Raw genomic sequence first — 228,502 nt, 5'->3', positions numbered from 1 at the left:
GGCGAGGAGCCGCTGAGGAAGGTGTGCAGTTAGCTCTTTTCTGATTGGCTGTTGGTTGCGGTGCGTTTCCTGATTGGGCGAATAATTCCAGCCCGCTGCTTCTCGGGGCTGCAGTGAGCAGCCTGGGCCAGGGAGGGCTCAGCTGCGACCCCACTAGCATCCGTGTGCAGGTGGCGGTGTCTCCCTCGGTGTGTCAGAGGTTGGTCCTGGCAGAAACTGCCAGAGTCGGAGACCTCCTGGACTAGGACAGGTGGACTGGGTGGAGCCCTGCGCGCTCGGACAATGCCTGGGGCATTCCACCCTTCCGACCCCTAGGCGCATACTCCAGGAAGCGAAGGCCGCTTTGTCACCCAACTGCCCTGCGAGAGGGCGTTCCCCGCCCACCCCTGGCCCTCCAGACATTTTTTCTTGCCCCCCCCCACCGGCCTCCCTGCTCCCACACTCCTTGCCAGGTGCATACCCTGCAGTCGGTCCGGTTTCAAACCATGGCCAGAACCATCTGTACACACTCATGCTCCATATGTTACACTTCCTCACCCTCGTGTCCCACCCCGATACCAAATGGCGGGATTATCTTCCACCTAAAGAGGGTGAGGAGCCCCGGTGGGCCAGCCTTTATTCCACCTTGGTCCCACGGCCCGCCGGGGACATTAGTTGGCGGCTCCTTCATGGAGCCATGAACACGAGTGTGTACCTGGCGCGGTTTACCCCTGTACCTGAGGCCTGCCCCTTTTGCGCCGTGAGGGAGAACCTGGCGCACGCCTATCTCGAATGCGCCAGGTTGCAGCCCCTATTCTGGCTCCTCCAGAACCTCTTGTTGAGGTGCTGGCTGCACTTTTCCCCACACTTGTTCCTCTTTGTGCACCCTATCCGTGGCCCCACAAAGTCACGAGACCTCCTCATCAACCTCCTCCTGGCTCTGGCCAAAGTCTCTTATCTACAATACCAGGAGGAGGATGTTGGACGAGGGGGTGCTCTGCGACTGCGGGGCCTATTTCCATTCCTCCCTAGTTTCATGCATCTGGGCAGAGTTCCACTGGGCAGCGTCCGCTGTCTCCCTCGACAGCTTTGAGGAGCAGTGGGCGCTGTCCGGGGTTCTCTGCTCGGTGTCCTCTACCGGTATCCTCATTTTGAACCTCTGACCCTCACTCCGGTCCCTGTTTTTCATTAGTTGTCCCCCATAATCAGTTGGTCCCTGGGTCCAGTGGTCCCTCCTGCTAGGCTGGGGGAGGGGCCTTTAGCAGTGGGTGGGCTTTTCCAATAAGACTCCGCTAGGTTGGCCAGCGTGGATGAAAATTGATGATTTTTTTTAAATTGAACTTTTAATTAAACACCAATTTATTTCAGAAAAATAAACCTACTTAAAATTATAAGTGAAATTATTACAATTTATGGTAAGGCCTAAATTTTCATTGATTAAAATAGTTAATAAATATATGTTGGCTGCCACTTTTTAAAGCAAGTCTAGCCCCTGAAACCAGGGGTAGTCACAGCCTAAGCACTTGGAACCAGAGTTTGCTGAAGGGCTAAATGAGCAATAGTCTTTTCTGCAGGTGCAAAAACACTTTTTTTTATTTCAGTTTATTTCACTAGTTCAGTTCAATAACTAGTTTATTCAAAGTTTAAAAATAAACTGGAAGTTGAGAAAGACAGAAAAGGTTGGTTTCCTTGTCCAAAAATATGAATACAAACTAGGTTTGTAAGGATGAGATTGACTAGTTCTAAAATCTTGAACATGGTGACCAGAAACAATCAAATTAATTAATTAGCAACAGATACTTTGTCTAATTAGTTTTAGTTGTAAAACATGTTTTGATACATTTTTTGATAAATGAGTTAGATATAAAAATGTTTTAAGAGTTTTATTTAAGGAATTAAAACATTTTAAATTGCTGGTTTTGTGCATTTTTAATTTGATTTTCCAACCAAATAGACTTGAAACAAATCACAAGTAAAAAATTAATAACCATTGAGGAAATAAATCATTCACCATTTTCTAACATAAAAATGTAAACATTAAAAATTGAACAAATGTAAGTTAACTATAACATTCCTTAATTGTGTATAAATAGGGTGTGTATCCTCGTGGTTAGCAAAAAGCAACACCAAAATTAGTGTAAAGACTATATTTAGTGGCAAATCAACATGTGTTAATGTTTACCAACCAATGAGAATTAACCTTTCTTTCAACTAAAAAGTACAAATGTAAAACTATTAAAATCTATTTAAATCAAGGTTTCTTGCTTGCTAATTTAAATGATTACTAAAATGAGTGACTGAAACCAGTCCACCAAGATCTTGGTACTGGGGGGGAAATTACTAACAAATGTCTCACAAGGATGCAGCATGTCCTGTGTGTTCTTATGGATGAGATACTGGACTGGGAATGAGGACCCCTGTGTACCAGGCTCAGACACAAACTCACTGTGTGATCTTGAGCTAGTTACAGGTAAAATATTTCTGAAGTGAAAGCAGATTGTAGGTGCCCAAATTAAGATACCTTGGACCTAATTTTCAGAGAATATATTGCTCCCACTAACTTCAACTATCATTTAAAATTCAAAGCAACTTTCCAATCATAGGATCTTTTGAAAGGAACACAATGAACAGAACAGTGCATTTTATATCATTGTGACTAGTCAAGCATTCTAATAAAAATATTATTTCTCTACCTATAAAATATCTGAACCCCCTCAAATTCAGAAATTGTTTACAGTATAGTCATGATTGTCCTAATAGCATAGGGGACACAGATTTTATTTGGATAATTAGGAGTTTGGATAATCAAGAGGGCAAGAGCACCTCTGCAGCTCCACTGTCACAGACCCGCTCACTTACTCGTATGACAGCAGGGCTGCAGAGGGCTCCCTGCACTGCTGCTCTTGTCCTTTCAATTATTACAGGTTCCAGGGGTGGGGAGACTTTGGTAGCGTAGAGCCTGAGGAGGGAGTCTACATAGCTATCCAAACTCCTAATTATCCAAATAAAATCTGTGTCCCCTATGCTATTAGGACAATCATGACTATACTGTAAACAATTTCTGAATTTGAGGGGGTTCAGATATTTTATAGGTAGAGAAATAATATTTTTATTAGAATGCTTGACTAGTCACAACGATATAAAATACCTTAGCTATATAAAAATAGCTAGTTTGGATCAAAAGGTGGAAAGTGTAAAACTAATAAAAGGAAACAACATCTGATTAGACTGTGGAGCTCATTGCCATATGAAATCATTGAGGCCAAGAACTTGGCAAGATTAAAAAAAGGGATTGGACATTTATATGGATGACAAGAATATCCAGAGTTATAAGTAATGGTTACACGATTTTTGGAAGGAATATTAAGCCTTAGCATCAGCACACAAGCCAGTCTTTAACTACTAGCAATCAGAATGAGATCAAATATGGACTTCAGTGTCAGGAATCAGGGCCTACAGCAGAGCCAGTCTCTGGGCCACCTAATGAACACAGCTGGCCTGTAGTAAGCTGCCTGACTAGCTACAATGCTAGGTTGACTGGAAGAGTCACAAGACTAGACCAGCTCTAAAACCCAGCTACAGCAGTTACTCATGGGGGAATTCTGCACCAAAAAATTAAAAATTCTGTGCACAACATTTTAAAATTCTGCAAATTTTAATCGTCAAAATAACACAATGTAATCACACCAGTTTCAATTATTTTGGTAATTTCTTTCAAAATACCTGTCAGCAAGTATATCTGTAACAATATAGACAAAACTGATTCAGGAAATTTTTGATAAATAGATTCCTTACTAGGCATATTAATACAGAACTTTGAGTAATAATTCATTTAAACTACAATACAGAAACATATTTCCTGCTCCCTTCAGAAGCAGTGCAAAGGCTTGAGGGAGTCAGAGGTATTGGAGGAGGGAAGTCATTACTGGGAAGGAACCTGGAGGGTTGTTGGGTGTGGGAAGTATGGAACAGGTTTTTTGGAGGCGGGAGGGATTGTTACAGAGTTGGGGAGCCTCCCCCTTGCAGACCCTGGCTGACCCCTAGTCTCCCCCATTCAGTCAGCACATCTACCCTTTCCCTATGTGTCCTTTCACCCCCATTCCCATGTGGACCTGCACCCCCACTCAGCCACCCGTTATCCCCCATCCCCACATGGCCCTGTACCCCCACTCCCATTCAGCCCTTCCCCGACCTGTCCCCCCACTAGCCCTTCTGAACCCATCTGCATGACCCCACCCCTCATGTGCCCCACTGTCTGTCCCTTCCATATCCCAAGTCTCCCACCTGCGGGCATGCACCCTCTGACCCCTCCTGATCGGCTGCTGATTGCTACAGTTGGTGAGATGGCTGCCCTCTGTTCTGGCACCACAGAAGCCTCTGTGGGCAAAAGGTGTAACTGCAGCACTTCTCCAGCAGAATGTATTTTCTGCAGAGAAAAAAAATCTGCGGGCGAATATGAATTCTGTGTGCGTGCAGTGGTACAGAATTTCCCCAGGAATAAGTAATTCAGTAGATGTTAAAAACATTTGCTGACAGCTGTGATAGCTCCTATGCCCTGCTTTAGTCTTGGCCCTAGCCTTTCCTCACTCTAGATAAGTTGGGTGTGACTCTTGGCTCCAATTCCTGATCTCTCACTCTGGCTCTGGCCTCGAGCATCTGACCCTGGGTGCTGATATCTGATTATCCTGGTCACTAACTTGTAGATTCTCTACATCTGCCTAACACAGGGTTCTTCCACCTTTCTCTGAAGTATCTGATACTGGGTACTCTTGGAAGCAGGATACTGGATTAGATGGACTTCTGTCTTGATGTAGTATGGTAATTCCTGTTTTCTTCACTGACACGTGAAACTTCTGAAATTCATTGCTGTACTACTAGGAACTTTTCTGATTATTCAAGAGCAGTTTGATGGTAAAATACTTTTTATTCCAACAGTAACTAAGGAGACTAAAACATTTCCAGCTTTGATAGCTACTGTTTAAATCAGCAGGTCTGAATTCAGGCTCTTAGGTGAATTCAGCTTATAATAGGGGAGCCCCAGTGCTGGGGCACTGTCAGCCCAAAGTGAGCTCAGCAGCCTATAACTAGACTTCTAATGAAATCAAAATTAGCTCTGATATTCCACAGTGGAGAGAGGAGGAAGTGCAATTAGCATGTAATGCCCTCACCAAGGGGCCCATGCCACCAAGTATTAATACTTGTCCCCAGCCTCTCTCCATTCACACAGTTTTGGAACCCATGACCCTTGCCTAGCGAGTGCTACTTAGTTGATGGTGAATCCCTCCATCATAACAAAAGGCCACGTGCAGTTCCAAGCACAGTTCCCATAATCAGGGTAATAACAATTTATTCTTCCTGCCCCAATAACAGAGACACTGGGGATCCCACAGCAGCCAAAGTGACCATTTGGGCAGCTATGGTCTCATTCTAGGCGTGGTGGGTGTGCCTATGCAAATGAGATCGGCCCCTGAAGTTCTTTTCCACAACTTGCCACACCTCACCACCAGATGTCAGGGTGGAGCTCATCCTGACACTGCTTACATAAGAACTCCTTTTCCAAAGAGAGAGAGAGGAAACAAATGGATGTTGTTAAAGTAAAAAGTCTTACTTCATACTTTACTTTTAAAATGCTTTAACTGTTTTTCCTTTTCTGTATCTTTAATTGTGTGTGGTGACATGGTACTAAAGCAGGCCGAGGTCTCGGTATACCAAACCCCAAACCCTGTTTGTTGGACACTGCCAGGGTTATGTTAACACCTTTGTCTCTGTAGGCCCATTTACTCCATCTAAATTAATATAACAGCTCACTGAACCCTTGAGTTGAACCACTATTATTATTAATTATTATTATTATTTCCAATAAAAGTTTTGGAACACTGGGAAAATTCTAGATGATTGGAAAAAAGCTAATGAAGTACCAATCTTTTAAAAGGGTAAACAGACATATAGTTATCTGGGTCATCTTATCAGTCTAATAGTGATCCTGGGCAAAATAATGGAACAGCTAATATAGAACTCAAGAATTAATGGAATGTGATGTAATTAATGCCAACATACATGGGTTTATGGAACATACCGTACCGTAGAACCTCAGAGTTACGAATACCTTGGAAATGAAGGTTGTTTGTAACTATGAAATGTTTGGGAAAAAAAAAAGAGGAGTACTTGTGGCACCTTAGAGACTAACATTTATTTGGGCATAAGCTTTCGTGGGCTAAAACCCACTTAATCGGATGCATGCAGTGGAAAATACAGTAGGAAGACAGATATACACACAGAGAACATGAAAAAATGGGTGTTGCCATACCAACTGTAACAAGACCAATTAATTAAGGTGGACTATTATCAGCAGAAGAAAAAAAACCTTTTGTAGTGATAATCAGGATGGCCCATTTCAAACAGTGGACAAGAAGGTGCGAGTAACAGAAGGGGGAAAAAAAATTAGTAGAGGGAAATAGTTTTTACTTTGCATGATGACCCATCCACTCCCAGTCTTTATTCAAGCCTAAATTAATGGTGTCCAGTTTGCAAATTAATTCCAATTCTGCAGTTTCTCGTTGGAGTCTGAATAAAAGACTGGGAGTGGATGGGTCACTACGCAGAGTAAAAACTAGTTCCCTAATTTTTTTCCTCTACTGTTACTCACACCTTCTTGTCCACTGTTTGAAATGGGCCATCCTGATTATCACTACAAAAGGTTTTTTTTCCTCCTACTGACAATAGCCCACCTTAATTATTTGGTCTCATTACAGTTGGTATGGCAACACCCATTTTTTCATGTTCTCTGTGTATATATATCTTCCTACTGTATTTTCCACTGCATGCATCTGTAGAACTGAACAATGAAATTGGTTTTAATTGTTCACTTTATTAATATAACTTCATAAGCAAAGCAAAGTTTTATGAATGACACAACATTCATTCATAAAACCAGTTACCCCAATAACTGGCTAATTGAGTTTCACTTTCAATCCAATTGTTGCTTAAATCACTGAAACTTACACTGCTTCAACATTGTAACTTCTGCTCACTGTCTGCCTTTCCTTACACTTGTCCATATTGTAACTCAAACTCCATTTTAACTTGTCCCAAACTCCATTTTAAAATGCTCACTCATTTTGTAAACCCTACTGCAACCTTCATTTTCAAAACCCTGATGTAATCTTATTAGTGTAGTTTAGATGTGTGAATGAGGTATGTATGGATGATAGAATCAACCTCCAGCCCCCGCCTGTCCTGATGGAATAAAATGTAAACACCAACGGCTGAAGATGCAGACAACAGCCCTGACAAAGCAAGAAGAGTCCACCCTAAAAAGACAATTGAAGAAACATCAAAACCAGGTCCCAGGCTGAAAGTCATGTCTGCAATTGATGGGTGATCAATCACACCGAACCCAGAGGCAGCGTGACACAGCAAGACCCATAGACTCTGGATTCAAACTAAAGCCTACAAAAAGGATGGGTGAGATGGAAGACTTTGGAGGGTAACATTCTGCTGCCAACATGGAAGGGCATCGGTGCATGCCCAACAGAGACCCAGCCCTTCCTTGTGCCCAGCTTTCCTGGCCAGTTAGCCACCACAAGCTACAAACCCAAGCCACGAACTCAAGCTACATTCAGGACTGGTAACTATGATAACAACCTTGCAGACCCTGTGTGTGTTTGTATGAATGAATGTATGAATAAATATGAAATTGAATGGAATGTTATAGCTATATATACAAGATTCTTTTTGTATTCACAATAAAAGTGGCATTTTGCCTTATCCCCTTTAATAAGATCCTGCTGGGTTTTATTTTATTGGTATAACACATCCGATGAAGTGGGTTTTAGCCCACAAAAGCTTATGCCCAAATAAATTTGTTAGTCTCTAAGGTGCCACAAGTACGCCTCTGTTTTTTTTTTTTTTTTTGCTGATACAGACTAACACGGCTACCACTGAAATCTGAAATGTTCGTAACTCTGATCAAAACATTATGGTTGTTCTTCAAAAGTTTACAACTGAACATTGACTTAATACTGCTTTGAAACTTTACTAATGCAGAAGAAAAAATGTTGCTTTAAACTATCTTAATTTAAATAAAACAAAGCACAATTTCCTTACCTTGTCAAATCTTTTTTTAAACATTCCCTTCATATTTGTAGTAGTTTACATTTAACACAGTACTATACTCTATTTAACTTTTTTTGGTCTCTGCTGCTGCCTGATGGTATATTTCTGGTCCAAAATGAGGTGTGTGGTTGACTGGTCAATTCATAACTCTGAGGGTTTACTATAGATACTGTCAAACTAACTTGATTATTTTTAATGAGATCACAAGTTTGTTTGATAAAGCTGGAAGTGTTGATGTAATATATGTAGACTTCTATAAGGCATTTGACATGGTACTGGACACATTTTGATTAAAAAACAACCAAGAATATAAACATGGGAATTTGTTATTTTGAATTATGTATTTAAATTAAATAAATATATTATGGAATGAAATTTAAAGAAGCACAAAGTAAGAACACACCTAAAGTATCAAGTAGGCTAATTACACATGAATCACAATGAGGTGTTTAATCTAAAGACAAGGAAAAAACTGATATACAAGATGTAACTGAATATGACCAACAAAGTTAAAATATATAATACTTGCACGGCTGGTGCTGTGGGACATCAACACCCAGAGCAATGAGGAGACAGCAGGCATGGTGCGCCACATCTACTGGGAGATCTCCAAGGCGGCGGGCAGGGGCGAAGGCAGAGGGAAAACCCATGCCTCGTTCCCTGGCTGAGCGGTGGAGGTGGCCCCACATCCTGCGCTCATGATAGCAGCTCGTCAGCCAGTGCTAGTGGCAGTGAACGGGGGGAACTAGTCCCGACTGCCTCTTGGCAAACAGAGAAGCTCGATTGGGTGGCTGAACTTGCTGGCTTGTGTTGGGCAAGGAGCTGCAGCCTTGGGGGAGGAAATCTGGTCGCGCAGAGGGAGCTTGTTTCTCTTTAAAGTCTCCCTGTCCTCAGCCCCGCAGCCAGACAGCAGGCACAGCAGCTTCTGAGCAACCAGAGGAGGCAGCAAGCTCCGCGATTCCAAGGTTGCTGAGGCTCTGCCAGACTGCCAAACCAGCAGCGTGCAGCAGAGATCTGGCAAACTGTCACTGTCACAATGAGGGACGGTGCTCTGTACAGAACAGCAGCAACAGGAAAGTGGATTTCTCTTTTTTTAATCTTATTTTTTATTAAAAAATATGTACCTATCCCATCCGTCCAGGCCCTTTTAAATTGCTGGGCCGCTGGGCAATTGGCCGGAAGCAGTAGCTCTAAGCAACACTAGGGCTAAAAGTGTGTTCCAGGAACTAACAGACATTATTGTCAGGGTAGGTTGGCCCTCCGACATCCCTACAGATGCAGGATGTAACTTCCTGGCAGGAACTATGGAAAGCCTTTGGGAAGCTCATTGGGTGAACAACTTGGTTGCCACCTCTTACCACCATCAAACAAGTGGCCTGGTGGAGAAGTTTAATGGAACTTTGGGGGCCATGATACGTAATTCGTAAATAAGCACCCTAGTGTTGCAGCAGTTGCTCTTTGCCTACAGAACTGTACCACACCCCAGTTTAGGGTTTTCACCATTTGAACTTGCATATGGCCATGAGGTTAAGGGGCCATTACAGTTGGTGAAGCAGCAATGGGAGGGATTTACACCTTCATCAGGAACTAACATTCTGGACTGTGTAACCAACCTACAAAACACCCTCCGAACCTCTTTAGCCCTTGCTAAAGAAAACCTAAAAGATACTCAAAAAGAGTAAAAAGCCTGGTATGATAAACATGCCAGAGCACGTTCCTTCAAAGTAGGGGACCAGGTTATGGTCTTAAAGGTGCTCCAGGCCCATAAAATGGAAGCGTTGTGGGAAAGGCCATTCACGGTCTAAGAGTGCCTGGGAGCTGTTAATTATCTCATAGCATTCCCCACCTCCAACCGAAAGCCTAAGGTGTACCATATTAATTCTCTAAAGCCCTTTTATTCCAGAGAATTAAAGGTTTGTCAGTTTACACCCCAGAGAGGAGATGACACTGAGTGGCCTGAAGGTGTCTACTACGAAGGGAAAAGTGCTGGTGGCGTGGAAGAGGTGAACCTCTCCATGACCCTTGGGCATATGCAGCAACAGTGGATCAAGGAGCTGTGCCTTAGCTATGCGCCAATGTTCTCAGCCACCCCAGGACTGACTGAACGGGCATACCACTCCATTGACACAGGTAATGCTAACCCAATTAGAGCCCAAACTTACCGGGTGTCTCCTCAAGCTAAAACTGCTATAGAACGGGAGATCCTGGATATGCTACAGATGGGTGTAATCCGCCCCTCTGGCAGTGCATGGGCATCTCCAGTGATTCTAGTTCCCAAAATAGATGGGGAGATACAGCATTTAGCTTACGGTAGTCCACGCAAAAATGTAACGTGCCCAGACAACTATCTAATGCCACGCACAGATGAACTATTGGAGAAACTGGGACGGGCCCAGTTCATCTCTACCTTGGACTTAACCAAGGGGTACTGGCAGATACCGCTAGATGAATCTGCCAAGGAAAGGTCAGCCTTCACTACACGTCGGGCTGTATGAATTTAATGTGCCCCCTTTCAGGCTGCGGAATGCACCCGCCACCTTCCAAAAACTTGTAGATAGTCTCCTAGCGGGATTGGGAGAATATGCAGTTGCCTACCTTGACGATGTGACCATATTTTCGGATTCCTGGGCAGAACACCTGGAACAGCTACAAAAAAGTCTTCGAGTGCATAAAGGAGGCAGGACTAACTGTTAAGGCTAAGAAGTGTCAAATAGGCCTAAACAGAGTGAGTTACCTCGTACACCAGGTGGGTCAAGGAACTATCCACCCCCTACAGGCCAAAGTGGATGCTATCCAAAAGTGGCCTGTCCCAAAGTCAAAGAAACAGGTCCAATCTTCTTAGGCTTGGCTGGATATTACAGGCGATTTGTACCGAAATACAGCCAAATCGCTTCCCCACTGACAGACCTAACCAAAAAGAAACAGCCAAATGCAGTTCAGTGGACCCAAGTATGCCAGAAGGCCTTTAACCAGTTTAAAGCGACATTCATGTCTGACCCTGTGCTAAGGGCCCCAGACTTTGACAAACTGTTCCTAGTAACCACAGATGCATCCGAGCGTGGTGTGGGAGCAGTCTTAATGCAGGAAGGATTGAATCAAGTGTTCCATCCTTTTGTGTTTCTCAGCAAGAAGCTGTCTGAGAGGGAAAGCCACTGGTCAATCAGTGAAAAGGAATGTTACGCCATTGTCTACGCTCTGGAAAAGCTATGCCTATACATTTGGGGACGGCGTTTCCACCTGCAAACCGACCATGCTGCGATACAGTGGCTTCATACCACCAAGGGAAATAACAAAAAACTTATTCGGTGGAGATTAGCTCTCCAAGATTTTGATTTCAACATACAACACAACTCAGGAGCTTTTAACAAAGTGGCTGATGCACTGTCCCATGAAAGTTTCCCAGAATCAACTGGTTAAAATTGTTCTTGAGATGTGGAAAATATTGTTAGTCTTTAAACAGTTAGTAGTATATTTAGAGGTGCATGTGTCTTATTAACTCTGTTTTCTCCTAGAGCTCCAGGAAAAAATCACAGCCAGTGTTTCACCCTCTCTGTGATTTGGGGGGGAGTGTCATAAATATAAAGGGAAGGGTAACCAACTTTCTGTATACAGTGCTATAAAATCCAAACTGGCCAGAGGCAAAACCCTTTCACCTGTAAAGGGTTAAGAAGCTAAAGTAACCTCGCTGGCACCTGACCCAAAATAACCAACGAGGGGACAAGATACTTTCAAATCTCGAGGTGGGGGGACAAAAAGGGTTGTCTGTCGGTCTGTGTGATGCTTTTGCCGGGAACAGATCAGAAATGCAAGCCTTCCAGCTCCTGTTAAGTTAGTAAGTAGTCTATCAAGATAATGCATTCAATTTTCTTTTGTTTAATGGCTGGTAAAAGAAGCTGTGCTGGAGGGAATGTATATTCCTGTTTTTGTGTCTTTTTGTAACTTAAGGTTTTGCCTAGAGGGATTCTCTATGTTTTGAATCTGATTACCCTGTAAGATATTTACCATCCTGATTTTACAGAGGTGATTCTTTTACCTTTTCTTTAATTAAAATTCTTCTTTTAAGAACCTGATTGATTTTTCATTGTTCTTAAGACCCAAGGGTTTGGGTCTGTGTTCACCTGTACCAATTGGTAAGGATTATTATCAAGCCTACCCCAGGAAAGGGGGTGTTGGACTTGGGGGGGATATTTTGGGGGAAGACGTCTCCAAGTGGTCTCTCTCCCTGTTCTTTGTTTAAAACACTTGGTAGTGGCAGCATACTGTTCAAGGACAAGGCAAAGTTTGTACCTTGGGGAAGTTTTTAACCTAAGCTGGTAAGAATAAGCTTAGCGGGTCTTTCATGCAGGTCCCCACATCTGTGGCCTAGAGTTTAGAGTGGGGAAGGAACCTTGACAGATTACATTGCAACAAGGTTCCAATTGCCCTTCAGAGCTTGGGTCTCCTCAAGGTGTTCTGCTCTTGACCTACCTTACTTAATAAACATTTAAAACTTTGAAAGAAAACAAAACTAAGGATTAAAACTTCATTTTGTCCATTTTTGATGTATGCTGTTTTATATCTTTCTTTATGTGTACTCAGTCTTAACTCCATTTTAACAAACAAGCAACAAGAGGATTCTGAAATATTACAAGAATAAATTTGGAACCAGTTCTAAAAAAAAAAAAAAAATAAAAAAAAATGCATGGCCAGAATGGGGAACACATCTGGTAACTTTCAAAAAAAAGTTTAAAAAAATATTCAGATTATAAGGAAAATAAAAAATCAAACAAGTTGGGTTAAAATGATGATGAAAAACATTGTGAAATAATTAAAAATGGAACATTTTCACATTATTTAAGACATTTTCTATCACTTTAGAGTACATATCTTTCAAAATTGATGTTTTTGGACATTAAAAGGCAATTACTTACCACATTCATGAAGGAATAATAATAAGCATAAATGTTTTATTTTCTAAATCAAATTGAATTAATATTAAATTTTAAAGTGGTTGGTGTCTGCATCAAGTTATACCCATAATCATATACTGTAATACTTATCAAGCCAAGGAAATTTTACCACAAACACTACATATTGTAATTAACAGCTGCTTACCTGATATTAACTGTGGTTCTTCACAATGCTCTGCACGCATGGATCCCACTTATGGGATCCATGTGCCCCAGCACAGGAGATCAGAACATTTTTATTAGCAGTGTCCAGTATGGGTCACACATGTGCCCTGCATGCCCTCGCATCGTCCTCTTCTTCCCGTCACGATGGCATAAAGGGCGCAGTGATCCCAACTGCCATTCAGTTCCTTCACTGCCCAGAATCCTCATTTCTAAGACTCTAAGCTCCAGGGACAGAGGGTGGGTCGTGAGATCCACATGTGCAGAACTTCTCAAAGAACCACAGTTACTATCAGGTAAGTTAACATTCCTTCTTCAAGTTACTGCATATGTGGATCCTGTGGCATTATACCCCATATTCTTCATAGTAATATTGTTATGATAGGCTTATGACATAACTATGATGTATTTTATGCAAGAAGGTCATGTAAGATATAATTGAAAAGGTTCTGATTCACTGAATATGATCATCCTATCTGTATGCATGTATCATTTTGGTAACTGAAGTTAGGAATATTATCTATACAACTATTACAAATGTGTTTGCACCTGGGGAACTCCCACTAGGCAGAATGCAATCAGTCTAGATGGCTGGCTGGGAAGGGCCATTAGAGAGAACAATAGGTCTTTGAAGATGCTAATCTTCCATAGGGGAGCCTTCCTGAGGATGCTACAAACAGTCATGGCTGCTGTGGCCCTACAGGGGCATCTGACCAAGTCACCTGGTCCTGGACTCCATCACAGAATACCAGTGTTTTTCCACTGAAAGGCGGGGGAACTAAAGTTGGAGAAAAAGGGTTCCCGCCATACGCAAAAGCTATTTAAGGCAGGGAAGTGACATCATCGTGGTTCTTCACTGACTCACCAACCAAAGGAGATGCTTGGAAACACCTGATAAACAAGGACTGAATTCGGGAGAAGGGCTGGACGCAGGTTAGAGGGATTTCTAGCCTGTGAAAAGAATACCTGGGGTTTTAAGCTGCAAGCAAGTGCAGCTTGCCCTTAAGAGCCTGAAGCCAGCTTAAATTTCATGAGCTTACACTGTACAGTTCTCTGTATAATTTTGGGTTTATACTCCAGAGGGGGGTGCATGCCTTAGGAACTGGGAGGTGCCTTAGCTGAGCCTTCCCATCCTGAGCTGATCTCAACATCTGTACATAGCTGCAGCTGGGTGTGTCCCTACCTGTATGTGTGCTGGAGAAGGCTTGAGGGCCTGTCACCACAGTATAGTGTAAAGGGAGCCCAGGCTGGTGGATCAGGCAGGCTCAGTGGTGCCCCAGTTCAAGGTGGCACCCCCGGGGGAACCTGTCACAGATCCCACTTATAATGATTAACTAGCAGTCATTGTCCAGGAGGTGGGAAGTAGGAGTTATTTGAAAAGAGATTGCAAAACAGCTCTTCCAAATAAGGAGTCAGATCTTGAAGTGATGACTAATGAAGCGTTTCTGGGAGTGGGATGAGCCTCCCCACCTAGTGCTTAAAGTCCGCGGTGGCAGCCCTGCCTAATGGTTGTGAGGTAGGAGAACCCAGGCCCTCCCACTTCACTGGGTTCCAATCCAGTGGCTCCCTTTAGTCCAGCTAACACTCTCCCATGGACTGTTCCTAACATTCTGCCCCTCCCCTTAGGACACATCCTGGCCGGCTGATTTCCCTGGAGACCTAGTCCATGGGTCTCAGGAGAGAAGGGAATCTCAGTTACACACAGCGGACCTCTCCAAAGGACGTCTTCCTGACACAGTCCCTCTCTAGTGGTGAATGCAGATCTGCCTCTTTCTGTCCACCAACCCGCGGTGCTGAAGAGACTCCCTTTTAAGTCCCTCCTCCAAATGGAACATGCCCTGCAGGCCGGTCAGGGTGGGGTTTCCTGAGCCCAGAGTTGTTCCTTCACTCTTAACGCTCCAGCGTGGGGTTTATCCACCCCATCATACACACCCCTTTAGTCTGGTGCTGGGGTCCGAGTCCAAGTCTTGCAGTCCTCTGTCCAGGGAAAAAAAACTCTGCATTCTAGTGTTTGTTCCCTGGCCTGTGGCCTATATGGAACTGAGCTAGTGGAAGGGTACATGAACCATTATAAAGAGCAAGGGATTTCCCAGTAGGTAATACCGTAATGCTTCTATAGGCCATTTTACCACTAAGATCTCTTTTTCTATACTCAAGTAAGCCTGATGAAGAGTATTGGATATTCTTCCCCCTCAAAGTCCTGGGACAGTACCGCCCCAACCGTACATCTGAACCATCGTCATGGAATATGAACCATTATGTTACATTCAAGTGGCAGAAGACTGATTCATTGCTCAGGAGATTTCGAGGTCCTTAAGACTTGGTCACAGGCTTCAGACCAAGCACCTTCTTGAGGCTAGAGTTCTTCACCAGGTACGTGAGGGGTGTGGCTATCATGGCAAAGCTAGATATGAACTGTCCATAGTCCTTGGCCCATCCCCAAAATTGTCTAACTTGCCTCTTTGTTGATGGGACAAGGAAGTCTATCAAAGCCTGGACTCTCCTGATTGAAGGCCTAAGTTTTCCCTTTCCGACAGCGTATCAAAGATACATCACCTCATGAAACCCCAGTCAGCACTTGGCTGTGTTCACTCTGAGGCCAGCATCCTCAAAGGCCTGTCTAACTGCCAATATATGCGCAAGATGTTTCTCCCAATCATAACTATTATATCTATGTAAGTTGCTGCACACTGATGGTACAATCGTAGGATTGCGTCCGTCAACCTTTGGAAGGTGGCAGCAGCCCCATGAAGGCCAAAGGGTATCATCTTGAAGTGTAACAAGCTGAAAGTTGTTGCAAAGGCCGTTTTCTCTCGAGATCCATATGTTATAGGAATCTGCCAGTAGCCCTTGGTCACATCTAGGGTTGCAACGTATTTCACGGCCCCCAATCACACTAAACAGCTTGTTGAATTGGGGCACGGGATATACCTTCCTAAAGTCAATACAACACTGAGTCGTTCGATTCGTCTCAAGCGCCAGGACAATAGGGCTCTGCCACCTGTGGTGAGATTCCTCTACCACCCCCCAGTGGAGCTAGTGGAAGGGTACATTGCCTGAAGCTCCTGATGTACAGTGCCCCACATTTTTCTGGCCAGGGGCAGTGGCTGTCCAGGACCTCCCACCCAGGCTGTTATGATGTGTTGAGAAATCAGCGGGGTTCTCTGGGGCTGTGCTGAGAAAACAGGGGACAGATCAGACCACCTGCAACATTGGAGCCCATGGGGATAGCTAGAGCCCTCCCCCCTGAAGAACCATGTCTGAGTCCTTGGATAACAAAGCCTGGGGGCCCAGTTCTGGAGGGGGTGGGAAGGATGTTATGAACATGATCTCATGGTCCTGCCAGGCCTTTAGAAAGCTTATCTGATAAATCTCGGTCTCTTTCCTCTTCCCTGGTTGCTGAATCTCATACTCCACTGTTCCCACCTGGCATACCACCTGAAGGGCCCTTGCTATCTAGCCATTAACTTTGACTCCAAGCTGGGCAGTAGTAGCAGTATTCTGTCACCGAGTTGGAATTCAGGTGGGCGGGCGACCTTGTCGTAGATTTATTTTGACATGCTTGGGCCCTTAAGAGATTTTCATTTGTGAAGGCCCCTAATATCTTCAGCTTTTCTCATAGCCAGAGAATGTACTGTACTACCCTGGTCCCAGATTTCCCAAACTAGATCTCAGATACCCTGGGGTTGACTTCTGTACAACAGCTTGAAGATCAAAAAACTCATGAAGGCCTGGGGGACTTTGCACACTGCAAATAGGACGTGTGATAATGAATGCTCCCAGTGGTGGGGGTCTTCAGCCACACACTTTCTTAGAGTCCCCTTCAGCTGAAGCATTTGACTAGCCCATCTGTTTGGGGGTGATAGATGAAGGTTCTCAGAGATTTGATTTTCAGCAGCTCACATACATTCATCATCAGTCATGAGATGAAGTTTGTCCCCTGGTCTGTTACTATTTCCGTGGGGATCCCCACCCTTGTGAAGACCTTCATGAGTTCCGCCACTATGGTCAACACATCGGTTGTGCAAAGCAGAATAGTCTTAGGATACAGTGTTGCATAATCTATGATTATCACTGTGTGTTGGTGTCCAGTCATGCTCTTCTCTAGTTACCCTATCAAGTCCACATCAATTCTCTCAAAGAGTGCGTCTATTACTGGCATTGGGATCAAGGGAGCCCTTGGAGTGTTCTTGTGTCCTGTCAGCTGGCACTCCAGGCAGAACATGCAGTAATCTTTCACCTCTTTGTGGATGCCTAGCCAACAGAACTGGCTGGTAATCCCTTCCATTGTTTTCTCCCTCCCCAGGTGGTTGGCACATGGCACTGAATGCACAAGCTGAAAAAACTCCCTCCAAAAGGGACGGAGCACCAGGAGTTAGGCCCAGACTTTACTAGCCTGGGGGGTCACCCTATACCACGCAGTAAATGTGTTCCCATCTCAACTCAAAGTTTGGCCATCATACTGCCCTCTGTGGGTTAATTACCTCCCTGTTGACAGCAGCCAGCTGTTCATATGCCCGGCTCATGGTGCGATCCTTGTTCTGGGTCAGCCATTCCGTACCCATGGGGCTTTGAGTTAGTGGGTCCAGCTGGTCTTCCAGGGGCTCCCCTGTCTGCTGTGAGATCCCTTCCCTGGGATTTTTTCCACACTCCTGCATTAGCCAGTTCCACTTCTCCCATGGTCTCAAGCTCATGATCAACCCCTTGGGCTGAGTCCCTCTCCCACACCTGCAAGACTTCAAAGTACTTCCAGTCTCAGCCCAAAACTATGGGGGTAGGCAAAGGCAGCTCTGTGAGATTCTCCACGGTCAGCTGTAGCTTCTGTGTGTGGCATGGACATACGTCCCACATGTATACACTGAAGGAAGACTGCGTCAGACAGCTTCCCATGGGCCTAAATCAGCTTTTCCCTCACAAAGGTCTGACTGCAGTTAGCCTGTGTGGTTAGCCTTGCCCAAGTGCGAGAAGTCACGCTACAAAGCCTTACCTAAGTTAGTGTATCCTTGCTGATGCTGTGTTCCCCAGTGGGTTGCTAGGGCTTCTGGAGTCAGATCCCATGGTTCTGTGTGCTGCAGTAAACTGATCTTCTCTGTGGTTCTTTCCCAGTGAATTGTGGGAGAACTTGTCTGTCCTTCTGGGCACATGGAGAGGGGTGTGTGAGAATTACAGGAAAACATTGGAAATGATTTAACTTGTGTCCTCACTGCAAGGTGGGTGGCTTATCAGCCCACGTGAAAGCAGAACAGATACTCTAGCACCCCTACCCGCAGCTGTGCCAGCTAGCTGGGATTAAAAGCACCACTTTTCTCAGAAGAGAGGTTTTTATGTATGCATAGAAGGGTGACCTGGAGCAATATCTGAGCTTGAGCCCACACTAACTCTGCAGTGAAGATATACCCATAATAAGTCAATTTTATAAAAGAAAAACACGGCTTGAAAGAGAGATCAATAAACTAGGCCCCTGGTTTCTTGCTATGCTACTTGAGGGTTGATACGAACTGGCAAAGGAAACCACAAAACATCAACATTGATGCATGAAATCTTAGTTTTCTATTTTATAGCACTGTATATATCAGTTATCTGAGAAACAATTAGTATCATAAGAGCACCTGGGCCTAAAGTTTCAAGTTTCTGGAGAGTTAACATTTGTGCAGGTGCTGCTCAGAGCTACTAAAAAAATATCCAGTAATGATTCTGTACAGTAGAGTCCATCCCCCTGGTTGCCAGCAAGAAGTTACTATTATCCAGCAGTTGCTAATAAGTGAAAGATAGGTTTGTAGAGCTCCAACCAGGGACAGAAGTGCTTGGAAGCCTTCCCTGCCTGCAGCCCTGCAAACCTGCCTGCAGGGAAGGCAGCAGCCTAGCGGCTGGGACTTTCTACAGGAAACGGGAGTGCTGGGGCCAACAGAGCTGCACACCCATACCTCTTCCTGCACACTCCAGGGGGTTGGGGCTCAGCAAATCCTTCCTTGCGTGAAGTTCCCCAGCAGGGCACAATCTGGAGAGCACAGGTAGAGGAACCACAATGTTCCAGCATCAAGACTAAAGCCCCTCTCCCACCCTGTATCCCCTTACTTCCTGGGTGCAGGCAGGTTTTCAGGGCTGCAGCCCCCTCCCTCCTATTGCCCTTCCCACAGCCTCTCTTCCCAACCCATAGCCCCTTACCTCCTGTGTGGTCCCTGGGGGCAGACAGATTTGCCGGACAGCAGCCCCAAAAGGAAGGTCTGGGGCAGGCTGAGCACTGACTGCGGGCAAGTTTGCATGGCAGCAACCAGAGAAGTCATGTCCCAGCACATCCTTCCCTGGCTGCAGCCTCCAAACTTGCCTGCAGGTGGCACCTTTCTTCCAAAAAAGGTTGCTAATAAGCAGCATGCCCTTGCCAATATCCAAATCCTGTTAACATTGATGTTAATGATATGGGATTGGTTCCCAGCAACATGTTGCCATTAACTGGAAGTTGTAAATATCAGGCTTTCTATTAAGTAGAATCTACTGTAGTTAGGTATATCAGACTACCCCTAAAAAGTCATTTTCAGTCAATTGTCATGCAATACATAGATTTTTAGCAGATTGTATTTGCTTCTGCTGCTCTATTTAAAATTAGGAACTCCGAGTATGGCTGGATTAGCAATACCTTTGTCAGATTTTCTTGTCTTCCACCCACTCTTCTCTTGGTCAAGCACAAAACTGAGTGAAGCAAGTTTTAATTTGATTTCCATTAACCAGTTGTAAAGGAAGGTGTTCATCCTATATGAAAACATCCAGACAGCATGAAACAGACTGTTAGATGAAAACACAATACAGTTACGTAACTATCCTCACTGTTCACTGATTTTTGCCCTAGTTTTAATCATGACCAGGAAAACCTAGTTGTATGACAGTTACATTTAATCAGTAGCTGATAATTTATGAATTGGGTAATTAAGTGTAATACCCATGGTCTTCCAACGTAGTTTTATAAACAAAGGGAGGAGATCTGCATAACTTACACACCATGTAGTCTTTTCCTAGCGGCAGGATTTTGTGTGTCCTTTAAAGTTATTTCTCCCTTTCAACGGAAAAGGTTTAAGTACGGTGGTGTGCTTCACTTTGGCTTTTCTAGAGGAAAGAGCTAGCACTGAAACACTATGCTAAAGGAACTGCTCTCACTTGGCTTCAAAAAAGGAGAGGGCTGCAGATAATGAAGATATATCAGGCCAATCTTCTCAGCAGGAAGGTGTTCTTCACCTCTGGGTATCTCAGTACAGGAAGAAAGAAAGAACAAATCAATATCCCTTTCCTGAAACAGTTAATCCTCAAAGCTTAGTTACGGGAGTTCCATTTAAATCCTCATCCAGCAAAATCTTCCATTGTTCCAGACCGAACGGTTGTGCGCTATTGGTTTCAAACAGGTTTTTTAAAAATGCAGATAGTTCCTTGAAAATGAATTTGCCTATAACCTTGAGAAGGCAGAGCAATGAAGACTAGAATAAAGAAGAGACATACCATCTACTGAGCCCCACATACAGCTATTGTGTTTGATAGGAGTTCACATTTGCTAAGTGTACAGTAATGAGAACTGATCCAATAACGAAAAGGTGGACAAAAAGAGTGATGTTCTCCAATGGCAAGTGCATTTCTAAACGCCACATTTAGTATTTTACATTATACTGAAAATAAAATAGCACAAGGGAGTATATAATGCCCCAGGAGGTTGAGTTGACCTTTTGGGAAAGGCTGCTACGGGAGCTTTACAAGCCACAAGAAAGGAGGAAATCCACTGGCTGGGTTAACTGATTATCCCTTAAAAGGGTGTGGGGGCAGAGCCAACCGGGGGGCGGGTAGGAGAAGAAATGCTTAGCACACCACTTGGGTCTTCATTCAGCAAAGCATTTAAGCATATTATACAAAGGTAAATTAGAGTGAAAAGATTTTTGGAGAAAACTTCAGTCTCTTCCCTCACTCTTTGCACTTCTATCACTCACATGTACAAGAGGCATGAGTTTTTTGTTTTTTTTTTAATATTAGAAATATTAGGTTCTATTTCAATCTGTAGAGTCAAAGCTAAAAGGGAAGGAATGACAGCAGCACTGTGGTTGTTGCCCTAGCCATTAGGAAACAGTAAATGTCTATAAGCCTGGAGGAGAACAGGAAAGAAAATGGGTGGTGACTGAGATCATGGCTAGTCCGTAAATTCAGCTGTCATTACATAGGGAAGAAGAAAGAGCATGAGTTGTTAAATGTTTGGGGGCTGGGTTTTAGAATCTAGAAGTTTTTGGAAGGTGGCCTGTATACCTGACAGTAATGATCTATAAATATAAAACATTAACTCATTTTATTTTTCCCTAGGGCAGAATTCAGTAGGTGGTTTCTCATCCTAACTGTAGTAAGAGAGCTGCTGCTCAACACAGCGAAAAAAAGTTACTCATCTTCTCGTAACTGTTCACATCCATTCCACTCAGATGTGTGCGCGCGCGAACACACACTCAAAAGCTGGAAGATTTTTCCCTAGCAGCATCCTTCGAGTGGGCCTGGGCGCCCTCTGGAGTCACGGCTTCACGGTGCTCAGTATAGAGCCCTGCCGACCCACCACTCCCTCAGTGCCTTCTTCCTGGCTACTCCAACAGAGGAATAGGAGGGTGGGTATGGGAATGGACGTGAACACCACATCTCTAAGAACAGTTAGGAGAAGGTGAGTAACCATTTTTTCTTAGAGTGCTTGTTCATGTCAATTCCAATCAGGTGCTTCACAAGCCTAGGAGACGGATTGGCGCACTGCTCGTCCGAAGACCGCATTGTCTCTGGCCTGCTTGGTAATCACATAACACGTGATGAAAGTGTGGATGGAGGACCACGTTGTCACTCTCCAGATTTCCTGAGCAGTGACCTACACCCGGAATGCTGTTGATGAAGCCTGCGCCCTGGTATAGTGTGCAGTGATTGAGGGTGCAGGAACCCCGCCAGGTTGTAGCACTCACGAATGTAGGATGTGATCCATGACGAAATGTGTTGTGATGACACTGGCAGACCTTTCAGTCTGTCTGCCAGCCACGAATAACTGGACCAAATTTTCTGAATGGCTTCATTCTCTCGATGTAAAAGGCTAGCGCCCTGCGGACATCCAGAGAGTGAAGTCTCTGCTCCATACTGGTGGAATGTGGCTTAGGGTAGAACACCAGAAGTAAAATGTCCTGGTTGATGTGAAACTGCGATACAAGCTTTGGGAAGAAAGCAAGGTGAGGCCTGAGCTGAACCTTGTCCTTATAGAACATGGTATAAAGAGGCTCTGATGTTAGGGCCTTGAGCTCAGATACCCTTCTGGCCGAGGTTATTGCTACCAGGAATGTCACCTTGTAAGAGAGGTGGAGCAGGGAGTATGTTGCCAACAGTTCAAAGGGTGGTCCCATGAGCCTAGAAAGGACCAGGTTGAGGTCCAGGTGGGGACCGGCTGACGGGGTACAGCCTGTCGAGCCCTTTCAAAAATAGTCTGACCATCGGGTTAGCAAACACCGAGCGGCCCCCTGCACCCGGATGGAAGACTGATATGGCGGCTAAATGCACGCTTATTGAAGACAACGAAAGCCCCTGCTACTTAAGGAGGAAGAGGTAATTCAGAATGAGCAGCACTGAGGCTAGTATCAGAAGTGAATGGCGCTGCGCTGACCAGATCAAAAATGTCTTCCACTTGGCAAGGTAGGTGGCTCTAGTAGAGGGTTTCCTGATGCCAAGCAGACCTAGTCGAACCTGTTCTGAACAGGAAAGCTCCATCAGGTTCAACCACAGAGCTTCCATGCCGTGAGGCGAAGCAATATGAGGTTCAGCTATTGAAAATGACAGTCACCTTGCATTAAAACATCTGGGAAGAGTGGAAGGGTGACCGGGTCTTCCACAGACATGTCTAGGAGAGATGTGTACTAGTGCTGACGAGGCCAGGCTGGTGCTATCAATATGACCTGAACTTGTTCTCTCCGGATCTCGAGGAGCACCTTGTGAACGAGCGCTATGGACAGAAAGGAGATGGCCTCCCCATGGAAGGAGGAACGTGTCCGCTCTGGATCCTGCGCTGTGATTCTGGAAGGAGCAAAAATGCTGGCATTTCCTGTTGTGTCATGTGGCGAACGGGTCTATCTAGGGAAAGCCACACCTCTGGAAGTTTGAAAATGCGACATCTGGGCAAAGGGACCACTTGTGGACCTGAAACGACCTGCTTAGGTCGTCTGCCAGCTCATTTTGTACATACACATTTTGTACATACTTCAATCCTCCTGAGAGATCTTGATTAAATGTTCACAGAGGTACTCTAATCCTCAGCCAAAGGTGTAAGGGAGGAATGCATTATTTTGTCTTCCATGGAGGACACTTTCCCAGCCATTCAGCAACAACTTCAGCAGGCACCATTACAGTACACAAGCTAGTAGCATTTGACCCAGGTGGCTTTGGGACACCAGCAGCAGCTGTGCTGACTCTGCCTGTGTTACCTTCAGGAGTGCTATATCAGCTAAAATCACCATTGCCTGTGGGAAATGGTGCCAGTATTCAGTGCCATCTACTACTAGAATCATGCAACCCAGCAATTTCCTCATTTCCCAACTCCTGGTGGGCCATACTCAACCAGGCTCATGCTGTGACTGGCACAGTACATAGGCAATTCCAAGCAGACACAAGAATGTAGTCTTAAAACTTTAGGGGAGCAAAGAGAGCGAGTTCAGCATCTTAAGTTTGTTTCTATTGTCACTGTAGCCTCCAGGGTCTCTCCCTTTACTCCTCTAGGATGCTTGAGCCAATAAGGAGAAAGAAGAGGACTTGGGATGACCTGTTCAATGAGATCTGCATGCCCATGCTGATTGGACCATGAGCACAGGGCCTGGATGATGAATGCAGAGGACAGCCTGGAGAAGGGGAAAGAGTGGGCAGGAGAAAGGCCCAGGAGTCCCAGCAGGAAAATAAGGAAATGCACCAGGACATAATGGGGCTTCTCAGGCAGCGAACACAGATGCTGTAAACTCTGGTGGACTTGCAGGTCCAGCAATCCCAGGCTTGCGTCCCTCTACAGTCCAATGAGAACTCAAATCAGGACCACCCTATTCCCCCCCTGCCCCCAACTTTTCACATGACAGTGGAGGTCACTGCACCACCCCTATCACTGCTCCCTGGGGGCCATTAAAGACAACCACAGCTTCATATGAACTGTGGCTTCCATATGGCAACGTGTGTATATGTAAATGAAATAGAAATGAGTATCCTTTCCCTTTCATAAGTTCTGTTCTCTTAAGGTATTAAGTTTGGTTAATATTTTAATGTATTTGTTTTAAAATTGCCCATTTTGTGCACTGATTGTTACATAATACAATTTATTATTTGGAACATAATTCATCTTTATTAATTCAAGGCATGTGCTGCTGAGGGATCAGCAGTTCTGATCAATTAGCTGTTATTGCATAGCATCACACAACTCATAGGATCATTTACAAACAAAATTAATAGGTGCACTGACACACAGCAATCACCACATGACTCCTATGAGGCCACCAAAAAACATGGCCAGGTAGAGAACACTCCAAAACCTGGCTCATTGTTAAAATGGCCTTGCAAAGGCTCTGAGCCATATAGCTCTAAGTTGAGCTCTTCTAAGGACCCCTGTATCTAGCCCGTCTGCCCTCCACCCTGGCAGAAACTTTTCCTCATCCCTTCACACATAGCATGCAGGACACAGCAGATAACTATAATCAGTGGGATATTTTTCTCACCAAGGTCCCATCTTGCAAGTAAACAATGTTAGCAACCCTTCAAATAGCCAAAAGCACATTCAACTGTCATTCTGCACTTGCTGAGCCAATAGCTGAACTGTTCCTTGGTGCTGTTGAGGTGGCTGTTGTATGGCTCCATGAGCCAGGGGTAGGCTGGGTCACCAATGATCAATATTGGCATTTGAATGTTCCCAGTGCTAATCCACTGGTCAGAAGAGTGTCTTCGTGTAGCTTTCTGAACAGCCCTGAGCATCATGCGCCTTCCCTGACCAGCCCACACTGATGTCAACCAACCAGTGATCGACCAATGTTTCCATAACCATAGAAAAGTAGCCCCCTCTCCTGATGTACAGGGGCAAAGTGCTCTGGTGCCAAAATAGGAATATGCATGCTATTACTCCACTGCAGTTTGGGAACCCCACTGCAGTTTGGGAACCCCACTGCTGAAAATCCATCCATCAGGTCCTGCGCACTGCCTAGAGTCTCCATCCTGCAGAGCAGGAGGCAATTAAGGACCCCTATGATGGATTTCCTCACTCCAAATTGCTATCAGTCAGGAATCAATTTGGCATCACAAGTTTCACAGTGCAATTGCCACTCACTTTTCCTCCATCAGTGCAGTTCTCATTTTGGTGTCCTTGCACTGGAGAGCTGGGGGGAGCTCAGGGCAAAACAGATCCAGGAATGTGGTCTTGCACATCTGAAAGTTCTGCAGGCACTGCTCATGATCCCAAATCTTATGATCCCACAAGTTAGTGCTTGTATCTTGAGCCCAGAAGCAGCACTCCGCCATCTGCAGCTGCTCCATGAATGCTAATAACTTTGAACTGGTTCTCACTATGTCCCACAGCAATCTGTCCTCCAAGGAATCGTCATGTTCCCCACTCATTTGGGTCTTCTTGTGGCTCTGCAAATATTCCACGATTGTGTATCCTCTGCTTGCAATGCTCATGAGAACAGAGCTGAGCCATGTAGGCTCCATGCTACTGTCAGATGGCAGACAGCAAGTCAACTGCAAACTGTGAAGTTGACCCCATGCTCCTAGTCACCCCTGCATGACTTAATTTAGCCCCCTCATTCATTGCTAAAACTTCCCAAAACACATTGCACTGGACAGTGGTATAGCTACATTGCACTCTGTATTGATACAAGCCCCCTGGTGAGTATGTGCACCTCCAAAACAAGGAGCCAAATATGCATATGCACAAGCAATGTACTAAATGTGGTGGGAGTATGCCGACGTAACATGAGTTGACATAAGTTTGTAGTGGAGACGTGACCCTAGAGCCACCCAGAAATTGAAATCAGAACTATGGGATTGTGCGCATACATATTTTCTCAATTACTTTTAAAGTTTAAGACATTAAATAACAAGGAGAATTTTTGGCAATATATCTGAAGCAGAGGTAACTAAAGACACTAGGTGACCATTTGCTGTGTTACTATTTGCAGTTAATCTGTGTTTTTTTTTAAAATGTCACCAATGAAGTGTTTTTTAAACTTGCATGCCAGCTTTAACATCTAATATAAGCCTTTGGCTATTGGTGCACGTTTGACATACCTTTAAGTCAGAAAATCATCTGATTTGATATAACCAAACTAGTCTGTTCTCATACTTAAGAATTGTTGGAGTATTTACTTCCTTTGTACTTGTGATGGAATCTCTTAACTAAGTTACCTAAAGGAGACTATCAAGGAATTGGGACTACAGTGGTATATCAGACCAGAGTGTTAGTTCCACTTGAATTGACAATGCCTGTGCCCTTGTTGGCCAAGCTACTGCTCTGAATGATTCATATTAAAATAACTCATTATTTCAAATCCATTTTGCAACACTGATTTGCCTATTACACCACCATTCCCCACATCTGGCTCTGTGGTGACATATCTAGATTAGTTTGTTGTACAGAAAAAGTCATTGATCTTTGTGGAGCCTTCCTTCTCCTTCCATTCCACTTTAATAAAACATATTTTTGTTAACTTTAAAAAGGGACAATGAATATATTGCAAAAGGGTTACCTAAATCTCCATGTTTAAAAATAATACAAAAGCTCCTAAATAGGGCAAATTAATTTTAATATGAAAATTTAGTCAAACCCATCTCAAATTAAAACCTGCAATGTTCTTAGAGGACACAAACGCTACAGCTAAAATAAATACTACTGACTGTGCCGTGGAGATTACAACTGAAAGATTCACATGAAAAACTAAAATTAACAATTTTACCTTTAACAGATCTATGCAAGTTTATTTCTTTATGCAATATTTTGTAAGCAGTTGTAATTAGAGCTGCAGAGATAATTTGTGATGTATACAAATACCTTTCAATTACTACTTACATGTTGTCTAATATAGCAGTTTCTATAATGTAGCAGTAATAAGTAATTTTAAATAAGCATCATTTCTACACTTTTCTTTACATGGATTTAGTAAGAAAGTCTAGTTAATACACGCTGGTTTTAAAGTTTCCCTCCCCAAAGAACAAGTCAAGCCAATTATTATTTAATTTTCATTTTCTTTGAACATTTTGCTTAAGTGTTCAACTAGTGCTACAAGTTCAGGGTTTCCCCCAAGTGACTCAATCTGTTTATATGCTTCAGATTCAAGCTTTTTCAGCGTTTGTCGAGTGTACTCAAAGGAACCTACATTCTCAAGGTAATGTACACAGTATTTTTTGATGTCTACATTTTCTGTCCTTTGACGCAAAATATTCTGCACCTGAGTGCTTTCAGGTCTGGACCAAATAGCATGAATAGTTGGGAATGAGAACTTTCCCTCAGTTAAATCTTCACAAAAACTCTTGTTCTCACTATATTCTTTGGAGTGTAAATTAGCATAGTCGTCTCGTATTTGGAAGAAGAGCCCAAGTGTATTAAGGAGTGGTTTTAAGTCTCTTTTATAATGGGAAAAGAGCTGCATGAGGCCCACAGCTAATCCAAAGAGACCACCTGTCTTTTGTAGTACCATGGCTTTATACTCTGCTTCTGTAGGACAGGTGTATGTATCTCTCCAGTAAATATCCAAACCCTGGCCCTGATGGAGTTCCAGCAGCTGACGAGTGAACACTTTCACAGCATCTGGGTGATCAAGTGTTAAAACCTTCTGTAGGCCAAGGAAATACACATAATTAGCAGAATTTATTACAGACGGAATTCCATAGATGCTATGAGCCACTGGAAAGCCCCGTCGTAGCTTTGAGTTATCTTCAATGTCATCTATGAGTAAGCTGGCATTGTGCAACATCTCTGTCACTTCAATAATAACCTAATAATACAAGAAGAGAAAAGTCTTACATTGTAAAATAAGTTCTAAATTTGTGGAATATTTTGCATTTGCACAGCATTAACTAGTATTTTGCTTATTTTTAGTTGGTCCACCTCCTCCCTCTGTTGAGAGGGGCTCCCTAGAGCTCCGTTATTAAACAAATTTTCATGCAAAAGGCCTTCTTGAACATGAGTGACCAGAACTGTACACAGTATTCCAAATTAAATCTTACCAATGCCGCGTACAATGGCATCAATACTTTTCTCTACTAGAAATGCCTTCCTCAATACAACCTAGGATCGCATTTGCCTTGGTTTTTTGTTGGTTTTTTTTTTGCAGCCACATCACACTGGTAGCTCACTGTCATCATGGGATCGACCAACATATCCAGGTCTGTCCTCCTCTGTTTTCAACTGATGTGGGTCCAGACTGTAGCAGAAATTAGATCTTAAATTCATGACCTACATTTTTGTACTATTGAATTTCATCCCATTTCTGTCACTCCAGTCTTCAAGATCATCCAGATTTTCCTGTATAACATTCTGATTCTCTTTCATACTGATGAGGCCTCCCAACTTTGTATCAGCAAGTTTCGTTAGTACACTCCTACCTTTTGTGCCAAGGTACTCCGAAAAATATTGAACTGGATTGGTCTTGGAACAAATCCCTGAGGAACTCCCACTAGTAACCTCCCTCCAAAACGATAATTCACCCCTCAGTACAACTCATTGCCATCTCCTCTTTAGGCAGGCAAGGGAGAAGTGTGGTTCCAAGATGAGATGTTTGGAAGCAGATGAACAGTCAGTGGGAAAGCAAGTTTAAAATGGCAGAAACTATAGAGAAAAGACACCAGCTAGCATTGAGACTGTATGAAATCAGAGTACATTAGATGGGGGCGTGGCCTGCGAGGTAAGATGGAACAACTATTTTATGAGAGAAGACTAAGCAGTTGGCTTGTTTAGTCTAGCAAAATGAAGGCCAAGAAGAGAGAAGAATTGCTCTCTATAAATAGGATCAGGAGGTAAAAACCAGGGAAGATGAAGAGCTATTTAAGCTAAACAACAATAGTGCCACGAGGACAATTGGATATAAACTGACCATTAATAAATTTAGGCTGGAAATTATAAGGTTTTTAACCATCAGAATAGTTAAGTTTCTGGAATGGCTTCCCAATAGGACTGTGGGGGCAAACAACCTAGTTAGTTTTAAGAAAGAGCTTGTCAAGCTCTATGAGTGAGACTGTATAACATGGATGTTTGGGGGTTGGGGGGGACGGCCGGCGCAGGGCTCAGCCATCCTGGGCTCCCCTTCCAGTTTGTGTCTCTTATGTTCCTAAACCTCATGCTTCAGGGCTTCAGCTGGTCACTTGCAGGGGTCAGGAAGGGATATTCTCTCCCTTGCCGAAATGCATTTTTTGGATCTCCTTCCTCTGAAGCATCAGATGGCTCCAGCTGGAGATAGGACACAGAGCAGGGTGGGCCAGTGGTCTGAGATAGTATTGAGAATTCTCTCAGGTTCATGCTCACATGCTCAGAATCTGATCACCATATGTGGGGTTGGGAAGGAATTGTCCCCCATATCAGACTGGCAGTGTCCCTGGAGGGTTTTAGTCTCTACATCTTGGGCATAGGTAATCTGTGAGGATCAACTCGGTATCTTTCACTTAATTCCCTGCCATTGTATGGGGCTTAGGCATTAGTACATCTCAGTCTCTCCTATTCTCTTCCTATGAACATAGTAAGAGTCTCCTGAGAGTTGTAACACTTTGGTCTAATTTCAGTTGTTGAATTTAGATGTGTGGATGTCTGGATGGTGTTGGTGGCCTATAATATACAGGAACTCGGGCTATATAATCTGATGATTTCTTCTGGAGTTGAACTATGAACACCATGGAAGGTGTTTAAAAAAAATAAGCAGCAGCAGCTTTCAACTGGATCCTCGCATAAATAAGGAGACAGTGGAATTGACAGGATTGGGTAGCGTGGAAGTGTTTCTTTGTACTAGAGAGAAAAAGAGAAGAACATAATTTTGCATATTCTGAAATCAGACAACTAGGACTTGGGGAAGCCCTAGAGGAGAGAAATGGCAATAGTCTAGAAGAGACTAATAGAAATGTTCATCCATCCTAACCGGTGGAGCTAGTGTAGTAGCATTCACAAGCAATGGGGCAAAGGTGGTGGGTGAGATGTTGACTTGGAGATGCAAGATGCAGCATTCCTGAAAAAGGATGATATTTTCTGTCCAAACTTTAAGTAAGGGAACAGTTGTTTGACTGTGCCACTTTTGATCAGAAGTGATTCGGACATTTAGCTGACTGGTGAAGAAATTAAATGAATCCACAAGTGTATTTGGTCAAGACAGCCAGTGTGGTGCCAGTGAAGAACAAAAAGGTGTCAGAAGATGTAATTTGATTGTCAGTGGCTTAAAAGTGATAGCTAAGTTAGGGAAGAGGTAAACAGTCAGGAGATTGAAGACTGCAGTGCTCTGAGAAGTTAGCCTTGTAGGATCCCTTACTGGAGCCAAAAGAAAAACGCTTAATACAGGGGTTCTCAAACTGGGGGTCGGGACCTCTTAGGGGGTCATGAGGTTATTACGTAGGGGGGGTCGTGAGCTGTCAGCCTCCACCCCAAACCCCACTTTGCCTTCAGCATTTATAATGCTGTTAAATATATTAAAAGTGTTTTTCATGGGGGGGGGGGGTCATTGCACTCAGAGGCTTGGTATGTGAAAGGGTCACCAGTACAAAAGTCTGAGAACCACTGGATTAATAGAAAGAGCTGAATGCTGCGGACTGCCCCATATTACAAGGCTTCATGCAGTTAGAGTCACAATGAATTACAGAGAGGTGGCAGCTGCTCCAAGCTAAGGCTGAAGCCAGCTTTCCATTCTAAGCAGGATTTTCAAATCTACCCCTTAAATTAAAAACAAAAACAAAAAAACAAAAACCCAACTCCCTGATATTTCATGTACTGTATAATCCCACTATAGAATCTCTGGAAAGTTTGGTACACCCAAAAAAAATAAGAAAAATCACTCAGAAGTTTGTGTTGTAGTTTTATTTCACTCATACACTGCTGTTCATTACGTTTTTGGGCTAGATCTCTCTGAAGTTTCTGTGAACCACATTCTCCTAAGGAGTCTTAGCCTTCCCTAAATTTTAAGATATCATCTGCAGGTATTGTGATAACATTTCAGGATGTTCTCTCAATAATAAAAAAAAGTCTATGTCTATATGCCCAAAGAGTATACTACACATTTGAAAGTTATACATTTTAATGTACTTTTCAAAACATGGATCGCCCATGGGCAGATGCTCATGGAGGGTGGAGAAGAGTAGCTGACAGGGAACTAGATAGAGTGTATGTGGGTTTGGAGTGAACGAATGCGATGAAGCCACCTGGGCACAAGTAGTATTGGGAAACGGAAGCCACATGGAAGAAAGGTTGGCTCAGAAGGAATGTGGCCTATTCCTGCATTGCTTCAACACTTCACTGGAATCCCTGCACTGCTTGAGGGGCCTACAGGAACAATCACTGACTAAGTTAAACATTTAAAATCCAAGGATGTTGATAGGACTTTTAAATTGCTAACTTTGAATGGAAACAAATATTGTTTCAGCAAACAAGAATACTGCCATGCTTTATATTAACACAAGAAAATGGAAATCACAAAATAAAGATTACACTACAGAAACAGCACATCTGAAGGTAGGCAAATACATAAAGTTCAGGTCACCCAACCAAACTTCATTCTGTCCCTAAAATACCACCCTCAGAAAAACCAGAAACAGATTTCTTTATCCACACACTGCATAGGAACTAGGACTGTCTATTAATTGCAGTTAACTCACGTGATTAACTAAAAAAAAAAAAAAGGCAAAAAAATTGCGATAAATTGCAGTTTTAGTCGCACTGCTAAACAATAGAATACCAATAGAAATTTATTAAATATTTTGGATGTTTTTCCTAAATTTTCAAATATACTGACAGGACAGGTCACTGATTCGAGCGGTCTGGATTGCCTGGTAAACTGGGTACAAGCAAATAATATGCGTTTTAATACAGCTAAATGTAAATGTGTACATCTAGGAACAAAGGATGTAGGCTATACTTACATGATGGGGGCCTCTATCCTCGGAAGTAGTGACTTTGAAAAAGATTAGGGGTCACGGTAGATAATCAGCTGAATATATAAGCTCCTAGTGTGGTGCTGTGGCCAAAAAAGCTAATAGGATGCTTGGATGCACAAACGGAACTTTTGATTATGAGTAGAGAAGTTATTTTACTTCTGTTTGGCACTGGTGCAACTACTGCTGCTATACTGTGTCCAGTTCTGGTGCCTACAATTCAAGTAGGATGTTGAGGAATTGGAGGGGGTTCAGGAACACCATGAGAATGATTAAAGGATTAAAAACTATGCCTGTGATAGACTCAAAGAGCTGAATCTAAGTAGCTTAACAAAGGGAAGGTTAAGGGGTGACATGATTAGTCTAAGAATTGACATGGGGAACAAATATTTAATAATGGACTCTTCAGTCTAGCAGAGAAACATAACACAACCCAATGGCTGGAAGTTGAAGCTAGACTAATTCAGACTGAAAATAAGGTGTACATTTTTTTTTTTTACTGAGGGTAATTAGCCATTGGAACAATTTACTAAGGGTCATGGTGGATTCTCCATCACTGGCTATGTTTTTTTCTAAAAGATCTGCTCTAGGAATTATTTTGAGGAAGTTCTGTTATACAGATGGTCGGATGAGATGATTGCAATGGTCCCTTCTCTCCTTGGAATCCATGACTTGTCTAGTATAGTGTATGTCTTTCCCACAGTGTCTGACCTGTCATATGGATGAATTTACCATTTCTGCAGAATAGCTCTGTGATACTGTCCATTTGTTTGAAATACGAGTCTGAATCATGATTCTCCCAGTTAGTAGTGCCACATACTATTACTCAGTCATTGAACAATTTCAATTTGAAGCTGGGACAAGAAGTTAAAAGCAGGTAAGGACTGCGGTTCTAAAATCTTAGAGACTTGCACAGTTTAGTGTGGGAAGAATTGTGGCTTTAGCATTAATAACAGTAGTGTTTTGGTGATGTGGTTTTGTTTTTTTACTCTTTTCTTCATTCCAAGCAATGGTATCATGTGGCTAGCAATGTTTACTCTTTTATTCTTCCTCCAGTGATGATTTATTTCAAGCCAAGGACAAAGGCCTTCGTCAGATGTTGTCTAGCCTCTTGATACAGGCTGCTGTTTTTTGCCAGTTTTCTTGCTCTGGCAGTTAGAGGGGCACCAGAAAGTTAAGCCCAACTGGTTTCTAATTGCTTGTCCTATGAAATACTATTTTCTCCTCCCAAGTTACCGAAATGCAGTCAAATAAGAAACCTGTCATTACTCAGAGAGCAAAAGTCTCATGAGTTGCCATGACTGGGCAACAAAATGGCAGATGAAATTCAGTGTTGATAAATACAAAGTAGTGCACATTGGGGGGAAAAAATCCCATCTGTACATATAAAATGATGGGGTCTAAATTAGCTGTTACCCCTCAAGAAAGATTTTGGAGTAATTGTGGATAGTTGTCTGAAAACATCCATTCAGTGTGCAGCGGCAGTCAAAAAAGCAAACAGAACGTTGGGAATCATTAGGACAGGGATAGATAATAAGACAGAAAATATCATAATGCTTCTATATAAATGCATGGTATGCCCACGTCTTGAATACTGCATGCAAATCTGGTTGCCACATCTCAAAAAAGATACACTGGAATTGGAAAAGGTACAGAAAAGGAGAACAAAAATGATTAGGTGTATAAGAACAGCTTCCATATGATGAGAGATTAATAAGATTGGGACTTTTCAGCTTGGGAAAGAGATGAATAAGGGGGGATATGATAGAGATCTATAAAATCATAACTGGTGTGGAGAAAGTAAATAAGGAAATGTTATTTACTCCTTCTCACAACACAAGAACTAGGGGTCTTCGAATGAAATTAACAGGCAGCAGGTTTAAAACAAAAGGTAGTATTTCTTCACACAACGCACAGTCAACCTGTGGAACTCACTGTCAGAGGATGTTGCGAAGGCCAAGACTCTAACGGGGCTCAAAAAAGAATTAGATAAGTTCATGGAGGATAGGTCCATCAGTGGCTATTAACGAGGATGGGTAGGGATGCAAAACCATGCTCTGAAGCGTCCCTAGACTCTTTGGGCCAGATGCTGGGAATGGGCGACAGGGGATGGATCACTTGATGATTACCTGTTCTGTTCATTCCCTCTGGGGCACCTGCTGTTGGCCATTGTTGGAACACAGGATACTGTGCTAGATGGACCATTGGTCTGACCATTCTTAAGTTCTTATTCATGGTCTTTTCCATTGCCTTTCTAAGTGAAACATTACTCTTGTGCTACCAGCTTATCACGTTTCTTATTTGACGAAGGAAATTGCATCATCATTGCTTTTGTGAAAGGCAGGTGTACAAAAGACCTATGTATACCTCCCAAAAAAGAATATGAAGGGACTAGGGCTATCAAGTGATTAAAAAAATTAATCTCGTGATTAAACAGAATACCATTTATTTAAATATTCTTGGATGTTTTCCACATTTTCAAATATGTTTTCAGTTATAACAGAATACAAAGTGTACAGTGCTCACTGTATATTATTTTTTATTACAAATATTTGCACAGTAAAAATGATAAAAGAAATAGTATTTTTCAATTCACCTCATACAAGTACTGTAGTGCAATTTACAAATGTAGGTTTTTTTGGTTAGATAATTGCACTCAAAAACAAAACAATGTAAAACTTTAGAGCCTAGAAGTCCACTCAGTCCTACTACTCATTCAGCCAATTGCTAAGACAAACAAGTTTGTTTACATTTATGGGAGATAATGCTACCCATTTCTTATTTACAATGTCACCTGAAAGCGAGAACAGGCGTTTGCAGGGCACTTTTGTAGCCAGCATTGCAAGGTACAGTATTTACGTGCCAGATATGCTAAACATTTGTATGCTCCTTCATGCTTCAGCCACCATCCAGAGGATGCTTCCATACTGATGCACATTAAAAAAAATGTGTTAATTAAACTTGTGACTGAACTCCTTTGGGGAGAATTATATGTCGCCTGCTTTGTTTTACCTGCATTCTGCCATATATTTTGTATTATGGCAGTCTCGGATGATGACCCAGCACATGTTCATTTTAAGAACGCTTTCACTGCAAATTTGATAAAATGCAAAGAAGGTACCAATGTGAGATTTCTAAAGATAGCTACAGCACGCGACCCAAAGTTTAAGAATCTTAAGTGCCTTTCAAAATCTGAGAGGGACAAGGTGTGGAGCTTGCTTTCAGAAGTCTTAGAAGAACACCACTCTGATGAGGAAACTACAGAACGCGAACCACCAAAAAAAAAAAAAAAAAAATCAACCTTCTGTCAGTGGCATCTGACTCAGATGATGAAAATGAACATGCTTCGGTCCGCACTGCGTTGGATTGTTATAAAGCAGAAACAGTCATCAGCATGGATGCATGTCCTCAGAATGGTGGTCAAAGCATGAATCTTTACCACATATGACACAAATATCTTGCGACCCTGGCTACAACAGTGACATACGAATGCCTGTTCTCACTTTCAGGTGTCACTAAACAAGTAGTGGGCAGCGTTATCTCCTGTAAATGTAAACAAACTTGTTTGTTTGAACAACTGGCTGAACAAGAAGTAGGACTGAGTGTTTTATTTTTGAATACTAGTATTAGGTGAATTGAAAAATAAAATAAATAGTATTACAGTGCAAATATTTGTAATAAAAATATAAAGTGAGCACTGTACACTTTGTATTCTATGTTGTAATTGAAATCAGTATATTTGAAAATGTAGAAAACATCCAAAATATTTAAATAAATGGTATTCTATTATTCCTTAACGGTGCGATTAATTTTTTTAATCTCGACAGTCCTAACAAGAACCTCAACATTGAGGTACAGAAGTATGGTCACTAATGAAATCAATGTAGGGACTGGCTGGATAAGACTGTCAGAAATAAGAGTTGGAGAATTGATCTAGTCAGATATTTGGTGAGAAGCTTTTATACCTTAGATTTAGTTAATTTAGAAAAAATGCACTGCAGACTAGATTTCTGAAGAGAATGTTTGACTTGACAGACTCACATGGCGGGGGCACACAGCCAGACACCAAGGGGTTACTTTTTTGTGTCTAACATTTTGTGTAATGTTAATAAGCAGATGTTTTCCTTTTTATTAACATTAAATTCATAAGGCTGCAAGCCATAGCAAACTGCTTTCCAACAAGTCAAGCCACCTTCAGCAAAAAAATAAATGGAAGTGTTGGGGATTCATCAGTATTCAATACTATCTAAACTAACGGTATCCATCATCTCTATCTCTTCTAGTTTTAAAAATACCTCCTTTTTTAAGCAATACAGAGAAAGTAACTGGTACCTGTATTTTATCTTCTGGAACATTCAGCCAGTGATTAAAGGCCTGTGACAGTTTGGTTCTCACTTGCTTACCTGTAAAAAAGGTTTAAATATTGAGGAAGGCAATTCCATGACATCGAATAGACAAAAAGTCAAATACCAGTACAATTCCATGCCTCTTGTTCTTATAGTGGTGGCTGGTAATTGTTAGAAATATTGGTTCAATAACAACGTTGATCAGTAACAATGTCCCCAATGAGTTTTAACTTAAGAGGGCAGATTATAATAGCATAAGTACTGCAGGAAATAGGAAAAGGAGGACTGCTTCCATAACGTATAGAACAAACAGCATCTTGCTTAGTTATATCAGTGGCCTCACGTTAAACTCTCATGGTGCTATCTAGAAACAATGCTACACCACATATTGCTACCAGTTACAGTAAGTTATACTTAGACATTGCTGTAATTAAATTGGTAAAATGGTTTATAGTTGATCATGGTGGATGAAGGCCAGACTGCAAGTCTGTAGCTTATATAAATCTGACAGCAACTGACAAATATTATAAACCTAAATTTAATCAACATTAAGGACTTCTTTGGGTATGTAACAAGTTATAAAACAAGGTTTCAGAGTCAGACCAATCATTTAACTATCAAAACACCTTATCTGCTAGTGCAGTGGTTCTCAAAGCCAGTCCGCCGCTTGTTTAGGGAAAGCCCCTGGAGCGCCAGTTTGTTTACCTGCTGTGTCCGCAGGGTTAGCCGATCGCGGCTCCCACCGGCCGCGGTTCATCGCTGCAGGCCACGGGGGTTGTGGCGCCCTTCCCGCAGCCCCGTTGGCCAGTGGGAGCCGCGATCGGCCAAACCTGAGGACACGGCAGGTAAACAAACCGGTCCGGCGCGCCAGGGGCTTTCCCTGAACAAGCGGCGGACCGGCTTGGAGAACCACTGTGCTAGTGCACTGATCTCATGTTTTATTTATTGATCATCCCCTTCATTTGCAGCTGGTCCTCCCACAATATACCAGGTCTTATTTTTTCCCCCTGGCTAACTGCCATCATAGCAGCCTGTATTCCAGCCAGGACAACAAAAGTGAAGTTTGACTTATTTCCGTTTCTGCATCGCACTGGAAATCCGCTAACTAGTTTGTTGGCACCAGAAAGGTGAGCAACAAGGCAGCAGAAATAGTCTGACAGAGCCAATACCAAAGAGATCCTTAATACACATTTTGAACAGAAGGGAAAATATTTTCAAAAGTTTATAAAACTATTTGTAGGCACTGATCCTGTGTTCTGGAAATCTCTCCCAAAAAACACTAAGCCCTGGTCTACACTAGGAGTTGAGGTTGACTTTAGCAGCGTTAAATCATTTAACCCTGCACCCGTCCACATGACGAAGCCCTTTTTTCCCCGACTTAAAGGGCTCTTAAAATGTATTTCTTTACTCCACTCCCGACAAGGGGATTAGCGTGGAAATCGGCCTTGCTGGGTCGAATTTGGAGTACTGTGGACACAATTAGATGGTATTGGCCACCGGGAGCTATCCCAGAGTGCTCCATTGTGACCGCTCTGGACAGCACTCAACTCAGATGCACTGGCCAGGTAGAGAGGAAAAGGCCTGCGAACTTTTGAATTTCATTTCCTGTTTGGCCAGCATGGCAAGCTGCAGGCGAGTGCAGAGCTCATCAGCAGAGGAATCCCAGAATTGCAAAAGAGCTCCAGCATGGACCGAATGGGAGGTACGGGATCTGATCGCTGTATGGGGAGAGGAATCCGTGCTAGCAGAGCCACATTCCAGTTTTCGAAATGCCAAACATTTGTCAAAATCTCCCAGGGCATGAAGGACAGAGGCCATAACAGGTACCCAAACACTGCCGCGTGAAACTTAAGGAGCTGAGGCAAGCCTACTAGAAAACTAGAGAGGCAAACGGCCGCTCCGAGTCAGAGTCCCAAACATTCTGCTTCTATGATGAGCTGCATGCCATTTTAGGGGGTTCAGCCACCACTACCTCAACCGTGTTGTTTGACTCCTTCAATGGAGATGAAGGCAACACGGAAGCAGGTTTTGGGGACAAGGAAGATTATGATGATGAGGTTGTAGATCGCTCACAGCAAGGAAGCGGAGAAACCGGTTTTCCCATCAGTCAGGAACTGTTTCTCACCCTGGACCTGGAGCCAGTACCCCCCGAACCCACCCAAGGTTGCCTCCCGGACCCACCAGGTGGAGAAGGGACTTCTGGTGAGTACCTTTTTAAATAGTATACATGGTTTAAAAGCAAGCGGGTTTAATGATTAATTTGCCCTGGCATTCACGATCAGTACAGCTACTGGAAAAGTCTGTTAATGTGTCTGGGGATGGAGCAGAAATCCTCCAGGGACATCTCCGTAAAGCTCTCCTAGATGTACTCCCAAAGCCTTTGCAAAAGATTTCTTGGGAGGGTAGCCTTATTCCATCCACCCTGGTAGGACACTTTACCATGCCAGGCCAGTAACACATAGTCGGGAATCACTGCAGAACAAAGCATTGCAGTGTATGTTTGCTGCCGTTCAAACAACATCCGTTCTTTATCTCTGTGTTATCCTCAGGAGAGTAGTATCATTCATGGTCACCTGGTTGAAATAGGGTGCTTTTCTTAAGCCGACATTCAGAGATGCCAGTTCCTGCTGGGCTGTTTGCCTGTGGCTGAACAGAAATGTTCCCCATTGTTAGCCACAGGGAGGGGTGAGGAGTTAGCCACATGGTGGGGGGCGGCAAAATGTGACCTTGTAACAAAAGCACGTGCCATGTATGTAATGTTAACAGCAAGGTTTACTGTGGAAGAGTGTACCCATTGTTCTATAAAATGTGTTTTAAATATCACTGTCCCTTTTCTTTTCTTCCACCAGCTGCATGTATTTCAAGGATCACAAGATCTTCTCCTTCCCAGAGGCTAGCGAAGATTAGAAGGTGAAAAAACCGCATTTGTGATGAAATGTTCTCTGACCTCATGCTGTCCTCCCACACTGACAGAGCACAGACTAATGCGTGGAGGCAGACAATGTCAGAGTGCAGGAAAGCACAAAATTACCAGAAGAGGTGGCGGGCTGAAGAGAGGGCTGAAGCTGATAGGTGGTGGCAGTGTGATGAGAGGAGGCAGGATTCAATGCTGAGGCTGCTGGAGAATCAAACTAATACGCTCCAGCGTATGGTTGAGCTGCAGGAAAGGCAGCAGAAGCACAGGCCACCGCTACAGCTCCTGTGTAACCAACCTCCCTCCTCCCCAAGTTCCATAGCCTCCTCACCCAGACACCCAAGAACGGGGTGGCGGGGGTTGGGTGGCCTCCTCTGGCCACCCAGTTACTCTCCCCAGAGGATTGCCCAAGCAACAGAAGGCTGGCATTCAATAAGTTCTAAAGTGCTGTGTGGCCTTGTTCTTCCCTCCTCCACCACCCCTCCCGGGTTACCTTGGCAGTTATCCCCCTATTTGTGTGATGAATTAATAAAGAATGCATGAATGTGAAGCAACGACTATTGCCTCTGCAAGCGGTGATCGAAGGGATCAGGGGAGGGTGGTTAGTTTACAGGGAAGTAGAGTGAACCGGGGGGGGGGGGGGTGTTTCAATCAATGAGAAACAAACAGAACTTTCACACTGTAGCCTGGCCAGTCATGAAACTGGTTTTCAAAGCTTCTCTGAGGTGCACCGCGCCCTCCTGAGCTCTTCTAACCGCCCTGGTGTCTGGCTGCGCGTAACCAGCAGCCAGGCGATTTGCCTCAATCTCCCACCCCGCCATAAACGCCTCCCCCTTACTCTCACAGATATTGTGGAGCGCACAGCAAGCAGTAATAACAATAGGAATATTGGTTTCGCTGGGGTCTAAAAGTCAGTAAACTGCACCAGCTCGCTTTTAAAGGTCCAAATGCACATTCTACACTTGCTCAGCCTGTAGTTGAACAGCTCCTGACTACTGTCCAGGCTACCTGTGTACGGCTTCATGAGCCAAGGCATTAAGGGGTAGGCTGGGTCCCCAAAGATACATATAGGCATTTCAACATCCCCAACGGTTATCTTCTGATCTGGAATAAAGTCCCTTCCTGCAGCTTTTGAAACAGACTATAGTTCCTGAAGATGTGAGCTTCATGTACCTTTCCCGGCCATCCCATGTTGATGTTGGTGAAATGTCCCTTGTGATCCACCAGTGCTTGCAGCACCATTGAAAAGTACCCCTTGCGGTTTATGTACTCGCTGGCTTGGTGCTCCGGTGCCAAGATAGGGATATGGGTTCCGTGTATGGCCCCACCACAGTTAGGGAATCCCATTGCAGCAAAGCCATCCACTATGACCTGCACATTTCCCAGAGTCACTACCCTTGACAGCAGCAGCTCAGTGATAGCGCTGGCTACTTGCATCACAGCAGCCCCTACAGTAGATTTGCCCACTCCAAATTGATTCCCAACTGACTGGTAGCTGTCTGGCATTGCAAGCTTCCACAGGGCTATTGGCACTTGCTTCTCAACTGTGAGAGCTGCTCTCATCGTGATATTCATGCGCCTCAGGGCAGGGGAAAGCAAGTCACAAAGTTCCATGAAGGTGCCCTTACGCATGTGAAAGTTTTGCAGCCACTGGGAATCGTCCCAGACCTGCAACACTATGCAGTCCCACCAGTCTGTGCTTGTTTCCCGGGCCCAGAATTGGTGTTCCATCGCATGAACCTACCCCGTTAGCAACACGAGGCCTGCATTGCCAGGGCCCATGCTTTGAGAGAAGTCTGTCCATGTCTTCATCACTCTCGTCACTGCGCTGATGTCACCTACTCGCCAGGTTTCGCTTTGCCAGGTTCTGGTGCTGCATATACTGCTGGATAATGCATGTGGTGTTTAACGTGCTCCTAATTGCCAAAGTGAGCTGAGCAGACTCCATGCTGCCATGGTATGGCGTCTTCACAGAAAAAAGGCGTGGAACGATTGTCTGCTGTTGCTCTGACAGAGGGAGGGGCGACTGATGACATGGCTTACAGGATTGGCTTATAGGGAATTAAAATCAACAAAGGGTGTGGCTTTTCATCAGGGAGAAACAAAAACAACTGTCACAAAGAATGGCCCCCTCAAGGATTGAACTCAAAACCCTGGGTTTAGCAGGCCAATGCTCAACCCACTGAGTTATCCCTCCCCCAGTATTTCAGGCAGGACTGAATCTCCATTAAACTTTTCAAGGTGCCCCTGACAGACCTCACCAAAGCGATTGTCGACCGTTGATTTCAAGGAGGGAGGGAGGGGGGAGCAAATGAACACCAGATTTCTTTTGTATATTTCCTGTTTTGATTCACTCCATCTGTCTTTTACATCTTTGGCTGGCAGCAGACAGTGCAGTAGGACTGCTAGCCATCCTCATCTCCTGGCTGCTCACCAGAAGACGGTGCAGTAGGACTGCCAGCAGGACTAAAGAGAATAACCTGGTTGAGTCTCTTCTATTTCAGTCCCTGCGCCCATGTCTGCCCAGGCGCTCCTGACCGACCTTACTGAGGCGGCCAGGAGCACCTCGGACATGACGACAATGGTTATCAGGCCTATTGCACTGTCTGCTGCCACAAGGCAATGGGCTGCTACTGTGTAGCAATGCAGTACCGCATCTGCCAGCACGCAGGAGACGTACGGTGACAGTGAGCTGAGTGGGCTCATGCTTGCCGTGGTATGGCGACTGCACAGGTAACTCAGGAAAAAAGGTGCGAAATGATTGCCTGCCATTGCTTTCATGGAGGGAGGGAGCGAGGGCCTGACGACACATACCCAGAACCACCAGCAACAATGTTTTTGCCCCATTAGGCATTGGGATCTCAACCCGGAATTCCAATAGGCGGAGGAGACTGCGGGAAGTCGACGCTAGCCTTGATACCGTGGAAGCACTCCACCGAGTTAATGCACTTAGAGCATTAATTGACTATATAAAAACGCCTTCTAAAAAACCAACTTCTATAAATTCAACATAATTTCGTAGTGTAGACATACCCTAATAGTAATACTTGATTCTCAGAATGAATCAACATAGAGCAAGCAATCACCACTTTCTCAGAAAGATGAAAGAAGATTTAGATTCCAAATTTCACTTTTAGAGGAGCCAAGCTAATAAGTCTAACTGCTGTTTTATCAGAAAGTAGAAAAATAAAATTTTAATCAGTTTAATGCACATTAATATGCATATGCCTATACTTTTTAAAAAAAATTAATAGTAACTGCCAGATCAATTAGTGATAACACTAAAACAGAGATCTTTTAATATAAAGAGAGAGTTCAGGTTATCCTGAGCTCAGCTTCCTGAAGGAACAAGTTTGTTTAAGACCCTTGACAATTTCAAAATAATATTAAATCAGTGCTTACTAAGAGTTCCTATGAAAATAGCTCTATACAAACCTCAAAGCTGGGCATGCCAGAATCAGGTTTCAGGCTGTTTTTACCCTATTCTTTGCAGAGCAAAATTAAAGAAAGGACAACTTGAAACTGATCAATTTCACATGACAATTAGTTTTGGGGACAATGACCAACCTCTGAGCATCCTGCAAGTGTTTTAAAAAGTTTGACTGTTTAAGTTAAAGAGTGTGTCTCTCCTATTGCTGTGTGAAGGACCTACCCAGAACAGGGAGTATGAACAGTATGGGGCACCGGGAATTTTCACGAGAGGGTCAAAGCCCCTTGCTGTGCATGCACTCCCAGGAGGCAAAGGTCAGCCACCCCTTTCTTTAAAGGCCCAGCAGCTCTTGGCTCTTTTATTCCCATGGAAGATGAGTGGATGTTGGGTATGACAAAGTCCTTGTGCCCACCAGCCCTCCCAGACTAGCCTGTGCTGGCGGGGGGCACTCTCAGTGGTCTTCCCAGCAGGCAGAGGGCAATCTCTCCTGTCTTCTCAGCCTATCTGCTCCAGGCCACAGATTTTGTGGAGCGAGTTGGGCTGAGGATCCCTACTAGCATGCCTCTTCCAAACTCAACTCACATGGTCCAGGTTTCTTTATGGGAACAGGATAAACAACCCTGCTTCCTGGTCTCAGCCCAGATGCTCCCACTGTCCTGTCTCCTCAGGAGACTAGGACCCCCATTACCTCCTGTGCCCTGCTCCTTCTGGTTCCTCTTGTGAGTGTGGTCCCTTCCAGTTCCAACACTGCCTCTCCTCTGCTGGGGGAGACCAGTGCCGGGTTTGGCTTCTACTTTCTCCTACAAATCCACAGTCTCTTGGCTTCTGGACCGGTCCTGTGGTAGGGATCTTACTCAAGATAATCTACTTTTCAGGGGGGCTTGCTCTCCCCCAAACTACCCCTGGAACCTGTTGATGAGCACAGGGGCAAAGCACTAAATATAGTGCCCCATATCTATGTTGAGAGTCCTGGGGAGCAAAGAGAGGAGTTCTCTCTCCATCCTGTGCAGAGGTCCAGGAAAGTAAACGTCCTTCTGGTCCCAAACTTCAAAACAGCAGCAAAAAAGTTACCATGGTACTCACACTGCACAGCCTGGAGAACAGCATACAGATGAGTTCCCCTCAGAGAAGTTCACAAAAGTAATCATCTTTCATATTGAAATAGCAACATTTATAAGTTAATAGAAAGGTCTGAAATCCATTTGACGGCCTCAGAAGACGCGATAGCTCTTTTTCATTTACAGGTGGGGCACTTGGTTCACAGTTTGGAGGTCTCCACATTCATGCTGTGGCAAATCCTTGATTCTTCTTTAGTGCAGCAGGTGCACGCAATCCATGTAACGTCTCAATACGGCTGATACTCATCCATTGTCTTTAGCAGACCAAGACACCAGGAGAGGTTTAATGGTGGGATCATCTACATGGTGCATGTTATTTATGTCAGAGCCTGCCCATTGCATCTGCCAGGGTTGAAGTTGGATAACAGAAGAGCTTCTCTAGATGCTCAAAATGGTCAGCGGGGCTTAAGAGGAGTGTGAGGCAGGTGAAAAAGTTCAGGTTGTCATGGAGCGGGAGCTTTGGTTAGTAACAGCTTTCTTGTACTTATGCAACATATTCCTCTCTCACTGGCTGGTTGGAGGAAGGATGTTTGAGAGGCCTGGAAACCAAGGCATTACAATGGACTTCAGGGTGCCAGTTACAAGTCTCAGACACATTTAGTTGGATATCAACAAGGTCTGTGTGCAAGCTTTTTCCCTGAACAGGTACCCACTACTTGGCTGGGGAATAAACGGATCCCTTGGGAGGCCATTGTACAGATTCGCCTTTTTGCCAACCTGACTGCTGATAGAAATGGAACATTCTGTCCAAAAACCACTGACCTAATGAATCAAAACCATCTGATTGCACTGACCAGGTTGGATAGCTTCAGCAGAGCCCCTTATGCCAGACAGCATCACAGGCGGATGACAAGTTGCACTTGTTTAAAGTGCCTGCTGAAAGCTGGCCTCAATATCTGTAATCAGTGCAAACAACTGGTCACAGCAGCTTTGCCTTGCCCTGAAACCTGATCACTTTGCGGGAACCGTGGTCTGCCTTGCCAGGATTGCCTGCTCCAGTAATTTTCTCTCCTCTGTACAACATACACAGGGCAGTAGCTTTTGGGGGTCATCAAATGCTTTTCCAGGTGTGACATTGTGTAATTAAAATATAACCATGCAAATCATTATTTCTACCACTGTTATATACTTGCAACGATTCTTATAAAGAATGTAGCCCATGACCGGAAAGGGTTAAGTACCCTGTAGGCTAATTAACCCAGAGTCAGCCTGTAGAAACATGTTAGAAATGGTAATTAAGGCTGGATAGGCTAGAACTTTGAAATGCAAACCTGTATTAAAGAATTAGAGGTTATACTAATTGCATGTATCTTAGAGAACAGCCACATAAACAGACTGTTCCGGTCTGTCACTATCACTATTAATTCAGAGATCAAAAGGGAATATTAACATTTAGATTAATCTTGAGTGAAATAATGTCATTGTCTATATCTCTCTTTGAAGTCTGTAAAAGACTGTCTAATGAATAAATTGCCCTATGTTAATTTTTGTAACTAATTACTGGTGGTGTTCAGGAAACAGAATCGAAAACTTACTGTTTACCTAGGACTGTATGGGTAAACAGGCTGCTAGAAAATGATATAAAAAGACCTCTGGGTCCTGATCCTGTCATCTCAGATCTGCTTGAGGCTTCAATACAGGAGAAGCTTAAGCCACAAGATTGAGATCCCAGTGCTGACTGGTCCACCCTGAATATATTGGACATTGGACTATAACCTATGGACTAAAATAAAATAGAACTTTCCATCTATAAAGCTTACCATCTCTGCTATAAATCTGAACCTCAGGAATTGAACTCATGTCTGTATGTATACTGTTTTTTAAATAAATTTTAGTTTCATTAATAATTGACTGTAAGCGTGTATTTGGATAAGATCCGGAATATTCATTAACCTGGGAGGTAATGTGTCCAATCCTTTAGGATTGGTAGAACCTTTGCTTTTATATGATGAAATAAGAGTCTCAGAAATAATCATATTTGACTTGGGTACCTGGATGGAGGCCTGAGGCTGGGTTACTTCAAGGGAACTGTGTTGTTGGCTTCTGGGCAACCACTGAGGTAATAAAGAAGCTGTTTTGTGCTGGCTTGGTAAATGTAAGTACAGAAAATATCCACCAGCTTTGGGGATTATCTGCCCCATTCTTTGCAGTTCACCCTAATTGAGTGACCTCAGCAGCGCTCCCGGGAGTCCAGTCACACCAAGTTTTAAAATGGCGATGACCTTGGTGGCGATGGAGGACTTTAATCCCAGGTATCTGTTGGGAAAACAACACAGCAGGACACAGATTATCCAACAGGTTCTTGGAATGGATTGGAAACAATTTATTTTAGAAGGTGGAGAAAGCTCCTAGGGGAGAGGCTGTTCTAGATTTGTTTTTGACCAAACAGGGAGGAACTAGTTGAGAATTTGAAACCCGAAGTGGAAGGCAGCTAGGGTGTAAGTGATCATAAAATGGTAGAGTTCATGATTCTAAAGGATGGTAGGAGGGAAAGAGCCCAGTGGATTTCAATGGATTTCAAAAAGGCAGACTCAGGGATTTGGTAAGTAAGATCCCATTGAAAGCAAGTCTAAGGGGGAAAACCGTTCGAGAGTTGACAGTTTTTCCAAGAGACATTATTAAAAGCACAAAAGCAAACTATCCGAATGCATAGGAAGTATGGCAAGAGACAACCCTGGCTTAACCAGGAGATTTTCAATGATCTGAAACTCAAGAGAAGTCCCACAAGAAGTGGAAACTAGGTCAAATTACAAACGACGAATATAAACAAATATGCGTGTAGCGACAAAATTAGGAAGGCTGAGGTACAAAACAAGATTAAACTAGCTAGAGACATAAAGGGTAACAAGAAAACATTCTACAAATGCATAGAAGGAAGAGCAAGACCGAGGACAGGGCAGGCCCATTACTCAATGAGGGGGAGAACACAGTTACAGAAAGTGGGGAAATATCAAAGTACTAAATGACTTCATTTCAGTTTTCACCAAAAGGTTAGTAGTGCCTGGACATTTGACTGTGAATGCCAGTGAAAATGAAGCAGATTCAGAGTCTAAAATATGGAAATAAGTTAAAAATTACTTTAAGTTACAAGTTAGATGTCTTCAAGTCACCAGGGCCTGATTAAATACATCCTAAAGTACTTAAGGAGCTGATTGAGGAGATATGACCATTAGCGATTATCTTTGAAAAGTCAGGGAAGACAGGAGAGATTCCAGAGGACTGGAAAAGAGCAAATATACTACCAATCTATAAAAAGAGAAATAAGGACAACTGTAGAATTACAGACCCCAGTCAGTTTAACTTCAGGACCCAGAAAAGTAATGGAGCAAATAATTAAGCAATTTGCAAACACCTAGAAGATAAAGTGATAACAGTCAGCATGGATTTGTTAAGGAAAAAAGGTCAAAACAACCTAATAGCTTTCTTTGACAGGTTAACAAGCCTTGTGGATGGGGAAGCAGTAGATGTGGCACATCTTGACTTTAGTAAAGGCTTTTGATACTGTCTCACATGACCTCATAAACACACTAGGGAAATACAACTAAGATGAAGCTACTGGAAGGCAGGTGCATAGCTAGTTGGAAAACCATTCCCAGAGAGTAGCGATCAGTAGTTCAGAGTCAAGCTGGAAGGGCATACTGAGTAGGGTCGCACATGGCTCTTTTCAATATCTTCATCAATGATTTAGATAATGGCACAGAGAGAGTACACAAAAATTTATGGACGATACCACGCTGAAGCGAACATGATGAAATTCAATAAAGACAAATGCAACGTACACCACTTAGGAAGGAACAATCAGTTGCATACATACAAAATGGGAAAGGACTGCCTAGGAAGGAGTACTGCAGTAAGGGATCTGGGGTTCATTGTGGATCACAAGCTAAATATGAGTCAAAAGTGTAATAAGTGCAAAAAAAAAAAAAAGCAATCACGCTAGGATGTATTAGCGGGAATGTTGTAAGCAAGACACGAGAAATAATTCTTCTGCTCTACTCCACGCTGAGTAGGCCTCAACAGGAGTAGTGTGTTTAGTTCTGAAGGCTACCTTTCAGGAAAGATTTGGACAAACTGGAGAAAGTCCAGAGAAGAGCAACAAAAATGATTAGAAGTCTAGAAAACATGACGTATGAGGGAAGTCTGAAAAAAGTTGGTTTGTTTAGTCTGGAGAAGAAAAGATGGGACATAACAGTTTTCAAGCACATTAAAAGGCTGTTACAAAGAGGAGGAGATAAATTGTTCTTGTTAACCTTTAAGGATAGGACAAGAAGCAAGGGGGCTTAAACTGCAGCAAGGGTGGTTTAGGCTGGACACTAGGAAAAACGTCCTGTGAGGGTAGTTAACCACTGGAACAAATTGCCTAGGGAGGTTGTGCAATCTCCATTACTAGAGATTTTTAAGAGCAGGTTAGACAAACACCTGTCAGGGATGGTCTAGATAATGTTTAGTCCTGTCATGAGTGCAGGGGACTCTACTGGATAACCTCTCGAGGACCCTTTCAGTCCTAAGATTGTCACAAAGTAGTTGGGAGTTTGCTGGCAGCGAGGACTACAATAAGTAGCGCTGCCATTAATTGTGCCATCTGTCAATGCCAGCATCAATCTCAGTTCTTGTAAAGACTGACAGACTTGATGAAGGGGCACTTTGTGGGCAGAATTCTGTAAGAGGTGTTTTTGCCTCTTTGTTTTGTCAGCTTACAAAAATTTTGGAATTTTTTGGTAGGTGGCTGGCAATGCTGCTAACAGTGACATGTGGTATGCGCACTACTTCACCTAGGTACCACAGAAGGCTCCGTGCTTTCCAGCTTGAGTGCACTAAGTTTGTGGCCTCCACTGTTGCTGTCCATTGTCATCATCTTGTAGACCTGGGTGCCCAACCTACAGCCCGCCAGAGCATTTCAGAAGGCCTGCAGCCTGCTTCAACACAATATACTAAAGGGAGATTTATTAGCATTGTGTCACGTTTAGAACATTTTAGTTTACACAGGTGTGTAAACAGAAACAAGCGACGTACAGTATTGTCTATCTAAATACACACAAAATAAGATGAACTATAAATCAGTACAGGCAACTTTAAAGCTTATTCAAATATGTAGAATCTGTTTGGCCCACACAAGGTTGTGCTTAGGTTTATGTGGCCCTCTTGTGTAATAAAGTTGGGTACCACTGTTGTAGACTCCATTGTCAACTCCAGTAGAGCAGTGGCTAAGTCCAGGTCACCAGTAGCTTCATACTCCCTTAGGAGTTTTGCTCTCTCGACTCCATCATGACATAAAGAAGTTCCTGTAACCAAGGGTGATATTCTTCTTTGAGGCTTCAATAAGCAGCTTTGTGAAAGAGTCAAAGTTTTTAGAATTTTTTGGTATGATACTGATGTTTGAGACACTGGTAGTGACAAGAGTTTAAAAACAATGTATACCACCACTACTGGCCAGTGCTGACTGTGCAGGAAGTGGTCCAGGACAGTTTGAAAGGCAACAAGTGGTGATCTGCTGGAGTCAATGGACACAAAATGTAAGTCAAGTGTCTATTCTTTTTTCCTTCTTCAGGCTGAATGGAAGGTACCCTTTTGCTTTGCATTGAACAGCTCACTGAGCTGCTCACCTGCAGCACTATCTGTTAAATAGCCCCATGCTATATCGTGGCTATTAAAATCACCAGGGTACACAGATGTCTTATGATTGATATTATGATTAAGAATAAAGTCATCATGCTAATGCATAAGACGAAGTGCAATTGACTAGAGACAATGAAACAGTGCACAAATTTTAAAAAAAAGAGTCTCACCTTCTACCTCTTGTTATAAGACATTTCTGTATTCACTGTAACAGTAGTAGGTACACACTTAAGGATGATTTAGTTGGGGATTGGTCCTGCTTTGAACAGGGGGTTGGACTAGATGACCTCCCGAGGTCCCTTCCAACCCTGGTATTCTATGAAGTGCAAATACAATTTTCAAATTGGTCCTCAGTCACATTAAGAGGACTTGAGTTATAACAAACTTATCTGTACCAGACACTCAACAAATGGGACAAGCAAGCACATTTCAGCTATGTGCTGTAAGTTTTCACATTTCCTGATAAATGAGCTAAGAATTCTCCAACAAGGTGCTTTAAATTTTCTAGGAGATTTTCTTGGAGCAGATCAAACTGGGGAAAAAAAGCAGCACCAAGCCTGCAGTTTCAAGATACTGAATATATCCTACAACTGTGTACATTTAGTGAACAGTGTTGTCTGCTGGTGAAGTATTAATAAGTATTTCAATACTTCTATGGGGAGGACTATTCAAAGGTAATACTGCACTTGAGTAATTTTACTGCAATGTTGTAAGACACCTACTATACCAAACCCATAGCAACACTGTTTACTTGGCTTCCGCCTTAGTGAATTACATGCCTACGGAGAGAACAGTTGGTTTTAACACATTAGACAGCTATTTCTGCTGTTATAGCAGGTTTCCTAAAAATAAGCTTACAGAACATTTAATGTTCAATAACTGATTTAACCATGAGGTATACAGCTCTGCGTTAGTATGAAATCTAGATGGACCCCTACATTATATGAAGGATTTAGCATATTTTAGTCACTTGTCCTAGACAAGTATTTGAATTGTTAAGACTAGTCTACCCTAAACAGTAAGGCTGTCTAGACACTGTATTCAAGGAGAAAGAACACTATCTGTACAGAAAAGCATTCATCTTTCCCTTTATTTTCAGATTTCCTGTGACCCACTTTTTGAAGAAACACTATCGCATCTCTCCATCTTGTTGTTCTAAGGAGTCAGTAAAGTCAGGGATACTGGTGTAGTTTAGTTTGTGTACTTGCTCTATTTCCCTGTTTTTGAAAACTGCTGACAGCTATAGCATAAAGGCAAGGAACGAAAAGCCTCTGAAAGGCCATACTAATATAATGAGTATATGCACAACAGCATGCCACTACCTTCCTTGCCGCCTGCCTGGACAATCAAATAGAGGAGAAAAGACAGACATTTAAGGAAAACATACAGATAGAAAACTGACAGGTCTGAAACAGATGTTTTAAATGGCACTGGGAATTTATCTGCGGGAGAGTGAAAGGAAAAGGAGTGTAGTTTTAGATTTTAAAGTCTTTACCAGATGTGTTCAGTCTCTTTTTTTTTTAAAAAAACCCACCATTGTGTATTATTACTGCTCTGTCAGTCACTCTGGGAAAAGCCAGACACCAGAGCAATTATCTAGCTGAAGGCATACTGTGGTCTACTCTTCAGAGTAGAAAGAGCTTATTATAAAGCAAGGCAGACCACAATGCATTTACAGCTGTAATTCTTGATGGCAACAAGCTGATTTTAACCAGAACACTACCAGCCACCTAATTTTATTTGCAAAAGAAAAGGAGTACTTGTGGCATCTTAGAAACTAACAAATCTATTTGAGCATAAGCTTTTGTGAGCTACCGCTCACTTCATTGGATCCACTGCATGCATCCGATGAAGTGAGCAGTAGCTCACGAAAGCTTATGCTCAAATAAATTTGTTAGTTTCTAAGATGCCACAAGTACTCCTGTTCTTTTTGCAAATACAGACTAACACGGCTGCTACTCTGAAACCTAATTTTATTTGAAAAATCAGAAGGCATTATTAATACTCAAACAAGTAGCAGCTCTGGATAAGAAGACAACCTTTCCAATGTTATTATTTTAAATACAAATTTTTAAAGAGAAAGTTAGCTAGCTTAAATAAAAATCAAACATATGAAACATCCAATATCTGGGAAGTATTTCCTTCTCCCTCTACCATCACTACTATAACAAGATGGGGCCCGGTAGGAATAAAACCTTAGCATTAAGAAAGGAGGATTAAGTTTTCCAGGTACTAGTCTAACAATTGGATGCCCATTTCACTCACATTTTCTATGAGAGTTTCCCACATCATCTTTTAGGGTAGATGTAGCACAACTTGATTGGCATTTCTTGATTCTTGCTCCTCATGCCTCCAACCCCCATCTTCCTCTCCCTAGAAAATCATGGGATATATTGCTAATGTGTGGATAGTTGCAGCACTTCAGCAACTTTCATATAACTTTGAAGAGGACAACTGAATAACACCCCCACACAGAATTTTCCTCACTGTCCTTTAGAATTAAGCCTCCAAAATAACTCTTTAAAGCAGATTTCTCCACTAACTGAGGCAGCTACCCAGGGTCATGGTCTGGTTGCATAAGACGCATCTATAGGATTCTTTTCCGTGCATTTGGTTCAAATCAGCAACAGCAGTAAAAAAAAATTAACACCTCCATTCTTTTATAACAGCAATCTAGAGATAAACTTAGTATTATATACAAATACATAACTAAGTTGGCATATGGAAATCCTTAAAGCTGTATTAACAAGTCCTGCTACTAGTCGCTTTCTTCAAACCTAGTGACGTTGATCACATTATGGTTGATGCTTTTCTACTGTCTTTTCTTTTTACTTGATAGTATCAGTTGAAGTCTCATCTCATGTTTATCTATAAATTTTTGCTTTTCTTACATTTACATGTGTGACCTGTTTCCTATCAAAACTCTACAGATGAAGCTTTTCTCCTTCTGCCTCCTTCTTTATTTTAATATCTTAATTTTGAGTTTAACTTTGGCTATTGTCAAAGGGGTTTCTCCCTTCATAGTCAAAAGTTTGTGTCTATGCCTACATCAACTTTTCATCTTTTCATTAACATAGCTATTTCCTCTAAGCTAGAGATTATATAGAATGGAGAGTAATCCTTTGTGTTTCACAGATGTAGTGAATAGTTTTTCAAATTCCATCAGTTTTCTGCTTAGGTTTGCCTTTTTGTGTGGGTGGGTATGCAAATTTCTCAATTATTGGTATTGATATATTGGAATTCTGGTGTCTTCTGGCAAGTTGTGTACCCTCAAGCAATCAAAATGTGTGGTTTCAAAACAGCTGGCCAAGTTGATATACCTATAAATTCCTAAACATCAAAACTTCCCAGGCTTTTACGGGGTTAAATTCCGTATTATCTACTATGAGCAGTGGCTTAGCTTTCTAAATAAATTATCCCAAGTTTCTACTATTGCTTTCATAAAAGGGTGATTAAATAAATCTCTTATAGGTCAAAATCAATGTTTAACCAGGGAATCAGGTGAATCTGATTTCTCAAAATGAAATCATTCTGTGTCTACCTGCTGCTTATTAGGGTTTGGCATTAGCCAGTACATTAGGTTTCTAATTTGACTAGCTTTATAAATGGTGCTTAATGTTTGATAGAATAAATAGTTTTTGCCATGGTTTCTAAACTAGACTGCTTAACCCTGGATTTCTTATTTCCTCAATTTAGTTTAATCAGGAATTGCACAGAACTAAAACCAAAACTGTTTGGAAAAGGATGTTAATTTAGGGTAAGATACTCATCTTAACTGATGCAATTTTGCATAGCTATAGAATTCTGTATTTTGACCAATTTTCCAGATATGTTTTGATACTCAAATCAATGGAGCATAATTATGTCTTGCTAGCTTTTAGGAATGTGTATTCCCAGGTATTTTACTGAAGTAGTTACCAATTTGTATTTGGAATTATCTTTCATATCTTTCCATAGATCAGAGAGCACACTTACGTCTAGGAGCTCTGATTTGCCAGTTTTTTAATATCCTGATGTTTTGCCAAACCTTAAGATTTCTTCTTGAAATTCTAGTAGCGTTAATACCATAACACCATCTGCATAAAGTTTACTTGTGTTCGTTATGGTAACTTTATTTATATTAGGATTATTTCTGACCAATTAGATGAACGACTCCATTACCATGGTATGAAGAGATGAATAATGACATCCGGGGGGTGGGGTGGGATGTGTGCGCGCACCAGAAAAAAGGAAAATTTAATGATAAATATCCAGTTAGTCTTACAGTAGACTATCGGTTGGAAAATAAGAAATCCAATTTTGAAATTTAGGGCCTAAACCAAAGCATTCTTTACTTACAAAAATAAGAGTTAAACTAGCATGCTGACTATTGCTCTGCAATGTTAAAGGTTTAACAGATGGTGAAATAATTTTTAAGACTGTTAGATCAATGTGTCTTAATCCTAGTTCTGTGTTATGCCAGGTTTATTATAGTATTAAAACACCAGGGTGTCTTTTTGATTTAATAAATGCATTGTGATGGAGACAAAGCCACAGGCAGAGCACCAAACACCACCAGAAGCTTATATTAACAGTTCACTCCCTCTCATGTCTTAAGAGTTCTAAAAGTTATTTATGGTACCTTTTTTCCCCTCAACATACTTCAGAAGAGAGATTTTAGCAGACAGTATAAAGGTAACAGGCCTGTTTTCCACACTACTGTCTTAACATTATTTAATATTGTAGTACTTATCACATCACATTTTCAATGTATTATGATGACTCTACAGTTCTGAGAGTCAACTAACGGTCAACCCTCTCCCTCAAAAACAAACAGGTTTTCACAGGTACACCAAACTCCTTCCAATATTCATATTTAAAAAACACATTACACCAAAAAAACCCTCTGGGCTACAGAGGGAAGTGAAAGTGTAAGGATCTGTGGACTATAACCTGGGACTGCCGATGTTCCACTGTGAGATCACGTGGAGCCACAGCCAGGGAGCACTATGGATCATAGGTGCCACAGGAAGTACCATGCAAGGAACCCAGGAGTGACAGTACCCTGCAGATCTGAGTGGCCAAGTGCCCTATTTAATCTAGGAGGGTGCCCAAGGAAGTTGTCTGGGCAACCACACAGACTTTTGGCCTGTCGCAACTTCAGACCTCACCTCATCCCCCTCTCCGACCCCAGCTTGACTATGAACCTGACTCTTGCCTCCTGACTCCATCCTGGTGCTACCTCTAATTGGCATATGACTCTGACCCGGCTCTAGGAATTCCTCCGACCCCTGCTCACCGACTACCATCCCTGATGTGCGGATCCTTGCTGAGCTGTAACTGCTAGGCCAGACTTCCTATGCCCCAGTCCTCTACAGAACGCAATTTCAAAGTCAACACATCCTGCTGGCTGCGTCCACTCTAAGCTTTTTCTGAAAAATCACCTAACTCTACTGGTAATAAGGAGCAGAAGACTAGTGTGAACTAGCCATTAATACTGGTGAAAAAAACACTCCAAAAGAGGTGACCAACAGCACTAGGACCAATAGTTTAGTGCTTCTACTGTGGCTCATCCCAGTGGAGAGGACCTAATGCAAGATTTTTCAGGTGTGGCTCACTGCAAACAAGATCATAGTGCTTTCAGGAACATGGTGACAACCCTAGGTAACTTTCATACCAAGAAAGAACAGTTGGAGGCGGGGTAACATGTAGTTTTCTCCCAAATATCCAGCTTCCACGCTGTCATGCTTAACAAGAACTCCCTGTTGACGATGCAATTTTCACCATTTCTTTCTTAAACAATGGTAACTAATTTGGCACCATCTACACAACTTCCAACTTAGTTCCAAAAGAAAGTTAAAAGCTCCTAGGCTAAGCATACACTGCTAGAGAGCTGGAGAGTTCAGATTTGGGGATCGGGGGTAAAGAAGTAGACTTCAAAGAAAGGGATAAGAGTACCCGCAAAGGGAAATAAAATGGGTGTGTGCCTTTTTTGATTTATGATACAAAGCCTCAAGTTGGTTTTTAATGTTTTTAAATTAGAAGTGGCTCAGGTCTTGCCCATCATGTCTCCTCCTTTCCCACACCCACCAAAAAAAGATGAGAGAAACCATGCAAGTGAGGTATGATTGAGAAAAGATGTCTAAGAATTTACCATCACTCTCAAGGGAAGACAGATATAGACTGAAGGTCTCAGAAAAAGCATACAAGTCCATAGCGAAACATCCAAGCCTTCTTTACATAAAATTTAGTGTCATTCTGTGCATGTAAATAACATTAAAATTGCAAAGTCAAACACATGCCAGAATTAAGGTTGCCTGTGCAACCTTAACTTGGCCCCTTTATGCATAAGAATACAGTCTAACTGCATATACTCCAAACCCTTGCCTCATTCAGTGCTCAGAATGGATCTGCTTTGGAGACGTATCATGGTGGTGTAGCGCAGGAGGCTCTTGTCTGTAGGACCCCTACCTCATTCGAGGAAGTCAGGTGTGTATCTGTTGTGGCAACTGGAACAGGCAGGCCTAAGCCTATCCACAACTAAGGTCCAAGCCCCTCAACTGAGGCTGTTAAAATGCCCGTAGGAAAGATCAGACTGCTCAGGCAACAGAGAAACAATCATGGACACCAAAAGTTGGTCCAAGAAGGGGGCCAGATGCACACTGGAGGAGTGGGCCCACAAGATGTTAAAAAACGGGAAATGTAAATGTGGTCCAGCAGGGAGTGGGAAACAGATGATTAAAGTGTGTGTGTAGCATGAGCGGGTTCTCTGAGGCCTTCTCAATTAGAGACTCCAGAGGATGGGTAAGTATTGTCCTGCTTTGCTACCAGAGTCTTCTTGGCCAGCTCCAGCTGCTGGACCTTCTCCTGGAGTGTGGAAGTAGGAACAGCAGTCCCTCCTCCCCCTTTTAACAACAGAGGGAGTTGCTAGGCCTGTGACTCGCATTTGCCACACTTGCCTCCATTCCCCATCACCAGTCTCCAATCCTCATTGCTGTTTGGAAGTGGGCTCACAAGGCAAGGGCGATCAGATGGGGACCAGATAAATGAGGGATAGGAAGATGGGAAAAGGCAGTCTCCCCTCAAGATGAACTGGCTCCCTGACATTGCTTCAACCCAACCTTCTGAGTACCCCACCTGATTTAACAGCTGAGTGGTCTGTCAGCTCAGTTAGAGGCAACTACCCCAGTGCCAGGGTGGATTTGATTTAAATCAAATTTAAATTGTGATTTAAATCACTAGTCAGGAAGACTCAATATAATCGTGGATTGCTACATAGAAGTGCATTCTTGTTGGTTATAACCTTAATACATATTCTTCACGACTCAGAGATAGATGTAGGTTTCATTTTTAGAAGGTATACACTATACATTTTTAAAATGATTTTGAAAGCTTTTCAGATTAGTTTTACAGCTATATCAGAAAATGAACGATTGTTTGGTTATTTCATTTACCAAAGGTAATTGAAGCAGATTTATGAAGTCATTGGGAGGTGAACGATCTCCAACAGCTTAATCATTAATATTTAGAGGATTTTCTTGCCATGCTGTATTAAGAAGAGACCACCACCAGACAGACATTTAAATTGTTTTATTCAACTAAATATGTTATGTATTCTGGATTTTTTTCCTTCAACAGCAAACATAATAAATATTTTAACAAAACAAGCATATGAATTTTTGAATTTTGTTAAACATTAAAGTACTTTAAAATCAGGGTTGTTTGTTAAAATTGTTTTTAACTAAAATAATTTTTTTTTTTTAAACCCAAGAATTAAAATAGACAATGTCAGCCAGGTCAACATGAGAAACTTAAAATACTGGCTTCTGCAGCTAATTCAGTCGTCTTCACCTTCATTTTCCTGTTTGTTCATAATCTGGAAAAGTAAAACAAGCTTGCCTGCTTTTTCAGGACCTAAACAATTTCTCAATTTGTAATGAATTCGTCCAAAGGAAGAAAATATTCTTTCTACACCAGCAGAAGCAGCGTTAAAAAGGGAGACCACCACTTCAACAGTCTCTGAATCCAAAGTGCTCAAGTGACTTCCACCAGTTCACTGGTGTGACTTTCTTTAAAAGAAACGTATTTCTTGAATGGTTCACCCTTAGGGCTGAAGTTTATTATAGTTGGATGGATGGACTGCTGGATGTCCATGTCATAGCCAACTCCTCTTCTTCAGCAGTTAAGGTTTGACTCTGATACAGAGTATTGAGAATATTTGCAAGAAAATGAGCTGAAGATAGTGCTTGTCCCAGTCGTTTTTTAAAATGCTTGTAATTGAACTCTGTCATTGCATATTTCTCTTTTTAAGAACCCACTCAGTTCCTTCCAAAATTTCAACAGCGTCAGCAATAAAACAGCTATTTCCCTGCATTTTCTTCAAGGCTACAGGGTACCCAGCAGGTGTTCAACATTTCTCTTAAGCCCAATGTTGAGATCTTTGTGAACAAAATTGTGAAAAAATAAGTGGCATTGTCACAGCCAAACTGTCAGATTAGGCCAGTTCTTGATGTAGTGCTCAAAACAGTCCACTACGGAGTTCCATCGCATGTCTTGTGGGACAGTTAACAATCACTCTGCAGCAGTTAGCTACAGAAGTATTCTGCAATTTCAACAATATTAGCCTTTATTTCTGGAACACTGAAGTCTTTGGCTAGGAGGTGCATCAAATGAGCACTGCAATGAGAGTAGCTTGGGACTCTCTTCTAAATTTCGTCTCATCTTTGATATATTTGCAGCATTGTCTGTGACCAACCTGCGTACCAGACATTTGAATTTTTTTTCCCCAAGTTTGTTATAGCTTTTACTGCTACTTCTTGTAAGTATTCTGCTGTGTGCGCATCCCTGATGTATCAATTGTTTCTGTAAGGAAGACATTCCCTTCTGTTACACAAGCACATACAACAGGATTGTGGAAAATGCTCCACCCATCAAGACTCAGGTTAACAATTTCACCCTCTAGACCTTTTGCAAACTGCTCTATTTCTCTTTCACACACACTGTATCCAGCAATTTGCCTGTGACACCAGCTCTGCTGGGTGGACTGTATCCTGGTCTTAATGACTGAACCATGTTAATGAAGTGTGGGTTCTCAATCATACGGAAAGAACAGCTTATTGCATAAACAAACAGGGCAATTTTTCCAATCAATCAATCACCTCTTTTTGTAATCTGCTGGTTCTTATCACAAGATTATCTATGGGTGGTTTTTTTTGGATGATGGAGTTTTTTCTCCTTTTTGCTACAGGTGACATACTATGGCTATGTAACACACATCATGTGACTGAAACACTCTCACTGGCAGATAACTCTGAAACTATAGAAAATGGTGATCTTGAAGGTTGATAATCTTCAGAATCCTGTAGGTTGACGATGGATTCTCCTAAACAAAATAAGTCAATGCAGTTATTTAATTACCACCATACTGCTCATTTAGTATCACTCATTGCGTTCACTGACACTCAGTGCTACTTTAGAGGTGAAATTGTAAAAGGAAGATCTGCCTATTTCAGCTATTTTTTAATCACAACTGCATTTAAAATGATAGTACCACAGAGTAATAACTGTATTTTTTGCTCAAACATGAGAATTCAAGAATGGCCAAGAAGGAAGACAGGCAGTCCTTAAGAAGGAAGTATGAAACAAACAAAAAAAAAAGTTTACCAACCTGAAGATCCTGCATGTTCAGACATGTTCCTTTCATCATCTTCAAAGCAGTTTTCTCCTGAGAAGGAACACTTCTCATAATGTTGTTTCATTCGGACAACCAGGGCTTGCATTTCTTTGTTGCACTGTTTGCATTTTGCACGCATGCCGGTCTTACCCACAGGTAGAGGAATTTCATTAAAAAATTCCCAAATTGGGTCTCTCTTACAGCCTGCAACCATTATAGGTTTTCCCTTTGAGTGAGAGAATGGTATGGTAGATCCCAAATCAATGAAGGCTACACTGAAAGACCACAAGACATCTGGAATATGCTTCTCAAACAGTTTCACATTTGTTTCTACTGCCTGTCCACCCCTTCTCACATTTATCTCCAGACTTCTTCTCTTTGTCCAGATCTATTTGTCCAAATCTTCTATTCACTGAACTTTTTGAAAAGTTTGCACTTTTAGAGAAAGGTAAGAGATTGACTCCGTGTACACAAATTTGCAGAGGGACAATAGGGTTGAGGTCTGTTATTTCTCACCTCTCTATATATTTATTTTAAAACATTATTGCTGTTAACAAGCATGTTATCTCTGGAGACAAAACCAGAGTTTGAGAACTGCAAAACTAAGCATCTTTGATGGTATCTTCTAGACTGAGCACTGAGTTCCATTGGGTAGATAGAAAGATTAACCTAAATAATACAGAAGCCACTGGAACCCCATAAAATTGGGTCCCTAATCCATAAGCTATTGGAACTCATTTACAAATTTTTTTCTTAAGCATTACATGAATATATTCTCATATGACAGAATTAGAATTTATAATCCCTATTCCATGATGAAATATCTTTGAGCTATAACATATCTTAATTAAAGCTATCTTTTGATAAGTTTTCCTCAAAAAAAATCCAGTTTTGATTTTTTTTAAAAAAAAGCATTGATTTTTATCCACTCTGCCCAGTGCCTAAATTGGATTTGTCAGACACACAGGAGGAGGGAGAACCAAGCAGTTAGGGTCACTGGTGGTGGAAGGGCCAGCACCCTCCTGCGTGTTAGGGGTGCCCAGCATCCTTTGTCAGGCCAAGGCAAGGGTGGCCAACCTGAGCCTGAGAAGGAGCCAGAATTTACCAATGAACATTGCCAAAGAGCCACAGTACCATGTCAGCAGCCCCCTGCCCTCCAAATCAACTCCCCCCGACCCGCTCTCAGCACCTCCCACCCATCGGCAGCCCTGCCAATCAGCGCCGCTTCCTTCCTCTCTATCAGCTGTTTCACAGCGTGCAGGAGGCGGGGGGGGGGGGGGGAGATGGAGGAGAAGGAGCAGCGAGGGCACTGCATGCTCAGGGGAGGGGGCAGGAAGGAATAGAGTGGGGGTAGGACCCGTGGCAGAGCCAGGGGTTGAGCAGTGAGCACCCCCCAGAACATTGGAAAGTTGGCACCTACAGCTCCAGTCCCAGAGTCGGTGCCTATACAAGGAGCTGCATATTAACTTCTGAAGAGCCGCATGTGGCTCCGGAGCCACAGGTTGCCCACCCCTGGGCCAATGGACAGTTATCTCCAGACACGCCCCAAAGCCTGGCAGAAAAAAAAAAGCAGTGAATGAATCCAGTAGAAGAAGCCCTGATAGAGTATTACAAAAGACCCCTCCAGATTCCCCCTGCCACTCTCTACCAGTAGCACCTGGGAGGATTACTCGCCAGTAGAACAAAGGCACGCAACAGAGGATGGGATCCTTGCAACCCGGGGGGAGGGGAGTCCTGGGAGAGGTGTTTTCCCAGGGATGCAAGAGAAAGCTAAAAAGGTAGCACTGAGGAGGAAGGACAGGACAGAGCTGAGGGCCACCCTTACAGCCAAATCCTCTAAGGACTTGAGAGGAACAAAGAGGCCCCCACCCAAAATGCCTCTCTCCACAACTTTGTGGACTGCCCGAGATGGAGGTGGTGGTGGGGGCCATAGTGGTGGTAGCGGTGAATGGAGGAACAATGGATGGCAATGGGACAGTAGTCACCTAGGTACATGCCTGGGGTTGAACGGCAGATGCTCCCACAGCCGGTAAAAGGGACAATGGGGTTGAGGTGGGTGGGAGATGTGGTAGCAGCAGCCATTGCAGATTTCTGGGTAGAGCTTGTTCTTGCCTGGCCCTCCTTGCTGATTAGAGGGGACTCTGCCAGTGGTGATGGTTTGGCAGGGGGTCCCTGCCTGTGCCTTCTGCTACAGGAAGTGCTGATGGTGCTGGCAGAACTGTTATTGATAGCCATGGGTAGGGCCCTACCAAATTTACGGACCATTATGGTTAATTTCAGTCTTAGGATTTGAAAATTGGTAAAATTTCATGTTTTCAGATTTTAAATCTGAAATTTCACAGTGTTGTAAGGGGGGGGGAGGGGGTCCTGACCCAAATACAGAGTGCAGGGGGAGTGGGTGGCGGGGGTCACAAACCTGTTGCAGGGTGGGTGTGTGAGAGAGCGCACGCGCGCACACCATAGGATTGCCACCCTCACTTCTGGGCTCTGAAAGGCAGCAACTGCAGAGCTTCCTGCAGCCGCAGGAGGTTCCTGGAGGTGGAGGTGGGTGTAATCTCTTCTGTGTTGTAGGAAATGCCCCATCCAGGAGCTCCTTGCTGTTAGTCCTGGCCGGCTTGGAAGAAGCAAGACACTGCAGACACATGGGGAGGGGTCACTGTACACAGTGCATCCCCCTTCCAGATGCAATTAGCAGTTTATTTTGGTAAAATAAAGAAAAGTCATGTGAACTCGACAGAATTTATTGACACTTTACAGCAACAAACTACGCTCAGGGCTCAACTCCCTGATTGGTAGATACAGCAACTGGAGACTGCTTTGTAGGGTAGAGAGCTCAATTGGTAGCCTCAAACTTGAGAGTCACAGCCTTAAGTTAACAAAAACATGTGAAACACAGTTCTGGTTTCAAATGTCTTTGATTTAATGTCAGCATAGAGCATCCAGCAACTGTCTTTCTTCATTCCCTGTCTCTGTACTGAAAACACCTGCTCGCGTTTAGACACTGCTCTCTCTGCATCCACAGTTTGTTGGAATTGTCAGACAGCCCTTAGCTAGCCTTGCAAGATGGGGGATTCTGCGGAGTTCCAAAACTGCAGTACAGGTAAATTACAAAAATATTGCAAAAGAAGCAGACTAAGTAGGCATCTCCAGCCTACAATTCTTATCAAAGCCAGGAATTGCATTAAGTGAGGTTAAATACACCATCAACAGATGCATTTGTGCAGGGTCAAAAATACATACTGCTTTTAGGAACCTTACTGCAGGTTGTGAAACTTCTGAGCCATTTTTGCTACATTGCTTGACTCTTCCCCGTAGTAGTAGTATTGTTTGAGCTTCTTTGCCATGCAAGAATACACCTGCTGAGCACTGCCATTTAACTCAGCATTGTCAGAGCGGTTTTCATTTGACTGTGCTTCAGCCCAGAACAGCATGTACATCCATTACTTTGTTGTATGCTTGGTAAATTGTGACATGTCGAGATTCAAACCAAATGATTAAGTCCATGAGTCCTGTGGCATTCTTGGCAACAAACTGAACATCCTCTTTCAGCTGAGCATCATTTAGAATGGTTGACAGTTTTGTTAAAACCTGTGTTTTCAGTGTCAGCTCTTCTGAGAGGAGCTCAGACTAGTACTTCAGGTGAGCTGCATGGTATTGTACAGGCCAAAACTGAATCCCAACAAGTAATTACTGGCTCTGGGGGAAGTGCAATTTTTTGTTCCCCAACTTCAGTCATGTTTGCAATGTGCTGCCTGTATTGAAGTTTGAGGTTAGGGTAGTGTTTAAATATCTTTTTAATATAGCTGACCAGTTTATTACCTTTACCAAACTTGCATCTGCACAGCTCACTGACAAGATAAATTATACGTGCATTACATGTAATATGGACAGCATTTGGCATTAGATCTCAGAGAGCCAATTTGAAAGATTGGCAAAGTATCTGCTTTCATAAGTGACAATGCAGCTTGTGACAAAGTTTGCACTGTATTTTGAAACTGTTAATTATCGCTTGAGAAACTGTAGTGTAGTTAAAAGCCCGCAAATAAATGCGGTTGGTGAGCACTGTTAGCTTTCTTGTCTATACATCTTTGATTTTTATTTCTGACAAGGCCAAAAAGAACATGTAGTACGTAGTTGTCTTGCTCATCTGAAATAATTGCAAAAGACTCCCATGAGTTAATTTGACTTAATCTCCTCAAAATGTGTAGCAAAAGCCTTTGGAAGGTAGTTCTGTCATAGCTTATTCGCACTTGGTAAGTGACCAACATTTTGTACATTCTGTTGTATTAACTCATGCAGCTTTGGGTGATCAAGATTTCCAACCATATATTAGCACTTGCAAATGCATGCACAAGTTCCATTCTAGCTAAATGATGGGTCTCCGAGCTCTATTGTTTTCTTAAAAGAAGATTTTTTTAAAAAACCTTTTTGTGTACAATGTCCCCTCCCCAGGCAGCTGCAAAGGGAGCGGGACAGGAGGTGAATGGGGATGAGGGGGTGTGGAGCTATCTGCAGCCAGGAGAGATACCCAAGAGCAGTCCTGCAGAGAAAGAGGAAGTCCTGTCCTGCTCCAGCTCTGCCTGGATTAAGCAGCTAGGAGCCCTCTGCTTGGGCACTCCCAGCAGCACAGGGAAGATCAGACCCACTTCCTGGCGCCTCCAACAGCTGCAGGAACTTCTGGGTGCCTCCCCTTGCTGCAGCCCCAGAGGAGGGTCTGGTCTCCCCTCCCCCCCACAAATACCTGTGGCTGTACAGGGGGATGGACAATTCCTGTCCCTCCCCAGCCCAGATGGAGCTCGGAACCACCTTTGCTGGGGCTCTCCTAGCACCAGGGGGAGATCCAATTTCAAGGTCCATGACGCGTTTCACGGCCATGAAATTGATAGGGCCCTAGCGCTAGAGAAAAAAGCCAAGGTAGGTTGACAGAGGTGGCCAGGGATTTCCCCCCCTTCCCTCAGTCTCTCCCACCAGATAGACGAAGGTGCCAGAGCAGAAGCCTCACCCATTGCTGGGGTCCACCAAGCAACGGTGGTGAGAACAGCCACGGAAGGGGGAAGAGAGAGAGAGTGAGAGAGAAGGAAATATTAAAAAAAGGGGTGAGGAAAACGGATCTTACCCACTCCTCTCAATGGGACTGCACATGCAGGGAGGAGAGAACGAATGGAAACTAGAAGTAGTAATCAAACTCATGAAAGGGAGAATGGGGATTTACAGTCAGCACTGGGGAGCAAAAAAATCTAGCTCTTTGAGGTGCACTGTAAGGGGTGTATAAGTAAGTTGAGGGGGTGCAATAAATGGCGAGATAACACAAGGGCAGGGAACACACATGGGGAGAGCGAGGCCAGCTGAGGCAGTAGGCAACAAAGAGCAAGGGAATAGCTCAGACAATGAAATGTGGGAGAGGGAACAACAAGGGGGACTGTGATGTGGTGGGGGAGATCAGGAGCAGTGAACCACGGGGTGGGGATGGGGGGACTGGACTTGTGGACAGGCAGGGGGAGAAGAGGGCCCATTAGCCCAACAGAGCGAGGGAAATCTGAGGAGGAGCACATGTGCACCCACGTGAGCTTGCCTAGTAGGTAGGTAGGTAGGTAGGTAGGTAACTGCAGCCCCAGGGCAAGTGGAGACAGGCAGGTGGTGAGCAGACTCAATGTGGGAGTGGACAGAGGGGTCCAACATACCTCCTCCTGCCCTCCCAGCAGCAACAGCAAGCAGCCTCTTCCTCCAGCAGCAATGGGAAAAGGAAGTCCGTCCAGAGTGACAAGCACATCATGTCACTTTTCACAGGGGGTCACTAATTCTGTATCCAAATTGATACTTTATAGAGTCTTACTCGCAGGAGTTTTGGCATTCACAGCTGCAAATGAAGTCAATGGAGCTGTGCTTTGAACACAAAATGCCATATAATACTACGTACTCCAAAAACCTCAGGTCTGTGTCTCAAACAGGTCACCCAAGTTTAGTGGATACTGTTAAACTTAAGCTTTCTGTACTTCAACTCCCCATTTGTAAAATGGGGATACTACTACTCCCTTTCCCCATCCCGATCTCACAGGGAAAATAAATTGATCAATGTTTGTGAAGCACTCAGCTCTTACACTGATGAGCACCATGGAAGAGCCCACAATGACGTAATTCTGTACTGGAAGAAGGGTTTGAATAACGTGCTGAAAATAAGAGACCTAGAGTCACATATCAAACAATGAAAACAAGAAGATACATGTCCACTGTGGTGTTCAGGATAATCCTGTTCACTAAGTCAGGCAATCACATGTAGGAGAAGCAGCGTGTTCAGTGTGCACAGAATCTTTGGCGATTTTAGCAGCTAAAAATCTTAAGGCTTCTATGAGCATGTTTAAACAGGTTTTCCCAAAGGCTTCTAACTTGGTCAAGTTTGGGTGGATTGTCAGAGGATCAGTAAGAGGCATATCCCTGACACAAAAGCCATCCACCAGCCAAATTTTAAGTCCCTGCTCCAAAGCATGTGGACTTTAGAGCTTATCAAAAAAAGTAAATCAGAATTTTTTGAAATGGTAGAAAAGCATATTTTTCCTTAGCCTTTTTTCACAAACAGGTGAGTTGTTTTTGGCTGAAATTTTCAAAAAACTTAAGCCTGAAGTACACAGTTTCATCCCAAATGGCTTAAGTTTGGACAAAAAAAATAAGCAACTGAGAACAGTCTTATAATGGGAAGGGTTGGGCAACTTTAGGTAGTGCTACTAGCCCCACCATAAGTAGATCCCCATAGAAGCAAATCTGATATTCTCAAAATCCTTCACAAAAAAAAAAAAAAGTACAATATCAAAGGTTAGTAGGACTAAAAAGTTGTCAAGAGCACTTCTTCAGTATGTTACATTTACTTTGTAGTCTGGAAGCCAGTGATGATGCCAAGGGGTAGCTGGCACCTCCCTCTCACCCAAAAATATTTTTTACCCCTTCCGCCTGAAGAAACAGAATAGTAAGGGAACAAACCGCTTCTGCTGCTGTGGTATATGAGGTGTGACTGTGGAAGTGATTAGCGAAATACAAACAGGTACTTTCTTATTTCAGAACAGAAGACTGCTGCTGAAATGCACAGCCTACAGGACACACCATCTGAAGTGAGATTTAAACGGATGACCATTCCTTTGTCCCTGCTTGGCTGGGGAATATCTCTGAAGGCTATGACACTGCAATTCACAGACAGATACCTTGTCTTCCTCTCCCCACCCCAGCAAACAGAAGTCAGAGGAGTTAGCTGGGAGACAAGCTGCTCTCAGCCTGGCCAGATCCCTTAGGTACTGGGCCAGGCCCGGGGCAGTCCACACGCAGGGGGGCAGGTGCAGTTACACCCTCCCACCCCCCAAACTAGCCCAAAACAGTAGCTTCCAACAAGAGGGGCCTGGGACCCACCTGTGAGACCCTCGTTTCTGTACACGACTGAAGGAAAAAAAAAAGCACATGGTCACTGACAATTTCAGAACTTTTCTGAAAACAAAATTCAAAGAAAAGCAGCTACTCTAAAATTTGCCTAGACTCACCTTGAACTTCAGAAATAGGCCTAACTTTGGAAAAACCAACAGAGAGCACTCTATCAACATAATCTCTGAACTCTGTACCTTAGGCTATGTCTCTACTACAGCTGGGATCAACTCTCTGAAATCAATCCACTGGTGGATTTAGCGGGTCTAGTGAAGACCTGCCAAATCGACAGCAGATTGCTTTTCAGTTGACCCCTGTACTCTAACCCCAACGAGAAGAGTAAGGTAAATCGACGGGAGATTTTCTCCCATCAATCCTGCATAGTGTAGACCCCGCAGTAACTCGACCTAAGGTACGTCAACTCCAGCTATGTTATCCACATAGCAAAGGTTGACTTACCGCAATAGTGGAGACATAGGTTGTACCTTAAAAGAATCTGAAGTAGAACGTTCAGCATCAGATTCACCACCAGACGAAGATAATGTGGAAGGAAACGATTGGGTAACATGGTGAACAGAAGCTGAAATGGAACCCAGCTGATAACAAGGTAAATCCCAGGGAATAAGATTCCACCAGGACCAAGTTATATTGTGCAAGTTGTATCTGATGGCCCAAAGCAAACACACTTAAGATCTTATCCTCAAATAAAATACAAGAACGAGTGTAAGCAGTTTCAAAAGAGCAGCTTGGTTCATGTTCACGGATTGAATGTCGCAAAATACCAAATGCAGCTTCCTGCTTCCCATGCAGATTTTTTTCCAACCTCCACTGTGATAGAAAAATCTGTGTTTATTTGTAATGGCTTCAGCAACTGAAAAAAAAAAAAGCTCTGGAAAAAGGATACAGGACTCTAACATGAAAATGGAATCACAAGAGCTGTCAAGTGGTATAGGTAGACTTCATTCAGTCAAAAGATGGTCTTTCAGTTCAGTCACAAATTACTGACCCGCGTTTGCTTTACTGCAAGAGAACTGCATGTATATTAAAGTTGTGGCAGATGTCCTGCAACTAACTGCAGTCTGGGGAATTGCTGAAAAAGAGAAAGCAGCAACGACAAGGGCAACTTCCTCCAGCTCCCAACGCTAACAGCCAAATACAATGATGTGTTAAAGAAAACAAAAAGTGAACCATGCGATGCAAAATACACCCATTCATCAATACAATATGAAATAATTCAACATTTCTGACATTATATTTGAATGCATAAGCCAAGAAGTGAAAGAGGCTAATATTTTCTCTATATTGGTTGACAAAATTAAGAATGTTAGCAAAGCAGTTGCGTTGAGATACTATCTGCATAGCACTGTATGACAGATTTTTTGGTTTCCATCCTGCCAAGTCATCTGATGCAAAATCTTTAAATATGGGAAGAACACTTTGTCAGTGTGGTACTGATATACAGAACTGCATTTCTCAGACTTACGATGGTGCCAATGGTATGAGTGGAAATTTTAGCGTGCAAGTTCCTACGGGAAGTAGTATGGCAAACATTACACATTCACTGTTTCAACAACAGGCTCAATATAATTATTGCTGATGTATGCAAAGAAAACAAAACACTGGATTCCCCCATCCTGGATCAGATATACTCACTAAATTCACAGCCTTTCAAAAAGAAAGCACAACCCAAAGTTTCAGAATTGAAGTTGAGACACTCAATGAGCATGACAAGTTTCTGCTTGTAACGCTGTGAAAAAGACAGTTTAATCCATTCTTGTGTCACCAGCTGTATCAAGAGGTGACAGGGCAGTGGATGCACAAGGTGTTAGTTCAGACTGACTTTATTGTCCTCCTTTGGAAAACTGAACTTCTTAAAGTTACCTGACTACCTGCAAGCAGCTAAGTGTGACTTGTCTCAGGTATGCTTATCTGTGAACATTCATATCAGTGAATTTCTGAACATGAGTGATCTGGAAGAGGCATCTGATGAAATATGGAATCAAGTCATTACAAATCGCTTAAGAAAATGCTTTCAAGCTGCCTGAAGTTTGGGGAGTACAGAGCTGTGTATGAAAGTTGCCTAAACCCTCAGGAATACATTTTGTCTGAAGTATCAAGTGAAGAATAATCCCTTCTAGATAAAGAAGGTTTCAAGGTTACACACCTTTTTGACAATGCTTGATCAAATAATTGGAGAACTTAAAAAAAAAAAGATTTTCTGAAAATAAATCTGTTCTTGTTGGTGTTAGGTGCCTTAATCCAAAGTATGAAAACTATGACTTTCTAAAATTGAAGCCATTTCAAGAACACTTCAGATGCGATATAAACAGTGTGGAGACAGAGGCAAGATTCTTGCCAAAACTAACTGAATGCTATGTAGAGAAGGGAAGACTTACGAGACTGACCGTTTGTTGCAGCTATTAATTTTTGGAATAAATACAAACTTGCCTTCCACAAACTACACAAGTTAAGTGTGACTGGTAGGATTACTCCTCTGTCAAGTGCTGCCTGTGAAAGAATATTCTCATGCCTTCCACGCATGAAAGATTACCTGAGGAACTGCATGACAAGTGACCGGCTAAGAGACCTGGCTACTAAAAAACAAAGTTGAAGTCTCTTGAACTGAAAAGAGCTGTCGACAGATTTGCTGCTGCTCACCACAGGCTCATTAAACTTAAGAAGGTAAATACATTGTCAGACATTTATCCCCATTCTATAAAGTGTGTGTAATAAAGTCTTTGCTCCCCCAATAATGGTTTGTCACCCCCCTGCTCCTCAAACTAGTTATACTAGAGTTGCCCCTGCTGGAAGCATGTGTAATTCTGTGGATATGTTAATGATAGAAAGGTAAAAGATGTCATTTGATTTGTTTAACAAAAAAAAAACCCAACAATCACAATTTCAAATGATGTCATCCCCTGTGGGCTGGCAGGAAGGGGGAAGAATGAGACCCATCTCTACCGCAGCTCCCCACTCCAGGTCCTTCAGCTGGAAATTTTGATAATACAATGTCATTGGAAATGGACTAACTGCAGTTTCATTTGAAAGCCCTTTCTCCCACAAACACAATGGTACCAAACATGACAAACCTAGAACAATTCCATAGATATAGATGAGAAAATGTTTATGAATGTTTTTTAAATTATACTTTGATGCAGGCACAAACATACAGTTAACACAATACTGTCAGTTGAGGGCCACAGTTTATCAGTTAATCCTCAGAACACGATGCCAGGTTTTTTTGTTTTTTTTAAAAAAAGATTACTATAATGGAAAAAGTGCTTTAAGTTTATTTTCTATCAGTAAAAAAAGAAGCAATTCAGTATACTGATCATCATCTTAGTATACTATGCCAAGAACTGTAATGAGGCACTGGTTAAAATGTCAACATTCAGCCAGAAATTAGTAGAATCCATCCACAAAAAGTATGCAGAGTTACAGAAACATATATTTCATAAATACAATGCTAAAATAATTTAAAATTCCCTATTTTTAAGCATCACTGGGAAGATGGAACACTGACTAATAGCTGAATCTTTAAAGAATACCACTCCAAAGGATCTGGTTAAAAAACAATGCTCGGTGGCACATCATATGCTATAACAAGCACACCCACAAACTGAATTTGGAAGGTTGGAGAGGAAGTACACTGAGCATCCAGGAAAAAGTCAAAGAGGTCAGGAAAGTGCTAGCTGTGAGCGAGACTTGCCTTATACTAGGTCTCATGGCATGAGTTTCAAGAATACCTGCTTCTTGAAGGCAGCCATTAAGCACACTGTCAACATGTGTAACAGGTGAGAAACAGCATGAAGCAGTCACTCTTGTTAAACCAACAGCCACTTGTAATGGTAGATTACACATATACCCATACATGCATCCTGCCAACCACAACTCCTCACCTCACTGATTGCTCTGGTCACTCAGAAAAACTGCTACCAACAAGGGGGGCATTTATACTTATCAACTGGGCAAGTTATCAGAATGATAACACTAACAGTAACAGAATGACACTGGGTGATTGAGTGCATGCAAAATTATCCTCCTTCCTCAGGCATACGTGAGTCTTGGACAATGGACTGATCAGATCATTTATGTATGAAATACCATGAGCTCACAAATAAATCCTTCAGCTAATCAAATGCTCTTATGCAAACACCAGATGCTCACTAGCCTGCGTATGTTTGGCCAGCTACTTACTTTGTACAGAACTTTGCAGTGCAGACAAAGATCAGCATGATGTTTTAGCAGCGGTGCCCCTGATGAAAATGACACCGACGACTACTTTGATTAATAATGTTTTCAATCCTCCATGTCAAGGCTGCCTTCCCTAGGATTAGCCAAAACCAATGGGTTTATGTGACCAATGCACTGCTGTGTTAAAGCATAACTAAAAAAAGAAAAAAAGTTGATTTTTAAAGTTTCTCAAATATCTATATAATTGTTCTAGGATTGTCATATTTGGTACCATGGTGTTTATGGGAGAAAGTGCTTTTGAATGAGACTCCTCTGAACCCATTTCCGACAACACTTATCAAAATTTTCACCAGCCAGAGGATGCGAAGCTGGGAGGAGTAGGGGGAACTCTTCCCCCTCCATGTCACAAAGGAGGACACCATGGAAATGATGATTCTGTAGATTTTTACAGGTCAAATGACAAATCCCTTGCCTATGGAATGAGGTTTTACTATACTATGCTCCCAGACTATTGTTATATCAGTGTGTTCTACAGAGTAGAAATGGAATCATATATACATATAAATAAATAAAAAAGAAACATACTTGATCAGACCTGCAGTCCACTTAATCCTGTATTCTGCAGTGGCCAGGTCCAGATGCTTCAGAGAAAGATGCAAGAAACCAGATAAAAGTGGGACCAGCTGCACCTCATGAAGATCTCAACCTAGTCTCTAGGCTATTTAGAGACAAACCCTGAGCCATGAGGTTCTCTCTTCCAGAACTCTAAAAGGAGAGAAACTAAAGATCTCTGGATATTCTTGTTACCCATATAATTGTCCAAAACTAATATGAAACCTTCCTGTCCTCAGTGACATCCTGTGGCTATGAGTTTCACAGTAATTACATACCAAGTGAGAAAGCATTTCCTTATTATAGAATTTGTCACATTTCAATTTCATTGAATGCCCATTTGTTTTAGGAGACCAGGACCTTCTGTTCTCCTGATCTACCTTCTCTAGATTTGTTATATCAATTCTAGTCTAAGGTACATAATCCTTGATTTTTCAGTCTTTAAGTGAGAAGTTTTCCATACCCCTAATCATTCTCATTAAACTTTCTTTGATCTCCCTCCTTTAAGATGCAGTGACCAGCACTGCCAAAGTATTCTAGATAAGGGCATCAACAACTGATTTATAGTGCTATTATATTTTCAGAATTGTTTTTCATCCCATTCCTTACACATATTGAAATTGCCTTTTTGATTGCAGCTGCACATTGATCAGAAATCTTTATTGAGCTGTCCATAATGATGTCAAGTTTCTTTCCCGACTGGATACTGTTTAGAACTCTCTAAGGTATGTGAGTAATATTCCACACACTCCTAAGTTTGCATTACTTTGCATTTATCAACATCGAACTTCATCTGCTGCTAAGTTGCCCATTCAGTTAGCTTAGTTAGGGTCCCTCTGAAGTGTTCTCTGGACTTGACTAACCTAAATAACTGTCATCTGAAAAAGGTTTTCTACCTCACCATGCATCCTTCTTTCCAGGAAATTATTAAAGTGTATGGTAACACAAAAGAAAGGAGGCAGCAAAGCAGATGCACAAACAGAGCTGTGACACTCTGCCTGCTTCTTCCATGCTACAATAGAACCTCAGAGTTACGGACACCTCGGGAATGGAGGTTGTTCATAACCCTGAACAAGACACTATGGGATGCTCCTCAGGGCAGACTGCTTGGAGCAAGGGCTCACAGCTCTGCCTGGCAAGTGGGAGTGGGCAATGGCAGCTGGTTCTAGCCCCCTGCGCTACACGGGTGATGAGGCACCCTGGGGCACTGCAGCATCAGTGGGCGCACAGTGCAGGCTGTGGCCCTTTAAAACTGAGCCGCTCCTCTAGAGCGTAGCGTGCAAGCAGGAGTTCAGGCTTCAGTAGCTTACATTCCAGGCCAGGTTTCAGTAGCAACTTGGGAAGTTTCTTTCCTGAGCTCTGAGCTTGCAAGCTTGTCCCCCTTCCAGCCAGTGGGGGAAGAGGGGAAAACAGCGTTCACCACCTCTTACCTGTAAGTGGCTGCCCCACGCTGTGGCGAGTATGGGGTGGGGACACAGCCCAGATGTGCCTACCTTTAAGATACTGTACTGCATTGTGCCTGTATTGCATTTGCTGGTTTGTTTTTTATCTCTTACTTCTTACTTCTGTTTTTTGTCTCTTACTGCTTACTTCTGGTTCCCCATGGGTGTCTGGTTGACCAGTCAGTCTGTATCTTTCAGGTTCTACTATACTCTGCTCATGTCACTGACAAAACCAGTCATCTCTTCCATAGATAGAGGACTGCAGTCCGAGATGGGTCAATCCCTCATCTTTCTAAAGTACAGAATACGCTTAAACTTTAAAAAGGAATGACTAGTAATGTCCCCTACAGACCTCAGTCATAGCCAAGACCATATGCCTCTCCACACAGAGCAGGATAAAAAAAGATGTTATATCTGTTTACACTCTAGATGACCCCTTAGAGTTTTCTTTTGGAACAGCGTTCTGTCAATCTCGAAAGTATTATGATAATAAAGGAGATCAGCAAAATGGTCAGTTTCATAGCCAAAAATGTACAGGGTGAAAAGACATCACAGTAGAACCTCAGCGTTATGAACACCTTGGAAATGGAAGCCATTGATAACTCTGCAAATGTTCATAACTCTGAACAAAAAATTATGGTTCTTTCAAAGTTTACAACTGAACATTGACTTAATACAGCTTTGAAACTTTACTAAGGAAAATGCTGCTTTAACCATCTTAATTTAAATGAAACAAGCACAGAAAGTTCTCTTACCTTGTCAAGTTTAAAAAGTTTTGTTTTTAAAACAGTAAATTTAAGTTTAACACAGTACACCACTGTATTTGCTTTTTTGTCTCTACTGCTGCCTGACTGCATACTTCCAGTTCCAAATGAGGTGCATGGTTGACCAGTTACAGTTTGTAACTCTGGTGTTCATAACTGAGGTTCTACTGTATGTTTTAAAACTATTTAAAAAGAAAAAAACTGAGCTACATTTACAAGTTAGTTTTTAAAAGAACTTTTCTAGAGCCATTTTTGCTGTCCATTTCTGATTTCTCTTTAGGATGCTGAACTCCCATTACTGAGTTTCTGATAAACTAAGCTCCAACTACTACAAACAGTGTATGCATTAGCAAAAAGTTAGTTCATCTTCAGTATTTTAACATGTAATACATTAAATGACCTTCTGGTTATAAGGAAAATAACTATTAAGGGTGGGAAGGAAGCTACATTTCCTTTTACCTGGGAGAGGGGGCAAGTAGTGGGTGGTTCATTTGCAGGAACTACTGGCAGCCATGGGGGGGAGGGAGGGGAGGAGAGAAGCACGCTTTGAAATACCATAAATTCATTCTGATTTACTTCCTAATGGGAGATGCCGTATCATTAGAAGTCAGGGATTTCCCCTTAGGCTGGAGCAAGGAGCGTTACTGGAAATTTCTCTTCTCCTTCCCCACTTCAACCAGAAATAGTTGATAGTCACACTGGAATTATATGTGGCGCACAGATAATAACTGCTGCACTCGTAGGGTTTAACAATTAAAGTTCACCATAACCAAAGGAAAGTTTCACTACAAGACCCTGCCTACGTCAGATATTTGGCATTCTAAAGGACCATCTGTACCCAGAGTATGCCTATTAATGCCACCTGACCACATCTAAAATTTCTCTCAAGTGTGCACAGGCATTCGCATCATCTTCATTAGACTTACTTTTAGTCTTCAAGAGTTCAGAGTACAAATTGGATGGAAGTCACTGCTGTAATGCGCTAACAGTTTTACTATTTCCTTCCTGTATGGGACTAGTCACTGCTTCGGTGGCTTCTCAGATTTATTTTCTACACTTCACTGCTCAGGGATGAAAGCTACAGAAGCCACTTACCTGTACACATGGCACAACATATGCTATGCTGTTGATCTGTGAGTTACTGTCCTAATGATCAGCTTCCTTCTGCCTGAAGTGTTACCATGTCTCAGAGGAGGCCCTCCTCTGAGCATATTACCAGCTGGCCTGAGACCAATATAAAACCCCTGGCTGACCATCTGGGGAGATTAAGTGACCTAGAACAGCAGAAATTGGTCCAAAGGAAAATTCTGGTGTATTACCAACTGTTTAAGCAGCATGTTGAGAAGGGCATAACTGAGAAACCAACAGTACAGAGAGATCAAAAGGTCCAAATACACCAAGGCACAGGTCAATAGTCGGCTCAGGGCTGAGCATGTCCATTTCACAAGAGCTGGACCAAGTCTTTAGCACTTTCCCTTTCACCAGTGGCTCTTAACCTTTCCAGACTATTGCACTCCTTTCAGGAGTCTGATTTCTCTTGTATATCCCCAAGTTTCACCTCACTTAAGACTTATTTGCATACAAAATCAGACATGAAAATACAAAAACGTGTCACAGCACACTATTACTGAAAAAAATATTGCTCTCATTTTTACCATATACAAATAAAATTTACATTTCAGTATATATAAACAAATTCCAAGAAATTTTAGTTTGTACTGACTTTGCTAGTGTCTTATGTAGCCTGTTGTAAAACTCAGGCTGTCGATTAATTGCAGTTAACTCACGCGATTAACCAAAAAAAAAAAGTTACTATTAAAAATTGCGATTAATAGCAGTTTTAATTGCATTGTTAAATAGAATACCAATTGAAATTTATTAAACATTTTGGATGTTTCTACATTTTCAAATATATTGATTTCAATTACAACGCAGAATATGAAGTGTACACTGCTCACTTATTATTTGATTACAAATATTTGCACTGTAAAAATGATAACAGTATTTTTCAGTTCACCTCATACAACTACTGTAGTGCAATCTCTTTATGGTGAAAGTTCAATTTACAAATGTAGGAATTTTTTTGTTACATAACTGCACTCAAACAAAACGATATAAAACTTTGGCTGAATGAGAAGTAGGACTGAGTGGACTTGTAGGCGCTAATCACTCAGACAAACAAGTTTGTTTACATTTACAGGTGATCATGCTGTCCACTTCTTGTTCACAATGTCACCTGAAAGTGAGAACAGGCGTTCCCATGGGACTTTTGTAGCAGACATTGCTAGGTATTTACGTGCCAGATATGCTAAACATTCATATGCTCCTTCATGCTTCAGCCACCATCCAGAGCACATGCTTCCATGTTGATGATGCTTGTTTAATAAATAATGTGTTAAATTTGTGACTGAACTCCTTAGGGGAAAATTGTAGGTCTCTGGCTCTATTTTATCTGCATTCTGTCATATCATCCGAGACTACTATAACATGAAATATGACTTGGCACATGCTGTTCATTTTAAGAACACTCTCACTGCGGATTTGACAAAACGCAAAGAAGGTACCAATGTGAGATTTCTAAAGACAGCTACAGCACTCGACCCCAGGTTTAAGAATCTGAAGCACCTTCCAAAACCTGAGAGGGACAAGGTGTGGAGCATGCTTCACACGCCTTAGAAGAGCAACACTCCAATGCAGAAACTACAGAACCCAAGCCACCAAAAAAGAAAATCAACTTTCTGCTGGTGGCATCTAATGTTCAGATGATGAAAATGAACATGCGTCAGTCTGCACTGCTTTGGATTGTTATAGAGAAGAACCTATCATCAGCATGGACGCATGTCCTCTGGAATGGTTACTGAATCATGAAAGGACATATGAATCTTTAGTGCATCTGGAATGTAAATATCTTGTGATGCCGACTACACCAATGCCATGGGAACACCTTCTTTCACTTTCACGTGACACTGTGAACAAGAAGGGGGCAGCATTATACCCTGAAAATAAAAAAAACTTGTTTGTCTGAGTGATTGGCTGAATGAGAAGTAGGACTGAGTGGCTCTAAAGATTTAAATGGTTTTGTTTTTGAGTGCAGTTATTTTTTTGTACATAATTCTACATTTGTAAGTTCAACTTTCATGATAAAGAGATGGCACTGCATTACCTGTATTAGGTGAACTGAAAAATACGGATTTCCTTTGTTTTTACCATGCAAATATTTGTAATCAAAAATAGAAAGGGAGCACTGTATACTTTGTATTCTATGTTATAACTGAAATCAATATATTTGAAAATGTAGAAAACATCCAAAAATGTTTAAATAAATGGTATTCTATTATTGTTTAACGGTGTGATTAATCACGGTTAATTTTTTGAATCACTTGAGAGCCCTATGTAAAACCAGGCAAATATCTAGATGAGTTGATGTACCTCCGGAACACCTCTGCGTACTCCTGAGAGACATATACTCCTGGTTGAGAGCCACTGCATTAGACAGTATATTGGCTCCTTAGAATGCAGTGGTGAGGGGAGGGGAAGAACAGTTTCTCTGAATTGGACAGACCAGAGGAACAATCTCAGAAGTGCTAGATTTCTTCTAAATAGAAAATTCTGCTCCTTTCAGTAAAAGAATTAAACTACTCAGAATCAAAGTCCATACAAGTCAAGACTGGACAAATTCAAAAGAATAAGAGGACAATTCTGATCAAGCTCTGAAAACAAGTAGGAAAAACAGAACAGAATGGTAAAAGGACACTTGCCTGGCAGTTGAAGTAAATACTTGTATGGCTCTAAAAGAATTCTTTCAGATGTTTCTTCCATTCCCTCCATTTCAAGAAGCAGTGTTTCACTCTGTCAAAGAAAGGAGACTTCTTACTACTACAATCAAGGTTATACACATACATACATACACACACACATATATAAAAATAAAATAGAAGCCAGACCCTAATTCTAAGAAAGAAGGGAAGAAGAGATAAGCAAGCTTAAGAGATTTAGGACAAAGGCCACTTGAAAGTGTTGCTTGAAAGAAACCTATCATTTTCTATCTATCATTGGCTTTACATTACAAAATGAAGGCGTCTTGCTGTTGCTTTATATACTTTAACCAGCACATTTTAAAAAACAGGGGAACTTGTTTTGATTTTTGAGAAAGCAAAGACCATTTAAATTGAAATTCATTATGAACAATTTTAGAATCTGCTTTGATGTTTGGGTCTTTAGACATTTTAGCTATTTTGGAGAAAACGGGTATTTAAAAATTAGCTAATAGAATCCCACACTACTATCAAGCACCATTATGTAGATCTTTCTAAAAGTTAGAGTCAGAATAATTCAAATTCTAAATGTATGTATTTGTTCCTGGACATAAACAATACAAATTTAGTCTAAAGTTTCCTGATTAAAAATAAAACAGACAACCTGAATTTGAGAGGCACATTTTAAAACAAATACTCTAAATTTTGGTTTACCCATTCTTTCATATTTGTTTTAAAATCCATACCATTATGTCTGCTATGTCCTATTCTTTTAGATCAGTTTAAGTGTTTGGTTCTCTTTATCCTTATTTTTTCTACCATGTATTCCATTTGTGTCTCAAGTTCTCTTACCGCCAATCCTGGATTTGTCTGTATAGCTTATTCATCTTCTAAATGTTCATTTCTCAGTTCATGTCCGCTCTCTCCTCTCAGGCTCTCCATTTCTGTGACTTTTTTCAGATTTCTTTCTGTAATCCATTTTCTTTCCTCTCACCTCTAACCTTTCTTGCTGCACTGCAGATGCAGCAGCTCAAAACTCAATGCTTTTAATGTCATTTGAAGATTGGAGCTGCAGTGGTAGTATGAAGTTTCATTTTACTTCAGCAGCAGCCCTTGTCTGTTTAGAAGGCATCTTGTACGGAGTGTTTTGCCCTAACAATAGCTGAAGAATGTCCTAGGCTACCAGCCAAAAGCCTTGCTGCTAGATTTATAAATGTAATGTACTCATTTTGAAAATAGGCATATTAAGGAGAGTAATCAAAATTTTTGCTAAAACGTAAATGTATTCAATTTACTATTTCCAGACCATTTTCCTAGATGGCTCTTGGTAACAGTTTTCCCCAGATGTACAGAAAGACTTGCATTACAAAAATTATAAATTAACACTTAAGGTAGGACGGCCTTCTTAAGTGTTAATTTATGGGTAATCCAGACTGCAGTACTCTTCCTCACACTAAACAGAGTACCTTGCACCACCATTAGTTGCACTAAATTCAGTGGGACTACTTGCAAAGTAAGGATATCAATCTTACCCCAAAATAAGGATGTAATTGGATAAAGAACTAGAGACTAGGAAAAAAAGAGAAATGGGGATCCTGGAAAGGTAAGAAACAATTCTATGAACTGCATTATGAGATGCTATGAGTTTATCATATTGCCAAAAAACTGTATTCAATTGGTTATCCATCACATGCCCTTTTTGTAAAACCACAGAGCCAAAAACTAAGATTCTGAAAGTTGTTAATTTCAGATAATACGAATTTGAAATTTAAGATTTCCCCCCAGATGTTTCCCAGAGCTATACAATATGCAGAGTTGGTTGTGCACAGTTCCGCTACAGTAAGCGTATTTGGCAGTTATTGCAAAATTAGATTTCTAGAGAAAAAATTATTTTTCAATATAGAGTTCTTCAAAAAGGTGAGCATATAGGTTTACCAACTCTCCAACATGGATAAAGAAGTTGTTTTGTGATACCTTATGAAGTTTTCTATCAGTTACGAGATATTCAGAAAATTCCTACTCATACATTGCAATGACTTCAAACTGTTACATACATGCCCAAATGTAATTCCCCTGCCCTTTCACAACAAGAGGTCTCTAGTTAAGACAGTTTCCCATACTGATCTGTAAGCCACTGTGTGGTCCATGGAGAAGATGCCATTGCCTCTTTCTTGTTTCCAGATGCTTCTATGGGTGTCCAGACTACGCTTGACAATCTGGTCAACTGAGCAGTCAAATAATGTTAATTATCTATCTATTATTTGATCAAGGTCAAATATTGTTATATATTCCACCAAGAATGCCCCAATGTAGGCAGTGACCTAATCTATTGACAGCACCATTCTTCAGAACTTCACTTTATTGAGTTTCACATTTTTCGGAGTTAAAATAACTCCTTCAAGTAACTTGTTTTTTGTAATTAAGCATAAGAGTCTAAAGCTAACCCTATTGAAAATCATATAGTATTCTTTTGGTACTGCTCTAATAGTTAACACTTTAAAACATCTGACCGTTTGACATTTGACAATATTTGACCAATTACTTTTGGTCAAATGCCTAGCCTTAGATTGAACTAATTTTTGTCAAGAAGAGATGGGAATCCTACAGAAGCAGCTGGAAAAAAAACAAACAAACAAAAAAAAAAAACAGCCACCGCCTAACTACTTATAAAAAGAGAACAGGAACTGCTAGTCAATGCCACAAGAAGAGTCCCATGAAGAGGAGAACAAAGCAGTCGGCAGTAGATCCATTGCAAGAGGGTCAGGTGGCAAGGCAACACATCCAGTAGCATGAAGAACAGAGTGACAAGAAAGTCTGTGCAGGGGAAGGGATTTAACCCCCCCCCCCCCCCATACAGGCAACAGAAGCGTGTCCTCTTGCACAAGGTGGCAGAGAAACTTGTACACGGAACAAGAGAAAGAACACCACTAGAAACTGGAGAGGGAGATGAAGACTAAAAACAAATTCCCCACCCTGCCTATTGCATTAGACATGCCTTAGTACAAATACATGAAAAAATGAGAAAGCAAGCAACTGATCAAGTTATCATAAAGAAGTTATGCAGTTGGAAAAAGGATTGAAGGTGATCGATGAAACCTGCTCTATTAACATATATGGTCCACAATATGAAGGAGCTTGAGAGCCCGCAATTAGGAAAAAAGACTTAAACAACTAACATACCCCTTGACTGTTTCCCAATGAAAAAACAAAACACGGTCTCAGTCAGCTTCATGTTATCTCTGTCACCGAACACATCTCCAGGTCACTGTGAATTAAATTTGAGCAAACTAAGGCCACTTTACTTCTGAATGAGTGCATTCACAGGGATTTAACATGCCGTTTTCAATTAACGGAAGGTGTGAATTTAAGTTAAACTAATAGCAAAAAGAAGGATAAAAAGATGGAAGATATGAGCACTCTGCGCACAAACAAAAATATAAAAGACACTGTGAATAACATCAATCAAGGAACCAAAGGCTGCAGAAGAAATTCCTGAATTGCCTCTGCACTCATGCTAGGAGCTGGGGTAACAAATAAAAGGGTCTGGAATTGCTCATTTATGAGCACAAATTTCATCTGGTTGATATTACTGAAAACTTTTGGGATTATGTGCATGACTGGCATATTAAAACAAATGGCTATAACATATTTGAGAAGGATGGAGTGGGCAAAAGGAGAGGGGGAGTGGCACTATGTCCAAGATAGCATTCCCTATTTCTGAGTCACTGATAACTCAGAAGACAGTAATCTTGAATACGTACGGATCAATGCCCTAACAGATGGGGGTATTAGCTGGTATCTGGTGCACATCACCAAATCACACTACGGAATAGGATGACCACCCCGATATGAACCTATTTATAATATTTAGGAAAAAAAGGTGCATGCTTACAGGGGACATCAGTTTGACTGACATATGCTAGGAGTCTCATGTTTCCCATACTAAAACATTCTTGGAATTTCTAAACATTACAGAGAACAATTTCCTAACTCAAGATGTATTGAAGCCAACACAGGGGAATTCTTTATTAGACCCTGACTGAACAGAAGAGGAAGTGATTATAGCACTAAAATTAATGGTAGCTTAGGTACAAGTGATCATAAATGCGCAAGCAGAATAAAGTCCAGACCAGTAAAAAATATATATATATATGGTTCTTTAATAGGTCCAATTTCACAAAGCTGAAAACAATTCTGAGCCAAATCAGCTGAGAGGAAGAATTTAATTAGAAAAAATGAATGATAACTGGAAATTATTTAAGAACACCTTACTAGATGCCCAAAAAGCCACAACCAAAGAAAGCAGCAGTTCTAGTTAAAAAAACAAAACTAATCTGCTTTATAGGGGAAGTAGAAGCATGCATATAGATATAGATAAAAACAAGTGGGAAAAAAAGGGAAAGTTGATAATAATGAATATAAGGCAGAAGTTAGAAATTATAGCAAGCTGATAAAGGAAGCTAAGGGACACAACGAAAAAAGAAAAATCTACTTCCAGCAGAGTTAAGGACAATAAGAAAAAAAAAAAAAAGAGTTTTGTAAATATATTATGGACCATTACCAGCATTCTTTTTGTTCTTTACTAGATGAAAGAGGTAGAATCAATAAAAATGCAGAAAAAGGCAAGAAGTGTTCAATAAATATTTCTGTTCTGTATTTGGGGGAAAAACAGATGATACAGTCTCATAAGGTGATAACACTTTCCATTTCATTATCTCTCTGGAGAATGTCTACTAAAGTTAGATATTTTTACCTTGGCAGCACCAGATAGCTCTTTTAAAACCTCTGGGATACAAGTTAATTGGGGAGCTCAATGGATTTTTAATGCTGATTTTCCAAAGTCTTGGAGCAATGGGGAAGGTCCAGAAGACTGGAAAGAAGCAAATGTGTGCAAATTTTTTTAAAAGGGTAAATGAGATGACATGGGAATTATAGGCCTGTCAGTTCGACACTGATCCCAGGCAAAATACGGGAGTTGCTGATACAGAACTTGTTTAATAAATAAAGGGAGGGTAATGCAATTAATGCAAAACAACATGGGTTTATGGAAATAGACCCTGTTAAACTAACTTGATTTTTTTTTTTTTATGAGATTACAAGTTTGGTTGAAGAAGGTAATGGTGTTGACACAGTATACTTTGACTTTAAGGCATTTCACTTGATACCGCAAAACACTTCAAAGACTAGAATGATATAAAACCGGCACATGTGAAGTGGATTAAAATTGGCTAATGGATAACTCTCAAACTGTAACTATAAACAGGAAATAGTCATCGATCAGTTGTATTTCCAGTCGTGTCCAGCAGGGATTGGTTCTTGGCCCTAAGCTTAACATTTTTATAAATGACCTGGAAGAAAACAAAATCACTAACACGGCCGTTACTCTGAAACCTGATGACACAAAAATTGGGAGTGGTAAATAATGAAGAGGACAGGTCCTTGATTCAGAACAATCTAGAGATCATTTGATAAAACACATTGTTTACTTGTGCCCAGTTTAATACAACTAAATGTAAATATATACATCTAACAAAGAATGTAGGCCATGCTATACGATGGGGGTGTCTTTCCCAAGAAGCAGTGACTCTGAAAAAGATTTGGGGGTTATCACAGTGGATAACCAGTGGAACATGAGCGTCTAGTGTGATGCTGTGCCTAAATGAGCTAATGTAATTCTGGGATTTATTAACACAGGAATCTCGAGCAGGAGCAGAGATAATTTTACCTCTGTATTTGGCACGAGTGCAACTGCTGCTGGAATACAGTGTCCAGTTCTGATGTCTGTACTTCAAGAAGAATGTTGATAAATTGGAGAGGTTTCAGAGAAGAGCCATGAGAACAATTAAAAGACTAGAAAACTTGCTCTATATTGATAGACTCAAAGAGCTCAATCTATTTAGCTTAGAAAGTTAAGAGGTAACCTGCTTACAGTCTACAGTATCGTGGGGAACAAATGTTTAATAATGAGCTCTTCAATCTAGCTGAGAAAGGTATAACACAATCTAATGACTGGAAGTTGAAGCAAGACAAATTCAGACTGGATTTGCCACTGGGACAAATTTACCAAGGGTCATGGTGGATTCTCCATCATTAATCCTTTTTCTATAAAAGATATGCTCTAGGAATTATTTTGAGGAAGTTATGGCCTGTGTTATATATATGAGATCAGACTACACAGTCACAATGGTCCTTTTTGGACTTTTAATCAATAAATTTAGCTTTACTGTCCTGAACGCGCCAGTGTAGATACACCTTAAAATATACGTCATTATGCCACCTAAGCCAGTGATCGAACAAGAGACCTCCAAAGAAAGTGGCATCAGCAATTCAGCAGCTAAGATGATGAACCAGCAGGGTTAAAAAGCACATACAAGAGAGAGGCTCTATTTCAGACCTAATATAGAAAAGTTGTTTGCTCTTACAAAGAGGCTATGGAAGCTTTTATAACAGAGGTGTTCACAACGCTGTTTTGGTCAAATCCCAATTTTGTTATTATATTAGTTTACAATGTTTAGTTTCAGTCTGAAAATTTATTCTTCACTTTGCCTCCTAGACTGCTGCATGGTGGTGTTGGTACCAAAAGAGGTATGTTCCACTCCATAGGCAGCTACATATTTCACTTGTGAATAAATGATTTCTTAAGGATGGCAAGTGTTGCCAAAACAGCTCAGTAAATTATACACTTTAATAGAGTATTTAACTTTTATCTTAATTTTTGCACTCTCATTTTATTACCACCAATTCTATTACTTGTTTACATTAACATCCACAGTATTTAGCACTTTCCAAAGAGCTCTTAATTTAAAAGACAAAGAATAGAAGTAGACATGCAGCACAACAACTTAAGTGGTCAAGGAGGTACTAGACTATATAGTAATCTAATTGGCTAGCTCAATGCATTCTATTTTGTGAGTATCGCTTGCCAACTCCTTCAACATAAGGATCACTTCAACATTTAAGGGAACACAAAATGTAGATGAATGCAACTTAGATTTATTCAAAATGCCCTCTAAAATATTTTTATTTAAGCACATCACCTCCAGCATTTGCAGTGTTGTTGTAGCTGTGTCAGTCCCAGGCTATTAGAGACACAAAATGGGTGTGGTAACATATTTTAACGGACCAACTTCTGTTGGTGAGAGACAATGTTTCAAGCTTACACTGAAAAAGTGCTCTGCGTAAGCTTGAAAAAACTTGTCTCTCTGACCAACAGAAGTTGGTCCAATAAATAATATTACCTCACCGACCTTGTCTCTGAATGCTGTCTGCAATTTGTAGAGCAGCAGCATCTAAGAAAACTAGAAATTAAAACCGGACTAGTCTCATTGTCCAAAACACGTGCATTACAAGTTAATTTCCAGTTTTAGCAATCTAAGCAGTTCAAGAATGCCAAGCAGTTTTTACTATTACTGTTTCAGCAGGACCTTGAAATGGCTCCTATTGAGCCAATTTACAGGTTTATCTTAAAAGTTTTACTCAATGGCATTCTGCACAAAAAAATTAAAAATTCTGCACACAATATTTTTAAAATATGCAAAATTCTGCAAGTTTAATTTGTCAATAAATAAATGACAGGCTCCAGCATGGCAAGTGGGGAGTACAGGCCACTGGCTGCACAAAGGCGGGAGATCACCCTACAGTCACCCCCAGACACGGACTCTGCGGTAAGGCTGCACCTGACCCCGATGCAGCAGAAGACTTGGGCTTGCCCCAGAAACACCCTGAGGCCCTGCCCCTCTGCACCACGTGTGGGGCAGGCAGGCTCAACCAGGCAGGATCCAAGTGTGGAGGGTCTCAATGTGGGGGATCCAGGTGTAGAGCGAGAGGATTCTGTGTGGGACAATCTGGGTGCAGGCAGCTCAGTGGGGGCGGGGGTGTAGGTGTGGGGGGAGATCTGGCTGCATAGAGGCTCATTGGTGGTGGTGGGGTTTGCAGGTGCAATCGGACTCTGCAGGGACTTCCATGTGATGGTGGTTGGGCCTCAGTGGAGGGGTCTGAGAGTGGGGGGGGGGTATCAGCAGGGGTGGGGTTCTGGGTGCAGCTAGTTGGGGGTCACTGGCATGAGGATCTGGATGTGGGGACTCAGGGTGGCACGGGGCATCAGGGTGGGTGTTTGAGTGCAGGAAGTTCAGTGCGAGTGGCCTGGGTGCAAGGGTGGGGTTCTGGTATGGAGTGCTAAGGGGGGTTCTGGATGTACCAGGTGAGGTTTGGCAGGGATATCTGGGTATGGGAGGTCCAGATGCATGGGGGAGCAGCTCCCTGTACAGAGACCCCTCCTCCCACAGCTGAGGATGCTGAGCTTTTTGCAGCTGGGGAAGGTTTCTGGGGATGGGTCTGACACAGCCCCAGCAACTCCTCACAGGGGAAGAAGTAGTCCCATCCTCTCCTGCCTCCAGCCCAGCCAGGACTAGCAGCTGAGGCTGGCTCAGGGTAAAAGCCACTGGCTGGGGTGTCCCCAGCCCCGCGGTGATTTACCTCTCCACTGGCTGCTCTGGGTGCCTGAAACAATGTGCCTGCACTGCTAGGGAGTGGTGCGTGACTGCTCTTGCAGCTTCCTTTCGCCTCCCTGTCAAAGGAATTTTTTCTGCAAGGAAACAAATCTGCAGTGGTGCAGAATTCCCCCAAGAATTTAAGATTAGTCATGGTCAGAGGTTACATAAAAATACCATCTTATTGCAGATTTAGTATCTATTAGTAATGACTGAATACATAAGTGCAGATTTTTACTACTTTAAAGTCACTTTTAGCCCAGCAGCACCTACACAGCAATAAGCGGTGATGTCTTGGCAAACACTATCTTTGATCCAAGCCATCATTCATAGGGTTGTCAGGTGTAACTAAGGGCAGAATTTGGTCTACTAAAGTCTATTTTCAGTGGTAACAAAGAAAGCAGAGAAAGACAGTTCTGCTTTTAAAAACCTACATTAAATTTGCAGGACTGGAAATTCAGGCATACAATCTTTTAACTTGTGAACTGAATGAAACTGACGTTAGAGAAATATCACCATGGAACCCAACTATGCCACAACCACATTATTTTCAGAGCTGAACTGCATTTTAAATATCGTCACAAAGGAAGATAAATACTCCATGGAACACCAAATGGCTGAACCTGCACTGACTTAGTAGCAAAACTCAACTACACACAGTCCATCTTGCATATCCCGAGGACCATCTATTGCTAACCTCTGCCAAAAGCTGGGTACATCAACTCCAGCAGTGGCTTTGATTACATATAAACGCTGTTGTTGCTTAAATTACAGCGCCATTTCAGCAAAAACCCGAGAGAAACCAAGCAGCGGCCCCTGCAGCCCCCGAGAAATCTGGAGCCAGCTCAGCACTGCCTCCCGCGGAGGCGCCAGCCTCAGAGGCTGAGTCCGCTTTCAGCACGACCCCCCCGGAACGAAGCGAATGCGGAGTCTGGATGCTGCCGGCCCTTTGCTTCCCCTCAGGTCTCCCTGCCGGCCGAGCGGTCAGGCAGGGCACGACCCGCTGCAGGCACCGGGCTGCGCTGTCCCCGGGGGCTGCGGCGAGACCCGCTTCCGCTTCCCGCAGCCCGCCGGCCAGGACCCGGGGAAGTCGGCGCGCAGCGGGGCGCTCGTGTCATAGCGCAAAGTTGCCCCGGGGGGCGCGGCGCCGAGCCCAGCTCAGCGGGCCGGGTAGGCGCCAGGGGGCTGGGCAGGTGTCGCTCCCCGCAGGGAGCCTCCCCCCGCAGCACAGAGAAGCCGGTCTGGCGACACGGACCGACCAGCGGGGAGACCGCGCCCCCAGGGCACGGGGGCTGGCGGAGGGGACCGGCGACGCCCGAACCTACCGCCGGCCGGGGGCACCATCCGCCGCCTCCACGTTCCCGGGCTGGGCCAAGACGCACCCCGTTTCGGCCCGGGCGGGCTCCCCAACTCCGACACCGGCAGCAGGGTGTTAAAAGCTCCACCCACTTCCACCTCAACTGCTACCGCCGCCACCACCCTCCACTGTTGGGGGGAAAATGCGCCACCAGGGCTTCACTGCGCAGGCGCTAGGTCCTCCCACTTGTTTTAATTAGCCCTCTCTTCGCCCCACCCCCTGGAGGCCCCTCACGCGCGATGCATCATGGGATTTGTGGTTCGAGTGTGAAGCTCAGCTGCTTCACGGGCGCCGAAGAGCGGCAACGGAAAGAACCGCGTTACCCATGAGCCTTTGCGGCGTCATGTCTCTGTTTCCATAGAATTGGTGGAAAAATGACATTAGCGTTTCCGATATGGGGGCCAATGGTGCAGGGAGATGGGTGGGCCTTACCGGTTCCGGGCCAATAGAGAAAGAGCAGGGCGGGAAGGGGGCGGCTCTCTATCCGTCAGTCACTTTGTGAGGTGGGGGGAGGGGAGCGAGAGGCTCGGAGCGGAGCAGCCACCGCCAGCGCCGGGTCCGGGCACGGGGGGGGATCGGCCCCATCATACGCAGCGCGGAGCTGCAGCCGTAGCCGGAGCCCTTCCTAGGGGATTGATCCGGGGCCAGCACCAAGCCAACGGGTCCGGAGCCGGGAGGAGGCTTCGTCCCCCATCTCCTCCCGGGTCAAGGGGAGCCGCGGGCGGGCGCCGCGGAACAAAGGTAACAGCGACAGCGGGAGAAAGAGCCGCCCCGGCCCCGCCGCCAGCGGCTGAGGGAGCGGGGCGGCTCCGCTCGGGCTCGGGGCTCGTTGCTTGAGGCCGCTCCGAGGCGGGAGCGGGGTTGTTTTTGTCCTGGCGAGACTGCGGCGGCACTCGCTGATTCCCCCCCGCGTGAGGTGGGGGGTGGGCGAAGGGCTGGAGTCGCTGCGGGGCGGCGAGGAGCCCGAGGGGGGCTGCCTCGTTGCTGATCGGGTCCGGCCCGCTGCGCTGGGCAGTTGCGGGTGTTGCTGTTGCAACTCCTGTCGCGGAGTCAGCGCTTTCTTTTATGGGGGTGGGAGAAGCTGCCGCCTCTGTCGGGATCCACAGAGCCGCAGCCCCTCCAACGGGGAGAGCTGCCGCCACTCCCCCCCCCGTCTCCTCCTCATACAATGGAGGAGCAGCGGCCTTCCCCCCCCCCGCCGCCGCAGCAGCAAAGTGGGGAGGGGGTTCCAGGGCTCAGACATCGCCGCCCCCCTCCAGCCCGCAGGCCTCTGGGGAGAGGATTGAGAGCCCCGACCCCCGTGAGCTGGGCGCGGAGCTGGGACTATCCTGGAGCAGCTGGAGAGGCTGGGGGTGGGTTGTTGTTGTGGCAAGTTTCTCCTCCTCTGACAGAAATGGCGTCAATGGCAGCGAGTGAAGGGGAAGCCGAGCCGCGGTGTGTGTGGGCTGGAGGGAAAGCAGTGGCCGAGCGGGGTGGGGGTGGGGGGACTGAATGGGGAGGTATCGCAAATGGGGGGTGGAGGGATCTGGGGGAAGGGGGTTTGATCAGGATCCCGGCGGCTCCCCTGCCCGATTCCCCCCCCCCTCCCCCCAGGCTCCGGTGCAAACGGCTGGTGCGCTGGCTCAGTGCTTTGTTTTAATTCCAGGTCCAGCCTCGGCCGCTCAGCCCCGATCGGGGGCTTTTTTCCGCAGCCTGAGCTCATCATGAAGGTAAAACCATCGTCTCTCTGTCTGGGAAGGGATGGGGAGAGGGTTGCATGAGGGAATGGTGCACGATTTGTCCCGGCCCCACTCCCCGGTGCGAGGCTCGGCGCTGGTTGGGATCTAGGCTGCAGGCTGCTTCGCCCCACTGCCGTGGGGTGCCTTAGATGCCTTTGGTGTTTGCTGTGCAGGTTTGGCTCTGCCGGGTTTTGCTGAGGGACTGTGTAAGTTCACTGCGACCAGGTCGTTCCCTTTCCGAAACAACCGTTTGTAGGGGAATAAGGACATGGCTGCCGGGCCAAGCTTGACGAAGGGATAGGGGACAATCACTCCGCTTCGGAAAGTAACCTTGCAGAGGAAATGTCAGCCAGTCATGTTTGCATTAATTGAGGTTAAATGATGGATTTACTTTCTGTGCCTTAACGGGAGTTCTGTAGAATTAATAATCGTGAGGTGGTGTCTGTACAAGGGTTGCTCTGCAGTGAAGGTAGTGCTGTAGGATGCAGAATGATTTTCAAACAGCTTTTTAGTTTCCTTTTTAGTGTTGTGTGCAGTATCCACATACACCATTGTCAGTCAGAGGCATTTGTAGACCATTGATACTTGGTATAGTAGGCAAGCCCTATTGAAGTGATTGTTCCACTCAATTTAGATGTTTTTGTGAAGAATCTTGCTTTTCATTAGTAGATTTAACAAGTGTGATTATTAGTCTTTTCCCTGATTTACTCTTGGTGAATACAGTGTCTTGTTTTAAATGCTGTTATTTGTATTACAGCAGCACGCAGAGTTCTTAATCAGGATCATGCCCTCATCGTGCTGCATTAAATCTGGCTTCTAAGTTTTAGAAAACTTATTAACTACATTTGTTGTATAACTGCAGGAAAAAAATATTGGAATATATGTACAGCCTGTCAGCTTTAGTATTCATCGGGAAATACAATAATCTCCAGCTAGAGTCATACCTCTTTGGGGTTCTGTATATGTGTGCCCATATATATATTATATCAAATGTATATACACCATTGTATTCAGGAAACACTAGAAATAGCAGAGGATACAAATAGTTCTATTTAACTGGATTCAGTAGGCAATACTAAGCACAGTAAAGTACTTAACGTTCAGTACGTTCCTTTTGGTTACTAATGAAAGAGCCATAAAATGTACAGTTTTAACTATTATTCCCAATATCTTTTCTTTAATGGGGGGGATAACTAATGAGACCTAAAGTAGTGCGCCAATATTGGTATTTCATTAATAGTTGCATCTAGTAAGTAATAAAAACTATAGTTAAACTTTTATGGCAGTGTTATATGGAAGTTCCCAAATTGTGTTCATGACTTGCTGGTCTGTGGAGTGTTGGCTAAATACATGGTGCTCTTTCTACTTGTGTCCATGTGGGGAGATGGAACAGATAGGGGCAGGAGACAAAATCTAGAGCAGGGGTTCTCAACCTTTTTCTTTCTGAGGCCCCCACAACATGTTATAAAAAGCCCATGGCCCACCTATGCCATAACAACTGTTTTTCTGCATATAAAGCCAAGGCCGGCATTGGGGAGTAGCAAGTAGGGCCACTGCCCGGGGCCCCACACCGCCGGTAGGCCTGCAAAGTGAAGTTGCTCAGGCTTCGGTTTCACCCCAGCTGGCAGGTCTTGGGCCTCAAGCTTCAGCGCTGAATGACGGGGCTACGTCTTTCTGCCCTGGGCTCTACCAAGTCTAACACTGGTCCTGCCCGTCAGACTCTCTGAAACCTGTGTGTGGACCCCGGACCCGTGGTTGAGAACCACTGATTTAGAGTAAAAGGAGACAGAGTGGTGAACTTTTTTTTTTCCAAAAGGATCTAAAGGCAGCTAAATATATAGAAATACTTTTCTAATAGTACTTTTCTATGTAAACAAATGTGTAATTACCATGGAGATACTGTTGTTCAGATACTGTGGTTAAAGGATCCATCGAAGTGCCTACTACATATACAATTGTGGAGATGAGGAAGTCTGCAATCATAAATGTGAGGGGAAAGTGTGCTATAGCACAGTGTGAAAACCCCTCTTTTAGCTCCTTTGAATAAGTAGCAAAAGGCTTAAAGCTTAAATATCAAACATGAAATCCTGTTTATAGATCCATATTTTAGACAGTATTTTAACAAAAGCTAAAAGTTTCTTTAGTTATACGTAAGATTCAGACTGCCATAGCCACAAGAATTTTAATTTTTTAGCAGGATTTTAACACGTTTTATGATCTGTTCATGATGAGATCTGAACTTCTGTGTGGTCAAGATGAGCAAACCAACTGTCTGGAGTTTCCCTATAAATTTATTTGGGATTTAAATTGGAAGATGTTAGTTACAGTGAAGCTCCTTTTTAGAGTTACAGCACAAAAATAAAATAAAATTTTAGCTGGTTTTAAGCTTCCAAAGAGTAATACAGCATGTCTCATGCTAACTAAATGTATATCAGTTTACAATCTTGTAAATTAATTTGCATATCCCTAAGAATATTGCAAGGATACAAGTTTGTCTAATCAGAAGTAATAGAAGAGAGTGAACAGGGAATTCTTTTTTTCTATTCACCGGCATCACAGAGTAACTAGATGACTGATTAAACAGAGCAGGATGCATCTTAAAAAATGTGACTGATTTTGTTTATAAACTACTGAAAGAGTGTAATGATGGACATTTTTGCATTTAGAGGATGGAACTCTAAAGACCCAGTTTTACTGTGAGCCTGCCTGTATTGTGCTCATTGCAGGATTGGGGCCTAAGCCTTGATTATTGTTTTAGTGATCCTTCCTTCAGATGAGGGAGGCAGTGTATTCTGTGGTAGGGCATTAATTGGGAGTCTGGCGATCTGTGTTCTATTCCCATTTCTGCCACTGGCTCGTTTTGTGTGAACAGTTCATCTTTACTATGCCATATTCTTCCCATATGTGTAAAGAGAATAGGATATTTACTCTTCTTTGTAAAGCTCCATGGAGGAAGAATGCTATATAAGAACTAAGTAGTAGTAGTAAAGTGATACAAATGGAAGTTCACTTAACATGCTTAGTTATGGCTTGGAACTGTGTGGGGAACAACGGTGATACTGTCTCCCAACACAGGGTTTCTCATCCTTTTTTGAATCACTTCCCACCTTAGCATTTTTTTAACATGGACCTGTCCCCACATCCAGGAGGGCACAGGCACCATTTCAGATTTCAATAGGAGGGACAACTTTCAGCTGGGGTCCACAGGCCACTTAAGCCACTGGAAGCTCTTGGATATTTTTTTTAAGATAAATATGTAAAGATCAGTCTATTTCAGAAGCATTGTTGTGATTATTTCCTATACTGCCCAGCAGTGCTCCCACAAACTCATCCCCCCAAATCACCTGACAGGCCCCCCCAGCAGGGCCCTTCTATCCCATGCTTCTCCCAGATCACCTGGCAGCGCTTACCCCCCTACTCCTTGTAACCCCACCTGGCAGTGCCCCCACACGCTTTACTGCCCCAGCTTTAAATGACTAGACAGCACCCTCACTTGGTAACTTCCCCTCCCCTCAATCACAAATCCCTGGCTTCTTCCTACAGAGAGAGTAGAGGAGTTGCGGGGGGGGGGGGGGCACGTGGAGGGGATTCTGCCGGGAGGGAGGGGTTGCCACTCCACATACTACTCCTCTAGGTATTCCTGCTCACCAGGGTCAGTACTCTCTACCACAGGTTGGAGTTCAGCAGGTGGAGTCCCCTCCCATCTAGAGCTGCTGTGACTGACAGCACCACAGACCAGTCATGGCTCTCCTGTGAGAGTTGTGTTCTCTGAAGCAATCCTAGGGTCCACTCAGAGCACCAGCTGCAGCCCATGCTCAAATCAGCGGACCTGTCTTGCCATTTCCCTGCCCCCAGCGAAAGTTTGATATGCCTCCTTGCCCTCAGTCTTGAGAAATTATGTCCTAACATGTGTACCACACCCTATAGCCAGTGATAGCAGTGTATTCCCCACAACAGCATATCCAGATCCAAGGAAATTAATCCCCTTGTATACTAATACATACCACCTCAACCTACCAAGAGTGCTATGTGCATAAGCTGCAAAGATGAAAAAACCCTACAGTTTTGTTTATATAAATGTTGGAATAAAACCAAACTGGATGTTCCACTAGAGGTAAACAAAGCTTTTTCCCTCTTATAATCACATATTGGCCTATACTAGAGAAAAGCTAGAGTGATGTGTGAATTGCTTAGCTATTTCTGAGTTCTGGCTGGGATTTTCTTAATCACACTGCATGCCTTGCACATGACTCTTAGCAAAATAAGAGTGTTTCAGATGGTTAAAGAATCTTGGATTGCTAGCAGGTACCTATTTATGAAATAATTATGTTCCAACAACTAGTTTTATGTAACACAGTTTGTAAGCTTTCTATTTTAAATTTTTTTTAAAGTCAGGGGATTAACTCTACAAAAAAGACCTACAATATGAGGTGTACATTTTTTTGTTTTTTTAATCTAAAGGTTAGGGCTGCAGATATTTAATTGGAACTGAAACTCTATAGTTAGGTATTTAAAAATTAGAAGTGTTTATGAAGGTATTTTCCTTTACCTTTTATTAGTGAGATCACTTAGCATAAAATTTCTCGCTTTGGCTTGGAAATTTACTTGATGCTGACTAGCTGTATGATAACAGAAGTAGTGAATATTGTAGAAACTATAGAGATGCACTGTGAACCAAGTACAGTAGAACCCCATTTATCTGACACTCCTTTATCCAACTCTCCGTATTCACCAAACAACCAGCCACACAGGTCCAGAAGTGGACGATCTCTCCTATGGCCGCTAGACTGTGCTGCAGCCTTGCACTGTCCCATTCTCCGGATTATCTGAATTTTTGATTATCCGATCTGGCCCTGGTGCCAGTTAGATTGGATAAATGGGGTTTTGCTGTGTGTCTGGTTAGATCTAATGTGGTTGTAACCTTGACCTTTAAAATTGGAGCTTTGATATGCCAAGCCTAAATTACAGTTTTACATAGTTGTGGATATATTTGTATTCCATAGACTCAGGTGTTGTGGGGTGCTCATTCAAAACCTACAAAACTATGCAACGGGAAGAATGTGTTTTTTAAACGTCTTCATTCTGAATTTACATATTGGTTTCAACAATAGTTATTTCACAGTGACCTATCTAGTTCTCCTACAGAGGTCACTGGTGCATGCTTATGCTACAACTATACTGTCTAAAAGCCAGTCTGCTACTCCAGTTCATTGTGTTGTATACACATGATAGACTAAAGTGAAATATGTCTTCTAAACTTTTAGTAACTAATTTCCATCCTGCAGCACAAGTTAGCTGAAAGCCAACGGCTCTCATGCTCATGCTACAGTCTGGAAACTAGTTTAGGAATTTAGTGACCTTCATTTTCTAATCAGCTGTGTGGGTGGCAGCAGAAGTGCTGGGGTGGCACAGGAACACTACTAGTTGGGGTCTGCTCACGTGAAGGAATTAGGAGAACAGGTAAGACTTGTGGTGTATTTTTCTCCAGAATTGGTTTTTGGTTTGCAAGAAACCACTCCATTTAAAAGTAGTGCTCCCTATATACCCCTTACTAACCAACCTCTGGTCACTTTTCAATTTCCTCATGCTTACATAGTTACGCAGAAAGAAAAGAAAACACTGCTTTATAGAACATGTCTGAATAACTTAGACTGGATAGAATTTGACTTCTTTCATAGCTGAAATGTCAGCTGCCTTATATCATATAAAAGTGTATAATTTGAAAATCCATTACTTCAATATTGAATCATTTAGTAGAAACTGTGATACAGGAGCTGTGAGGTAACCTAGGCTAGCTTGTTGGGGGGAGAGGTCTGCTTTAACTGAGGAAAGTTTGTTACTATCACAGTTCAGGGTAAATGCTTCTGTATTTCCCCTCAGTGGTCCAGCAAGAGCACCTACTCTCAGACTTCAGCTCCTCAGCAGTTGCCTTCCTTGGACAGAGACCGGCATCCAGGCTGCACAAATCCCTGTCTTCACTGTGTTATTCCCAGCCAAGACAGGCTGTACACGTACAACTGCTTGCTTTGTCTTTAGAAACTGTTTACAGGTGTAAACACACTTCTCCTTATGCAAACCTATTTTATTCTGAAGGTTAAAAAGCACTACAAAGAAAACATATTACAGCCAATAAAGGAACCTACACATGTGCTAATAAGCTTACTTTCATCCTAACATGGATTCTGTCAGGAGCAGTCCTTCAACCCCCCACCCAAGGAGATCCCTTGTGGTTACCAGTTTGTGACAGCTTCAGCTGAGAGTAAGCTCCCAGTCTTACAAAATCTCAGTAGTCCCAGTCCTTCCAACCCTACTGTAAGGATTGGGGCCCTCCGTGGACCAGGGTTCTGTCCATTTGCTGGATCAGGAAGAAGGCCCTGAGTCCATTTAAAACTAGGATATTTACCCCCCAAACCCTATCTTTGTTTGTTGGTCCCTGAAGAATCTAGTTTATATTAGTATTTATGTAGCTTTTCCAGGGGGTGGCTTCAAAGGGCTGATAAGGGAGGAAGTACATTAGCATCCTCTCCCTACTAGAGAATGTACATACAATACTATAATAACATGTACACAGTTGCATTTTTAATACCCCAAATTTATTAACCCTCATTCAGTAAGGTTCAGTTTAATTCAGTAGACATCTTAATTCCTCAAGGTTTGTTCTGGATATTATAGGCTATTGTCAGTCTGTCGCAATTACCAGTAAATGAGCCTAGGAGGAAAGTAGATTATTTTTCGTTTGTTCTCAATCTTGGAATCAGATATATTTGGATCAGTATTTTTACAAGTAGGGTAACTAATGTACAGAAGATACTACCTAATGTAATAATAGAAGCTGCAACACTGAATATATGATGCTAATCCTCAGTAAAACATTTTTAACTGGACAATCAGTAGCTTTTATAATCTGAGAATATGATTGCTATATATATTGTTGAATTTGTATGTGGTGTAGGACTGCAAAATGTTGTGTGTTACATTTGTACATTTTAAAAAGATATGAAGTTTTTTGCACTATATTTTAAAGTCATAGAGAAGAAAATATGAATATCACCACAGAATACGTATAGCTAATGTTTTACAGTTGAATGAGACAACCTTTCAAAGGTTCAGACTTCAAAAAGCTGTGTGGCCTTTTTGTGGGAAGATGGAGGGGCAAGTCTATTGGTCTTCACCCAAATTGCTTAAGTGCCTTTACTGAAAACTTAGGCATTTTCTACAGTACACATTTTGGTCAGCAAAAGGCAAAAGGCAACTTTTGCTGACTGAACAGTGGAGGTGTACACACTACAAAGCTACTTCTGATGGCAAAACAAAACCACCTTAATGAGAGGCATAAAGTTTTTTGTGGCAAAGTTGAAGCAACAAAGTGTCGTGTAGATCAGAGGTAGGCAAACTATGGGCCACATCTGGCCTGCGTTACTGTCCTGTACGGCCCCAGAGCTCCTGACCAGGGAGGCTAATCCCCGGCTCCTCCCCTGCTGTTCCCCTTCCCACACCGCCTCACGGACAGCGCTCTGGGGGGCAGGGCTTTGCGCTCATGCAGGGCAGCGTGGCAGCATATCTGGCTCTGGCAGGGCAGCGTGGCTTCAGACGTGCTGCTCTGAGTGACATGGTAAGGGGGTCGGGGCCGGGGTTTGGATATGGGGCAGGGGATCCAGGGGCCAGTTGGATGGGGTGGAGGTTTGGGGGGGGGAAGGGGACGGGGGGGGTGCCAGGGGGTGGTTAGGGCTTGGGATCCTGGGAGGGGGCGGTCAGGGGACAAGGAGTTGGGGTGGGTGGTTCTGAGAGGGGCAGGAAGTGGGAGGGGGCGGTGGCCAGGCTGTTTGGGGTGGCACAGCCTTCCCTACCTGGCCCTCCATACAGTTTCACACTGCGACATGGCCCTCGGGCCAAAAAGTTTGCCCACTCTGGTGTAGGTGCTGCTGTTCATTATGTCGCCATAACTGCCTCCCCCAGGATCCCAAAATGCCTCCGTTCACCACTCTGCTCACTGTTTTGAACTCTGCTGCCCAACAGGCATGCACCTCTCCCCTTTCAAACTCCTGGAAGCTTTGACATTCCTCAGCCTGGAGAGCTCACAGAGCTGCTGAGGAAGCTGCTCCCGGCAGCTGAGGAGGTGGTGGGAGGAAATCACAGAACCATAGGCAGGCAGACATAGCGGGCTGCTGCAGGGTGGGGAGAGACGTTGTGTTGTGCAGAGCTGGGGACTGATGTGGAGTGGTGTCCCCCTCCCGCAGGATTGGTTGTTCAGGCTGCTGTCTGAATTTAGAGACAGCCTGCCAACACACTCTCCCCCAACACACTCACACAGTCTCTCTCACATACGTTTCCCCCCCTCCCCAGGATAGGTCACACACTGTTCCCTGTCACACACTGTTCCCCCCTCCCCACCTCAGGATAGGTCGGTCAGCCTGCTGTCTCCCCAACCCCAGACACACCACTCTCCTCTCCCTCCTTCCCACCCCAAACTTTAGTTGAAAAGCAATTGGCAATTTAGTAGTATGCCCCTGGAATGATGGGATTGAGAAACCTGCATCATTGTGATGCTGTACCTGCCCAATGAGGCATTGCAAACCCCTCCCAAAGCACCCTGCAGCCACTTGCACAGTGGGATAAATACCCACAGTGCACTGCTCTCTGTGTCAAACCAAGAGCTGCTAGTGTGGATGCGCTCTGCCAACACAAGGAGCGTAGTGTGGACATGCAACAGCAGTTTAATTAAAGCGGCATAACTTTTGTTGACAAAACTCTGTAGTTTAGACAAGGCCTTATGATCATGCACATTTTTCACAGATACATGAGTTTTCTTATTCAGCTGCAGCTTGAAAGTACACAGCATTTCAGACTTTTCTTATACAGTTGACTGAACAAGTATTTTAATGCTATGCATGTGAGAGACTAGTATTTTAATAATGAAAATTTAGAATTTAAACTTGTGTGTGGACTTAAAGAGCTGAGCCTTTCAGCCTCTACGGTCCCCAGTTCTGTATTGACCAAAACTTATTCACCTTTTGTGGAAATATGATGGTGGTTCCTCTCAAGTTTCATCCATCATAATTGGCAATTTAGCAATTTTTAGAGGAAAGCAAAAATCAGAATAAGCATATACTTTGAACTACTCATCTCCAGAACAGTGGTGAAGAATATAGAAAAGTCACAGTTCATGAGCTTACACTGCTGATGCTCTTGTTGCCTGTGTATTTGAGTAAAATATGCTTCGCTTGTGCCTTTCCATTTAGCCCTTTGAATGCTGAGCAGCTATTTCTGTGGGTACACTTGAGTTGTACTAAGCCACTGCAGTTGTGCTGTCCTCTGGGTACCTCTTTCTCAGTGCCTAGTACAGCTCAGAAGCAGTGGCTTCTGAGAAATTTCCAAAGGCCTTGGGGGAGCCCAGGGAAATTATTTAGTACCATCCTAATGAGAAATCTTACTTAGTGCACTGTAACTGATATAAAGTATTTAGAAACATGCCTAACCTGGCCTTCCCATATTGCTAAATGTGGAGGATAGGTAGCTAGATGGGATGATGATGACCGCAGGGCTTCCAGTACAAAAAAGGTTGAGAACCACTGTACTACCCTAACTTGCAAAGAGAGTAACATTTCTTGATAAGAGATTTTCTGCTCGCCAGACTGAATTCCTACGTGCCCTTGTTCTTCACGCTAGCCTCCATTCTGAATAAATGTTCAGCAGTCACTCCCTGCTCTGCAAGAAGTGTTTTGCTGGAGCTTTGGAAAAGCAGCTATGAGGTAGTCACAGTGAGGTGTAATGGAGTGTTTCTGCAGAAAGCTAGAGATAGTGGCAGATCAATTCATAGTTCACAATGCAACTGCTGGGTACCAACCTCTGCCCAAGTGAATGCACGTGGACTATACTTGCAGATGGAGTACTATCTTTGAGTTCTAACCACCTTTTATCAATTTCTGCTTACTTTGCCTATTAGACCTTTTAATCAGGAGCTGAATTGTGCATTCATGGGTTCAAATATTTTAGCCTGTGCACAAATCTCAACTTGTTTTATCAAGAGATTTAAACACTGATTGCATAGATATTTATGTATACATTTACTGATTTCAAGTAAGCCAGTTATTTATAGCAGGCAAGTACACTACAAATGCACTTAGTACAGTGAGTTAGATCCTCTTTTGGCCACAATATAAATTGTTGTTGGTGCTTGTGAAGCAAATATGGGGTGCTTAAGAATATAACCGTAAATAGCACAGAATTATTTTATAATTGTGCTCTACACATGCCTTACTCTGTAGCTGGATACTTTTACTATGACTTCAGCACATTCTTTCCTTTGCAGTTTTAATTAGAAGGATATTGAATCCCATCTGCAAGTGGGATTGATCTCTGGAAACTTTACAAGGAAATGTTTGAGTACCAAAGGAATTACAATCTGTTAGTGTCTCTTTATTATAAAGTATGTGGGTACATATGAATTGCCAGTAAGGTCAGTGGTCCATCTAGCCTGGTATTCTGCTTCTTGGTAGTGACTAATATGTGATGCTTTCAAGGACTGCAAAAACCCTTATTTACTTAACTGACCAGTCATACAGTGCTCTAGGGTGGGTGAGAAGTTAGTCACCTGAAAACATACCTTACATCCTGAAGTATAAATTTAATTACCTTCTTAAAACTTGTAGTTGTGCAAGCCTATTGATCATAAAATTTAGTCTCTAAAATCCCAGCACACTAATAATGACTTTTCTGTAGTACTGTAAGAAAGATAGGGTATAACACAAACCTTAGTTAAGCATACTGATTACTTGTACTATCTTTCTTAGGGTTCTTTGAATTTTGATGCTTAACTAAACAAAAGGACTATAAAATTACATTACAATTTTATTAACTACCCTTAACATCAACTACTAACATAAGGCATAAGAAAGCAAAAATAGTATTGGGCTTGGATTTTGCTAGCCTAAACTAGAAAATTGGTTGATACGATAACCATCCAGGTTTTCAGAATCAAACACCACAACCACAATAGAATCAACCGCTGTCCTGGGAAGGTGATTTTGTTTAGATATTAGACTGAGTCCCTCACTTGTGCCAGTTGGTTATCAACTCAGGTGTTGCGAACACAATGGAGGAAGAGCCAGCCATAGCTAAACCATAAGACAATTTGATCAATTACTTACATGCCAATTCACCAAGGTCTCCTTCCCAATGGATTTACAGTAGTCAACTCTTTTAACTTACTTCCCAATGAATTATATTAGCCCCAGGATCTGATTAAACACTCCTATCTAACATATGGTCCTACATTTAAGACAAACTGTATAGACAGAGTACAGTTCAAGAGACTTGCACACATGGTCTCATTTTATGTCTGTATACACCTAGAACTTGAAAGACAGCATGAAACCACAGAGTTTCATAGTCTCAGTTAACCTGTTACAAAAGAACAATACGCTAACTCTGTGGCAATCTTTAAAGCAGATACAGAAGCATGTATGCTTCCTTACTTATCAGGTACCCAGTTTGAGGAAGTAGTCAAGTGACTGGTTTGGGACATCACATAAGAGAAAGTCAGTCTGTTTACTTATTGCCAGTTTTTTGCTCAGCCATCAGCTTTCAACTGTTCCTGTTCACATCAGGAATTGAGACTACAAATCCAGGTGGAGCAAAGGACGGACATAATTAGTCTTTTCCCAGTGTGCTAGCAGGCAACATAAACTCCTGTAAATTTGTTAGTCTCTAAGGTGCCACAAGTACTCCTTTTTTTCCCCCTATAAAATAGAAAGATAGTTAAAGGTGCCTATCTGAGAAGATACTCCATATCACCAGGACTCCCAGGTGGCTGGCCCAGGACCTCAGTCTTCTGCTTTATCGGTGTCCTCAGTTTTCACTGAAGCAATGTGGTGAAGGATGCAGGCCATTTTATTCCATTTCTTTTGTTGGTTCTTCTCAGAGATGCTGGTGTGGACAAATCAGAAGGTGCCCATACTTCTGCCAAAGATTCAAAGTGATATTTGTCCTCTCACCATTCATTTGGGGAACAAGGCATCACCTTTGAGTTCTTGCAACTGGGACTGGAGTTTTCCACTCTCTTGGTGCAAAACATCTTGTCATACCAGCTTGCGTAAGATAAATTAGGCTATACTATCAGCTACAGCCTATCTTGGGCCATACACCGAATACCAGCTGGTTTGATTCGGTCAGCAACTTACCTCTGTGAGTCGCTTTTCATGGGTCCTTCTGCGATACATCCCTTGGCCAACTTTGCAGGCTATGTTTGCTCAAGTTGCAGTTTCTCCATCATCACTCTGCTAGTTGCTGAAATGTTCAGTTTAAAGGTCATAGTTTATACAAAGTCCATCCACATTCTTTGATGCTTTTTAGACTTATTTTACAATGTAAAGTAAATATGTAAAGTCTTTTCAGGAACTATTGTTTTCCAGCAGGCTGGAACAGATATATAAATCCTCCATTTTTATTCTCCTTATTTTAAGAACAATGATGGGACCTTTGTATGCTTGAGCTGTGTCTTATTGATCAAATAAACAATTACATATTCTTATTATTCTGTGATCAGGTGTCTGTATAAACACACTGTCTGGTTACACATGAATTGCCTTTTCAGCATGGGTGTATTTCACTAATTTGATAGCATAAGCATGTTTGATTGCAAATAGCCTTATTTCTTCACTTTACTGCTAAACTAAAATCACTATGAATGCAACTCTCATCTTTCTCTAACAGGATTGCTCATGAGGTAAACCCTATCATTAAAGTTTATGATATTTTCCCCAAAGCTGTATCACTTATAGTCTACTTCTTTTACACATGTAACATCATTTAATCACAATAATTGGTTGAGTTTGGTTTCTTAAATTTTTCAACTACTGTATCTGGCAACATAATATAGTATCTTAGTATTTGATATCTATATTTTAATTCATTCACAGACAAGGGGGAAAAAAAGGAAGACTCATCAGTGGCACCAACAGTACACTCTTGTGAAAGGCTGCAGAAACTCTGCATTTCCTCAGACTAGAGAGTTCGAAGAAACTGTCGTTAGACTGAGGGTTTTTTTCTCAACCCTCTTTGCTTTTTTAAAAGTCTAGATGCCTGCACAGTTCTTTAGTAATAATTCATAATTTTGAGGCCTTAGTTACTACAATAGCAACATCTACAAGTTGCCTATATTGTTGTGATAAGTATAAATATTTTATAAACTCACTTGTTATTAGAATGTTGTATTTTTCTTGTGGCTAGCTGAGGTCTTCTAGAAATGTCTCTTGTAGAACTTTTGATGACAAAACAGAATTTCATCTATGGGGGGGGGGGGGAGACAGTGGAATTGACTGTCAGTTGTGCCAAGTAAAACTAGGGAGACTCTTTGCTCTTTCAATTATAATAACCTTAGGTGTTGCTTGATTTCCCCTCCACACCTTTATTTTTTATGTTGACTGTATCCCCTAAATCTCTCTTCTCTTCCCATAAATCATTGCAACATTATACAACTATAACCCTCCCCCAGAGCATGGAGTGATTTTATTATTAAGAAGGCAGATTATCTGATCATTGGAAGCTGGTATTTTTGCTTGCTGGAATCATTTAACCCTTTAGCCAAGAGTTAAAACAGTCTTTGGGCAGAGCTGCTCACGAACACAGTTCTGGGATAATACAAAGCCAGAGGAGTTGTAAGAAATAATTGAGTGTTGCAGAATAGCTTCAGCACTTCTGAAAGTGATGATAGGAAAATGGGGCCTTCTCAGTAAGTTAAAATGCCTTACTTTTGTTGTGTGTGAGAGCGAGGGTTTGGAGCGTCATAGCCACTCCCTGGAAATGGCTGCCAGAAGACATAGGCCTCAGCAGCCAATCATGATGTACCGGAACCGGTGCAGCAGTCAGAGCCAAAGAAACTGAGGGATTCTGGGTGACTGAATTGTATAAAACATCTGAAACACATTGCTTTATATTACTGCGTTTGCTAGCTTCTGGAAGGCAGGATGGTCTGAATAGCTATACATGCAGAAGTTCCTATTTACTGTGGAATAAAAATCAGACCATTTCCTCTGTAGTATGCATAGACTTAAATTGTGTGGCCTGGCTTCTAGAATTAAGAAGCTCTGTCCCCTGATTCCTCTCTTTTCACACCTACACTCAATCAGTGAGATATTTGGAATTTAAATTCATTTCTTTATACTACCTCCAAAGTGTACATTTTCAGTTTGCTTCAGATTTGTATTGACAAGGAATAACTGCATTGTAGGAGCTATTGTGAAAACTAGAGGTTTTAATATCAGATCAATGGACAGTTGGTGCTTTTTGGACCCAAAAAGGCATCTGATTTGCTTTTGGTATCCAGGAGGCAGTAAGACTTTGGATGCTGTGGAATGTTTGCATCTCTTCCTCTTTAGGGCAGAGGTGATTTTAAATTTGAGATGAGTGGGTTTGAATTCCTCACTCCACCCACCATGGACAGGATCAAGCTACACAACTGCAACATATGCACCCCTTTCCACTATCTGCCACTACATCCACTAATGGCATAAGTCTAATTGGAGTGGTGATTCAGCTATAATAATCAGTAAAATGGTTAATACTGAATCCTGACAATAATTTTTAAATCGTAGAACTCAATTTAGTTGAATGGGAACAGTTTGTGTCTATTGTTTCAGGCTAGCTATAGACTGAGACATCACTTTATTGGTTGCGTTCAGTTCACTTTTTGAAGCCTGTGTTCATAAGCCGCAAGGAACAGTTTAAATGGACACTAAGGGCTAGATTTACGAGTGTGACTTAGGTGCCTAACTTTCACTTTAGGTGCCTAAAAGGCTAATATTTAGCTACCACTAGCATTCACAACCTTGTAGGTGTGTAAGTTTCCACTAGTAAAGTCATGTAGGTAGCAAAACTTCTGCCAGTATGCATGTACAAAGCCGCCTACATTCTGATGGAGTTGAGCAACTTGTGTACTAAACCCCAGAGGGATTCTTAAGCTAGCATTCCCCTTCATAGCTCCCCTGTGGGGCCTGATCCAGTAGACATGCTCTGAACACCCACAAGACAGGGGAAGAGGTAGTGGTTTGTCACACAGGTGACTACTGCTTTGCCTCTGTGGCGGTGGAGGGATAAGGAGGGGAATGGACTGCTAGCAACCTCCAGTTTGTTAACTTCAGCCTGTGGAACTAAATCACCAATAGATTATTGACAGGAAGTAGAGTAGCTCATATGTATATACTCTTGTTAGATTTCTGCAATTTAGGAATATTACTGTTCCTCATACGTGTTTTACAGAACAATGCTGTAGTTTAAAAAAAAAACAAACTAAGACTACTGCTATCTAAAGATGGCATTGTCAAAATTGAATTAGATCCCATTATCTCTGTTTAAGATTATGCAGCTTGATGATCCATGCATGTTTTCCTCATGAGACCTAGTACTGGCAGATATTTCCATTAATCTGGGCAAAGCAGGGGTGCATTGCAATTACACAGCCTCCCACTGCTGGAAGTCTTGCTTCAGATCCTGATAAACTCCAGTTTGAAAAAGTTTAGTGATCTCATCCTGGTTTCTCGTATAGGTTTGTGTAGACAGAACTGGCTCGCTGATTGATACTATGTTCTGAGAAGAGTAATTTCGGTAACACTGGGAGTTGTTGCCAGTCAGGAGTAAAGTGTAGTATTGGGTCTATCTGTGGTAGACAGAAATGCTACCGTTTATTTTGTGGCACCCACATCTAGCTGGGAGGACTTTTGTTTCTTTCCCCTGCCCAGATCCAGCAGGCTACTGTGAGGAATGTAGAAGACATCTCCATTACTCTATCCTTCTTTCTTCCTGTTTTGAGAATCTCATGGATCTGATATCTTTTACCCAGCAAGGTAAATTAAGATGATTCTCTGTTTCACTGCTGCCCACAGGGTTATGAATAGGAGCTGTGGAACAGATAAGAATCCTCTTAATTTCAGTCTACTTCTGATGCTTAGAAAGGGACAGAAGCTCTGCCTACAAGATCAGTGTATCAGTTTGTAATTGTGAAGATAACCCTTCCTAATGTAAAGGTTAAGCTTTCATTAAAGATTAAAATTCTGCAAAAGTTGATGGCTTATGGCCCCCACTTGTTAGGGAAAAAGTTGCAAGTAGAATCTTTAATCTCTGCACTAAAGGTCAATTTAGTTGTGGCCCCAAAATTAGTTTGTCTCCACAAGTTAATCTATAAGTGTCTAATGTCAACCATCCCTGTCATAGGATGAGTAATAATTTAAATAGGCAGCCATCAGACTAAACTTTCCCCCTCCCCCTGTGTCCTGTTTGGATATCCTTGGATTTCTTATCACCTCTCCTACTTTTTCCTGGGATCAGAAACTGAACAATTAATTGAGGGAAAACTATTAAAATTGGATTTTTAATGTGAAGTCAGTTTTTGTTCTAAATATCATTTGTATTATGTAGCAGTTTGGGGCCCTCAATTAGTGATGATGGCCCCATCATGCTATGTACTGTTGTGTGTATATATACACCATAACAAGATGGTCCCTGCCCTGAAGTGCTGCTGGGGAAGTGGTTAGTGGGTGGGCATGTGGGGGGAGGAGAAGCAAAGGCTTTGCTTATGGACCATTCTAAATATGAAGAGTGGTGTGTGGACATAAAACTGTTGTCCTTAGCATCAATATTGGTTAACTGCTGTTTTCTCAGAATTTTTCCTTTCAGCCATGCAGTGGTTAGACTAATGCCCTATAAAAAGTTAAGAATATTGATTTGGGCTCATTTTTCCATTCGTTATCTAAATAACCTTATAGGATGGAAGCTGGCCTCACTATTTGAGAAATGATATTACAAAAAAAAAAGTAAAACTACAAGTAAAGATCAGTCTAGACAAAAAATAATCTATATTGCAAGGTGGGTTTTTTTTTATATTGTAAGGTATATTATTGTAATGTTTTGATCCTTTACTAGTCAGGTAGTTCTTTTCTCACTGTATTTCATGGGATCTGTTACTACCTAAACCTAGTTATTAAAAACTAAATGTAGCAGTATGTAATACAAATGGTGTTTTCTTCAGCTGTTTTATTATATATTCCTCTGGGTTTGTTAAAAATAGAACTAAGTCTTACACCACATGGGATTTTAGGTTTTTGGTTTTATTTTAAATGTAGACTGCAGTAGAACCAGCTGAATAGCATATTTCAACACAATGCCATGGGAGATGAATTAGGTAGCACTTTGGATATATTGTCTTCCCCAGATCAGCGTTCCCAGAAAGAAGTGTAGAGAAGAAATCTATGGTTCTCAGTATTTCCTGTAGAGATCACTCTCGGGATGAGATCTCAAAGTCCTCTACATAGCAGTGGCAGGAAGAGACTATTCTCTCTCATTGTTCTCAACACTTAAGATGAGAGATTGTCACACAATTCCTTTTGACCATCAAAGGCTTTGCCCCACTCCCAGAAACAGGTGAAAATATGGAAGTAGTAGCCCTCCAGAGACCATCATGAATGAACCAAAGACCAGTTTAAGAACCTCTGATTTAGTAGATAAGCTGTTCAGAGAGGTTCAGTCTGTTGGCTAGTTTACCTTTGTCCTTCAGTTCAGTCTCTTGTTCTGGGACATTAAGGGATTCATAGTGTAACTGTGGCACAGTGGACTCCAGGAAGGTCAAATTTTAAGGGCTTTCTATTTTTGGGTCAAAATTAATTAATTTTATCTGAACTACAGGTCATTTGCCAGAGTTGTAGGACTTTAACATTTTTCCACTGGAGGCTGAAAGGAATGGATAATGCTTCATAATTTTGATGATCAGAAGAATAAAGCTAATTAGACCTGAAATGAGGATCTGAGCACATCTCTGCCCCAGCATTCTTAAATTTTTATTGTGCCATTATCTAAGGGGAAAATCTAAGGATATGGCTCAGCTCAAAATGCCTTCAGAAAGCTTGAGGTTGGTTGACCTACAGATTTTAAGCCTTAAACATCTTTGTTGACACTAAAGAAGAGGAGGACTCATTTTAGCTCTGCCCAATTCCACTCCTGCTTGAACAAGAGACATGAACCCAAAGATAAGTCAGTGAGGAAGGCATCTGCTTGACCAAGCTAGTGTGTTTGTGCTGTATATACCCTAGATCCAACAGGGACTAAAACTAGCTTGCCTGTGCCAGTTCTGAACCTTCCAGAAGTCTGACTGGAGAGGATGTAATATTGAAGCATGATATTAGGCTTTCCATTTTGTTTCCTCTTATGTTTCCTGGTTGGACTCTTATTACACTCAGAAGGCTCTGCACAAATTTAATACCTGGAAGAAATTCTTATTGAAAGAGCCTTCTCAGAGGTAAATCAGGAGTAGCCTTATTGCCATCAGGGATGGAATCCGAGGCTTACTTAGGCTTATGCAGAGATCTTAGACTTGTGCTCTGTTGTCTGCCATTGGTCCTGAAATTGGGTGGAGGAGTTTAAAGTCACTTCCCTTTATGTTTTGCAGTGACTTCCACCAAGGATCTTTCCTCCCTGGCCTTCTCTAATGATCTGGGGTGGATTCACAATTTTACCGTATGCCTTTGATTCTTAGGCCTCATAGATCTATTCTTGGTGTCAGCAACCTATGGGCAAATCTTTAAACTACAAACCCAACCATATTATGCCAGGCTACACCAATTAAGTATTGAAAGGATCCTGTGTTACTGTTTTGATAAGACTAAGCCCAATTGTCAGTATAGGTGGTCAACATTTGGAATTTCCATCCAATAGGAAATGCCAAGATTTTGAAATTTTTTCCCCAAATGGGAAAAAGTTGAAATTGTGGAATTGTTAGCAAAACAAAATATTGCAAAAATGGCTCCTCTAATACACTAACAAGTGAAAATGAAGAGTTTTGTCAGTGTGACAGGGTTGGGGTAGACCCCGTCCAGTGCAGGCCGAGTGTGCCTCATCTCTCTTAGGGCACAGAGGTGGGAAGCACTTAACCTACGTTTGTGCCGCCTTAGCCTAAGTCAGTATACTCGCCCTTCTTAGCGGGGCGATGAGGTCTAATGGCCAAAGTCCGTGTACTCTCCCCTAATAGCTGGGCAGTGTGGCCCAATGGCCAGGCTCCATATATTTGCTTCAGTTGGCAGGGCAGTATTCACCCGTCTTAGCAGGGCAGTAAGGCCTAGTGGCCAAAGTCAGTACATTTGTCCCTGGTAGCAGGGTAGTGAGGCTCAGTGGGGAAGGAGGCCGCCGTGTACAAAAAGGGGGATGGCAGCCCAAGTAGGGAGGTCCAAGCCTTCCCTGTCCAGTGGGCCCCAGTCCAGGCCCTCATAATGGCAGGAGTGTGTGCCACTGAGTCAGTGGGGGGGTTCCAACCAAAACATGCTGAATCCAAATTCCAGTTCACTAACCAGGCCACTATCTAAATCCCCTGGGCTGCTTCCTACCATAGTTCCCACTTCTGTAATCTGGGCATCTTTGCAGTCTCTGGGTTCCCTGGTCTGTGCAGTCCCTGGCAACTCCAGACTCTTCAGGGCCTCTATGGGTAGCTTGGTATCTGCCTGGGTTGCAGTGTCTCCTGCATACCTCCTTCTTCCCTGGCAGTCAGCCACAACTGAGCTGAGCTGCTCCCTTTTATACTAGTGCATTTGGAGCATGCCCAGTAGAGTTGAGGGGGCATGGTTTCCTCAGCCAACAATATAGGGTTAACCCTTCCCTGTTCAGTGCAGGGTGAGTGTGCCCCGTCACAGTCAGTTTTCTGAGAAAATTGACCATCAATATGTGTGTGAAATGTTTAGATTTTGTTGAATCAGCATTTTCCAACTAGAGGGTTTCCCATTGGAAAGTTTTCCAATAGATCTATTTTTAAGTATCACAAAGAAGTGATTAGTAAAGCTGATTACAGAAAGTAGTGTCACATCCACAAAAAAACTGGAAAAAAGGAATATTCATCTTTGTTGAAGTAATCTTGCTTGTTACCGTAAGACCTGCATAATTCAGAGAGAATGAAGATGTGTCCCTTTATAAGTTATAATAGTCTATCTCTAAAGATTGGGGTTTTCTACAGACTGTACTCAAAGGAGAATATCTTTTTGTCATCACCTTCATTTATTTAAAATCACTTTTAGTCCTTCAGTTCTTAAAATAAGGATAAAGAATGCTAGGATTTAAAATTCTGAGATTTTAAACTCTTAGCCTTTAAAGTTGAGGATACACTGACCTGGAGCTAAACTGGTTTAAGCCTATTTTGACTCAGAAGTGGAAACTATAAATAACTACATCATCATGCCTGACTGCTCAAAGCATCACAACAGTATTATTAACAAAACTTTTCTGTATTTCATTCTTAGAATAATTCCATGTTAACATGACTTCTGTACGAAGCCGTTGTGCCTTGTAACTTTGAGGCGTACAGTATTTTTACAGTAATAATGGGTCTTGAGACATCATCATATTATATCTTTAGTTTCTCCATCAGTTTTACCAACATTATAGATAGTTCTAAGCGGCTAGTTTACATTTCACTATATAGAATTGTTCAGCATGACAGCATAGACCAGACAGTTTCATATTCTTACATAATAAAGTAACCCAAAGTTTGGGTTGCAAATACCGCTAGCGTGTGTTGAATTGAGTCATTTCTCACAGTAAAGAAAATGGTATATTTTTTTTAAACAATGAAACATCAGGCCTAGACAACCTATCCCCTTTAACAAGTGAAGTGTTATTTATACTACCACGTCACAACACACAAAAGCTGATAGAGCAACTATAGAAAAATTTACCAAGTTATGCTACCAGATTTTTGAAAACAATAAGAAAAACACACTGATATTCTAGTCCTCCTATAACGGGATACCCTAGATTTAAACGAGATAGCTGTGGTAGCCACATTATTGCAGGGATTACATTTACCTATGAATATAAGGAAGAGATAGTCTGACTTGGCCTGTACAGCTGGGAGGCAAAGGGGTGAAGGGTGTTTGCTAGAGTTCTGCTTCTTAAAGCTAAAGCAGTGAACAGACTGTTGCTGAGCAAAGTGTTTGTAGTGTCTTTTCAAAATTAGTATTATGATAAGGTCTCAATTCTAAACTGAGATGCATCCACATGTGCACTGTCTATCTGTCTGCTACTGCACTGAACTCATTTCTAATGGATGGAGCAATAAGATTTGATGTATATTATCTCACATCAAAAATTATAAAGCTTGTCTCCTTTGCTAGAAAACTATAGGATGGTTGGTTCATAACCATTCTGAATATTTTAAAAATGTTAGTTGGTTAGAAAATAATCTTATTCGATCCTTTGGTACAAAACTCTTCAGAAGCTTTATTTATTTTATTTTTTTTACAATCCCAGCACTTTACTTGGTGATTCAATACTCATCCAAAATGGAGATCAAATTCCTTTGATTAAGGTTTGAAGGTACCATCATGATCTGTTCATCTGAGCTACAGATTACCTAATGCCTTTTGTGTCTAGCTCAATAATTTGTGGTTTAACATTTTAGAAAGACATCCATTCTTGATTTAAAGACTCCAAGTAATGGATAAATTTACCCCATCCCTTGGTAATCTGTTCCATTGGCTAATTACCCATGTGATTAAAGTTTATTTTCAGTTTGAATGTTTTAACTTTGAACCATTGGAGTCTTCTATGACTTTGCCTGCTAAATAGTCTTCCAGTATCATTTCCCACCCTAAGTAATTAGAGTATTACTCCTAGGGGAATTCTGTGCCAAAAAAAGATTCTGCAAAATTCCATATATTTTATTTGTCAGAATAACACAATTTTTAACACCAGTTTCAATTATTTTGGTAATTTATTTCAAAATATCTGTCAGCAAGTATGTCTGTAACAATACAGACTACAAAAAAGATTCCCCCAGGAGTAGCAAGTTTAAAAAAACCCTGCAACAATCCAGTTCCTGTTTCTCTGTTATGCTTTTGTTGGGTGCCTCAGTCTGAGTGTGTCAGAGGAGAAAACTGTCCCTCCAATCTCAGACACCCACACCCCCTACCCTCCAGAGCCCACAAATCCTCAGAGAAACAGCCTGATGCTGGGTCCTGGGCTTGTACATGCCACCTCCTTCAGGAAGTGCTGGGAACTGCAGCTGCCTGGCACCCTCCAGCTCCCCCTCCCTCTCCCCCCAGCAGTGTCCTGTTTTTGCAAGATGGAGAGCTGGTTTCTTCTTATCCAGCAGCCACTAGTGACAGCCAGCAGGTGTGCAGCACTAATTCTGTGGGGGAAAGTGAAATTCTGTGCAGATTATTAATTCTGTGTAAATTCTGCATTGCGCAGTGGCACAGAATTCCCCCAAGAGTAGAGCATGATCAAGCATCTTTTAACCTTGCCTTCAATGAACTAAATAAATTGAGCTTCTTCATGTTCTCCCTGTAGGATATTTTCCAAACTAATTCTTGTAGATTTTCTGTGACCCTTTTCCAGTTTAGACATTTATTTTAAAGTAACACCAGAACTGTGTACGATACTGCAATAGTGGTCTGACAGGTGCTACCAAAAGGTGTTTAAAAAAACAAACAAAGCCAAGTCATCACCTCCCTACTCCCACTTGATATTCCTGTTATACATTAGCCCTTTTAGCCACGGCATTGGATTGGGAGCTAGTGTTGAGCTGCTTATTCACCATGGCCCCATGGGGCTAGTCTACACTCTAAGTGCTGCAGCTGCAGCACTTAGTGCAGACACTATTTACGCCTCCCTGAGAGGTGGTCGCTATGTTGACAGAAACCCTCTGGAACAGGGGCTTGGGTGGCTGGCTCCCTAGTGGTGAGATTGCCTGGTTCTCAGCCCCCTCTGACCGAGTGACCTTAGCCTTTAGGGCTGGGGAGAGAGGGACCTTGGCCCTCTCTCTCCACCAGGTCCCAGCCCAGCGGTCTGGATTGTGCCTTGCTGTGGTCCCAGGCTCCTTTGGGCATGGGCAGCCACAAGCTGGTGAGGACAAGACCCACAATCTCCCTGTAGGTTGGTTCTTAACCCATGGCCCACTTGTAGCCCAGTCGGCACACAGCTGCGGCCCATGTGATATTTTCAGGGCCACATAGATAGTAAATACCTAGCGTGGATGAGGCCCACATAACACAGAGAGAGCTGCATATGTGGCCCACGATGGTAAATAGATTGAGAACCACTGCTCTGGGGTTTTCCTCAGTCAGTTATCTCCCATGCTGGAGATTTCTTCAGTCTCCTTGGCTGGGAAACCAATGCTTACGTCCAGGTGGCTGCCCTGGTTCTCTGTCCCTTCAGGCAGGGAGACAGCAAGTTCCTGCCTCTTCACCAGTCAGCCCTGAACCTTTGAGCCAGGCTCCCTTCTTTTATTCTCTCTCCTTCCCTCCCCTCCCCCCTGCTCCCTCCCAGGCCTGGTGTTGGCTGCAGATATAGTGGAGTGGGGCTAGCTGGGCCAAAAGGCATTCTTTAAAACACTGGGTTTTCTGGCTGGCAGTTTTTCGGCTTCATCACATCCTACTCTCAACAGAGTGTTGTCTACATCAGGAATTAGACTGGTGTAACTGCATCGCTCAGAGGTTTGGAAAATCCACACCCTTAAGCAATAGTGTAGACCAGAGCTAAATATATTCAGATGTGCGTTAAGTCCTCTTCAGAGTCACAGTATGGGCTGTATCTTGGAAAGCAATAAATATAGCCTTTGTTCCTAGATATACAACCTTCCTGATTTTTAAAAAGTCCTTTGGAAGTTTGAACAATTAGTCACTTCAGATTTTCAGTTTCTGTGCTAGAGGTTGTAGTCTGTTTCAGACCTTGTTAAAACTGAAAGAGGTCACTCAAATTTTTGTGCTAGAGAAGCCTGATAAACTCCTTCAAAAAGCAGCCTAGAAAAGTTTCAGGTTAGTTACTTACCTTATTCTTCTGTAACAGTTCATCCTTAACATATAACCAAGCTATAACTTAACTCAGTTTATATGCTTCTCTTGAAAACTGTATATAAAAACGCAAAGTCAGTCGAATTTGCTTTTTAAAACCTTACAAAAAATGTCAGTTGGTTGCTATGGAAATTATTGTGACTTCAAACAGGATTATGGAATAGAGGTGGGGATAGAAACAGCAAGAGCAGTAATTCAAAATATCCTGCTTTCATGCAGAGTCTTTAAGAATAAAGAACAAGAAAAGAGACATACAGACGGGATTATACAGAAGCAGAATTATTTCTAAATAGAGCCATCAGCAGCTCTTAAGTGTTTGATTCAATAAAATGTTTGCTTTCTGTGGTGATACGTAATAATAATTATGAAAATACAATTTTTCTTTCCAAGGATTTCAAAGCACTTTGTAAACATTAATGAAGTCTTGGTAGCCCTGGAGATAGGTATGTATTATCCCCATTCTACAGATCTGAAAGCTGATGCAGAGAGTAGAGACTTACGGTTTTACAGGAAGTGCGTGGTGAAACTAGGACTAGAATCCAAATGCTTTGTTTTCTGGTCTGGTGCTCTGTTACTATTAAACTGTCAGATTTGTTTTATGCTAACCTAGAGTACCACATCGAATACCAAAATCTTCAAAGCAATAAAATGAGAAAATTAAATACAGTTTGAATTTGTGGTAATCACAGCACTTAAGTTCCTGAATTTGAGAGAGCCTACTTGATCCTTGATCCTGACCTGGCTAGCTTGATTTAAATCAGCAAGCAGGAAACCATGATTTAAATAATAAATTTTCATCTTGTTTTTTTCATATGTACCTTAGCTGCTTTTCTAAAGAAAAGTTGATTCTCATTATTAGCATAAACTTCAAAACATGTTTTGCAACAAAATATAGCCTTTACACTAAGTTTGGTACATTTTTGCTAGCCAGGACGATATGCTACACACTGTAAGCTATTCTGTAGCTTAATATGTTTGTTTAGATTTTTAATTTTTGCATTTTTAATGTGGTAGAAAATGAGACATTTCTCATTTATGAGTATTAACTTGTTATTTTTGTGAAGCTGCACCTGGATTGGAAATGAAATTCAGTTAAATGCACAAACAGCATTTTCATAGACTCATACAGGGTTGGAAGGGACCTCATGAGGTCATCTAGTCCAGCCCCCTGCGCAAAGCAGGACCAATCCCCAATTTTTGCCCTAGATCCCTAAATGGCCCCCTCAAGGATTGAGCTCACAACCCTGGGTTTAGCAGGCCAATCCTCAAACCACTGAGCTATTCATACCGCCATTTTAAAATGGTTCTTAGTTAAATAAGACTACCTTAATGTGCTGCAATTTATTAATGTTTTTATTTAAAACTGATTAATTAAACAGAGAAAGTATAATCTGTAGTTAGTGAATTGAACTGATTGTTTCTGGTCACCCTGTCCTTCAAGATTTTAGAAGTAGTTGTTCTCATTCTCACACTTCATTTTTATTAAGAGGATTGAAAGAGAGGAAACAAGTTTTCCTGCTTTTCAGCTCCCAATTGGTTTCTCAGCTTTGTATGAGCTAGTCATTGAACTGAACTAATTGAGTAAATTGAAAAGAAAATTTCCTCTCTGCACCTGAAGAAGAGGCTACTGCTGTCAAAAGCTGGTTGACTCTCATCTCTGGTTGGCACAAGATGAGGGAACAATGAAAAGATTCAACAGCTTTGTTTAAGGGGATAGCATCAACTGGAAATGGTTTTTAAAAAAAGGCAAATCTTAATCTTAGTTTCAAGTGTCATACCTGCTATGAAGGAGTTATGCCAATTTGTGACTTAACACTTTCTTAAACAAGTGTTTGTCGCCACTGTTGCTCTGTGAAGGCTCCTCACTTAAAGGAAACAACAGTAGAACCTCAGAGTTACAAACTCACCGGTCAACCACACATCTCATTTGGAACTAGAAGTACGCAATCAGGTAGCAGCAGGTTCTATTGTAACAGTGAAATTGAATATGCATCATGTTAGATACAAAGTTCAACAAACTGCATAAATTTATGTAGTCTGTTCTAATAATATGTGTTTCCTGAAAAATTTATACTTACAATAACAGGAACAATTAAGTTCATGTCCCTTTTTTGCTACGTTGCATAGTTGTAAAATAGGTTCCCTCTAGAGTTACTTGAAGTATAAACAGCAGCTTTCCCTATAGTATTCAGTGTAGTTTTGTTGACTGTGGCCCTGATCCTGCAGTAAGCTCTGTGAGCAGTTCTCCTGTGTGGAGCTCTCTGCAGTTGTGCTTAGCTATGAAAAAAATGAAGAAAGTCTTCCCCTCACAAGCTGGTCTGTCTCAAAACTCTTGAAGGCAGTACTTTAAGCCTTGTCCGTTTCTAATGTATGGACGCTTTATGTGGTGACAGTGAGAAGATTGAAAGTTTATTAGGAGAGCAGCAAAATAGTTTGTATTATGAGGAGGAATTTGTCAGATTTGGCTTCTGTGTAAGATAGTTGTAGACAAGTGGAAGTATATTAGGGCAGGTCTGCACTACAGTTGATATAATTTATGTCACTGAGGGGCGTGAAAAAGCCCCTCCTCTGTCCTCTGCAGCGATGCAAGTTTCACACTGTCCACACTGGCATTATGTCAGCAGGAGAGCGAGACATAGCTTCCGCTTCTTGCAGAGGTGGAGTAATTATGCCAACAGGAGAGTGCTTTCCCATTGGCATAATGCGTCTTCACCACATGCGCAGTTGCGCTGATGTAGCGCTGTAGTGTAGACTTGCCCTTAGAGGTACAAATGTGAAACTGAATGTAACTTGCAGTAGTGCAAGTAGTAATATTTTTTTGTGTTGGGTGTTAGAAGAGAAAATGTACTCTAAAAGTATTGAGCTAGATGTAAGGGGTTAAGATAGAAATCACTAGATTAAATGGTTATTTGGGTTTACAAGTGTTATCCAAAAGAAACTTGAACACCTGTTTTTCAGGGGCAATAGCCTTTATTATCACCCTGTTCAATAATCCGTCATCTCAAGCTAATCAGATTTAGTTGCATGACTTCTGCAGCATAGAGTCAAAATAGCTTAATAATTTGCCATCTCTGAAGAGGCAGTGGTTGAGACTGAATAGATCATGCTTACATTCTAACAAGTCTCAATAAAACTAAATTAAATGCTATAGTCTATCTGAATACCTTAAGCAGTCTGCTGCATAAGAAAACAAATTTAATTTACCAATAGGGGGTAGAAATCTGAATCTGATGTAAGATGATGGATTCCCTATAACCTTTAAAATTATTATTCATTTGGAGAATTGAAAGATCTGATTTAGATGGGGATTGAGTGACTGCTAGAGCTGGAGGCAGGAATTGCACAGTTGACTTTTGCTCCTCTAAGCAAACCTTGCCTCATATCTTGCTGTATTATCTTGGTTTTGGACCTTTGGTTTCCACTATTCAATTTTTTTTAAATGCTCATGGATTGGGGCAGCTAAGGCATGCTAAAATTTGAAGAATAGGTAAATGCAGCAAGTGCCAACTCAGCTGCAGCATGGGTGCATCCGACTTAAATTGTGGATGACATGCAGGGCATAAGAAGGCTTAACCCAGGGGTGGGCAAACTATGGCCCAGGGGCCACATCCGGCCCTTCAGACATTTTAATACGGCCCTCGAGCTCCAACTGGGTAGCAGGGTCTGGGGCTCGCCCCACTCCGCATGTGCTGTGGCTCCGTGCGGCTCTCAGAGCAGTGGCATGTTCGCCTCTGGCTCCTATGCATAGGGGCAGCCAGGGGGTTCCGTATGTTGCCCCCCGCCCCCAGCGCCGGCTCTGCAGCTCCCATTGACAGGAACTGTAGCCAATGGGAGCTGCAGAGGTGGTGCCTGAGGACGGGGCAGCATGCAGAGCCGCCTGGCCACGCCTCCGTATAGGAGCTGGCGGGGGGAACATGCCGCTTCTTCTGGGAGCTGCTTGAGGTAAGCGCCACCCAGAGCCTGTAGCTCTGACCGCCTCCTGCGCCCCAACCCCGTGCCCTAGCCCTGTTCCTCCTCCTGCCTTCTGAGCCCCTTGGTCCCAGCCCCGAGCACCGTCCTGCGACCCAACCCCCTGCCCCAGTCCAGAGCCCCCTCCCACACCCTGAACTCATTTCTGGCCCCACCCCAGAGCCCTCACCCTCTCCCACACCCCAATCCCCAATTCTGTGAGCATTCATGGCCCGCCATACAATTTCCATACCCAGATGTGGCCTTCAGGCCAAAAAGTTTGCCCATTCCTGGCTTAACAGGTTCCTCTCTTAAAGGTGACCTGCAAAGTATTTTAGTTTAAAAAGTTATTGAGGAATGCAGTCTTTTCTGCTTGATTTTGACTTTAGAAGAAAATCAGGCATGTCAAGCTTGGTCTTTTTTTTTTTTTATTTCTTTTTCTTTTTTTTAAACTTTGAGGACCTGTTTGGGGATCTAGGCATATTTGTGAGCTGTAACACATTAGTTAAAGGAGAGATAATGTTTGAATTCTTCACAGCCTGAAAAAGTTATTGAACTTAAAAAGGTGTTAACCCTAAAGGGTTTTTTAAAATTCTGACCAAAAATCTTGCCCTTTTCAACAGCTCAATTATCATTCTTTTGGCTCTTCTGAAATCATTTCACTAAGTTATGCAGTTATCAAACCCTTCCATCCTAGAAAGGACCTGAATTTCTAATGTTAAAAGAACTAAGACTTTCAGACCTCCTTTACATAACAAGTAAAAGAATTTCCAAGCCCCATCTTCCCCTCTTTCTCCCCCCACCCCGCACGCGCACACACACATTACCTTCAAAACGGCTGAGCTGGCTTTCCTCCTGAGCATGTCTGCTACGTTTGTTGGTTTAAGGCTTAATCTTGTTTCTGTGTGGCTTGCTCAGAACATCCTATGTGGTGTGTGGGGTACAATGAGGAACACAGATTAGGATATAAATTATATAATTTAGGTGAATATATAAAGCTCTTGGGAATCCTGAATAAAAGGCAGCATATAGAAGTAATATTAGTTACTATATGACATGCCACAGACTTTAGAATCATTCAGATTCAATAATATTGCACAATTGTGCAAGAAGGTACAGTGACGATCTCATCCTACATAGCTAAAGAGAGCTGACCTCATTAACAGTCCCAAAAGAAGCTATGTAAGAACAAAGTGTCACTTTCTCTTGATCTTCAGATGCTAATTTTTAAGTGTTCCTATTTGTTCTGAAGTGTTTTCAAATCTTTAGCTCCTCCATCTCATTTGAAAGATCAGAACTACAGTGCTGGATTGATGTCTAACTGTAGGAGAGATGGCTTTTTCTGTGGCATGGGTGTCTAACTGTCAATCCTATGATGCAGTGTTTCCCAAACTTGGGACGCCACTTGTTCAAGGAAAGTCCCTGGTGGGCAGGGCCAGTTTGTTTACCTGCCCTGGCCGTGGTTCGCCGCTGCAGGTCAATGGGGGCTGCGGGAAGCGGCGTGGGCCGAGGTGGCCTGGAGCAGCGAACCGCAGCCAGTGGGAGCCGCGATCGGCTGGACTTGCAGATGCGGCAGCTAAACAAACCGGCCCGGCCTGCCAGGGGCTTTTCCTGAACAAGCAGTGTCCCAAGTTTGGGAAACACTGCTATGACGCATAATCAGTTTGAAGGCTGAAGCTGAATCACTCCAAAAGGATTGTTGGGTGCCAAAGAAAATTCAGCCACTGAATTGGTGGAAATTGATAACAGGTCACCTAGAGACAGCTTGTATTTAAGTGGTAAACCAGCTTTAACAGCAATAACCTCCCCTCTATATGTAGAGGGACTATTTTCTTCAACTAAACTACATAACAGTTCATTTGAAGTTGAGGAACTAGTGAGCTAAGAGAGCAAAGAAGCTAGTCTTCCTATTTCAATTAAAGAATTAAGCACCAGATAAAGCTGTATTCTAGAAAGCCTAGTGGGTAACACTAATTACAAAAGTATTTTCTTCTTGGTTATTAGTTTCTCATTTCATTTTAAAGCTGATCATTTGTTTTGATGCTGGTCAATTTTCTGCAAAAGAAGCAATGTGTTGAGGATCAAAGAACACCATAGCTTCAAAATTACTCCAGGTTTGTTTACAGTGCCTAAATGAGGTTGTGCTGTATCATACATGTGAATCCCACTATGATGATGCACAAGACTGACACAGGAAGTTTTTAAGTTGCTGACAAAGCTAGTCCTGCAGTAAATATTCACTCTGCCCTCTTTGGGCCCCTGCAGCAGATTCCTTTCTGAAACAATGTGGAGTGCCTCTTTTAGTTAGTCTTCATCCACCTCACTTCCTTGGTTAGTACCATTAGTTTGTTTGGCTGAGGTTGATTTTTAAATTAGCCCAGATATGGAAGTGTGGAACTAATGAGCAACAGGAAGAAATCCATATATACCACCCATTGTTATAATTTTCACACACACACATGTCAGTATAAGAACCTACAGCACAATGTACATTTTAGCACAAATAGATAATCTCTGAGCAGTTGTGCATTCTCCAGTCCTCTATTAGCAAAATAATAATAAATTTAGTGTTACTGGTCCTACTGTATCCACAAGCACAGATCCAATGGCATATTAAAAGCATAGCTCCAGCAGGCCCTTGGGCCTGTGCTCTCGATAAGTTACTCTCAACAGGCCATCAGTCATGAAAAGCTTTGCCTGCAGCTTTGCTCATCAATCTCCTTAAGAGGACAAATTTAGTTTAACTACAATCCGTATTTAATCTAATGCAGTCCCTGGATTTCTCGCTGATCCCAGACAGAAAATATAGGTGTTTCCTGCTACAGCAGCCATACTCTGGTTTCAGTCAGTGAGTTAGAGAAACTTCTGGCAGACGGCTTCCAGTTTCAGGCTCCTCCTATCAGAGAGCTCTTCTTAAAGTGACAAAACTTGTAATAGGTCATTTGTCATAACACTTCCCAAGGCTGGTGGCAATTGCATAGCTATTTAATACAGTGTTATCATAGAACTGATTTATTTAATTTGATAGTTTTTAATGATCTTTTTATAAGCCCCCTAAGCTCAAGTACCTTAGTTTTAACAAACAGACTTTAGAACCATTTCTCTTTTATTTAAAGAGACTTCCATTCTGTCACAGAGGTGCATCAGTGTGTACTGCTGTTACTTTGGGAAAGTTGGATTATCAGGTCCATGCTGAGAAAAATAACTCCACATAACTATCTGGTCATAGCAGATGTCAAAAACAGTTATAATTACTTATTGCAGCACACATAGCATATCTCATACAGAAATCTTTCTTACATGTGAGTGTGTAAACTGGGAAAGTTCAGCTGAGTTTCTCTTTAATTCTTCTGGCAGGCGTGGGATTCCAAGTGTTTCAGGCTTCACACTGTGGCCCCTGCATTTTACACTGCCCTCTGGAAGGCATGACTCTTGCAGCACCTGTCACTGTGCTGCCACAGCTACTTCTAAGAACACTCACTGGGGTAGAGGTGGAAAGGATTCTGAATGCCATGGGGAAACAGGGGAAGTTACTGTAGATAGTCTGCAGTAATTTGGGCAAGATTCCCCTCTGAACTTGAGGGTTGAGGAGAGGGAATCAGATCCCCACCAGATTCTGACCCCCACCTATAGCCAATGATTTTAGTTTATTGTTCATTTACTGTGTGGTTATAATTAACTAACATGTTATGTCATATATAATCATTGTATGCTAAATAGAGTTAAACTTTAGGATTATAGAAGTATAAGATTGATCAGTATGTAGAGTAGAGGTGGGCAAACTACAGCCTGTGGGCCACATCCGGCCCACGGGCCCGTCCTGCCTGGCCCTTGAGCTCCCTGCTGGGGAGGCCAACCCGCCGTGTTGTCCCCCCTCCTCACAGCTTCAGCTCGCCATGCCTGGCAGCGCAGCTGTGAAAGCCGCAAATGTGCTACTTCTGGAGCACCAGGACTGGAAGCTGTAAGTGGTACACCCTGTAAGTAGCACATTCCTACAGGGAGCAATTTAATGCATTACACCCAGGTAGGGAAGGCGGTGCCTCCCCAAACAGCCTGGCCCCTGCCCCCTATCCGCCCCCTCCCACTTTCCACCCCCCTCAAAACCCCTGACCCATCCAACCTCCCCTGCTCTTTGTCCCCCGACTGCCCCCCTGGGACCACACCCCCTATCCAGCCCCCCTGCTCCCTGTCTGCCCCGACCCCTATCCACACCCCTGACAGGCCACCTGGGACTCCCACGCCTTTCCATCCCTCCCCCACTGTTCTCCGTCCACTGACCACCCCTCTTCTCCCCCCCTTCCCCCAAACCTCCGCCCCATCCAACTGCCCCTGTTCCCTGTCCGCTCCCTGGGACCCCCTGCCCCTTATCCAGCCTCCCCGCTCCCTTACCATGCCACTCAGAGCACCAGGACTGGCAGCCGTAAGTAGTACACTGTAAGTAGCACATTCCTATGGGGAGCAATTTATAACACCACACCCATCGGTCCATACAGTTTCAGAATCCCGATGTGGCTCTCAGGCCAAAATGTTTGCCCACCCCTGATGTAGAGGGAATACATTTTTTCCTAAATTAACACCTGGATACACTACAAAATACAACAAGGCATCAGGCAACAAACCCTTGCTCTTGTTCAAATCTATGCACAGCACGGGGACTCTGAGGTTAGGGAGGAAGTGAGTGAGTATGTTGTGGAAGTGGCACTCCTCTCTTCCTCAGTACGTCAAGAACTACGTGGGGGCTTAGGGCCTTAGTTAATGTTAATATGGTGATATCAGTCTGCCTCAATAATATTCCTTCAATAGGGTTATTTTACCAAGTGAAGCGAAATGATGCTTACTACAGTCAGTCTTCACTAATTATACATCTGTTGGTCCCTGTAAACGAGTTCAATGTTTATTGGTCAGCAGTGGGTACACAATATTTAATACTTATAGCGCTTTCTATGCATAAAGTCCTGTACACATGCTAACTGACCTTCAGAACCAATATTTATCTCAATGGTGACTGTAGGCCTGAATCCTTAACTAACAGAAGCTTTATGCTCTACAGAAGGTGAGCTTTCAAGATTGTGAAGCAATTAGCCAGCCCACAAACATGCCAGAAAACTTTTTGTGACTGGTTAAAATGGTGTGTCCTACTCCTGTTAAGAGAAGATCTGGGAAAAAATTTTGATTGGTGTCAGGATTGTAGAAACAGGTGCTTTTCATAGGAAATCAAGTTCATATAAAGGAAAGGCTAGGACTACTATGGAGAATTAAGTGTATTGAAAGTATTCCGGACACATGCTTGAAATAATGTATCAATTTAAGACGAAGTTTTGAGACTAATCAGTGCCATAAAATGTCTATTTTAAATAGTGAGGAGTTTAAGGAATGAATGTTAATTTAGTGAGCACAGTAGGCATCAAACAAAAAGGTATGTTATATCAGAGAGCAGATGACACATTATAAAGTGCCCCTTGAGGTTTTGTAGGTAAGGTTGAACTGACTTTTCTCTTGAAGCAGGGATTCATCCGCTTCTGTATAAAGAATTCAGCATATCCTCAAATTATAAAATCTTACTGAATATATAGAATGTGGTATGTATTTGTGGCTTAAATGCTAAAGGTCCTCTTCCAGCCCCCAAAGACAAGGGCTTCAGTCTGGCTCATTCCCAGCACACTAGGAATTTATATTTTTAAGTTCAGGTTCTTTTCTGGGGCTCAGTAGAAAAAAGATCTTTGTGCGTCTTCCTCCAAGAAAATAGATTAGGTATGGTAGTCATACGTTCCCAAGACCTTCCACTGGAATATGTGGAATGGCCATCTAACTGATGTAGCAGTAGCTGATGTCAGTAGTATGTGTCTGCCTATGTGTGTTCACATGGGATAGGTTCGAGCATGGGTAGTCGTGTAGGCTTAGATAAGACCTACAGCATTTCCATAAAGTAATCTTATTAGTCTGATATTTACCTTTTTAAGTTAGGAAAGTTTGGGGGTATGAAGAAGCTGTAAACATTCCTATAATCTTTTAAAGGTATCAGTATTTGCAAGAAATTTAAGGGGGTATTTTCTAATTTAGATTTTTACTATCCGCAAAAGAGCATTCACCACAGACTTTGGACACACTTCACAAATTTAAAACAGACTAACAGTTGACCTACTGAGAGCACTACCCCAGCCACACCAAGCTTATTACTGTTGGAGGGTGTCCCCACCCTTCCCCAATTACAGCCATTATGTTTCTGTTATAGCTGTAATATCAATCATCTTGTGTTTGAGGACTGATAGTCATGGAAGTGTTTGGGAGATTAAAGGCACCTTGTGTTCCTCTCTCTTCCAGGCCATTGATGAGCCTCCATATTTGACAGTGGGCACTGATGTGAGTGCTAAATATAGAGGAGCCTTCTGTGAGGCCAAGATCAAGACAGCAAAAAGACTCGTCAAAGTCAAGGTATGTAGTTTTCCTGTTAATTTTTCAGAAAAATTAATGGATATTCTGAATGCCATAACATGCAGATACACTTTACTCATGATACACTCAAGGGGCTTAGTCACACCCACTACTCAACTCCCCTTCCATGCTGACTGGCACTGAAAAAAGGTGTGGCATTTAGGGCTCCTGCATGTGATACCTAACCATCCCTTCAGGAGCATCATGCCTATTTCTTTTCTACAGGCAGTGTTTTCAGTCGTTCTTCCTGTGATATTCCTTTATGCCTGCCTCCCACACTGTGGCCTCTAAAGCCACAGGCTGGTCGTACAGTTATAGTCTTGGGACTTGTCTAAGCAAATAGTTAGTGTATGGCAAGTTTGGGAAGTAAATGTGCCTCATACTAGCTTGCCAGACCCTAGGGGACTGTGTGGACCCTGCTGATGCTCATTAAAGGGTCCCCCATGTATTTTATCTACTTCCACTTTGAAAGACATGCTTTTGCATTCCAACTTGGCATGTACTATCTGTTTGTATAGACAAGCCTTAAGATAATGAGATGTAGTTCATTTTACATTTATTTTTCCATATTTAGACTTTTACAGGTAGGTTTAAGGCAGTGCTTTTTAGGAACACATGACTTTGCCATTTAGCAGACTACTACTGCTTCAGAGAAAGGAGAGGCCTCTTCCATCTTCAGATGAAGCATCTAGTTAACTGTTAAATGCTATTCATATGTGGACAGGAATTCCTTCCTGATCCCTAAGCTGTCCAGTTGATAGTCGAAGCAATCAGTAAAAAGCAGATACAGTCAATATGTATGTTGTAGAGGGAATACACAGTATAGCTTTTAAAGACTTTTATAAAATTGTTAAAATACAACTAGAAGTATAGAGGGCAATTTCTGGACTTGTCTTGAGCAGTTAAGTCTATTATCGATCATCTAAGTTTGTGTGTTTGGCTAATTGTACTAGGAAAGCGCCTGCTCAAGTTTTCTTATCCATGCCTATGAAAAGCGCAGTGGAGAAAGCTAGGAGGGATCAAGAATTAAGGAAAACTCAGTGCTGTAATACTATCTGTTGCTAAATTGCATCTGAGCTATTGTGACAAAACACTTAATTGAATAATGAATCTTCAAGAAAATGTTTTTGCCACTATAGCTCAGCTGAAATCTAGGAGCAGAATATTACAGTACTGAGCTTTTCCAAAAGTGCTCCTGATCCCTGCTAGATCCCTCCATTGGGTTGCATGGTTGGAATAAATGAAACACCAAAGTAAGTTTTCATCGTTGTTGTAGTGAGCACTTGATTGTTTTCTGCTATTACTGACTTGGATTATAAAGTGTTTGACTCCAGTTGCATGACTTACCTCTGTATAGACAGCCACTGCCTTAGGCTCTCAGCTGGTGTCTGCTGTAATGGTAGACAGCTAACACTCATCCAAAATATAGGGTGTATTTTAAAAAAAACTTTAACGAAATATGGTGCTAACAGAACAGTTCACAAAGTTGTTGCAACATGAACAGTTTAAGGATTTCTCCTCCAGTTTAGTGAAATCTGTTAGGAAAGCCCTCCAGTGTCCCTAAGCATTTAATATAATTTGACTTTATTTATTAAAAGTGTGCATTTACAGAGTGGATTAGACATTCTGTAAAAGGAAGCTGCCTTCAGTATGAACAAACAATGGGTGGAAAGTGTAAACTTACACCTTATTGATCTCTATGAAATGATAGACACAGGAAAGGCAGTGAGGGTGGGATATAAGTGAGACCCACTAGCCTGTGCTATGAAGACCTTCCATAAAAAGTTATCACAAAACAGATTTTATGGCCTGACGATTACCTGAAGCATCTCCTGAAAGTGGTAGAATAAATCTTTGTTGCCTCTGTCTTATTTTATTAACATCTGAAAACATCCATCACCTGCCCCAGTTAGTCTTAATAAAACCGTTTTATACAAGAACTACAAGGACATTTTAATATGGATAATGTCAGGTTCACATAGGCTGAGGCAGAATTTAACACAAGGGGCAATAAACTATAATTTAGTTAATCTGAGATGTTGGTGTGCATAGTTGTGACAGGTGCAGTCATAGCAGGACCAAAGGATGCAGTAGGCTGAAGTGACTCCATCTCCACCAACTGTCTCGTGAATGTGATAAGCAACTATGTAAAAGTAGCTCCACTTGAACCCTCAAAACAATGATCTACTACACTGTAACCTGTGAGGAGCTGCCAAAGCCTGCACACATGCTCTGGTCAGATCTGCCTATAGCATGTGTACAAGGAAGAGTACTGCCCTGACCCTCTGAACTACCATTGCCTTAAGATCCTGTGGGAAGGACTAAACTCCACTCATTAGTTTTTGTGTGATTAACACAATGGAATCATAGTTACAGATCACATTCTAGGCTGAATTTTGGTTTGTTTTTTTTTTAACTTAAAGGATTCTTATATTTTTCATTCTAGTAGTCATATTTTTAAATGACATTTGCTGAGTTATTTCTTTAACAGCACCACTGAGTTTAAAACTATTAAATATAATTAAGTACAGGAATTGTGTTAGAAGTAAAATAAAAATCTTGACTTGCAGTTTCTGTAAGGTTTCCAGCCTGCCTTGATAAATAGCCACTACCACTAAGTAATATTTTCTTTGAGTGGTAGCTTTATACAGGTTTCACTGCATGCAATTCAACCACACTGGGCTAGTGCATAAAAACCTGAAAGTGAAATAGACTAGAAACTTACTATAAATAGATGATACTAACTTATCTTTATGGTCTGAACTACCATGATTGTTAGCTTCCTGGGGCAGTGATTGTCTCTTCACTACACATTTATGCAGTCCTAGGACAGTCGAGTCCCAGTACCTATTTGGGACCTTTAAGTGCTACAGCAGTGCAAGAAGTTAAAATAGACTAAAGTAAAATAGTGATGTTCCTAAGTCTATTTTAAATTTGAGATGTTTAACAAATAAGGAGTTTAAAAAGTTCTTTAATCTAACAGTGATGCCTAATTTTCCCAAAAGTTATTCAACTCTTTCTGGCACACTCTTGATTTTTAAAGATTTTCAGCTGACCCTTGGCCATATGGGAATTTTTCATCACTAGCTGACTGCTTCTGAATTTTTTTTGGTTGCCACATTTTTCCCTACCCCCAGTTGTTTGTAGCCTCTTTTCCAGTCTCCTATCACACATAAGGGAGTCATCTTCCTTTTAAGCAATTCTACCTTCCTTACCAGGGAAATCAAAATTATCTTTATAACATGAATTTTAGCTTTGAGATTCTGTTTAAATGTCATCAGCATGGTCTATTTTACATAATTCGTGTAGGAAGGTAGCAACAGGCTTTTCAGGGCTAGAAATGACTTACTTGCTATATAACAAGTAGCTTTAGCTGTTCTCTTTTCCTCTCTTCCCCATTTAACTTAGACGTGTATTTCTAGAAGCGGTTGTAGGTCTTGTATAAAAAAATTCCTATATAAAAGGCCCAAGAACTTAACATAATTCAAGTTTTTTAGCAAAGAACCATTATTTCTGCATCAACTTCCATTCAACTCAGTAAACTGAATTAAATATTAAAGCAAATAATCAGTTCAGTATTTTTTGTTAATGGTATTGAAGTCATTTTTGGAATGTCTCACTTTTACACTTCCCCCAACTCTTACGGGTGCTACAGAATTTTGTAACAGTGCAACCGTATTATAGATATTGAAGTGGGAGACAGCTGAGATTTGGAGCAGTTTGGGCTTCTGAAAGGTGTAGGAGGCAGTGAAGTTTCATGGTTCAAAAAGCAGAGGCTTTTGGAATGGAGATGGTGGCTCATTTCCTCCCCCCTCCCACAAGATAGGGTTGGGCATGAACTTAGTTTTACCCAGTTCTCCCATCTTTACCCTATCACCAATATAAACTGCTGCACCCAAAGCTAAGCATGTTAGTTGAAGGTTTTAGTGATCATTTTTTAAGTAGTTATGACATGTAAATAATCTTGTTAGTTAGTGCCTAATTAAGTTAGTTAGTGCCTAATTAAGATGAATGAGGGCAGTTCATACTTCGAGCTATTTTTCCAGCTAGTTCAGTTAGACTTGACACACCATTGCTCAAGTAATTTTCTTCCCAGCAGTGAAGGCTAGAAACTTAATTTTTAAAAAAAAGTTAGATTTTTTTCTTCCAAAATCTCTGGCAAGGGGTCGTTTCTTTAACTAGTTTGTTAGCATTAAACACAAGGCCTCCTGCATGTCAAGTTCCTGGACCATTAATTGTTGGTACATCTACACTGAATTATAAAAAACCCAAATACAGTATTATGTATACAGATAACTTCATGACTATCTTCCTTCGTTTACCCTTTTGTAAGTAGGATACAACAGTTTAAGTTCCTCCGGGTGAATGTGGTGTTTCCAGTCTGTCCAGATACCTGCTTTGTCTGGAACTACAGTCTTAAACAGTCACAACTGAAATTAGACTGCTTGCATGTTGAAGTACAAGGATCCATCCTATCATTCATACTTGTACAGAAGCCATAGTACCTGAGTTTCTCCAAGTTTTACAAATATGGGGTTAAGAATTAGTCTTTAAGAAAGCTACCTGCTTCAGAATATTTCCATCTTACACAAAGTGCAGTGGGTATGTGTGACAGAGTTTGAGGGTGTAAATCCAGGCCATTAAGAGGTTGTATCACCACTTGCCGTTGCTACTCTTGGTGCCTGTCTGTGCTTTGCTGCTGTAGCTCCCAGCCTGGGATGCTCACAATCAGCCTACAGGCATGCAGATCACACCTTGAGTGTCTGTGTGCCAGACAGCCCTGGTTCAGCAGCTCTGACATCAGCAGCCTGTCTACAATCCCACTTTGACTTCAACTGCAAGGTGACCCCCACACACCCCTACACCCAGATTTCTCCAAAATCATGTGCTCTGCAATGTCCAACCCTCTCCCGAACATTTTAGAGGAACAAACAAACCATATTATTTCTCTGAAGACACGAAAGCATATCGCTGCTCAATAACTTTATTGGGGTAAATACTCCCCTTCATTTAAATAGTACACTGAGTTGGTTTATAGTAAAAATAAAATTTATTAACAACAGGACATAGGTTAAGTGATGCCAAGTAAAAAGAATAAAGTTAGAAAGGATTAAAACCCCCCAAAATGTGAAAATATACATCTAAAAGTCTGAAACTTAATCCAGCAAGATGTACAGGCTTTGTGCAAGATGGCTTCTCTCACCAGTCTCCCTTCTTCCTAGCCATGGCTGACTTTCTCTCAGTCAGGAAGTTCCAGAAAAGCACAAGGGGCTGACTTCCCTTGTCTTCCTAGGTGAAAAGATCTTTGCCTAAACAGGTTTCTTACCTATATTTAGTTTCAGAGACTTCAACCCCCCTTTGGTTGAAGGACCCATCTTTCTCAGTTCCTAAGAGTGCCTTTCCCTTGTGTCTGTCTAGTAATGGATGCCAAAGATGGTCTTTGGTCTTTGCTTAACTTCAGGGTGGATTTGATTTAAATCAGATAGATTTAAATCATTATTAAATCACTAGTCCGGAAGACTCAATTTAATCATGGATTTCGGCATAAAAGTGCGTTCTTGTGGGTTGTTATAACCTTAATACATATTCTTCACAACTCAGAGATAGATGTAGGCTTCATTTTTAGAAGGTACACTCTGTACATTTTTAAAGTGATTTATTTTGAAAACTTTTCAGATTAGTTTTACAGTTATATCAGAAAATGAATAATTGTTTGGTTATTTAATTTACAAAAGGTAATTGAAGCAGATATTTATGAAGTCATTGGGAGGTGAACGATCTCCAATTCAACAGGTTAATCATTAATATTTGGATGATTTTCTTCCCATGCTGTATGAAGAGGAGAACATCACCAGACAGACATTTAAATTGTTTTATTAAACTAAAACAACAACATTATGTATTCTGTATTTTTTTCTTCAACAGCACACACATAATATTTTAACAAAACAAGCATATACATTTTGAATTTAGTTAAACATTCAAGTATTTTAAAATCAGGTTTGTTTTTGTTAAAATTGTTTTTAACTAAAATAGTTAAATGAAATATTTAAAAAAAAAAAAAAACCCAAAAATCGACTATGTCAGCCAGGTCAACATGAGAAACTTAAAATATTGGCTTCTGCAGCTAACTCAGTCGTCTTCACCTTCATTTTCCTGTTTGTTCATAATCTGGAAAAGAAAAACAAGCTTTCCTGCTTTTTCAGGACCTAAACAATTTCTCAATTTGGAATGAATTAGTCCAAAGGAAGAAAATATTCTTTCTATACCGGCAGAAGAAGCTACTGCTGTTAAAAGTGAGATTATCACTTCAACAGTCTCTAAATACAAGTGCTTAAGTGACTTCCACCAGTTCACTGGTGTGACTTTCTTTAAATCATCATCAGCAAACATATATTTCTTGAATGGTTCACCCTTAGGGCTGAGGTTTATTATAGTTGGCGACATGGAGGGATGATTTATGGATGTCCATGTCATAGCCAACTCCTCGTCTTCAGCAGTTAAGGTTTGACCATGGTACTGAGTATTGAGAATATTTGCAAGAAAATGAGCTGGAGATAGTGCTTGTCCAATTCATTTTTTTAATGCTTGTAATTTAACTGTCATTGCTCATTGCTCTTTTTAAGATCTCACTCAGTTCCTTCCAGATTTCAACAGCATGAGCAATAAAACAGCTATTTCCCTGCATTTTGTTCAAGACTACAGAAATAGGCTTCAGGGTACTCAATATGTGTTCAACATTTCTCTTAAGCCCAATGTTGAGAGCTTCAGCTGTGACTGTGAACAAAATCGTGAAAAAATAAATGGCACTAACTGTCATCAGATTAGGCCAGTTCTTAATATAGTGCTCAAAACAGTCCACTACTGAGTTTCATCACACGTCTTGTGGGAGAGTTAGCTTGGTTCCTTCCACTTTTTTCAGAGCAGCTGCTGCAAAGTGGTAGTTACGGAAGTATTTTGCAATTTGAACAACATTAGCCTTTGTTTCTGGAACACTGAAATCTTTAGCTAGGAGAAGCAACAAATGAGCACTGCAACCGTATGTTATTAGCTTGGGACTCTCTTCACTCTCTTCTAAATAATTTCTTCTCATCTTGGATACATTTGCAGCATTGTCTGTGACCAAGCTGTATACTAGACATTTGAATTTTTTTCCACAGTTTGTTATAGCTTTTACTGCTGCTACTTGTAAGTATTCTGCTGTATGTGCATTTCCTGATGTATCGATGATTTCTGTAAGGAAGACATTCCCTTCTTCTGTTGTCACACAAGCACATACAACAGGATCATTGTGGACATTGCTCCACCCATCAAGACTCAGGTTAACAATTTCATCCTTTAGACCTTTTGCACACTGCACAATTTCTCTTTCATACACTTTATCCAGCAATTTGCTTGTGACATCTGTTCTGTTGGGTGGACTGTATCCTGGTCTTAATGACTGAACCATGTTAATGAAGTGTGGGTTCTCAATCATATGGAAAGGAGAGCTTACTGCAGAAACAAACGGGGCAATTTTTTCATCAGTTACCTCTTTTTGTAATCTGCTGGTTCTTATATCTATGGTTGTTTCTGGATGATCGAGATTTTTTTTTCTTTTTGCTACAGGTGATATACTGTGGCTATGTGACTATAAGATGTGACAGAAACACTATTCATTGGCAGATAAACTCTGAAACTGTAGAAAATGATGGTGATCTTGAAGGTGGATAGTCTTCAGAATCCTGTATGTTGACAATGGATTCTGCTAAACAAAATAAGTCAATGCAGTTATTTAATTATTACCACCATACTGCTCATTTAGTATTACTCATTGCATTCACTGACACTCAGTACTATTACTTTAAAGGTGAAATTGTAAAAGGAAGATCTGCCTATTTCAGCTATTTTTTTTTTTATCACAACTGTATCTAAAATGATAGTACCATAGAGTAACAACTATATTTTTTGCTCAAACTTGAGAATTCAAGAATAGTCCAGAAGGAAGACAGGCAGTCCTTAAGAAAAGTATGAAATAAAAAAGTTTACGAACTTGAAGATCCCGCATGTTCAGACATGTTCCTTTCATCATCTTCAATGCAGCTTCCTCCTGAGAAGGCACGCTTCTCATGATGTTGTTTCATTCGGGCAACCAGGCCTTACATTTCTTTGTTGCACTGTTTGCATTTTGCATGCATGCCTGTTTTACCCACAGGTAGAGGAACTTCATTAAAATATTCCCAAACTGGGTCTCTTTGACAGCCTGCTGCCATTATAGGTTTTCCCTTCTAGTGAGAGAGTGGTATGGTAGATCTCAAATCAATGAAGGCTACACTCAGAAAGACCTCAAGACTTCTGGAATGTGCTGCTTAAACAGTTTCACTTTTGTTTCTATTGCCTTCTCACATTTATCTCCAGACTTCTTCTCCTTGTCCAGATCTGTTCCACCCCCAATAATCTTCTATTCATTGCACTTTTTGAAACTTTGCACTTTTAAAGAGAGGTAAGGGATTGACTTTGTGTACACAAATTTGCAGAGGGACAATAGGGTTGAGGTCTGTTATTTCTCACTTTTATATATTATTCATTTTAAAATGTTTTTGCTGTTAACAAGCATATTATCTCTGGAGACACAAATCCACAGTTTGAGAACTGCAAAACTAAGCATCTTTGATGGTATCTTCTAGACCGAGCACTGAGTCTCATCGGGTAGATAGATTAACCTAAATAATCTATACAGAAGCCCCTGGAACCCAATAAGATTGGGTCCCTAAGCCATGAACTATTAGAACTCATTTACAAAAATTGTCTTAAACATTATATGAATATATTGTCTCATACTATAGAATTAGAATTTATAATCCCTATTCCATGATGAGATACCTTTGAGCTACAATGTATCTTAATTACAACTATCTTTAGAAAGATTTTTTCCTCAAAAAGCATTTTATGCAAAAAATCTGATTTAAATTAAAAAAAAATCCGACTTTTTTTTATTTTTTAATAAAAATCATTGATTTTTATCCACCCTACTTATCTTCCAAAGTTCAATGAGTTTTTTTCAAGAGGCAGGATGATCTCATGCTGTTTTTTCCCTCCTGTGGGTTTCCCATGCCCTGCAGATAAATGGAGCTTCCATTGTTTAATGCCACCATTCTTAATTTATGTAGGAGACAGGTAAATAGCTGCCTTCTCTCCTATCTGGAAGACTGTGCAACCTAATATCAGTGAATATCCATAATTCTTTGTGGTGTTAATACATATAATTCACGGTATTAATCATTAGCACGCCATAGGCTCTGAGAAAAGACCTCACTCTGTATACAATATTTCTGTATTATAAAAAGTGTATAGTCTGCTGATTTAGTTGTTCATCAGTTGAGGTTCATCCCCTGGCTGTATAGACTAGTAAATCTTTACAACATATTCTTTGAAAGGTAAAACCGAGACCAAACTTCTTTCTCTCCAGCTGGCTGTAGACACAATGCTATCTCCTCCCCCATTTGTTAGTATGAAGTTTGCCTCCATCCCTTGTTTGCTTGATGGGTCTGTTTAGGCAATATGTAAATACATTCTCATGGTCTTTCAAAGTACTTTGGAAGTAACTCCCAGGTGGGGAAAACACATTTCTTTGTCTAGTTCACACCTGTTTACCAACTCCTCCTGGCATGACTGGTTTAAAAACACACTTCAGTCATAACCCTAGTATATATTCATAACTAAGGCTACGTTTTAGTCACAGGTATTTTTAGTAAAAGTCACGGGCAGTAAACAAAAATTCACGGCCCGTGACCTGTCCATGACTATTACTATATACCCCTGACTAAAACTTGGGGGTGGGGTCTGCCTGGAGGCACTGCGTATGCTGGGGGAGGGCAGCCCAGGTGGTGAGGGGAGGCGGGGGTCGGCACGCTGACCGGAACCCCTCCTGGTGCTGAGGGGAGAGGTTGGCAGGGCCGACTGGCTCCTTACCTGGCTCAGCGCCTCCTGGTCTCCATCCCCTCGGTCGCCGACCAGGGTCATCGGCAGACTCAGGCCTCGACGGCTCCACCCTGGTCACTGTAAGGGCAGTGGTCGGCCTCGGCCTGGGAGTTCAGCTCCTCGCCAAGGAGGGGTGACTTCCATGACTTCCAGGACAAACTTGCAGCCTTATTCATAACTCTTAATACCCACAGCGTATATACATTACACAAGAATATTAATGATCAGTGAGTTATTAGTTTTTAAATGATACCTCAAGGCATATTCTGTATAAAGATTATTACAAGTGTATGTATGGTCTGAATACAGGGGTGCTTAGTGTCAAGGTGCCAGACCAGTGACACTCAGCATGAAGAAGCAGAATGCAAAGTAGTTTGATTCACCTGAACTATACATTTCTGTGCTTCATAAAGTCTATTTAAATGTTTTAGTGTTTGCAGTTAAGAAAACTGCACTACTCATGATTCCCTACCCACCAAAAAAGAAATTAACTCTAGCTTACCTAAGTATTTTTCCCCTGAGCAACATATGAATGCATGCATAGAATAAAACATTGTTGCCATACACCCAAACAGTCCTCCAAGATTGCATGGTATTTACCTTTAAAGGGACAATGACAACTTAACACCCCTCCGAAAGTTTACCTCGGCTTTGTCTTCACTACACAGCTTTTAGCTTAAAAGTTGGGCAGTGTAAACGCTGTTCATGGGCACGTGCTTCCACCCCCTACGAGCGGGGTTTGTGTTGTCAACAAGAAAGCACTCCTGGCGGCAAAACTTTTGTCTTTCGGGGGGGGGGGGGTGCTTTTTTAAGTGGCAGTGTAGACAAAGCCTGACTGTTCCAAGTAACACTTAAGATCACCAACTGAGAGGCTAGAGAATTCTGTTCAGCTTGTGCATAAAGCATGTTGTCTATAGCCACTTTTACCACGTCCCCACATAGTTTCCTCTGTTTTACATGTATCTTTCACTCAACAGTGGGGAGAGAAACAAAACAAAAGTGAGATTGTAAAATCATAAACTGAGGCCAGGAGTACAATCTGAAGCTATTTTTTTAAAGTTATAAATTTAAATAGAACCATTGCTTTAAGGACTATGTTTTGGGTCTAAATATGTTGACTTTATCCTTTTATTTCACTGATCAACCATTTTAGATTGCACCAGTTAAAATCTTTATGCAAAGTTTTATTTTTTTTACGGTGTTTCTTTGCACCAAGGTCACTTGCAAAATAACTTCTTGGAAGTGTTTAAAGTTATCTTGTAAAAAATATCTGAGTGACAGAGCTTCAGGAAATTGAACAGCTACAGGAGACTGGTTGAATACAAGGTGAAAATTGGAGAAAAAGGAGTGCTTACGCTTTTATGTACTTGCGCTGTTCAACTGTATCAAGTGATTGTTAGTTGAATTATATTTTCTAGGTAACATTTAGACATGATTCTTCAACAGTGGAAGTTCAGGATGACCACATAAAGGGCCCATTAAAGGTAATACATTTTTTGAATTTCAGTAGAATTCATTCAGTCATTTATTAAAATGTGTTGATAGTTATGCCTATCTAAGGTTACACTTTTTTCCTTTTTGGGAATACTGATTAGCCAGTATCTTTCTATAGGATAGAATCAGTGTCTTTCTATAGGAATGAGAATTTAAAGAGTTTTTAAATATGTAGGGTATGATATGGAAAAATGTGGGTGGTCTGAACATAGTCCTGCTATGACATAAGCCTGTTCCATTGCCCATTGCAAAGAGCGAAACCCAGCACTGCCAGTGTAGAGTGACAAGGTATAAAGGTCATTTGTTTAGCAGATTCCCTGCTAACCACAGGGGGAAGGTTAACAAGAAACTGGCCATCACCCTGAATATTAAGTAGTTATAGCTGATTCATTTAAGATTTCTTCCCTGCCTCCAGGGGAGAAAACAAAGCTGGTTCCTCAGTTTAAGTGCTTGGTCACAAATCTTTTTTGACCAGCTTGCAGATGTTTTGATGCCTTCCTACCAGAAGTGGAGTAATTGTTAAATCACACACCTAATTTCTTTTTTTATGTGGGCTCCTTTAAGAGCATGAGGGATGTCCCTGTTTCCCTGGAGAAATCCTAGAGCCACACTTATTAGTTCCCCAGTTTTACAAAAGCCTTATCCAAACAAAGTTGCATGAGTTTGTCTGTTTAGACTCCTTTTGTTAAACTGGTGCAAATGCCTGTGTGGACACTCTTAAAAAAATTAACCCTTGTTTATGTTGATTTAACTTTATTCTCTACCAAATCAAGAGATGTTAAATTGATAAGTCAATGTTAAATTGATTTTAGTATCCACAGGCATTTGCAGTAGTTTAAACCTGTCCTTACAGATTTTAGTATCTATATCTATATCAACTTTGTTTAGTTCAGCCCTAAATGCTCTCTAGATTATGAAAGTAAATCATGTTTATTCACAATTTTAATAGGGTTGGGTCCTGCTACTAGGCGAGAACTAAGACTGACATGCTTATGCCCTAACTTTTGTTGAAGCTTTGTGCATCTATACAGAGCCAGAATTGAGAATTGGCATGTCACAAGGCTTGAAGGTTTTTAAACATTGAAAAAGTTTCAAATATCATTCAGGGGGTGGATGTCAGCAAACTAGCCAGCTTTCTGGCTAAAGATGATGCAGAAACAAACAATCAAACAACTTACCAAGGATCACATACTGGTAACCAACCTTGCAAGAGGAACCAGGCCAGTAATCCTAGGTGAACATGACACATTGATAGGTTGAATTTTTAAAAACTGAACAGTGCAACAAGACACTCTAAGGGCTTCCACACTACAGGCAAGGAATTTAAAGAAATAGATCTTGTTGACTATTTTACTGAGTCAATTTACTCAATTTTTACTAGAAGTAAAGACTTGTATAGTAGTGGGAGAATGAACTTACGTTTTAGGGATGGGACTTTTGTAAGAAGTACAACTATGACCACTTGCCAAAGTTTAAGTACAGGAATTTGTCAAAATATAAAATACACATTAGTCACATTCTTTCAACTTTAATATTTCAGTGTAAGCCGGTTTATATGGATTTTAGGTTTCAAATACCAATTCAGATAATCTTCCTCTGGAAATATTTAGTGACAGCTTTTTTTTTTTTTTTTTAAGAAGATCCTACTGGCTCAGATCTTCCAATGAAGTGTTGTTTGATGAAAGGAAAACCACTTCTTACCTCTACCTCATAGGGCCTACACCTCCCTCTCTGTGTTCAACAAAACACAGAAGCAGATAGGATAGTAAAGAGAAGAATAAAAGTGGACAGAAGGCATGAGTAGTAGAGGAACAGTATTGAAGGAAGCTGCAAAGCAAAAATGGTTGACGTGATTTGTCTTTTGCAAAGACTAGTGGGGAGAATAGGCTTATAGTGCTCTCCATCTCTCGATCTTCATATTGCCGCCTTCCTCTGGAGGTGAAGGGGATGTGAGCATTCAGTGCATAACTGTTAGGCTTTTTGGCTTGAAGCTAAGACGTTTGATTGGTTCTGATTTTAGTCACTGTTGCTTTGGAAAAAACTCAGCTGGATGGTTTGAACTGGCAAGCTGTTATACAAGAGAATGACATCACTCAAAACAGTTCTTATTCCCCACTTGCTGGCAGCAAAGAAAGAACCATATTCAGTTATCTGGATTGGTTTGGAAAAATAAAGTAACAAATTTACAAATATAATTTTGAGCCAAGGTAAAAGGTAAAGTATATTTAACTGTGCAAAACTAGAAATTCAGTGCACCTGAGGAACACAAGATTGCACCTGTTCTAAGCAAAGTATTTTTAGCATCTTACCCTTATTAAGATTTGCTGATTTTAAAATATTTTTCAGTCCTAATTGAGATGAATTGTCTGTTTGAAAGTTCTCAAAAGTTAAGTAGCTTTTATATTATTTTAGGTAGGATCTGTTGTAGAAGTAAAGAATCCAGATGGAACTTACCAGGAAGCTGTCATCAACAAATTAACAGATGCAAGTTGGTATACTGTAGGTAAGAGAAATGGATAACTATGTCCTCAAACTGGAAAGTACACATCAGAAAAATATCACCACTTGTCCAAAGATTATCAACACTTGATCTGTTTTAAATTTGAGAAAATGCCTTTGGGCTATAAATGTATTTAGAGAATATTCTCGATGGGAAGTAGTTAATAAAAACAAGATTTTGTATCTGTAGAAGCAGTTGTTTAACAGCGTTCCCTGTGCTGCACACTTTTGTCAAGATGATTTGATACTAGCATATGGACAGGCTTAAGCTCACGCTTTATGTACTGCAGGTAGTCCTATTTGAAGTCAATGGAACTGTGTAAAATTAAGCACATGCATAAATCTTTACAGGATTAGCACCATATAGAAAATTACATACTTCAGTACTTTTAAATAGCAAATAAGTAAATACTAGACCAGTAGACAAAGTTATTCAAAGTTGAGTTGTCTTATATTTAAAAGAGATTCACTCTAAAAAATGAGTTTCCTAACAAGATATGTGTTTTATTAGTCTAGAAAAGCAGTCTTCAAACTGTGGTACATATAGGTTGGTTTAATCAGAATAGAATCCAATCTAACTATGCTGATAAATTGTGACGGTTGTACACCAAATACTTTAGTTTTAGATGTGGTTCATTAGGTCCTCGTTTGAGAACTATTGGTCTGGACTCTAGAATATCTAATATGCTATATTGTAGCATGTACCTGCTTTTGACAGTAGTTAGAAATAATTCATGGTGCTTTTAAGTGTTACAACAACTTCAGTAACAGTTTACAGTACTTATTTTCCCCTAGTTTAGAACAAAGATAAAAACTATCATAGCTCCTTTAAACAAGCACATAACAATGTTGATTTTTACTTTAATTTTTCCATTATCTAATCAAGTCCTAAAACATTTTTTCTGATGACTTAATCCAAATGCGCTAGCAAAGCTTGCTTTTCGTATGCCCAGTTCAGATGGCACTGGCTTTTCAGTGCTGTTTCCATGGCACGTCAACCAGTAAATGAGAGGTAGAAGGGTAGAGTACATGTAAAACTAGTTTTTCAGGTCTCAGGAACCAATACTCTCCTTAACACAGCCCTAATATAGGCAAATAGAAAGTACCAATTAAGGGTTTTTAAATTTTTTTTATTATTATTATTTATTTCTACTGAGAAACTTGTCCTCTCCCACCCTGAGCTCCATAATACAAAGAGATTAGGGGGAGACTGACTCCCCCTGATTGGCAGTTTTTTAAGGTGAAGGCTGCCTTTGACAGGTAGTCTCTCCCATCACATAGGCTAATGTTGGTGTGGGGATCTTGTGCATGGACCATGTTTTTGGCTAATCTAAATGAAGCTTATTTTGGACTCCATGACCTCTAAATTGGTAGACTGATTTGTTACACACGGGCGCATAATATAAAACAAGATTGAAAATACATTCATGCACATCATTAGCTGCAATTATGGGTAAAGAAAAATATTAGCAATTGTGACCATTTATTATTAAGGGTTGCTAATTGTAAACTGATGCTGGAGAACTGGCAGAGGAGAACTGACTTCAGGAAGCATGTGCTAAGTGAGTTCTGAGCAGAGTGATAGTTCTTCAAGTGCTTGTCATGTCCATTCCATTCTAGGTATGTGCGCGCTTATGTGCAAAGTCGTTGGAGAGTTTTGCCTTAGTGGTATCCGTAGGGTCGGCAGTGGCACCCCCTCGAGTGCTGCGCCCAAGCGCTGGTATATAGGGGCCGCTGTTCCTACCCCCGCTCAGCTCCTTCTTACCTCCTGTGACGGTTGGTTGGAGCACCTTGTCTTTCCCATCGCAAGAGCATTAGCGGGTCTTCAACAGCCCATTTTCTGGCTTCTTTGTATATAGCAGGGGTGGCCAAACTGTGACTTGCGAGCCACATGCAGCTCTTTTGCAATTAAAGTACTGCTCGTGGAGCCCCCCATGCTTACCCCTCATTCTCCACCTATCAGACTTGTCGGGGGAGCTTGGGACCTCTGCCTTATATTCGGGTAGGGCTTCTGCCCAGTGGGGAGGGAGGTCTCGGGGCCTCAGCCCCACAGAGAACATGTGCCGGGGCTTGGGACTTCAGCAGGAGCAAGGCTGAAGCCCTGAGCTCCGGCAGGTTCCTCCTGCGAGGCAGAAGACCCGGCAGGTATGCTCCAGCTCTCAAACTTCTGAAGATTGTCGTATGCAGCTCGGAGGGTCCATAAGTTTGGCCACCCCGGTATATAGTTTAGATACGTAGTTAGCCTTTAAGTGTGAAGTAGTTCGGTAGTTAGCGTCCCAGCTAGGACTTCACCCCGGAGTGGGGCATGCCCCGCTCTCCTGGTTTCAAATCATGCTCGTCATATAACAGGCAGATGCCTATTAGTGACCCCCACGACAGTTGTCTGAAGTGCTTGGGAGAGTCCCATAGAAAGGACAAGTGCAAAATCTGTAAGAACTTCACCCTAGACCCAGAAGGAATGGGATATCCGCTTGAGGGCACTCCTTATGGAGACTGCGCTTTGTCCTGCAGAGCCCTCCCACTCTGATCCCACAATGAGCAGCTTGGCATTGGTGCAGAGCACACCTCCAGCACTGGCTCCGTCAGACACCGTTCCCCCTCATTGGTGCCGAAGAAGTGGCAAAAGAGGAAGAGCACCCCGGCACCGGAAGGAAAAGGACGTGTGTCAGGTCATGTGCCTGCCCCTAGGCTTCATGAGGACACTGCTGAGGTCAGACCCCCGAGACTGGCCAGGGATCCGCCTTCGACTCCCGGGAGCAGAAGGAGACCTAAGGCCCTCATTGCCTGAAGCGGCCCCAGTGGTTAAAGAATAAGCAGGCTGACACCATACCAGGTGCTAGACTCGGCTAAGGCCCCAATGCCTAAGGGCAAACCGGTCATGGGACTGCCCCATAGGGCAGTGGAGCACCCTCTGTCCCCGGACCACAGGCTTAGATCCCCGTCTCCGCGGCCTAGGACCCCTGCACCACATTCCCAGTCTCTGGTCAGAAGACCCAGGTCCCCGACGCCACGCTCTTCCCTTACAACACATGGGACACTGGAGTTGAAGCACCAGTCCCCCACCACCAGTACCCGTGAGCTGCCCGCCAAAGATCACCACTGTGCAAGTGACCCTTGCCCAGATGGTCTCCAAGAAGTTGGTCCCCACTGGGACGAGATCGCTTCTGGTCGCAGCACCGGTCTCCATCCCCTCGGTTCCACTCGTCAGGCAGGCACCGATCCTCATCCTTACCTCGCCAGTCACCAACCAGGGTCAGTTGGCAGACTCAGGCCTCGATGGCTCTGCCCTGGTCGCCATAAGGGCGATGGTCAGCCTCAGACTGGGAGTTCAGCTCCTCGCCAAGGAGGGGTGATTTGTCACCAAACTGTGAAGCTGACGCAGCACCTGCAGTGACGGCATGGCAGCAGGGACAGTGGTCCGCTCAATGGCCACACTGGAACTCGTGGCCGTGCCCATAATGCCGGTCCTGTATTCCCACCAGTCCTCCCTGACTGCCTTGGTCAAACCGCCGCAGGCACCAGAGTCGGAACACGGTACTGAATCCAACACGGGGGGCAGCACATAGGGATTCCAGCACCTAAGGAGAAGGAAGGGGAACCCGTCCCTCCCCCAGTGGTGCACTCGTCATCTCTGGACAAAGCAGTGGCGGGTCCCTCCCAAATGGGCAGCCCCCCCCCTGATGACTTTAAGGAGCACCAGGTTCTCCTTAAGAGGGTGGCTACCAACTTTAACTTAAAAATTGAGGAGGTCCCAGAGGAGTCCGATGACCTCTTTAAATTTATATCCACCGCCACTCCGGCCTGGGTCGCACTGCCCATCCACCCAGGAGTCCTTAAGATTGCTAGATCGCTGTAGCAGACCCAGTCTTCAATTCCGCCTACTTCTAAGAAGGCAGGAAAAAAGTATTATGTCCCTCTAAAAGGGTTTAAATATCTGTATACACACTCTCCAGAGGCATTACTAGTTGATATTGACCGCTATTAGTGAAAGGGACAGGCAGGGCCAAGTCAGTGGTACGCTGAAAAACAAAGATGCCAAGAGACTGGCATTTGGCAGAAAGATTTATTTGACGGCAAGCCTACAATTTCAGGTGTCTAACAGGCCCTGTTAGGCAGGTACAATTTTAACCTGTAGGACTCCCGTAGCAAATTCAAGGCGGACCTTCTGTGGGATCGAGCCCAGGAGTTTGCTGCTTTGGTGGACGAAGGCACAGCTGTGCCCAGGGGGGCCCTTCAGATGGACTGGGATGCTACTGACTCAGTGGCCAGGGTGCTTGCCTATGCGGTGGCCATGAGACGTACCTCCTGGTTGCAGTCCTCCAGGTTATCCCAGGAGATGCAGGCCACTATACAGGACCTCCCATTTGAGAGAACAGGTCTTTTCTCCGAGCTCACAGACTTGAGACTCCATGGCCTTAAACACTCCCGTGCCACCCTCCACTCCTTGTGCCTCCATACTCCTCACCAGGCCAGGAAGCCATTCCTCCCTCCAACTCCTCTGCCTCCGCAGTCTAGGTCCAGGGGTACCCACTGGCTGGGCACCTACAGGAGGAAGGATAGAGACCAGGGGGTAAGCAGCGACACCTGTCATCTTCCCATTCATTTGCTCAGCTTGGGTCTTTCAGAAGCAGTCATTTTGAGGGTGCGCTCAAGGACGATGCCCCAGTCACCTCCCACTCTTTCCTCAGCTGCCTTCACCCCTTCCAGTTGTCCTGGTATTAGCTGACCACGGGCCGTTGGGTGCTCAAAGTAATGTCCTCAGGTTACATTCTGATATATCTAGAATGGAATCAACATGAACAAGCACTCGAAGAATTAAAAACGGTTACCTACCATTCGTAGTTTTTGTTCTTCGAGATGTGTTGCTCATGTCCGTTCCATTACTCGTCCTCCTACCCCTCTGTCGGAGTTGCTGGCAAGAAGGAACTGAGAGGGCTTAGGGTCGGCAGTGCCTATATATCAGCTTATGGGCGGGGCACTCAAGGAGTGCTGACACAGCCGACCCAACGGATACCGCTAAGGGAAAAATCTCTGACGACTGCAAGTGGGCACGTATACAGCTACAATGGAATGGACATGAGCAACACATCTCGAAGAACAACAACTACGAATGGTAGGTAACCATTATTTCTCTTTTAAAAGACATTGAAATTTTGTGAGATGAGTATGCTTTTCCAGGTAGGTATTACTACAAAGAAATTATCTGATAGAATAAGAAAGTAGGATGAGGGAGAGACATGGACAGAACAGAAGCCAAAATAGAATGAAGGGGTGGGAAGAGGCAGAATAATAGAGAAGGGTGTGGCCATGAAGAAGAGGTTTTCATAAGCAATGTAGAAGTAGACATGGGAATTAGTGAGCATGTGAGGTGGTGAAGCAATAGTGTATGGACATGTAAATAAAAAAAGTATACTTCTAAGTTCCAAATAGCCTGAAATTTGGATAGAATTGTAAAATGTGATGTGACAAATGCATGAAATCAGCAGTTTGCCAAAGTAAGTGATGTAGAAATAGATACAGGCTAAATAGTGGAGGCAGCTGGTGCAAGGAGTTGCAATTTGAGATTCAAAGTGACATATGCAGCTGTCAAAGATTGAGCCTGAGAAAGAAAGGGAAGGTGGAAGTAAAGAAGGGAGGAGAGAGCTGACCTGGAGATGTGATTGAAGATACTGTGCTTACCAGATTAGATGATGCCCATCTTGTGGGATCAGTGAAAATTGGTATCACAGCTGCAACTTCATCGTGTCTAATACAGTTCTGGAGTGAAATGACATTCTTAGCAGCAGAAAATTAGGAATATACTTTATCAGGTGGGTGAATAGAAGCAGGACTGAAAAGAACTTTGGATATATTGGTATCTGTGGATCTGAGGAAAGTCTGGTTTAGAGCTAGGCATTCCTGTCAGACTCCATAATGATCAGTTTCCTTGTTCAGCAAGTTTGTCTAAGTTTACATTAGCACCCAGCCATCTTGAAGTACTGGGTGACATCACTAATTCAGAGAGTGACCTTGCTCACAAATTCCTCTGCCGAAAGCTTCACTTGGCAAATGGTAAACACCGTAGCAGTTATACAGCAAATTGTTACACCTTGGAGATTCATTCAGTTTGTGGCTCAAAGTCTTTATAGCATCATGCATTTGGGAGCTGCTTGAAAACTGTATGGTCTACAATACCTAGGCACAAGTGGAGAGCAGTTTAAAGGCATGTCAACCTTCCTTGCTTTTGTGGGGCTAAGGCCTTGCCTACACTCAGGTTTTGATGTGGGTGTATGATTCTTTCCTACCAAAATAATCAGTACAATCCCTAGCTTGGGTCCAGTTTATATTACTATTATAACAAAGGTGCCTTTTACCAGTATGGGTTATTCCCTTTGCTATAGTATACAGCAGTGGTTCTCAACCAGGGGCCTGGGGCCCCCTAGGGGGCCACAAACAGGTTTCAGGGGGTCTGCCAAGCAGGACCAGTGTTAGACGCGCTGGGGCTCAGGGCAGAAAGCCTAAGCCCTGCCATGCAGCACTGAAGCCAGGGGCCCTGATCCCTGCCACCTGGGGCTAAAGTAGAAGCCTGAGCAACTTAGTTTTGCGGGGCACCCTGTGGCTTGGTCGCCCGGGCAACTGCTCTTCTTGCTACCCCTTAACATCAGCCCTGACTTTTATATGCAGAAAAACACTTGTTTTGGCACAGGTGGGCCGTGGAGTTTTTATAGCATGTTGGGGGGCGGGGGGGGGCTCAGAAAGAAACGGGTTGAGAACCACTGGTATAAGGCACCTTTTATATACTGATAAGAGTCCACTCTGAGGTGTGGGGTTGTTACCATTTTACATGTTAACGATACCCATATATGGTTAAAGCAGTATTACTGGTGTATGGACAAGGACTAAGTCATGCCCTTGACACTTCTGATCTTTGTAACATCATTTGTGTATGTACAGGCACCTGACTTATTTGGTGTCTAGAGCTTTTGCATAGAGTTCTACATGTTCAAGAAAAAGCCTGCTGCTGGGCAAGTTCTCCTTTCTCTAAGATCTTGGAATAGCTGATTTGCATTTCAGTGACTTTCTCTGAAACCTTGACCTCTTGGTTTCCTTTGAAGTTTTCAGTTTCAGGATAGTTCTTTTAAATGCACTACACTACTGTACTTCTGTCTGATAGAAGGCTGGAAAGGTTGCCTTGCTGGCGTATTTTGAAGGTTTCCCACTGAGGTAAAGGAGAAGAATATGCAAGTGTGGCAGAGCTAGCATCTGCTTTCTATAGATCACACACGCTTTTTGGCCAGATAAGACATACCTCTTGTGGGGACTTCATGATGTTAAATGGCTTAACAAAAGAAAAGGAAGTTGCTCTCTATTATTAGGATGCCCTGAGCCAGGGGTTGGGGAGGAGATAAATATATTAGGCAAAATAAACACAGTATACAGAGCCCAACTGCCCAGGATCCATAATGCAGGTACCTACCAAATTCAGAGCTTACCATGGAGAGTTTTCTCCTGTTGTAATCAGCTTGTGGAAACACATACGTTGTGGGGTTTGGGGTTACAGCCTAACTACACAAGTTCCCTGGAATAATAGGTGATCTCAATCCTCTAGTTCCCTGAAACACTTCTAGAACTATAGAAAAGTACAGTTACCATCTAGTTTGGTGCTCCCTCTTAGTGACGAAACTGGGGTTGGGTATGTCATGTTCAGAAATGGTGGTTCTCAAAGCCCTGTCCCAGAGAGTACTGGATTTTATACAGGAAAAATATTCAGGGAACTGAGCAAAGGATATTTCTGTAGCAGGAAAATACAGGGCAAGTATTTTTTTCAGTTTATTAACTAATAATTTGCCTTTCCTTTTTTCCCCTGGTGACAGTATTTGATGATGGGGATGAGAAGACTCTTAGACGCTCTTCTCTTTGCCTGAAAGGAGAGAGACATTTTGCTGAAAGTGAGGTAAGTGATTGCTGTCAAAATGAATACATCTTAATTCCACAGTGTTTATATTTAAAAATAATCAAAACAATGTCTTTCATCCCAATTTCATCAGTTTAATTAGTGCCTCAGACTTTCAAAGGCTAAATATATTAATGCTGCTAAAATGGTGACTATGCAAAATATAATCCACAAAATCTAGTTCATTCCTTTACACCCAGAAATAAGATTTGAGGAGTGACTTCTCCAAACTAAAAGTTGCCATCAAAATTGACATTTCATATTTATTTTTTGCATAATGGGGTTCAATAGTGATACTGCTTTATAAGTTGAATTATTTTTGCTATAAATACTTTTCTTAGCTTTCTCTGTAAGCATTGATTGAAGAAAGATACTGCAGTATAGTGCATGACACACATCATGATTTGTATCTTCTCACATAATTACACTTTAATGGGAGCTGATGCAAGTGACCATGTTAATTTGCAAGTGTTGTAATAGCTAATAAATTTGAAATCTGAGATACATCTGTGTACTGTTGTTTTAGGTAAATTATAGCCTCTTGTCACCTGTTACTTTGAAGAAATGTTTGTCTCTCCACAAATCAGAAATCTTTTCATATTTGTTTGATGGTCTAGCCTACAGACTAATTACTTCTAAAATATACACATACTTTCTAAACAATTACAGTGTTAAGTCAGACATTTTTCTGCTTATTACACAAGACTGTGTGAACAGACAGACAAGCAGATGGACCAATATATGTGAACATGTTAAATTATGAAAGAGCTGTTTGAGAAAGAATTTTCCTGCTGAGCAGAATGCTTTCTGTGCTATACTCAATTGAGCATGTTGCTCAAATGTTGTGAACTGGGCATTTTTACTGTGCCTTTGTTAAGGTGCTCAGATGCTCTCACTAAAAATTCCAAGTGTATGTGCCAAACATTAAGCTCCTAAATACCTAAATATGGATTTAACTATAAGTCGCCTAATTTTCAAAGATGAGCATCTGCTGTTCCTGTTGAATTTTAGTGATTTGTAGATGCTCAGTACTTCTGAACATCGGGCTGCTTATATATATTAAATATGGGGTTCGGAACCTAACTTTGGGAATCCAGATTTGAAAATTTTGGCCAAGATTATTATATAGGTTAATCTACCTCCCTGCTGTCTGAACAAGAATGTCCATCAGTCCAGATTATTGTATCTGATTTGCAGAAATCTAATTAAGGTAACCTCTCCTACTTTTCATTTTGCTAGTCCGTTTTCTTTTCAGGTATCTGAGCACTTGGTGTTTAGCCAAAAAATCACTGATTTTCAGTTCCCTCACTGTCATTGGGGGTTTACTCTGCAGTTCTACAAATTGGTTCATGATAGTATTCCTTTACACTTGAAGTTAAAATTGCACCTCCACTTTCTTCAGCACTTAGGCTATGTCTAAGCTACAGTAGAACCTCAGAGTTATCAACCCCTCAGGAATGGAGGTTCTTCATAACTCTGAACAAAACGTTATGATTGTTCTTTCAGAAGTTTGCAATTCAACACTGACTTAATACAACTTTACTATGCAGAAGAAAAATGCTGCTTTTAACCATCTTAATTTTAATGAAACAAGCACAGATAGTTTTCTTATCTTGTCAGATCTTTTTTTAAACTTTCCCTTCTTTTGTTTTAGTTGTTCACCTTTAACACAGTACTGTACGTTACTAGCTTTTTTGTTTTGTTTCTGCTGCTGCCTGATTGAATACTTCTGGTTTCAAAGGAAGGATGTGGTTGACCAGTCAGTCATAACTCTGAGGTTCTAGTGTACATCATTTACAGCGGTGCAGCTGCACTTCTGGTCAAGATGCTCTAGGCCGACAGGAGCGAGCTCTTCCGTTGACTTAATAACTCCTGCCTCCATGAGCAGTGGTAACTATGTCAGTGGGAGAAGCTCTCCCACTGACATAGCACTGTCTACATCAGTGCTTAGGTTAGTGTAATTTACGTTGCTCAGGGTTGTGGATTATTCACCCCCCTAAACAAGGTAAATTACGCCAAAGTAATTTGTAGCGTAGACATAGCCTTAGAATTATGCCACAGTGCTGTTCTCTTGTTCTGAGCTAGGGTTTTAATTCTGTCCATGCCCATCATTCTGTGTTGGGTAAATATGCAACGTCTATCACAGTAACAGACAGATGTGCGTTTGCTTTTTGGTTTGAAGGTGGGGGGGCTTCATCAGCTGCAGTGAGTTCAGTCTGACCTACTGTGATGGGGTTGGGACTCACCACTGCGGCGCCTCCTGCTGGTGACTCTGGGAATTTGCTCAGTCCATGTGGAGCGCCCTGTACTGGTGGTGTCCAATCCATCTCACGCCTTCCGCTGGCATCTGAACCTGCATTGCTCCCCGCTTGGCAGTGTCCTCTTCAGGACACTGCCCTCCAGCAGTGCCCCTTAGTCCATGCTCACCCCATTCTGGGGTTGTGGGGGTGTTAACAGCAGTCTCCTGGTTTGCCCCTGTCACAGTGGCCAACCACACCCCTAAAGTCTAACCCCTTCCCTCAGGGGTCTGGTGCAGTCCGTTATGGCCACTTCCCACAGCCAGGTGCGAGATAAGAGGGAAGGGGGGACCCAGGCCCGCCCACTACTCTGGGTCCTGACCCAGGGACCCTCTAGCAACAGCCTCCATACCCTCCTTCTCTCCCCTCGTCTGTCCGCTGTCCTTGGGTCACTTCCCCTCTAGGCCCTTCTGATCAGGGCCCACAGCCCCGGCAGGTAACAGGCTGGAGCTCTCTTATGCTTCCTTGCTGGAGGTCTGGGAGAGACTGACCACTCCTCTCATGGGCAGCCTTTATATAGGGCTGAGCCCAGCCCTGATTGGCCACCTCTTGCCCAACCCTGATTGGCTCTCTAACAGGCCCTCCTTGATTGGCTGCCGCTTTACGCAGCCTTTCTGGCCTGTCTTTGCCCACTCTCACAGGGGGGTGGGGCCACCACACCTACATAATATTTTTTAATGAGAATCTGATGTATTCTTCATAGTTTGAAACTAGCATAGCATTGAGAATGGTAAGACAAAGAAAGTTTTCACACTTCTTGAAGTGTAATGTGGTAACATTTGTTTATTGTGTAACTAACTGGGGGAAATATCTCATCTCATATTTTTTATGACTATGATTCATGCCTTTATGTGTGTAGATATGATGGGCTACTTGCTATGGAGTTAAATCAAAAGGTTAAAGGAACCAAGTAGGAAAGGTATAATAACGGCCTAGATAAGGGCATCCCAAGGAAAACACAATAGTCAGGTTTATTATCATGAATAGCGACTCCTCAGCCCCAAACCTGGTGACATAGCTGTTTTGCCAAGGCTAGGAAGAGGGAGAGAAAAGGGAACACTAAGACATTACAGGACCCGGGATATAGAAAAGGATGAGGGTTGTGTGAGTGGCCAGAAAACTGCCCAGGAAATGACAGGAAGAGCTGACAGGCTGGCAAGGGGACACACACAAACAGAAAGAGCCTGCTGCAAGCAAGACAGTTTGTTATTTTCAGCTGGAGATGGAGGTTGGCTGGAGTGAGGGAAACTTAAAAATCTGACAAGGAAAGATTAGGGTGTAAGTAAGACCCACGTGTATATGCCTTTTATTGTTTTTACCCTTTAATCTGTGTGCTTTGTACCATTGGGGAAGGAATAAAAAACCCTGTATTTTGAAGATGTGTTCTTGAGTCACTTTAATCAGCTCCTGGGTGCCAGGAGTGAAAGAGCTTACAGGCATCAACTGCAGTTGGGCCTATTTCATTTCTACAGTTGGGAGAGGTGCACTGATGCTCAGAGACCAAATCCCAGAGTAGTTGGTTGTATGGTTCCATCCAGTGATGAGCTGCCAAAATCTTAACAGGTTCCCTCCTCACCCTATGAGAGGGTCGTTGCCCACCCCCACACCCCGGGACTCCTGCCCCATCCAACCCCCCCGCGTTCCTTGACGCCCCCCCCCAGTACCCCTGCCCCATCCACCCCCTCCCCTGTCCCCTGACTGCGCCCAGAACCAGGCAGGAGGGTCTCGTGGGCCACCATAGTGGGTGCTCACCCTATCCTAAGAGCTAGAGGCACCTGCGGGGGGGACGAGGTGGGGAGTCCTGGCGGTGCTTACCTGGGGCAGCTCCCAGGAAGCATCCGGCAGGTCCCTCTGGCTCCTAGGGAAAGGGAAGCGTAGCTGGGGGGGAGCATGGGGAGCAGCTGTTCCCCCACTGGTCACATCAAAAGTGGCGCCTTAGGCGCCGACTCCCTGGGTGCTCCGGGGCTGGAGCACCCACGGGGAAAATTGGTGGGTACAGAGCACCCACTGGCAGCTCCCCACCCCTTGCCCGGCCCCAGCTCACCTCACCTCCGGCCGAGCTCACCTGGGCCTGAGCAGGAAGCCGCTGCTTGTTTCTCAGCCTACCTCGGCTTCCCGCGTGAACAGCTGATTCGCTGGAAGCCTGGGAGGCGGAGAAGCAGAACGGGGCGGCACGTTCAGGGGAGGAGGCGGAGTGGAGGTGAGCTGGGGCCAGGGGTGGGGCGGGGAGCTGCTGGTGGGTGCTCTGGAGTACCCATGGAGTCGGCGCCTAAGGCACCACTTTTGGCGGGTTAAATTTAGAAGCCCTTTTAGAACCAGTTGTCCCTCGCGGAACACCCTGTTCTAAAAGGGCTTCTAAATTTAACAACCGGTTCTAGCGAACCAGTGCGAACTAGCTCCAGCTCACCACTGGTTCCATCTAGAGTGAGGTACAAGACACAGGGCCTGTCACTTGAGGGTATACTTGAGAAGGACTAGAAGGGCTCTAAGAGGCAGTTTGCCCCTTAACTGTGTCAACTTCCATTGTTATTCAACTTGTTATTTAAATAACAATAAAATATGCCAATAGAAAAAGCTCTAGGTGCCCTAAAAACCAATTATTTACAATTGTGAATGATAATAGAGAACAACTTCTCCATAAGACTCCAATTTCAAAGGCTTGCTCTATAAGGTACTGTAGGTCTCTGAGATCCTTTTTTTTCACCCTCATGCAGAAAAGACCTAAATTAAGATCTGCTCTCTCAGCCTTTCCAGCCAGTACCCTCTTCCTAACTACATCTGGTTTATAATCTTTGAGAAACATGTTGTTCTTGCCAGACTCTGTTCTTCTTTCTTGCAAGAACATAGTTGTGGAATATTTTGTCATTAATTAATAAGAAAGTTAGCTTATTTTGGTTTGCCAGTCTCTGTTGGTCAGCCTTGCTAACTTCAGTTTTTCTACGAGGGACCTTTGTCCATTTCCCTTACATGTATAATTGGGATGTGGATCTGCGGGTGCTTCAGAAGCAGAATGTGCTTCATCTAGCAAGGGGAAAGGAGTATCTCATATCAGGATGTCAGTCCCGCTGCCTGAGTTTGTTCTCCTTTACTGATAAGTGGTCTCAGAATAGGGCCTTCAGGGTGTGTGTGTGTGAATGGGCACGTGGAAGAAGGTAGTTGCTGTGAAATGTTAATTTCTAAAAGACAAGGCCATTGTTTTTAAAGCAGTGTCTCTGCTCTGAGTACATTGTCTGTAGGGAGACTTTCCATTTACAAAAAATACATTTATTAAAGTATATACAAACTTAGACTTGGTATAAACTCTTGAAAAATTATTGGTTTGAGTTTTAATGAGTTTAATGATCTTCCAACAGACATTAGATCAGCTCCCACTCACGAACCCTGAACATTTTGGTACTCCTGTCATAGGAAAGAAAACAAACAGAGGAAGGAGATCTAATCATATGTAAGTTAAATATCTTTTCAATCATTTGTTTGAGCTCTGCATTAATTTACCTTCTTATATTGTGTCATTAATTCCAGAAGTTTTTGTATATTTCAGACTTCTATAAATTTTTAAGATACTTAGCAAGTTGAATGAAAAGTGACATTATTCTAAAGTTGAAGAGTAAGTCAGGAAATAATTTCTCCTGCTTTGCTGTACTGCAAGGATTGCAACAAGTACTCAATGTGTTTTCCAGCTAGCACAATTTCACTGTTCATTGTGGACAGGAATTTTATAAAGGGGGAAAAAAAGAAAAAAACATGCAATAGATTTCCCTCTGGCAGGATACTAGCATAGGTTCTGAAAACAGTAGCTGAAATTGTGTTCGGCTCTATCTGTTTGAAAACTTTTTCAAACAGTTACAAATCTATAGCTGTAGCTGACAAGAGGGCTTTTTAGCCTCTAGGCTCCCAAAGCAGTCTTTTGGGAATTCTTTACATAATTCTTGTCCCATGGGTAAAGATTGTTCACCCTTTTCAAAAGAGTACAACATTTGCAACCAAATGTGACATTGAAGAATAAACTGCTACAAATATGGTGGCCAAATTTCCGTGGAACCAAACATCTTGATATTCATGATCTACAGAAAATCTACATTAAAATCTCGGTTGAATAATTCCTCTTTCTTTTGCGTTAACAGCTCCAATGGTGAGCAGAAGTTATTAACACAGTTATCAGAAGTTGTTATTAACCCAAGTTACTGCTCTTTTAGCTTTGTAATTGGACCTTTTGGATAGTATCTGCAAAGCAATGTTCAGTATTTTGCTCTGTGGAATTCATTTGTCAGCTTTTACTCCTGGGGGAATTCTGCACAAATATTTTAAAATTCTGCATATTTTATTTATCAAAATAACACAATATAATTACGCCAGTTTTAATTATTTTGGTCATTTATTTTGAAATACCTGTCAGCAAGTATGTCTGTAACAATACAGACAACCAAATAGTTTCAGGAAATGTTTTCTGAGAAAGACATTCATTACTAGGCATATTAATACAAAACTTTGAGTAATAATTCATTTAAACTACAATCCAGAAACATATTTCCTGCTCCCCTCAGAAGCAGTGCAAAGGCTTGGGAGTCAGGGGTAACAGGGAGCTGAGGGAGAGGGAAGTAATTGCCAGGAAGGAGCCTGGAGTGAACCTGGAAGGTGGTTGGGTACGGGTGGGAGAAATATGAAACAGTTGGGTTTTTTTTGGAGGGGGTAGGGATTGTTAGGGAATTGGGGAGTCTCCCCCATGCAGACCCAGGCTGACCCCTAGCCTCTCCCATTCAGTCAGGTACATCTATCCCCATTCCCCATTTGTCCTTGCACTCCCACTCAGCTACCCCTCCTCCCTGTTCCTATGTGTCCCTTCACCCCCACTCAGCCATCCCTCCTCCCCCATCCCCATGTGTCCCTACACCACCACTCAGCCATCCGCTTCCCTTTGTCCCCATGTTACCCTGCATCCCCACTCCCATTCAGTCCCTGGTTCAATGCTGTCACCCCACTAGCTCCTGTGCTCCCACCTCAGTCTCCCCCCCCACACTAGCCCTTCTGAACCCCAGTCTATGTGACCCACCAGCAGCCCCATGTGCCCCGCTCTGTCCATCCCCTCCATACCTTGAGGTTTCTTACCTTAGTCCTGAGGGCAAGGCACTGTGAGGAATGCAGTCTCACATTCCCTGTCCGTGGCTGGCTGAGCTGACTACCTTCTCTTCTGGTGCCATAGCAGCCCCGATGGGGAAAAGGTGTAATTTCAGTGCCTCTCCAGCAGAATGTATTTTTTGCAGAGAAAAAAAAATCTGCAGGGGACATAAATTCTGCATGTGGTCAGTGGTGCAGAATTCCCCCAGGAGTAAGCTTTGGACTAGAGCAATTGACTGAAGACATTACCACAACCAAAAAGGCTATCCTAGTGCTTCAGTGTTCCTATTAAAAAATGCACTTCCTTCCAAAAAACAGAGAAAAGGGGATTTCTGAAGATTTCAAACTGCAGAATTGACCATCTGGTTCTACTGCAAACCGTACTTCTTGGAAGCAGACTAAAACATTTTGTGCTGTAGTGGGAAAAAAATAACTATATACAGTAGAAGTGGGTTTTATCAAGAATTTCAAAAGGCCTTATGATTCCTTTTTTAGACATTCTGTTATTTTTCAAACAGTAAAATTGCCGATCCCTGAAGTCTTCAGCAATAAATTTAGTACTTAAGAAAGATGTGCTTCACAAGAATACAGTAGGGTCACTTTCGTTCTGACAGGTGCTTAAGAAGACATTTAAATAGTCATTTTTTTAAAATACTGCTTATATTAAACTCTTCCCTTGTTCATAATACTCTTAAATGTGTTTGATTTTTATACATTTTATTCTTTTTGGTACATTGAGCCTGCCCCATTGGAATAACAGAGCTTGAAATTAACACGTCTTTTCACTTAACTTCCTTGTTTGCACCAGCATCATCAATGATGTTTGGAGGGCTCTGTGAATAAAATTTTACTTTAGAGGCAGCATATTTACACATGAGCCCAAACCATTGTTCTTCACCCTCAGTACATTAGTTTGTGATTGATTGCTTCACCTTTTGCTTCCAACTGACTTATGGCAGAGTCAGTTTGATGTACTTTCCTCAGTCTGTCTCTCTCTCACTAAAACTTATTTTCTCTGGGTGTTTGTCTGTATAGACATGGTCACAGCAGAGACAGCTCCCTCTGTTATTTTTATCTTATTGTCGACACTGACTGAACTGAAGTAAAGGAAAGGCAAATTGTGCCCACACTGACGGAAAGCTCAGCAGCAATTTCTCTATTGCCCCACTCCCCTGCTGTCCCTCCACCATACTGACTGATCTGACAAAGACATTGGGGTTACCGACGACTCCTCCTCTTTCTACAAGAGGTTCCAAAGTCTTATGAAGCAGCCTGAAAGACTTCTTTAAAAATATTATCAATGTATGCAATTGCTATTTCAAAAAAAATGGGGAAAAATGCTTAACAACATGATAAAGAAGGAAACGAAAAGATATATTTGGGAGGGAAATTGAGACATGTAACACTTTTTTTAAATCCTCCAGTTATTCACCTTATCTCACACTTCAGTCATTGGAGAACAGACCACTAAAGAATAGCAAAATTGTATTGAAAGGTGACACAGAAGAAGGCGTCTTTCCTATCTATCTAGCCATTAAATCCTCGGCCCTTTCTAGTTGTAAAACTTTGCTTATAAGTTCTCCTAGCAGCCAAGTCCAAATAATACAGATTTCCAAAGGACAAGATTTGTGAGGAGTCTGTCCCAAAGGCAGACCTTTTCTTGGTTTCAGTTCTACCAGGTTCTCCATTCTAGTTGAAAGAAACTCTATTCCTAAAGAGACACTTGAGGCCCCTGAAAATGTTCGACTATTCTGATTTCTGGCTAACTGATTCAGTTCTCTCCCTTCATGTAGCCTGAGCATTGCTGGACACTTCAGTGTCACAGCTAAACACAAGGGTTGCTGTTAAGCTTTGCTTCCTTTTCTTCATGCTGTGGAGTTTCCATATGTGTTAACTACTTAAGTTAAACAGTCTGTTCCACCTGTGTTTAGCTGTGGCACGCTGAGTACATTTCCCAGACCTGAATAAGAGCTCTGTGTAAGCTCGAAAGCTTGTCTCTTTCACCAACAGGAGATGTTCCAATAAAAGATATTACCTCACTCACCTTGTCTCTCTGGAAAAAAAAAAAGAAGGCATTTAAAGATTTAATAAGTTCTGTGATTTGGGTTTTTATGCTGTGGTGATCAAACTGCATCCTGAAAATTCTTTGGAGTTACAGTATGTGGAGCCTTTTCTATTTTTGTAAATTTCCTATAGTAAATTGAAAAAAAATCTCCTCTTATCCATGCTTTAATTTCGTTTCAGATAGTTAGCTTTGTACCCTCTCTGATTGGCAGGTTATAAACCTATACACTATCATGAAGTTTAGTTTAAGTCTCTCTTGTTTCCCATTGTAGCCCAGAAGAAGAATCTTCATCCTCATCCAGTGATGAAGATGAAGATGATAGGAAACAAACTGATGAACTACTAGGAAAAGTCGTGTGTGTAGACTATGTTAATGTGGATAAAAAGAAAGTTCTGTGGTTTCCAGCCTTGGTAAGTGTTTAATTTTTATTTTGTAGAGGCTTTTAATCTTTTATAAGCACCAAATGAATAGTAATTGTCCTTTTTTCTTTGTCCTGTGTGGCTCACATGCAACCAATGTACACAATAGTATGTTTCTTAACATTAAACAGTATCATAATTGTCCAGGGGAAATATATATCAAAAAAGTTTGCTAATAAAAGCAAATGCTAATGTGGTTGTAATCTTTCAAATAATCAGACTTACTGATTTTCTTAATTTCACTTGAATAACTTGTGTTAATTAGGGCTCACTGCTAAATAACCAATGTTAGCTTTTCTAGATTACTGTGATTTTTATTTCAATACCAAGATTCATTAAAAGGGATAATTTAAGAAATGCTCAGTAACTGAATAAGTACCTTATTTTGTTCTTCCATGATCTTTCTAGCTGAATACAAAGATAGATTACTATCATGTTTTAAAGGAAATTTCCACTTAACTATCTTTGACTAAATATCTGATTTTAACTAATGCTTTTTTTTTTTTAACTGAAAACACCTAAAACACCTAAAACTTCATTTGCATCTGGCCGGTATACTTAGAAAATGGTTTTCTCATACATAGTATAAGAATGGCTATGAATTTTTCATTGTGAGGTATTCTGCTCATTTCTCTTTGGCTCTTGGGGCAGACTTGCTGAAGACTCTTTATTTTTCTTTTTAGCAAAGAGGCCTGTGCACTCCCTCTGTTGAAAAGTTGCTGTACTGCACCAACAGCCCTGGTGAGTGCAGTAGCTGTCATCTTCTGCTCTCACTCTGAAACTTGCTACTCCCCTCCTCCTGTGGCTTGCTGTGCAGTCCAGTGGCTTTCCGAGGGAGTGCAGCAGTGCCTGTTGAGGTCGGGGTGAGGAGGCTCGGAGGGGAGAATCAACAAAGCCGGCAAAAGCTAGCCAAAAAAGGGCAGAATATCTAGCAGTGAGATGTTTCAGAGTAACAGCCGTGTTAGTCTGTATTCGCAAAAAGAAAAGGAGGACTTGTAGCTCACGAAAGTTTATGCTCAGATAAATTGGTTAGTCTCTAAGGTGCCACAAGTCCTCCTTTTCTTTTAGCAGTGAGATGTTCTTGTCAGTGGATGGTAGCATTATGAAAAACTAAAAATAAGTAAAGAAATAAAACATTTTACTTAATTGAAGGCTGTACTTAAAACTATGGTGGCGTATCCCCATACCTCCTGTTCAGTACCTCTTGAGACAATCAGTTCTATTAGTTTAAACCTTTTTATGTCCCTTTGGTTGGACAGGCTTCCTGGACACACTCATAACTGATCAACAGGTTCCCTTGATTGTACCTTCGGCACCCTCCAGTAGGATTGGGTTTATCTGAAAATCAATGGTAGTGTTACTCAAGGTAGCTGGGAGATAAGATCTTCAAGTATAGCTGGATTGGTTACAATGCATCTTTCCAGGGTCTTGGTGAAGGCAGGAGATGTTTCTTTTGGCTTTTTCTTGGAGATTAAAATAGCTTGGTATTTCTTGGAAATTATTAGGTAAACAAAATAAGTATTCTCTGGGGTATTTGTCCTGCGGATTACAAATCGAGAAGTTTAGCAATATTTTTTAATCACCACATATCCCTCTCTCACAGAGACCAAAGGGGCAGTCATTATTTAAAACTACAGCATACTTCAAAGTTAGTTCAGTAGTGCAGCACGGTTTGCAAATAAAACTTCCCCACCACTGTGACCAAAACCCAGCAATTTTAATCTCTCAGGTTGTTGCCAGTGTAGCCAATAACATTAGCCATAATAATAACATAGTGTTGTCTCTGTTGCTTACCTGGACAATCTGGAACTGAGAAGAAAGTCTCAAAAATAAGCCTCTACTTGAATTGGCAAAATGAAAACTTCCATGCTTAGGACAGGTTATTTTCAGAGTTTTTAGTGCTGTCCTAGTCAGCACAGATTATTTTACACAAAACTTTATTCCACAGAGATCTACCCTTTGCAAGCCACTGTCAGAGTAATACATATGGAGGGGAGGGTTTGTAAGTAGTCATAGTTCAGAAGCTCTGTCCTACTCTCAAGTATGAAGTTTACATTTCCCCACATAGTACTGTTGTGCGAATTTCCCACGGGTTAGAAAGTAGAACATCACTATTACGAAATTTCATAGGACAACATAGTTGTTGTTCAATGTACTTAATTTTCTTAAAAAAAGGTTTCAGAGTAGCAGCTGTGTTAGTCTGTATCCGCAAAAAGAAAAGGAGGACTTGTGGCACCTTAGAGACTTAGAAATTTATTTGAGCATAAGCTTTCGTGAGCTCACGAAAGCTTATGCTCAAATAAATTTGTTAGTCTCTAAGGTGCCACAAGTCCTCCTTTTCTTTTTAAAAACAAGGGTGTGTGTATGGTTTTTTCTCAAAAAAGTAATCTTAGTCAGAAGTATTCTGGTTGGTTGTGGGTTTAACTGCTTCAAGCTATAACCCTCCTTGAGCAAACAACATCATTCTCTTTCAGTAGATCATACTGTTTTAACCAAACCTAATATGGCTAGAAGTAAGATCCCTTTTGTATTTATACAACTCTCTTCAGTATAGAGAACGTAAATGTTGTAATACAAAAGTGAAATTGAAGTCTCTTTCATTATCCAAACTGAGTAAATACCAAAGCAAATGAAGAGTATAAATAGTGAAAAGCAAATTAGATTTTAAAATTTTTTTCATAATGTAAGGTGTTAATGCAAACAGTGGATCTACTTTAATATAATTTTACAATTTGTTGTTACTGTCTCTTGAAAAAACAAGATGCGAGACTTGTTCTGCTGCTCACCCTTCCACTCATTCTTCTCCAGTTTAAACTCTTCTGTTTCATACATCATTTTCTACCTAATCATGTGCCAATACAGAGTATACTGTTGGTGCTCAACAAATGATTAATAAACTCACTGCTGCCTTTTTGCTGCTATTTTGCTGTAGTTTACTTATTCTCACAATCTTGCAGTTAAAACTTAAAAATGTGTAATCTGTATAAATTACAGAAACATACCCTGTCTCAAATTAACCAGAGGGCATTTTTAAAATATAGTTTAAAAATAAAGTTAGTCCCCATTGTGGCTGTGCGGACTAATTCTTCCCAAGTACTATGAAGTATGTACTTTTTTCGGTGCCTTATCAGGAACCACCCTCAAGTTAACTTTGTAATCGGTTATGCGGCTCCATAAATATACACAGCACATTGTGTATAGTGTAAAGTTAGTGCCAAAAAGATAAAATGCCTGCCTCCAAGGGTTTATTTTCTCAGTTTGTGAGCCAAGGATTTAGTGCCTCCTTAAATTTAATCTTCTAAATAACGTTATTTTGTTGTAGAGAAACTTTGGCTTAATTTTATTGTACATTATAGTTAATAATGACTATATATTGGTATGAATAACAGAGACATATACTTAAAATGCTGAATAATACACTTCACAGCATGTGTTTTTTTCACTCTGTTATACTGTATTTGGTATCATAGTACATATTCTCTGGACCGCAAAAAAGATGGAATAGCTTTGATGCTTCTGAAATGCTATGCTTAGTCAAGATACTGGGCAAACCTTGACAGGTTTCAGAGTAGCAGCCGTGTTAGTCTGTATTCGCAAAAACAAAAGGAGTACTTGTGGCACCTTAGAGACTAACCAATTTATTTGAGCATAAGCTTTCGTGAGCTACAGCTCACTTCATCGGATGCATGCGATGAAGTGAGCTGTAGCTCACGAAAGCTTATGCTCAGATAAATTGGTTAGTCTCTAAGGTGCCACAAGTACTCCTTTTCTTTTTGGGCAAACCCTAATTCTCAGAATATTCCTCTGTGGTAGGGAGAGGTTCATAGGCTTGTTTGAACCTACACAGTGAGTCAGTAAGAGAGCCAAGGTTAGAAGTGAGGACTCTGGCTCACAGTCCTGTGTTTAGGTGCACTAGACCAGAGGCAGTCAATAACTGGACCATGGGCCAAATCTGGACCACCAGGCACTTTTGAACGGACCCCAAAATCTTTTTATTTGCTTACTATCATTGTTATTTTTTATTATTGTCTCTGGCATCTGGACCTTGCCTGTACGTTGACCAAGAAATTTGGACCTTGCGAAAAATAACTGACTACCCCTGCGTTAGACCATATTGCCTTTAATTTAAAGACCTAATTTTGATGAGGAGTATACTAGAGGCTGCTCTTATATAGTCTTGATCTAACCTACCTGAATGTTGTTAGAGAGGGTGTTCTGTAGGGCTCCATCTTGTCATCCCTCTGGTTTAATGTGTACATGAGACCTTTGGAAAAGTTAGTGAGGTGGCTTGGGTTGCATTATTTTCAGTCTGCTGATTCCCTGCAGCTTTATAATTCCATCTCCAGTGACTCATCTGGAGCTATTGGTTTGCATTACTTATTATCTGGAGATTAGAGCACAGAGGAGGGCTAGTTGGCTGAGATTTGATCCAGAAAAGACTGAAGTGGTGTTGGTTGAGGTAAGTCACCTGAAGTGATAGTGTGTGAGTGCTGTTTCTTCTCCTTTGAGGATGTGCATTTGCCTTTGATTGACCAGGTGTACAATTTTGGGGTCCTGGATGCTATTAGAAGATCAGGTAACAGCTACAGCCAAGATGGCCTTTTTCAATTTGCAGATGGTTAGGAGGTTGCATCTGTTTCTTGGGCCTAGCAACAGGGATCCATACCTTTGTCGCCTTGAAATAAGACTGCTGTAATGTTCTCTGCATGGGGCTACTACTTAACCTATTCAGAAACTGCAGCTGGTGCAGAATTTGATGTGCTGCTTATTTCCTCTTGTTTTTTCCTATCCCCCCCTCCCCCCCCAGATGTTCTGGTTTAACTTGGATTTAAACTTGGAGAGTGGTCAGTTTGGATGAGCTATTACCAGCAGGAGAGTGAGTTTGTGTGTGTATGGGAGTTGGGGGATGTGTGAGAAAACCTGGATTTATGCTGGAAATGGCCCACCTTGATTATCATGCACATTGTAGGGAGAGTGGTCACTTTGGATGAGCTATTACCAGCAGGATAGTGAGTTTGTGTGTGTGGTTTTTGGGAGGGGGGTGAGGGAGTGAGAGAACCTGGATTTGTGCAGGAAATGGCCCAACTTGATTATCATGCACATTGTGTAAAGAGTTGTCACTTTGGATGGGCTATCACCAGCAGGAGAGTGAATTTGTGTGCGGGGGTGGAGGGTGAGAAAACCTGGATTTGTGCTGGAAATGGCCCAACCTGATGATCACTTTAGATAAGCTATTACCAGCAGGACAGTGGGGTGGGAGGAGGTATTGTTTCATATTCTCTGTGTGTATATAAAGTCTGCTGCAGTTTCCACGGTATGCATCCGATGAAGTGAGCTGTAGCTCACGAAAGCTCATGCTCAAATAAATTGGTTAGTCTCTAAGGTGCCGCAAGTACTCCTTTTCTTTTTGCGAATACAGACTAACACGGCTGTTACTCTGAAACCTGTTATTAAACAGTATTTCTCTTTGTGAGCACATGGAACCTATGCTCTACAAAATGCACCAGCTATCTCTTGATTTCCAAATTGATTGTAGATGTTCATTTGACCTATAATGTCCTACATTGCATAAGATATACCTATCTAAGAAATTGTCTCTATCCCAGTGATACCCTGGGACAAGTGCAGTCAGTAGAGTCGCCTGCACTGAAGCTCCATTACTGTAAGAGGTGGGGGTGGCTGGCAGGGCACTCTACTTTAGGTCCCAGATGTTTGGAACCCCTTTCTCCTCAGGTCCATAACATCCAGAGTTGCCAGCCTTCATGGCATTCGCCAAGGCCCTCCCCTTGCATATAGAATCATAGAATATCAGAGTTGGAAGGGACCTCAGGAGGTCATCTAGTCCAACCCCCTGCTCAAAGCAGGACCAGTCCCCAGTGTTTGCCCCAGATCCCTAAATGGCCCCCTCAAGGATTGAACTCACAACCCTGGGTTTAGCAGGCCAATGCTCAAACCACTGAGCTATCCCTCCCCCTCAAAGTTGGGTAAGGCTGGTTGAGGTGCTGTAGGACTTGGGGGGTTGATTAATTTGCATTATATTTATGCTGTTGCTGGGTTTATTTTTAAACATTGTTTTGTGGGTGCCAGTGCCTTTGCTTGGCACATATTTTATAGTTTATTTTTAAAAAATTCAGTCTGCATAATAAAAATTCTTCTTCGAGTGCTTGTTCATGTCCGTTCCAATCAGGTGTGCACATGCCACATGCACGGTCGTCAGAAACTTTTCCCTTAGCAGCTCCCGTTGGGTCGGCTAAGGAACCCCCTGGAGCGGCGCCTTCTTTAACTCTTGGGATGATATGTCCAAGTACAAAGAGACGCTCCCTGAAGAGTCAAGAGTGGAGTTCTCAGCTCTGGTTGAGGAGGGGAAGGCATTGGCCCTTCAGCCTCCCTTGATGCGGCTGACTCGGAGGCATGAACCATCTCCTAAGGGATGGTCATGAGGAGAACCTCCTGACTCCAGGCTTCAGGTCTTCCCCCAGAGGTCCAACAGACCCTGCAGGACCTTCCCTTTGAGGGTGCAGGGCTGTTTGCAGACCAGACAGACTCGAGGTTCCATAGCCTCAAAGATTCAAGGGCAACAATGAAGTCTCTGGGGATACATACACCTGCTACCCAGAGAAAACCTTTCAAGCCTCAACCACAGCAACAGAAGAGGCAATATCAACCCCACCCAAGGCAGGATCCTCACCACCATAGGGGCAAGAACAATAGGCGTAGGCCTCCTAACCAATCGTCACGCCAGGGCCAGGGTCCGACTAAGCCACAGTCAGGATCCAAACAAGGGTTTTGATGGGGCGCCTGAGGACAGCGTGCCAGACTCCATACTGGATCCTTTCCCCTGCTTTCTGAACCATCTATCCCACTTCTACCATGCATTGTCCCTTATAACATCGGACAGTTGGGTCCTTCGCATGGTAGAGGTGGGATATTCTCTCCAATTCTGCTCCTCCCCTCTCTCCCACCCCTGTTCCCTGTCTATCTTCAGGGACCCTTCTCATGATCAACTCCTTGTCCAGGAGGTGCATCGCTCCTCGCCTTAGGGGAAGTGGAGGAGGTTCCTCAGGAACTAAGGGGCAAGAGGTTCTACTCCCATTACTTGCTAATCCCAAAAGCTAAGGGGGGGACTGAGACCCATCTTAGACCTGCGAGGACACAACCAGTTTATGGTAAAGTTGAAGTTCCACATGGTCTCTCTGAGTTCGATCATTCCCTCCATGGATCCGGGGGACTGGTATGCTGCCCTCGACATGAAAGTTGCATACTTCCACATAGCCATTTGTCTGGCCCACAGACATTTCTTTGTTGAGGTTTGTGGTCGATCACAAGCGCTACCAGTTTACGGTGCTCCCATTCGGTTTATCAATGGTCCTCCGGGTGTTCACCAAGTGCATGTTGGTGGTCACAACCTTTCTCCAAGAGGCAGGTACAGGTGTATCCCTATCTTGACGACTGGCTGCTTCGGGGGTGTTCCAGGGAGGAGGTGGAATCCCAAGTCTGGTTAGTCACAAATACCTTCCAGAGACTGGGTCTCCTCCTCAACATGGACAAGTTGACGTTGTCACTGACCCAAAGAATAGAATTCATTGAGGCGGTGCTAGACATGGTTGGTTCAGGTGAGAGCGGTATTGCCGGGGTCCAGATTCCAAGCACTAACAGGAATCATTCAGACTCTCAAGCGGTACCCCACCACGACTGCAAGGGTATTCCTGAGTCTCCTCAGACACATGGCAGCATGCATCTATGTGGTCAGACATGCCAGACTGAGACTCAAGCCACTCCAGGCTTGGCTCGCTTCAGTTTATCACCCAGGCTGACATAGTTTGGATTCGGTAGTAACAGTGCCAGGACGAGTCCTTGACACCCTATGCTGGTGGCTGGACCCTCGCATGGTGTACAAGGGAGTCCCATTCAGCGCTCCTCAGGCATCCATGACCTTAGTAACGGACGCATCAGACCTTGGTTGGGGGGCCCACCTAGGAGATCTACAGACTCAGGGCAGGTGGTCGCAGTCCGAGATCCCGCTCCACATCAATATAAAGGAGCTCAGAGCGGTGAGACTAGCCTGCCAGACCTTCAAGGACAGACTTCAAGTGCACAATACCACCGCCATGTTTTACATAAACAAACAGGGCAGAGCCCGCTCCTCCCCTCTCTGTCAGGAAGCTGAAGGTGCCACTCCAGGAGCTGCTAAGGGGAAAATTTCCAACAACTGTGCACGCAGCGCATGCACACATGATTGGAATGGATGTGAACAACATAACTCAAAGAACAACAGTTACAAGAAGGTGAGTAACCATTTTTTCCTCACTAAGGGCCCCTAACACTTTTACAGAGGAGCAGATTTCCTCTCCTAAACATTTGCAAGATTGGCCCTTAAAGGTGAAATCCTGAGAGTTGCTCAGCACCCTCAACTCCCATTGAAGTCAGTTGGAGGTAAGGGTGGTAAGCGGCTTGCTTGGTTAGGCTTTAAATAATTCCTCAAAGTGTTATAAATGCAGCATATCTTTTTTTTAATGTTTACCTCTTTCTTATCTTTTTGTAGGTGGTTTGTCCAGATTGTAGTGATGATATTGCAGTGAAAAAGGACAATGTTCTAGTTCGTTCTTTCAAGGATGGTAAATTGTGAGTAGAAACATAGAAGCTACCAATTAAATATGTGCACCATCTAAAGTGTGTGACACCTGCTGTTAAGCAAATGCTTTCCTGAATGTGTTAATGAATGGATGCTCATGATTAAGGCTACGATTTAGTCATGGGTATTTTTAGTAAAAGTCTTGGACAGGTCATGGGCAATTATCAAAAATTCATGTCTCATGACCTGTCCATGACTTGTACTGTAAATACCCCTGACTAAACCTGGGGGAGAGGGGGTGGGCAATGGCACTAACTGCTGGGGGCCACTTCCAGAGCAGCTGCTGCTCTGGCTGCCATGGGCACCGCTGCTCGGGAGGTTCCTAGGACCAGCTGCCCGGGGCCGCCCGAGCAGCAGCCGGTACGGCTGGCTGCGAGGCCATCTGAGCAGCTGGCTGCAGAGCCGCTCCAGCAGCGGATGGTGTGGCTGTCCCCGGGGCCACCTGAACAGCTGACCCTGAAGCCATCTGTTTGGGCAGCCCTGGGGTCAGCCACACCGGCCGCTGCAGAAATCACGGCAGTCACGGAAAGTCATGGAATCCGTGACTTCTGCGACTTCCATGACAGACATGGAGCCCTACTCATGGTGCACCCAAATTTTTAAGGCAGTTGGATTTTTTCAGCTCCATTTTTTTAATACTGTACAAAACTATAATAGTGAAAAGGGTATATTTTAATTAACTGTCAGCAATATTTAACTCGCTGAAGAAGATATTGTCTTATTGAAATAAAATTGCATGATAAATCGTGATTTATTGATTTATTGTCCAGATACATTTCATATGCTCTTTCTACACATTTAATAGCTCTGTGTATTGTTTGATATTATCCCTTTATAACAGGGCTTGTCAAACTATTTTTCTTCTCTGGGCCCTCCCTTTGAAAATATTTCAGGCAGTGATGACCTTACCCCCCCACCCGCCACCTTGTTTCTGGACATAGCTTTCATGGCATCAGTGCACATCCCTACAGAGCTAAGTAACCATACCATGCCACCTTTACTTCTGCGCTGCTGCTGGCAGTGGCTGTGCCTTCAGAGCTGGGCAGCCACAGCTCTCCAGCTGCCCACATCTGAAGACAGTGCTCCCGCCAGCAGTAGTGCAGAAGTTAGGATGGCAATACCATACTATTCCACGCTTACTTCTGCAGTGCTGCAGAGTGATGGCACTGTCTCCAGCGGTAGGCGCCCCAGCCAGCAGCCGCCGCTGTCTGACCACCCAGTTCTGAAGGCAAGGAAACAGGATGAGCCAGGAAAAATCACGGACATTTGTTTGTATTTCAAAAACCTACGCGGACAGAGATCGGAGGACCAAAAAAAAAGGTCAGGTCCGGGAAAATCTGATGTATGGTAATCCTTGATCTCACGACCTTAGCCTTGCGACCCCCCCTTTGGGTCAGGATCCCCAGTTTGATAAATGCTGGCTTTTAAAAATATGTGATTTTTAAGAAGTATACTTTAAATAATTGTTGCCTTGTCAACACTCTTTTAAATTCTTTAGTGCTTCTGTACCAAGAAAAGATGTTCAAGAAATTAGTGAAACTTCACCAAAGCCTGATGCTTTGTTAAAACAAGGTAAGAATAGCCTTTAAATACAAAAAGAGCATTTTTTTCTTGATTAATTACAACTAGCTAGTGGTATATATTGCACCAAATATGTAAGAAAGCATGCTTTTGCATTCTGTAAAATTACAGAAATACGGCTTCCCTATGACGTTGTCTACAGACTTATAGAAATTTTTCATTTCTAAAAGTCATCAAGCACAACCTTTAAAAGCATAAAAACTGTAATGCATTGATTATATATGCTGGAACAACAAACAAAAGGAGTAGTAATGTAGTGGAAACCAACTTCATGGATTTTGTCTGAAATCCGGCCCCCCTGTGTTGCACCTTCATAAAGTTGTTTGCACCATGGTGCACTCATCAGGATAGCCTTGAAAGGGTTGCCTCCACACATTCTGCATGCTGAAGAGGTGGGCTCTTCGGCAAGCTACATTGTGTGCTCAACTAATCTTTGCAAAATAAATGCTTATATTGTTGTTACTTCAGTCCTCTTTATTTCCCATTCCTACCCTTTTATTTATCCACAAGTTGCATCTTTTCATTAATTTGGACCCTAAATTCTTTAGGACAGGGATGCCTCTTAATTATGTGTTTGTACATGGCCTAACAGAGGGGGTTGGTGCCTTTAGGCATCACTTCAGCATAAATAGTAACAACTGTAAATAGCTTGGAGTGCCTGATGTAGAGACTACTGGGTATGCATGGCTGAGCACCTCTGCATAAGGATGCAGATAAGGAGTGGCTGCGGAACAACACTGCTAAAGTCCTATGATTTGGATTCTCACTCTTCCCTTGCCTTCCCCTAATCTTTCTTTTCTTTTCTTTTCTTTTCTTTTCTTTTCTTTTCTTTTCTTTTCTTTTCTTTTCTTTTCTTTTTTCTTTTCTTTTCTTTTCTTTTCTTTTCTTTTAATTTTTTTTTTGGAGCAAATGGATCCTTCTTCTAATGCTAATAAATGCTGGTCTTCTTGCAGCCTTTGACCAAGCCCTTGAATTCCGTAAAAGCAGAACTGTTCCCAGTAACTGGAAGACTGAGTTGAAAGAGGAGAGCTCCAGCAGTGAAGCTGAAGAAGAGGAAGAAGATGAAAAAGAAAAGGAGGATAATAGCAGTGAAGAAGAGGCAAGTATAACATTGCAAACTGTCTGTTTTCATCAGCTGTATATTGGCACTCTGCTTAGAACTCAAGAGCACAGATTTTCTTGCTCCTTGTATCTTTAATACACATGTCTTTCTTAGATGAAATTCTTATTTGTAAAACCTCTCTGTGGAAACCAAATTAATAACCATGAATGGACTCAGGAAGCTACCTCTTCACACATGCAGTCAAAGGACTGAATCAGTAGGAGCTAAAGATAGCTGAAAGACCAAATCCAAAGATTGAGCTTAGGATCAGATATAGCCCTTACTGCACCTGAAGCAGTAATATGTAAGGGCCAAGAGCTATGTTGTTGGGATAGGGCAGGGTGGGGCAAGGGGTGAGAAGGGAGTGAGAGACATGTGCTGCCAAGTGCATCTTACAGTTACTCGAAAAAAGAACAGAACATGCCCCTGACTAATACATGTTCATGACTACAGCATGCTTACAAGCTAATTGTAGAGACTGAATGTCTCCTAGCTGTGGTTAAAAATACATATTTATTGTACCTATATTTATTGCAACAAAAATGGGTAGGGAATAGCTTTCATATGTGGAGCGATTAATAAGACTGGGACTTTTCAGCTTGGAAAAGAGACGACTAAGGAGGGGGATATGATGGAGGTCTATAAAATTATGACTGATGTGGAGAAAGTAAATAAGTAAGTGTTAATTACTCCTTCTCATAACACAAGACCTAGGGTTCACCAAATGAAATTAATAGGCAGCAGGTTTAAAACAAACAAAAGGATGTATTTTTTCACACAACGCACAGACAACCTGTGGAACTCCTTGCCAGAGGATGTTGTGGAGGCCAAGACTATAACAGGGCTCAAAAAGAACTAGATAAGTTCATGGAGGAGAGGTCCATCAATGGCTATTAGCCAGGATGGGTAGGGATGGTATTCCTAGCCTCTGTTTGTCAGAAGCTGGGAATGGGCGACAGGATGGATCACTTGATGATTACCTGTTCTGTTCATTCCCTCTGGGGCACCTCGCATTGGCCACTTCCGGAAGACAGGATCCTGGGCTAGATGGACCTTTGGTCTGATCCAGTATGGCTGGTCTTATGTTCTTACCTGACACTGCAAAGGAAATGTAATATTTAAGGTAGTTGAAAATTGTCTTTAAACACATATCTGTTTTTATCTTAATGATTAGTTTTCAGTTGCCCTCCACCCCACGCCTTTGGAGGCAGCTGTTCTAAAGGAGGTTTTAAACGCTAAGGAAATTCACATTCCACCACCATTTGCATAGGGGTTCTGCTGGGGAAGCAGCGTATACAGGCCAGTATGGGAGTCTCACTGGCAGAAACTCCTTGGGAGATAAACTGAACAGCATGTCTCCTAGTTGGCCGGGCTGGCACATCCCTAGCACTGCTGGGCTAGGCCTTCTTGCTCCAGGCCTCCTTGTGGAGAGGAAGTTGCAGGTAGCTTGTACCATTTCTCAACCTTCAGGTGGACTTTCTGCTATCAGCCCTGGCTTCCGCTAGTTTGTGGTGGTGAAACATGAGGGATGAATTTGTCCTAATACTTTTTTAATCTTTCAAATAATTACAAAAAATGTCTAAGTTGTTGTATCTCTCCTCTTTCCTCTCCTATGCTAGAATTGGTTCACTAGACGTTATCTCTCTCTGCCTACCCTGACAAAAAGAAGCAGAAGAACTTTCAGGCAAGGCGCCAGCCCACCCACTCCTCTTCTACCTCTGTCTCCTTTGTTTTGGAAGTATGGAGTGCAGTCCTGTGCCTATCTTCTAATTAGCTGTTCTTTCCCCCGCCCCCAGTCTCCAGTCCAGAAATAAAGAAGACGAGAAAAGATGAAAGTCAGAGGAAAGAACTCTGCTTCACAGCTGGCTCTGAGGCTGTGTGTGTGGAGGGGGTTTGATTCTGTTATTTCCTCTGTACTTTCTCCTGGTGCTCAGATTCTGGCTCTGTCCAGAGGACCCCTCCTTTAGCCAGGGAGTGGGGGCTGTTTCTCTTGACTAAGTTATTCATCCCTGCAATGCTGACTGCAATGCAGCAGCCTAGTGCTCCCAACCCTTTGGAGCATTAGACACAAGGTTGAACTGTCTGGGTCCTAAACGACTACTGTACTCTGTGTCTCAACCCATCTTCTCTGGTTGGGGCTTTTCAGGAGGCTGCAGGTGTGTGAGGTTGGAATTCTGCCACCTCTCCAGACTCACTTACTCCTCATATGGTGCCCTTCTATGGTCCTTTCAGGGTTTGCCAACTGCAACAATATCTTTCTCTGTCTTTTATTCTCACCTACTTATGCTCACTTCTCCTGGAAGGTCCACTTGGGAGGCCATGAGTGAGGAGAATCTGAGCTCTTAAGTACTACTGTTTTTAAGGGTTTGGCCTTTAGAGCCTTTGCCTTTGGGAGGTAGCTACAGCTCCTTCTGCCAGCCTTGTCTTCGCTTGTGTAGCATGAGTTGCTGTTCCTTCCCCATGCAAGCTCCCTAAATGCCTTGGTGAACAAGCCTGGCTCTGGACACCTTCAAATCTAATGGGATTTGCTATGGTAGTTCTGAAATTGCTTCTCTAGTGTCTCTGGCATCTACTGGGCTGGAGGTTTGCAAAGTAACGGCTAGAGCTTCACTTTCTTTTTTTGAGTGGGAGCAATATGATCCTGCCCTGTTTTTCTCCTGTCTCCTCTTTCCATTTCAGTTGTTATGCTCTGTGGGTTCCCTGCATGGCCTTTCTCCTCCAACAAAATATGTGAGAGAGCACTCTTGGAACTAGACAATCTTTCCCCTCCAGATTGCTCTAGCTCATCCTGGGCCATGAAGAATTTCATTGGTTCCCTTATTACTACTCACATGGCCTCTCTAACTGTGCCGTTCAAGGCATGGGTAGGAACAGTTTTTTCATTTCCATCATCTTCATTTCACACTTAGATACCATGGTGATAGGTGCCATAGAAATCTGAGAGATTAGATTTTTTTTTTTTAAAGCTGCTTTCCGTCCTGTGTCCCCCTCCAAATGGGCCTCTGCCTCCCAGTCTCTTCTCCTTTACTAGTATGATGGGAATAGGAGGACTAAATCTAGCTTCAGCCAAATATGGAGGTGTGGACCAGGATCCACTTTGAGTTATAATAAAATATTTATAGTATGAGTGTTAGCAGGGAGCTGCTTGCTTCCTCAAGTTAGAAACGAGCTACTTTGCTGACTCCTTTAACCTTCATAATGCTGACAGATACACTGGTATTCCCAGAGTGAACACAGATGAGATTATCTAATGTAGCAATAGGCTGAGATAGCAGAATATTGAAGGTTATAGGTCTGCATCTAACAATCTCCCAAGATGCCTTGGCATCAAAGTACAGTCAGTCTGGTTCTTCATGAGATTCTCAGAATAGCAGGGATCATTAACTCGCCTTGCTACAGTGTCTCACTTCAGTCCCCCTGTGAAATCCATTGAGTCTGCACACTCTGAGAATGTACAAACGCTCTTCTGTAGATCTTGGCATATCAAATCTTAATTCTGTCCCATTAGCACATTGTTCTAGAATCTAGTGGGGAATTTAATTACAACAAGGGATATCTACTTGCAGTTTTGGTACTTGGTGTTACAAGTATCTGCTTTGTGCTTCAAAAATAGTATCTTAGGGTGTGTCTACACTACAGCTAGACACCCGCAGCTGGGCCGTGCTAACTGACTGGAGCTCATGGGGCTCGGACTAAGGAGCTGTTTAATTGCGGTGTAGATGTTTGGTCACAGGCTGGAGCTCTAAGACCCCACGAAGTGGGAAGATCCCAGAACTCAGACAGAAGCCCAAACTTAAATGTCTGCAGTTTAACACTGCAGTTAAACAGCCGTTTAGCCCAAGCCCCGTAAGCCTGAGTCAGCTGGCAGTGTCAAATTGCAATGTAAGATACCATAGGGTCCACAACGGATGGTAGCAGTATCTGCAGCACTCTGCTCAGTATCTACAGCACCTCTGCTTTTTGGCTCTCTTAGCGCTTGAAGGAAATTGTATACATGATACTTCTTGAAACCCTAGTTAAATTTCCTGGGAACATCTGGTCAGTGCTTTCCTCCCTGACCTCTTACGGTTCTATGTCGTCACTCTCTTGTGACAAGCATTTTCTTGGTTGTGAGCCACTTGCCAAATCTAACTTTTTTTCCTTCTCTTCTGACCCAGAGTACTTCAGGGAAGGAAATCTCCTGAATTTCCACAATATATGAGACTTTTGGTCTAAATAGAATACAGTCCTACTTCTCATTTTGCAAAATATCCCTGGCTGTTATTTTGTTTCTTCTTTTCACATGCGAGAGAAGGTATTTATTTCAGTCAGACCCAGCACAACCTCCCTTATTTCACCTTGATGTCAAGAAAGATCTTTAGCTATGTCAGGTTCCAGAGTAGCAGCCCTGTTAGTCTGTATCTGCAATAAGAAAAGGAGGACCTGTGGCACCTTAGAGACTAACAAATTTATTTGAGCATAAGCTTTTGTGAGCTACAGATCACTTCAGCGGATGCATCCGATGAAGTGAGCAGTAGCTCATGAAAGCTTATGCTCAAATAAATTTGTTAGTCTCTAAGGTGCCACAGGTCCTCCTTTTCTTTTAGCTATGTCAGTGATCACATTAGTAGTTTGGTATGGGAATTTCTTTTCCCTCACTTTATACTAAAGATTAAGAATCTTTAGCTGCTGTCAGCAACTTGGGCTGACCCTTCACCCATACGATCTGCTAAATTACTATATGGCCCTCTTTTATGCAAGTTTTTGTTATTAATTAATGTTAAATGGAGAATATGCCAACACATCAGAAGTATGTTTTCCTCTTGACTTCCACTGTGTATCCAATTAGTGTATTTGTTATAGGATGAGGGAGAGGACACGTACAACAAGAGAAAACTTCTTACTGGTAATTCTGTTAATTGTAGCCTTTGTCAGTCCTACTTTCATCCCTCCACCTGTTGAGGCTATTAAGTGAAGAGTTATCTTTTTTATCTATATCATATTCTTAGTAATTGTATTCAAATTTTGTAAGTTTCTCAGCGGAGCTCTGGTGCGTCTACACAAATCTTGATGAATAATACTTTTGTCTCCTTGCTTCTGGATTGGTGAAGTCATAATGCTTAGGGTAAGAAGTAGAATGGGAAAGATGAAGCTGATATGGTGACAAAGTAATTTTTCTTTATTTACAGAAATGATATATCAGTTATACTCACAGAAAGTCTGCTATGGGTCAGAATTAAAAGGAATACAAAGAATTGAAACTAACTCTTAGTCTGCGTGCCTCTTTGAAATATCTTAAACTTAGTGATTAAAATTCATAGAAGTTCTGATTACACTAGAAGTAAGATGATACTCATATGGGAAATATTAATTAATATCCGTTGAGGCACATGGTACTTCTGGGGATTTCCTAACTAGCTTGGGAGGAGCTGTTGGACTGAGCCACAGTGTCTTGCCATTGATCTCTGCTGATCGTTATTCTATGTAGGGGTTTATTACTGTAATAAATTTAATAGCCACAAACATTTTTGATGTACCTATTCTGCATTTGTTCGTTTCTAATTAATTCTGTGTATACTATGTACTCTGCATGCACATTGCCAGAGGAGTAATGTCATTGACCTCAGCGTGTTACTAGTGGCTTGTGGAACCACTGAAGAAAAAAGTGCAGGGACAATTTTACCTTCCACTTCATCTTTAAAAGTGACTTAATCCATCCAGGCATTAAAGAATAACCACATCTAATTATAGGACAAATGAATCTCAAAATTGTGTGTAGTCTTTTGAGGAGCAATACTCGTGTCTACCAGACTCTGTTTTCTGCCTAATTTAACACAGTTGAGAGCTTGTGTTGATTTATAAGAATTCTTATGACATTTTGATGATGATCTATTGAAAATCCATGAAGATCAAACCATATGTTTTATAGTTTTTATTAGCTGGAAATAGCCTTTCCTGCTTCCAGATGGCTTAACAATCAGAGACCATATGCCCTCTGTATAGCATGCTGTCAGTGTCATTAAATTCTACAGTAAATCAAACTTTGTAATGTAAACTTCATTTGCAACAATAGTTTTCCATATTAAAGTCTGCTAGTTAGAAGTGCTTAACAAGACAAGTGATAAATTTTCTTTTCTTGTATTACTTATATTAGGAAGAAATAGAGCCTTTTCCAGAGGAAAGGGAGAATTTTCTACAACAGTTATACAAATTTATGGAAGACAGAGGTGGGTGTTTTATCTTCAGTTATGCAATGTATATTGAAGCTTTGAGCTATGACCCACTATTGCTTTGCAATTCATTTTTGGGAATGAGTGTGGCCATATCCATCTTTTCTTCCTGTGATCTGGGAGATTGTAGTCTGTCACTTGACCCTCTTTGTCTTCTCAGCATTCACGAATGCTAAAATGCAGACATATCCCTGCTTTGCAAAATAAGTGGATATGCTCCATATACCCCTGTATATCACACACTATATTCCTGTGTTGTAGATAGCTGTGCATTTAATGCCTAGTTTTGTTCTTAATTCTATTACTGCATACATTCCATTTCATAATTTTAATAAGATGCCTCAATAAATGCATTTTAGAATGACAAATATCATTTGAATGGTTTAATTCATTCTGGTTTTAGCTTGTGCCTTGTAATACCACCTGAATGTTTGTGTTACTGATAAGGGAAACTGAAATGCCTTTAAAAACATATCCCTTTAATATGTCAGATCCTTAACAGATATATAGGTAGAGATTACAAATAAATATGCTTTCAGAAAGCAAATAGTTTCTCTCTTAATTGTGTGGTAAGACTTGTGTTCGGAGGCCTCTGTTTCACCTACACACACACACATATGAATTGTAATATCTTTAGTGGATTGAGATAAAAGTGAGCTTTTAAATAAAGCTGTAGAGTTTGATTATGATATTTATTATCTTATTGTTAAGAGCCTATCAAATTCACGGCCATGAAAAACGCTTCACGGACTGTTAAATCTGGTCCTCCCTGTGAAATCTGGTCTTTTGTGTGCTTTTACCCTATACTATACAGATTTCACGGGGGGAGACCAGTGTTTCTCAAATTGGGGGTCCTGCCCCAAAAGGGAGTTTCATGCGGGGTCACAAGGTTATTTTAGGGGGGTTACGGTGTAGCCACCCTTACTTCTGCACTGACTTCAGAGCTGGGCTGCCAGAGAGCAGTGGCTGCAGGCCGGGAGCCTAGCTCTGAAGGCAGAGCCGCCACCAGCAGCAGCGCAGAAGTAAGGATGGGCGTGATATGGTATTGCCACTCTTACTTCTGCGCTGCTGCTTTCAAAGCTGGGCAGCCGGACAGTGGTGGCTGCTGACTGAGAGCCCAGCTCTGAGGGCAGCAGCGCAAAAGTAAGAGTGGCAATACCATACCACGCCATCCTTACTTCTGCGCTGCTGCTGGTGGCGGCTCTGCCTTCAGAGCTGGACTCCCAGCTTGCAGCTGCTGCTTTCTAGCTGCCCACCGCTGAAGGCAAAGCCGCTGTCAGCAGCAGCGCAGAAGTAAGGGTAGCAGTACCGCAACACCCCCGCCCCCCACAGAAACCTTGCAACCCCTCCACAACTCCTTTTTGGGTCAGGACCCCTACAATTACAACACCGTGAAATTTCAGATTTAAATAGCTGAAATCATGAAATTTGTGATTTTTAAAATCCTATGACCGTGAAATTGACCAAAATGGGCCGTGAATTTGGTAGGGCCATACTTATTGTATAAATAGAAAAATAAATAAATACTGTACTACGGACATGATATGGTCAGAGTCAAAGAGCTTGCAGTAATATATTTAGTAACGTGAAATAGTATAGGTATAAATTTCTGGTCTTGTGCTCAGTAAAAAGACACACTTCAAAATATTTTAATAATTGTATTCTTCCACAGGGACTCCTATTAATAAACGACCTGTACTTGGATACAGAAATTTGAATCTCTTTAAATTATTCAGACTTGTACACAAGCTTGGAGGATTTGATAATGTAAGTATTAAAGTTAAGATGGAAAGTATTTTAGGTGCATAAAGTCTGAGGAAAAAATATGATAGATTAGATTTAAGTCATAGTAAATAAGACTCCTATACAAAAACTCTAGGTGAACAGTAAATCCTACAACATAATACACCCAGCAGCATTATTAAAAAAACAAACATTCAAACAAATTATATAATCTAATTTCTTTGTGATACATGCGGTAGATCTAATTATTGCTGTATAATAATGTAGTCAGTCAGAATACTTCCTTTTTCTCTGAGGATTCAATGAATACCGGTCTGAGAGAGCCTTTGTTTTAGACACTGAGCAAATAGTAGACTTCTAAATCACTGCACAAGACCTCAAATGCAAGCAATCTGAGTTAAGGGTTCTATGGCATCCTTAACTCCTCCCCATTGTGGATCATATATAGAAGACTGTGCTGCCTGGAATTAGCTGAACTGAACTTGAAGCAGCAATTGGATCACTTACTTGGAATTCCTGGGGAAGTAGGCACTATTCCTACTTTTGACATCTTCTTATAAATTAACTTACAAATTGGTCATGTATATTTATGCAGTAAAATGCAGTGTCATCTTCTGATGCTAAGAAAAGGTCACATACTTAGAGGACAAGATGTGTTACAGTGCCTTTTGAGGACTGTTGGAACTGAGCATACTAAACAGGTTACAAAACTTGAGCATATTAAGAGTGTAAAAAGGCAGTGGAAGAGCTGATAGAGGCAGTTTCTGGGGAACCTGGGTATAGCACCATTCAGGACTTTAAAAATTGCCACAAACAGTTTGAACTGCCTTCTTTATTCTAAATTAAAACTCTGGATTGGGTAAATAAGGTTACTATCAAAGTAAGTTTTTGCTATAACCCACTTGGCTGACTCCTGCAGTTTAAGACTGTGGCTTACTGAAATGCAAAATGACAGAAGTTCTAAACTGATTATAGTAATTCTAGGTTTCAGAGTAGCAGCCATGTTAGTCTGTATTCTCAAAAAGAAAAGGAGTACTTGTGGCACCTTAGAGACTAATCAATTTATTTGAGCATAAGCTTTCGTGAGCTACAGCTCACTTCATCGGATGCATGAAGTGGAAAATACAGTGAGGAGATTAAATCTCCCCACTGTATTTTCCACTTCATGCATCCGATGAAGTGAGCTGTAGCTCACGAAAGCTTATGCTCAAATAAATTGGTTAGTCTTTAAGGTGCCACAGGTACTCCTTTTCTTTTTATAATAATTCTGTGCAGCAGAACAGTGATTTTTTTTGTTGACTAGATTCTTTTGTGGATCTGAAGACATTTTTTTAAAATTGTTAGCATTCATCTATTATTGCAAAGATAATAGACTTAAGTCAGTCTTGTGTTTTGTACTAGATTAATGTGCACAATTGTATTTTGCTGTGTGTAACAGATTGAAAGTGGAGCAGTGTGGAAGCAGGTGTATCAGGATCTTGGAATACCTGTGTTGAACTCAGCTGCAGGATATAATGTTAAATGTGCTTACAAAAAGTAAGTGATACAGCACGTGTAAAACGGATGAAATATGAATGGTGATACCATTGTGGGGTGTTTATGTATAGATTCCAGTGGAAACACCTCTTTTATGAAAAATAGTTACTGTAAATTGTGTATTATTAATTATTTTGGAATTTTAAGACTCAGAAATATAGGACGGGCAGGGACCTTGATAGGACATCTAGTCCAATCCCCTGCACTGAGTTGGGACTACGGCCTTGTTTACACTACAAAGTTATGCACTTTTAATTAAAGCATTTTAATTAAAACCACAGTTGCATGTCCACACTAGCTCTTTGTGTTGGCAGAGCGCATCCACACTAACAGCTCTTGCACTGACAGAGAGAGCAGTGCACTGTGGGTATTTATCCCACTGTGCAACTGGCTGCAGGGTGCTTTGGGAAGGGTTTGCAATGCCTCATGGGGCCGGTACAGTGTCACAGGCTGCAGTTTCTCTATCCTATCATTCCAGGGGCATCCTGCTAGTTTGCCAGTTGCTTTTCAACTGAAGTTTGGGGTGGGAAGGAGGCAGAGGAGGTTGGTGTGTCTGGGGTTGGGGAGACAGCAGGCTGACCGACCTATCCTGAGGCAGGGGGAGGGGGACACCCCCTCCAAGTCAGCCCCCGGCTCTGCTCGGCACAGCAGTCTCTCCCAAAGCAGCCCACTCTGCCTGCCTGCCTATGGTTCTGTGATTCCCTCCAAGTTCTCCCACAGCCTCCTCAGCTGCTGGGAGCAGCATCCTGAGAAGCTCTGTGAGTTCTCTATGCTGAGGAATGTCAAAGCAGCACAGCAGTCCTGCTCCCAGCTCCCCGCAACAGCAGTCTGCCAGCTGCTGTATTCCTAGTGCAGGGCAGAACAGGAGCATTCCACCTTAATGGTTAGTTCCCAATCCCAGAGCAGAGCAGCAGGCTCAGCTGTCAGATACTTCCTGGAGCTTTGACAGGGGAGGGGTGCATGCCTGCAGGGCAGCAGAGATTAAAACAGTGAACAGAGCCGTCACAATAGACATTGTGGGATACTGGTGGAAACCAGTTATGTCAACAAAACAAACAGCAGTATGTACGCTGATGCTTTGTCATTTTAACTTTGCCGCAAAAACCTTTGTGCCTCTCGTTGAGGTGGTTTTATTTTGTCAGCAAAATAGCAGAGTTTTACAAAAGGCAGCTTTTGCCGACAAAACTTCGTAGTGTAGACAAGGCCTAAGTTGTTGTTTACCTCATGCTACACTTAGGATTGTATCTCTTCTGTTATGTATGTTCTTCTTCTCTGTTGTGTCAAACATAAGCTACTTGTCTTTACTTTCAGGGTCCTTCACGACCTCTCCGCACCCTATCTGTCATCTCTGATTTAGCATCAAAAGGTCAACTCTTAACCTCTTATTGACCCATGATATCAGCCTCCTTTACCCACTTGTGAAATTTTTCAAACCAGCGCCTTTGTGCATTCTCCCATTCTGCCTCTCATGCTTGAGAGAAGATTCCTGTACACATCTGCAAAACTAATTCACTATTCTTCTCCCCTTAAAATTCTCCTCTGCCATTAAGCCTATGAAAAACTTGACAATAGCTGGGCCACTGGTGTTCTGAGACGGCTTCCTACCACGCTGACCAATCTGTCTCATGATTTCCTTGTACTCCCTCTTTGGTCTATTTGTATCCATCTGGTGTCTCTTGTTTTACACTTAGATTGTAAGCTCTGTGGGGCTGGGACTGTCTTTTTGTTCTGTGTGTATAGTACCTAACACAATGGAGTCCTGGTCCAGGACTGGGGCTCCTAGGCACTATGATAATACAAATAATAAAAAATAATAATAGATATAAAAACTTCTCCAGTGCCAGAGGAACTTAAATCTGTGGGTTTTGGATGGGGGTTCGTTTGCCACAATATCTTAAAACATGTATATATTTTGATGCATTTTTGCTCTTTTTTAAAAAAAAGTACAGTAAAAGCTTTGTTATTCGGCATGTTGGGGGAATGGGGGGTGTTGGTTAGTCAAAAATTCCAGTTAACTGAGCATTATACTTACCAATGGAGGGAGGGAGTTTGGTTGTGGGAGGGGGTTCAGGGCTGGGGGTTGGGGCATGGGGAGGGAGGGAGTGCAGGCTCTGGGAGGGAGTTTGGGTGCAGGAGGGGGCTCGGAGCAGGGGGTTGGGGGTTTCTGGGTGCAGGATCTGGGCGTCGCTCACCTCGGGTGGCTCCCCGCAAGCGGCAACATGTCTCTGCTGCTCCTAGGCGGAGGCTCGGCTAGACGGCTCTGCATGCGGTCTGTGCCCGCAGGTGCCAACTCCGCAGCTCCCATTGGATCTCCAGTGGGAGCTGCGGAGCCAGCGTTTGGGGCAGAGACAGCGCACAGAGCCCCCTGACTGTTCCTCTGCCTCGGAGCAGCAGGGACACGTCGCCACTTGTAGGGAGCCACCTGAGGTGAGCGCCGCCCAGATCTGGCACCCTGAAATGCCAGTTTCTAGAGCTTTCTGGTTGGCAAAGTTCTGGATAACACAGCTTTTACTGTATTGGGAAAAAACAAAACAAAAACAAAAAACAGAAGGGTAAAACATATAGGAAGGTAAATCAGAGGAGTGGAAAAACTTGCATTATTATACATTCTATACTGCTGTTGTCAAATGTTGGTCCACAAAGCCCTTGATGATGTCCACAGAATGAAGTAATGGGGAATCAGTAGTAGGGGACTGGGATGGTAGGAGGGTGGGAGGTGGTTTGTGAAATGATCTCTCGCTCTGTTATGAAGTGGTCAGTAGAATTGAAGTGTTTGGGGATAGCTATGTGGTATCATGAGAGAACCTTTCACATATGTATCTTTTTGATACTGATATTCCTAGATAAATGAGTAAAAGGTAAAAGATGGTGGATTTAACAAGTTTTGGTTTATTTTTAATATTTATTGTAATGGTAAGACCCTACTTTTGGTAGGTATTAGCCTTATGTTAGTCCAGTGCTTAAAATATTGTGGATTTTCTTTAGATGTTCTGGAGGAGCTCTGTAGTGTAAAGATAAAGATATAGAATAAAATGGTAAAAAGGTGCAAGAATGAGAAGAGGATAAAGGAGGATAAGTACAACATACAAATAAATGTATAAAAGAAAAAGCCAAGCATTTGACTTGTTTGTAATGATATTTATACGTTACTGGGGTAAGGTTTCTGGAACAAGGAATCTCAGCACAGTGAAATAATCTTTGGTAAATATTTAAGTATGGTGTTACCATTAGTATTCTCCAAGAACTTTAAGAAGTCAGTTCAAATTCCGTAGTATTAAGCTAGTCATTGCTAATGATATGATTCGTTTGAATGATCTTCTTTCTGATGCAGATATAATAGCATTTGAGAAAGGAAGATAGAGGGATATGTCCGCAGCAAAATAATAAATGCTTAATGCAGTATTGCAGTAAAAAGTCACTTTGTGTTACAGGGTGACGTACCCCAAATTCACTGAAACCAGGGAGTATTATCAGTTTTGAAGTTTGGAGTGTATTTGTTTCAAGGCAAACCACTATCACTTGTATTGCTTGTTTCTGTCAGTTTTTATAACGTGCCATCACATGTGGCCTATGTCATAACTAATAATCAGAATCAAGTAGGCTTCTTTCTAGGAGGCTCAGAAAATGCCAGTTGTAATGATAAGCATAATTTTCAAATTGGTTTGATAATTCATTCAAGCTGAGAAGCACTTATTGAGTTTCCATATTGCTGGGCTGAGCAAACTGGACACTGCCTTACCTTCGGACTTTTCCTTTCCTGAATTGGTAGAATATTTTTATTCCTGTTTGTGTTCTTAAATGTTTTCTGAATTTTTGGTATTTCCGTAATACTGGTTGATTAAGAGGTATCATTTGCATTTGTTTAAGTATAGTAAGAAGTAGAAACAAAAAAAAAGAAAAATGGTCAAACTGATACCAGATTTTCACAAACAAATTTTATTAGACAGTTTTAATATAACCTATTTATTGTATCCTATGAAATACATGTACCTTTTTTAACAAAGGTATAAAGAGCTCACTAGGTTAATAGATATGTAAATTAATGTTAGCATGATGTCATGGAATGTAATTTTTCTTCCTTCAGATATCTTTATGGTTTTGAAGAGTACTGCACATCGGCTAATATCGAATTTCAAATGGCATTGCCAGAGAAAATGACAAATAAGCCCTGCAAAGAGTGTGAAAAAGAAAAAGAATTGAAAATGCTCGAAGAACCTGACCAGGATGTAAAAGAAATAAAAGTTGTTAAAGAAGAGCATAAGGAGGAGGAAGACGTGATAATACAACAGGAAGAAACAAAACCAGCTGAGAATGATAATGAATGTAAAGAAAATGATAAACCCACCCTTCTGGTAAAATACTTTGTTTATGTTAAGCCCAGTTGCTAAATTGAGGTAGTGTTTGTCGGGGGAGTAGGAGGTAGTGTATTAAGTAGGGCTGAAATCACCTTGGTTGAGTTAAAAAAGCAAACAAACACCTAAACAGTTCAGCACGTTGTCTTGATAATGCATAGTTCTTTCCTTATTATTAATACTGATCATATCACAGCTTGAAAATAGGGTTTGGTGGCTGACAGCAGCTGCATAGCTAAAGGAGGATAAGTACAACATACTGTGGGCCAGATCCATCTCTGAATGTATGCTGGCTGCTACAGAGGGTCTTGGAGGCAAAACGTCCATGACCTCCTACAGAACAGCTGCAACCTCACAGCTGTTGGGGAACCTTACAGTCAAATCATACCAAAATGTGTGGCCTACTTTGGCCTGAAAGGGGCTGTATCCTCTCAGCAGCTGTAATAGTAGGGTTTCTGTTTTGAACCTGGCTTTAGATTTAGGTCTCAATCCTACAATGCATTGCGTCTGCATGGACACCTTCTATTCCCATCCCCAACCCAAAATCAGTAAAGTTCCACAAGAGTTCAGGGGGTCTGCCCCAGGGCAATGCATTGCAGGACTAGGACCTATGCACTTCAGAGGGATCTTCAGGCACACGTTTAAGCCTTTAGAAAGCACCATTGAGGTTGTTGGGATTCTATGTAGATGTAAAGATTTGTCTGAGTGAAGTCATTTGTAAGTCAGGGCCTTAAGATACTCACACACCACCCCACCAAAGACACCTGAAAAGGGTGGCAGGAGCACTACTTGATATCTGTTTTTAAGACCCACTGCATTTAGTGTAAAATCTTTAAAAGGAAACCATCAAAGAGAAGCTTTCAGTTTAAAAATTGCATTTCATAAAAACACTAGGACCTAAGATTATTAAGATGACTACATGTAAAATGCTGTTAATTTTTTTTAGTGCTGTTCAGCTTGGAGAATGAAAATTGACTAGTTGGTTTTACTTTTAGTTTAGTTTCTAGTCAGCTTCGCTTTTGGATTCTCATGAATTTGGCACAATGAAACAATTTTGAGTCACATAGAAAAAAAATAATGTTTGTTTTTTGTTCAGAGGTTGTTTCCATTGGAATTGAAAGAAATATAATTGAAACTAGAATTTCTAAAGTGTTTTTAAAGCTTGGTTTTTTTAAAGAAATTTGGGTGCAGATTTGTTCTGGCAGCTTCACTTTAAATGTTTCTTCTATTTAAAACATTAATGGTAGATTCTGTGGCTCTGACTCAAGCAATCCTTCTGCAAAAGTTAAACCTCATTTAATAAAGCAGTATATACTGGGAATGGTAACAATCCTAAATTATTTGAATTATTTCTGCCAGTTGGTTAAGTGTGTTTTGTCTGCCTTTTTTCAAATGTTTGTCATGTTGATTTCTATTGTAGGTTAACTGCATTTTTATATTTTCTTAGGAAAACAAAAAAAACTTGCAAGAATCTGTATATACTCAGTCTGACCAGGAAAAGGAATTCAGTTCAACCAAAACAGAAGATGAAGCCAATCTGGGAGATAAAGAGGAAGAGAATATTAAAGAAATGGAAATTCTTAACACAAACATGGAGGCTGAAGAAAAAGAAAAATCAGGGTAAGAGGGGTTTTTGTAAGTTAAGGAACCTGATGTCACTGATTTTTTAATTAAAAGTATGTTTGAACTTCAACATCAAACGATATTGTGAGACCCTGATCCTGCAAAGACATAAGCATGTGCTTAACTTCATGCATCATGAATAATCCTATTGAAGTTAGTGGGGCTACTCACATTGTTAAAGTGAAACATTTGTATGAGTCTTTCGAGGTTCAGAGACTAAATATTTAAAACCCAGTGAGCAAGGGGAAACATACAAAGTGTAAGTAACTTAAGTCTATTTGATGAAAAAATAAGGTGGCCATCCTAGTGGCCTAGTGTTTGTTCAGCTCTGCTACCTGTATGGGATGGATTTCTGGTTCCCACCTCTTGCTCTTGGGAGTGTTTTGGAGATAGTGTTATGGGAAGGGAGTATCTTGCATCTCTCAATAGCAGTCTTTGGTTGAGTAAGGGATGATTTTGACAGGATCAGAAGTTACTCCTATCCAGTTCTCCTCAAGAGAAGGTGTTTGCAAGTGAATTAAAATGAAGTAATATTGGTGCCGGGGCCCAGCTAGTCAGTGGATGAAACAAGGAAGCAGAACATTCCTCCCTGCATGCATGGCTGTATGTGTTCTCCATAAAACAATGGATAGAAAGGTTTTCATATTTAAACGCAAAAAGATTTGTTCCATGTATTACCTTCGTATGTCTGCCCTGAGGTCAAAATGGAATGGACAGTTCTTAATTAGGCTTAGCATAGCTAACAACTTACATCCTTGACAAGAAATGCATATACATTGTCGTGTGTCTGAGCGCTATTCAAAAGTTGGAAAATCCTAAAACCATTGTGTTTTGAACACACATCCTGCCCCTTCCTCGTCTGAGGGTGAGGACAGCCCAAAAGATGATAAAACTTGTGTGGTTGTGCTGCAGGTGGGAACAAGGTGTGCAGAAATGCTCTAGAACTGTGTTTTATGGAGATTTCATTCGCTATACGGTCTGGAATATAGATGTGGCCACTGCACTGGATTTGGCCCATAGGAAATTGGAGAAACCATTGTGTAAATATTGCATCATTGACACATTTCACCATGTAGAAAGGGGATAGTAAATAATTGATTATACAAAAAATATATTATGTAGGGTAAAATAATTTGCATAGTTAAAATATAAAATTATACATTTTTAATTGGAAATCTACCCAGACAATAAGAAAAGTGCAGTGAAGAGAGTTATGCCACTTACTTCAGAACTGAATTTGGCTCAGTGTCTTTAAAATGTCACCTGGCAAGGTCTTTTAAAAGTGTGGGACATCTTTCTAATACTGATGTTAACCAAATAACAATGTAAATGAAATAATAAAGTTATAAAACTATTCTCAAATAATAATTTGTATCTGTTTAACTTGGGACCAGATTGGTTCCTCTACATGAGGAGAAGGCTTGCCTAGAGGATAAGAAGCTCCATGAGTTTCTCCTTGCACAGTTTCCACCAGACTGCTCCATTGTGGGGAAGGCAGGATTTCAGTCCCAGCTTCCAGATTTTAGGATATCTCCTGGAGGCCAGGAGTGTCTTTCTAGAGGTCCTGAACTCCACCTCCCAATGTCTCATCACTCATTCCTTTTGAAACAGGGTTTCCCTGCTGACCTCCTTCCTGTAATCCCTTCTAAACTGGGTTCAGCAACACAATGGGGCTCTGTGCAAAAGTTAATACAGAATCAGGTGATATTAACTTTTGAGCTTTTCACTTCCATTTTAATTTGTGTAGAGGGGAAGCTAAATGTGATATCTGCAGCTTACTAATTCCTCTCCAGTGCTATTCCCTGGCTACTCTTGTATCCTGACCATATTAAGTAGTCTACACAGATCTGAAGACAGGGAGACAAAGCAGCCGAGGTAGCTGACATCTCCCCACCCCTTCTCTATGGGCAAGGATTGATGTATGTGTTGGGTCTTTGTGTGCTGATTGAGAGGTGGACAATCTCTGGGCCAAAGAAGATAATGAAAAATTGGTGTCTTAGTGTTCTTATTGAGTATGTGGAGCATCACTCTTATGTTGTCTGTTTCAAAGAGAACTTTCCAGGGCTTTGGAAACTCATCCTTCTGCTTAAATTAGAATTCCCTCATAGTTAATGTCACCAAGAATAAAATGGCGAAAGGCTGGCAACTTCAGGACATAAATTTAACACCACTAGTGTCAGGAAGAAATGTCCCCCAGTTACCTCAATGTAGTATTGCATAATTAGGTACCTTCCTCTGTTGTGTGAATTGAATTATTCATTTTGTAATTATTGAAGGCCAAATGGACTATTTTTCTTCAATATGGCATTTCTTATCTTCCTAGAAATTGAATCATTTGACAGAAAAAAGTCCTTTAAGGATACCTTATGTGGAGACATGCCACATATATAAAGTACAATTGAAACAATCTGGCCCAACATTCTTTTTTGTGAGGGGATTTCTCATGGATAGTCAATTAAACTGAAAGGCAACAAGGTACTGAAAGGTGCTTTTCCACACACAGAACAATTAGTCCATGGAACTTACCCCCTCAAGATTGAGGCCAAGAGCTTAGCATGATTTTTTTTTAAAATTGAACATTTATATGGATAACAAGAATACTGACTTTTTATCGTAAGGATTAAAAAACCAAAGAAGATTTTTGAAACAGATATAAGACCTCATGCTTTAGGTCATATAAGCCAAGCTCTAACTAATCAGAATTGGGAAGAAGCTTTCTTTGTGGATAGTTTATTCCATAACAGCCCTCTGGAGGGGTTTCTTGCACCTTCCTCTGAAGTATCTGGTACTTGCTGCTATTTTAGGGCTAGTCTGCACTACCACCCTACATTGGCACAGCTGCACCGATGCAGCTGCGCTGTTGTAGTGCATCTGGTGAAGATGGGCTATGCCAACAGGAGAGCATCTGCCCCCGACATAGTACAGTGTGGACACTGCTTTAAGTCAATGTAACTTATGTTGCTCAGTGGGGTGGTTTTTTCACACCCCTGAGCGACATAACGTAGATCGACTTAAGTGGTAGTGTAGTCAAGCACAGAGACATGACAAGAATATGTAAGAAAGTAAGTCAGCAGCTGTGTTTCACATATAGGAGGTAACAGGTTAACAGATGTAGTGTTTTTCTTCTGCCCTTTGCAGTTTATTCTTTGAGTACTTTGAAAAGTAGCATAATTTTTTATTTAATGTTGTAGCCGTGTTGGTCCCAGGATATTAGAGAGACAGGGTGGGTGAAGGACTTGAAGAAGAGCTCTGTGTAAGCTCCAAAACGTGTCTCTCTCACCAACAGTAGTTGGTCCAGTAAAAGATATTACCTCACCCACCTTGTCTCTAGTTTTTTATTTGTCAGAAGAGGTATATTTTGAGGGCTTTGTGATGAATGAAAGTAAAATTGTAGGAGAGGGATTTAAAATATCACAGGAAGATGTAGGTTAGTGTGGTTGGCTGACAGTCATATTGATTGGCTTTGGACCAAATAAAGCACTATACATTAAAGTTAACTCATACAGTCAAATTTAATTTTGTGTAAAGTAAATTATTTGGGGGGGGGGGAATGCGTCGTCTTCCTTGCACAGTTGGTGTGAACACCAGTTTAAATTTTGCACTGTTAGTGTAAGCACAAAAAGATCAATTTATACCAACTACATTTGTGTAGCATCATATATAGAGACTTACCCATTTTGTCTATGCATTGTATTTTTGTGTGCATGTGTCATGGGGGCATGTCTCTCTAGCATATCCTCTTTTGGCTGTTGTGGCCCTGTAGGTACATTGCACTCAGCACCTCTTGGGTCTTTTTCAGCAATTACCCAGAGCAGGTTAGTTCAAACTGTTCGCAGAATCTGATTTATTCACAGTTCCAACATATACCCCTTCACATGGTTCGATCTATTAACTCGTTATACAGACATAACTCACTTGTTTAGCCTCTCCAGTTCACACCCACTCTGGCTCCATGTAAAAGTCAGTTTCTCCTCCTGTTCTGGAGGTCGCAGCCCTCCTCCCAGAGCTGGGTTGTACTTCAGACAATCCCTCTTGAGCTCTCCTTACTACAGGAGTCTCCTAACTCTCCTCCTTGACACTAGAAGTAGATTTGAGGTCAGCTGTAGAGCTCAGGCAGTTTCTCCCCAAGCTGGCCCTTTTCCCAATTTAAAAGTGCTGAAAGATACAATTTTAGGCTGATACTTTAACCCCACTAATTTTAATAACGGGTCTTGTGAGGTTATAGCCCAGTACTTCATGTTGAACAGGCTATTCCAACTTCCTGATGTGTAAGTGTGCAAAAGTCTTTTTGTTTTCTTTTGAATGACCTGTCCAAAAATTTCTGAAAAAACCATCACACAGCAGTTCTTCTTTGAGTGTTTGGTTCCTATGTGCATTCCAAACATGGGGGTGAGCATGCATGACATGGCTCTGGAGCCGGAGGGTTTTCTTAACAATGTCTGCTGACGTGCACGTGTGTCATGCGGTGGCTTATGTTCACAGCTGAGGGTATGATAGTGCCGGTCGATGCCTCTCCAGTTGCCTCATACCACGTACCCAGAGTTGGAATCACTGTTCCTTCGCGCTCTTAGTCCTCCATCCATCACAGGCAGTGTGGCATACTCTGCCTCATATGCCCCCACACCAGAGCAGGCAGAGTGGAGGTATTGTATCCCAGCTAAGGGGGGTGGACTTCCTCTTTTGTCACCTACCTCTCTTGTTGTACATGCAGCAGAGGAATGGGTGCCCCAGCACGCACAAAAGTTGACCGTCTCCAGACCAGCCGGCTAAGCGATTTGACCTATTGGGAGAAAGGTTTATTCCTCAGCAGCACTGTAATTTAGGATTGCAAACTACCAGTCTCTGCTAGCCAGATACGATTTTAATAACTATGTGTGGCTAGCAGAGTTCCAGATGAACTGCCACCAGACCAGCAGCAGCAGTTTCAGGCGCTGGTGGATGAAGGGTTCCTGGTCACCAAGGTGGGCCTCCAAGTGGCGGTTGATGCAGCCAACATGTCCTCTTGCTCCCTTGCAACTGCTGTCCTCATGCGCCGGGACTCATGGATCCAGTCATCTGGCTTTCCTTAGGAGATCCAAACTATTATCAAGGACCTTCTCTTTGACAAAGACAGTTTGTTTTATGTGAAGACAGACAAGTCCCTTCACTCTTTGAAGGACTCCAGCGCCACTTTACAGTCTCTGGTGATCTACACCCCAGCTCCACAATGCAGGCACCAGCAACAGCAGTTCCTTCCCCACCAGTATACATCCTACCTGGCCTACTACGAGGGGCAACAGAAAGCCCCATGCAAGCAACACCAGTCCCAGCAACAGAGACCCACAGCCTTTGCCATGGCCATCTCCTCGACCCACCTGAAATCAAAGTCCCAGTTTTGATGGTTTGACTGAGAACTGCAAACGTTGCAAGGGGGGGTCAACCATCATGGCCGCCAGTTCGCTGACTCACCTAGACGAGGTAATGGCGACTAAGGATATTACTTTAATGGAGAGATGGGACAGGGAGCATGTTGCCATTGGCTTGAAGGGTGGCTTTGTGAGGGCTGATAAAATGAGTCCCACGGGGGTGTGAGCCAGAGTATTGGTGGCAGTATGATTCCATTTGAGTCCCACATAAAGGACGCTATATTAATGTGTAGTAATCCATGTAGTATTGAGTATTGAGGAAACCTTTCCTGAAATGTTGGTGTGGTTCATAAACACAGAGGTACCAGGCTGTGAAGTGAAGAGGGCCCAGATTGGGATGCCATACTTGGCTCTGATCTTGCGTGAGGAGATCAAAGGTGGAGTCGTGTACGGGTGGAGAGTCTGAGGAGGTCCATGAACCAAAACTGACGGGGCCAGAACAGGACTATAAGTTTTACGGTAGCTCAGTCCCAGCAAAACTTGCAAAGCACTTGCGGGTGTTGAATGGGGAGAAAAGGATAGTGGAGGTCGCCCGTCCAGGGGAAAAGAGCTTTGTCCTGCAAGTCCTCCCATATGGTTCCCCTGGAACAATAAAGAGGCAACTTGCAGTTCTCATGAGTGATGAAGAGATCCCAGAACGGGGTGTCCCATTTGTAGAAGAGGTATTGGAGTATGGCACTGTGCAATTCCCACTCATGGTTGAGGAAGAGTATCCTGCTGAGGCATCAGCTAGGGAATTTTGGGTGCCTGGGTGGTACATGGCTTGTAGTGTCACATGGTTAGGGCCCTACCAAATTCACGGTCCAATTTGGTCAATTTTACAGGCTTAGGAATTTAAAAATTGTAAATTTAATGATTTCAGATACTTAAATCTGAAATTTCACGGTGTTGTAATTGTAGGGGTCCTGACCCAAAAGGGAGTTGTACGGGGGGAAGGAGGGAGGTCACAAAGTTATTGTAGGGGGATTTGCATACTGCAACCCTTCTGTGCTGCTGCTGGCGGCGGCGCTGTCGTCAGAGCTGCCAGAGAGCAGCGGTTGCTAGCCGGAATCCCAGCTCTGAAGGCAGAGCCGCTGCCAGCAGCAGTGCAGAAGTAAGGATGGCATGGGATGGTGTTGCCACCCTTACTTCTGTGCTGCTGCTGGTGGGGTGCTGCCTTCAGAGCTGGGCGCCCAGCCAACAGCTACCACTCTCCGGCAACCCAGCTCTGAAGGCAGCGCAGGAGGAAGGGTGGCAATATTGCAACCCTCTAAAATAACTTTGCGACCAACCTGCAACTCCCTTTTGGGTCAGGACCCCCAATTTGAGAAACGTTGGTCTCCTCCATGAAATCTGTATAGTATAGGGTAAAAGCACACAAAAGACCAGATTTCACGGTTCATGACGCATTTTTCATGGCTGTGAATTTGGCAGGGCTCTACACATGGTGTTTGATGCACCATTTCCAAAGGTGGATGGGCTCGGAACAGAGGGAGGGAGACTTGGCACTGCCCTGCTTATTGATGTATATCACCACTACAACGCTGAAGAGTAGTTGAACATGGTGGGACCAAATGAAAGGAAGAAACGTCTGGAATGCAAGAGGGACTGCCCTCAGTTCTAGCACATTTATATGCATTCTGGCCTCTTGTGGCAGCCAGACACCCTCAGCTGTATGATGGTGTAGGTGGGCTCCCCTGTTGTGATGGTGGCCTGTGGGTTGGGGTGGTGAAGGGGCTAATAACCATGATCTTGGCAGGGTCGGTCCCCCAGGTCAGGGAGGCAAGAATCGTCTGGGGGACAACTCTGGCCTCCAAATGGTCCATATGGGGTCTGTAGGTGGAGAGGAGCCACAGTTGGAGGCACCACATGCGTAGACATGCAGCAGGGTCACAGAGGTACAGGCTGCCATATATCCAAGGAGGGAGAGACAATGGTGGACCGTGGTACGTGGGTTGTGGCATAGGTCTGCAATTATGGCCATCAGCATTCCGAAGCGATACACTGGAAGGAAGGCCTATGCCACAGTGGAGTTGAACAATGCCCCATAAAGTTGATCATCTGTGTAGGTATGAGCACCAACTTCTCATTGATGCAGATACCTCTAGAGATCAGGAGGATGATGGATGAGAATGGTGGAGATGAGTTCTTGTTGGGATAGCACAACAAGGAGTCAATTGTCCAGGTCTGGGTACACCAAGTAGCTGAGGCGGCACATTTGTTCTACCATGACAGCGAAGACCTTACTGAAATCTTGCAGAGCCATCACTATGCTGAAAGGGACGACTCAGAATTGGTAGTGGTGGTGTCCCATCCCGATGCAGAGAAACTTCTGGTGGACCGGGTGAATGTCAATATGGAAGTAGGCATCCTTCACGTCGAGAGCCGCGAACCAAGCCCCATAGGGGAAGAATGGGATAATAGTCGACATAGTCACGATGTGGAATTTGGATTTTCTGATAAAGGTGTTTATTAGCCAAAGGTCAAGAATGGGGCAGAGCTCTGCACCCTTCTTTGGGATGAGGAATTACAGGGAGTAGAAACCTCTCCCCATGTAGGGAGTTGTCACATGCTTTATGGTGCCCTTTGCAAGAAGAGCATCTGTATTTTGTTGAAGAGTGCATTGATGGGAAGGGGAGATGTCCAGAAGGAAGGGGTCTGATGTGGGGGAAAAAAAGAAACTTTATGGAGTATTTGAGATGGATGATCTTCAGTACTCAGTGGTCCATGGTGCTTTTGCCCCAATTGTGAGCCAATGGGGCAAGATAGCCCTCAAAGATGATATAGGACACCGCTTCTTCCTTCCTTGTTTTGATATTTTTGTTTTCCTGCCTTTTAATCACATGACAATCTTTCCATATTATTACTCCTGTAATTAAACCTGCAGTAAACATGATTCCTTTTGAGTCCCACATAAAGGATGCTATATTAATGTGTAGCAATCCATGTAGTTTTCCTGGGTCAAACAAAATAAGGGCCCAAAAGCTATATTCCATACCAAAGCATTTGTATGAAAATGAACAAGCTGAGAGACAAAAATCTAAATATTAAGATTTAAAAACAGCAAACTAAAATTATGTGCAGTAGTAATAAGTCGACGTTCAGCATTTATATTAGACAGCCTGTCTCAAGTATATCTAATATCCAGTCCCCTGATGCATCATCATATTTATAGAATTACAGTTGGAGACCCAAAGACCTATTTTGCAGATGTTTTATTTTTATAGTAGCAGCTAGAGGCCCTAACCAAGATTATAAAGAGCCATTGTGGTAGGCACCGTATATAAACCCATAAGAGACAAGTATCAGGGGGTAGCCATGTTAGTCTGTATCCACAAAAATAACAAGGAGTCTGGTGGCACCTTAAAGACTAACAGATTTATTTGGGCATAAGCTTTCGTGGGTATAAAACCACTTCTTCAGATGCATGGAGTGAAAATTACAGATGCAGGCATTATATAATGACACATGAAGAGAAGGGAGTTACCTCACAAGTGGCGAACCAGTGTTGACAGGGCCAGTTCAATCAGGGTGGATGTAGTCCACTCCCAATAATTGATGAGGAGGTGTTAATTCCAGGAGAGGCAAAGCTGCTTTTGTAATGAGCCAGCCACTCCCAGTCCCTATTCAAGCCCAAACTAATGGTGTTAAATTTGAAAATGAATTTTGAGTTCTGCAGTTTCTCTTTGAAGTCTGTTTCTGAAGTTTTTTTGTTCAAGTATAGCTACTTTAAAATCTGTTACAGACAGTCCCTGCCTCAAAGAGTTAGTACTCTAAACAGACGTGAGAGATAGGAAGTGTTCTTATCTTCATTTAACTATAGGAACTAAGGTGCAAAAAAGATTAAATGTCTTGCCCACTGTCACATAGGGAATCTTTTGCAGAGCTGGGAATTGAACCCAGATCTCCTTGAGTCTTAGTTCAGAGTCTTAACTAAAAAGCCAATCCTTTCAAGCCAGATAATGTGTTCAAATAATGAAAAATATTTCCCACTTTAGGAGGGCCATTCTGATTTTGACCAAGCGAGGATAAAAAGGTTGAGAGAAGATTCAGCACCCCAGAAATCTACAGATCCCTATATTAACTTAACACTTAGTTAGATTAGACTTACATTTGTTTATTATTCTTATTTATATATGCTGCCATGTTGTTGGTACTGTACGTATGATTAGATTTGGTTTAGACCCCATCCTGGGGTTGTGCAACAATCCTAATCAAATGAAGTTTTATTGGCTAAAGATGCTCGGAAGAACTTTTACAATAATGACTAGTAACACTCTTTCTGTCAGACACAATGGCCCTAAAGATTACAAGGTGTAGCACTTTCCCACATAACACATACTATTTCATGCATTCATATTTATTTATTAATATACACGCACAGTGGATATGTTTGTATTTGGCCTATGTGCCTCTGTATTTACTGAGAAATGCTACTCTAGAGTAAATTATGGTACCTATAATTTTAAGTAGTTTTCAAATATTTAAAATGTTTTAAGTTCCCTCACTGTATTGTTTGAGCTTTGTGATATTCATGTATGTGTGTGTGTATTTACACATATTTTAAAATATTTGCTTTATTATTACCAGATATTTTAGAATTATAAATGCTCCCTCCTGCCTTTGATTTTCTGGTTCTAAGCAAGGGCTGAAGCTTCCACTCTGTGGAGTTTGAGGGTGTCTTTAGCTGGTTGCTGTAATGTAAATAAGTGAGCTGCTTGCAAACCAGTCCTTCTTACCAGCTCCTTGGTATTGTTTGGGTTGTTGGAACACAATTATGGTAATGCTTCATTTATGGTGGTGCTCCATTGTCTGCCTTTTCGACATAAATGCATCTCTCCTGCTGTGCAAGGGAGGGGGCTTTCATATTGCTGCAGCTTTGTCATAACTATTGGTTGGTTTGTTTTTGTTTGCTTTTATTTTTAAGATTGTGATTGTTGCCAATAGTCTTGTTTTTTTCCATTTTTATTAGAATTTGAATGAACAGCAATGCAAGAAATCTGACATTCACATGCATGCATAGATAGCCAAATAAGATTTCTACCATGCTCACTGGACTACCATGGCCACAATTTTCTCTAAGAACTTCTGCTTCACAGCATTCAGTTCCTTTTTCTTCATCTTCATGACTGGGTTTGAGATCTTGAAACAGGAGTTTATGGCCTTCATAAAACAGATTCCACTCTTTCCTTGCAACTTCTGGAACATGCTTTTCCTTTCACAGAGTTCATTCAGGGATATAATCTGGCAGTTCTACTATTCCCAAAATACGAATATTCTTGGCTTTTGTTTGGTTTTCTAGATTCTCCAACCTGCGATCTAACCAGGCCACTTCTACTGCACTCTTAACTGCAACCATCTCTGATGATATTTCCTTATGCTTCCTGGCATTTCCCTCTCTACCTGTTACAGTCCGCTCTCCACCTTACCTACTTGACCATCCAAGTTGCTCAGCTTTACAATGAGGGTTTCAGTATCCCTCCAGAGAAGTCCTGGTAGACTGTTGTAGAGTCTGTTTTCTCATGAAATCCATTGATGCACCAAGAAAGCCACCATATCTGGTGGGTGATAAGAGGAGACTCCAGACTAGTCCAGGCCTGTGGGTTGCTTCACAGTCGGCTGCACCGTAATTGGACAAACTTTGGAAGAGTCCTTGTTTTTCCTTTTCAGGCATGATTTTCCTCTTTCAGAAATCATTAAGGATTCTGCCATCAGGTTTTGAAAAAATTCTCTCTAATAAAGTTTATTTCATTAAAATTGCCAGAAAATCTCCATGGCACTGAAAACTCTCAGGCATGTCTTGCTTCTACAGCAGCTTGGCTCCACCCTCAACCCCTGTCTGATACTTTTGTTTCCATAACTTTTTTTTTCTTAAGTCCTTAAAATTACTGTAATCATGAGCTGCAGTTTGCTAGGATTTGTAAATTACAGCAGCACTGGAGCACTTTGAGAGCACCTTATTGAAAGCTAAGTACCAGACAGGTCTAGGTCATGATTGTCAAGGAATTCTCCAGCCTATGGCCAAATCCTGGTCTCAGTGAATTTAGTGGGAGTTTTCCTGTTAATTTTTGGGTCAAGTATTTGACTATATGGGAGAGATTGGAGAGGAAAAGAGTTGTAAAGTAGCTGTTTAGTTATATTTCAGTTTAATAACTTCGGTGGTTTTAATTACATTAGCAAAATAGACCATTTGAAGTATGTTGTATAATTGATGTGATATTCATTAATACAAAACTCTGTAGACTTTTAAGGATGGAAGTGTCTGTTTAGTAGAGTCCTCTCTATCCTTGGTGTGTATTGAATGTGACAGATATATTTTGGGTTAACTGATAACATAGTACATCGGCACTCTGGGAGGTTTAATTTTTTTCTTATGGCACATGCATGTATGCATGCAATGGGCCATATCTATTCCTGGTACAAGTTCATTGAAATCAGTGCAGTTGTGCTAGGGATGAATTTGGCCCACTATTTGGAAATCACATGGCAGCTAATTAAAGAATTGTGATTTGATATCGGCCAATTGCCTTTGGTAGAAAACAGTAAAATGTTGTTTGATTCCTTTCAAAAGAGAAAGTGGCTGTGTTAAATGAATATTTTTGCCTGTACAGTCATATGGAAAAATAGACTAATATCAATATTAATATAGACTTTCTTATGTGTACTGTATATTAAAAACAGAAGTTGACTCAAAGGCTGATAGCTGTATCTCTTTATATACAGTTTTTAAAATGTGCAAGAATATTTGTTCTGGTTTTTGGGTTTTAACTGATTAGGAACCTATGATTTTTAAGAACTCCATGGATGGCATGGATCTATTATAGGTTGTATATGGAGGAATAAGGACAGTCCCAAAATCCAGTAAGAATGTGCCTTAGAGAATGTTTAGAGGTTAAGGCCAACATTTCAAAAATAGCCTCTATAGTTTTGAGCACCCATCTCTAGAAACTTAGCCCCAGATTTTCAGAGGTGCTGAACACCCCTATAGCTGTCATTGATTGAAACCAACAGGATTTATCTGTGCTCAATACCTCTGAAAATCTGGCCCTATGTTTCTAAAGTCACACCTGAAATTGTAGAGACTTCATGTGAAATTTTTCGGTCTCAACGTGTGTGTGTGTTTGTGTGTGTGTGTAGCTTGGCTATTTTATTTTTGAAAACCTTTAGCAAAGAATAACAAGGTCATAAATTGGATATTTTTTTAAACCCTCATATTTAGGATTTGTTGCACAAAACCTGCTTTAATGGCAATCCTTTCAAAATAGAATTGACCCATATACATGGCCATTGTGAGGCAATGGATGTAACAGAGCACAGATCTTTATATGGTAGCCAGTGTTAGAAAGTTACCACTTGTAAAACTTGTATCTTGAAAAATGAAACTTAGGAATGTTTTCTCTATATTGAGAAGAATGGGTCTGAGGTGGAAACATACGTATTTTAGCTAGGGAACGACATGAAGGAGTTGAGAATTGAATAATAAAAGCTAAGAACATAAAACAATTTCTTTACCATACAATACAACTTCACTTCTCAGATGTTGATGGATTTTTTTCTCTAAACCGTCGTTTTTTAATCTTCCATTGCTGTAAAAGCATCTTAGTGTCATTATATTCTATGTGTGCTTTGCTCTATTCTTTTTAGTTGATAATACTAATATAACACTGAGGCAATTTCACATATATGGAGCCTGCTGTTTCCAGCCTCTAATGCATCCGCAGTATTTATCAGTATATGTGGTTTGGAACTGAAAAGCTTATGAAGTATCTTTTATTAACTCTACAATTTTTTAAACCTTTCAAGAGATGACACGAATAAGGAGGAAGATGAAGATGAAGAAGAAGCAGAGGAGGAGGAGGAAGAGGAGGAGGAGGAGGAGGAGGAAGACAACAATGACAACAATGAGGAAGAAGAGTTTGAATGCTATCCACCAGGCATGAAAGTCCAAGTGCGGTATGGACGAGGGAAAAATCAAAAAATGTATGAAGCTAGTATTAAAGATTCTGATGTCGAAGGTGGAGAAGTCCTTTACTTGGTGCACTACTGTGGATGGAATGTGAGGTAACTTAAGTTTTAGCTAGTGATTACTTCCGTAAAATACTTCTAAAATACACTTGTGTATTTTAAAAACTAACTGAATATTGAATTCCGTACTCTTAACTTTCAGTACTGGTATTCTATGAAGGTCAAGGTACTGTATGAAATTATTTCGATTTTTAACATATATAAATGCAGTACTTCGTGACTTACAGCTTAGGAAAAATCTTCTTAAGGTTGCTTGTCCAAGGAAAACCTCAATCCTGTCTCAGTTTTCTTTTAAACACCACCAAACAACAAAGGAAATGGCAGTTAGCATAGTTCTTTGATAAATTTCTTCTGTGGCTCTGTTCAACCAGTTTTACTGGATACCATATTTGAGTAATCATATACTTGACTAAATCTGTATATGCACTTCTCAAAGTGCAGCACAGAGTACAAAAGCAGTTTGGTGGCATTTACCAGTAAAAAGAGATAGGAGGCCAGTTTTCATTTAGAAAAAAGATGTATTTTTTGCTGGACATCCATACTTGAGAAACCATATTTCACTTTCAGCTTTATTAGACATATCAATCACTCTGTGCACCCAGGATTCTAAATTGCATATCAGTAAATGGCAGTAAATAATTACACTTCACTTGTTCAGACCTGTTTTTTCCAATTGCCGCAATCTTCTGAACAACAAGATTCTTCTTAGCCTGGTGGCTTGTTATGCCATTCTTATTTTATTGGTACCATACCTGAAGTTTGTTCTTAATATAGTATTATTGAAAAACTGTTGAGGCTTAACATATTTTTGAAGTAAATCCTGGAGTAGAAACTTTAGTGGGAATAAGATACAAGATACTTTGAAAAAGGCAAAAACCTTAAAGCTTCTTGAAGTCTTTTAAGTCAATTATCAAGTCTTCTGCTTTTTTGTCATTTCAACCTGTCCTTTTCTGATAACTGTTCTCAGGCTGTTGTCTTCTAAACTTTGTTTTACTTAGTATGAGATTAGCAGGGCTTTAGAAGCAAGAGGTTTGAGGCAAATCTAACTTTCTTCATGAAAACCCTTATGAACCTCTTATCATCTTCACCTATCATCTGGACTTGCATTACTTTAGTACCTCTAGCCAAGAGACAGAACACAGGTTTCTTTGGACCTTATACAGTGCTGGCCGGATCAGCTGGCAAGGGTCACAATTGTAAAAGCAGGCCACTTTTCTCCTTCCGTTGTTTCCACCAGTTTGGATCTGATTTCACTGAATGCGTCACCCAAGCCACTACTGATCTGGGGAATTACCATTCATTATTGAGGCCTCTGACTTCGGTCTCTTGCAGTATTTGTAGCTTGTACGCCATACTGGAATGGCCTCATTTTCTTGTACATAAAAAAGAGTCTTCAGGAAACATCAAATAGGCATTTCAGAGAAACAAGGCTATAGGATCCATTCCTTAAATGTCAGTATACTGGGGGAAACACAGTCTAGTTTGGGGTTTAGATAGGATCTGGAACATTACTAGTATTTCAGTCATTGCCACAAAGGACTTGCCTTAGGAAGCCAGACTGATGAAATTTGCACCCTGGGCCTTTGACAGTTGCTGCATATACATCAAAAGGGATTTGCATTTTAAAAGTCCTTTTGAGATGTCTTCATTGTTTTTTAATTCAAAGGAGAATCTTAGGAAGAGCTTTACGAATAAATTCTCTGCCTCTTCAGAGTAAATGTTATCAAACATGCTACCAGGTGAAAGAGTCGGAGGGGTTTACTCAAGCAGCACTACTTCTTAAATCTGGAAAAAATCAGAAGTTGAAATCCAACCTTCCTCTTGCAGACCTCAGCAGCTTCATTATTAAAGGAGAAGTCAAGATTGTATGTTTGTGCACTGTGAATTCTGAATTTTAAACAAATGCATAGATTGATATCAAAGGGATCCTTCTTATAGCTAGGATGTATTAGATATTAAGGGCTCCTTCAGTTAACTGTTGTACCTTGGTGGAGGTGGCGGGGGTCAATGGTTATTTTCGGCGTTTTGAAGTCTTCACTTGCTGCTGTTTGATCTTTTCTGCCAGCTGAACTGCATGTGTGTTCCTTCCTAAAATGTGGCTGATTGGGGACAGTCTTTTTGGAGGGTTGAAAGATAATATATTTTACCAAAAAGTGTTTAATCATTTTGGGCCTTCAGAAATTTTCGTAACCCCATACAATTGCTATTTAGCTACTGGAATTTATAAAGACTATCACACAGGCTAGTTTAATTCAAATGAGGTAGCAGGAAATGTTGGATTAGACAATCAATTGCTATCAGGGCAGGTGAGTTTACTGTACTCCATGTCTACAAACAGCATTTGTCACAACTGTGACATGCTTCACTTAAGGTAACATATTGGAATTTTTGTGGTGTCATATGTAGTCTGTCCCATATTCAGCTTGACAGCTATCTTTGAGTCAATTCCAGACTTGAAAAATAGTTGTTTTTCCTTGCTGTTTCTTGGTATTCTATTGTTCCAGGAAGATTCATCTTAGCTACATGTGTGTGTGCGCGCATGCATATTCTTTTTCAGTTAAGTTTTGGTTTTTACTCAATTTCTAAGTGGAACAAGTGATTTAAAAACCTTAGTTCGGGTAATAATTGTCTTAGCTGGTTTGGAATCCATGGTCTTCTTATCTCTGTTCTTTTTTCTTTAAGTTTCAAATTGTTTTTTTCCTCTATTCTAAACACTGTATCATTTACTATGTATTCCTCAAACCAAAAATAGTCTAATCAAGAATTCTTCAACACTGATGGCATTTACTTAGAAGTTCCCATTCCAAGAAGATATTATCCCTTCTTCAGTCCATGCCTTGTATCAGTATATCGGGGATGAAAGTAATATTAACTGTTCAGATATTCAAAATATTTATGCTTCGCTACACTTCTTTGAAGAACCATTTAGTGATACTAAGTATAGTAGGTTTCAAAGTAGCAGCCATGTTAGTCTGTATTCACAAAAAGAAAAGGAGTACTTGTGGCACCTTAGAGACTAACAAATTTATTTGAGCATAAGCTTTTGTGAGCTACAGCTCACTTCATCGGATGCATTCAGTGGAAAATACAGTGGGGAGATTTATATACATAGAGAACATGAAACAATGGGTGTTACCATACACACTGTGAGAGTGTTCACTTAAGGTGAGCTATTACCAGCAGGGGGGTGGGGGGGGACCTTTTGTAGTGATAATCAAGGTGGGCCATTTCTAGCAGTTGACAAGAACGTCTGAGGAACAGCGGGGGGTGGGGGGGAATAAACATGGGGAAATAGTTTTACTTTGTGTAATGATTCCCCCCCCCACACCCCCCACTGTTCCTCAGACGTTCTTGTCAACTGCTGGAAATGGCCAACCTTAATTATCATTGCAAAAGGTCCCCCCCCCACCCTCCACCCCCGCTGTTAATAGCTCACCTTAAGTGATCACTCTCGTTACAGTGTATGGTAACACCCATTGTTTCACGTTCTCTATGTATATAAATCTCCCCACTGTATTTTCCACTGAATGCATCCGATGAAGTGAGCTGTAGCTCACAAAAGCTTATGCTAAATAAATTTGTTAGTCTCTAAGGTGCCACAAGTACTCCTTTTCTTTTTAAGTATAGTAGGACATTGTCAGCTTTCTTGTATTAATTAGGGAAGCCTTGAAACTGAGTAATTTCCTAGCTGCACTTTATCTTGTGAGGGAGGAGATCACCATTACTATTTATATGGATGAAGGACGTGGGTACTGCAGATCAGGGAATCTAAGTTGGGTCTCTTAGAACAGGAATCAGACTGTCTTTAGTGGAAGAAAGAGGTAATGATACTAGTACTAGATGCATGTTCTCTTTTATTAGAAAGAAAATTGTTTACATACCCCATATTTTCTAATATTAACCAGAAAGCTCAAGATAGAGAACAATCTTAATATCCTTTTTGCCCCTGAATAGGAAACTTTGGTTTACTTTACACTAGTGACGACGCTGGTGTTAGACCAGGTAGCTAAAGCTAATCCCAAAAGACTCAAAACCTTACTAGTTTTTAATGATTAGAACTAGATTCTGATGACATCTGTTTGAGGTGGGGACTAGTATATTTAACCATTCTCCTGAAATGTGGGGGAATGTGTCTTTTGGGAAGTAACAGTCCTAGGGAAGAAGATTATTCTGTATTCAGTTTGAAGATTGAAAGCGGAGATGAAACTAACCTAGTGGAATTAATGAGAATGAGATGCTCTCAGACATAAAATTGCAAACCTGCTACCATGTTGACCTGCGAAAAAGTGAAAAATTCTCAGTTGGAAAAGACATTTCTCATAAGATTTTTGCATTCTGGAATTGCTGATATATAGTTTTATAAAGTTACTATAGTCAGATGCTTAGAGGTGTCTGGGATCCCCTTTGTGGTTTCAAGGGTCACTTGCTGAATTTAGCACAATTTCTGTGGATCTAAAACTTCCTTGGAACTTGCAGTGCAAGTCCCTCCAATTGTGGTATTTGCAGTTTTCAGCTGACAGCACTATGCAGATAAAATAAAATACATCGAAAGGTGAATTACAGAGGGTTTTGAAATATGAATTAACCCTGCAATATGTGCAGAATGCCCCAAATAGAATGGTGCAGAGGGGCATATTCAGCACAAATTCTAAATTAACAATCTTTGTAGGACATTTAAACTCTCACAGGCTGGCTGCCAGATGCTCTGATACCCCAAAATGCACCATTCTTGGACGTTACAGCTATTCTGAAATTATACCATATCCCTTTTTCTTTTGGAAATTTGGTTGGGGAAAATATTAGTTACTGACTTAATTGACTGTTTTAAGTTTTTTGTGCTTCACAGTTAGATGTTGAAGCAAAAGAGGCTTGAGGTACTCCAGGTTTGAGGAGCCCCTGAACAGTGTATGTAATTGAGAAAAGTTATGAATATTCAGAGTGAAGCCTGCCTGAGGGCATCACTTGAGACCATCAGACCCTGGTTAAGTAATATAGGAGGCTTTAGCTAATGCTCCAGGCCATTTGGAAACCAGCTTTAAAGCACCCTCAATATGAGGGTTGCTCTCTAAATAAAACTCCTGCCTAACAGTCATTGGCATTAACTAAACTGATACTGAGGACTGTTTATTTTATTCATTTTATATGGACTCATCCAGGGCTTGAAAAATCCACTTCCCCATCTGGAGTAGGACTCTGTTGGGTGAGTGCCATTAGCTTCTGCAGAATTTTAGCTTTCGTTTAATAAAAAAAAAAAAAATCTAATCCTTATGGTTGTGAAGATAATCTTCCAAACACAAACTGAGTGTAAACCGATGCAGTTATGTCTTCCTGAGTGTGCAGAGACTGCTCCAGTATTGCCACCGTTGCTGCTAGGGTGGAAGGGGAGCCCAGCTGCTGCTCTTGCTGCTGTGGCAGTCTCACAGGATAATCACTCCTTTTAGGAGTAGGGTGCCCTAGACGTGCCACCTTCCCAACCCTTTGCACCATGGAGCACTGAGGAGGGGACACGCCATCGCAGCAGAGAGCTCTGTGTTTGTATGGGGGCCTCACTGACATTTCGTTTCCCCATCACCACAGCAGAAGGCCAGCACACATACACAGAGCCCTTTCCTGGGGTGCAAAGAGAAGTCCTATGTACATGTGACTAACTGGCAGGAGGGACGTATGGTTCAAGAAGGGCTGTGAGTAGGGCTACCATGTATTTCAGCTTGGAATATAGGCGTAGTGCTATCGGCTAGCTTTATGGTAATACCAATAATTATTATTAATAATAACTAATAGCCAGTATTGGGTATGTTTTTCATGGCTTGGGCACATAAGTGCACTGGATTTTGGCACACTTTGTCAATAAATACATTCTTCTCAAAATGTAGCTTGTTGTTTGATAGTGTGCAGAATTCAAGAGTAAAGAGCAAAGTCTTAAATGGAAAAAGGGTTGCTAAATGTGCAAAACTAATTAATTTTTTTCTCTGTGTTTTGAAGAAGTAAAAAGAGGAAGTATGAAAATTGAATTTGTTCTTTTCTCTATTAGGATAGCAGAAGCTTTGTCCCTTTTTGGCAGAAAGCTGTGTGCGGTTGTCTCTACGATGGTATAGGCTGCAGCATCTGTCCTTTCAATTCTCGATGCATTGATGATGGTCAGGGGGTTAATTTTGTCCGTGCTCTCAGGGCTTTTATTAAGAAGGTGAAAAGAAAATATCTTCCACTGATACTGCCTTGTCAGACCCTAGCCTGTCTCCTGAGAGCCTTGCAAGCAGAGAGAGCCATCTCAAAGGACAAAATCCAGAAGTTCACCTAATAGTTACTTATTAAATCATTCAAGAAAGGTACAAAAATGTTTTCAGCTCCCTTACCTTCTTAACAAAAAGAAATACTTTTACAGATAGGTTGTGGAACTCATTGCCACAATATGTCATTGAGGCCAAGAGTTTAGCAGGATTTTAAAAAGGATTAGACTTCTATATAAATAGCATACTCTGTGTTGTTATAGTAAATATTTTTTTTAAAAGCTTTGAAAGGGATATAAACCCTCAAACTTCAGGGCATAAGCAACCTTCTTGCTCTCAGGAATTAAGAGGGCGCTTTCTTGGTGACCAGCTTACATCAGATCTGCCTACTACAGAGTTTTTTCTAAAGCACATGGTACTAGCTGTTGTTGGAGACATCATCCTGGAATAAATAGACTACGGTTCTGATTTGGTATGGCTATTGCTATGTTCCTAAAGAGAATTTACTTTATTCAGTTGAGGATTTGGTCTTGTATCCTGTGGTCCATCTTAATGGCATACTCAGTGTGGATGAATACCACAGGACCAGCAAGGATCCCCCTAGAGGGATATGAATTCTTTATCATTTCTATGAGTGAGTGTTCATTTTTATTTCCTTCTTTTCATTCAAAACAAGCTTTCTGAAGGCAATCATTTTAACCAGAAAGATAAAGGAGCTTCAATCCCTCGTGGTTTAATCCTCCAGTCTTAATTTTGATAAAAATGAATGGACTCTTCTTCCTTGTAATAGATTTCTCCCTAAAGTATTTCACATGAATTTTACCTTTTTTATCCTTATACCATTCTGTTTTTAATGAGTCATTTCATAAAGATACCTTTCCTTCCTTTTGGGCATAGAGCCAAAAGAGAACCTGTCTCCAAGCAATATGATTTCAGATAGTAAACTTTCCAAAGAGAATCATAGAAATGTAGGGCTGGAAGGGACCTCAAGAGGTCAAATCCAGCCCCCTGTGCTGAGTCAGGACCAAGAATACCTATCATAGAATATCAAGATCTATTACGTCCACTAGGCCAGTAACCCTGTCAAAGATGGAAGTTCGTTTGGTTTGACATGATTTGTTCTTGACAAATCCATATTGGCTATACTGACTACCCTCTTTTCCTTTAGGTCAGTGTTTCCCAAACTTGGGATGCCGCTTGTTCAGGGACAGCCCCTGGTGGGCCAGGACAGTTTGTTTACCTGCCATGTCTGCAGGTTCGGCCGATCGTGGCTCCCACTGGCCGCGGTTCACTGTGCCCAGCCAATGGGGGCTGCAGGAAGTGGCGCAGGCCGAGGGACATACTGGTCCTTCCCTTCTGGTCTTTCTCTTGCTCCTAATGTATTTATAGTACCTCTTCTTACTGCCTTTTATGTCCTTTGTTGGGTGTAACTCATTTTGTGCCTTAGTCTTTCTAACTTTGTTCCTACATGCTTGTGCTATTCTTTCATACTCATACAAATACTTGTACCATATACAGTCAGTTGCCCGTTCTGGTAGGTATTTAGGATCCATTAATTCAATCAGGGCCCTGGTGGCTTCTGAGGTATTTTTTTTCTAACTCCCTGTATGTGAGTTGTTAGATTTTATAGAACTGCAAGACTAACACTGACCTTTCTCCACTCCTCACCATCTCCATCCATCCCTGAGCAGTCACTACTTCACAGTTCTCCAAAGGGTGATATTTTGTGGCTAGAATCCCAAACTGGAATAAGTAGGTTTTATTTACCAATAACTGGTATTCGCCTTCAGATGCATCTATCTTTTTTCAAATGCCTACTATTCTCCGATCACACGCCAAGTGAGGGGAGGGGCTACATTATGCAGACATGTGAACAGAGCGTGTCAATAGGCAACGATTCATGTTAATAACTTGAATATTTTCTAATGCTAGTGTCTGTGAGGAATTATGTGCTGTACACATAAATCTCGAAATACCATGGAACACTGAAGATGATGGTCCACTTGGGGAATTTCACTCGCAGCATAGTAACCCAGGTTTTTCCCTTATTAAAAGTGTATGTTTCTTTTAACCTAGAACTGAAGGGCTTCTTTTCACATTCTCAACTTTTGTTCTTCTTTTCTTGAGTGAGCAAATCATTTGAAGCCCCATTTATGAAGTAGAGATGGTTCAGTTGTGTGACTTGAAAAATGTTGCAACTCTATAGGGCAAAATATAAGACCCTGCAAAATCTATAAATTCCTGAATGTCCTTTTGTACTTGTCCCTAAAGACCATAACCTCTGAGTGCTTTAAAGGTTTATGATTCTCAAATTTGAAATGTGTGTGTTGGTATAGATAATGCACACAGTAGCATTTTCCACTGAAAAGCCACTTTGGGGATTTGGACACCCAGTTCCCATTTAAAATTGAGAACTATATGACCAAATCCTCTTTTTGAACATCTCAGTCTAATGTAGCTATAGGTATTTCCTACCAGAATATTGAATTTAAATGACACAAACTGGTATGGCAGCATTCCAGTGTCATTCATCTGCCAGTGATGACATACTAACCTTTGAATATCGATCTACATCTAACCTAACATTGAGTGTTTTAAGTCACTGGAGACACATGCAGTGTTTAAAGTTAGTGTCTTTATGTGGAAGATTATTTTTGTTGGGGGCGGCATGTAGAATCGGTGAATAAGGCTGCAAGTGGTATAGTGATATAATCAAAATTGAAGTGAAATTTGTAGAGTACTCAGTTTTCTCTGTGAACATGTTCAATCCTAGTGCTGCTTTCTTTCATAAATTTAGATCTAAAAAAATCCCTTAGCTTTGGAGTGCAAGGTCCATTCAGAATTCTATTTGGTTTGATTCCATCATGTTAACATGAGCTTGATCTAAAGAAACCTTATTTTAAACCACTACAGTTATGAATTTGCTATTGGCAGGTTTTCCTATTGCCTAAGGATCTAGAGAAAGAAAGAAATATGGATCTCTCTACCTATGTCTAACCTGGTCATTAAAATTAATTTAATCAAAACCATGTCCCTGATAGTGTGGTTGCTCTCAGTACATTAAGATTTTCTAGGGAAGAAGACTGAAAATTTGTGAGCATTTAGTAAAGAGAAAGGTCCATATGTTACTCTGTAGAAAAACAATATCGAACATTTTTGGGTTCCAGTATGAAAGCAAACCTTACCTCTCTCCTTTCATATCATTATTATGTTTCTGAATGTCATTCTTTGTTTTATGAGTGTGGGGGATGTGAATGGGTAAAGCACTAAATTTATCTTCTGGACTCCTGTGTTCAAATCGTGATTTAGGTCATAAATGAAAATGAGTTTGGTGGCTTCTTCAATCCCTACATTGGTCAGTATCACAAAAGTTACTAGAGTTAGGCACTTGTGTCAGTGGTTGCTAAGACGTGGCCTGGGACTGTAATAGCAGAGTCACTACAGGTCAAAATAGAGGTGTAATGTCAGATCTGTGTGAGAAAGCCTAGCATGAGATCTAGCTCTGCCCTGTTGTGCTAGTTGCATACTGTATTTTCATGATACTGCACGCACATTTTCATGACTACCAAATGAACTCCGTTTATACACACACACACACTTATTTGTTTTTAATTAACAAATTTCTTATTCAGACACTTTTTGAATTCACAGTGTAGGCAGGCCAAGGTATTGTGTTAAGAATAAAAAAATGAGTTTATTATAAACTTTACTTAGTGGGTTTTTTTTTTTAATTGTTAGTTTTCTAGTCTGAGCACATTTCTATCATGAATATTCTTAATGAGAATATATTTGTTCAGCAGTCTTGGATTTTGTACTTCACCAGTACAGTTTCAGGAGGTGGGACACATGAGGCAGTTGATGTACATATATTAGTTCTATTTATAGAACACCTAACTGCTGGTACCTTCTGATATCAAATAAAAAGTTCCTATTGCAAAAATCCTTCTAGATCTCAAGGGGAGCTTTTATAAAGCTGTGGTTCTCAAATTAGGGCCGCTGCTTGTTCAGGGAAAGCCCCTGGCGGGCAGGGCCGGTTTGTTTACCTGCCACATCAGCAGGTTCAGCCAATCGCAGCTCCCATTGGCTGCGGTTCACCGCTCCTGGCCAATGGGGGCTGTGGGAAGTGGCATGGGCCGAGGGATGTGCTGGCCGCCCTTCCTGCAGCCCCAATGGCCTGGAGCAGCGAACCACGGCCAGTGGGAGCCACGATCGGTCGAACCTGCTGATGCGGCAGGTAAATAAACCAGCCCAGCCCACTGGGGGCTTTCCCTGAACAAGCGGTGGCCCTAGTTTGAGAACCACTGTTATGGAGGATACTGATCCCTTCACAGATTCAGCTACAAGGAGTTTTTCTTTTTTTTACCAAGCAGTGAGATTTTATATTATTATAAGAATTTGTTTTTAATTAGTAAGATGATATACTATATTGGCAACATTTACGTTACATATCTGTACAGCAGTATATGACTCAAGTATTCTGCTTTCCCTATGGGCATGGATATCTCATTATTATTTTATATAAATTTTATGCACAAAAGGAGAGCAGAATATTAACTTTGAATACTACCATCCCAGTATGAGAGGAGAATTTTACCCTATATGCTAAGAAAGTAAAGATTTGAGATTTTGCAATACTTTACAGTACATAAGAATAGAAGAACAGCCATACTGGGTCAGACCAAAGGGCCATCTAGCCCAGTGTCCTGTCTTCTGACAGTGGCCAATGCCAGAAGCCCCAGAGGAGTGAACAGAACAGGTAATCATCAAGTGATCCATTCCCTGTAACCCATTCACAGTTTCTGGCAAACAGAGGCTAGGGACACCATCCCTGCCCATCCTGGCTAATAGCCACTGATGAACCTATCCTCCATGAACTTATCTCGTTCTCTTTTGAACTAGAAGATATAGTAGAAATATATTCATTACTTTTCACTCTTATGTACAGAGTCTGTCTGCATATGGTTTCCATTACATGTTTTACTACTTTTTCTTTCCCCTATAGAATGTGTCTTATGAAAATTTGCTTAAAATTCTGTTTATATATATATATTTTAAATGCTTGCTTTCACATTTAGATATGATGAATGGATAAAAGCAGACAAGATAGTGAGACCAGCAGATAAAAATGTGCCAAAAATAAAGCATCGGAAGAAAATAAAGGTAGATTTTTTTTCTATTATATCATTTTGCTGCTTAATTTACTTTCATGTAAACTGATTTTATAATTATAGCCTTTAAATGGACTTGGACATGCATGATAAATTTAAAATGAGTTTCTGTTAGCCTCTTAGAAGCATACACTTTTTTAAGAATGATTTTTGTCCTTCCCTTTTGAAAAATAGCTTTTTCCTCCTCCTCTTCCCCCGCATCCCCAATTCGTCTGGTGCACCAACAGGAAACAGAGCCATTCCCTCATCAGTGATGGCAGCACAGCTCTGGGAAATGAAATTTGCTAGCTACCATGCTGGCTTTGAAGCACAAACCTGTGTTGAACCTACATAAATGTGGCTTGTATCTTACTTTTAGCTTCTTGCCGACTGTGGGGTTTTAAAAAAAAACCACAGATATTTTGGCCAGATCCTGATCAATTCCTTGTGCAGGGCAGAAAAGTGTGAACAACCTTCCCCCCCCTCACCAACAAGCTCCATGGCCATCCCTGCACTCTGAACACAAGGACTACTAGAATCCAGTACCTCTGATAGAGCCAGACTTGCCTATAGCCTCTCCTCCTTCTTCATTAGCACAGCACAAGGGTGTGCCATTCAATCCAGGCTGTCACAACAGTCATGCCTTCTCTCTGCAGTATCTCTTACTGCGGGGTCTAGCATAGTGGAAGAAGAGTTTAGCCCTTAAATGCTGAGAATATTCCTCATCAGATATAAGTGTTAAGGTAATTCACATTTTTGGTGTTCATACTTGTGTATAAGACAAAATACAGTACTTGCATATCCTTGTAAAGGAACAAAGAAAAAACTTTTATTCTTAGGTTGTGTGTTCAAAATCACTGTCTGCATTGCTAATTGTAATACACCTTAAATTATATATGTTAGCATTAGAAGAGTTTTTAAAATGGTTTTTTCCTTAACCTAGAATAAAACTGACAAAGAGAAGGATGAGAAGTATTCTCCTAAAAATTTTAAATTGCGACGCTTGTCAAAACCACCCTTTCACACGAGCACATCACCAGAGACTGGGTCCAAATTTGACAACACTGAAGCCAAAAACTCTGAACAAGCTCCAGTTAAATCCATAGAAATTACTTCTATCCTTAATGGGCTACAAGGTATTGTACATGGACTTTCTAATTCAGTATGTAATCATTTTACCAGTATTTAAAAGTGACAGTACAGAGCAATTGAAACAAACTATAAATAAGGCTGCGAGTTTGTCATGGAGGTCACAGATTCCATGACTTTCCGGGACTTCTGCAGCGGCTAGCCCAGGAGCCGCGTGACCACCTCGGGCAGCCTAGCCACACCAGCCACTGCTGGGGCAGTCTCAGGCCACCGTGCCCCTCCCCCCCAGCAGCAGCAGGAGTTTGGGTTTGGGAGGGGGCTCAGGGCAGAGGCAGGGGGTTGAGGTGTGGGAGGGGGAGAGGGCTCTGGGCAGTGTTTATCTCGGAGGGCAGGGGGCTGTCCGGCTCCCAGGTGGAGGCGCGGCCAGGTGGCTCCATGCACTGCTTCTGCCCAAAGGTGCCGCCCCTGCAGCTCCCATTGGCTGCTGTTCCCAGCCAATGGGAGCTGTGGAGCAGTCACTCGGGCCGCGTGACCACCTCGGGCAGCCTAGCCACACCAGCCACTGCTGGGGCAGTCTCAGGCCACCGTGCCCCTTCCCCCCAGCAGCAGCAGGAATTTGGGTTTGGGAGGGGGCTCAGGGCAGAGGCAGGGGGTTGAGGTGTGGGAGGGGGAGAGGGCTCTGGGCGGTGTTTATCTCAGAGGGCAGGGGGCTGTCTGGCTCCCAGGTGGAGGCGCGGCCGGGTGGCTCCATGCACTGCTTCTGCCCAAAGGTGCCGCCCCTGCAGCTCCCATTGGCTGCTGTTCCCAGCCAATGGGAGCTGTGGAGAAGTCACTCGGGGTAGGGGCAGCACGCAGAGCCCCCTTGGCCACGCCCCCTCCCAGCACCAGCAGGGGCCATGGGCCACTGCCCTCCCCCCAGCAGCAGCAGCACCCCTCGGCTGCCGCCTCCCAGAGCACGTGCAGCCCCACTGGGCAGCTCCCCCGCACCCCGCAAAGCATCGAAATTTTAGTTAGGGGTATATAGTACAAGTCATTGACAGGTCACTGGCCGTGAATTTTTGTTTACTGCCTGTGACCTGTCCATGACTTACTTAATATACCTGTGACTAAAATGTAGCCTTAACTATAAATTGAAACTTGTGGAAGAAGAAATTTCTTTCAGAGCATTAGGAGATTATTATAAATTCAGAGTCTGTCCGTACATGTCTTTTTATTTATAAATTGTTTTATATGTATTTTGCACATAAATGCCATATTTTTGTCTAAAGTGCTAAAACATACACAAACTTTCTGAATAGATATTCTGGATTCAGATGATTTTGTGTAATCTTAAAAATAATCAGTTCACCTATAAAATAATACTTTGAAAAGTTTTTCTGATGTGTTTTCCCCTTTTTGTTTTTGACAAAGTATTTTTGGCTATTCTTTTTAGAAATAACAAAATGGAAAAATGATAAAATTATACAGGAAACTAATTCTACCAGTATAAAAAAATACTTAGGAGCCATGATAGTGACATCATTAGTGACTCCAAAGTTAGTTATAATTGGCTTTTAATCACAAAAGCCAATTTGACGTGTACACAAGTACTTTCTCAAAATAGATGCTTTTATCTGAAATCTCTAACTTTTTTGAAAATCTTTAAAAATAATGCATCAGATTCTGGCCTGGTTGTAAATCTGCATAGCTCCATTGCAGTTGATATAGCTATACCAATTTACACCAGCTGAGGATCCATCCCCCACTTGCAAAAACATCATAGCCTAGAAACTCCATGTTTGTTTCATTCAGTTTTCCTTGGTAATTAGTACCTTAAGTATTTTTAGGATATTTGGGTGGTTTTATAAAGTTTTGGAGCTGTTCACTTCAAGCTTTTGAAAACAGTCAGGTTCCTGTAGAATTTATGAACTTGGTTGGTTGACTCTTTCAGATGACAATATTAATCTAAGGTTTCATTTAAAGGTGACATAGAAAGGAAAAGTGGATTACTGCTCTTATTTATGATGTATAAAAAAGACCTGAAAGAGTTTTGAAGATTTTTTTCTGCTGGAGCTTTAGATTAGAAATTCAGGTCCTGTCTACACTGAAAGACTCTGTGGAGAACTAGCAGGATTATGACAGCACAAGTACTAAAAGTGAAATCTGATTAATTGGGGGAAAGAGTGTTTTTAGATATACAGTCTAAAACAATGTTTTAATACCTATTTAACTAAAGTAATGCGAGAAAAGTTCTTTGAGAATTCAATATCTTAACCCTTCATTTAAAATCTGAGAAAGTTCCCAATATGCATTTTGCAGTCATCCGGGAAGGGCTTCTAGCTGAAAAAAGAATGAAGTGTGACAAGCAGAGAAAAAACAACTTTGAAAGATAAACAAAATCCACAAACCTTTCACGCCTCCATCATAAAGAAGAAAAATCTACATTTATTTGTAGTTCGCTGTAGGCTAGTGGGCAGATTCACCAGCCAGGCAGTCCAAACAAAGCCCAAACCCCTCATGTTCAGTTCCCCATCCTTTTCATCTGAGCAAGTTCTCTGATAAACAATGAAGATGCAAAACTTTTCAAAACAATACAAAACACCTGGTAACTCAGATCTTTCTGCAGGTGAGAAGTGGCTGGACCATCTTTCTTCCAAGCCTTCTCTTTCCCAGCTACTGTGGAGACACACACACTAGGACTTCCCTGACACTGGGTTTCTCTAGTCTGGTATCCCTGCCTGAGACAGGAAGCTTCCTGTAGGTCACATGCTTGCACCTAGCCATGTGCCTAAAGATTGCAGCTACCTTTTGTAAAGGGCCCTAGGATGCTAAAAGGCACACTAGGACATGTACATCTGCCCCACAGCCAACTGGTTTGTTAGGGTACATCTACACATCAATAAAAGACCTGCAGCAATGAGTCTCAGAGCCCAGTGAAATGACTTGGACTCATGCTCTGGGGCTTAAAATAGCAATGTAGATGTTCGGGTACTGGGCTCAGGCCAGAGCCTGGGCTCTGACATTTTTTCCCCTTGCCAGGTTTCAGAGTCCAGGCTCCAACCCAAGCAGGAACATCTACGCTGCTATTTTTAGCCTGAGTCACTTTACAAAAAAGGGTCAAGTCTGTACCCTGAGTCACCTAAAAAACCCTTCCAAAAACACACACCACAAGTTTCCAGCCTCATTGTGAAGATAGGTTTCAGAGTAGCAGCCATGTTAGTCTGTATTCGCAATAAGAAAAGGAGTACTTGTGGCACCTTAGAGACTAACCAATTTATTTGAGCATAAGCTTTCGTGAGCTCACGAAAGCTTATGCTCAAATAAATTGGTTAGTCTCTAAGGTGCCATAAGTACTCCTTTTCTTATTGTGAAGATAGTCTTCAAAATGTAAACTAATGGCTCTGCTTGAAAATTTTTGTGAAATGTTTATTAATAAATAGTCTTCAAAGCTTCGAACCTCTATCCTCTCTCACATGAGCAAAAGTGACAAGCCCTCATTTTGGAGCAATACTGTGCCCAGTTTAAAATTTAAAAAAAAAAAAGTTGCAAAACAGCACAAAAGAATAAAGTCTAAAAACAAACAAAAACACCCTCAGCTCTTTGTGTTGTTGGAACTTGTAGGTGACTGAATGAAACTTAACTTTTTTTTAAAACTGGGGTGTGATATGAATGTTTTCAGCCAAAAGTGAATATGTTTTGCCCTGAAAACTAGCAACTGGGATGAAAGCCTAGTCCCACTGAAGTCCATGGGAATTTTGGCAAAGAGTCCTGTGGCACCGTATAGACTAACAGACGTATTGGAGCCTGAGCTTTTGTGGTTGAATTTTGTGGGCTAGCCAACTACAAAAGCAGTTTCTCCTCCCTTGGTGTTCACACCTCAACTGCTAGAAGAGGGCCTCATCCTCCCTGACTGAACTAACCTCCTTATCCCTAGCCTGATTCTTGCTTGCATATTTATACCTGCCTCTGGAAATTTCCACTACATGCATCCGACAAGTGGGTATTCACCCACGAAAGCTCATGCTCCCATACATCTGTCAGTCTATAAGGTGCCACAGGACTCTTTGCCGCTTTTACAGATCTAGACTAACACGGCTACCCCTCTGAAGCTTGACATGGGAATTTTGTCATTGACTTCAATGCGGCTATGATTTTGCCCTCAGTTTTGGACATAAAACTTGGTACAACTTTTAATTTAGACGATGCTAGCTAAAGGTCAAGGATATTAGGAAAAAGTGAGCTTTATTTTGTGAGATGTGGACATAGAATGCGTGAGAGTGCAAACCCAGATTTCAGACATATTAAGGTTTTTAGAAGTGAGCTTCTGATGGTAGTGATCCTCAAGTAATAGTAATAGTAGAAATCATTAACATTTAGAGATGATAAACCAAGCTGGAATTTACAAGTCCTATGCAATTAGAAAATGTCCTAATCTTTTCTTCTATACATCTACATTTTTCAGTTTTGGGATTAGGGCAAATAGCATTTGTAAATTGTAATTATTAGTTAATATTAAAGATTTAGTGCATTTAAAGTCTAATATTAAACATTATTTTGGGCTGCCATGTCCATTTGTGTTATATAGAAGATTCATATATGTGTGGATTAATAAAACAGAGTTTATTTAGACTTGAATCTGTCACTTCATGCTTTCTCTGGTTCTTCAAAAAAGTATGCAAATCCCTTAAAGGAATTCCCTGGAGATATTTTATTATATGGGATTTGCAAACTGACAAACATTGCTGCTTATCTAGCTATTACACTTCCTAATAAAATGAAGTTTTTGAAAATAATCTGTTTTTTTTTCTACTGGGTACATGAAAACAAAGGATTTTAATAGTACTAGCTTTAGTGTGTATTGCTAACTATTTATCTATAATATGTTTGTATATTAGTTGTTTTTTTAGTATTACTTGTAACAGATTTTTTTTTAATAGCTTCAGAAAGTTCTGCTGATGATAGTGACCAGGAAGATGACCAAAGTGCCCAGAATGTACATAATGATGACAAGGAGGAATCTCCGGATGAGACTGTGAGCCAGGACAAAAATGAACTCTGTCCAAAAGAAGAGCAGAGCAGCTCATCTCCCCCAGAAGAAGGGAAAGCCCTTGCAGAAGTAGCACCACCTAAATCAGTATCCAAATCACCCGAAAGATTGCGGAAAGAGCTAGAGGAATTATCTGATGATACAGACTATGAAGGAGAGGATGAAGCTACAAAGAAGAGAAAGGAGGTCAAAAAGGAGGTAGTAGATAAAACAACAAAGCCACAGGTAAAACGTGGTAAGCGAAGGTATTGCATCACAGAGGAATGTGTAAAGACTGGGTCACCTAATAGAAAAGATGAAAAGTCCAAGAGCAAAGACTCACATAGCTTAGAACATAGTAGTAACAGCTCCTCAGATGAAGATGAGGAGGACAAATCTAAACTAAAAATAACACCAACTAAAAAATACAATGGGTTAGAGGAGAAAAGGAAGTCTTTAAGGACAAGTGGTTTCTACTCAGGGTTTTCTGAAGTGGCAGAAAAAAGAATAAAGCTTCTAAATAACTCTGATGAAAGACCTCAGAATACCAGAGCTAAGGATAGAAAAGATGTATGGTCCAGTATTCAGGGACAGTGGCCCAAGAAAACATTGAAAGAACTTTTTTCAGACTCTGACACAGAGGCTGCAGCCTCACCCCCACATGCTTCTGAGGATGCTGCAGTAGAGGAGCAGCTGCAGACTCTTGCAGAAGAGGTTTCTTTGCCCAGCTCTGAACTAGAAAAGCCTTTACTAGTCAACATAGATGTTAAACCTGTTGAGGAGAAACCAACTGAAATGAGTGACAAGAAAGTTGAATTTCCAAGCAGTGGGAGTAATTCAGTGCTAAATACTCCTCCTACAACCCCTGAATCACCTTCATCTGTCACTGTAACAGATTCTAGTAGACATCAGTCCAGTGTAACAGTCTCAGAGACATTGGCACCAAATCAAGAAGAGATACGAAGCATCAAGAGTGAAACTGATAGCACAATTGAAGTGGATAGTGTTGTGGGGGAGCTGCAGGACCTTCAGTCTGAAGGAAATATTTCTCCAACAGGCTTTGATGCCAGCGTCAGCTCTAGCAGTAGTAATCAACAAGAACCAGAACATACTGAAAAAGGTAAAGAGAAAACCTGTTGACGAACATATATTCCTCCTCTCATTTCTTATAATGCTAATGTATTTGTGTTTAACTGTTGCTACATTACTTGGAGATTGGTTTAAGAACATTGGTCTGACCCAGTAGGGCCATTCTTAAGGTCCATCTAGCCCAGTATCCTGTCTTCCGACAGTGGCCAGTGCCAGGTGCGCCAAAGGGAATGAACAGAGCAGGTAACCATCAAGTGATCCATCTCCTGTCGCTCATTCCCAGCTTCTGGCAAACAGAGGCTAGGGACACCATTCCTGCCCATCCTAGCTAATAGCCACTGATGGACCTATCCTCCATGAATTTATCTAGTTCTTTTTTGAACCCTGTTATGGTCTTGGCCTTCACAACATTCTCTGGCAAGGAGTTCCACAGGTTGACTGTGCATTGTTGACAGGTTGACTTCCTTTTATTTGTTTTTAACCTGCTGACTATTAATTTCATTTGGTGACCCCTAGTTCTTCTGTTACGAGAAGTAGTAAACAACACTTCCTTATCTACTTTCTCTATACCAGTTATGATTTTATAGACCTCAATCATATCTCCCCTTAGCCGTCTATTTTCCAAGCTGAAAAGTCCTAGTCTTATTAATCTCTCCTCATACAGAAGCCATTGAATACCCTTAATCATTTTTGTTTCCCTTTTCTGAACCTTTTCCAATTCCAATATATCTTTTTTGAGATGCGGCGACCACATCTGCACACAGTATTCAAGATGTGAGCGTACCATGGATTTATGTAGAGGCAATGTGATATTTTCTGTCCTATTATCTATCCCTTTCTTAATTATTCCCAGCATTCTGTTTGCTTTTTTGACTGCCACTGTACATTGAGCGGATGTTTTCAGAGAACTATCCACAATGACTCCAAGATCTCTTTCTTGAGTGGTAACAGCTAATGTAGACCCCATCATTTTATATGTATAGTTGGGATTATGCTTTCCAATGTGCATTACTTTGCATTTATCAGCATTCAATTTCATCTGCCATTTTGTTGCCCACTTACCCAGTTTTGAGAGATCCTTTTGTAGCTCTTCGTAGTTTGACACTCTTAAAAGAAGCAGTAGCCTGCTGTACCTTTTTAAAACTGTAAAAATAATGCCGTAGAAAGGCCTGTAATCAATAAGTAAATATATATATAAATATAAGTAAATATATGACACTCCTTCAGAAAGTGTTTCTTGACCTTTTAGTCAGCAATCTAATATTTTAAAAATCAGAAATGCAACATAAGGTGTATCCTGGAGATTGCATCAGAACCCCAGACCAAACTGTAAAGCATTGTACACTTGATGTCTGTGTGTCATAAATTGTCTGGATACCTTTTCTTAAACTGTATTTGAATATGCAATGTACAGTTTCTCATTAACATTTTTATTTACTGTGTGTTCATGGTTTGGAACAACCAGCTATCCAGGATTGTTCCTCAGGCAACTATTTCAAACTTATTTTTAAGGTCTGACTAGCGTGAGTTTTGTAAAGGAATTTGCTGCTCTCTTAGGCCACAAACTGAAGAATCATTATTCATATTTATAACTTAAAACAATCAACCTTGACTACAATTTTATTAATAGAATACATTTTCAAGGAGCATCTGTCAGAATTCACAATTATTATTAATACTCCCTGAAGACGTAGATGCTTTATGTTGTATTTGTGATCCAGTAGATGTTTAGGAGCTTTTCCTTGATAGACTGCCATTTTCAAATATCAACAAATCAGTTGAAGACAATTTCTGTAGACTTAAATTTATCATACAAGGTCCGCTGTGGAAGTAATTTAGAATTTTTAAGGCCACTAGTGCTGAAAATAGAGCGTGGAATTTTTTCACTAAGGTAACTCAAAAATGGGTTTTCTTTTTCAAATTTAACCTGCAAAAATGTAAATCCCTACTAGGACTCCACAATGGAAGAGGGGAAAGAAAAGGCCCAATCCTGCTAGCACTTGTTTACGTGTATAAGTATTTTCAAGGTTGGGTCCAAAAGCTGTTTTGTTAAATCCATTAGCTATATATTAGTCCAGTCATATTTATAGTCTAGCAAATATTTTTTAGTTTACATGGCTGCCTTTGGATTCATGGACTAAAAGGAACACATTTGTTTTTAAGGACACTTACTCAAAAATTGTCATTCCGAAGTTTTGTTTGTATTGCTTTCTGTAAAATATACAACTTAATAGTTCAAGTGTGCCATATTTTCTCCCATAGATAAGCATAGTTACTATAATATGTGTAAAAATTAATAAGCTAAAGAAAACAATTACAGAGATATAAACAGGATTCTGAAATTGCAATATAATTTTTTTTTCGTTTTAGCAATTTGCAACTACTTTTAGGAGCAAAATGCTTAACTGAAAGTTTTCTCAGTCCACTGCTCTCAGAGCACTGTATCCTCTTTAGTTCTGCTCTTGTTATGCTTCTTGCAAGAGAATAATTAGTATTAGAGAAAGAAATTGAGTTTTGGAGCCTGTGATAAAGTCTTTACAACTCTCTCACACTTAATAATGAGTAGGTTGAAAACTTTTCTGTTCTGCTTCCAGGTACTACGTATAAAAAACGTGTACTGTGTGAAATCCAGGATGACTCCTTTCCCTTTCAAGTTCTGTTTTGTTTTGTAGTATCAGTCACACATTATCACTTTTTATATATTCTATTCTAAGCGCCTCTCCAATTTGTATGCTTCTTCATTTGTAAAATGCAAGGTGCCCATGTTTAAAAACAGGATTGAGTGTGTGTCTGTAGTTCCTTAATTTTTGAATGATTTTGCTACACGAGCCCATGGTATCTGTAAATCAGGCAGTTTCTGAGCCTTGTACAGTTCCCATTGCAATTTTTTTTAAAACCAGATGTCCTAGGATATATTTCAGTTTTCCCTTCCTCTTCTAATTTTATTCCCTATAGCCATAAATACCAATAGTTCTTTCAGTTTTTAAATCTGAGAAAGAGAGAGGTGGGGAAAAGGCAAAATGAAAGGCTGTTGGTACTTCAGAATTGCCTGCTAGACTTTAAAACAGAAAATCATTCAAGCAGGTTTAATGCACTGTGGCTTCATTTGTTTCCTTGAAATTAAGCTGTAACATGCTGTCCACATCTAATTACACTGATGAAGAGTTTCTAAGTGTTTTTTTTTACTATGAAAGAACAAGTGTATGGTTGACATATGTTAATGGACTTTATTCACAGTGTGGTGGGATCTTACTTTATTATGGTATTGCTGGATGCTTCTGATTCACCAGCCAGAGGGATTCCTGAATTTTAGAGTTCATACTTACCCCATCTCATCTGAAAAAAAACAAAAACAAAACACACCAAAAAATACACCTGATACTGTTGATTGGTGCCTTACATGTTCTGTGAATGCACTCTGATAACATTGTTGGTACTGTTGGTTTCCAGAGTTTGCAAGACTGCTAAGGCCTTTTAAAATCTATATTATTATCAAAGAGAAGTGGAGGTCTTTTCTGATTCTTTCACTTTTAGTGAATCTTGATAAATTTGCCATCTGAACAAATGCCTGTTTAATTTGGAGTACTTAAACACCAAAAGGTCCATATGTGTTAGGAAAAATTGTATTGAATCATATGACCTATTAGTTACTTGTAAACATCTAACACATTTTCTCTTTCTACTAGCAAACTGTCTGCTTCCCACGCACCCTCCATTATCAGTTACCTGTGTGTACACATAAAATAATTAAATCCTGCTAATGGCCGCTGAGAAGAAAAGTCACGATTGTCTGTAAACTTAAATCTCAGAGGATCTGCCTGAGGCTTTAATATAGATAGATATGCTTTAACACCTAAAATACAAAGTTGTATAGTGTTTTCACCAAGAATTTAATGATTTGTTAAAATTGGAGTCTGTACAGGTCAAAAAAGACTTAAAGATGCTCAGGGAGGAGGCGGTTCCTCAAAAAAGCAGAAAAGAAGCCACAAAACATCAGTGGTGAACAACAAAAAGAAGAGCAAAACCAGTAAGTACAGCAACTTGGTGCAAAATGAAACCTAGACTTAGAACATCTTGTATTTGAGTGACAAGTGAAGGAAGTGTTTATATAAAGATAACATTTTAGAAAAATGTGCTAAGTAGAGAATTCATAATAAATGTTAAAATGATTAAGCTGCTTTCGCTGAGTGCAAGAGTATTTAAAATTTCTTGCTATGCTGTTTCTCTGACTGAGCCTATAAGGTGCTCAAAGCTTTCAGCTCCCATTGAAATAAGTGGGACTTGTAAGCACGTGGCACTTTACGGGGCCTGTTTTTGTCAAAGAGGGAAGGAAAGAAAATATTTTGGGGTGTGGAAATACATACATTTTAAGGAAGGGAATAGGAACTCTATGCAAAGTGAACTTACATACTATGCAAGGTCAGTTTTCACACAATTTCACATAATTTAGAGGTCGTATTATTTACACAGTACTGCCAGTGTAATTACACAGGACCTGTATTCATCCACCTAAACTATTTGCTGCATATTGGAACACTTCACAAGTACATCTGACTTTTAAAGTAAACCAAATAAAAAATGAAGAGGTAACATCAGGATATCCTCATAAGTAGATGTTAATTAATGAATATATAGATCTTTTTCCTGCCTGCACTATGAAACTAGATAGTTGCTTTGCATTATCCTCTAATGGAGGCTACATCTTTACTGAATATACTCTGATGTTACCTGAACAATTCTGGAGGTGAAATTCACTCTTCCCTACACAAGGCCCAGGTAGTCAGTTTTTGTGCAGGACTTTCAGGGGCCAAAATTTGACTTTTATTTCTTCACACACACCCCACCACCCACCCGTTTACTTATCTTAAGGGCAGGTCATGCGTCACCTTAGATTTATATGTTCCCCCTTAGTAATTTAAAAATAACAAATAAAACCAAACTGAATTCTTTATGGCTCGAGCCAGCAGGGTGGTTACAGATAATTTAATTTATTGGAGGACTCTGAACGACTCAGTAAGTGGTAAAATTAAAAACTTTATTTAATATAAAATAATTAAGCAAACAGGCATTACAGTATAATCTATACTGCATTTATACTCACATTTGATGGGGAAACAATGCATTATGGGGTGATCAATACCTAAATGACAAGAATGGACATAATCCTTTCTCTAACAGTACCTTGGTGGTGGATGCGTGTGCCTAATCTAAAATTAGCATGCTACCCTTTTAATAATTAATTATAATAATACTCCTTAATTAATTAACATTAAATTTACTTTTTTTACCATAATTAAATATTTTCTACTTTTTTATTGGCTATTTAACATTGTCATCTTAATTAACATCTGCATAAATGCCATAGCAATATCTATTAATATAAATAGCATTTTCCAAAACATTAACACTGTATCTAAAACACTTATAGAAACCAGCTAGGACCAAACATATTTACAGTATGACCTGGGGTTGTGTCCTAACTTATCTTCAGCTTGCTTCTAAATTGTCTTGGTTCACTTTATTCATATTTTACCAGGCCTAGCTTGACTATTTTCAAACCTATTTTTAAGAAATAGATTTTTGGGCCTACTTACAAATCAATGTTTCTGTATTAACATAAGCAAGCACCATCTCTATAGGCAACACATGGGGTTGCAATTCAGATCCTACTGCCCACTCTGTACCTCCCTCTCTTCACCAGGGATGCATTTAACCCTTTATATACTGAAAAAAAGGTGTAACCCCTTTTCTGATATTTGGAACCAGTACTTGAGGAGTTAGTGGTTTGAATAATAAAATAAACCTATGTTGTGTATTTTTGTGTTTCTTCAGCAAACAGCAGTGATAGTGAAGAACTTTCTGCTGGTGAAAGTATGACCAAGTCTCAGCCAGCAAAATCAGTTTCCACAGGAATGAAGTCTCACCATACCAAATCACCTGCAAGAACACAATCTCCAGGAAAATGTGGGAAAAATGGAGAGAAGGAATCTGATCTCAAGGAACAGAATAATCGTTTGCCTAAAGTTTATAAATGGAGTTTTCAAATGTGTAAGTGCCTTTTTTTAAACTAGATCTAGTTTGTTCTTGTAGCAAGACATAGTAAATAAAATACTAAAGTATTTTCTTTCAGAATTACTTTCAGTCCTAACGTTTCTGAATTTAGTTATCTTTCTCTAAGATTAACTTTTAATTATTTTTGGGTGAAACTTACTGTGATCAAAATGCAGAAAGCCCACCCCTGTGCACTTTCTTATATACCACTTATTTTTTTACACATAGGGTTTAAAGTCATTCTTAGGTTTTTGTGCAAACTGTCCAGTACTGGTGTGAATTTCATACTTCTTATGTTTAAGTTGACTTGCGTACCTTTTTTTCCCCCCTGTGATGATCCCTCAGAAGTAGTACCTAGTAGTAGTGACTTGGTGACTTGGTAGTCAGTTAAATTTCTTTGTGTTCCATTTTACCTTAGCAAAACTGGAACCAGAACAGATTTATATCCTGTTATAGCAATAAACTTCTCCATTTTGTGTATTAGTCAGCTGTTCTTGGATAACTTCGGTGTATGTGAGGCATGAAGTTGGAGTGAATGTACTTTAATCCACATGAAAAATTCATCAATAACTGATTAATGCAGACCCTGCAGTGCCTTATTGCTACTAGAGAGCAACTTCATTTTAACTTTTTTTTTTAAATAATCCTTCTTTTAGAAAACAATTTGGGAAGGGGGCAGTTAATGCAACACTATCCTTCTACTGGGGAGAAAAGGAGAGCAACAGAAAACACATGGGGAAAGGCTTCAACACCTCTTATTTAATGTAACAAACATATTTAAGACCCTTTTCCCCTCATCCTGTCCTCCATACGTCCATCTGCCCTTTCAGCAATAGTTTGTGGTCCAACAGCCGTTTTCAGCTCTGTTTCTGTTGTAAACTCAGACTTTAGGTTTTTGTTGTTTTTTTTGTAAAGTGGGAACTAGAAGTGGCTGTTGGGCTACAAGCTACTGCTGAAAGCATAGCGGGGCTTAAGGGGGATAGGAGAAGAGGGCAGTTTAAAATTGTACTCGCTCCCTTCTGACTTTTCTGCCAATCCTCTCCTTCCCTTATGTTCCTAAAAAATAGAGCTGGGAAATCAGGAGCCTTTAAATCAGCTTCCAATTCAGGTTCCTCAGGCTTCATGTCTTCAATTTTATAGAAAGGCACTGCTTTCTTGCACTCCCTGAAGTGGCTGTCAAGACTTTTCTCTTCTTGGTGATGAGGTCTCATTTGTATACCTTTCCATGGCTTTTACGTCCATTTCAGGAGCTCCACTGGTCAAGTTAGAATGTCACCTTGGACAATTCAGAGCCAGGTGTTACGGCTTTGATTTTAAAAGTCCAGATAATTAGGTCTTGGTCATAAAACCGTCCATGATCCTCTCTTCTCCCCCAAGCACACATGCATGAATAAAAAGGAGCAGAGAATTCACCTGCACACAGGGAATTCTTCACTTGCCATCTTCAGTCATTTTAAGGACCAGAGAATCTGATGCTAAACCTTTGGAGCCCAATCCTAAATCTGTGAGTAAAGCTTGAGAGTAAAGAAACTTTGCTTGCTGAAACTGTGAAGAAATTTGAGAGGACAGAATCTCAGGAAAAGGAAAATCTGTTGCAACTTTGTGTTTGTATAGTGCTGAGCACAATGGGACCCCATTCTTGGTTGGTCCTTGGGCACTACTGTAAGAAACATAATTAAAAATAATTCCTTCGTCACACCAGGGTCACATTCCACTTCTGCTGCTGATGGGAGAATAGCCGGCATAGCTTTCTGTTTTCCTTCAGAAGTTTGTAACTATGTGGCTCTGTGCTGTGCTTTCATCCACCTGTCATGCCCCTGCTCTACCCAAACCCCACTCAGTAATCCGCTCAAATGAGATGTGCAGATTTCCCACACAGCTCCCATAAGGGTTCTTTTTTTATTCCCTTCTTCCCTACCCTCCTGCACATTAGACACAGGGTCAGATCTGTTCTTTTTTGCATCTCTCAGGTGGCACAAAGGAGTTGAATTTTAACCATATCTGGTCACCTGTGAATTTCCCTACAGAGGGGAACTCTCAGTGAGAGTAAAACCATCAGAGCCAGTGCCTGTTCCTACCAACATCCCAGGATAAAATGCCAGGGGAAGAAGAGGCATATTGGGAGTAGATAGGGAAGGAGGAAGAGCTCTGTTATGCTACACTGATCCTCAGTTATTGTACGGTCCCTCACTTAGAGCAGCCCCCTAGTATGTTCTAATTCACATTGGAGCGAGCACAGACTGTGCTACAGAATCATGAAGCCATAACTGGCTGGCTCCCTGAAGGCCATGCTACTCTCCTTGTCAGAGCTCTGCTTGTCCCGAATTAAGACTCATGCCCACCTGTTTTTGACCCCATTTGTGCCCATCTAAGGATTCAGTTCTGGATATTTAATCCTGAAAATGCTTATTAATCTTCATAAACATAAAACAAAAAACCTTGTTTGTTCGTTTTTTCCCGTCTCAAAAATATTTTCCTGTCTGCCATTCGTGGTGTTTGAGGAGAAAAATCTGTATTGATAGATGTTGGCTGTGTTGTAACTATGTGGTTCCAAGATACTGTATTAGAGATATAAGATGGGTGAGATAATATCTTTTATTGGGCCAATTTCTGTTGGTGAAAGAGACAAGCTTTCGAGCTACACAGAGCTGAAGAAGAGCTCTGTGTAGCTCGAAAGCTTCTCTCTTTCACCAACAGTGATTGGTCCAATAAAATATATGACCTTACCCACCTTGTCTCTCTATCGTGGTAGATGGCAACTAAAGTTGCTGTGGTTTTTCGCTGCTTTGTCCTCTATCTTGATACTTTTCCGATACCCTCCCCATAGGATCTGAACATCTCCCAAGAATTTACAACTAGAAAGTTTTATGGAAACTTCAGTTCTATATTAATAATTAACTGAGGTGTTATTTAACTCACAGCTGACCTGGAAAATCTGACAAGTGCAGAGCGCATAACAATCCTACAGGAAAAATTGCAAGAAATTAGGAAACACTACCTGTCCTTAAAATCTGAGGTAGCTTCCATTGACCGAAGAAGAAAGCGCTTGAAGAAAAAGGAACGGGAAAGTAAGTACTTAAGGTTAAATTCTGTCCTCTGTATGCCATGCAGTGGGATTACCCATTGTACCTGAGGAATGTGGCCCTTAGATCTCTGCCAAAAATTTCTAATGCATATACCTGTTAATTTCCAACAAGTTAAACTAAAAGTCCAAAAGAATGTTTTTCTTGGGTTGATCTTTGTAACACATGTAACATTTATGTTTCCATAAATGTTGGGTAACTCTTCATGAAAAATTGTTTTTCCAGCATACCATATAAGTACATTTGTCATTTTAATAGATGCCAACAATAGAAACCATGATACTGTAATCCAGTACACAAGTTCCTTTTGTTTCACTACTAATGCAGCCTTTATTTTTTTTAAAGAATACTGTCAGGTTAAAAAAAATATGTTTTGAAAGACAAACGTCTATCTTTGGCCCGACTCCAACAAAGCATTTAGGTAGGAGCTTAAATTTAACCACATAAGTAATCACATTGACTCTGATTACTCATGTGCTTAAAGTTAAACACTTGCTTATGTGATTTACCAGAATGGGATGCTTTTTTTTTTTTTTTAAGCAATGACAGATTAGTTGGGAGTTTTTTAATTTCAGTTTTAATTATCTAATGTACTTTTCACCATTTATACTGACTTTCTTACTGTTTTGCACCTTGTTCAGCTAATGAAAACCTAATAAAATTCATCTGTTTCTATTTCATACACTAGCACAGGACTGCTGTGTTTGTATTATAAAAACTGTAGGGGAACATTTAATGTGCAAAGTGGTTTTCACTGAAATTCATGAAAACATTTCTATTTAATATTAGGTTTATATAATCATTTAAAATACAAAGCCTAAATGTTTGCACTTAAACTACCTGACAATGCCACATGACACTGTTTCTAGGGATTTCAGTGTAGCCATCTGAGAAGTATGGCAAATTCATGCAATGTCCTGGGCTAGCATTCACGTTAATAGCATTTGTAAAGTTGTCAGAAAAATGTTTGTATAGATATCTAGAAATTCTTCAAGAATTCAAATAAAAATAATCCCACAAAAATACAATTCAGGTATCCAACATTTTTAGTCAACAGCACTCCATATGAAAAGAACATTTTCAGAGGGATGTATTCTGTTTTATTCTCTAAGAGGATCTACATTTTTTTGAAGATTTATAAAACTAACTTTTTCTAGTAAATGTATGCAAAATTCAATATTAATAGCTTGATTTTTTTTACAAATAAGTATAATAATTTACTATAAAATCATTTATCATGAATTCCATGGTAAATTATAAAATATTAGCTCTCCATTAGCCAGAGTCATTACTTCATTAACTACTTTTAAAGGAACACCATCTTAAGTCACACTTCTCTCTGAAAATGTTATACATACTGTTGTTATAAATAATATATATTATTACTGCTGAAAGATATTGGAGAGAAATAGTTTTCTCTATTCTTCATTTGTTCACTTTGTACGTTTGACAACACCATGATTATACGGGGAAACAATGAAGTCATCGAAATGTAAAGCTGGAAGCAACAGGGATAGGTTATCTTGTCCATCCCCCAGCACCGAAGGCACGACTAAGTATACCTAGGCCATCTCTGACAGGTGTTTGATTGATGTCTTTTTAAAAAATCTCCAATGATGGGGATTATATAACCTCTCCTGGTAACTTAATCCAGATCTTAACTATCCTTATATTAGGGAAAACTTTCTAACTATCTAACCTAAATGTCCCTTGCAGCAGATGATTTCTTGTTCTACCTTCAGCGGACATGGAGAACAATTGTTACAGTCCTCTTGGTACACCCCTTAACATATTTGAAGACTGTTACCAGCTGCCCCCTCAACTCTTTTTTTCTTAGGACTAAACATGTCCATTTTTTTAACCTTCCTGATAGCTCAGCTTTTCTAAACCTTTTATCATTTTTGTTGTTCCCCTCTCTCCAGTTTGGCCACATCTTTCTTAAACTGTAGCACCCAAAACTGGACAGAGTACTCCAGCTGAGGCCTCACCAGTGCCAAGTCGAGTGGGACAATTGTCTCCTGTGTCTTATATGTGACTTTCCTCTTAATACACCCAAGAATGATATTAGCCTTTTTCACAGCTTCATCATGTTCTTGGCTCATGTTCAAATTTTGATCCGCTATAACTCCCAGATCTTTTTCAGCAGTACTACTGCCCAGCCAGTTATTCCCCATTTTGTAGTTGTGCATTTGATTTTTCCTCCCTAAGTATAGTACTTTGCATTGGTCATTACTGAATTTCCTCTTGTTGATTCAAATCAGTTCTCCAATTTATCAAGGTCATTTTGAATTCTAATCCTGTCCTCCAAAGTATCACCTCCCACCATGGTGTTATCTGCAGATTTTATAAGCACATTCTCCACTCCATTATCTAAGTCATTAATGAAAATATTGAATAATACCAGGCCTAGGAGAGACCCCTCTGGGACTCCACTATTTGTATCCTCCCAGTGTAACAGGAACCATTGACAGCTATTCCCTGAATATGGTTTTTCAACCAATTGTTTGCCCACCTTATAGTAATAGTAATGTATAGTAATGTAGTATAATGGACCATACAGTCAGTTTCCTTGTTTGTCTTGGTCTTTCACACAGCGACAAGAAATTGTAAAGAATTAATTATTAATAAAAAAATTTGTAGTAGTTGTTGGGGTCAGTGGATACCGACCTTCTTGTATTACAGGGTTAGAACCTTTTGTTAACCCACCACCAATGGCATGTGACAAGAGCCACAAAATAAAATTAGCTTCTGATCTGCACTACTCTTGTTATATAACATGATGGCAAAATCACAACAATTGGCAGGGGCACTTGGGAGCGGGTGAAACTACTTTTAATTATTTTTATTATTTTAACTGGCTAGGTTTTAAGTTGATAGTGTCCCTTTAATGTTTATAATCTGCTTTGAGGTCGTCGGGTAAGAGATGCTAATGTACATGCAAAGTATTTTTTTATTTTATTTTAGTACATTTATTTAAACCTTTTTGTTTTTCTTTATGTCATAGGTGCCACTATTACATCTTCTTCTTCTTCCTCACCTTCCTCCAGTTCCATTACAGCCGCAGTTATGTTAACTTTAGCAGAACCATCTATGTCAAGTTCATCACAAAATGGGATGTCAGTTGAGTGCAGGTGACAGCAGGACTTGCCAAAGCACTTTGCACTTAATGGCTGCTGAGGGCCACTTTTTTTATACTGCACAGTGGCACAAAATTCAGACAAGCACTATTTTGTATTTAAAAATTGTTTCTTGACAAGCTAACTTTGCACTTAAGTGCACTTTTATGAAGAAAAAGTACAACAAACTGCTTTTCCTCAAGCAATAATTGTTTCCAACTTGTCTGGGAATTGTATGTCTAGTGACTCGAGGCCTTCCACTGTGGCAAATGGAGAGGCTGTTCACTGCCTGTAGAGACAGTACAGTAAGCATACAGTTGTTGGTTGGGCCTAATTGATGTGTTAAGGCTTACTGTACATGTATTCCCTGGTATTTTGTTAAAGCTGGAACATTTGATATTTTTCCATTTATTTATGACAAATATTGAACCTATTTTCATTTGTACAAACTAATTGTTTTTTAACTTCTAAGTCACCTCATAGTGGCTTTAATTGTATAAGTCAAGCACATGTATTAAATTCAAAACCTGCAGTTAGTAGGATGTTTTGACATCAGTCCTGATAACCAAATATGAAGATTCTCTTTTAAAAAGACTGACTAATGTTTACAGGTTTGAATTAGGCTAATAGGTAACTATGGGTTTTAATAACCCATTAATTGGAATGGAACTACTGTACTTTGCCATTTTTCTATGAATCAGTATTTTTTTTAATTTTGATAAAATACATTATGACAAAAGGAAGAAAATGGCTATCAAACTGTATTAAATCTTAAACAATGTATAAAGATTGTATTTAGCCAGTTTAAAGTGTATATTTATTCATAATGGATTATAACAGTTATATTTTTGTGTTTTCTTGTAAATGTTTCTTTTCCCTTAAAGCAACAGATATTTCATTTGTAATGCTTATTTTATTACGAGCTGCAACTGAGAGGACTTCAAGAAGGAGAAAGCTGTGTTAATATCGTTTGTGGTTGCTGATATGAACACTGCCACAAAAGGATAGTTGTTTTTAATATAAATAGCTAGCTGAGTGTTAGACATTCATTTTTTTTTAAAAATGCCTTGTACAAAATCCAGACTCAACTCAAAACTGTTTTCACATGTATTGATTTTATGTTGTATGAATCCCAAGCTCTCTCCTGTTAATTATACATCTTTGTAAGACATTTGTATATTGCGGAAGTGTTCATTCAAGCTATTTAATACCTGGCACTGTTAATACACAGTACTTTATTGTACAGATTGTTTTACTGTTTTAATTGTAGTTCTGTGTACTTCTTTTGGCTGGGGGAAAAAGGGGCTGGCATGTTTTTCTTTGTTTTTTGGCAATACAACATGTAATTTCAAAAGGTTTTGTTTGTAGATGCTAGAGTGTCAGAATCCTTTACATTCGACTTTTCTAAGAAAAGCGTTTTCAGTCTTCGTAGTGTGTGCTTACGGTAACTGATTTTATTGAAAATGGTTTCAAAGTATTCAGATTTGTACAAGACTGTAAAAATTTGTTGACAAACATGGAAGGAAAAGCTTATAGAAAAAAGCTATAAAATATATATTAGGTTCTGAAGACAATGGAGAACTATGTAATATATTGTACAAATGTAAGCAAAGGCCTCTGAAATAAAATGCCATAGTTTGTGAATCCCTGATTTTGTTTCTAACAGTTTAATTAAGTAATTTTAGTGTGTTCATTTAAATGACACACAATTGTAGAATCAGTTAACTTAATTGTATTGGTTGTGTTGTAAGAAATAAATATATAAGGAATAATTTTGAGAAAAATATACTGGGCCAAATTCTCTTCTCAATTTGGCCAAATTCATCCTCTACAGAGCCATGCTACTGATTAATTTGGCAAATTGACATAAATGAGGTTGCATCAGTATAATTAAAGACTGGATTTGAGCCACTTTAATTCTGTTAGTTTTGAAAATGTGAAAGAAAAGATGCTTAAGGTATTTGCTGACCTCTAATATCTATTGGCCAAGTTCAGATGAGGTGAAAGCAGAACTCCAGTGAAATAATTGGAAATGCTCCTGCTTACCCTAGGTCTGAATTTGATCCTATGCATACAGACTTCACTCATCTGATTAAAATGCTATTGCATGTGCAAACTGATGTATTATCAATGAGACTTTGTTAAATAACAAATAATTAATATGCAGTTTAGCAAGGCTTGATCATTTTTATTACTAACATTCTGCCATCTGAAGCCCCGATCCTCCAAACACTTAGGCACATGCTTAACTTTAGGACCATGAGAAATCCCATTGATTTAAATGACTTAATTGACTGGTATTAGTAGTAAAGTTAAACATGTGCCTGTGTTTCCCCATCAGTAGATGTAACTTGCATTGGTTTCATTGGGAATTGCTCCTGTGGAACTGAGGGCAAAG

The 228,502-nt window shown here is 41.6% G+C and overlaps 2 protein-coding genes across 8 annotated transcripts; one reads left to right on the top strand and one right to left on the bottom strand.

Annotated features, from left to right (window-relative positions):
* Positions 1–27,016: 27,016 nt before the first annotated feature.
* GGPS1 (geranylgeranyl diphosphate synthase 1) lies at positions 27,017–87,567 on the bottom strand. 6 transcript variants are annotated; one of them, XM_084622189.1, is made up of 4 exons: positions 87,380–87,567; positions 77,569–77,659; positions 36,654–36,724; positions 27,018–28,195 (listed from the first exon to the last, which is right to left on the bottom strand). In XM_084622189.1, exons 2-4 carry the CDS (start codon positions 77,636–77,638, stop codon positions 27,434–27,436), a joined length of 903 nt encoding a protein of 300 aa, XP_084478315.1. In that variant the 5' UTR covers positions 77,639–77,659; positions 87,380–87,567; the 3' UTR covers positions 27,018–27,433. The 6 variants fall into 6 exon arrangements, with proteins under 6 accessions (XP_084478319.1, XP_084478315.1, XP_084478316.1 ...); XM_084622190.1 differs by lacking the exon at positions 87,380–87,567 and adding an exon at positions 78,418–78,689; XM_084622191.1 differs by lacking the exon at positions 87,380–87,567 and adding an exon at positions 46,121–46,385 and having other exon boundaries at positions 77,569–77,637.
* Positions 87,568–87,935: 368 nt separating this feature from the next.
* Positions 87,936–227,755, top strand: ARID4B (AT-rich interaction domain 4B). Of its 2 annotated transcripts, XM_084623730.1 has the most exons (24): positions 87,936–88,152; positions 89,057–89,120; positions 123,218–123,328; positions 134,707–134,772; positions 137,195–137,285; positions 145,135–145,214; positions 150,865–150,956; positions 154,963–155,101; positions 163,653–163,732; positions 165,241–165,314; positions 166,277–166,422; positions 172,559–172,631; positions 174,307–174,401; positions 175,816–175,913; positions 179,998–180,265; positions 181,713–181,885; positions 195,076–195,333; positions 206,600–206,684; positions 207,615–207,807; positions 212,677–213,885; positions 217,768–217,881; positions 219,687–219,902; positions 222,827–222,973; positions 225,993–227,755. In XM_084623730.1, exons 2-24 carry the CDS (start codon positions 89,115–89,117, stop codon positions 226,121–226,123), a joined length of 3,945 nt encoding a protein of 1,314 aa, XP_084479856.1. In that variant the 5' UTR covers positions 87,936–88,152; positions 89,057–89,114; the 3' UTR covers positions 226,124–227,755. The 2 variants fall into 2 exon arrangements, with proteins under 2 accessions (XP_084479856.1, XP_084479857.1); XM_084623731.1 differs by lacking the exon at positions 195,076–195,333.
* The last annotated feature ends 747 nt before the right edge of the window (positions 227,756–228,502 follow it).

The sequence above is a fragment of the Lepidochelys olivacea genome, assembly GCF_965140295.1.
Source record: "Lepidochelys olivacea isolate rLepOli2 genome assembly, chromosome: 3".
Lineage (NCBI taxonomy): Eukaryota > Metazoa > Chordata > Testudines > Cheloniidae > Lepidochelys > Lepidochelys olivacea.
This window is presented reverse-complemented; position numbering and strand designations above follow the sequence as displayed.

Excerpts from the sequence above, each read along its gene's own strand:
- GGPS1 (XM_084622189.1), bottom strand. The coding sequence starts at position 77,638 with ATGGAGGGAATGGAAGAAACATCTGAAAGAATTCTTTTAGAGCCATAC. Across the intron at positions 36,725-77,568 it reads GTATTTACTTCAACTGCCAG|GTAAGCAAGTGAGAACCAAA; the intron begins GCAAGTGTCCTT and ends CCTTTTTTACAG. Across the intron at positions 28,196-36,653 it reads TTCCAGAAGATAAAATACAG|GTTATTATTGAAGTGACAGA; the intron begins GTACCAGTTACT and ends TTGTATTATTAG.
- ARID4B (XM_084623730.1), top strand. Across the intron at positions 145,215-150,864 it reads GACATTTTGCTGAAAGTGAG|ACATTAGATCAGCTCCCACT; the intron begins GTAAGTGATTGC and ends ATCTTCCAACAG. Across the intron at positions 213,886-217,767 it reads ACCAGAACATACTGAAAAAG|TCTGTACAGGTCAAAAAAGA; the intron begins GTAAAGAGAAAA and ends TTAAAATTGGAG.